Source organism: Urocitellus parryii, chromosome 1, assembly GCF_045843805.1.
Source record: "Urocitellus parryii isolate mUroPar1 chromosome 1, mUroPar1.hap1, whole genome shotgun sequence".
NCBI classification, from domain to species: domain Eukaryota; kingdom Metazoa; phylum Chordata; class Mammalia; order Rodentia; family Sciuridae; genus Urocitellus; species Urocitellus parryii.
In genome coordinates, this window is record NC_135531.1 from 181,832,394 (window position 1) to 182,120,751 (window position 288,358).

Genomic DNA, 288,358 nt, shown 5'->3' on the forward strand with positions numbered 1-288,358 from the left:
GGCATGCCCTTTACACACCCTCAGCACTAAATCCATTCTTTCTTTTCTTTTTTGTACTGTGGATTGAACCAGGGGAGCTTAACCACTGAACCACACCCCAGTCCTTTTTAATATTTTATTTAGAGTTAATGTCTTGCTGAGATGCTTGGGGCCTAAATTGCTGAGGCTGCCTTTGAACTCACGATCCTCAGCGTCCCCAGCAGCTGGCATTACAGGCAATGCACCACCACACTGGGCCCTTTAAATTTTTTTAATTCAAGACAGGGTCTCACTAAATTGCGTAGCGCCTACCTAACTTGCTGAGGTTGGCCTCGAACTTGTGATCCTCCTTCCCGTTTCTCACAGGGCTGGGGTTACAGCGTGCGCCACCGCTCCCAGCCTCAGTTAATTTCTCGAATGAGTGATTGAATAATCTAGCAGCTAGTTTTCCAGGCACCTAGGGATGTCGCGCAGGTAGCGACAGCCGCCTTCGTGCACCCACGCTGCGAGTGCAGTCTGATACGAAGACGTCTTCGGCAGTGGCTCTCGGTCGGCGACAGCCGACTCCAGCTCTGCTCCGTCCGGCGCCGCGGGTTTGACCAGAGCCTCTCCAGGAGGATTGACTTCCGGGGCGGGGTCATGTCCAGTTTAAGAGCCGAGCGCCCCGCCCTCGAGGGCGGAGCTCGGAAGGGCTTTAAGGGGCGGGCCGGCGGGCGACCGGGGTCCTCTAGAGATTAGCACAGGGTGGGCTCACGCTGTGGGCCGCCATTTCTTGGCGTCGCCTGAGGAGCCGCCCCCTCCTCAGCTTCTCGGAGCCCCCATCGCCGTCGCGCCGTCGTCCCCTGTCTCAGGTAAGCGTGAGGCCCGGCGGCCCCGGCTGCAAAACCCCCTTCTCTCCCGGCGCGCGGACCCCTCCTCGCCCGAGGCGGCCTCGTCCCCGGGAGGTGGGTGGGGGCCGCTCCGGGACTCTGGGCTGCCCCGGCCTTCCCCGCCCGGCCGGCTCCGCGAGCAGCCCGCCGGAGGGGAGGAGCGGCGGCGGAGTTTCGGGCGATACCGCGGCGCGGCGGGGTGAATGCTTGCCCGGCGGCCGCGCTCCGGGCCGAGCCAGCCCGGGGCGGCGCTGGGCACTGCGCTTCTAGGAGCGGCGCGGGGCCGGCCAGCCGGCGAGGGGAGAGTGGCGGGCTAGGGAAACACCTCGAGTTCCCGTCAGGGTCCTGGAGCAGACGCCCGATAGGACGCGTCTGGCTGATTGTGTTGAGTAAAACTTCCGCCACTTGGAAGTTTTGCGAGGCAGGTGTCCCCGGTCCTGGGAAGGGCGAAGGCACCCTCCCCGCCCCCGCCCGGCTTTTGTCGTGTTAATGATGAGCTCCTTGGAGGGTAAAGTTAATTGTATGGGTCTCTCATTTTTAGGGTTAGACTGGTGAATTCTATTTAGAGCTGGAAGACATAGCTCTATTTGCTAGTATATTAAACTAATTTCAAATTTTTTCTTTTCTAAGAATTAGGAGAAAAGTAAACATAACTACATTTCTTATGCAACCCGCAGTTCCATTAACCCTGTTGCTGACATAACTAACCAGTGGCTGAGCTCTACGTGCCTTAGGTGGATTATTTGGAGTAAGATAGTTCACAGGATTTAAAAAAAATTATTTTTAGTTATAGATGGACATTTGTTTATTTTTATGTAGTGCCGAGGATCAGACCCAGTGCCTCACATATGCTAGACAAGCGCTCTGCCACTGAGCCACAATCCCAGCCCTCACAGGATTTAAAATTTTTTTTTTTTAAATCTCTGACTTCATTAGAAAACGATACACGCAGTTTCGCAGCTGTTGAATTACTAGTTGACGATTTTTTTTTTAAACTGGGATTACTGGGACAAAAATGCTAATGTCCTCATGGCATTTGCTGTAAATTGGCATATTGTTTTATTTTTATTTTTAAAATATTTATTTATTTATTTTTAGGTGTAGATGGATACAACCAGTGCCTTTATTTTTATTTTTGTGGTGCTGAGAATCTGAGCACTCTACCGCTGAGCCACAATCCCAGCCCTGGTATATTGTTTTATTAAGAAGCAATTACTTACCATGTTGTGGCCACCAGTCATAAATATATATACACATTTCATCTTGGATATGCTTTAAAACAACTTCTATTAATTCAGGTGGTAAACTATTATTTCAGTTTGCATTTCTAAGATTCAAAAGGAAACCCTTGTTGTTGAAAGTTAGTTGTTTTTTTTTTTTAATTCTTTGAAACTTTACCATCCAGAAATTCCACTGGATCATTAATGTGAGCCCAGTATGCGTGTTGCCATGGTGTATGTTGGATCAAAGTAGTGAGGAAGTCTGTCTAGGTCCCTATCTTTGTGTCTCAGTAGGGAATTAGTCAGTTTAAAAAAAAAAAATTAAGCAATTTTTTTTTTGTTGTTTTTTACTATTACACAAAGAAATGCCTAAGTACCAACAGGGGTGCCTAATTTAGACTCAGAAATCTGGGAGTGCTTTTCTGAGGAAAAGACATTTCCCCTGTAAATCTGAAGATAACTACTCGAAGGAGGAGCAGAAAGAGAGAGAGGTGAAATGGAAAAAGATTATTCCAGAAAGATGAAACAACTAATGAACATAATCAAGACTTCTGGGCTGGCTGACTACTAGAGCAGAGAGCAGCTAGAGTGGGCAGGCAGGTGGGAGTAGTGTATGTGGGGCACTGTCATTAGAGAGAAACAAGGTCCAGATTTGTGGTTGCTAAAAAAAATTTACTGGCTGTAGTGTTTAAAAAAAAAAAAATTGAGCAAGTGTGGGTGGGATGGGGAAAGAGTGAAACTTTTTTTTTTTTTTTTTTTTAAATGTGATACTGGGGATTGAAGCTGGTGCCAGGCACATACTAGCAAGCACTCTATCACTGAGCTACATCTCTAGCCCTTTTTTGAGATGGAGTCAGGATAAATTCCCCAGGCTGGATTCTAATTTGCAATCCTCCTGCCTCAGCCTCCCAGGGAGCTGGGATTACAGATGCATACCACCAGTGTGCCTGATTTGGAACAAACACACACACACACACACACACACACACACACACACACACACACACACATTTCAGTACTGGGGACTGAACCCTGAACTCAGGGGTTATTTACTTTGACCTATATCCCCAGCCCTTTTTTAAATTTTTAATTTTGAAACAGTCTCACTAAGTTGCCCAGGCGGGCTTTGGACTTGTGATCAACTTGCTTCAGCTTCCTGCAAAGTTGGAATTAGAGGCAAACAACACAAAAGTTATTTTAAAAAAAATGATAAAAGCTCAATGACACATTTGTGTATTCATATGAGCTCCAGATTGACCCTATCTAGAGAGAACCTTTACAGTTGCATATCCTTCCAGTCCCTGTGTATGTGCAGGTGTGCATGCATGTGTGTCCTCCCCCTAATGTAGAATAATAACGTGTAACTTTTTTTTGGTTTGATTTTTCACTTACAAATTTTTTTTTTAATATCTTTATTTTTTATGTGGTGCTGCTGAGAATCGAACCCAGTGCCTCAGGCATGCTAGGTGAGCGCACTACCACTTGAGCCACATCTCAGCCCCTTCACTTACAAATTTTTAAAAAGATTTTTCTTTATAAACCACTGAACATTTTTTTTAAAATATATATATTTAGTTGCAGTTGGACATAATACCTTTTTTTTATTTTTTATTAGTTGCACATGACGATACGATGATCTTGACATATCATACATTTGAATCAAGTGGGTATATTTTCTCATTTTATAATACCTTTATTTTATTATTTTTATGTGGTGCTGAGGATTGAACCTAGTGCCTGACGTGAATGAGGCAAGTGCTCTACCACTGAGCTATAACCCTAGCCCCTCACTTAGGAATTTTATCAATATTTAAGTCAACTGTATTTTTAAAAGAATAACTGTATTATATACTGTTATATGTACCATAACTTTACATGCTGATGGACATAATTTAAAATTTCCTAAATCACTTATACCCGGAAAAATCCTTAATCTTACAATAGATCACATAAGTTACTGTTTTATTTGGCCATCCACCAGAAATAGAATTGCTGAATGCAAAGATATGCATATTAAATTTTTTAACAGCAAGTTTAAAAACCATATTTAAAGAAGACAGTTTATGAAAGTGATTGTTTTTCTCAGCCTTTTAAACATTGACTACTTTAAGTCTTTTAATGACAAGCAATATCTTCTTTTGTTTGTTTGAAACAGGGGCTTACTACATTGCCCATTCTGGTCCTTGAACTTCTGGTTCCAACCCATCTTGCCTCCAGCTCAGCCTCCCTCATACCAGTTGGGACAATAGGCATGGGCTACTGTGCCCAGCTTTATCTTTTATTTTTTTCCCCTATGCTAGGGATCAAACCCGGTGCCTCACACATTCTAAGCAGGTTCTACCATGAAGCCACATCCCCAGCCCTATCTTACTTTCTAATATGGATTTTTGAGGGTTTGTTGAGCATGTCTTTTACAAAGTTTTCTTTTCCCCCTGGTGTTGGGGATGGAACCCATAGTTTTGAGCATGCCAGGTTAACAGTCAACCACTAGACCACAGCTGAGCCATGTAAATATCTTTTATGATTTTTTTTTTTTTTGGTACTGGGAATTGAACCCAACTGAGCTATATTCCCAGCTTTTTTTATTTTGAAGCAAAATCTTGCTAAATTGTTGAGGCTGCCCTAGAACTTGCAATCCTCCTGCGTCAGCCTCCCCAGCTGCTGGAATTACAGGTGTGCATCACCATGCCCAGTTCCCAGCCTTTTTAAATATTTTATTTTGTTTATTTATTTATTTTTTTTGTGTGGTGCTGGGGATTGAATCTAGATTCTTGTGCTTGCTAGGCAAGTACTACCACTGAGCTATATCCCCAGCCTCTCAATCCATTTTTTAGTTTTTATTTTGAGACAGTGTCTGAGTTGCCCAGGCAGGCCTCAAATTTGCGATTCTTCTGCTTTAGCCTCCTGAGTTGTTGGGATTATAGGCATGCGCCATTGCCCCTGGCCAGGAATCTTTTTATTATCTTTTAAGCCTTGTTTCTTATCTTGCCCATTTAAAAAAAATTGTGTTTTTTTATCTAAATGATTTGTAATAGTTGTTCACTAAACTGCATATTAATCCTTCAAAAAAATTTTTTTCAGATTATTTAAAAGCTCTTCACACTAGCTAGATATGGTGGTATATACCTATAAACCATAATACTAGCTATTTGGGAGGCTGGGGCAGGAGGATCACGAAGGTTTTTTTTTTTTTTTGGTTGTTAATATTTTTGATTTAGTTGTAGTTGAACACAATACCTTTTTAAATTTTTATTTTTATGTGGTGCAAAGGATCGAACCCAGTGTCTCTTGAACGTGTTAGGTACCACTGAGCTACAACCCCAGCCTGTGTTTGGTTGTTTTTGCAGTACTGGGGACTAAACTGAGAGGTGCTCTACCACTGAGCTATATTGCCAGTCCTTTTTATTTTTATTTTGAGACAGGGCCTTGTAAATTTGGGAAGGCTGGATTTGAATATGCAGTTCTGTCTCCAGACTCCCAAGATGCTGGGATTACAGGTGTGGGCCATCAGTCCTGGCAGGATCTCAAGTTTGAGGCCAGCCTGGGCAGTTTAGTCAAATTGTGAGGTAGAGTGCTTGCTTGCCTACCATGTCAAGTACTAGTACCTTTTCATTTCTTTTTCACTTTAAATCTTTAGTGCATCTGTAATTTTTTTTTGGAGGCACGTTCATATTCCTGTAAAAATAACTTACTGTTGCTGATTCTGTGTTTTATCATTCAAAATGAAGATATTAAAATTCTAAATTTATTGGGAGTTGTGGCACCTGTTAAGAAATTATAGTCCTAGCTATATAGGAGGCGAGGTGGGAATCCAGGAATTGGGAGTAACATAGGGAGACTCTGTTTAAAAAAAATTTTAAATTCTAAATCTAAAAACTTTTTTTTTTAAACAGGCTAACTCGTGTAGTGAACCAGTTTTTAAGGTGTCAGGATAATATGGAAGAAAAAATCGTTTTACACTTAGTTTCCTAGGAAACACAAAATTGCAGTACATTTCGAACATATTTTTCCTTTAAAAATTTTTATTATGGAGAAATTCAACATATATAAGAGTCACGAGAGTGTAATGACCCCCCCCCCCCACCTCGTACCTATGACCCAGTTTCAATAGCTGTTGACCAATTTGTTTCATCTCTTTCAGGACTTAATTCCCTTCTCTGTTAGTTTGACCCAAATACCAGGCAAAACATCTTTTCCTTATGTAAATATTTAAGTATGTATCTCTAAGAGATAAGGATCTTTTTAAAAATCAAACATCAGTACAAAAAGTGGCTGAAGTTCTTTGGTTAGTGTTCAAATGTGTGTTTTTATAATGTATTTCTTTGGGCATTTCCAATATAAACTATATCTCCTCAGTTGCAATTTGTGGTTATGATTAGATCAATATTTAGTGTTGATCGTGAACTTTAGTAGCTGTCATATAGTGTATTGTGATTATTTGCATTTGCTGTGCAACTTATTTTTTCTGCAATTAATAATCTTTTGTTTAGTTATATATACTTATTCTCAAATTCTTTGTTGTGAAAATTAAGCACATTATGTTAGCAAGTTGACTTTTTTTTTAAGCATATAAAGCAGGGTTTGACCTTGTTTTTATGGTGTTTCCACCCCTCTAGTTGGTATTTTCAAACATAATATAGTGTACTGTATCTTTAAAATTGCTAACATCTGTTTTTACTATTTTTGTTTAGCCTTAATGTTCTTAGTAGAGATAAGGAAACAAGTAACTAAAGTAATATGACATAAATGTTTGTTAGGTAGTAATTTGCATTCTGTAGAGCCAGGCATGGTATCATGTGCACTGCAGAGACTGAGATGAGATGGAAGGATCCCTTGACTCTAGTTTGATTGAGATCAGGCTGGGCAGCATAGTGAGACCCCTATCTTTAAAACAAAAAGAAAGAAAAAAAAATAGAATATTTAATAATATATAATGTTTGAATTATGCTTATATTTTAGCTAAAGTAGGTGATTATTTTCATAAGTGCTTAGAAAGGAAATGGAACTTCTCAGAATTGTTGAATCATCAAACTGTAACTTGGTACTGTCTAACATTTTCCAATGTTTGTGGGGATATTACTGTACATATATAATTTATTGATCCAGGGGTTTGATTAATTTTATAAATGTTTGCCTTTCCTTGCCAAATCAGCTTGTAAAATAGTTCAGTAAATTTAGAAAACTGCAAGCCATGGGGCTGTCTTATATGTGCCTTTAAAAACTTGGGTTTTTAAAAGTAAACTTACTATTTTTTTAATATTTATTTTTTAGTTGTAGTTGGACACAATACCTTTATTTATTTATTTTTATGTGGTGCTGAGGATTGAACTCAAGGCCTCGCACGTGCTAGGCGAGCGCTCTACTGCTGAGCCACAACCCCAGCCCAAAAGTAAACTAATTTTATATGGGAAAAATTATATTTAATATATACAACATGATTTTTTGATGTATGTGTAAAAAGTAGCTAGTTTTATTTTTCTTTTCAAAATAGTGTTCATAGGACTTTACTAAATATTTATTTCACTTCAAGTTGGGTGGAGTGTATTTTTTCTCCTGATGATTTTGTTCTCTCTGGTTTTGTAGTGACAAAAATGCTGAGCTTCCTCCGTAGAACTCTTGGGCGCCGGTCAATGCGTAAACATGCTGAGAAGGAACGACTCCGAGAAGCACAGAGAGCTGCCACACACATCCCTGCAGCTGGAGATTCTAAGTCCATCATCACATGTCGGGTGTCCCTCCTGGATGGCACTGATGTTAGCGTGGACTTGCCGGTATGTGGGTTTTGCCGAGCTTGCAAATTCTATACGAGATTACTGTCTCTCTTTCTTTGAGCTTTCTATTGATGATAACTTTTGGGGGAATTAGACAGTCTGGGTTAGTATGCATCAGGCACTTTAATGTTTGGGTACATGGATCAGGTAATCTTAGACCAAAAATACTTGGAATAATACTTCCTCTGGAGTACTAACCTGAAACATTTAAGTGATAGGGCGGTTATTGGTATGGATTAACCTGTGCCTGTTCATGTGTGCTCTTGATGATAACTGTAGATAGTATAATCTAATGAATTTCTTACAATCCTTGTTAAGCATTTATTAAAGCAATGAATGTCTTTGGGAACCATAGTCAAATTTACATGTGTACTGTATGACTTTCAGTTCTTTATACTTTCCAAATACTTTTTTTGGCAGGGGCAGGTTGCACACTGGAAATTTAACCCAAAGGTGATTTACCACTGAGCTACATCCCCAGTTCTTTAAAAAATTTTTTTTTGTATGTGTCTGGGGGCGCGGATAGGGTCCCACTAAGTTACTTAGGGCCTTGCTAAGTTGCTAAGGCTAACCTTGAACTTGCCATCCTCCTGTCTCAGTCTCTTGAGCTGCTGGGATTACAGGAGTGCAGTAGTGCACTTGGTGAAACCTCTTGCTTTCCTTAAAACAAAATGGACACTTCTCTACAGTCTTGTGTGCCTGTAGAAATTTTAATGAAATGAAGTGAGAAAAAGAACTTTCTTCATACCACTAAGATCTAACTGCCTCTTTGTTCCCAAAGTACCTTGCATTATAGATTTTTTAAAAAAGAACCAATCTTTATTTCAGAAAAGGATATTATAATTGTATTTGTGTCTTAGGTGGTTCCCCCACCCATCTCCAAAAGCATCATCATTAATTCACAGGCTTTAAAAGGCCGGCGGGAAGCATTGGAGTTTCTTTTTGAAGTACTTACTAATACCAGATCTCTTTCAAGTGTCTTTGTTCTTCATTCAAAAATTTTATGTATGTTGTGTGATTTGACATAGATTCATGGGTGGTCCTTTGATGTCTTTCCTCCGTCCACACTTTTTTAGTACCCACTCATATACCTGAATTTCAATTTCGAAAGTCTCTTTAGGCAAGGCTATATATGTAGCCTAGATGTTGCTACATTAGTTAAGTGGGCTCTGAAAGCCCTTAAACTTGGTGAGTTTAAGGAATTGGATAGTTTGTTCTAAAGACTTTTCAGATTAATTAAATAATTTGAAATGTACTGGGGATGTGCCTTACACATCTTTTTTTGTTTTTGTTTTTTGGGTGCTAGGGATTAAACTCATGGCCTCATGCTTGCTAGGCAAGCACTCTGCCACTGAGCTACAATGCCAGCCATACCTTATACATTTAAAAATATTGGAATATGATAAAATTAATGAAAGACTCAGGATTTCTTAAAGTTTTTTGGAGTTGTCATTATGTGTACTTGCTATTTTTATATATTAGTCTGTACATTTTTGATGCTGTAAAACTTAAAGGAAAGTTTTCTTTCTATAAGGGCTTCTCAAGGATTGAGAGACATTCCAACATGAGATAGTTTAAGAGTTCTCATGTTAACTTCTTATCCCATTTGATAAGAATCTTGAGTTTTGTGTACCAATCCATAAAAATATCATTAGATATGTGAAAAGCTTGAGATTACTGGTTCCTGGAAAAGGTTTCCTATTACCTAATGTTTGAAGTATGAACTTGCAGGACTGTTGATGGATAGGTTGGTACTAGGAGAATTTGTAAAGCTTTTTTTCAAAAGAGAAACAGCACTAGACTTTAAAGTAGTGGAATAAATGTCTAGTGACTGGTCTAGAATAGTTTCCTAAGGTGTGGTATACTCAGTACGGTGTATGTGATGCTTGATCAAGTCCAGAAATACTAGCTGGCTTGTCACCAGGCAGTTGCAATGAAACAGCCAGAATTTTAGATTTGAGTCCATATGGAATAAAAACAATAGCCTTTTTTTTTTTTTTTTTAGTTTTAGTTGGACACAAAACTTTTATTTTATTTATTTTTATGTGATGCTAAGGATCTTACCCAGTGCCTCACACATGCTAGGTGAGTGCTCTACCACTGAACCACAACCCCAGCCAGAACAATAGCCTTTTTAGTCTTGCTGGTGAAATCTTAGAGTTAGTAACGTAACTCTAGAGATACTTGCTTGAGTATAAAATGGACATTTTCTTGCAAATAAAACCATCTTACTAAAGGAAAAGGTAGGTCAGAGGATTATTAATTTCTTAAAAAATAAATGTAAGTTTTTGTTTTTTCTCATTTAGCTTTTCAACTAGTCTGGGTGATTCTGGGAGATTTAGAATTGATTTTGGAAATTGAATGAAGCACATATTCATTTCCTATTAGGATTAGGGTCACTAGTGATTATAGCTAGCCAGCATGGAATTAAGATGATTGCCCAGGTAATATATAAGGGATTATCTGTTGAGTATTTATTTTTGCAATGCTAGGGATCAAACCCAGAGACTCACATATGCTAGGCAGACACACTACCACTGAGCTACATCCCCAGCAAGTGCTCTACCACTGGGCTACTCTCAAACTCTGATTACATAGAAAAATTTAATTGGTGGACTTTGAATTAATGTATACTAGTGGTATTGATCATTTGGTTGGGAGTGAGAGTACTGGGGATTAAACTCAGGGATGCTTTGCCACTGAGCTTCTTCCCAAGCCCTTAATTTTTTATTTTGAGACAGGATCTTGCTTATTTGCTTAGGGCTTTACCAAGTTGCTGAGGCTGGCCTCAAATTTGAAATCCTCCTGTATCAGCCTCTTGAGTCATTGGGGTTACAGGTAGTAGTGATTATTTTCTTATTCCTGCTCTCCTTCCTTTTGAAAACTGAGAAAACTACTTTCTCCCTTTTCTCTGCTCTTCCTTTTTCAACTAAATATAGTAAGAATACCTTTCAGTGATTCAGAGACATCAGAGAGAAATTTTTAACTCTTTGATTTTTAAATTCTCTTTTAAAATGCTGCAGTAGGGCTGGAGATGTGGCTCAGCGGTAGCGCGCTCGCCTGGCATGCGTGCGGCCCGGGTTCGATCCTCAGCACCACATACCAACAAAGATGTTGTGTCCGCCGAGAACTGAAAAATAAATATTAAAAAAAAAAAAATTCTCTCTCTCCTCTCTCACTCTCTCTTTAAAAAAAATAAATAAATAAAATAAAATGCTGCAGTAAATTCTTCGAATTCCTTTGAGAGTTTAGATTTCTATCAAGTAAACAATATGTCGTACAAAAATTCGCATCTTCTAAGTGTTAAATCAATATGTGTTATTTCAATAACTGTTATATCAATAATAAAATATTTGGCTAATCAATAGATAATAATTTTCATATACATACTTTACTGATAGCAATGTCAAAGCTTTTAAATTATACAGGCCATGTATAGTTACACTTTTAAATATAGTAGTCCCCCTCACCTGTGGCTTCACTTTCTGTGATTTTATTTTATATTTGTATTAGAGATTGAACCCAGAGCCTCATGAATGCTAGACAGACACTCTGTCACTGAGCTACATCCCCAGCCCTTTCTATGATTTTAGTCACTTGTGGTCATCATGGTCAAAAAATATTGTGAAATATTCCAGAGATAATTTATAACTCTTAAAGTACATTGATATAATTTTCTTGTTTTATTATTTTTATTACTCTCTCCTGTGCCTAATTTATAAATTAAATTTTACACTGGGTATGTATACATAGAAAAAAATCTTTTTATGTGGTTTGGTACTGTCTGTGGTTTCAGACATACACTGAGGGTCTTGGAATATATGCCTTGAGGATAAGGGGATTATTATAAATGAAAACCATCTCATATTCTTGAATTCGAAGACTTAAAGTAATTAGGATGACAGTACACTTCAAACTGTTTGCAGATTCAGTGTAGTCCTCGCCAGAATCCCAGCTGATATATTGTGGAAATCGACAAGCTGACTCTAAAAGTCATATGAAATTGCAGGGGACCCTGAATGTCCAAAACAGTATTAAAAGTAGAATACTCACTTTTTAAGTACTTCCCAATTTTAAGACTTACAACAAAGCAAAAATAATCAAGATGATGTGCTTTTGGCATAAGGATAGACTGGTCAATGGAACAGAATGGTAAATTGATCCATCTGTGGTCAGTTGATTTCCCCCTCCCCACACACCCCCCTACTAGGGTGCCAAGAGCATTCAATGGGGAAAGAATAATTGTTTTAACAAATGATTCTAGGCCCACTGGTTATCCATATGAGAAAAAATAAAGTTGAGCCGTTACTTCATACCATGTACAGATCAAAGAGCTGCACATCAGGCATGATGGCACATGGTGCCACTTAACTATATCCCCCAAGCCCTTTTTATTTTTTATTGAGAAAGTTTCTTGCCAAAATTCCTTTAATTTGGAATCTTCCTGCCTCAGCTTCCTGAGTTACTCGGATTATAGGTGTGTGCCACCAGGCCCAACCTAGGTGATGGCAATATTCTCAAATTGACTTCGGTGAAGTTATTCATATCTGTGGATATTCTAAAAATTCATTATATACTTTAATGGAAAATGGTATGTGAATTATATTTTAATAAAACTATTTACAAAAAAGCAAATTTTATGTATTTCTGTTTAACTCCACTTAAACTTTTTAGTTTTTTTTTTTTGAGAGAATTTTTTAATATTTATTTTTTAGTTTTTGGTGGACACAACATCTTTATTTTATTTTTATGTGCTGCTGAGGATTGAACCCAGTGCCCTGCGCATGCCAGGCGAGCGCGCTACTGCTTGAGTCACATCCCCAGCCCCAAGCTTTTAATTTCTTAAGAAACATAAAAATGGTATAGGTTTAATTTAAAGGTGGTATGCTTGATTTGTTACAGGATAAAAAGCAGTGATGATGGGGTTTCAAACTTACACTGGCAGTGAGATTGCAGAGGAAGAAATTCCCAGTACAAGCATAGGAATAAAGATTAGAAATGAGTAAAACATAGTTTTAACTCTGCTGGATGGGGTAATATAAATTGTGTGGAAGATTATGAGAGTAAATGAGCCATCATGAAGAGGGTGTTAATAGAATGGAAATCAAGAAGGTTTCAGAGAGTACTTTTAGAAGCTGTTTTAGAAGGTTTAAGGAATTATTAGAAACAGTTATGTTTTGTGGACTTCTTATAGTCCTTTGCACATAGTAGATGCTTTAAAATATTGATTAGTTGTTTAAGGAAGTGCATGGAGAGAAAATGAGGAATTACCAAGAGGGAAATAGCACAGCAGCTAGAGAATGGCTGGGTAGGGAAGATCTGAGTTTGTTTTAATGATGTTCTTTAGGCATTGGTTTTATATTCACAGGTAGAGATGGGAGGGAGCGACATTCAAGAAGGAATATGTTCTGCTGAGAAAGAAAGCTGATCAAAGATGTTCTTAATCTGTATAAAAGAATATACAAAGAGGACTGGGTCTGAAAGAGGTGGTGACCTGAAATAGTTTGTTAGGAGGAAAACAGAAGAATGTAAATAGCAAGTTCTGGTGTTGAGGCAGCTGAAAAATGGACTTATAGTCAATAAGAGCTGAGTGAGTCTGTGTTTTCACTTTTCCCAATTTTAATGCTACAACATGAAAGAGTATATAGAAATAAACAGAATATTGGCCCTGGAATCAAGAATCTCACATCTGTAATCTACAGACTGGCCATTTAAGATCTTTTTACCATTGCTTAAACTGATGAGCCACTTTACAACTCTGAGCCTTTACATAGGTTTTATACTAACCAGAATTACAGGTACAAAGAAATATGGAGGAGGGAAGATCCAGTCTGTCACATTACTGGAAGGCAACACAGGTGTTGTCTTTCTTTATTTTTCACTAATCTGAACCCAGGGCCAAGCACACACTTTATCATTGTGTTACAACCCAAGCCCCAGTGTTTCAATTTTTTTTTTTTTTTTAAGAATTTTCAAGGGCTGGGGTTGTGGCTCAGTGGTAGAGTATTTGCCTTGCACACGTGAGACCCTGGGTTCCATCCTCAGCACCACATAAAAAAATAAATAAATAAAAATAAAGATATTGTGTCCACCAACAACTAAAAAAATTAAGAAAAAAAGAATTTTCAAAAAAGAAATCATTTTCAAATTGATTGTTCTCCTTCCCAACTTCTTAAAAAATAAAGGAAAATCATTAACCTAAAAAAAAGAATTTTCAAAATATTTTTTATAGTTGTAGATGGACACATATCTTTATTTATTTATTTTTTTAAATGTGCTGAGGATCGAACCCAGTGCCTCTTATGTGTGTGGCAAGCATTCCACTACTGAGCCATACCAGTGTTTTGATTCTTGAGACACAAGAGTCAAGAGTTTATTAGGAGTATAAAGAACCTTCTAAGCAGAAAGAAATGCATTTTGCGAAGGCTCAGAGGCATGACTTATTAGGAAGTTAAAATATAAAAATGCTGGAGTGAGGGGTTGGGGTTATAGCTCAGTGGTACAGTGCTTGCCTTGCACATATGAGGCACTGGGTTTGATCCTTAGCACCACATAAAAATAAATAAATAAATATATTGTGTCCATCTTAAAAAAAGAAAAATGCTGAAGTGACCAAGACAAAGTTGTAAGCAAGAACAGTTAATTTTGCACTTTAATTTGTAGATATTAGTCAGGCTTGGTGGCATGCCTGTAATCCCCTCAACCCAGGAGACTGAGGCAGGAGTCAAGTCAGGGCCAGCTTCAGCAATTTAAACCCTGTCTGAGGATTAAAAAAAAAAAAAAAAATCTGGGGGCTGGGATAGTGTGAGGCACTGGGTTTGATTTTTAGACCTTTATTTTATTTATTTATACATAGTGCCATCAACAACTAAAAAAAAAAATCTGTAGATTGTGAGGAATAATTAATGTTGACTTAGGATTTAAAAGCCCCTGAGTCTAATGTATTCTGGAAATCCCAATAAAAGTGCTTTTCTCCTTTAAAAAAAAAAAAGTCAAATTAGGCAAAAATAAGAAACAAAAGACATCTAGATAAGAAGAAGCAAGATATGTTCAAGATGATATCGAACATATAAAAATAGTAATGATTTTGCAAAACAATCTATTGGAGCTAATAAATTGATACAGCAACATCTCAAGGTAAATTAGAAAAAAAAATTAGTTGCATAGTTGTGCATGAGCAGTGAACAATCTGAAATTAACAATTCCATTTACAATAGCATCAGGGAGAATGAAATACTTGGAATACATTTATCCAAGGAGGCAAAAGATTTGCACACTGAAGACTATAAACATTACTGAGAGAAATGAAACAATACCTAAATAAAAGATAGTCCATGTTAAAGGATAAAAAGATAATTGTTAAGATGGTATTACTCAGATTAAAAGCAATTCCTGTTGAAATCCTAATGATGGTTTTTGCAGAAATAGAAAAACCTTTTCTGAGTTCATATGGAATCTCAGGGGACCCAGATAGCCAAAACAATCTTGAAAAAGAAGGAAATTGGGGGGGCTCAAACTTCTTGATTTTAAAATTTAATATAAAACTATAACAATCAAAAGTAGTGTGGTACTAGCATAAAGATAGACATGAGCCCGGGGGAATAGGTAGGGCTTCTCTTTAGAGAAGCAAAAGGCAAAAGGGAGGGAAAAGTTCTTTGAAAAGGATTAGGGAGGAGGAGGAACCTTAAAAGGGGCAAAGAGAGGGAGAGGCAAAAGTAACCTCAAAGAACAACTTCCTGATGAAATACAACTACTGAACAGGCTAAAGCAGAAAATCAAGTTAGGGTACCAGCTTGGGCAATTTAATGTGACCGTATATTAAAATAAAATTTAAAAATGAGGTATGTATCTAAGTGATAGAGAGCTTGCCTGGTGTGGGTTCAGTCTGGTATGGGTGGGAAGACTTCCCAAAGGAGCTGCCCTGTCATATTTGCATACAGTGGAAAAATTTTGAGCTTTAAAAAGAATGAAATTTTGATACATGCCATCACATGAGTGATACCTTAAAAACATGAATTAAGTAAGCTAGAAACATAAGGCCAAGAATTATTTGGTCTACTTATATGAGCTATACAGAATAAGCAAGTTCATGGACAATAGAAAATAAGTTACTAGGATCTGGGGGGTGGGAGAGAGAATGGGGGAGTGCTTGTTTAATGGGCATAGTTTGATTGGAATGGTGACAGGTTCTGGGAAAGGATAGTGTTACATGTGAACATCTTTCTGAACTTTAAATTATGTATATAAAGTGGATAAGACAGAATCATCAGGATTACTGTATAAATGTATGCTTAAAAAAGAGAAGTGCTAAGGCTGGGGCTGTAGCGCAGTGGCAGAGGCACACTTGAGGCCCTATATTCGATCCTCAGCACCACTAAAAATAAAATAAAGATATTGTGTCCATCTACAACTTAAAAAAAAAAAAAGTGCCAACACTTAGGGAGGAAACTTGGAATCGGAAAAATAGGAAAAATGTTTAAGGAAATAATAGATATTTATTTCCTAGAATTTAAGATGAAACATCTTCTTGGATTTTAAAAATCCATATATAATACCATAGAATGCCTTGGTATATGTATAGTTCTGGCATATGCAAGGCCCTGGGTTTGATCCCTAGCATCTCAATAGTCAACAAATAAATAGAATACCTCAGAATTACTGTATATGGTACAGTAAAATTTAAGACTATCATATAAGCTGGGCATAGTGGCTCAGGCCTGTACTCCCAGCAGCATGGGAGGTGAGGCAGAAGGATTGCAAGTAATTGTCAGCAATTTAGTGAGTCCCTAAGCAACTCATTGAGACCCTGTCTGTAAATAAAATACAAAAAGAGCTGGGGATGCGGCTTAATAGTTAAGTGCCCCTGGGTTCAATCCCTGGTATCACCAAAAAAAAAAGACTATCAGATATAAAGTCTAAAAGTGAACAAGGTAACATTACAAAGGAGCAAATTCAAATTAACATATTCAACAGTATTGACTTCAAAAAGACTATTAATAGAGTAATATTTTTTAAGTATTAAAAAGAGTATTGAAAGTAATTTCAAACCTTGAATTTTATTTCTAGTCATCATTCAAGGGTGAGGGATGAGTAAAAAATTCTCAAATGTAGAAGGCCTTAGAAAATCAGCCAAAGACCTGCTTGAAAAACATTCATGGAGAATTCAAATGAACAGAAGCAAATCTAGCAATGCTATAAGACATGTTATATACACATGTAAGATATATAAATTGAGGTGACCAAATACCCAAGTAAAGATGTTTTTTAAAAATCAGTTTAGGAGCTCATGTTGGTGTACACCTGTAATTGCAGAGGTAATTGCAGAGCAATGCTATAAGACATGTTATATACACATGTAAGATATATAAATTGAGGTGACCAAATACCCAAGTAAAGATGTTTTTTAAAAATCAGTTTAGGAGCTCATGTTGGTGTACACCTGTAATTGCAGAGGCAGTAGGATTCCAAGTTTGAGGCCAGCCTGGCAACTCAGCAAGACCCTGTCTCCCTTTCACCCCCTGGGGATTGTATCCAGCGGCACTTTACTGTCACAGTCTGGCTGGGCACAATTCAGGAGCCACTTATCAAGCAGAAAAGAACTTTAGTTTTAGAACACACGCCAGACCACAGGAGCTCTTCAGGAATTCTCTCAGAGCCCAACTGCCACCACCTGCTTCCCACAAGCCTCTAAACCTGCCCCACTCCTCCAGGTCTTGAGGCCGATTGGCTGGGTTGTGTGGGCGGAGCCAAAAAAAGTCCCCCAATGAGCAGCTCCGTGGTCTGAAAGGGCGGGGAAACAGCCCAATGAGCATCGCTGCAGAGGAGCCAATCAGTTGGCAGCTAGAAGTTTGCTGGCTGTGAGCCAATCAGCTGTCAGCTGGAAGTTTGCTGGGGCCTCTTAGGCTGTGGCTCTCAGACCTTTACCACTAAGCTACATTTGTAGCTTTGCTAAGTTCCTGAGACTGGCTTCAGACTTGGAAGTCAGCCTTTCTTGTCATTGGGATTATAGGCATGTGCACCATGCCTAGCTTGTGAGACCCTGTCTCAAAATAAAATGGTCTGGCTCAGTGGTAGAGCCTATTTAGGGTCCTGGGTTTGATCCCTAGCACTACACTAAAAAAGGGGAACAGAACAAGTAGAAATAATAAACTTAATTAAAAAGCAGAGTGTAATACTCTGGTTTCAAAAACATAAGTAAATGAATGTAAGGTAGACCAGTAGAGAATGGGAAGAGAGGAGAGGAAAAGCAGGGTTACTGGTGAATGAAATGAAGTAAATTAAATTCCATATGTGTATGACTGTCAATGATTCCGACTCTTATGTACAACTATAAGGCACCAGAAAAAAGCAACAACAAGAAAGAGATTAATAATATGCTAAAAGGAATCCAAACACACATGCACACACACATGCACATACTTTTAAATCCTTAGTTTCAATTCTTTTTTCATTCTTTATTTTTATTTATTTATTTTTATGTAGTGCTGAGGATCAAACCTGGGACCTCATATCTGGGAGGCAAGCACTGTACCACTGAGTTACAGCTCCAGCGCCCCAACTATATTTTTTAAAAATATGAAATACTATAAATCACAAATTTGAATTAGATGGGAGAGGCCTAGATAAGAATGTGCATGAAAATTGTTTTCCCTTAGTGCTTTTGCTTATGTGGCTTATATCTATTGATAGTTATTTTGGAAAATATTTTTCATGAAAATGTTATTACTTGTGTTAACATACAACAGTTATGTTGCTGCTATTTTAAATTAACATCTAATTTTTAAAAACTTCTAATAAGGTAACTTGCCGCAGTCTGGCTGGGCACAATTCAGGAGCCACTTGTCAAAAGAAACTAACTTTATTTTTAGAACTACAAACGCCAAGCAAAACAGCTCCTCAGGAAAAGAAACCCTCAGAGCCCAACTGCCACCACCGGCTTCCACAAGCCTCTCTCTCACACCAACCTCTCCACCTCCCCCAATCCTCCTGCTCTTGAGGCCAATTGGCTGGGTTGCGTGGGCGGAGCCAAAGAAGTCCCCCAATGAGCAGTTCCATAGTCTGAAGGGCAGGGAAACAGCCCAATGAACATCACCGCAGAGGAGCCAATCAGCTAGATGTTGCTGGGGCCACTGTGAGCCAATCATCAGCTGGCAGCTGGAAGTTTGCTGGGGCCCCTTTGGCTGTGGCTCTCAACATCTCCCCCTCTCTGTTTAAACAACAAACATGTGGCTTAGGGACCGTGCCTGCCTTAGGTTGTCCAATACTACATATGGTCCTTACCCGTCTTCAGATGAGCTGACCTCAGGGCGTCAGCCTCCTGTCTTAGGTTGGTACCATTGTAATTGGATCTTACCTGTCATTGACTACCGGTCCAGTATACAGCCACACCTGTGGAGAGGTACCACGGGGGGGGGGGGTAAGGTTCTTTGCCTCACCTCTGTTGGCCCCCAAATTTTAGCTGAACGATCATGACAAGCAGAAGGGAGGAAGACATACCAAGCCAATTGATGGCTCCTTTTGGGAAAATTGTACCACCGATGACATTATCAGCAAAAATACCCCAACAGTACCACAAGTCGCTGCACCAACAGATAGTTCACAATGCATACAAGTGACACATAGTTTAGGCAAGTTCTGTAAGCGGTTCAGTGATGGCTATTGCAGAAACTGTAGATTAGTTTTATCTTTGTCTTCACCGGCACAGGGATGAAGATAGGAATTCTGGCAATAATGGCTAAAGAAAAAATTGTGTAACATTCCAGAAGGCACTAAAAGAAAACAATTTTCTTAACAATTTACATTATCGGGGCTGGGGATGTGGCTCAAGTGGTAGCGCGCTCGCCTGGCATGCGTGTGGCCCGGGTTCGATCCTCAGCACCACATACAGACAAAGATGCTGTGTCCGCCAAATACTGAAAAATAAATATCAAAGTTTAAAAAAAAAAAAAAACAATTTACATTATCTTCACTGGCACTGGGATGAAGATAGAAATTCTGGCGATAATAGCTAAAGAAAACATTGTGTAACATTCCAGAAGGCACTAAAAGAAAACAATTTTCTTAACAATTTACATTATCTTGAAAAGAATTATTAAATATAATGAAAAGGATAGGTGAAAGTAAACAAACAGATCTGTTAACCTTTTTTGTTTACATATTAAAACAATTCTTAACAGTTATTTACCCAATTTAAATTAAACCATTTAAATCACGTGAATAAAAAAAAATTTTTTTTTTTGGATCCATTTTTTCATGAGCGCTCATCATATATGATATATGGACATATGTACATTCAAACATATAACACAAGTGTGCACACATAATATAATACATACAACACATAACATAATAGTAAAGGCCTTATAACTTTTTACAGGTGAAATCTCCATTGCAATGTTTAAAAACTCTATAGTAAAAAAAAATAGAACTGATCAGCAAAACATTAACCTAGGTCTGTATGAGCTCAAAAAACAAAATAGAACTTCATGATATGGGAAAGGGCAATAATAAAACAGATATTGAAAAAAGCATCCTGGTTCTGTCGCAGATGTAAGGATAGCCAAATTGGAGTTTTGGATATCAGCTGTTATTGATTTGAGCCAAATCATCTTCTTTTTGGTCTGTAGAATTCGCTTTAGTTAATCTCTCTGGAATCCAAATTGGCTGCTGTTCTCACTGTGGAAACACACAAACAGACCCCCGACTCCAGACAATCACTGGGTTAGGACCTTGGTTAATCTCTCTGGAATCCAAATCGGATGCTGTTCTTCCTGTGGAAACATACAAACAGGCCCCCGACTCCAGACAATCACTGGGTCAGGACCTTGGTTAATCTCTCTGGAATCCAAATCGGCTGCTGTTCTTCCTGTGGAAACACACAAACAGACCCCCGATTCCAGACAATTACTGGGTCAGGACCTTTCCATTGTCCTGTTAGAATATCTTTCCAAAGTACCTTGGGCTTATGTACATTTTTTGGACACATATGCCTTTCTGCAGCACTAAGTCCTGATGAATCCAAATTTAAAAAGTTTAGAGTAAAAAGGGTTATTTTAAGTTTATCTTTGGGGAATATATACCCCTTCCCAATTCCATCTTTTTGCTTTAATAAGTACATTTTAATAGTTTGATGAGCTCTTTCAACTATGCCTTGTCCCTGTGGATTGTATGGGATTCCAAGCTTCCAGCTGCCGGCTGATGATTGGCTCACAGTGGCCCCAGCAACATCTAGCTGATTGGCTCCTCTGCAGTGATGTTCATTGGGCTGTTTCCCTGCCCTTCAGACTGCCAGCTGATGGTAACTATTAATAAAGTAACTTCTAATAAGGTTACTATTAATAAAGTAACTTCTAGTAAGGTCACTATTAATAAGGTAACATCTAATAAGGTAACTATTATTAGAAGTTTTTAAAAATTAGCTGTTTGTTAATTTCAAATAGCAGTAACATACCCCTTGTATGTTAACACAAGTAATAACGTTTTCATGAAAAATATTTTCCAAAATAACTGAGAACTTAGAGTGGCATTGTATTGATGCTGTTACAAATCTTTTTCATGTCTGGTTTAATAGATTCTTTCTTGTTTATTTATTTATTTTACTGGGGGATTGAATCTAGGACCTCACATATGTTAGGCAAGTGCTCTAACACTAAACTACATCCCAAGCCCTTTTTTCTGTTAATTTTTTTTCAACCAGGGATTGAACCCAAGGGTCTTTAACCACTGAACCACACCTCAGCCCATTTTATTTTTTAAAATTTTAGTTATAGATGGACCCACTACCTTTATTTTATCTTTATGTGGTGCTGAGGATGTGCCTCACATGTGCTAGGCAAGCACTCTCCCACTGAGCTATACCCATGGCTCTCATTTTATTTTTTATTTTGAGTCAGATTCTCAGTAAGTTGCTTAGGGGCTTTGCCAAGTTGCTAAGGCTGACTTTGAATTTGTGATCATCTGCCTCAGTCTCCCAGGCTGCTGGGATTACAGGTGTGCACCATGTGCCTGGCCTCCCTTTTGTTTTTGAGAGAGTGTCAATAAGTTGTCCAGGATGGTGTCAAACTAGGAATCATCCTGCGTCAGCCTCTGAAGTAGGATTATAGGTGTGCACCACAGTGCCTGACTGTGGAGTCTGATACTGTGTTGTAATAGTACTGCTTTGTAATATGTTGCTTTTTCTTTTTTACAGTGTTGGGATTGAACCCCAGGGTCTTGTCTCTGCTAGGCAAGTGTTTTACCACTGAGCTATATTCCTAGTCCTAAAATGTGGGTTCTCCTTCACCCCCCCTCCCCAGTATTGGGGGCCTTGCAAGTACTTTACTGTTGAGACACATCTTCAGCATCCCCAATATGTTGGTTGTTTTGATTGGAATATCTGAGGGAAATCCTAGGACTTCATGGATCTTTTGAAAGGGTCTTGGGAACCCTCAGTGGTCCTGAGACCACATTTTATCTGTTCATTTTTCAGACATCATCTTTGCTATTACCCTCATTATTTGGTGTCTTCTGTATCCGCAAAGTAATTTTCTAATTTTTTCATGTTCCCTTCTATCCCCCTACCACTCCCTATCTTACATTCTTGTTTGTTTCTGATTTTTTTTTTTCATCAAGCCTTCACTGATAATTCTAGTCACTGATTTTTTTCCTAAAATTTGTTTGCAGGTATGGTTAGTTTTGTATGATTTATAGTTATGTACTCTGTTTTCTTTTTTCAATTGTATTATTGACTCCTTTAAACAAGAATCTATAAAAATTGAGAAGATAAGGCTGGTGGTGTGGTTCAGTGGTAGAATGTGTTTTTACCACGTGATAGGCCATGGGTTCAACTCCCAGCATCCCAAAAAAGAAAATTGTGAAGACAGAAAATAATTTCTCCTTACAAACACATAACTTTGTATAAATATTTGTACTTCAAAGTAGGTAATATTTGTTAGTTGGTAAGAAGGTATTCTCCAGGAAAATAAATATAGATCACAAATTTTCTTTTGGCCTCAAATGGTTTATGGGGAAACTATACTATTTTACTAATTATCTGCTGTATCATAATACTTTTTGTGTGGTAAATTGTACTTTCTGTAAGACAGTGTGTATAACTAAAATCACCTTTTTAGTCCTTTTGACCTTATAAGCTACTTACTGATGGATTTATTTTCTTGCCATTTCAGAAAAAAGCCAAAGGACAAGAGCTGTTTGATCAGATTATGTATCACCTGGACCTTATTGAAAGTGACTATTTTGGTTTGAGATTTATGGATTCTGCACAAGTAGCAGTGAGTAACCTTTGGAAGTTCTCTTAAGGGAATGGAAATGGAAAATTTCTGAGGATGGTCTTAAGTGCTAGAAAGCTACATTTTTTTACTGCATTCTTTATTTCATGTGATTTTCTGAGATCTGAAATTTACCTCTTGCTTTAGAATCACCTGCAGTTCTTGTGAATTCTAGTCTTAAACTGAACTACTAGAGGAAAATCTTTGAAGATGGAACTTAGGATTCTGTTTTTAAAAACCACTGGCTTGGTTTTTGGGCGCACGAGCTTATGAATTACTGTAACAAATGTGTTAAGTTTGTATTTTGTAAATTAAGGTGAGTGGACTAGGATATTTTTTAGTTGTAGATGGACACAATACCTTTATATATGTATATGTGTATATATTATATGTGTGTGTATGTATATATACATATATATTCTTTATTTGTGGTGCTGAGGATCGAATCTAGTACCTCAAATCCCCAGCCCTAAATATTCTTTTTAAATTTTTTTATGTGTATTTTTTAGATGGGGGGAAGTACCAGGGATTGAACTCTGGATTTTGTGTCTGTAAATAGTTGTTCTTTGTACATTGCAGGTGAGAAAATACCATATAACACTAGAAAGTTGGAGGCTGTTCAAAGAATTAAATTCTGTATTAGGATTTCACCAAAGGGTGTTTGAAAGAAAGTAGTATTGGATGGTAAAATTGGAGGGTGGATTAGTGGCCATTTCATCCCATCAGTGTACCAAGATTATGAAATAATTGGCAATTTTTATTCTCTAATAATTGGAATTAAATATTTTTCAATCAGGGAGGTTATGTTTTGCTTCAAAAGGTTTTATGTAGAAAATATTGCATAGGTTTTTTGAGAATGGGTGGAGATTGAAGTCAGGAAGAGTTAATACCAACACGTTTGTGGTATAAGTGAAATATTAAGGTCAAGACAGTAGTAGACAGAGGGAGAAGATAGTTTTGAAGAATTATCTCCTAGAGGTATGGTTTGGAGGAGAATTAAAGGGAAGAGAGAAAGCATGGATGAATTAAGAAATAATTGGTTTTACCTAGGATACCAAATCTTTTTTTGTTTAATCCAAATTAAGTCACTTTTAAAAGATTGAGAGATAATTTACACACTATCCCCTCTCCCTTTCTTTTTTGAGACGAGGTCTCTCTAACTTGCTGAGGATGGCCTCAAACTTATAATCCTTTTGCCTTAGCCTCTAGAGTTGCTGAGATTATAGCTGTGTGTTAGTATATTCAGAGTTTTATAACTATTATCATTATCTAATTCCAGAACATTTTGTCACACCCAAAAGAAACCCTGTATACATTACCAGTCACTCCCAATTCACCTCTCTCCATAGCCTTTGACAAACACTGATGTTTCTGTGTGGATCTGCCTATTTTGAAAATTTTGTGTAAATGATCATATAACCTTTTAAAAATTAAAAAAAAATTTTTTTTGTACTGAGGATTGATCCTAAGTGCTTTACCACTGAGCTATATCCCCAGTCTTTTTATTTTTTTATGTTGAGACAAGATTTTGTTAAATTGCCCATGTAAATTGCCCATGTAGGCCTTGGACAGAGTTGCTGAGATTACAGGTGGGTGCTACCAAACCTGGCTAGTAGTCCCCTGCACTTTTTTTTTTTTTTTTTTTTTTTTTTTTAGTACTAAGGATGGATCCTAAGGGTGCTTAACCACTGAACCATATCCCCAGCCCTTTAATTTTTATTTTTAGCAGGAGGGTCTTGCAAAGTTGCAGAGGGCCTTGCTAAGCTGCTGAGGTTGGTTTTGAACTTGCTATCCTCCTGCCTCAGTCTCCCAAGCTGCTGATTGGCTAGTAGCCTTTTAAATTTGGAAATGCACTCATAATATTTTCAAGGTTCATCCGTATCTTGTATTTGAATCTCTTAATACTTGATTTCTTCTTATGTCTGAATAATTTTCCATTGTAAATATACCACATTTTGTTTGGGTTTTATTTCTTCTATTGTTTGGCTGTTATAAATAATGCTGCTCTGGACTCTTTTGAACAAGTTTTTTGTGAACATTATTTTCATTTCTGTTGGATATGTACTTGGGAGTGCAATTTGGGGTCATATGGTAACTATTTAATATTTTGAGGAATTGCCAAACTGTTTTCTACTGTGTTCACACCATTCTGTATTGAGGTTTCCAACATGTCAGTTTATTCATGTTTGTGTTTGCTGTTTCTCCATCTACCGAACCCTTCTTCTTCATTTAACTATCTTAGTTTTAGGTGGTTATCTCGTTGTGGTTTTGATTTGAATTTTCCTCATGATTAATGACATGGGCATCTTTTCATGCACTTATCATATATTTGTATATTTTATTTGGAGAAATGTCTATTCACGTCCTTTGTCTCCTTTTTAAGTGGATTGTTTGCCTTTATTACTTTTGAATTATAAGAGTTCTTCATATTTTCTGGTACCAAGTCCTTCTCAGATGTATTATTGGCAAATATTTTCCTTATTTTGTATTTTTCCCCCAACTTTTTTGAGTGTTCTTTGCACAAAAGTGTTTGATTTTAATGGAATCTAATTCATTTACTTTTACTTTGGCTGCTTATGCTGTTAGTGTCCTACCAACAACCTGTGTGTATTATAAGCTTACGATGATTTACATGTACATTTTCTTCTAAAAATTCTATTGTTGCTAGGTGTGATGGTGCACCCCTGTGATCCCAGCAGCTCAGGAGGGTAAGGCAGGAGGATCGTGAGTTCAAAGACGGCCTTAGCAAAAGCGACGTGCTAAGCATCTCATTGAGACCCTGTCTCAAAATAAAATACAAAAAAAGGGGCTGGAGATGTGGCTTGGTGGGTTGCGTGCCCCTGAATTCAATCCCTGGTACTCTCCCCTGCCCTCCCCAAAAGAGAATAACTTTGAATTTTTCACAAAAACTATCGGACTTCTTGCTGCCCAATATTGATTGTTTATAATTTTTGACTAGGAATATTCTGAAATTGGTCATCTTTGTAAATCTTTTTCAGTACTCTGATTTTGCTTCCTTTGTTTTTTAAGTGATGGTGTTGCCAAATTAAATTTCATGTAAGCATATGAGTAGTGATATCATTGCTCTTATCTATACAGTGTTGATTTGTTTCAGCTAATATTTATTTTGCTGTATTATAAGGAGCTATGTTGTGAATAATTTTTTAAAAATATTTTTTAGTTGTAGATAGACACAATACCTTAACATATATACATATATATGTATATATATATAAAGAATATATATATATATATTCTGTATTTGTGGTGCTGAAGATCGAACCTAGTATCTCAAATCTCCAGCCCTAAATATTCTTTTTTAATTTTTTATGTGTATTGTTTTTTTGGGGGGCGGGGAGTACCGGGGATTGAACTCAAGGGCACTCAACCACTAAGCCACACTCCCAACCCTTTTTTTGTATATAATTCATTGTACTTATTATGTCACTTAGTAATTGTGGGTGTAGGAAAGGTAACACTTTGTTCTAATTTGTTCACTAATTTAGTTTTGTTCACTAAGTGTGGTCTAGTGATTTTTGAGATTGGATTTCAGTTTAGGTATTTTATAAGTATAGTGCTGTTTTCACTATAGACAGTGTGCTTAGTGGTGGTTTTGCATGTAGTTGATTGTTTTTGGTTAGATTATAGCAATACCAGGTATTCTGGTTTTGTAGTGCAGATTTTTAACATCTTCTAGAATTGTTTAAGATGTTAAAATTTGTTTTAAAATAATTCTTAAATTCAAAGTATAAGTCCCTACTCACAGAAGAAAAATTTTTGTGCAGAGGCAATTGTTTTGAGAGATGATTAACATTTCACTGATTTTATGCTCTTTGCACTTTGAACAAGGGTAATGATGCATTTCTTTAGTCAGCCCTGCAGGTGTTTAGTAAGCAGGAATCTTTGAAGAGCTGTCTACAGATTATTTGATTTGGAGGGCCTAGGATGAGGATTTGTATATGTACAAATTCCTGTGTAGTTCTTTGGTTTAGTTATTTCTGTTGTGCTTATAATTACATATTCATAACTTTTTTGGGGGTGTACCAGGGATTAAATTCAGGGCACTTAACCACTGAGCCAAATCCCCAACCCCCTTTTTTATTTTTTATTGTATTTATAGAGACAGGGTCTTGCTAAGTTGCTTTAGGGCCTCGCCAAGTTGCTGATCCTCCTGCTTCTGGGTTACAGGCATTCGCCACTGCCCCTGGCTTATTATTCATATCTTAAGACACACAAGTCAACAATTGTTCTTCCATAACTCAATAGGATGGAAAGAAATATGGGTTTCTGTATCCTTTGATATCTATCAATTAAATTTTTAAAAACAGGAAGTTAGAAGGGAATTTGTTTCCTTTTTAAAGTATAGCAAGGAAAGAGAACCTTGTTAGTTTCACACCAAGCACCCAAGAATCTGTATCTGCATCTTCTCACTTTCATCTTCTCACATAATTTAAACTCAACTCCTAAAGACCTTTATTTAAGGAAAATACTATGAGTGCCTATCTGGGAGCTCTGAATTTTCCAGTCCTTGGACATGGAATGTGGAGGGGATGAAAGAAAACAGATTTGAGAATATGCAAACATGAACTCGGACCTTTCCCAGAAGAAAGTCACCCAGAACTCCCCCAGCTCCTGTATCTTTACTGTAAAATGTGTTTGATGCTTTATCTAGAGTCTTAAGGGAGGGCAAATACTAGAAGCTGTTACATGCAGGTAGCCAAGAGGCTGAAATGCCTGCTTGGAAGATAGCTCTAGACCTTTTCCTCACTGGAATGAGTTTATGTGTAATGTGCTTCTTGGTAGGACTGTATGAATTAGTAGAAAGGTGTATTATGAGACTAGTCCTAAATAGTTCTGACCAGGGAAAAAATTTAAGAAAGATTCTAGTATAACTGGTCTATATTAATGTTTTCTTCTTCAAAATTTGTTATGTCAAAGTTTATATTTAGCCTTTTTGATTTTTCAGGGAGGGCATTGTTCTGCCCCCTCCCCTCCTTTTGAAGTGTTGGGTATCAAACCCAGGGCCTTACACGTGCTTGTCGAGCATTGTATCACTTAACCACATCCCTAGCCCCTTCATGCACTGTTATAATGTTCTTCACTCTTTACTGGTTCTTATCCTTTTAATAATGTATTTAGTACTAGGGTTGAACCCACGGGCACTTTACCACTGAGCTACATTCCCAGCCCCTTTTATTTTTTTTATTTTGAGACACAGTCTCACTAAATTGATGAGGCTGGCCTTCAACCTGTGTTCTTCTTGACTCAGCCTCATGAGCCACTGGGATTATAGGCATGTGCTACTGTGCCTGGCTTAACCCACATATGTTTTAAAATATTTTTTTCTTTCCTGTTTGAAGAAACAGAAAAATCAATAACACTGCAGTGGGGTGTATGTCCAATTTGGGGAACAGGGTTGTGTGAGGGGACTGTTGGCCTTGTACTTTTTACCACATATTTAATCTTAGGCAATATCCATATATCAATTTTATTGCTATATAAAATATTAAAGGGGTTTGTGGTTATTGTTTTAAGTAATGTTTATTATAGAGTAAGAAAACACAAAGAAGAAAAAAATCATCAGCATCTTAATTAACCTAGAGATAACATCTCTGTTATATTGTCTCAGCCTGAAAGAAAATTCATGTTTAAATATACAGTTTTTTGGGCTGGGGCTGGGGCTCAAGCTGTAGTGCGCTCACCTGGCATGCGTGCAGCCCGGCTTCGATCCTCAGCACCACATACAAACAAAGATGTGTCCGCCGAAAACTAAAAAATAAATATTAAAAAATTCTCTCTCTTAAAAATAAAAAAATATACAGTTTTGTACAGTTTGGCAAAAAAATTTATGTTTTGTGATATACTAGTTATATTAAAAAAAGTTATCTTCCAGATCTTAAGTGTTAACCTTCATTCTTTTTAATTGCTGCATGTTGCTCTAGCATATTTAAATACTTTATTTTACTCATTATTATTGTATATATAGATTGTTTCAACTTTATCTAATTTCTTGTAGGTAGATCTATACACATACATTATGATTTTAGGTGTAGAATTGCTGGATCAAGTACACATAGATACTTTTGAGACATTAGCTACTGTCCAGCCAGATTCCCCCCTCCTGGAAGGATTGTGCTTATTTGCACTCATTATGGTGTATGAGAATCTCCCTAACCAAGGCTACATCAGACGGTATCCAGGTGACTAGCCTACAGTCTTAGTGTTTTCAGTGTAAGATAAAGGATAAAGCCTGAAAACAGAGCAATTCCCATATCCATGGTTTTTTGGAGAAAACATTCTGAGCATGAAAACTAGTTTTATTTCATACCCAGTATGTGATTGGCATTAGTTAGGTTGTAGTGGGTTTTGGGGGATGCTTACATCTGGGATTTTTGGATTTTGGCTTTTTGATTAGGGATGGGTGTACTAATTGCTGTTCTAGGTTCAAGTTCTCTACTAATAGATTGATGTATGTTCAGCCTACTGGCAGGACTAATGTTTTGTTAATATGGAGAGATGTTTCAACTGAACATTTAGTAGATTGAAATATTAAAAATTAGAGATGCCCAAGTAGCCTACATACTTGGAATCCAAAGAAACTTTGGACAGAATTTAATTGCCTTTTGAAATGTTTACTGAACATCATATTTCAAGGTAGAAAAGCACTCTTCTGGCATACTGGTGGTTCTTTGAATTTCACTTTTGGATTTGGGAAGGGAATGGAAAGAAAGAGTAAACTAGGCACATAATTGGCAAGGAGAGCAAATAATTACAACTCTTAACAATGCAGCCTTGTTTACTCTTTGCCTATCTGGATTCTGAAACTGGATTCCTTGGCTCTGTGAACTACTTAGCACAAGAACACTCCTTTCCTTTACAGTACTTGAAATTAAAAACATGCTGAAGAGAACTCAGTCACGTATTTCTTAGATGAGTACATACTGTCACTGTTAGGACTTTGTAGTGTAAAGGTTTAATAATGGGAAATGAGCTGGGAATGGTTTGTCAGTAGAAGTTTCTGGAATGGGTTTTTAGGTTTGTTTGTGTTATGGCGTTTTACGGTGAAGAGGTTATTTATGTAAATCAGAAGGTTCTTGCAACGAGGAATCTGCTAGAGTGTTAAACATTTATTTATTTATAAAGCAAATGAACAATGAGTGCTTCATTTAATGAGCAATTTACTGAGTAATTCATTGAATTACTTTAGTTATAAGAAAAATATTTTAACTTACAGGGTTTTTTTTTTTCAAAGAATATTTTTGAGTAGTATTGTAAAACTTATCTGTTTTGTGAAACTTAGGTGACATTGTTGTTTCATTTAATTCTTAGGATCTGCCAGTAAATCTATTTTTTTTTAAAGGATTAACCAGGCATTGAAATATGAGGGTCCTTTTCTTTCTAATTTTAACAGTTTTGAAAGATTCATTTATTTGGGAGCAGTGAGGAAAATTAAGGGCAAACTTCAACTCTCAAGCTTGTTAATACAGGACTAGAGGAAATGTTTTAACAAGTCACATCAGGTTTTAGATCTTTTATTTGTATATGAGATAAGCTTGCTATGAATATTGAGATCTAAAATCTCTCTCTCCTGTTCTTTTTTTTCTTTCATTTTCACTCATTGGTTTTTCCCTGGGTAAATATTTCATTGTGGTTCTCAACAAAGTCCTGATGAAAAAATCTTTTAATTAAAATTGTAAACTTCTGTCATCTGCTTATACTGAATTATTTCATCTGTTTTCAGCACTGGTTGGATGGCACAAAAAGCATCAAAAAGCAAGTGAAAAGTAAGTGTTTTTAAAATTGCAGAAAAGTGGAAATCAACTGTATTAGAAACTCTTATTATAAAGATATTAAAAGTCTTTTTTTTTTTTTCTGTACTGGGGGTTGAACCCAGGGGTGCTCCAACCACTGAGCTATAATCTTCTTTAATTTTATTTTGAGAAAGGATCTTGCTAAACTGCTGAGGTGGCCTCAAATTTGTGATCCTCCTGCCTCAGTCTCCTGACTTGGTTAATCTGTAGTCTTCTATTCTTGAGATGACAGGTGTTCATAATAATACTATGTTATAGTTAGTTCTTAAAAAAAAATCTGATCTTTTTGTGTCAAGTTTAAGACTGTGGCAAACTTTAAATAATATCACAGGCACCTGTTATTGCCTGTCCAATTCCAGTATATTTTCAGCAAATTTACTAGCTGAAATTATTTCTGTTTGTTTATTTTTGCTGCACTGGATGTTGAACCCAGGAGCTACCTCCTCAGCCCTTTTTTTGTTTTGTTTTGAGACATATCACACCAAGTTACCGACTTAGCTTGAATTTGGAATCCTCCTACCTCAGTGTCCTGAGTAGGTGGAATTATAGGCATGCACCACCATACCTGTCTTGAAAATTATTAAATAGTGAAATAAAAATAATAATAATAAAAGTCAAAACTTTTTTCTTTCTTTTATAATTGCAGTTGGTTCACCATATTGTCTGCATCTTCGAGTTAAGTTTTATTCCTCAGAACCAAATAATCTTCGTGAAGAGCTAACCCGGTAAGACCACTATGTGGAGTTGTATTTTTTTTCTTTTAATATTTTTAGTTGTAGATGAACATACCTTTTCAAATATTATTTATTTTTGAATACAATACCTTTATTTTATTTATTTTTATGTGGTATTAAAGATCAAAACCAGTACCTCACACATGATAGGCAAGTGCTCTACCACTGAGCCACAGCACCATCCCCTTATATAGGGTTATTTTGATGGTATTGGAAAAATGTCTTAGGATTCTTTCTAGTTTATATAAAACTAATGAAATGGATCCCTTGGTAACAAAACCTTAGACAGTAGAATTTTATTATGGAACAACGTTTTTAATGCATATGATTTTTTTCTGCTTATTTATTGGCTTCCAGAGTAGGCTTTTGAAATAGCTGATTCCCGAGCATCCTCCAAAGGCAACTATAGAAAATTCTTTTTTTATGTACTGTTTTCAATACATTGCAATATTGTGTTTATTGACTTTGAAAATAATCTATCTTTGGTCATTGGGGGTTTAGTCAAGTTGGTGCCTGACTTTCTTTTGTTTTTTATGGTACTGGGGATTGAACTCAATGCCTCAGCCTTGTTTGGGTGCTAGGTAAGTGCTCTACTACTGAGCTACATCTGCAGCCCTTTTTTATTTTTTGTTTTGAGACAGGATCTCCCTAAATTGCTTTGAGTTTGTGATCCTCCTGCCTCAGCCTCCTGAGTCATAGGGATTACAGGCCTATATCACAATGCCTGGGTGGCTTCTTTCTTTGCTTATTCATTAAGATGCCATTGATGAATGAAAATGTTAGATCCTGAGTTAGTTTGAATAGTTTTGAACAAACTTTAGGTTATATACACTTCATTTTATTCTGCCTTCTTAATATTGATTTATTGACTCTATTGACTCTATTATACTGTTGTATAAACAGTGAGATTATAGCTATTATTCAGAGTCATGCCCATGTCTGTATCCCTTCAGATATGAGGTGGATATGTTGTCACAGAACCCATTCTTTTTTAAAATTTTTTTATTTTTTGCCAGGGATTGAACTCGGGGGCATTCCACCACTGAGTCACACCTCATCCCTGTTTCGTATTTTATTTAAAAACAGGGCCTCACTGAATTGCTTAGTGCCTCGCCATTGCTGAGGCTGTTTGAACTCCTGCCTTAGCCTCTCCAGCAGCTGGGATTGCAGTGATGTACCACTGTGCCCAGCCTCAGAGCCCATTCTTTTTTTTTTTTTTTTTTTTAAGAGGGGTGGGGGGGAGAGAGAGAATTTTAATATTTATTTTTTTAGTTTTCGGCGGACACAACATCTTTGTGTGTGGTGCTGAGGATCGAACCCGGGCTGCACGCATGCCAGGCGAACACGCTACCGCCTGAGCCACATCCCCAGCCCTCTTTTTGTAACATACATTTTTTTAGTTGTAGTTGGACGCAACACATTTATTTATTTATTTATTTATTTATTTATTTATTTATTTATTTATTTATGTGTCTATCTTATCTATCTATTTATTTATTTATGGTGCTGGAGCTTGAACCCAGTGCTTCACACATGCTGGGCAAGCACTGTATCACTGAGCCACAACCAAGCCTCCAGAGCCCATTCTTTTTTTAACATTTCTTTTTTTTTTTTTTTTTAAAGAGAGAGAGACAGAGACAGAGAATTTTAATATTTATTTTTTAGTTATCGGCAGACACAACATCTTTGTTTGTATGTGGTGCTGAGGATTGAACCCGGGCCGCATGCATACCATGCGAGTGCGCTACTGCTTGAGCCACATCCCCAACCTTTTTAAATATTTTATTGTGGGTAAAATTCTAGAATTAAGAGTGTTCTCAAATTCGGATGGATTTTTTTTTCAGAGTAGTTTGTTACATTTAGTTAAATTTCTGCCTTTTATCTTTTCTTAGGTATTTATTTGTTCTTCAGTTAAAACAAGATATTCTCAGTGGAAAGTAAGTATTAGTTACTTAGTAATAATAACTGTACATTTTTATGAGTAGTCAAACAATGATTTTCAAAATAAGTTTATAATTATGAAAAGGAAATAGTTAACATAATATATGTATTATTTTCTTAAAGTGATGGCTAAAATGAACCTTAAAATGTAGGTTATGAAATTGACAACAAATTTCTATTTTGTTCTTAGATTAGAATGTCCTTTTGATACAGCAGTACAATTGGCAGCTTATAATCTGCAAGGTAAGTAAGCAGTTCCTGTGCTTACTCTTAAGACTAAAGCGTGATTCTTTTTTGTTTTTAGTGAAAGAATTTCAAGAGTATAATCATGTGTAAGAAAAGAATGTTGTTTTTGTTTAAACTTGTCAGTGTCCAACTCTGACTTTTATTTTCATTTGTTTTAGAGGATTATCTTCTTTTTATTTCCTTTCATTTCTTTGCCCCTTTCCATCTATATTGTTGTCAAATAACAGTTACAGTCTGACAGTGTAATAAATATCATGATTGGGACCTAAGCTGTTTTTTTTCCCTCCTTAAAAAGAATGCAGTGATACACGAATAAGTTATTGTTATAGCTGCTAGCTTTGGTGTATTTAGTTTTATTCTTTGTTGTTGATTTCTTTTGGTACTGGAGATTTAACCTAGGGATGCTCTACCACTAAAGCTACATCCCCATCCTCCCCCTTTTAAAAATATTTTTTAGTTGTCAGTGGACCTTTATTTTATTTATTTATATGCGGGTCTGAGAATTGAATTCATTGCCTCACACATGCTAGGCAAGAGCTCTAACACTGAGCCACAACCCCAGCTCCATCCTTATCCGTTTTTATTATCTGAGACCTGGTCTTGCTAGGTTATTGAGGCTAGACTTGAACTTGGGATTCTCTTGCCTCACTGTCCCTCACAGTGGAACATGCTGGAATTACAGGCATGTTCCACTGCATTAGACTCTTTAATCTTAAAAATGAATCCGTGAAGGAATTGTTTAGAGTATACTTAAAGTCTCCTGTTGAGCTGGGCACAGTGGTGCATGCCTGTAATCTGAGCTGCTTGGGAGACTGAGGCAAGAGAATCCAGAATTCAAAGCCAGCCTCAGCCACAGCAAAGTGCTAAGCAACTAAGTCAGTGAGACTCTGTCTGTAAATAAAACACAAAAAGGAGCTGGGATGTGGCTCAGTGGTTGAGTATCCCCAAGTTCAATTCTCGGTATCTACCTCCCCATCCCAAAAAAGCTCCTGATGGTCATTTTATAAAGTATTCTCTTAATTCTAATAAATGAGAATGAAAAGCTTATTTTTGTACCTTGCTACATTGATTAAACAGTACTAAGCTTAAGAAGTCTCTTCTAAAAGGCTGGGATATATAGCTCAGTTGGTGTAGAGTGCTTGCCTCACACGCACAAGGCCCTGGGTTCTATCCCCCAGCACCAGGAAAAAAAAAAAAAAAAGAATTCTTTTTTTTTTTTAAGACATTATTAAAGAATATAAAAAAAAAAATTTAGTCTTTCCCAAGGCGAAAGGAAATACTTTGCTAGCAACATCTTTATACATACTAAAAGAAAAAAAATAGTACTTAATGATGATGATCAAGACTAGTTCTATGCTTTTTTAGTGTTCCGTAGTCCCTAAGATCAGTAGTATTTATTTGCCATTGTGTAGATAATAGTACTAATTTTTTTAATGTCCTATGGTAAACTTAATGTTTGCCCATTTGTGCATTCATTATTGAAGAAAGCACATTTTCCCATTGATTTGGGGATTGGTAATGAAATTTTTGCATTTCAGAAATTTTTCATTAATGTAAATTTTTATTGTCCTGCATCTTTTTACGATTCTACTCTATCTCCAAATTAAAACTAGTGTTCTCAACTACATAATATCAGATAGATGCTGGTTTGGAAATGCTGCTATTAATGATAAGAAAAGTTTAGTTGCCCATTTATTTTTATGCTGCTAGGGGTGGAATCCAAGGCCTTATGCATGCTAGGCAAGTACACTGAGCTACACCCCTCACCCACAAATATTTTATTGAAAGCACACTTATATTTCATTATTTCTATATAAGATTGTTAATTCTAAAAGCTTTGATACACTGTTAAAGCTGTCATTTTCAGAATGTTATACTATTTGTTGCCTCATATATTCTTTTTATATCTCATTCTGTAAGTTTTATGACAACCAGAGTACACGCTTCTTTTTTAAATTTTTTTTAGATACACATGACAGTGTATTTTGACATATACACATGGAATATGGTATGTGCTTCTTGAAAATAGGGTTGAAGAAAACATTTTTTAAAATTTTTTGATTTATTTTTTTGTTATAACTGGACACAATATCTATTTATTTATTTTTATGTGGTGCTGAGGATTGAATCCAGGACCTCTCACAAGTGCTAGGCGAGCACTCTACCACAGAGCCACAATCCCAGCTCCCCTTTTTAATTTTAACATAACTTGAGTCACAGTAGTGATCAGTAAATACATGCCCTGTGTGGAATAGAAACTCAATAGAAAATGAGTGGTTACCATTGTTATTTAATATGTCGAGATACTTCATATATATATATATATAATCTCCACAACTAGACTTAGTAGAATGAAAAAATTTTAACTTTCTAATACAAGTGAAATATTCTTTTAAAAGAACAGGTCAAAAATATAGAAAACTCTGATATGGTATTTTTCTTTTCTCCCCAAACCAACAAGTTCAGAAAAGCACAGATGAGTATGTAAATGTTTATGCACTGCTCTTTTTCTTCTCCCTCTCCCAACTTTATTTTCATTAATTCTGAGTTATTGTTTTTTTTTCCCCTGGTACTGGGGATTGAACTCAAGGGCACTCAGCCACTGAGCCACATCCCCAGCCCTTTTTTGTATTTATTTAGAGACGGGGTCTCACTGAGTTTCTTGGTGCCTCGCTGTTGCTGAGGCTGTCTTTGAACTCGAGATCCTCCTGCTTCAGCCTTCTGACTGCTGGGATTACAGGCATGTGCCACCATGCCCAACCTGTTACTTCTTTAGGATTAATATTTTTACATCCTAAGAACACAGGGACTATACCTTACAATGTTACATGGTATTGTGTTCTGTGACATTACTTTGATTCTTTATAGATACCAGCTAAATGTTTTTTTGAGAATTGCTAATTTACTCATTATCAAGTCAAGATTGTTCTATGTAAGTCTAGAAAGTAATTTTCAAAGCTAAGCATTAGTAGAATAAATAAATAAATTTTAAAAAAGCTAAGCATTAGACTATGAATAAATGAAAAGAAAAATATGCCTGTAATTCCGGTGACTTGGGAAGTTGAGTCAGGAGTTGAGTCAGTCTGAGGCCAGCCTCAGCCACTTGGTGATATCCTGTCTCAAAGGATTGGAGATATAGCTCAGTGGTAAAGTACCCCTTGGTTTAATCCCCAGTATCCCTCCACCATCAACAACAGAAAATCTGAGTGTGGTGGTGTCCGCCTATAATTCTAGTTATTCAAAGGCTAAGGTAGAGAGGATATCAAGTTTGAGGCCAGCCTCAGGTGAGACCTTTAGCAACCTAGCAAGACCTTGACTCACAAAGGACTAGGGATGTAGCTCAGTGGTTAAGTGTCCCTGGGTTCAATCCCTAGTACCAAAAAGAAAGAAAGAAGAAATATGAAGAAAGGAAGAAGAGAGGGAGGGAGGGAGGAAATGTTTGTGTACAGACTGGTAAAAGAATCTAATCTCCCCAACAATTTTTTATAAAACAGATTTTGAAGAAGGATTCTGCAGGAAATTTAATTAGTATTAACACGATGTAATTTTGTGTAACTTATGTTTGTAGCTGAACTCGGTGACTATGATCTTGCTGAACACAGTCCTGAACTTGTCTCTGAGTTCAGGTTTGTGCCCATTCAGACTGAAGAAATGGAACTGGCTATTTTTGAGAAATGGAAAGAATACAGGTACTTGACATTTGATCACACTTTTTTAACATCACCACAATAGTTATTTCATACCAGTTTTCTTCTTTGATAGAGTTTCATTTTATATTATTATTTTAAAAGTTATATTTTAATTTTTAGAGGTCAGACACCAGCACAAGCTGAAACCAATTATCTGAATAAAGCCAAATGGCTAGAAATGTATGGGGTTGACATGCATGTGGTCAAGGTAAGCATTATGTTGTGGTGCCTTTAAAAAAATTTGGTTCCTTTGGAACTTAAGGTGATTATGAATTTTATATATAGGCGAGAGCATGGAGTTTACATATGCTAGCTAGCAAAGGATACTTTTGGATAGAGGTACGATTTTAAAACAAGGTTGAGATTAAATACTGAATGACTGGAATTGCATAGGACAATTCATAAGAAAGAAGAAAAAAATTTAAAAGAAGTATATAGGTGTTTCTAAGCTCTTAATATTTTTAGCTGGGAAAAATTGCTGTTTTTAAGATTTTTAAACCACTTTTTTTTTTTTTTTTACTTCATATTATGCCACTTAATTTCATTACTCAGTAGGCTCTGTTAAAATAATTAAGGAAGTGAAGTTGAAAAATATAGGTTGAGGTGCTGGTGCTATAGTTCAGTGATAGAGCACTTGCCTCACACATATGAGGCACTGGATCCTCAGCACCACATAAAAATAAAGATATCATGACCATCTACAACTAAAAATAAATAAATAAAACAAATTATTTTTTTAAAAGTATATAAAAAAAAGAAAATATAACTTGAGAGGTCTTTGATAAAATATAAACAATAGTGATTTGTGTTATTTCTAGGTAAATTAGCAACATTTCGAAATTTGTCATTTAAGTGGCAGGTAGAATATAGGAGGACCCTGGAAAGAGCTTTCTTCATATTGGGAGTTTAACTACTCACTCTCATTGAAGACATGCCTTACAATTTCGGTAATTGTTTACCCGTGGTTTTGCTTTCTTCAGTTTCATTTATCCATGATCAACCAAGTTCCAAAAATATTACATAGAAATTTTCCCAACTAATAAGATACAGTTTGAGAGAAGAGACCATATAACTTTTATTACAGCATATTAAAATTGTTCCATTATTGTTAACCTCTTATTGTGCTTAATTTATAAATGAAATTTTATAATAAGTATATATGTATTGGAAAAAAGCGTAGCAATTTTAGCACTAGGTACTGTGCGTGATTTTAGGAATCTTCTGGGAACTTCAGAACATAGCCCCTGTGGATAAATGGGATTACTGTGTAGTATTTCAGACACTGTATGTATGCATGGATTTTCCAGAGAATGGATTTGGATATGCTAATTGTTGAAAACATCTTTCATATTAATATTAGCTGTATGGATGTAATTAATATATTCAGCATGAAAATAAAATTGAACAGTTACATGAAAATGTGAAACCTGTTTTAGGCAAATAGAACTAACACATTTTTTCTTGTTAAATTAGGCTAGAGATGGGAATGACTATAGTTTGGGACTGACCCCAACAGGAGTCCTTGTTTTTGAAGGAGACACCAAGATTGGCTTATTTTTTTGGTAAGCAGAGTTACAGTTCACAGATACTTACTGTTTTGTTTTTAATGAGTAAAATTATTTAAATTTTTTTTTTTTTTTTTTTTTTTTTGTAGTGGGAATTGAACCCCGGAACACTTGACCCCTGAGCTATATCCTCAGTCCTTTTGATTTTTTTAAATTTTGAGACAGGGTCTCATTAGGTTACTAAGGATTTTGCTAAATTACCGAGGCTGGCCTTGGTCATGGGATCTTCTTGCCTTAGCCTCTCAGGTCTCTGGGATCACACAGACATGCATCACCATGCCCAGCTAACAAAAACATTTATGTCAGATGAATACATGAAATATAGTTGGAAAATCACGTAGTTCTAAAAAGTTTGTAAATGAAAAGCAACTGTCTTCTTTCATCACCTTTTTTTTTTTTTTTTTTTTGTGGTGCTGAGGATTGGGCCTCTGAGCTACATCCCTAGCCCTTTTTTCTAGCTGTATTCTCTATTAGTTTCAAAGTGTGTCAAAGTATGTTTTAATATTATATATTTTTGTATTTATTTAATGTTTTTCATGGGCACTCCTTCCCTTTATGCTGCTGTATTACTATTTTTATTTTTAAGGGTTTAGTTTGTTTTTTGTTCTGTAGACATACTCTTTACCCTTTCTTATGTAAGAGGGAGGGGAGCTGTTAGTACTTTTACCCCTTCTTTTAAACTTGGTTCATTTTTCTGTGTTCTCACTTTTATCATCCATACTTTACATTTTACTTTTACATCAAGGATAGATTTTATGGATTTTATAACCATTAGTCTTTCAGGTTTTATCTGGTGTTCTAAAAGCTTAAAAATCAGGAAATAGTGTTTACATTATTATGTCACAACTTGTACCATGCTTAGAAGTGTACTGGTGTTATAGACATGAGTCAAAGGTGACTCATGTGTATTGGCCTCTCTGTTATTTGATTTTTTAAAAGAGTTTTTGTAGTTATAGATGAACAGCATGCCTTTATTTATTTTTATGTGGTGCTAAGGATCAAACCCAGTGCAAGCACTCTGCCACTGAGCTACAGCCCCAGCCCTGTTATTTGATTCTTTTTTTAATATTTATGTTTTAGTTGTAGTTGGACATATTACCTTTATTTCATTTATTTAGTTTTATGTGGTGCTGAGGCTCGAACCCAGGGTCTCACAAGTGGGAGGCAAGCGCTCTACTGCTGAGCCACAACACCAGCCTCTTGATTCTTTGATGTTATTGAATTCTTTACGTTAGGCCAGAACAAGGTCTGGGGATGTGGTTTGGTAGCCAAGTATCTGGGATCAATTCCCAGGACCAAAAACAAAAACAAAATAGGCCAGAATAGTTAGCTCACAGCCCTCTACTTAAACTGAAATGTACATTCAGGTCTTCCTTGTAGGGATTTTCTTGAGATTTGAGTGGAACATCTTTACAATCTTACCTTGATGGATGAAGAAGCTGGAGCATTTATCTTTTCAGTCCTTGGTTGTTAATTCTTTGGAATTTGGCTTGCTTTGAAACATGCCTTGTGGCCTGAGGATACTCTAAGGCAGAGAGAAAAAGAGGCCACCTTTTGTGCTTCCTCATAAAGTTGTAAAAATTTAAAGATTAGTCTTTGGGAGTGAGAGTCAAATTTTCTGACATTCACAATTCATAGAAATACAGAGTTAAATGTGGCAAGTGGTTTAGATTTCTGGTACAGGTTGGAGAGATGGAGTTAGAAAGTGGACCATACAGTGAGGTTTAAAAAAAAAACTTAAAAACATGTATATCCTGTTTAAGCACTTTGATTTACAAAATTGCTGTAGAAGACAAAAATTGAAGACCCTGATCAGTAATATTTTCCTACATGACATTTTAAGCTTTATGATATTTCCTGTATCCAATTCCTGTGATATTTCTTTAACACTGAAATAATTTTTTCTGTGCCTGGGGAATCTTTTACACCATAGTTGGGGGTCTGTGAAATACATAAATTTCTTCATTTTCTTTTTTTCCTTTACATTTTTAATCTCTGATGTATATGCAGCATCAATTTTGATAAAGGTATTGTTTTTAAAATATGTATTTTCCTTTTTATTTTAGATTAGACTTTTTTTGATAGGTAGTATAGATTATATTTACCCTTTTAGTATTCAGTTCAGGAGTTAGATGATTAAATACACTTGAAATAAAAACATTTTTTAATCTGGCTGTTTGTCTTATATTTTAGGCCCAAGATAACCAGAATGGATTTTAAGAAGAATAAAATAACCTTAGTGGTTGTAGAAGATGATGATCAGGTAGGAATTTTGTTGTATTAACTGCTTAACAATGTTATAGTAATTAATATCTATTTTATTATTATTATTTTTTTTTGTTGCCAGGGATTGAACCCCGGGGGTCTTTACCACTGAACCACACACCTTATTTTTTTGAGACAGGATCTTGCTTGGGTTCTTGCTAAGACTCTTGCTAAATTGCTGAAGCTGGCTTTGAATTTGTGATCCTCTTGTCTTAGTCTTCCAAGGATTCTAGATGCATGACCTTGGCAACATATCTTTATAAGGGGGGATACCAATCACAACGTGTTTCATTGTTTTACACAGTCATAGAAAAAACTTTGTATAAAAAAGTTCCTGATTTAGGTCATACCATTTTAAAAATTTGGGCTGGGATTGTGGCTCAGCGGTAGAGTGGTTGTCTAGCACAGGCAGGACCCTGGTTCGATTTTCAGCACCACATAAAAATAAAGGCATTGTGTTGTGTCCATCTATATCTAAAATATATGTATTTTATATATAATATAAAATATAAAATTTTATATAATATAAAATATATAGATAGATAGATAGATTTCTGCTATTAAGATTAAAGATAATATAATTAATATAATTAAAGTTTGTTCTTTGTTTCTTCATTTATAATATAAATGAGGTATGCAAAAATATAAATTTAAGCAACCATATCCCCTTCATATCTGATTAAAAAAATTAAAAGATCTACCTAATAATATTCTTCAGGATTTTATCAGTAAAATGTAGATCCTAATCAGTTCAAACATAGATGCATCTCAGATGCATTATGCTAAGTAAAAGAAGTCATATTAAAAAAAAGATTAAGTACTGTTGGGGATACTATAATCTCAGCTGCTTAGGAGGATGAGACAGGATAGTCTAAGTCCCAGGCCAGCTTAGACAACTTATTAAAGACCCTGTCTCAAAATAAAAGAATAGAGCTCAATTGTAGAGTGCTTGCCCAGCACATACAAGGCCCTGGGTTTCATCTCCAGTACTGCAAAAAGTTAAAAACATTATATACTATATGATTTTATTTATGACAGTCTGGGAAGGTCAAGCTTGTAGGAATGGAAAATAGGTCATTGATTACTTGGGATTAAAGGTTGAGAAAGGGGTTGACTACCAAAGATCAGAAGTCTGAGGGATATATTTGGTGGTTGAGGGAACTATTCTATAGCTTTATTTTGCTGTTGGTTATACAACTGTATATTTGTCAAGACTCACAGAATTGTACATCTAAAATTATATGTAAATTAACAAGATATATGAAAAGATACAGATGTAAGCACACTGTGTAAAATGCTAATAGTTGTTGACAGTACATGATATCTCTATGGGTATTCAATTTTTGTATATGTTTGAACATTTTTATGATTAAATGTTGGAGAGATTTTAAGATTTTGTTATGATTTTTCTCTCCTTTCCTAGGTAAATTGTACTTCTTCCATTTAAAATGGTTCCTGTGGGGCTAGAGTTGTGGCTCAGTGGTTGATCGTTTGCCTGGCATGTGTGAGGCCCTAGGTTTGATCCTCAGCACCACATATAAATAAATAAATAAATAAATGAGATCCATTGGCAACTAAAAAATATTAAAAATCAAATACTTCCTATATATTTTTATCATATTTAGACATATATTCACGTTTCCAGTATGTTTATAATTTATGATTTGTTTATTCCTCCTGATTATTATTAGTAATATATTTTGGATGTACCATTGTAAAGTAGGTGAAAGTACAAGGATGGGAGTTTTACCAAAACTTTGCCATTCTTGAATTTTTAAAAGAAATTTCACTTATGATAATGGAATATTACTGTTTTAAACTTGATCTTTTAGTAGTTAATATTTGGTCATACTTATATTTCTTTTTTTTGGTCAGCATTTTCTGTTCATTTCTTTTCCTATTTTTCCCCACAAAGGTGCAATATGAAAATGTCATAAATTTCAACATAAATGTTAATAAGTAGAAAGCCAAGATCAGGTGGTATTCTGTATCATGGTAATAATTTACAGATGATTTTCTGTGCTTATTACATAACTAAATATGTTAACTGGAAAAATGGTTAAGACTGTAGCAATTATTTAAAGTTACTACTATATAACTTGGAGTATGGTTTTTTGTCAAATTTTTAATAACGATACTTCACTGGTCACATCTCTCTAATAAGAGCACAAACACCCATGTTGGCAAACAGTCTTTGAGTTTATCATCTGGTCAACATTAATAAATGCTGGGGATGTGGCTCAAGCGGTAGCGTGCTTGCCTGACATGCGTGCGGCCCAGGTTCGATCCTCAGCACCACATACAAACAAAGATGTTGTGTCCGCCAAAAACTAAAAAATAAATATTAAAAAATTCTCTCTCTCTCTTTAAAAAAAAACATTAATAAAATAAAAGAAGCAGTGGTTTGTTAGAAGCCTGTTATGGTTGTGTTGATTGCTGGTGCTTAATGGGAAGTACTGCTTTTCACTTGGTACGTTTTGGTAGTCTGTTTTGACTGTACAGTTATCCATCTATGAATAAAGGTGATGAGTGCTTATGGTCCTGGCACAGTGTGAGATTTTTTACTTAACAGGATGAATGAAAAAATGTTTATATTCTCCAGCAGATTTGAATGGAGTGGGAGGGAGAAATAAGTAGAGAAGCAATTGCAACAGTTTGGTAAGATAGGAGTGCATAATCTTTGCAAGTGTGCATAGATAATATGGTCATGTGTTCTCATTTTTGTGCACAAAAATGCTATTTAGTGAAGAGAAATAGTAATTGACATGGGAAGCACTTCATGATATAGTAAGTGAATTTTTGGTACATTAATATTTTTATGCCTGGAATTTTTTAAAATGGTAATACTTTGTGTAGAGAAATTTACATGAACTTCAAGTGGGTGGGTATGTTATTGCAAGTCGATTTCAGCTTTGGATGATTTAGATTTTTCTTCATGGTAATGGGGATTGAACTCAGGGATTCTTTGTCAGGTATAGCATACAAGTATCTTCTCTTTAACTTTCTTTTCCTTCTTTTTAAAGTATCTTTTGGGTGAACAGAACTTTATCAATGTAATACAGCTCATAATTTATTTTCCTTTGTGGTTGGTTGGCATTTTTGTGTCTTAGAATTTAAGAATATTTTAATATTTTCCTATAACAAGATGATAAAGAAATTGGCATTGAAAAATAGTTTTAAGTGAGAAAACAGTTTAAATTATAAAATATTTCAAGCAAATTGAAAAATACAAAAATTATAATACCCATTTTTCTCGGGATCTAGGATTATAGCATTTTGATTAAGATCTCTTTTACAAATAGATAAGTAAAGATATATCTGGGTGCAGAGGTACATTGCCTTTAATCCCGGTAATTCAGGAAGTGGAGGTAGGAGGATTGCAAGTTTGAGGCCAGCCTGGACAACTTAGCAAGACCCTGTCTTAAAACAAAAATGGCTGGGAATGTAGTTCGAGAGTGGAGTGCCTCTGGTTTTAATCCACAGTACCGAAAATGAAAAAAGAAAAATTTACATAAACATAAATATACTTACAGCTTGCTTATTTTATTTAAACACTCTGACTGTGTAGATTTAGTTTATTCATTTTAACTAATATACAGTGTTCTGTAATATGAATAAATAATGTTACATTAATCCTTTATCTTTCTGTATAGTTTTAAAATTTTGCCATTATTTACATGATCATTTCTTTATAGTTTTGGACATTGTGGATTTGTGCCAGTGTTTAATTATAGAATCATTTTTCCTAGAGACACAGTATTACTTTGTTGTTAAAATTATAGCTTCTGGAGCAACACTGACTAGATTCAAATTCTAGTTTCCTTTCCTATTTCCTTATATGAAATGAGTCTAATGATATTATTCCTTATTCATGTGAAATCCATAAAAAAAAGTCTGTAAATGTTAGCTATTATAATTTGACTCCTGGGACTATGGTTAGTAGGACAAAAAATGTGAGCCTTTTTAGGGCTATTGACACATTGCCAGATCATATATAGTGCTTTAAATTGTTTTTGTTTGTGATGCTTGGGATCAAATCTAGGGCCCCACACATGACAAGCAAACACTCTACCACCGGGCTTTATACCCAGCTCCTACATTATGATTACCACAAAGAATGGTAGGTGAATTTTGTTTCTCTGACAAATGAGAGTATATAAGTGGAGGGGTTACTCCTAGGAATAATTTTTTTAAAATATTTATTTTTTTGTTGTAGTTGGACATAATACCTTGATTTTATTTATTTATTTTTATGTGGTGCTGAGGATCAAACCCAGGGCCTTGAACATGCGAGGTGAGCGCTCTACCATTGAGCCACAACCCCAGTCCTCCTAGGAATAATTTTATACTAGCTTAGAAAATAGTTTGACTTTTAACTGTGTGTGTGTGTGTGTGTGTGTGTGTGTGTAATAGCTGTAAATAATAAGTTTCTGGCTGGGGTGTAGCTCATGATAGAATTCTTGTCTGGCATATATGAGGCTCTTGGTTCAGTCCCCAGCACTGTCAAAAGAGAGAAAAGTGAATTTCAGGGAATAAACTAGATACTTTATTGCTTCTTTTTTGGTATTGCTGTTATTGTTATTTGTGTCACAGAAATGGGAGACAGGACTATTTGACCTAATGATCACCTTTTTTTTTTTTTTTTTTTTTGTACTAGAGATTGATCCCAGAGATGATTAATATTGAGCTGTGTCCTCAGCCCTTTTTATGTTTCATTTTTGAGACAGAGCCTTGCTGAGTTGTTAGGGCCTTGCTAAGTTGCTGAGACTGGCTTTAAACTTGAAATCCTCCTGCCTCAGCCTCCAGAATCGCTTGGATTTCAGGTATGTACCACCATGTCCAGCTTAATAATCACCTCTTTTTATATTCTTTCTTTCTAGGGCAAAGAGCAGGAACATACATTTGTTTTTAGACTGGATCATCCAAAAGCATGCAAACATTTATGGAAATGTGCTGTGGAACATCATGCCTTCTTCCGCCTCCGAGGCCCTGTCCAAAAAAGTTCTCATCGCTCGGGATTTATTCGACTAGGATCACGTTTTAGATATAGGTCAAGTTTAATTGCTGTTTTCTTTAACATCTATCATCCATTTAAAAAAAATTTAGTAATAGATGAATACAATACCTTTAATTTTATTTATTTTATGTGGTGCTTAGGCTCCAACACAGTGCCTCACACATGCTAGGCAGGCGCTCTACTACTGAGCCACAACCCCAGCCCTCTATCATCCATTTTTTCATCCAAGCCCAGAATATTAGGCCAACCCTCTCCTTTAACAAATGTGGAAACTAAGGCATGGAGAAATAAAGTGGTTTGCCAAATCTTTCCATTGGCTAAAATAAAAAAGAAAATGTATTATTGGTTATGATTTCTTAAATAGATAGAAAATCAGAGTAACTTATGGATTTTATAATCCCTTTTGACCTTTATTTATTATAATAAATAACCCTCTTAAAATTGATTCAATAAGTGTTTTGTGGTTTCTCTGTTCAACAGCTATATGCCATATTGAAAAAAGATTTCACACTGAAGGGGGGTATTAATTTGAATAATATTTCTGTCCTCTATAAACCTGAAATTCTGGGGCTGGGGTTGTGGCTTAGTGGTGAAGCCCTCGCCTAGCATGGCAAGGCCCTGGGTTTAATCCTCAGCACAACATACATACATACATACATACATACATACATACATAAATTAATGTATTAAAAAACTAATAAAAAATAAATAAAAGTAAACCTGAAATTCCATTACTCTTACAGACCCCTTGTGTGTTTATCGTGAGTTAGAAATATTTTGGTTTACATTACATTAGATTATTAGTTTCTTTGTTTTTTTTAAATATCTTTTTAGTTATACATGGACACAATATCTTTATTTTGTTTATTTATTTTTATGTGGTACTGAGGATCGAACTCAGGGTCTCTCATGTGCAAGGCGAGCGCTCTACCACTGAGCCGCAACCTCAGCCCCTCTTTGGTTTTTAACATGCTATGTGAATCAATATGATTTGAAGGAAGAATGGATAGTACCAGTAGTCAACCATGGGGAATTTATTTAACAGAGTGGGAAGGCATTTTCTTAACAGAATTTAAGTGCAAATCAAAGAAGCAGGTAATATTTTTAAAAATGTTTCTGGAAAATTAATTCTGAAAAGTATATCACAATTAACAAAAAGTAAGTGAAAATCTTATTAATTATACACTTTGAGGTATTTGGCTAGGAAGAGATTCCAAACTCTGTAAGAGCATAGACATTCTGAAGTAGTTTTTTTTATGTTTTTAGATAATATTTATACTTGAGGAGAAAAAAACAGTATAATTAATCTGTTACATATTCTCAAAAGCCTAAAGAGTGAAAGATGATGTGGTTAAGAGGGAAATCAAAACTAATAGTAGTAGTTCCTTCAGGATGATGATCAGGATACTTCTTTTAAGGAGAATCTGAATGTAGACTTTCTCGTATTTATTAAGATTGTAGGCCTTAAATTCTTATTTTTGTTGATGTGCCTTTATTTATTTTAGTGGGAAAACTGAGTACCAGACCACAAAAACCAGTAAAGCAAGAAGATCGACGTCCTTTGAAAGAAGGCCTAGCAAACGATATTCTCGACGAACATTGCCTATGAAAGGTGAAGTGCAACCCGGTTTCAAAGGACTGTTCTTTCTTGATAATAAGTCATATTCTGGTATTGTTTACTTGGGAGGGAAACCCTGACTCTTTTTAGGGCTATTCTAACCCACTGAAGTACTCTTTTAGTGCAATAAGTTTCATAAGCTTACATGGGGGAAATTGCCTATACCTATAGCTGAGATTAAACTTGATATTAATTCCAATTCAGCTGATATTTCTGAGATTGTGTTCAGTTTAAGTTATTTTATATTGTATTGTAATATTACTAAAATTCTGTTAAATACAGTTTTTAATTTTAAAATATCATTTGTAGATATTTCCAAATTCATAAATGTTATTTGCTGTTTGCTAAGTTGCACTTATAGAAGTAAAAGCATGGTTTACTCTGATAAATAAAGCTTGTATTTTGTTTTCAATTCTGAATTTGTTAAAATACAGGTTGAATTTTAATTATGTCCAATGTCAGGGTCTTTACTAATTGACCCAGACACTGCCATGATGTGATATTTGGGAGTATTAATTTAAAAAAATAATAATTTAAAAAATTTATTCTTTTTAGATATACATGACAGAGTGTATTTTGTTGTATTACACATACATGAAGTATAACTTATTCTAATTAGGGTTCCATTCTTGTGGTTGTACATGGTGTGGGGTTTCACTAGTTGTGTATTTGTATATATACTTAATAAGAAAATTATATCTGATTTATTCTACTGTCTTTCCTGTTCCCATCCCACTCTCTTCCCTTCATTCCCCTTTGTCTAATCCTTTTTCTTTGGCCCCCCTTACTGTGTGTGAGCATCCACATATCAGAACATTTGGCCTTTGGTTTTTTGGGATTGGCTTATTTCATTTAGCATGCCATAACTTATTCATTCATTTGTTGAAGGGCACCTTGGTTGATTTCATGGCTTACCTATTATGAATTGAGTTGCTATAAACATTGATGTGGCTGTGTCACTGAAGTATACTGATGTTAAGTCCTTTGGCTATATACTGAGGAATGGGATAGCTGGGAATGGTTCCATTCCAAGTTTTCTGAAGAATTTCTTGGCAATATTAATTTAAAAAAAAAACAAACTGATTTATATCCATAATTGTTGGTGTGACTATAAATCAATAGTATATGACTAGAAATGAAACCATTTCAGTTGGCAGTAATTTAAAATCCTCAAGTAACCTCTTGGTTTCCTCTCTGAGGTTCAAAATCAGCTCACTCTATGAGACTTGCAGATGATTTTTTTTTAAAGTTATATATACTTATTGCTTTATTTAAAAAATGGGAATAATTGCCAGGCACAGTGGTGCACGCCTGTAATCCCATAGGCTTATGAGGCTGAGACAGGAGAATGACGAGTTCAAAGCCAGTCTCAGCAAAGTGAGGCACTAAGCAACTCGGTGAGACCTTGCCTCTAAATAAAATACAAAATAAGGCTAGGAATGGGGCTCAGTGGTCAGGTCCCCTGAGTTCAATCCCCTGTACCAAAAAAAAGAAAAAGAAGTAATTGCCACTTTGACTTTACTAGTATTAATTCCAGAACACTTTTTGTATGAAGTTTTGAAAACTGTTAACAAGTCAAATGTTATAAGTCAAAGTTCTATTTTGAATAATGAAGCAATTTACTTTGTAAGATTGAACTAATGAGATATTTTCTTTTTTCTTCTGACAGCAAGTACAGCAAAATCTGAAGAATTCAGGTGAGTAATGTTTTACTACTTAGAAATTGATATATAATGTTTTGGTAATTTAGTTTGTTACTGTTTTTTAGTTTTCGGTGGTCACAACATCTTTATTTTTATGTGGTGCTGAGGATAGAACCCAGCGCCCTTCGCATGCCAGGCAAGCGAGTTACTGCTTGAGCCACATCCCCACCCAGCCCACTGTTATTAAGCTTTTGTTGAAGACTTTTTGAAGTGTCAGAGTTGTCCATAGGCATTGGGGGAAGGAGTAGGGAACATATAAAACGATAATGCCAGATAAAATTGATATGAAGAAAAATAAACAAGTTTAAAGAAATAGAGCTGGGAGTAGGTATGCTTTTTTTAATGAGAAAATGACATTTGTTATTGGCAAGTCACTGAGGATTTAAAGATAGACTATTTTTATATGCAAGGAGCTCAAAGAACAAAGGTTGATTTGCAAATATTTTTACATGCAAGGAGCTCAAAGAACAAAGGTTGATTTGCAAATAAAGCAATTTTATTGTTAGGATGGATTCCACTTGATTATATAATCCTTTCTTTTACATTGCTGAATTTGGATTGCTAATATTTTGTTGATCCATGTGTCTACATTCATCAGAGATCATCTGAACTTTGTTAATTTTAATTGTGTATATTATAGTATATATTCTCATAGAATGCTTTTCAAAACTGATTATTTACTTGAAAATTCTGGAATACCCGTTGAAAGAGTCATAGTGAGACCATATCCACAAATCTAGGTTCTTTTTGAATTTATACTAGAACTTCTCCAAAAGAAGTTGGTTGGTTTTGTGTTCTTGAGCGCGGTCAGTCTCACCTTGAATTTTTATGTTCAGTTTTTTTCACCTGGAAAGCTATTAAAACCAGGCTGTGATGACCAATTCATTATAAAAGCACTCTGCTTGTTCGAGCAAGGACTCTTATGGAGTTTCTTCAGCTGCTAGGCTGTTGAAACTAAATAAATAAATAGAGCCAGGAGGAAGCAGGGAATTCTGTTGTAAGAATTTATTTATGTAACAAGAAAACAAAACAGAATTTGTGCCTTTTCTGGACTATACACTTCTCTTTCCTTAAAGTTATTTACAAATAGCACTTTTAATAAAAAGGGGGAAAGAGATTAGAGGTGTTTTGCATTTTTTAAAACACATTTGTTTAATGAACTGTCTCTTAAAAGGAAGACTGGGACAGAATATTAAAGAATATCTAGTGAAGTTAGTAGAAATGTAAACATAGTATTTAAGCAGTCATATTATGTAGAAAACTTAAGGCTTTTATTTGCAAAATAAGAGATTTTCCCCAAAAGATGTTCTGAAATATACATTTTTCAACAAAAAGTGAGCATCTTTTCTATAATTAAAATTATAGTCTTTTCTATAATTAAAATTAATTTAAATGTTAAATTATTGCTAAATATTATTTCTTCATTAATGATGTTTTTAGCACTGGGAACAACAGAAATGGGATATTTGAGTGATTATGATACTCTCATTATTTTTTTTCAGTAGAGTTCTAGAAATAAGAGGGAGGCCCGACACTCTTGAAGGTTGTTTAGCACCACTCATCACAGTGCTTGAGAGGATCTGAGCTTGCGCTTGCATGCATGCCCTTTCACTCCTGCCCTTGCTGTTCTGTTTGCATGAACAGTTTTGCTCCAGTGAACCATGGAAAACAATAGCTTTTGAAAGAGCACAACTATTTGACCTAAAATATTTCTTCACCTTGTACTCTGCAGTTTTATCTAAATTGGCTGATATTGGTAATTTTCCTTATCCTATTCCTAACTACTCACTTGTGTGTCTTAACTAATATTAAATATATTTAGAAGAGGTGACATTTTAAAGGACATTTTACATTTTGTTTATTAGTACTTTTGCTTCCCTTTTACTATTCCCTCCCTCCTTGTAATCCTTTAATAAGGGTAGCTAAGACTAGGTATAATAAGTAATTCTTTAATATTCCTAAAAGTAAAATAACCTATATAAATAAGAGAAAGTCATGCTTTCTACATTCCATATTATTTAGAAATAGGAAGATATGATTCAGTTAACATCACTTATTATAAGTACTATTTTCTCATGTTATTCATCTTTATTGCTTACTGAAGTTATTCCCAGTTAAAGGAAAACTTCATAGAGGAACAAAGGGACCTCAGTTAGTAGTGAACTAACTCTTTACTAAGAAGACTGGATAAGATTTCATTAATGTTTGGGATCATGAATTACTTAAACTAGCATAATGTATTCTGTAAACAACATGGTTTGTACTTATGCCTGGTAACTATATTCTTTATACAATTGCCTTGGCAATGTTATCTACACTAAACAGTTTCTTTTTAATAATGTTTTAATTTTATTCAACAATATTAAAACACAAAATGAATAATTTTATGATGTAGAAAAATTAGATCCTTTGTTCCATTACACAAATTAAATACTATATATATTTAAAATTCAATCAAGTCATTTTGAATAAAACAAGATGTTTTGCAAAACCTATTAAGATGGTGTTAATGGCAAAACATAAATTTCATCACCTATTACGTAGACTAATGGGCTGATTCTGCACAAATTTCATAAAACTGAATACTTCAAATAGTATGAATAAAAACAATAATAAACTTTTGACTAATAAATTAGATGGGGAGGAGAAACGAATTAGGCTTTCTTAAGAGATTTTTTTTAAAAAAACTAAGCTGTTTTATAATCTGTGAAGACAAAGAATTGAGAAGCTGGATGACTTTAAAGTAAAGAAATTAGGACAATGAAATGCTAATTACTGGGCTGGCTTTGTGGCAGAGCACTTGCCTAGCATGTCTGAGGCACTGGGTTCGATTCTCAGCACCACATATAAATAAATGAACAAAATAGTTGTTTATTAATAATTGAGAAAAAGAAAAGCTAATTACTCTGATTTGATTAGGGTACCATGTATGCCTATGTTAGAAGTAGGATTATTATTGGTATGTGTGTATTTTGCTTAGGATTTAACTCGGGGCCTTGTACATACTAGGCAAACCTTTACTACCAAGCCCCATCTCAAGCCCCAATACTTTGGGTTTGATCATAAATATCAGTAATGCAAATTCTGGTAATTCAACTTGAAATTAAAGTGTAGTTTAGTAAAAAAATAAGATATAAATAGGTTCATTTCTGAGTTTTTTCTTTTTTAATTTATTCCCTACATGACAATAGTGGAGTGTGATACATTCATAATTATCCATTTACAGCATAATTTTTTGTATATAAAGTATGTTCAAGCCAAATTATGCCATTATTCATGAGCTCTCTTACTTTTTTTTGCATACAATTCTTAATACACCTTTATACCACAATTTATCATATCTCTGTATGTAAGGTATGTTGACACCAAATTCACAGCTTTATACATGTATTTTATATAATTATCATTCCTCATTACCTAGTCTTTTAGCAAGCTTTTATCTTGAGTTCCTTCTTAATTGGCTGGGTTTTATATTTAGGCAATTTTGGATTTTCTCTCACCCTCTAAGAAGGTGTTTTTGAATGCTGTATTCATGTGATTTTTTTTCCCCATTTGAGATTTGCATATTTTCCATTATTAAAATGATGTCTTGGTTAGGTAAATTTCTTGAGTATTGCTATGGAGGAATTTATGCCAACCTGACACTAGAATTTAATTTGCCTTTAAATCCCTTTTGGATACATGAAGTTTTCTTATTGTTGAAGGTGTAATTTTACAGTGGATATGATTATTATTTTCCTGGAACACATTGGTCTCATTAAATATGTAGATTATTTTCTCATTTTCAAGGAATGTCCTTTTTATAACTTTGAATGTGTTTTCTTTTTTATTGAATTCTTCACAGATACTAATTGTTAGAATGTCTGAAGTCAGCGACTTTTTTTTTTAATGTTGTGGTAATAGCACATCCTTATGTTGAATGTTTTGTTTTTTCTGTAGTTTCTGTTTATTTTGTCATTACTGGTTGAGGTTTAAAGATATTTTTTTGTGAGGGCAAGGAATGAGTACAGACTAAACTAAAAATTTTAGAACATTTATAAATCATTTAAAGAGGTGTATATACACAAAAGTTTTTGACTTTAACCCATTGTGTTCCATTGTTCCATGTATTAGACAACAATTTTATAGGACATCTTTAAAATTGCTTAATTTAAGTTTTTATAGGTGTCATGTATAGGACAATGGGCTATAATAGGTTAAGTTTATACTAAGGCCTTGAGAGTTATACAAGCTGAGCTGTTTACTGGAAAATATTGAGCTGGTATGAATATACAAAAGAAGTGACAAATAAGCTTATATGGCTATTTTTGCTGGTTGCTTTGAATGTAAGGAGTCATTTGTGGTATTCTCTTTGTTTTGCCATCTTTGTCTAATCAGTAAACAGGATTAATAGTAAGTAAATGTGTCTAAAAAACACTTGAATTATAATATATATGGAAGGATCAATTGAGCAGCCTATATAGAAAAGCAAGTGTTTGCCTGTAAATGTTTTCTGGCCATCTGACATTCTTAATTTTAGATACCAGCAGTAGATTTTTTTAAAGGCAAGCACTCTATCAACTGAACTGTATCCCCATCCTGATTTTTTTTTTTTATTATTTGAACCAGAACATTGATGTCTTAGGCTCTCCTTTCATTAATATATATGTATAATCTTAGAAAATAAAGCCCTAGAATTTTAAGTATAGTTTTTTAAATAGATTTTTTTCTCCCATTACAGTGTTCACAATAATGTTTCTACCCAGAGTAATGATTCCCAACAGGTAAGACAATATTAAGTTTCTAAAATATTAGAACAGTTTACTTAAGTAAATTATAGTATTATTAACTGGATTTTTATAGTGTACAACTGTGTGCAAGTTTTGTGCATTTTCTTGTCCTTGTCTCTTAAGTAGCTCAGTAATGTCTATCCCCCTGTTATTTTGCTCTTAAGATATTGTAAATAAAACAGATGACCTATAAAACATTTTGTCGCTATAAGTCCTAGAGAATGAATAAAATATTAGTATTCAGTTAAATTATTATCTCTCTAAGGTAGTATATAATATCCAACCATTTGCTTATATTGCATTTATTTGCACTCTATATATAGTATTCTGTTTTAGTATTCTATTTATTGATGCAGAAAAATAAATTATTTTTATAATTTTTGTCCAAAGACTTGGGGTCTAAGATCTACTGCGTCTGTGATTCCTTCCACATCCTCTGGTCCCGTGCTGGTGGAGATAGAAAATCTTCCAAAGAATTCTGGAACAGATCAGCATGACAAGAAATGGTTTGTTAAATCCTTAATCAAAATTGTTGCTTGTTTAATTGTATTCTCAATTTTAAGGTTTGTGAGTATGACTGAAAGCAAATTATTCATATTTGTGCGCTGAAAAAAGTATCATATTGAGCAATCATATAAATGGGGAAAATATGTATATGGGTAAAGAAGGGAGCAGTTGTCTCAAGAACATAAGATGACTGTCTTTGTTTTGATTAGCATGATCTGGGAATGATGGGTGGTTTTCTGTTGAAAGACTTCTTGCTAGTCAGTAGAAACCTTTCCCAGATCCATAAAGAAAATATTTGTTATTCCATACAACATGCTATTTCTACTTAGGATATGTTTTCTTCATTAAAAACTGAACATAAAGCCAAAGAGAAATATGATTTAAAGTGTAATAAAATAAAACATTAGTATTTCATTTTTTGGAAATGAGAAGGAATCTGTCAAAAGTAAGGATATTTTGTTCATTTACATTTCCAGATTAATATTAAGTACACAAATATGGATACTTTGTGGTTTGTTGGAGTTAATCAGTTGGGTTTACTCTTTAGCTGGATAAATGGGGCTTGGGAAGGCGGGTCACTTTGGGAATTATTTGATTGAGTGGTCATGTTGGTTGTATCATCTATTCACGTTTCGTGTTTAATAGTTGAACTTTGATAATTCATAGGATTTTTCTCTTTTGCTCTTAGTTTTCTTAGTACCTGAAATCTAATGAGTTTCTGTGGTGATCTCAAGGTTTTGGTCCGCTTTCTGTGCAAGCAGTTCTTCCTTCATGGTGGTGGGTCAACAGTGTTTGGTGATTATTTTCTGTCTTTGCTATTTAATTTTCCCCTTTATGGTCATTTTGGCTTCACTAACTGCAGGATACTTTCCTCTTGATGGTTGGGCATATTTTTACTTTGGTTCCAAATAACTTTGCAATTAAGATTGAAAGAATTTTTCATTTGTATAAAAATTTTCTTTTAACTTGGGAATATGGTAGAGGTATTTTGTGTGCAAGTAGGCACATACTTAAAAGTAAAGAAGGAAGCCTGTAAATGTTGAATTTTAGTTTTTATTTTTTTTAAGCCATTAAGAAAAGTTTCATTAATTTCTTTATACTTTCTTACTGTTATTTACCATTAAGTCCTGTTGGCAAGGAAAATAGTATTGAGACTTCAGCTGTGAAAGAACCATCTTAATAAGTGCTTACCTTCTATATTAATATGGAAGGAGAATCTGGTTACTTTGTAACCTGTGTAACACAGAATCAATAGTTTTCCATTTTAATGGGTACACATTTAAATTTGTTTGATTTGTTAGGCACTACCCGTTCCTTTGATGTAGCCCCTAGAAAGAGTATTGATTTTGTGTGAGTTTCCAGAAAAATGAAAAATTTGGAGATTCGTGGCTTCCTTCCTTAATCTGCTTGTACTGAGATTCCTTTGCTGAAATGAAGTAAAGTAGTGATCATTAATACCCATTGAGCCTCTGTGTGTCAGCAGTGCATGGAACTGAATATAGAGCTCATACAGACATGTCTTAGAGCTAATAGATTCTCCAACCTTAATTTAAAATGCATGCTGCATTTCATTCTTTGTTTCTGCATATTTTTAACCAATTTAATCTATTCTAAAAGAATAAAAGAGTCCTCCTTTAGAAAGTATTAATAAAACTTGGAAATTCTCCATGGGTTTGAAAAGTTGGTCAGAATAATGGAGCATATTAGTTTTTGTTGTTTTTGGTATTGAGGTTTGAACCCAGAGACACTCCACCACTGAGATACATTCCCAACCCCCCCTTTTTTAATATTTTTTTTTTAGTTGGACATAATACCTTTGCTTTTATTTATTTATTTTTATGTGGTGCTGAGGATCGAACCCAGGGCCTCACACACACAGTACCGCTGATCCAAAACCCCAGCCCCCCCTTTTTTATATACATATATTTTAGTTTTATATGGACACAATATCTTTATTTTTATGTGGGTGCTGAGGATTGAACCAAGTGCCTCACACACTTGAGGCAAGCACTCTACCACTGAGCCCCAGCACCATCCCTAACCCTTTTTATTTTGAGACTTATTAAGTTACCAAGGCTGGCCTTGAACTTAAATTCCTCCTGCTTTAGCCTCCAAAGTCTCAGGGATTACGGGCATATACCACCATGCTAGGCTCATGAGCACCTTATTTTTGGCAGATAACTTTTAGTCAACTTAATCTAGTTCCTTTTCTTATCTTCAGCTTTTTCTTTTCTTTTTGGTATAGGAAATTGAACCCAGGGGCACTCAATCACTGAGCAACATCCCGGGCCTTTTTTGTATTTTGTTTAGAGATAGGGTCTTACTGAGTTGTTTAGGTCCTTTCTAAATTGATGAGGCTGACTTTGAACTCACAGACCTCCTGTCTCAGCCCCCACAGCAGCTGGGAGTATAGGTATGCACCACCACGCCCAGCTATGAATTCAGCTTTTTCTTGCTGATATATTTTAAATGACCCATTAATTGGGCCAAAGCTTTGATGTATCAGTAATTTAGAATTTATCAAATAGTATGTCAAATTTTGAGAAATAATCCATGCAATTTAAATACATAAATCATTTGCAAACAACGAAAACAAAACAATACTATTTAGAAAATCTGGCATAAATCTCATTTAATTTTCTTAATTTTTAGAGACCCTAAGTTGAGTTTTTTGAATTTTGTGGATTAGATCTGATAAACAGATCATTTTGGTTGAAGGAAGGAAGATGATTTTATTGTCTTTCACATCCTTTTTAGTTTCCCTAAAGCAAAAAAAAGATTAAAGATTAGTGTTTTGGTTGAGTTATAAAGATAACACTACATTTTACAATCTATTTTTTAGATAGCTCAGATTTGGGATACTTTTTTTTTTTTCTTTTGCAGTTATTTGAAATATATGTTGCCCTTTTTGCCATATCACACAATTTTGGTTTGCTGAACCTTTGCAAGTGTTTTCTATCAGAGGACTCACTTTTAGCACTTTTAACTGGGAATTACATGTATGCATGTTTCACTCTTCTAGTTCTATAGGGCTGTGATGAAAGACATCTAATAAGCTTATTAAACGTTTGTTTTTTGAAAAAATACTTTTTTGGAGACTTACAATCTTACATGTTATCTGTACCTGTTGATTTTCATTTTGAGATCCTGTTGTCCTATGAACTTTTTCTACAGTTAGAAGGATCAGCAGTTCTCTATTATTAGGGAACATTGATGTAAAAATCATGTGAACTCTGAGGGCAGATTTTTCTTTAATTCGGTTTCTGAAATTTTGTTTTTCAAATTTTAATTTTGTGAAATCATATAATTTGGGGAATAATTTTCAATAATTGCCCTATTTCATATATGCCTTTGTTTTTATGTAAAATTCTTCTTTCAAGTATTTCAATTAAGTAGATTATGAATATTTTTTCTCCTCTTTAGAATCCCAAACAACATTTCTGCATTTTATTTTCATAACATCAGGCACAGATACAGGGTGTCTTGCTGTGAATTTTCTTCTCTAATTAATTCACTTAGCTGATTCTCATTACTTTTCTGTATTGACGCTTTCTCTTACCGAGTAACTTTGTTGATTTCCCCTTTGTTATTCTTGATTGTTATCATTGCATGGAGTAGATGTTGGTAATAACTCATACCAGTGGTGCATGCTGTTCACATTGCCTTTCTCCTTTATTACCTCTTAACACATCCATTTTCTCCTATTCCTATTGACTAACTGTGCTCCCCTCCAACTCCCCAACCATCCAGGCTGTCTGCGGCCAGTGACTGCTGTCAACGTGGTGGAAACCAGTGGAACACAAGGCCTTTGCCCCCACCCCAGAACGCACATAGAAACTACACTGACTTTGTTCATGAGCACAATGTGAAGAATGCAGGAGCCCATCATGATGTTCATTTTCCTGGTTATGCAGCCATGACCGAGATATGAGTGTTAAGCCTCTTAGGCATTGGGACTCTTTGTCATCCAAGTTGATGGTATACATTTCCTGGTGTTTATAAAGGATTGATCACATTGGGCATATTTGGAAGAATTTATTTTATACTGAGTCACTAGTTGTATAGTGCTATTTGTGATTGAATTCTTCTGTAGAAGGGAAGAGGATCTGAAGAAGCTGTATGCCATCAATGATAATGACAAACATTGTCGTGTTGAAAAGAATGTATATCACTGTGACTTTGGAAGGGGTTTTTATGATTTTAGCTTGTTAATACATCATTCAAAGTATCTGTCAGGAGAAGGTTTATGTTCGTGTTTGTGACAGACTGCCAGTTGTCACCTCACCACATAATGTCCAAATAAATTGAAATTTAAAGAATCAGACACACTAAAAGCACACCCAGAAGGAAGCATGTTCAGTAATTATGTATAAGCCTTTCATGATATTTATATAATGTTCTCATATACTATTTTGCTTTCAAAAATGTCCCATGCCTTAATTTTATTTACATGCTTAAAATTTTAATTAATAAAATTATTAATGCAGTTTTACTTTTCAATAAACACAAATATTTCAAGTTATCACAGGTCTAGAAATCATATAAATAGTGGATTCACATAGATAAATCCAGATGGTAACTTTGAACAGTTAAAAACCATGTTTAAATGAATAGTTTCATTACTATTAAATGGTTGTACAAAATGGAAAATATACTTTTGTCTTTTCACTTTTCTTTTTCATCTCCTTTGCCTGACAGGTTTGCAACAATTTCAGAATCTGACCTTGTACAACCTTTAAAATAAAATTCTAAAGTCAAAACAATGTTTTTGGATGGATTGGATATGTATTACTATTTCTGATCCATTTTTGAACTTTGGGATGTGATTAAGATTTTTTATTTAGTGCATAGAGGCAAATTAGCTGGAAAAAGTACATTTCTGACGGAATGAGAAGTGATTAGGAGAGAAACATTTCTTTTACAATTTTTTTTCAAGTTTTATAAATATTTCCTAACTTTTAAATTGTGTAAATAGAAATTTGAGGGTACTTTATATTGAGAATTCATAATGCTTCAAGGTATAATGCTTTATTATAAACAGCCTAGTCCCTATAACTCATTCTGCTTACTTCAAGAGTTTTGTTTTAACACACAAATCCTCTCTCTGCTAGACAATAGAGACTTCAGAGGGATTTAATATTGGACTGTTAGTTGTGAATATAATACAACTTGTCAATGGAAGATGTAATTAAACAGGACTAAATAATATTTATGAATGAAAATTGTAGGCAGGTTTCAGCCTGACTTTACCACTATCATATATAAGGGGATGGATACTCAAAAGTATTCTTTATGCATCCTTCTCAATATAAATGGATGCATATTTTAAATATCCCAGCTCTTGACCTCTTGGCCTGTCCTTTACTGTTCTTAAAAATGGCCACTAATGTGGGGCTGGGATTGTGGCTCAGCGGTAAAGCGCTCACCTGGCTCGTGTGAGGCCCTGGGTTTGATCCTCAGCACTGCATATCAATAAATAAATAAAGGCATTGGGTCAACTACAACTAAAAAATATTTTTTAAAAAATGGCCACTAATGTATCACTTTCATAGTTTTTAAGACTTCAGATAGCACTAGTTTATAATTAATTCCTAAATGTTTTCTTGGTAATTTTTTTCCTTAAAATTTGGAGCACAGTGGCTCTGATTTGTGCCATTCAAGAAAAGATTGCATAGATATAGAAATACCAGTATCTTTAATTATATTCGTAATAGAAATCAAAGAGGCATCATGAGTAACAAAACTTTTCTGGTCTTTAGAAAGTCCCAAGGCTTGACTTTGTTCCTCTTGACTTTAATCTTAAAATCTAAGGTCAAATGCTAATATAATTACTTTATATGTATCTTAACAGAATCTTCACAAATTTGGAAGGTTTGAAATTAAGTTTTATTTAATGTAATTCTGACAGTCTTGAGTTAGGTTGGCCATGCCATTTATGGTTAGGGAGACTTTTAGAGATACAGCAAAGTTAGTGACCCTCACACTTTAACTAACATGAAAAAATGCTTAAGATCATTATTTCTTTATCTGATAAAACAGTTGATATGGTAATCATAGATTCACTCTTAACTGAATTTACAGAGAAAAACAGGAATTATTTAAATTATTTGTCTTGTGTGTGTGTGTACATATATATATATATATATATATATATATTTAAATTGTTTTAAGTTGTAGATGGACACAATACCTTTATTGTATTAGTTATTTTTTTAAAATTTTTTTTAGTTGTAGGTGGACACAATGCCTTTATTTTATTTGTTTATTTTTATGTGGTGCAGGGGATCAAACCCAGTGCCTCACGCATGCTAGGCAAGTGCTGTACAACTGAGCCACAACCCTGTCCCTAATTACTTATTTATATGCAGTGCTGAGGATTGAACCCAGTGCCTTTCACATGCTAGGCAAGCACTCTAACACTGAGCTACAACCACAGCCCCTATATATCTTTTGAAAAGCAGCTCTTTTACAATTATGTTAATACTATAAAATCATTTAAATTCAAAACATCTTTTTTTTATGAGTGTTTAAAGTGTTGGCTTCTCCTAAATTTATTTTTTTATAACTCTTGCCTGAATCTTTATTGTTGCAATTGTCCAGGTTATGAAAGGTATCTCATAACTATGTCAAGATACAAAACAGAAGAAGTGTCTCTTAAATGGAGCAAAGGGAAGTGACTTGTCTCACAGAGTAATAGTGTGTCCCTACCTCCTGCCCTGTGCCGGGGCTGGAACTTGGGGCCTCTCTTATGTTAGCCAAGTACCCTACCACTGAGCCACACCCCAGCCCTAGTTTCTCTAATTTACTGGATTTTTACATATTTAGTGGGTTGATGTGCTAATAATGATTTGGATACTTGATCACTTTTGTGTACTTGGTGTCATGATTTCATCTTTCCATTTTGCCAAAAACATTAAGATAGAACAGGAAGGTAGAGTGGACAATATGGTGTCTTTGTGTTTCTGAGGAGAAAGAATGTTGTGGAAAGGACTGGCTTCACAGGCATAAGAAGACTAATCCTTCAGGTTTGGTCTCTTATTTTCCTTTGTGTTTGCAAGTTGAAACTGAAAAAGTTGAGAGATGGTTGTTTCTTATTAGTGTGGCACCTCTAATGGTGGATACATTAAGTTTGAACCATGATACTTGAACTGCTTTGGTTGGGCAAATTCTTCATTTCTAAACCATAGTTCTTTGTTTTGAAGGCCATTATTTTGTTTTTGTTAGGCTTTGAGTATTGGTTTGAAAACAATATCAAATTGTATTAATATTTTTTATCCTTGGTAATAGTGCTTATCATATGTATTTGCAAAAATAAAATTTTGGTGTCAATAACACTTAAATCTCTTCCTCACCATATACTTTCTTCATATAGATTAATATAAATTATACCACATCATCAATTTATTTCTTGGTTCCAGAAATGTTCTAAATGCTTACATAGGAGATGCTTTTACATGAGAGCTGAATTTGAAAATCCTGGAGCATATCACTTTCTGTGTAAAATATGTTAGCTTCATTTCTTCCATCAATTTTTGTCTTTTGCTAATAATATACTTCAGCTCCTTAGGCTGTTGAGGAGTAACATACATATTAGCCTTCATAAAGATAATTAGTAAAGAGAAGAGAAAATTTTAAAGAAGTTGGTGAAAGGAAAAAAAATTTTCTGTGGCAGTTTCATTGATACTTGTTTTTCTGCTAGGTATAAAAATGTATTTCTGTTCTTCCTGAGGGAATTGTTCTCACATTCTTTTCATTATTAGGTAATTACCTAAGGTTTCTGTTGTTCTTAACAAGTAGTTGTGGCCTTGGTTCTAGGTGGTGGTGCTTGAGTGAGCTCTTTAGTTTGTTCCTGACAGCTGTTCAGCATTGTGTTTATATTGGCCTGTAAAAGAGGTCTCTGATCCAGAGAACAACATTCTTCCATGATTGTGTCTGAAGACTCCCTGAATGGTGTAATAAACCTATACCTCCTCCTCCTTGAACAGGTTCAACAGCTGTAGTTCTTATTTGTTATTGAAGGAAGTTTCATTTGTTTTTTGCATTGCTGGGGACTGAACCTGGGCCTCACACACGCTTGCTTGCAAGCATTTTACCACTGAGCTCCATCTCCAGTTTTGTTTTAGTAAAGAAGAATTGAGACAAATCATTCTATGGTTGGCATTTAAGAAAGTGTATATTCCTTTTATAAAAAGAATATTTCTTTGCTCGGCCCAGCTGCTCAGTAGACTGAAGCAGGAAGATTGCAAGTTCTAAGCCAGCCTGGGCAATTTTGTGGGATCCTGTTTGAAAACAAAAGTTAAAAGGGGTTAGGGGTAGTAGAATTCAGTGGTAGAGTTCCTCTGAGTTCAGTCCCTAGTTCAGGAGTGGGTTGGAGGGGAAGTGCATGTATCTTTTTTTTTTTTAAATCAGTTTTTTACTTTTTGTTTCCAGCATTACTTAAGTACATATTTCTTTTTTAAAAAAATTATTTAGTTGTCAGTGGACCTTGATTTTACTTATATGTGGTGCTGAGAATCGAACCCTGTGCCTCACACATGCTAGGCAAGCGCTTTACCACTGAGACACAACCCCAGCTCTTAAGTGCATATTTCTTGATAAAGGTCTTGTCCAAAGATCTGCCTAATCATTGTTAGTAAATGAAAATTGTTTTTTAAAAAATTATTCGTGTAGAATAAAAGAAAATAAATAAAGTTGAGATCATAGATTGGTGATGATTGCTCACTTGATTTTACCTTGTGGAAATAATAAAGTAGTATTGAGAAAATTTGGGGGGGATGACTTGGGGTTGTAGCTCAGTGGCATAGTGCTTGCTTTCAAGCCATTGATTCAGCCCCTAGTACTGGGGGGATTTTTTTTTTTGTTTTGTTTTTATGGGAAAACATTCCAGGATGGATGTGAAACATCTAGAAGAGCTTTTAAAAAATAAAGCTATGCTAGGAGCAGTGATGCATGCCTGTAATCCCAGCAGCTCAGGAGGCTGAGGCAGGAGGATCATGAGTTCAAAGTCCCAACAAAATCAAGGCACTAAGCAACTTGGACCTTGTCTCTAAATAAAATACAAAAGTGGGCTGGAAATGTGGCTCCGATGTTAAGTGCCTGTGGGCTCAATCCCCGTACCAAAAAAAAAAAAAAAAAAAGTCTAAGGGAAGAGATTACAGTGTAGTGAACCAGCCTCAGGAATTTAGGGAGGCCCTATCAAAATTTTAAAAAAATAAACAAAGGGCTGGGGATGTGGCTCAAGCGGTAGCGCACTCGCCTGGCATGCGTGCGGCCCGGGTTCTATCCTTGGCACCACACACAAAAATGTTGTGTCCGCCGAAAACTAAAAAAAAAAAAAACCACAAAAACAAAGCTATGTTTGTACCCCAGCCATCAGTTTCAGGGATTACATATTCAATTATAAACTCTCTAGGAGTTAGGAGATAAGAACCACTAATTCTTTTGGGGTCACTACTAGCAAAACCCTTGGAAATCTTTAGAATGACGCAGTAAGATTTGGGTACTCTAAAAAATCCATCAGATCAGTCTGTTGTATGACAATTTTGCAAGAGGTGCATTGTTTACACAAGGGCTTTCATGGACTAGTAGTGTAAACAGTGAGGTACCTTTTGTTAGGTCACTGCTGACTCCCACATTTCTCATCCCATAACTAATTTTCAGTGAACTTATTAGCTTTCAAAACAGTTGCTCACTCCCTTCTTCAGAAAATACTTTTTCTTCCCTTAGCTCAGGGATACTCCTCTATTATTGTCTTCTGACCTCTAGCCATTGTTTTTTAGTCCCTTTTGCAAGTTCCTCCTTTCCCTAATAACCCTGTTTTAGGACTTTCCCTATTATAACTCATTTTCTTGGTAATCTCATCTAGTGTTATGCTTTTAGATGCCATCTACACATTGGCATTTTCACTTATATTACCAACTTGGATCTCTTTATTACCAAATATCCCACTTCTTATTCGACTTCCCTACTTGGGTATCTGTTACAAGTGTCTCATTTAAAAACATCAAGACCCCTTTTCAGTTTGAAATAATGTTAGGCTTACAGAACAGTTGCAAGGATAGTGCTGTGAGCTCCCATATTCCCTCTTCTAGCTTCCCCTGTAAATGCCCCACCTAACAATGATATATCATAAAAACTAGAATTAATATTAGTGCAGTACCACTAAATTTGGAACAATATTCAGGTTTCACTAGTTTCTCCACAGGTGTTCCAGGATCTGATTCATAATCTCACATTGCATTTAGTCCTCAGTCTGACACAGTCTCCATGTCCTTTCATAATATATTGAAGAGTACTGGTCAGATATCTTATATATCTTCAATTTGGGTTTGTGTGATAATGTCTCGTGATTAGATTGAAGTCATGGGTTTTGGGGGAAAGAGTGCAGAGGTGATGTTGTGGCATTCCAATTTAATGTTTTTAGAATTGAATAGTTGATCTCTTGACCTCTGTAGTTTTTCCATCTCTGCAATTTTTTCTAGCTTAGTACATGGCAATTCTGGTTGTCGTCTTGCTCAGTTAATCTGTCTTGGCCCAACTATAGACCTTCTGATTCAGAAGCACTGGAAAGGAGCCAGCAGTACTGTGTTTAAATATGCCTTTCTGCAGATCTTGGTGCATGCTAAAGTTTGAGAAGCAGTGATTAAGACCATGGCAGCTTACAGTCTTCTTGACTCTTTACCTCGTATTCTTCAGTCAGTAAATTCTGTCAGTTCCACAAAATATTACTAGAATCTTCGGCTTGTTACCATCTCCACTGCTGCCACCCTATGTGAATTTCCAGTCAGTCCTGACTTTACCTTGTCTCCCAGTCATTACTTTTATTCATCTACTGTTTGATATTCCCCTTAGCAGCCACAGGGATCATAATCCACACATTCCTCTGCTCAAAGGAATCATGTCATTCCTCTGCTCAAACCTTATGGTGTCCTTCCTTGTCTCAGACTAAAAACCTGAATCCTTACTTCAACAAGTATGATTTTCCCCATCCCTTATGTTCTACCACTTTTGACCTTGCTTATCAAAGTCTCATTTCCTAATACTTCTTCAGACATACCAAGCGTGTTCCTTCCCAGGGTCTTTGTACTTTTACTGCTGTCTGAACACTATTCTTTGCTTGAATCTCTCGTGGCTCATTCTGATACTTTCAAGTTTCTTATCAGAGAAACTTTCCTCCCACTCTGTGTAAAATAGGTGTGTGCTTCCCAGTCTTCTTGGCACTCCTCATCTTCCTTACCCTTTATTTTTTCTCACCTTATTTCATTTTATACATTGTTTACTTGTTTGTCATCTCTGTATTCTTAAATTATATGCTCTATCAAATAGGAACATTTATTTTGTTTACTCCTTTCCCCGGAACAGGCACTCCACATGTATTATATAACTGAATGAATGCCAAGCACATCTTGGCACACTTTGTGATATAAAATTAAAAAATTGTGTCCTTGGCTTCATAAAATTTACAACTGTGGAGATGAATGGTTTTACAGATATGTAATACAAGTGTCAATCAGTATGTATGTGAGCAAGGTCCCCCAGGACTAGAAGAGGTTGACTAAGAAGGCTGCCTGAGGGCTGGGGCTGTAGTCCAGTGGTGGAGCGCTTGCCTAGTATGTGTGAGGCACTGGGTTTGATTCTCAGCACCACATCAAAATACAAAATAAAGGTCCATTGACAACTAAAAAATATTTTTAAAAAAAAGGCTGCCTGACACTGTATTAGGTTTTGAGTGATACTCAGAATCAGGAGTATTGGATGGCCAAGTCATTACAGGCTGAGAGACATATAGCAAAAGAAGTAGCAAAGTGCAAGGAATAGTTGCACTTTTATAGTTACAGTTTTATAGTTTTTTTTTTTTTTTATAGTTGAGGAATGATGGAACAGGTTGGAGTAAAAATTATAAAGCCCGTGGGGGTGTATCCTAGTAGCGATAGCTGACACTTGAGTGCTTCTGTGCCTGGCGTTGTTCAGGAGGTACAGCATAAATATTTATTCCAGGACAGCATATAATCCTTACAGAGATCTGTTAGGTATTTAGACTGAAGAAATCAAGGTACAGGAAGTATATGTAACTTCTCCAAAGTTGCATTGCTAGTACATGATGAGACTGGACTTCAAACCCTGGACAGCTTAGTGTGCTGACTCAGTCCGCTCGAGAGCCCAGACCTAGCTTCCATACTGCCTCCACAACAGTGTAAACAGTGGAACCTGGAGTGTGGAGAGTAAAAAGGAATGTAATAACAGTTCTGCTTTACAAGAGATAACTGTGGGGCCAGTGTGAGGTTGGATAATAAAAAGTTCTACATCCATGCTATGTGTGTTCCATTAAAAACTAAAATATCTAAGTTCCCATTTTCTATGAAAAAACAAACCATCTATGTAGTTATACATACACACACACACACACAAGAGATGATGGATTTTTAGATAATGGGGGTATGGGAAATACTGCTTTACTTAGTACATACTACTTTAAAAACAAAACGTCCCAAGGTGTAGAGGGACACATAACCTACTGGAATTATTCAGGTAAGTGTCCATGGAAAGGAAGGAGATGAAAAGGAATGAAAAGACAGACTGTTTGCATATTCTTTTACATTATTCTTGATAAGTGGATGATACTGAGGCATTGCCAAGAGTCCATAGATCATCATCTCAATCCATAGACTGAAAATGAATTGTCTTGACTACAGAAAAAACTTTTCAGTGTACAAGTCAGTGGTTTTTATAGTTTGCACAAGACTGTTTAACCATCATCACTGTCTAATTTCAGAACATTTTCATCATCCCCCTAAAGAAACTCCTGTCTTATTAGCAGTACTCCCCATATTTATTTACTAATTATCCACTCCCCATAATTTACTCTCTACCTCTAGAGATTTGCCTATTCTGGAAATTTCCTGTAAAACAAATCATCGTATGTGGCCCTTTTGTGTCTGACTTCTTTCACTTAAAATGATTTCAGGGCTATCTCTTCTTGGTAGCATGTTTCAGTGCAACATCCCTTAATATCTTGCACCCTCCTCGTGCTCTGCTATAAATACAAAAGTCTGTGGATGTTCAAATCCCTTAGGTAAATTGGTGTAATATTTTCATACAACCTATGCATATCCTCCCATACAACTTGAATCCTTTTAAATTACATCTAATACTATAAAAGTAGTTGTTACGCTGTATTCAAGGAAAAGGTCTCTACATGTTCCATACAGGTGCAGTTTTTTTCCTCAGATATTTATTTTCAGTGTGTGGTTGGTTGAATCCATAGGTACGGAACCCACGATATGGAAGACTAATTGCACTTGATTGCTCTTATTGGGTTAATATTTTATTATATGATGTACATTTTATTTATCCATGTATCATTTAGTGAACATTTGAATTTGCTGTTTTTCCTTCAAGAGTAATGCTGCTATGAACATATTCATGTACAGGTTTTATATGAACATTTTAAAAAATTCTCTTGGTTATATGGTTAAGAAGGAAATTACTAACTCATATGGTAACTGTATTTTTGCCATTTTAAGGAGCTGCCAAATTGTTTTCTGCAGTGGCTATACCATTTTATATTCCCACAAGCAATATATGAATGTTTGGTTTTTCCACATCTTTGCTAACACTTGCTGTTGTCTGCCTTGTTCATTATAGTCATGCTAGCTGTAATAGTAAGTAGTATTATGGGAGCTGGTGATTTTGGATATTTTTGATATGCTTATTGACTATTTTTATACATTCTTGGAGGAAAATCTATTTACATATATTCTTTGCCCATTTAAAAAATAGTGGTGATGCATTCCTGTAATTCCGGCTAAGGTAGGAGAATCTCAAATTCAAAGCCAGCTTTCAGCAACTTAGGCCCTAAACAAATTAGTGAGACCCTGTTCAAAATTAAAAGGAGTGGGATGTAGCTTAATGGTTAAGTGCTCCTGGGTTCAATTCCTAGTACCACACCAAAAAAATAAAAAAGTGTTGCCTTTTTATTGTAAATTCTTCACATATTCAGATCAAGTCCTTTATCAGATATATAATTTAGAATTTTTTTTCCTCCCATTCTGCAATATAGTCTATCTTGGAGAATATTTCATTTGCATTTGAGAAGAATGTGTATTCTGCTCTCATTACTGGAGTGTTTTGTACATAATTGCTAAGTATCGTTGTTTTATAATATTGTTCAAATCTTTTGCTGCTGCTTTTTTCTTTTCTTTATTTTAATTTTTTTTGGTACCAGGGATTGAACCAACCCAGAGGCACTTACTTAACCGTTGAGCTATGTCCTCAGCCCTTTTTATTTTTTATTTTGAGACCACGTCTTGCTAAGTTGCTAAGGCTGGCCTTGAACTTTGAATCCTTCTGCCCCAGCCTCCCAAATTGCTGAGATTATAGGCATGTGCCACCATGCTTGGCTCTTCTGCTTCCTTTTTGATCTTCTATCTGCTTTTTCTCTTCATAATGAAAGTGGAAGTACTGTTGTCTATTTTTTTCTTTCAATTCTGTTTTAGCTTTATGTATTTTGGGGCTATATTTTAGATGCTTATATATTTTTGATTATATCTTGGTGAATTAATTTTTTTGTCATTATAAAACATTCCATATTTGGCAACAGTTTCTGTCCTATAGCCTTGTTTGCCTGGGATTATTATAGCTACTCCAACCCTTTTTTTGATTAGTGTTTGCGTGGAATATCTTTTTCCTCCTTTTGCTTTAAATCTATTTGTGAGTTAGAATCTAAAGTGTATCTCTTGAAGACAGCATGTAGTTGGTTCATGTGTTCTAATCTTTTCTGCCAATGTTAAGTGGACATTTTAAATTTCGTTTAAGTTGTAGGTGGACACAGTACTTGTACTTTATTTATGTGTGGTGCTGAGGATCAAACCCAGTGCCTCACACATGTTAGGGAGCTCTAGTGCTGAGCCAGAACCCCAGCCACTGGATGTTCATATTTAATGCAAATGCTGATGAGGAAGAACTTACATCATTCTGTTTGTTTCTATATGTCTTTTTTCTTCCTCATTTCCTCCATTACTGCCTTTTGTATTGAGTAGGTGTTTTTCAGATGTGCCATTTCAAGTCCCTTGTTTCTTTTATTTTAAAATTTACATTTATTTTCTTAGTGTTTACCATGGAAATTACAGCTAACAATCTACTTTGTGTTGATACCAACTTAATTTCAATAGTATATAAAAGCTGTGTTCCTCTATAACTTTATCTCCCTTATACTTTGTGCTGTTACTGTCATACAGACAGTATACAATATTGTATGCCCTTCAACAGATTTATAATTTAGAAGCAAACATGTTTCCAGTATTATTACCACTTCTTTCAGTTCTCAAAATGGTCTACCCAGATTTTTTTTTTCCCCTTCCCTTTTCCTATATGGTTCCCTGAAGAAGAGGAGGTAATTGAATCTGCCGCACCAACCTAGTTCTTTCCCTCATATTTAGGGACCTCAATCCTTACACTGTAAACTTAAAAGTGAAGGCTAGGAACAGTGTCACATGCTGAAATCCCAGCTACTGTGGAGACTGAGGCAAGTTTGAGGCTATCCTGGGTAACTTAGCAAGACCCTGTCTCAAAAAATAAAAAGAATTGGTGATATGTATTTCTGTTTAAAAGTACTTGCCCAGCATGTGTGAAGCCTTGGGTTTAGTCATCAGTACTGCAGAAAAAGAAAATGATTTTTACTGTTAAAAGGAGGATAATTTTCTTAAGTGTAACAATAAATATTTATGCTGCTAACTGGGGGTGGGGAGGAGTTAATACCCAAATAGACAAGTAAATTTGTGAATTAGTAACAAGTAGGAATCTGAAGGATTCAAAGATTTTTTTTTCCATTAAAGAACAAAACATCTTAGATATTACTCTTAAAATTTTTTCGATTTGCCCTTTATTTTAAAAATTTATCATGAAGTACATACATGTAAATATGTCTATAAAATACAGTTCAAATTTGAATATAATTCTTAATATTAAGAAATAGAAATTACTGTTTTAGTACCCTCTCTGTGACCACAATTTTATTTCCTTCCATTCTTTCCTACCCAACACATCTACTATTGATGAGTTTTGTCTTAAATTTTTTTTTTTACTTTTCTGAAAGTAATTTTACCTTATGTGTCTTATATTCTTAAACATTGCATTGTTTTTTTTGCCTGATTTGAACTTCATGTAGGTTGAATCATAATCTTATTTCGAGTCTTGCCCATTGCTTTTCTTTTGAGAATCAGCCATGTTGATGCTTGTAGAAATTGTTTATTCAATATATTCCTGTGTGGTTTTCCAGATCTTTAGGGAATACCAAAACACGTCCATTTTATTGTTGATATATGATACATCTTTTTTGTTCCCAGGTTGTAACTATTAAGACAATTATGCTTTGAATATGTTTATATTGCTCATAAACTAATGTTAAATTTATCAGGTTTTTTTAATATTTTTTTTTTAGTTGTAGTTGGACACGATGTCTTTATACTTGTTTATTATTTATTTATTTATTATGTGGTGCTGAGGATAGAACCCAGGGCCTCACATGTGCTAGGTGAGTGTTCTACCACCACCACAATCCCAGCCCTATAAGTTTTTTTTTTTCCCAATGTTTTTCTTGTATAATACTTTTTGAGTTTTAGTTAATAAATGTTTTCCTATGTTGAGGTCAAGAACCTATGGTCCTATATTGTTTTTGTAAAAATGGGTAGTTTTGCCTTTCACATTTAAGACTAGTTACTTTCTATGAAGGATGAAGTAGAGATAGTTTTATTTATTTTTTATTATTTATCTATTATTAAATGGATTGACTGATCATGCACCATTATTGAGTAATGTTGTTTGTTCTCATTCTCCTTCTGTCAGAAATCCTGTATTTTTTAGTGAGGACTTCCCCTAATGTTGATATCTTGTATAATTATATTGTCAAACCCAGAAACTGACTGGCACAATATTAGACTTCAGATCTTACTCAGATTTCACCAGTGTTTGTAAGTGCTTATTCTTTTTTCAGTGTATCATTCCATGGCATTAATAACATGGATTTATATTCATGTAAATAACATCATACATTCCTGGATTTGGTTTGCTGCTATTTTGTTTAGATTTTTAGCTTATTTTTTTATGTTTTTAAGTTTTTGGTGGATCTTTGTTTTATTCATTTATCTGTATCTGGTGCTGAGAATCAAACCCAGTGCTTCACACTGAAGGCAAGCACTCTACCACTGAGTCACAACCCTGGCCCTGATTTTTAGTTTCTTAATGAGTGAAATCGACTTATTTATTTATTTATTTATTTATTTATTTATATTTTTGACCTGTAGTGTTTTCATCTGATTAATCCTAGTCTCATATAATGAACTGTGGAATGTTGCTCACTTTTTTTTTTTTTAATCATCTGAAGAGTTTATGTAAAAGTAGAGTGAGCTGTTTCCTATATAGTTTGGTAGGAGTCTTCTGTGTAGTTGAATTGGCATGCTATTTTCTTCATGTGAAGATATTTTTGAATAAACTTAGCTTATTTAATGGTTACTGGTCTAGTCAGGTTTTCTATTTCTTTTTGAGCCAATTTCTATAGGAATTTATTAATTTTATTTGAGTTTTCAATTTTCTATGTAGTTTTGTACAATATTCTCTTATTTCTTTATTTACATAATCTGGTAAAAGCAAGTAATTCATCCCTAAGCATATATCTTATTTAGATGTAATTGTGAAGCTTAAATACTCTTTACTTTATCTTTCTACTCTTAATTTCTAAAACAGAAATAACTAATTTTTCTGCAACCATAACTGAAGCAACTGAAGTTCTGTTTGTGCCCATCTTTTTTTTTTTTCCTGAAGGATGAGTTTTGACACATGCATCCATGAAACTAACACTACAGTCAATATTCAGTGTATTTCATTTAAATTCCTCTCACTATGAACTTTTTTTTATATTTAAGTCATTTGCATTTTTTCTGTAAATTTCATGTCCTATCTAAAACAGAGCAGTTAGCCTTTTCTATTTTTCAGAAGCTTTTTATATGTAGTAGGGATATGAACTCTATGAATATAAGTTGCATGTGTATTTTCAACTTGTCACTTATTATTTTGCTTTTGGTATTTTTTGCTGTGTATAAGATTTTTATTTTTATATGAAAAAAGTGCATCCATCTTTTTTTAAATGATTTCTGAATTTTAATGATTAGAATGGTTTTCTTCGCTGCTACATTTTAAGGGAATTCAATTTGCTTGCTTCCAACACTTGTAAGGTTTAATTTTCCTGTACTGTATTTGAATTTCAGATGCATTTAGAATTTTTTTGATAGAAGGCATAAGTAATGATAGCTGATTGTGTTTTTCCAGATGGCTTTTCAGTTAGCTCCATTCTTTAAGGAACTTGTGGTACTAATCCAACTGAATATCCACAACGAAAAAGAGTGATATTGGACATCTATCTCACACCACATAAAAATTAACCCCAATAGATAGTAGACCTAAGTTTAATAGCTAGAACTATATTAAAGGAAAGCATGGCGTAAATCTTTGTGACCAGCATTTTTTAGATATGACACTAAAGCATGTGACAAAAGAAAAATGAGATAATTTGAATTCACTATATATCAAAACATTTGTATTTCAAAAGATTACATTCAAAAAAGACAGCCTGTAGAATTGGAACATTTTTTCAGTTCCATGTAGTGACTTTTTCCCCCTAAACTTTCTGTACCTTTAGATTAGGTTTTAGAGCTTCAAGCCTTTCTAATCAATGATCACTTGTCCATTCACTGCCTTCAAAAATTTTCCTTTCTTTTCCTTTTTTTGTTTCTTATAAATGACAGTGATTTTGTGTCCTTATACTATACTATCACTTTAGAGCAGTCTTATGAGAAAGTAGAAGTAAAACTTATGTGTTCAGTATTTAGTGTTTAATCCTTTATGAAAGTCTTTTTTTTAAGATTTTTTAAAATACCTTATTTTGTTTATTTAGTTTTTTGTATGTGGTGCTGTGGATTGAACCCAGTGCCTGATGAATGCTAGGCAAGCACTCTACCACTGAGCCACAACCCCAGCCCTGAATGTCTTCTCTTTGGAAAGTGTAGTCATTATCTCTTCTAATATTGCTCCATTTTTATGTTCTCTGTTTTGCCTCCTGAAATTTCTATTAAATAAGTATAAGTTGCAGCTTTCAATCTCTGTGTATCTTTTATGTTTACTATGTCTTTATTACTTTCTTGGTGATTTTCCTAATATCTGCTAATCAATTTTTCTGTGATGCTCTAGTCAACAGTGTCCCTTTGAACACTTATTTTACTGACTCATTTAATTTCTCATCTTTTAGAGTCTACTGTTCTTTTTCGTAATTTCCTTTCCTGTTTCATTGATTCTATACCTTCTCTGTGTCTTTCAGAACGTTTAATATAGTTGCATTTCTTTTTAGATTGTTGTCCTTTCTACTTCCTTAGCTATGAGTGCTCTTGGTTTGTTGGTTGTCTTAGAGTCAGACTTCTTTTTTATATATGCCTTTATTTTATTTATTTATTTTATGTGGTGCTGGGAATCGAACCAGAGGCCTTGCACATGCTAGGCTAGCGCTCTACTGCTTAGCCACAACCCAACCCCTGTGCCAGACTTCTTTATGTGCTTCATTTCTCTGAGTTCAGCAGGTTTGTTTTCTTTCCTTCTTGCCTATACGGTAGTTTTTAAGTTTCCTCAGCTTCACATTTTGAGACCCTGTTGTAGGATCTTTCATAGAAATTGCTTTAGTTCTTGAGACAGAATGTGGTGGTCTCATGGTTGTTTGCACAGAGACTTATGAGTATTCCCTTCATTTCACTGCAAGGTTTCATCTCATGAAACTCTAGACTTGAAGAGAGCTTTCTCAGCTTCTGTTCATATCTAAAATATCCGTGATTTTATGTAGTAGCCTAACTTTTTTTTTTAAATATAATGTTTTAGTTGTAGATGGACTCAATACCTTTGTGTTTGTATGTATGTGGTGCTGAGGATCGAACCCCATACCTCACATATGCCAGGCAAGTGCTCTAACACTGAGCCACAACCCCAAACCCTGTAGTAGTCTAAACTCTTGTTCACTGCCTCACACGTATGGTATCTTGGGTTTCATTTCACCCAAGGAATTGGATTTTTTTTTTTTTTAATCCCATTTCTAAACTCCTCAAGTATCTCCTGGTTTAAGGTTCAGTGCACTGCTAAGAATTCGTCATTGTTTTGGAAAGGGCTAAATGCTCTACTTTGTTGCTCTTAATTACCATATTCATTCATACAAGGTGTACTTTTCTTCCTCCTTTCAGCCCATGATTTAAATACATCTTACTTTCAGTAATTGAAACATACCTTAAGTTGCAATAAATTATCACTTGAATTTATTATGTCCAATATCATTTCCCCTTTCTCTAAATGTACAGTGAAGAATGAGAGAATTTTTCATTGTTTTAATTTTCGCTTTCAAGGTTGAACTAGATGGAAGAAGAAAGTGGGGAAAGACTTATTTGAATGATGCTATTGTAATCCAGCAGCGTGGCATGACGTGTGCTAGTGTCCACTGTGTGTGTGTGTGTGTGTGTGTGTGTGTGTGTGTGTGTGTGTTGTGGGGGGAGGTACTGGAGATTGAACTCAGGGGTGCCCTACCACTGAACTACATCCCCAGCACTTTTTCTTTATTTTGAGATAGGGTCCTCGAACAGCCCAGGTTGCCTCGAATTTGCCATGCTCCTTCCTTAACTTCCCAAGTTGCTGGGATTACAGGCATGCAATACCACACCCAGCTGTGCATTCTGTCTTGTGCTACTTCACCTTAGCTTGTTCTCATAGGACCTGTCACTTCCTCAGCATAGGCAAAGTGCTTCATGTTTCATCTCTGCAGCATCCTTCTTCTCTCTCCTTTTTCCTGGTTTAGCTCCTGCCCACCAGTACCTTTTTACATTCAAGTCATCTGACCTTGGTACATTTTAGCGTTCCATTGAATGGGCTTAAAGTTGGACTTAACACTGGCCCAAGGGGAGCACAAGCATTCTTTTTTTTTCCTCCCAAATTTTTTTTCTCCCAAACTTCAAACTTACAAAAAATAAAGAATGGTGGACATGAATACATAATGTGTCCTTCCTTACATTTGCCAAATGTTAAAAGAAAATTGTATTGGCTGAACTATTTGAGAATCATAATGAAGACATTGTTACTTCATCTCTAAATACTTTCATATAAATTTCCAAAAACCAAAGATATTCTAGTACGTAACACATTTTGTTACACATAAAATTTATCATTGATCTAATGTTTAGTCTATCTTCAGATTTTGCCAACTGGTTCAGTAAATGTACTTTATAGTTGTTTTTTTTACTCTTTATCTAAGTACCAATCAAGATTTCAGTTAGTTTTTTTGTGTAACTTTAATCAGGAATAGTCCCCAGCCTTTTAATAATTTTTTTTGCCCTTTATAATTTTGGGCTTTTAAGAAAAGAGCCTTTGCCAATTCTTTTGCAAGATATCTCTCAACAGATTTGTCTGATTTCTCATGATTAGGTTAAGGTTGGACTTTTTTTTTTTTTTTTAAGATGATATTCACCAGACTTCCCTGTAAAAGTACTTTTCCCCTTTGTAATCTGTGGAGTGTCATTTTGATACTGAGTGGTTTTCCCATTCCTACCAAATCTTTGATCCTGTTTTTAGTACCCACTGATGATTTTTGCCTTGAATCCATTATTTTTTTTAAAATTTTTTTGTCGTAGTTGGACACAATACCTTTATTTTATTCATTTATTTTTATGTAGTGCTGAAGATCAAACTCAGCGTCTTGCTCGTGCTAAGCGAGTGCTCTACCACTGAGCTACAACCCCAACCCCTTGAATCCGTTATTATTAATTCACTATTTGTAGTATGGTGATTTTCTAATTCTGTCTTCTTAAATATATGAGTTGCTTTTCTAATGTCCAAAAGAGCTTTTCTTTCTCCTAACCTTTAAAAGAAATAATTTGCTAACAGCATTACATTTATAGATTTTTTTCTGCAATGCATTATCATTTACTCCTGTTTTTATTTTATTCTTTGTGCCACTTGGCCTGTGCAATCTTTGCTATGCCACGCATTGAGAATGCAGCTTGTCCAACTTGTCTTTTCTTCAGGTTGGTTCAATTCAACTTACTGGTTTGGACCACTGTCCTGAAGGAATCACTTCACTACATGGGAAGTATATTTAAATATGCACCCAAACTTGCAGATTCAGGCATGAGATTTTCATTAGAACTCTCTCTCTACCACCCAACATAGACCTAGGAGTTTCTGGTACTTGGCATTTCACACCACAGAGATGCCATTCTCCTTGGAGCCTCTGTTTACTTGATGTGATTTTACAAGGTCCCACTCTCCTTGTAAAGTGGAGGAGAAAAGTCAAAGTACCCTCTAGCCCTTTGAATTTCCTTGCAGAATGTCTTTTTTTTGGATTTCTTATCTTATGACTTGAATGATGTGTACTTTCAGGTTCTCTCAGTAGGCTCTGATCTTTAGAATGAGGGATATATTCGTTTGCTAGGACTGCTGTGAACAGGGTCCACAAACTGGGTCCCTTAACAAAATTTTCTTTTCACATTTTGAAAAGTTTGAGATCAAGGTGTTAGTAGGGTTGCTTCTTCTGAGGGCTGTCAGAAAGAATCTGTTCCATGCCTCTTGCCTAGTTTCTTGTGGTTTACTGGCAATCTTTGGTGTCTCTTGGCTTGTAGATGCTTCATCCCAACTTCTGCCTTCATCTTCACATGGCATTTCTCTGCGTGCGAAATGTATCCCACACTGTATCCCACTCTAGATTGAACTTATCAATTTAACTAATTATATTTGTTAGCGAGCCCATCAAATAAGGCCATATTTTGAGGTATTAGGAGTTAGAACTTAACCATTTGAATTTTCAACTGGGGCTACGATTTAACCCATACACTGTTTTTACATTTTTCATTTACTTTCTGATTTATAAAGTTTTTGTCTTATTTTTTAGTATGATGTGTAATTTAACAAATTTTTTTCTGTCATGTGTCCACATTAGGTCCACAGGAGATGACCTCCTTCCAGTTCTCACATCCTTTTGTCCAAAATATTGGTATCTCTGTTTTTTAAAATGTTGAAAATGTAAAAAATAGATCAATTAGAACATACAATGAACACTAATATGCTCATCGTTCCACTTTAACAAATTCAGTACCCTGTCATCTGTTTGATCTCCTCCCTCCATCACTACTAACACCTCTTTTTTTTAAAGTCCCCAGAAGTGACCTGATTCATATTTTGTGTGGATAACAGTTGGACCAGTAGGAGATGGAATGAAGAGTGAACTAATGAGCTGGTTTTACATGAATAAATTTTTATAGTGTTAAAGATGGAATGTGTCAGGAGTAACTTTACTCCAATGGTTTCTAAATGTTTTAGCCAAGAAATCTTGTGGATTAAATGTACGTCACAAATTCAAGTAAAAGCATATGAAAGAAACCAGTGTAGGGAGACCAAAACTCTACCACCACCCACTTCCCTACCTCTATCTTTACACATTTTGTGAACAAGGTAAAGTAACTTGTTGAAAATTATACAACTGATCACAGAGATCCCATCTGTGATAGAGCCAGGTGATACATGCCTATAAACTCCACCTTCTTAGAAGGTTGAGGCACGAGGATCTCAAGTATGAGGCCAGTCTTGGCAACATAGTGAGATCCATCAAAAACAAAAAATTTGTCAGGAATGGGAATTTGGCTCAGTGGTAAAGTACCTGCCTAGCTTGTGTGAGTCCCTGATTTTGATCCCCAGTATCCCCTGCCCATAAACAAGGGGGAAAAATGTGTTAACATAGACTATATTGGCTAATAGATTTCTAAATTTATTATTTATTTATTTATTATTTATTTATTTATTTTAGAGTACCGGGGATTGAACTCGGGGCCACTCAACCACTGAGCCACATCCCCACCCTATTTTGAGCTACATTCCCAGTCCCCTTTAATGTGAGATGGGATCTCAGTTGCCAAGGTGGCCTCCAACTTGTAGTTCTGCCTCAGCCTCCTGAGGAGCTGGGATTATAGGCATGTGCCATTGAGCCTGGCTGTGCACGTGTTTTTACATTGATATAAGTTATATCTCTTGGACAAAATTCTAGGAGGAAAATTGATGGGGCTGTATTGTAAATTGGTTATTAATTTTTCAGGAAATGGGCAAACTGTTTCCCAGAGTGGAAATGCATGAGGGTTACCTCATCTCCACATCCTCGCCAACACTTAATGTCTTTTTGTTTTGTAACCATTAAAGTGGGCATATTGTGGTTTTGATTCATATTTTCCTGAGGGAAAATAATGTTGAGTATTAACTATTTGAATATTTTTTTTCTGGAGAAGTGTTTGTTCAGACATTTTGCCAATTTTTATATGGGTTGTCTTATTGTTTTAAGAGTTCTTTGTATGTTTTAGATACAAGCTCCTTCTCAGATACATGATTTTCAAAACTTTTCTCCTAATCTGTAGTTTCTGTTCATTTTCACACATGGCTTTCTGAAGCTCAAACATTTTTATATGTGATAAACTCCAATGTATGAAATTTTTCTTTTGTGGATCAGAACTTTGGTGTTATATCTGGGATATTATACCCAATGATGGCCATAAAGATTTTTTTCTCCTGTGTGGTTTATTCTAAAGTTTTAATTTTAGCTCTTAAATAGGGACTTAGGTTTCTTGTCCATTTTGATTTAATTTTTGTGAATAGTGTGAAGTAGAGTTAAAATTCAAAATTTTTGCATTTTGATTGTCCTGGCACAATTTGTTGAAAAGACTTATCTTTTCTCCCACTGATTTATCTTGCCAAAGTCAGCTATAAATAGAAGAAAATCTGTACTCTCAATCTGGTCTGTTGATTTACCTGCCTATCTTCATGCCAATCCCACAAAATCTTGAATACTGTTTGCTGTCTAAAGAGTTTTGAAGTTGGATAATGTACATTCTTAAATTTTATTCTTTTTTGAAGTTGTTTTGGCTATTCTAGCTCCTTTTAATTTACATATGAATTTTAGGATTGACTGAATTTTACAAAAAAATTCTGCTGGAATTTTGATAATGTATCGAATATACAGATCAGTTAGGGGAAAACTGCCATCTTGACAACATTAAGTGTTTCCATGCATGTCAGATGTCCTTCTTTTTACTTAGATTTCCTTTAATTTGTTAGTTTTCAGTGTACAAGCCTTGCACATTTATCTGTGTTTTCCCTTTTTACTCTAAATACCTTTGATGTACATTTCCCCCCCCCCCTTTTTTGCCCTATTAGAACCTCTAGTACAACGTTGACTTAAAATGACAAAAGTGAACTTACTTCTTACGAGAAAAAGCATTTGTCTTTCTTTTTGGGGGGCTACTGGGGATTGAACTCAGGGGCACTCAACCACTGAGCCATATTTCCAGCCCTGTTTTGTATTTAGGGACAGGATCTCGCTGAGTTGTTTAGTGCCTCAGCTGGGATTACAGATGTGGGCCACTGCGCCCAGCAGAATTTGTCTTATATCATTAACTGTGATGTTAGATTTTGGTTTATTTGGCTTGTTTGTGGAGTTCTGCTTTGTGTTTTGTTTCTGGGTAGATGCTCTTAATTTGATTGAGGACATCCTTTTTCTGCCTCTTTGAATTCTTGGTAATCTTTGAGTGGAAGCCTGATATTGTGCATTTTATTTTATTGGCTGCTACATATTTTGATATTTTTCTAAATCATCTTGAGGTTTGTTTTGAGATGTGGTTGAGGTACTTGGAAAGTTTAACCCTTTCAGTTCTCACTTATATTTATTTTGGTGAGTTTGTTGCAGTGCTTGTCTGGGTTAATATCTTTCTACTACAGAGGAGAGAGTGCCACAAATTCCACCTAATGCATGGAAGAAGTTCCTTTCCAGGCCTTGGGGAGTTTTCTCACACATGAGCTGAATACTTTGAAGTGGACCCTTTACATGCCTCTAGCGCCGTCTCTTTGCGCTACTTTTTCCTTTGGCATTCTGTCCTAAAACATCTGTGTGACTTGTCTTCTAGACTCTCAGTCCCATCTTCTCAGCTAAGGAGTGTTGGGTGCTCTGCCTCACTTCCCTATCTGCACCATAGCCTGAAAATTTTCTTAAGGCTCACCTTACATGTTTTCTGAATCTCAGAGTCATTCTTTTGTTGCCTGATGTTTAGTGTCTTGAAAATAGTTGTTGTTTTTTTTCCCCTCCTGATTTCAGTTTCTCCTAAGGGTGGGAGGCTAACCCAGTCCCTTTTGCTCCATCTTGGCTAGAAATCTTCCCAGAGAGATTTAAGATATGAATAAAGCCAGTTTGATGAAATTCTTTAATGAATCTTTCCTTAACATTGATTTTTGTTAGTATTTTAAATTCATTTTCTTATAAATTTATTGGTCTAAGTAAGTTTTATATTGCCTTTTGCAGCTTGCCTCTGAGTATTGATTTGCTAGATAGCCCAGACTTACTGGAAACAGCCATTGGTGATGTAACTAGGGCATCAGATACCATGGAAACATCCCTAGCACTGGATGACATTAACATAGCCACCATGCAAACTGGATTAGAGGAACCTGAAGCTGAATGTGAGAGTAAGTAAATATTCTGTAATATATCAGTAGTACTTTTTATCTCCCTTTGAAATGAGATATTTAAATCACTTCCTCTAAGAATATTACATTAACTATAAGAATATTACATGTAATAGTTGAGCTTTTAAATTTAAGTAACAGTAGTTATGATTCCCTGCCTTTTTTGACTTTAGAGCATTGAAATATTTAAGATAATGTAATTAAGACCATTAAACATATGCATCATTTTTGAATAATTAAACATTTGAGTTCTCATTCTTAGTTTTACTTTGTTTCTTGAGTACAAAATAAGTAGCAAAAAAATTTTTCTTAAAGGTCTCCCAGGGGACAGAATTGAATGAATGTTTGAATGATTCATTAGCTCCTAGAAAGTATTTTGTGTGTGTGTGTGTGTGTGTGTGTGTGTGTTAATGAGGGTTATTAATGTCTAGTCCCATAAAAAGAAATAATACAGGGGCTGGGATCATGGCTCAGTGGCAGGGCACTTGCCTAGCATGTGTGAGGCACTGGGTTCCATCCTCAGCACCACATATAAATAAATAAAAAATAAAGGTACATCAACAACTAAAAAATATTTTAAAAAATAATACATAACAAATGCTGCTTTCCTTAAAATTTTCAAAGGTTAAAAGGAGAAAGTAAATTGCTCATTGAAGATGTCTATATATTTGAGAGTTTGGTTTGATAGTAAAGCATAAAATGTTTCTAAACAGAAGTTCCTATTGAATCTCAGTGTAATGCATGTTCATTTTAAAGCAGCTTGTATTTACATGGCTCTCGCCAATTCTGATTCTATCATAGGCTAAAATTAGACACTATCTTTAAACAACTCACAGAAAATTGCGAGTGAGTATGCTGTTGTCTCTGAAGACTTTAGGGTAGAGCAATAGCATTTAGTAATTTAGAAATAAAAATTCAGCATTAGGGAACTTGAATAATATACAAAACCAAAGATGGGAATTAAGTAAATGGGTAGGGAAGATTTTGAGAAGACCAGTGTTGAATTTGTGACTTTCAACTTTAGTTGTACGTTAAAATCACTTGGAAAGTTTTTAAAACTTTCAGTGTCAGAATCTAACCTCCAGAAATTCTCATATAATTATTGTAGGGTGATCCTTGAGAATCAGTATTTCTTGAAGGTTCTCCACCAGACTCTGCAGCCAGCAAGAGAATCTACTGGTTTAATTGATCAGTGCTTTTAGAAGATCCCTGTGATCCAAGGACATGATTTCAGTTTTCTTCTTCTTCCTTCTACCTGATAACATAGAATTTGTTAGGCATTCAATAATTTTTCTGCCAAGTGACAAAAAATTACCAAAATAATTAATGCAAATTAATCTCTGCCATATAAAATTATTACAGTGATTAATTTAAATATAACTTATTTAAATATGAATTGTGTTTTTAATGTATTATCTTTCAGTAGTTAAAGGACTTAATATTTTGCAGCTAGGAAGAACATTATGCGGACAAAATGCTCAACATTATGTGGACAAAATGCTTGTCCTGCATCACACACACCTCTAGCAGTCAATTATTTTTTTCCCTTGAGGTACTGGGGATTGAACCCAGAACCTTGCAGCATGCTAGGCAAGTGTTCAACCATTGAGTGAAATCCCCAACCCTTATACACACTTGATAGTACCAATATATATTATGTTGGATTAATGAATGAATAATTATGTCCTTTCACCAGTTTGTTCCAGAGAAACTTATTTTTTTAATATTTATTTTTTAGTTGTAGTTGTAAACAATACCTTTATTTCACTTATTTATTTTTATGTGGTGCTGAAGATTGAACTCAGGGTCTCACAAGTGCGAGTCAAGCATTCTATCCCTGATCTGAAGAGAAACTTAATTTTAGATGGGATATAGTGAAGACCAGGAATGGAGATGGCAGTGTATACTAAGGTTAGACATGCATTTTGAGTTGAGGTTAATGAAGAAAAGGACCATGTCAAAAGTGTTCTGCCCTTTAAATCTCTTGGCTGTTAAACCTTTAGCACACATGCTATTGAGAGTCCATATACAGTTGCTTTTTAGGAGTGATGTAAACATAGGACAATGTATTTAGGATTGCTATTTGGGATTAACTCTCAAGGTAATGGGAATTACCTGGTCATGGAAAGAAAATATATATTTTTTTCTGTTCATTTGTATTATTTCTTTTAAGTGATGGTTATTGGTGCTGAGGAAAATAAAACTTAAATTTGTGTCCCCACATAGTTATGACAGCTTGATAGACTGACAGACTATTATTTTGCGATCTTTTTCAGCATTGAAAGATGCCTCAGAGAAGCTCAAGCAGTTTGAGATGGAAAACAGTCCTTTGCTGTCTCCTCAATCAAACATTGATATTAATGTCAACAGCCAGGTATTTAAATCTTCTCTGTGTCTGCCTGTTTCACATTTCCAGAGCTCCTAGAAGTCTTTTCTTTTAAAAGAGAATACTTTTCTTCTGCTGGAAAATCTGTGCTGAGTATTATAAGCCTGTTTTCTCATTAAAAAAAAAAAAAAGATGGAAGATGGATGTTTGAGAGGGAAGGAGGAAAGTTGTATAGCAACATTAAGAATTATAAGGTCACCTCATGATTTTTCTTTTTCTTTTTTTGTACTGAGGATTGAACTTAGGAGTGCTCTACCATTGACTTACATCTCCATCCCCAGACCTCTTTATTTTTTGAGTCAGGGTTTTACCAAATTGCCAAGGCTAGCCTTGAACTTGCAATCCTGCCTCAACCTTCCAAGTTGGCATGTGCCACAATGCCTGGCTCATGATTGTTTTTTAAACTCAGAAAGCATTATTGCTATTAAACCCTTAATTTTGATTCATCCCAGCCCATCTAGTTGAAGTACTGGCTAAAAACCTTTTGAAATTATAGAAGGGTTTTGTTTTAAAAAAGAGAGATGCTTTATGGTGTAAATCAGGAAGAAAATAAAATTTCAGATGCTTTAACTTCAATTTTCTTCCCTTTCCATCCTGTGAGTTTTTTGGGTGTTTTTTTGGTGTGGGATAAAAAGATGCATACCAGTTATATCAAACTTTAGTTAATTGTGTATAATTTAAGTTTTTCTTATTTCTATATTATATAACTTACAGGAACAACTAAAATAAAGTGGATGAGATAGAAATTTTATAGTTAAATCATATCTGTTACCACATGTCCCTCTGAAATAAAATAACGAATTTTAATTCATTCTTTTGTCTCTTTATAGACAACCAATAACAAGGTCAAGATGACTTGATTTCTCTTTGTTTTAAAGAGGGAATAGCTATTTTGTAGTATTCTGTCAACCTTGGATAACTGCATAGAATTTCTTCAGAGACTAGTAGAGTAGACAGTAACTTTCTTCTTTCTTGCATTATTATAACTGTCCTTCTGGATCCAACTCTTTTTTTTCATTATTACTATTTATTTTTAAAAATTTTCTTTTAGAAATATCTTTTAGAAGCTGATTGAATCTCAGACAGGCTTTCCATTTTTCTTGACCCTTCAGTATTTTTCTGTTGCATTTGTCTGTTTTCACAGTGTCATTTTGCTTACTGTCTTTGTAAGACAGGTAATTCAGGGTCAGAAACGAAGAGTAAATTGAAAACTTTAGGTGATTAATCATTAATTTGACATTAGTAGAGTACTGGAATGAACCTGAAGAAAAATAAAACCTTGTGAACCACTGCAGGAAGGAAAAAGGAGAAACTTGAGCTGCTTTAGAAGGGAAATTGTGGAAATCTGTTGAATAGTTACTTGTTTCTTTTATAAAATTCACACTGAGTCTCTGAGGTAGAGGATCTGTTAGGTTAATCTTGAGGCCTTGAAAAAATGAGGAAGGAGTATGGGTTTTTAGGATAGCGAGGGAGGGGTAGAGAGGAGGGTAGAGTGAAGGACATTGTGCCATCCAGCAACATTTTGGGGATGACATAGCCAAGAAAAGACAGCTATTTAGTGAGGGCTTATTCCATGTCAGGTGAGACTAGAAGGAGAATTAAGTATTGTATCTTAACTCTAGTCAATCAGAGTGGTGTAAAAAAGTTAATAAAAAAAGTTCATTTTGTATTAACCTGGCACATTTTAAATTTGGGCTGATTTCTCTACCTCTACCAGCAATCAGTGATATTTGCCTAAGGAATACAAACTAATTTTAATATCAATCTTGCTAACTAATTTCAAAAGAAAATCTATTCTAAATATAATGTTATTCTGAAGCAAAATATTAGTGGTTGAATAACCATCTGTGAGAATAGTGCATCTGCAGAGGTCTGAAGCAGCCACACAATCTTGTCAAATGACAGTTGACCATTGTTATATGAGAACCCATTATGAGAAAGTTCTCACGCCACAGGAGACCTGCATTACACAGAATTGATACAGGCACCTGAGGGGTTTTTGTTTTGTTTTGTTTTAAATATACTGTTGATTTAGTTCTACTGATGTGTTTATTGTTTACTTTCTGTGTGAAGTTCACAGAGGAAAAACAAGGTCCTGGCCCTCAGGCCTATGCCACCAAGCCCCAGAGAAGTTCATATTGCAAATGACCATCTCTGTTGATCACTTCTTATCCCAGATCTCTTAAGCTAATGGGATTTTCAGATGATAACATTAGGGAAGTACAGTTTTGAAAGGCCAAATCAAGATTCATGAATACTTTGATAGGCTAGAATGATGGACTGAACTTAAGAAAATATGTCAAGTCTTCACAAGTACAGAGTTAGGGTAGGAGACTAGAATATAATAGGAGCGTGTGTAAAAAAAAATTTTTTTTAAAGAATATATAACTGCAGTGTGAATCAGCTGCAAAACAGCTGTGTTGTATTAATTAAAAGAGTTTTTAAAAGGAGGTCAAACCATAATATTTTATTCATTTATGGATACCATTCTTGAAAATGATATGGGAAAACTAAAGCAGTTTGAGAAAGAGTATCTATATGGTAAAGGGTCTCAAAACTAAATTATAACTGGACATTGTAAACTTGAGGATCACCAAGTAGAAATCTCAAAAAAGAGTACTTCAACTGTCTTTAGATATCTGAAGAGCTGTTATATGAAAGAGGAATCAATGTATCTTTTAATTTTTTTTATTTGTAGATGGACACCTTTATTTTTTACTTATTTTTATTTATTTATATATGGTTCTGAGAATCAAATCCAGTGCCTCATTCATGCTAGGCAAGTGCTCTGCCACTGAAATATAACCCAGCCCCATAATGTATCTTATTTTTTAATAGCCTCAGAGAAAAGATGTGTATATTACAGGTATGTTGACCTTGCCTTGATGTAAGGAAGTGTTTCCTACTAGTTACATTTTTTGGTAGCATATTGAATATGTTAACTCAGGAAGTAGCAAGTTCTTTATTTAGCAAGGGAGATTCCTCAGGTTGAGATGAAAAATTAACCAATTTGATTATTTTGGTGACTGAATGGACTGATGGATTGTTCCTTCAAACTTTGAGATGCTTGGTGCTTCTTTTCTGTATTTATTGAGTCTTTGTGCTTTTTCTTGCTTTGCATCTTCTGCTTATGCTATGTCGAGGTCTATAGACTTTTTCAGTTACTTTATCACCAAACTTTATTTTACATATCATTTTTTATTGTTCTTTGATGATGAGTAATAAAATTTAAGAAGGCTTAAAGTCATGAAACCCACACTGCATTTATTAGCAAGGACAGTGGACATAATTAAAGTATATGACCCTTAACATCTAGTCTTTTTTAGGCTAAAAGATTAAAACTAGGTATAAAGACTGTATTTTTGCAACCAGAGATTACCAAGCTGTTTCCAGAAGGGCCAGATAGTAAATATTTTAGGCTTTGCCAACCATGTAGTCTTTGTCAAGCTACTCATCTTTGCCCCTATTACAGCAGGAAAGCAGCATAGAGGAATGAGCATTGCTTGTTCCAGTAATTTTTACTTGCAGTGGCCCAGACTTGCCCTGTGGGTTGTACTTTAATGGTCCTTTTTCTTAGTTGTTACAAATGTAACCTAGTAGCAGATTGCCATTATCCAGGATCAACTTTGTTGTTTTTACTATTTTGATTTACATTCTATTCAGACCTAGAAAGTGTATAAGCAAAAAGTAGCTTTCTTTCTCTCCACTGGAGTTTGTACACAGAAGGCATGATGATAAGTATGATTCCCCTTTGGGGAATGGAAGCAGTCTTCAGATATCACCCATACAAAGGAATGCCACACTTCTCCAGGAATCAATGGGCTGGTGCAAATCACTTAACTGGTAAATTAGAGATGATAACTTTTTGTTTTAATTTTCTTGTTTGTTTTATAATTTTTATTTTTTGGTATGGGGATTGAACCCAGGGATGCCCCTAATATTTTTTATTTGAGATAAGGTCTCACTAAGCTTCTGAGGCTGGCCTTGAACTTGAAATCTTCTGTCTCAGCCTCCCAATATCAGACGTTATAGATAGAATCCAGCTGTTTAATAATTTTAAAATAGTCATTTTTTTTTTGTTTCTGACTGTTATCAGGCTGTTATGCTGTTAAGTTCACATTCAGTTTGTCTTGTCTTAGGTACTCTTCCAGTTTCATTTACATTAAACAACGTAATGAAAAGAAGCAGATAATAAAATGTGGTTCAAACCTCTGTGTATATTTAGAAAAGTAAATTGTATCTAATCTTTTCTTTTTTAAAATTTTTTTTAGTTGATGGACCTTTATTTTATTCATTTATTTATATGCGATGCTGAGAATTGAACCCAGTGCCTTACACATGTGAGGCAAGTGCTCTACCCCTGAGCCACAATCCCAGCCCATCTAATTTTTTCAAGCAGCATTCTTAACCCGCAGGCCACAGGCTTATCCCTAACTATAAGTAGGGTCCGTAAGCCCCATGAAATTCACATACCCTGTCTTTAATTAATTTGCGCATTTTTCTGAAAAGCAGACCCAAATTTTTTTCCAAACTCTCAGAGGGGCCCATAATTAAAAACAATTAACCATTATCAATCTTAAAATAAAACTACTTGCATCTCTTGAACTTTGAGGAATTTCACATGTTTAAGAAGTGCATGTGTATTAATATTTTTGGTTTTAGTAATTTCAATATTTCTGAGGCATTTAAATGCAGAGCTCACAGAATTAGGACCTCGGTGTATAAGAAAGCACCATTTTTCTTTTGTTTTATTGTTTACATTGTTTTCCAAGGGCACTTGGACCTTTTGGGAATGGTGGGTGTCATTCTGATTGGGACTGAAGCAGACTTTGAATCTACTTCAACTCCTTACATGAACGCCTAACAAAACAGACTTTTATAGCCAAGACTACTCTATAGTGGAGTTTCAATTTCACATTCATTTCAAATTGAATCTGATTTGGGGTATTAGGAATCAGAGTATCGTTTTAATTCTTTTGGTTTTCTTTTTGCCACATTTTGGCTCCCCAAGGCAGATAAGTTAGCTGCATAGTAAGTGGGTGCCAGTGGACTTATAGGTTATAATAAATTAATGTGAAAATGTTTTAAAGCTATTATACTCAGCTTATATTTAGTAATTATTTTTCTTTTATATATATATATGATAACTGTAGAAAATATAGATTTAAAAGAATAGAAAATATAAAGTCATCCATTGTGCCACTAGTAGGTGGCAATATATTTTTTTAATATTTATTTTTTAGTTATAGGTAGACACAGTATCTTTTATTTTATTTTTATGTGGCGCTAAGTATCCAACCCAGTGCCTCTCGCATGCTAGGTGAGCACTCTACCGCTGAGCCACAACCCTAGATGGCAATATTTTTAAAGCCAAATACTTCCAAAACACTTAAATGACGTATGCATTTCAAAACTAAAAATGTGGTTCTAGGAAATGAACCTGGTGTCTCATGCATGCCAGGGAAGTGCTCTACCACTGAGCCACAACCCTAGCCCAATATACAGCTTTTTAAAACTAAAAAGTTGTCACATTATGGGTAATAATTAAATCACATGAATACTCATTTATGTGTTTACTCCAACCTCTGTTAGACACCTAATTTTTACTGTCTTGGTAAATGTTGTGATAGTCTTTTATTTTTTATTTATTTATTTTTTTTTGTGGTAGCAGAAATGAAAATTTTATTTTATTTTTTTTTTAGTTGAGAATTACCAAATCTCGTCTTTTTTTTATTATTATTTTTTTATTGGTTGTTCACAACATTATAAAGCTCATGACATATCATATTTCATACATTAGATTGAAGTGGGTTATGAACTCCCAATTTTACCCCAAATGCAGATTGCAGAATCACGTCGGTTACACATCCACAATTTTACATAATGCCCAATTAGTAATTGTTGTATTCTGCTACTTTTCCTATCCCCTACTATCCCCCCTCCCCTCCCCTCCCATCTTCTCTCTCTACCCCATCTATTGTAATTCATTTCTCTCCTTGTTAATTTTCCCATTCCCCTCACAACCTCTTATATGTAATATTGTATAGCAATGAGGGTCTCCCTTCATTTCCATGCAATTTCCCTTTTCTCTCCCTTTCCCTCCCATCTCATGTCTCTGTTTAATGTTAATCTTTTCTTCCTTCTCTGTTCATAGTTGCTCTCATTATATCAAAGAAGACATTTGGTATTTGTTTTTTAGGGATTGGCTAGCTTCACTAAGCATAATCTGCTCTAGTGCCATCCATTTCCCTGCAAATTCTATGATTTTGTCATTTTTTATTGCTGCATAGTACTCCATTGTGTATAGATGCCACATTTTTTTTATCCATTCATCTATTGAAGGGCATCTGGGTTGGTTCCACAGTCTAGCTATTGTGAATTGTGCTGCTATGAATATCGATGTGGCAGCATCCCTGTAGCATGCTCTTTTAAGGTCTTCAGGGAATAGTCCGAGAAGGGCAATAGCAGGGTCAAATGGTGGTTCCATTCCCAGCTTTCCCAGGAATCTCCAAACTGCTTTCCAAATTGGCCGCACCAATTTGCAGTCCCACCAGCAATGTACAAGAGTACCCTTTTCTCCACATCCTCGCCAGCACTTGTTGTTGTTTGACTTCATAGTGGCTGCCAATCTTACTGGAGTGAGATGGTATCTTAGGGTGGTTTTGATTTGCATTTTTCTGACTGCTAGAGATGGTGAGCATTTTTTCATGTACTTGTTGATTGATTGTATATCCTCCTCTGAGAAGTGTCTGTTCAGGTCCTTGGCCCATTTGTTGATTGGGTTATTTGCTATCTTATTGTCTAATTTTTTGAGTTCTTTGTATACTCTGGATATTAGGGCTTTATCTGAAGTGTGAGGAGTAAAAATTTGTTCCCAGGATGTAGGCTCCCTATTTACCTCTCTTATTGTTTCTCTTGCTGAGAAAAAACTTTTTAGTTTAAGTAAGTCCCATTTGTTGATTCTTGTTATTAACTCTTGTGCTATGGGTGTCCTATTAAGGAATTTGGAGCCCGACCCCACAATATGTAGATCATAGCCAACTTTTTCTTCTATCAGGCAAAGAGTCTCTGATTTGATATCAAGCTCCTTGATCCATTTTGAGTTAACTTTTGTGCATGGCGAGAGAAAGGGATTCAGTTTCATTTTGTTGCATATGGATTTCCAGTTTTCCCAACACCATTTGTTGAAGATGCTATCCTTCCTCCATTGCATGCTTTTAGCCCCTTTATCAAATATAAGATAGTTGTAACTTTGTGGATTAGTCTCTGTGTCCTCTATTCTATACCATTGGTCCACCCGCCTGTTTTGGTACCAGTACCATGCTGTTTTGGTCACTATTGCTCTGTAATATAGTTTGAAATCTGGTATCGCTATACCGCCTGATTCACACTTCCTGCTTAGAATTGCTTTTGCTATTCTGGGTCTTTTATTTTTCCATATGAATTTCATGATTGCTTTATCTATTTCTTCAAGAAATGCCTTTGGGATTTTGATTGGCATTGCATTAAACCTATAGAGAACTTTTGGTAATATCGCCCTTTTGATAATGTTAGTTCGGCCTATCCATGAACAGGGTATATTTTTCCATCTTCTAAGGTCGTCTTCTACTTCTCTCTTTAGGGTTCTGTAGTTTTCATTGTATAAATCTTTCACCTCTTTTGTTAGGTTGATTCCCAAGTATTTTATTTTTTTTGAGGATATTGTGAATGGAGTGTTTTTCCTCATTTCCGTTTCAGAAGTTTTGTCGCTGATATACAGAAATGCCTTTGATTTGTGCGTGTTGATTTTATATCCTGCCACTTTGCTGAATTCATTTATTAGTTCTAGTAGTTTCTTTGTAGATCCTTTTGGGTCTTCTAGGTATAGAATCATGTCATCTGCAAATAGTGATAATTTAAGTTCTTCTTTTCCTATTGTTATGCCTTTAATTTCCTTTGTCTGTCTAATTGCTCTGGCCAGTGTTTCGAGAACTATATTGAATAGAAGTGGTGATAGAGGGCATCCCTGTCTTGTTCCAGATTTTAGAGGGAATGCCTTTAACTTTTGTCCATTCAGAATGATGCTAGCCTGAGGCTTAGCATAGATAGCTTTTACAATGTCAAGGTAAGTTCCTGTTATCCCTAGTTTTTCTAATGTTTTGAACATAAAGGGATGCTGTACTTTGTCGAATGCTTTCTCTGCGTCTATCAAGATGATCATATGGTTCTTATCTTTAAGTCTATTGATGTGGTGAATAATATTTATTGATTTACGTATATTGAACCATCCTTGCATCCCAGGGATGAATCCTACTTGATCATGCTGCACAATTTTTTTGATGTGTCTTTGTACTCGATTATGCCAGAATTTTATTGAGGATTTTTGCATCTAGGTTCATTAGAGATATTGGTCTGTAGTTTTCTTTCTTTGAGGTGTCTTTGTCTGGTTTCGGAATCAGGGTGATGTTGGCCTCATAGAATGAATTTGGAAGAGCTCCCTCTTTTTCTATTTCCTGAAATAACTTGAAAAGTATTGGTATTAATTCTTCTTTAAAGGTTTTGTAAAACTCCGCTGTATACCCATCTGGTCCTGGGCTTTTCTTGGTTGGTAGTCTTTTGATGGCTTCTTCAATTTCATCCATTGATATTGGTCTGTTCAAATTGGGTGTATCCTCCTGACTCAGTCTGGGCAAATCATATGACTTAAGAAATTTATCGATGTCTTCACTATCTTCTATTTTATTGGAATATAGGTTTTCAAAATAATTTCTAATTGTCTTCTGTATTTCTGTAGCATCTGTTGTGATATTGTCTTTTTCATCCCGTATGTTAGTAATTTGAGTTCTCTCTCTTCTTCTCTTCGTTAGCATGGCTAAAGGTCTGTCGATCTTATTTATTTTTTCGAAGAACCAACTTTTAGTTTTGTTAATTTTTTCAATAGTTTCTTTTGTTTCAATTTCATTGATTTCCGCTCTGATTTTAATTATTTCTTGCTTTCTGCTACATTTGCTGTTGTTTTGCTCTTCCTTTTCTAGGGCTTTGAGATGAAGTGTGAGCTCATTTATTTGTTGGTTTTTTCTTTTTTTGAGGAATGACCTCCAGGTGATGAATTTCCCTCTTAAAACTGCTTTCATTGTGTCCCATAGATTCCGATATGTTGTGTCTGTATTTTCATTTATCTCTAAGAATTTTTTGATTTCCTCCTTTATGTCTTCTGTAACCCATTGATCATTCAGTAACATATTGTTCATTTTCCATGTGACGTAGGATTTTTCCTTCCTTCTTTTATCATTGATTTCCAGTTTCATTCCATTATGATCAGATAAAATGCATGGTATTATCTCCACCCCTTTATATTTACTGAGGGTTGCCCTATGGCATAAAATATGGTCTATTTTTGAGAAGGATCCATGTGCTGCTGAGAAAAAAGTATATCCATTTGATGATGGTTGATATATTCTATATATGTCAGTTAAGTCTAGGTTATTGATTGTGGTATTGAGTTCTATAGTTTCTTTATTCAACTTTTGTTTGGAGGATCTGTCCAATGGTGAGAGAGGTGTGTTGAAGTCACCCATAATTATTGTGTTGTGGTCTATTTGATTCCTGAACTTGAGGAGAATTTGTTTTATGAATATCGCAGCGCCATTATTTGGTGCATAAATATTGATAATTGTTATGTCTTGTTGGTGAATGGTTCCTTTTAACAGTATATAGTGTCCTTCTTTATCCCTTTTGATTAACTTAGTCTTGAAGTCGATTTTATTCGATATGAGGATGGCCACCCCTGCTTGCTTACGAGGACCGTGTGCGTGGTATATTTTTTCCCATCCTTTCACCTTCAGCCTGTGTATGTCTTTTCCAATCAGATGTGTCTCCTGGAGGCAGCATATTGTTGGATTTGTTTTTTTAATCCATGATACCAGCCTATGTCGCTTTATTGGAGAGTTTAAGCCATTAACATTCAGAGTTACTATTGATATATGGTTTGTACTTCCATCCATGTTTGATTATTTATCCTTTTTAAAAAAAAAATTTAGTTTGTTTCTCCATGATTATCTTTCCCCTCACCCTCTGTCTTTACCGAGGCACTTCCCTCTGATGGTTTTGGTTATTGTTTTTCATTTCTTCCTCGTGTAGTGTTTTGCTCAAAATGCTTTGCAATGCTGGTTTTCTGGCTGCAAATTCTTTTAACTTTTGTTTATCATGAAAGATTTTTATTTCGTTGTCATACCTGAAGCTTAATTTTGCTGGATACAGAATTCTTGGTTGGCATCCATTGTCTTTCAGTGTTTGAAATACATTGTTCCATGACCTTCTTGCTTTCAGTGTCTGTGATGAAAAATCCGTTGTTAATCTTATTGGTTTACCCCGAATGTAATCTGTCTCTTTTCTCTTGTAGCTTTTAATATTTTCTCTTTGTTCTGTATATTGGATATCTTCATAACAATGTGTCTTGGCGTTGGTCTACTGTGATTTTGTGTGCTCGGTGTCCTGAATGCATCTTCAATTTGTATATCTGTTTCCTTTTTTATTTCTGGAAAGTTTTCTGTAATTATTTCATTCAGCAGGTTACTCATTCCCTTGGTTTGAATCTCTGTACCTTCTTCTATCCCGATGACTCGTAAATTTGGTTTTTTTATGTTATCCCATAACTCTTGGATGTTTTTCTCGTGATTTTTTACCAGCCTTTCTGAGTTGGCTAGACTCTTTTCAAGATGATATATTTTGTCTTCAGTATCTGACGTTCTGGCTTCTACTTGCTCCACTCTGTTAGTGATACTCTCAATTGAGTTTTTAATTTGGTTTATCATTTCCTTCATTTCTAGAATTATTGTTTGATTATTTTTTATAATCTCTATCTCCTGATAAAGATGCTTAACTTCTTCTTTTATCTGTTTATGTAATTCATTCTCAATGTGTTCTTTTGCTGCTTGAATTTGCTGTCTCGTATCCTCTTTAAGGTTCCATTCCATCTGTCTAAGGTGTTCCTTAAGTTCTTTATATGAACATTTTTCTGATGACTCTAGGTCCTCCTGAATATTTAGGCTGTCCTGCATTGTTTGTACTCCTTTTCTTCCTTGCTTTTTGAAGCTGCTCATGTTACTTCTTGTTCTGTTTGAGTGCTGAGTTACTGTTTACTCCTATAAATTTATTTGATGCTTGGGAGGAAAGGTATTAGAAGGGAAGGGAAGAAGTCACTAAAGAGAATGAGAGTAAGCAGGTAGAATTCAAGGAAGGGGGGATAAGATAATTGAAAAGAAATGAAAAGACAAAAGAAGAAAAAAATAGGAAATAAAAAAAGAAAAAAAATTTTATAAAAAAAGAATAAAACAAAAATTAAAATTAAAATTGGAAGAAAAAAAATTTTTAAAAATTGTAAAAAAAAATTAAAAAAACAAGAAAGAAAAATGAAAATGAAAGAAAACCCCAAATCAAAATCAAAAAAAAAGAGAGAAAAGAAAAAAGAAAAAAAAAAACACTAATAAATGCAGTCTTAGAGTTTGATTAACTTCTCTTCCAGTAGGTGGCGCTGTGCCCACCAGGCCAAGTTTCTCCTGTCAATATGCGGGAACCAATCACTGTGCAGCAGCTCCTCCTCCCAGACTGGGCGAGTCTCCAATCCTGAGTGCCTAGGGCCTCCTCTTGTGTCTAGTCACTTCCCCCCTTTTCCTCTAGCCAGGCCCCTCTCACGGGTGCCGCTCACCACAATACTGGGTACACGCCAGGTCTGCTGCTCCTGGGAGCCCTGTTTTCATGGATGATTGGGCACACTCTCCCAGATTGCCTGTCCCTCAGACCCTAAGTTTGTGGAGCTTAGGGCTGAGAATCCTCAGCGAATTTTACTTGCCCTCCGGTAGCCACGCCCCCGGTAGCTGGTGCAAGAGACCTCAGCTGTCAGCTCTGGTGGGAGTGGTCTGTGATAGTCTTTTAAATAAGCATTTGTAGTCATCTTTGATTATGTCTTTGGGATAATACCCAGAAATTGAAAGTGTCAGTTAAAGGATAAGCATAATTTTGAAGCCTTTAGTGATTTGGCAAAACTGACTTCCAGAAAGATAGTAACAATTCTTACTCTTAGGAATTTAGTTATGTGTGTTGAATTCTTGTTTTATTTTTAACATAGACAGAAAAAGAAATACCTGCATATGTCTGAGGCAGATTGCTCGTAGAATATTATAATGAGCAGATAAAAATGATTAACAAGCAATCTCAAGTCTGCAACATTATTTTCTCCAGGAAAAAAAGAAACCTGTCAAAGCAATTTGAATGAGCCATGATTGAAAAAGCTATAATGGTTTCAATTAACAGGAACCATTCTGAAGACTAGGAAGTCATAGGCTAGCCTAAGGAAATAATTTTCAGACTTTATATTTATCAGAATCACATGGGGCAGCTTGTTATAATTTTAGATTTTACGTTACTACCTAGAGGCAGATGTGGGAGATCACATTGAGAAACATCAAATTAGAATTAGCACATTAATTGAGTCTTTTCAAACTTTGAAAGCATGCTACAGTATATAATTCTATACCTGACAACTAGCCTTGTGTTAATGGTTACTGTTTATTTTAAGTTAGGCAAAATATCAATTGTAGTGCAGGTAATTTTTCTTTTAAACATATTAGTCTGCTTCCTTTCATTTATTTCTTTTCATAATAGCTCATTTTAATTGTTTGAATTATTGTATTTATTGACTAGATTTGTGTTTTATTCTACATTTTTCATAAATCTGTATCTGAGAGTGACTTTTTCCTGGCTTTGTTACATATAATCCCAGACATGGCCAATTTCCTGGTAACTCTAAAGAGTTCCAAACATGAAATATGAATAGGTAGGAACCTCAAGAAATTATTGGGCCCAATTCCCTTTCTTTAAGTAACTTAACTGTATCCTCTGGGACAAATGCCTGAATTAAACCACACGTGGAGAATGTGTGACATTTACTTTCAGCTGTATTTTAGGATAGATTCTCCAGAGGCTAATCCTGGGATTTCTGGAGTTGTCTGAAGGTAGGTGATTGCAGGAGTTGACTATACCTGGAATTAGATATAGCTGCCCAGGCATGATTTTTTAATTGTCTGAATATGAACTTTCGACAGTCTTTTCCTATTTCCATGTAAATATGAGCTGTTGAGGTTGATTACAGTTTGATTTTTAATATTTAGAAGGAAGTGGTGAAGTTGACTGAAAAATGCCTTAATAATGCCATTGAGAGCCCCGGATTGAATGCCATGAGAGTTCCTCCTGACTTCAAGAGTAACATTTTGAAGGCTCAAGTAGAAGCAGTGCATAAGGTAAGCTATCTTTAATAGACAGTCCTGGTGAAATGAAAAGTATACACTATTTGACCCAGCTATCCCCCTCCTCGGTCTGTACTCAAAGGATTTAAAAACAGCCTACCACAGGGACACAGCCACTTCAGTATTTATAGCAGCACAGTTCACAATAGCTAAACTGTGTAACCAACCTAGATGCCCTTCAGTAGATGACTGAATAAAGAAACTGTCGTACATATATACAATGGAATAATTACTCAGCATTAAAAGAGAATAAAAAGTATGGCATTTGTAGGTAAATGGATGGAGTTGGAGAATATCATGCTAAGCAAAATAAGCCAATCCCAAAAAAAACGGTGCCAAATGTTTTCTCTGATAAATGGATGCTAATCCATAATGGGGGGGTGGGCATGAGATGAGTGGAAGAACTTTGGATGGGGCAAAGCAGGGGTGGGGGGGTGAGGGAAAAGGAGTAGGATATATATGGTGGACGAATGGTGTGACTCTACTTCATGTACAACCAGGGAAGTGAAAAATTCTTCATTTATGTACAATGAATCAAAGAGCTTTCTACTGTCATGTATAAGTGATTAGAACTAATAAAAAAGGAAAAAAAGAGAACAGAATATAGAATTTAGCAAGAGACTAGAGGTAGAGTACAATAGTAAGAAACACATTCATAATGCCTTTCTCAAATCTAAATGCAAATTAAGCTCAACTAAGATGAGTCATTCATGGAGTAAAATGTCAGAATGAAGATACTCTGTTGTGTAAGTACTTAAAAAATAAAAAGCCAATATACTTTTAAAGTGAGTCCTTACTTATTTTCATTTTTATAGCCAGAAAACCCCAGTGATTTTTTGTTTGTTTAGTTCTTGAACCATTAAGTCTATGATGCTGTATCCTTCAACTACTTCTCACCACCCATGTATCCTCAATTGGGCAAAATTGTGAGGTAAAAGGTAGAGTGGTTTATGACATGATAAAGGATATAGTGTGTAGGGTCAGCCCTCCAGGAAGAATATGGTAGCCATGCCTTTTCAAATCAACTCTTCCTTGATTCTCCTCACCTTTGAAACTTTTTCTCCATGCTGAAACCAGATCGAAGGCTGTTTCACCAAGTCAGGCTTACCTGGTTGTCAACAAACTTTAAAGTCTCTTTTTGTTGAGAAGTTATGCTTGATTAGAACTGAGATGACAGGGAATACTGTCCATGCTTTTTATCCCCCTCCCCAATGTAAACACATAGCATGATATTCATATATCAAAGTAAATACAAAATATAACAGGCGCCATCAAGAACCCCATTTCTGTTCTGTAACCAACCAACTTTCTGACTTGGGTTAAATCAGTTCATTTCTCTGAGCCTAAGTTAAATTATGTTTAAAATAAAATAATGTTAATACCTACATTTGATGTGTTATAAGAATAAAGCATCCTAATAAATGTTAAGGACGTGGAATAGTGCCTGGCACACAATAAGCATTTTAAAAGGGTTGACACCCATTATTGGAAATAGCAATAGCTTTAATAGCTATTATGATTCACTATGATCTGATTGGGGATTTTTTTGCCTTCAAAATTTGTATGTGGAAACTAATCCACAGAGCATTGCTGTTAATAGGTGGAACTTTGGTGAGGCATGGTCCCTTATGAATGGGATTAATGTTCTTGTTGAAAAGTCTGGAGAGAGCCAGTGCCTTAATCTTGTACTTCCTAGTCTCTGGAACTGTGTGAAATAAATGTTTGTTATTTGTAGGCCACCAGTTTATGGCATTTTGTTATCGAAGCCTGAATAGACATTATTATCTTATATTTCAGTTTCATCTTTCTTTATGTAAAGAAGAAATAATTTCAGTAGCTCTGAATTATAGGAATTGTATTTTATAGTTATAAGCCTGATGAAGAATAATCCAGGATAGTCGCTTTCATGGTAGAAATCTACCAAATAATAATAGTTTTATACAAACCTGCAGAAAGTAGAGGAGGAAGGAAAACTTCTCAATTCATCTGTGAAACTAGTGGTATTTCTATACCAAAACCAGAAAAAAATTAGAAGAAAATTAACTCCAAACTAGGACTTCCCTTGAACAGACATAAAAGTTCTTAACAAAATATAATCAGATCATACTTAGCAATTCAAATATAGGATCATACATCATGATCATAGGGTTTCTCTTTGAAAAGAAGTTGGATTATCATTCAAACCCAGGTATAGTTCATTTGTTAAAAAATGCATAAGATTGTCTCATACAGAAAAGGCATTCCATAAAATGCAGCATTTATTCATGATAAAAGCTTTCAACACAGTAGAAATAAGATGGTATTTCTTTAGCCTGATAAAGACATGTAGGGAAAAAAGTCTATAGTGAATATCACATTTCATGGTGAAAGACATGTTCACTGAAATAGCTTAAAGACTGTCCACCACTGTGTTGGTGATGATACATTGCTCCTAAGAATATAAAATGGCCTAAACACTTTAGAATAAAGAGTTTAGCAGTGTATTAAGCACACATTAACTGCCTGATCCAACCATTACATACTTAGTTATTTACCTAAGAGAAATTAAAGCTTGGGCTCACATAGATATTAGTACATTATAATGTTCTCAGCAAATTTATTTGTAAAAATTGGAAACAAATGAACAGATGTTGTGGCATGTCTGTATAGTTGAAATGCTACTCAGCATCCATTGGTGATATACGCAGCAAGATCATGAGGGAGGGGCTGGGGTTGTGGCTCGACAGTAGAGTGCTTGCCTAGCACATTCGAGGCCCTGGGTTTGATCCTCAGCACCACATAAAAATAAATAAACAAATAAAATAAAGGTGTCCAACTACAATTGAAAAATAAATATTAAAAAAAAAAAGATCATGAGATAATCTCAAAAACATTGCTTCTCTAAAGAAGCAGACCCAAAAGTAGGTATTATCTGAGTTCAATTACATGAAATTATAGAATGTATAGATTGCTCACAAGTAAGGGTTTTTGAGGGGATTGAGTGAAAAAGCCTTGAGGGAACACTTGGTGTGTGGGAGGATAGTAGAAAGAAGTGATGCATGTGGTGTGTTTATGCACCTGTATATACTTTCAAAATTCATTGAGGCCTACACTTAAATTTCATCTTTTTTTTTTTTTGAGGAATTGTTGTGCTTGGTTAAACCCAGGGCCTGGAACATGTTAGACAACTTCTCTAAGTACCACTAAGCTACTTCACCGAGTCTACATTTAAAATGTGTAAAGAATACCAATAAAGTTTGGGGGAAAGCTAAAATATATCTTCCATTTAAGGGGGAAAAAAAGCCAAATACATGGCTTAACATGTTTGGGTTTTTTTTAACATTAATTTTAAAAATTCTGGCCTTGGGGCTGGGATTGTGGCTCAGTGGCAGAGCGCTTGCCTCACATATATGAGGCTGGGTTTGATTCTCAGCACCACATAAAAATAAATAAATAAATAAAGGTATTGTGTCCATCTACAACTAAAAAAATATTAAAAAAAATTCTGGCCTTGAATCTTTGTGAACACACTGTGATATCTTTTTTTTTTTTTTTTTTGTACTAATGCTTGAACCCAAGGGCACTTAACCAATGAGCCACATCCCCAGCCCTTTTTGTATTTATTTAGAGATAAGGTCTTATTGAGTCCCTTAGGGCCTTGCTGAGTTGCTAGGCTGGCTTTGAACTCTTGATCCTCCTGTCTCAGCCTCTGAAGCCACTGGGATTACATGCATGCCCCACCTCACCTGGCCCACTCTGATGTCTTAAAACAATTGACAGCAGTATAGTAAGTGCATGGGAATTTGTATACCAAACATATTGAAATTGAGTCTTTGATAATTAATTTGGCTATGGGATAGGATTGCATTAAGTATAGTATTGATAAGTGGTGGTACTTCTTATTTGAACTAAAGCCTGGAGCAAACTGATAATTTTTTTTATGGTTTCATTTCCTTAGGTTACAAGAGAAGATAGCTTATTAAGTCATAAAAATGCCAGTGTTCAGGATGCTACCATAGACAGGTACGATTCTTGGTAGAGAGAAGTAAATTGATTTTCTGATCCTTTCCTGCTGCCTTTGTGTGTGTGTGTTTACTTCCCCAATCTATCATTATGTGGTTAAATGATAGTTATTTGAAGAAGAGCTTGAATTCACTCTTTTCCATCACAGAGCCACTTAATACCTACTTTTAGATTATTTGAAGAGACTCCTAGTCTTCCTACATTCTCACTTGTCTTAAGCTAATTTAAAAAAAATAGAATAAAAAAACATCTTTAGCCAGATGCACTGGTGTATGACAGGATCACAAGTTCAAAGCCAGCCTTAACAACTTAGTGAGGCTTTAAGCAACTTAGCAAGACCATGTCTCACAATAAAACATACATATGACATAACTACACAATGGAGTATTACTTAGCCATAAAGTGCCCCTGGGTTCAATCCTTGGTACAAAAAAAAAAAAAAAAGAACATCTTTCAAGATATTTTGAATCTCATAGTATACTTGGTGTGAAATGCTTATCATTTCTCTGGGTGTCATAGTTAACTTAGTGCCATCACAGTGGCCTTGTGCTTTTACCTACCATTGATTCTCACATTAACTGAACAGATTTTTTTGTTACTTCTCCTACTCTCTTTTGCTTCTTGTCAATGAGTATTATGCCATTTACTTGTCTTGTTAGACTTTTATTCCTTGTGTTTTTTTTTAATTTGTTTATTTTTATGTGGTGCTGAGGATTGAACCCAGTGCCTCACACATGCTAGGAAAGCTCTCTACCACTGAGCCCCAGCCCCAGCCCCTTATTCCTTGTTTTATGCCAGTTTTATCATCACTGTATATCTAATGATCTGTTCTTATTTGGTGCTAAAAAATATTGGTAAATTAATGTTCTTTTCTGATTTTCAAAATTTTTTCAATGAAGATTTTCTGAATAATCATTCTGTTCCATATGCTGTAAACAACATAGCATATAAGCGTGTATCATCCTTTACGTTTAAGACTTTACGGTTGGTTCTCAACATCCATACTAATTGATGATCAGGGAAAAACCGGTGTTACTGCTTATTCCTTTCATTTATTCTAAATTAAATGTTGGTGCTAACATTTGTTAGTACTGTCATTATTAAAGTTGTATTTAGAATAAATAGAAGGAAAAGGGGGGCAGGACTGGCCTGTGTTCATCAGAAGTTTTATTAAACTCTTTTTTTAGTATCTTTTTTTTTTAGTTGTAATTGGACACAATACCTTTTTAGTTATTTATTTATTTTATGTGATGCTAAGGATTGAACCCAGGCCCTTGCGCATGCTAGGCACGCTCTTTACTGCTGAGCCACATCCCCAGCCCTTATTAAACTCTTAAAGCTATAAAGAGTTTAGGATATACTCCACCTTCCAAATTTATTTTTCTAAGTAGCTGTTTATATTTTGAATAATCTATTTTCCCCCCTCACAATTTGAAATATTGTGTGTTCTCTTTTAAACTTAACATCTGTTTCTGGACCTTTTCCTTTTCTGCTAATGCCTTTCTCATGGCATATCATCCTGTTTTTATTACTCCTTTTGAAAAATATTTCAGGCATAGAGAAAATCATGGAGAATTATGTAATGTATACCTATGAACCATATATCAAATTTTGTCATAAGATTTTGTTATAGTAGATAATTTTTATTTTACTTTTAAAAATTTAGATGTATTTCATATATCACAAAATTTCCCCCTTAAAATGTGCAATTCATTTTTTGTGTGTATTCATAAAGTTGTGCTTCTAGTATTCAATTTTAGAACATTGTTGTCATTTCTAAAAGAAACACCTACCAGTAGTCACTCCTCATTTCTCCACCTCCCGTCCCCACCCAGCCCCAGCATCTGACAGCCACTAATTTACTTTTCTTTTTTTTTTTTTTAAGTACCTGAGATTAAATCCAGGAATGCTTAACCACTGAGCCACATCTTCATTCCTCTTTTATTTTTTATTTTGAGACAGTTAGTTAGGGTCTTGCTAAATTGCTTTGAATTTACTATCCTCCTACCTCAGTCTCCTGAGCCACTGGGATTACAAGCATGCACCACTGCACCCACCTAGCTAATCTACTTTTTTTCAAAATATTTTTTAGTTGTTGATAAACCTTTGTTTTTTATTTATTTGTATGTGGTGCTGAGAATTGAACCCAGTGCCTCACACATGCTAGGCAAACGCTCTACCACTGAGCCACAATCCCAGCCCTGCTAATCTACTTTTAATCTCCATGGATTTAGCTACTCTGGATACTTCTTATAAATGGAACTATATTATATGTGGCCTTTTGTGTCTGCTTCTTTTATTCTTCTAATGCTTATAAAGCCCATATTGTGGCATGTATTGGTACTTTACCAGACTTTATGGCTAAGTAATACTTCATTGTGTAGTTATGTCATATTTATACTCTCCTTATTTATTCTTTTTCTCTGGTTCTCTCAATTATTGGAACTAATATTAGTTAAATATTAAATATGTACATAATTTCTCTGGATTTGAGGCTTTGGGGGGAGGCTGTAACATCTCTTAAAAGCAGACTTTAGAGGCTTTTAGGCATTATGAAATTTTTCTTTTTGGAAAAGGTAAATCTTTTTTTTGTGTCATTTAAGTGGGATTTGAGAAGGGAAAGCAAGGTAGTCTGCTATTTTGATCCAGCTGTGAATAAATCTGACCTGTGTATAAAAACTGTTCTGTGGGCCATGGGGACAGGTTAGGCACATGCATACAATACTGACTGCTGGGTGTACATCACCAGTTGTTATTTATTTTCCCCCTGTATGAATTCCTTATTCTTTTTTCCTAAGTCCTTTTCTTAAAAAACCCTGCCTTTTCCTATAAAGGTCCTACATGATCTGAATTTATCTTTTTCTTTCCAGTGTTGTATTAAATGAGAATAATGTGTTCCTCTCCAAAGATTCTCTTGCTCCGATGTGTACCATACCTGCAGATAGCAATTCTGTTCTGAAGGTAAGAATACTTCTTTAAGTTTTTTAAGGGAGTATTGAGTTGAATTCTGTTTATGCTTTCACTCTTCCTTTTGAGGAGATACAATATTATATGCAAATAGACACTTTTTAAGTTCTTATTAGATGGAAGAGTTCCAGCTATATATCTCAAACATGGGTGATTTTTGTTGAAATTTGTGTCTGATTTGTTCTGGAGAATATGAGCTGTGAGAGAGCCTTGATCTATTCATTGCTATATCCCTAGAGTCTCAAAAAATATATGGCACCTAATAGACACTGAGTAAATATTTGTTGGTTGAAATAAACTTTTTGAAATAATGGTGCCAATTATTGATTACATTGCGACATAATCAGCTCATCTCAACTTCTGCATTTTTTATGTCCACATGTCATATGCTTACCAGTTCAGAAGTTACAGAAACCCATTTTATTGCCCATGAATGCTTTAATTTGCAAGTTAAATTTAAAATGGTCCTTGCAAATTAATGCACTGCTTTGCTCTTTTGTTGCATAATGTGTATTTGTTGTAGAAGTCTACCAAGTATTTTACTAAACAGGAAAAACTAAATATCACATTTATTGTCACTATGCAAAAGATATGGTATGGTTGATATTTAGGGATATAATCTTTTAGATTTTAGGGCTTGTGGAAAACCCCAACCTAAAGTACCTTCAAAATTAGGAATTCCTTTTTTTGCTAATTAAAATTCTAAAAAGGCATTTGACTACCTGGTGAAATGGAATTCTTAGGTGGAATCTGAGGTGTTTTTAGAACAGAGAAGAACATTTAGTTGAAAGATTTATTGTGTATATAATGTGTCCCAGACAGCATGTTAGTCACTACAGATTAGAAAATGAATGAAACATAGTCTGTGTTTTCAAACTGCTTATGATGCAGTGGGAGAGAGAATTGTGCTAGAGTGATAGTGACATATACAAGCTGTTACGATGAATTTAGCATAGGCAACAGGGTGGGAAGGGATGGGGTGGGAGGAAAGAGTTTAAAGAGGAAAGAGCAATTCTTTCATATGTATGACTAAAATTTAGTTGTGTATGGAAATAGGAATAGGAGATTCATGAAGGCCTGAAGACAAATAGATTGAAATAAAAATGTGTAAATGAAGGGCCTTTTAATTTTGTCTTATTTTTTGAAGGGCCTTTTTAAATGTTCTTTATACTGCAGGTTCCTATTTTTCATATTACTGGACTGGAATTTTGTATTTTATGGTTTTTAAATTCCACCTCCCCTCACAGTGTGATACAGAAGATGCCTCAAATATTAAAATCAACAATTATTATCATTTATGGGGGAGAGAGTTCATATTGTATTCTTTTCCAATTAGTGAAGCATCCAAACATCTTGACAGAGAAGCATTTTGAAATTGAGGGACCTCTTTGATTGACTGTCTCTTGTGCTTTTAAAAAAAAAAAAAAAAAAAAAACAGGTCAGAGCAGTCATAACCTTACCCAAGTTGTATCTCACCCAAAGGAATACCTATATGAACATATACAGAACACTTCTTTTTTAAGTTCTGATTTGTAGTTTTGTGTTCCCTTCCATGGAGAAGTGGAATCATTAATAACCAGAATTCCCAAATGTTCTTGTTTGCTTAAAGGATTAATACTAACCAGGCGTGGGTCAGAATTTTACATTGGGAAGATATGGCCAAAAAAAAAAGTCTGATGATGAATGAATCATTTAACTATTCTAGATTCCTTGTCTTATATAGGATGCCACAGATGAATTGGATGCCTTGCTCTTATCTCTAACTGAGAATCTAATTGACCCCACAGTCACACCTCAGGTAAATATGTTTTAAAACAGCAAGATGGGAAGGAATTTTGCCTTGAAAATGGTCTGGTTAGATTCTGGTTTTTGCCTATTTAACAATTTAGTAAAAGTTTTCATTTAATAAGAGTTTGTATTTCAGAAACCACTTAGCATTGCCTTTCTTGTACTAAAATTCTTCCACTTTGAATTTACATGTCACTATAGAAATCGTAGGAGCCTATTTAAAATTCAACACTATATTAAATTAAATGAGAGAAAATATGTGGATAAACAGCTTAAAAAGTTAAGACCAAGTGGGTGTGCTGGTGGTGCACAGCTGTAATTCCAGCTATGCAGGAGGCTGAGGTGGGAGGATCACAAGTTTGAGGCTAGGTTGGGCAAATTAGTGCAATCCCATCTCAAAATAAAACATTAAAAAGACCTGGGGATGGCCAGGCATAGTGGCACATACTTATAATCCCAGCAGCTCTGGAGGCTCAGTCAGGAGGATAGCAAGATCAAAGCCAGCCTCAGCAACTTAACAAGGCCCTAAGCAACTCAGTGAGACCCTGTCTCTAATAAAATATATAAAAGGACTGGGGATTAAGCACCCCTGGGTTCAATCCCCAGGACCAAAAAAGACTGGGGATGTAGCTCAGTGGTAGAGCACCACTGGGTTCAATACCTAGTATTACCAAAAAAAAAAAAAAAAAAAAGAGAAAGAAAAAAATTTTTTTTTTAACATTTTTCTTTTTTTTTTTTAAGGAGAGAGTGAGAGACAGTGAGAGAGAGGGAGAGAGAGAGAATTTTTAATATTTATTTTTTTAGTTCTCGGCGGACACAACATCTTTGTTGGTATGTGGTGCTGAGGATCGAACCCGGGCCGCACGCATGCCAGGCGAGCGTGCTACCGCTTGAGCCACATCCCCAGCCCATGTATTTTCTTAATATGGTAGGAAAGTCATACTTTGTATGTTTCTGGTTCTGGTGATTAATCTAACTCACTAAGATTTGGACTTATTTAAATTTTTCTTATTAGTAGCTAATGTTACCAGTGCAAGAACTAGTCTAAGTTTCCATATTTACAACTCATAGTCAAATTAGTTCACTTCTGAACATTCTTGCATTATCTCACACATGAGCTTTTGAGGGACACTTCATAAATAATCCATAATAATATGGGATCTGTATTAAAGAAGAGAGTCTTTGAAAGTCCATGTAAGCTTAAGGGACTCATTAAGAATTGTATTCCTAAGCTGGGGATATAGCTCAGTTGGTAGAGTACCTTGCATGCACAAGGCCCTGGGTTCAACCCTCAGCACCACCAAAAAAAAAAAAAAAAGAATTCCTACATGTCTTTTATAATATGAAAAAGTATTGTAATTATGATAAATCTATCTTCCCTGAAAGTAAATACATATATAAAATTTGTTTTAGGTGTCTTCAACACCCATGATCACACCCCGGTGGATTGTTCCAGTAAGTTCATGAGATTTATGATTTTTATTCTGGTTACTCTTTCAGGGCAAGGTCTAAATGATCACTAGGTTCTTGTTTTTCCTTACAAACATTTGGGTCATTATCAAAGTTGTGTTAACTGAATTTAATGGCTTCAAATTCATGGTTTAATCTTTCCTGTTTGCCAATTCTTAAGGATGTGGCCAAAAATAAATAAATAAAATAAAATCTGAGGTTGAGGATAATTTTTAAAAAACAAAGCAATCATGAACATCCAAATCTTCCTCCCTGCCATAGTCATTAATGAAGTTAATATGTAACTGATGTGCTGACCCAGTGTTACCTCAGTGTTGAGATGTGTTGTGTGTGTCTCATAGCAGAGTGGTGCCATTTCTAATGGACTTGGAAGATATGGAACATTGTTGGCAGGAAAAGAAGGACATGGTAATAAAGATGAAATTTCATTGATCTCTCCTCCAGCACCATTCTTAGTAGATGCTGTGACCAGGTAAGGAAATTATTTCTCAGCTGCAGTTTAAAAAACTGCATCTTTTGGAGGGAAAATAATAGTTAGATTTAAATAACAAATGTCAGTTTTCCTTCTTCTTCCTCCTTCTCTCTTCCTTTTTCTTCCTCTTCCTCTTCTCCGCCCCCCCCCCTTTTCCCCCCTTTTTTCTTTTTGTACAGGGGATAGAACCAGAGTCTTAGGCATGCTAGACAAGTGCTTCACTGCTGAGCCCCATATCTCCAGCCATTTTGAAACTTTTTTTGGAGACAGGGTCTCACCAAATTGCCGTATGCTGGTCTCAGACCTGTGATTCTCCACTTCAGCTTCCCAAGTAGTTGAGAATACAGGCTAGTGTCACTGGGCTCAACCTTCAGTTCTTCTAGTTGAACAAATAAAACTGGATACATCTTTTCTGTTTATCATAATGGGTTTTTTTCCTTACTACTAGTAGTTTTTTAAAAATATTTTTTAGATGTTGGTGCCCCTTTATTTTATTCACTTATTTATATGTGGTACTGAGAATCGAACCTAGGGCCTCACACATGTGAGGCAAGTGCTCTATCACTGAGCCACAATCCCAGCCCACTACTGGTAGTTTTTTATTAAGGTTTCTTTGTGAAGTCTTTGCTAGATAAAGATAATAATAGGTTTATCTTTAAATTTTTATATTTGTTTTAAATTTATATCTTTTCCTTTTATTCTTTACTATTATGCTTGTTCCTACTGTATACTAGTGATGAATGGCAGTGTCTATCACTATTGGTGAAGAAGTACAGTATGAGGTAGGAAATTCCCAAGGTAAGGGCTCCAAAGTAGCTGATGTCAACATTTAACTTGCTACAAATTAGATTGAAAAGAGCTCTTCAACTTTTGATTGCTAGGTCCATAACTGTTCCTATTTTGCAAAAGGTTTATAATTGCCTTTACTCTTACCTCAGACCTTTTTCTTAGTTGTTGCCATTCCCCATATCCTCCTGGTGTTGAGAAAGGGGGGAAATTATTAGAGATGATTAACTTAAAAGATATTCATAGGTTGACTTTAAAATCATTCCCTTATCTTCATAGTCTTTTCAGTAATACCATTTCTCACTCAGCAAACACTTTAGTGTCTGTGATGTCCCTGACATTATTTATTTCTGGCATTGAAGATAGTAGTGAATAAGACAGATTGGAACCTGCCTTAGGGAATTTCACATGTAGTCAAATTCCACTTTATGCAAATCTAATGGATTATTTTTCTAATCATTTGTAGCCTAGCAATTGCCACTATAAAAGTATCTCAACAGGGAGTGGGGCTGTAGCTCAGTGGCAGAGCTCTAACCTTGCATGTGTGGGGCACTGGGTTTGATCCTCAGCATCACGTACAAATAAACAAATAAAGGCATGCTGTCCATCTACAACTACAAAAAAAAGTTTTTAAAAATATTTTTATAAAGGACCAGGTGGTAATGCATTGCAGTTAAATTTACACAATTAGTGTGAGTTCTTAAGGACTTCCAAATTAAAACTTACAAATGAAAGAAGAACCTTTCTCTGTTGCTTCCCCAAATCATCTGTTGCTCCAAGTAATCATAAAAGACTTAAAGACTGAAAAGATGACAGTTAAATCAGTAGAATAGAATAGAGTCAAGAAACAAACCCTCCCACACACATGTAAGTTACCCAACAATATATGAAGTCAATGATGGTGCAATGTTGTGAGGCAAGAATAGTCTTGAAGTAAATCAGCTGGGCACATTAGTTACCCCTGTGGGAAAAATTAATCTTGACTGAACCTCATACCATCCACAAAAATTCATTCTGGTAAATTGCAAATCTAAATAGGAAACAAAGCAAGTGCATATTCTTGTAACCTTGGAATAGGTAAATATTTTTAAAAAACAGCTCACAAATAGCTTTAATCAATCATATAGGAAAAAAACCCAGTAACTTGAATTATATCAAGAAATTTCATTCATCAAAAGATATAATTCAAGAGTGTAAGGGAAAACTGTCCAGTGGTACTCTTTCTTTGGTGTGCTCTCTCTCCCCTGCTCCCTTACCCCTCTGACTCTGCATATCAGGATAGAAGTCTGAAGGTACATAAAAAGCTCCTCCAAAATCAGGTTAAAGACAGCTCAATAGAAAAATGGGCAGTAGGGCTGAGTAGGCTGTTTGTAGTAGAATATCCAAATGGCTAATAAGCATACAAGATGATATGCAACTTGATTAGTCTTTTGGAGAACGCAAATTCAAACTATTATGTCCCACCACTGCTCAGATGGCTAAAATGAAAAAGACAATATGCCAAGTGTTGGTGAATATATGGGGCAACTGGAACTCTGTAAATTGGAATAACCACATTGGAAATAGCTTGGGTAGTATCTACTAAAGCAGAACATGCCTGATGATTTAGTGGTGCTATTCTAATATACATAACCAATGGAAACATGAATATATGTCCATCAAAAACAAGTACAAAATGTTTATAGAAGCCATATTCTTAATAGTCTGAACTGAAAATTTTCCAATTGCTTATTAGCAGTCAACTAAATAAAAACTCAACTAAATAAAAAGCAGTGAAAATTAATGAAGAACAACTGCAGTTAGCAATATAAATGAATCACATAAACATAATTTTATTAGCTATCTATTTCTATGTAACAATCACTCTAGTCTAAGCAGCTTAAAACAACACACATTTATAATCTTATTTTCTATGAGTCAGAAATCTGAACATGGCTGGGTTAGACCTCTGCTTCAAAGTCTGTCATAACCTGCTGTCAGGTATTAGCCAGGACCAGTTTCTCACCTGAGGTCTCATTCAGAGAAGGGTTTCCAGTCATGGCTGTTGGCAGGATTCAGGTCCTGAAGAGCTATTAGACTGAGAGCCTTGTTGACTATCGGTAGGAGACTACCCCCCGTCCTTATCATGTGGTCCTCTGCAGTGTAATCACCCTTTCAGTCCTCAGGCATGCAAACTGAGAAGCCAGTGGAGTCTACTGGCAAGATAGAAGTCACAGTCTTTTATAGTTACAGAAGGGACATTATTTTACCTTTGCTGTATTCTGCTTATTAAAGCAAGTCTCAGGTCCTCCCCACACTCAAGGGGAAGAGATTATATAGGAGTGTGAACACTAGGAGGTGGGGATAACTGGGGGTCATTTTAGAGTTTCCCCATCATAATAAAAGTCAGCAAAATGGAGTTCAAAAAGAAACACAGCTCTGTAATGGTTACCCTTGAGGTGGTTCACAACTGGAGAGAGCACTAAAGAGGCTTTTAGAGTGTTAATAATGTTTTATTTAATATTCTAGAGGCTGATTATAAAGGTGTGTTCAGCTTGCAAAAGTCATCAAGCTGTAAATTTCCGATTTGTGCACTTTTGTGTGTGTGTGTGTGTGTTTGTGTATGTGTGTGTTTTAGTATTTTAAAAATGATGACTGGGTCCCATATCCAGAGATTGAAATTTAATATAAAACAGGCCTAGTTGATAATGGAGAACCTGGAAAGGCTTAGAAGTTGAAGTTACCAGATATTTATGGTGATAGAGTAAAGTGGGGCTAAGGGTTGGTTGGAAGTGTTTATGTCTATTTAGACCATCCACCATCCACCATCCCCCCATCCCTGTTTATGCTGCATAATGCTGAGGTTTTTCCTCTTGCTGAGGCAGAGAGGCTCTAGATTGGGGAGTTTGCATTGTAAAGCTCCAAGCTGAAAACAGGTTAACTCAAAGTACACACACTGAAGGGTGAGATTTCCATCTTCCTTCTTATCGCAGCTTCTTGAATTCTGTTGGCCAAGTACAGATGTTTCAGTTGAGAAAGTAAAATGCTGTTCTCTGAAGAAAGCAATGAACCAAAGAGGAAAGGCCTACACATATTAACATTTGTGTATCCCTTGGGGAAACTGCCAGAAATCTTCCCAGGAGTTCATTAATCAATGAGTTTTTATTCATATATGTAGTTCATTAATTGATGAGTTTTTATTCATATACGTGCAGCTACCAACCATTCATTCCTTCTCTTTGAAATAGAAGAAAGCTGGAGATTATCAGACATGTGAGGAAAGACCAAATGAAGTAAACTGAAAAAGAAACATAGAAATAAAGGCAACTGTGAAGAAAACTTGCTAAATTATAGTATCTAAATTTAGAGAAAAGATACATTGCATCCATGCAATAATAGTAGGAAATTTAAAAAACAAAACAACGGAAAACAAAGAACTATTTTTTAGAAAATTGTAAAAACTAAAAATGTTAGAAAATATTAAAAATAAAACCCAAAGAATGTGTGGAAGATTGAGGCAGTTTCCCAAAAGGTAAGGGGATTAAAAAAAAAGAAAACTGGGAAGGAAAAGATAAGAACATTAGAGGACTGGTCTGGACAGTCCAGAGTCGTACTTGCATCAGGAGTTCCCAGAAGAGAACTCAAGCTTCTAGATTGTAGGGGTCCACTGAGTACCCAGTGCACAAGATGAAAATAGACCACACTAAGGAACATCAGGAACTTCAGATAAAACTTATGAGAGGATATCTGTTTCCAGTGAGGGGAAGACAAGAGTACATAAAAAGTATTGGGAATCAGAATGGCAGCAGATGTTTCTGCAAGGTAGAAGATGATCAAGTAGAATCTTCAGATTATGGAGGGAATTTGTTTTTCTCCAGTTTTATATTCAGAAAAACTCACCAGTGTTAGATTAGAGATGTTTGTAGATAGGCGGTTTCCCCAGGAAGCTACTGGAAGGTGTTCCATCAAAAAAGTTTGATCCTACAAAGAAGACGACATAGGAAACAGGTGCAGAGATTTACCTGGAGGAAGATGGAAGAAATTCAAAGACAGCAGCTGCCCAGCAGGTCTAGAAAGGAATCCTTTTCAGATTTAAAACACACTCAAATTTTCCCTCTTTACATGACCTGTTTGAAGGTACTGAGATCCACAATTGTGCCTAAGAAGTAGGGGTACATATACATATAAAAGATTGAATATGTGGTCGCCACAACAACAGTAAATGACTCAGTTATTCAATCCTAAGAAAATTAAAATTCCACAAAAGACAAATAGTACACTGATACCTGATTATGAAAATATTTACAAAATTACAAAAAAATCCTGTATGTTAACATATAATAAAGTTGGTCATATAACTGTGTTGAAAGTTAATTCAGGATTATGGAGGTGGTAAAGGAGGTATAGAAATTAAGCTTCATAGTTCATAATAGGAATCCATTGTTTAAACACATCACTCAGAGCAGTCAGAACTTCACTAGTCCTAAAGCAGGATTTCTGGAGGAAGGACTGTTAAAACACTGATCACTGGACCCTACCCTCCAGATTGGATTCACTGTATCTGGAGTGGGGCCCAAGAATTTGCATTTCTAACAAATTGCAGGGACCACTCTTTGAGAACCTGGAATACAGAGAAGTGAAAGAAAATACAGGGGGGTAGGGTGGGGGGTCCCACAGTTGCAAATATTCATCTTTGTGTAGTAGGAATGGAGACTGGAGATATGGGTGACTGCTGCTTTCATTTTTAAATCTTGTTAGTGCTTTTGCCATTTTACATTACATTTTTTGTATTAAGATTTTATGAAATCAAATTAATGTCAGTACATCCTTGTATCTAAGCTCAGTTCACCCCCAGCAGAGATTTGTGGCCCTCATGCAAACCCTTCCATTTTTTTCAGATCTCTGACAAATAGATGACAGGTGTGGGGATCTTCTTATAGCCACCTGGGACTATGTTTTTTAAAAAACACACAGGACAGCCCACTTCCCTTGGTATCTCCTGGGCATACTGCTCTTATGCATAGCACAGGACTATTCTTGACATTTAAATGTATGTTAGGCATATTTCATTCAAGGAAGTAGGGGAAATGTTTTTATTTCACATTTCAGTTACCTTGAAATTTTCCTTCTGGCTACATATGGTGGCATATACCTATAATCCCAGTGTTTTGAGAGGCTGAGGCAGAAGGATTGCAAGTTTCAGCAACTGTATAAGATCCTATATCAAAATAAAAAGGACTAGGGGATGTAGCCCAGTGGTAGAATGCCCCTTGTTCAATCTCTCATTTCTAAGAAAGAAAGAAAAATTAAAATTCCCATTTGTGGAGTATCTCATTGTTAGGTTTAGATATTATTACGTATTCATTTAAATCTGTTATCTGTAATTGAGCTGGTGAAGATGTGAATATTCCCCTACCCCTGCAAATGTTTTCACTGAACAACCAAACTTTCTTCCTTTCAGTTCTGCTCCAACATTGGTGGAAGACACAGTCTTGAAGCAGAAGTGTTTACTGACAACTGAGCTCTAAGGGACTGCCGCTGCCACTACCACCTATAACTGGAATATCCAGTATTCTCCAGCAGTCTGTCCTGGAATCCGTTTCTCCTGAAATGTGTTAGATTCAGGAGTCTGTCCTTTACTTGTAGGTAAAAAAGCTTTACCTAGATTAGACTCCATGAAAAAAAAAAAATTAGCTACGTTTTCCGTCCAACTAGAAGTTTATTTCCACTGTGTTTCTGCCCAGATCAGGGTATCTGGTTTTTTACTTTCTGTAGTTTTATTAGAGTTGGAAATTCCTGACTCAAGGAATTACTTCCCCCTGACCATTTCCTTCAAACTCTTGGTTCCACCTAGCTGTTGTAAGTGTTCGTGACTTCATAGCAAGGCTGTCTCTGGCAGTTAACAGCCTTCTAATTGTTAGATCCATCTTATCGGGGCGAGAGCTTCTTTGTGCTGAATGCCCATTAGAGAAATTGCACTTTACCATGTATTACCTGGAAATCAGGAATTTAGGAAATTGGTGAAGATATTATGTAGGTAGATTTAGGGCCAGCTCTTTCACGGTTATTACAGTAGTACTGAAGAGAAGTTGAGAATACAGAAGGTTTTAAATGTCCTCCATATTTTTGACTTATGGATTGGTTATCTAACTACTACAAATTTACATCAAGGTAAAATATAGACTTTTGAGAAGAACTAGAGGGAGAAAAATTGTTTTCCAGCCCTGTCTTCCCACAGGAAGCACTCTCGTGCACCACATACTTACCTTACTTTGCAGCCTGGAAGGAGCGGGTTCCTGGTTGATAGACCCTGGGCATTGACCTCAGGCCTCTCCTGTCCCTCCTGGGCCTGATGGGGAAGGCAGACTAGGTTGTGAAGGCACAGCTCACCGGTACTCTGCAACATCAGGACCTATTTGGACATGGCCTCCATCTCTTTATAATAAAAGCTGAAAAAATTCAGAGCTTTCACATACTAAAACAAAAATACCAGGAAAAAACTAGAGAACTGGGGTGGGGGCAAGAGGATTTTTCTTTTCCTTGAATGCCTGCTATGTATGAAATTTGTCCAGCACACTGAATGAAGTCATACTGCATTAGGGAGTTTGCATTAGTTTAGAGAGTTCTCTCAAAATTCTCACATCCCTTTTAGCCTGTACAGAAAAATTCTGGATGTTAAAATGCTAATCATTGAAAAGTAATCAACATTCCCCTAACACCCAGGAGCAACACTTATTTAGCTTTAAAACTATATAGACTTAAAGGAAAGTCTTAGTTGCCTTGGGGAATGAGGATGATCTAGAAACCATCCAGGAATGTTGTCAGTAATCCATTGTTATCAAGGACTTATATTAAGCTGTATGTCCTGAAATTTGTTTTGTTTTTTAGTTCTTTGCCCTATAATATATATGTAATTGAGTAAATTAGTTTTATAATCTTTAAAACTCCATAGTCTGGACTCTCCTGGGCTCCTGTAGCATAATTATGTGCTCAGGTTGACACATCAGTGTCTGCGAAGCTCAGGAATTTTTTTTTCTTTTTTAATCTAGTAGTTTTCCAGGGATCTGTAGAGATTGGAAACCACTTTTTGCACAAAACATTTTTGCTGAAGGAGAGAAAGTTGACACTCCTCGCTGGCTGCCTCCCCGTAGCTGTTTTGCTGGCAGTGCTCTTGCTGTTCTTCAGTTGCAGCTTAACCCAGGAAACATTGGACTAGACATCAAATTTTCAGTGTCTTAATAAGCCCTATGCCCTTCAAGTTAGTATTGTGCTGCTATCCTCAGAGCAGCTAGAAGGGCATTGTGGCTCAGAAGATCGACCTCATTTTACATTTTCTAAAATTTAGGAATTAAGTAGTCGAAAATATAACATTTGTCTTCAGGTACCTGTATGCTTTCCAGTCAGAAAATTGATAGGGACTTTCATTTGAATCTTAAGTTAAAAGGATATTTTGCTTTGCCCTGGCATGAAGTGGTAAACACGAAAATAATACTGGAATGATGAATTAGCTCTGACAGATAAAATACCTGTCACTTATGTTTCCTGTCACATCTGCTGCTAATGCTGTTCCCAGAGCTGCTATTACAGCTCATGCTGTTCTGCCCCCTGAGAGCTGTGGTGGTTGGGGAGGCAGGGCTGAGGAAGTCTGTGAATGTGCAGGTAGGGAAAGGGAGGTATCTCTCTGAGAAGAGAGAAGTACATTGAACCAGTTGAGGATGCTGGCCAAGAGGCTGCAGATAACCCTGGGTAAGAAGACAACTGGTAACAAGAGGCTGAGGGGAGGAGGGCAGCCCGGGCACTGAAGGCTTTCCTGGTGGTTTGTGTCCTGTGCTACACTGGGAATGCTGGGAACAGACTCTCTGCTGCCTACCCAGGGGGAGTGGCCAGGGGAGAATCCTAGCCATGTTACAGCCCTGGAGTGGGAGGGAGCATTGACTTGCTGCTGTAAAATAAGACAACAGAGTTGGCAGATAATTTGCTCTGGACTCAGCCTCCGCATTTGCAAACTAACCTGCAAGAACTTAATTATGAATATTTGTCAGTAGCATCTCTCTCCTCCACAGGAGGGACTCGTGGTTATTTTATTCCTGCTGTTCAGGAGATACTACTAACCAAAGCAGTGAATAGGTTCCTTGTGTGTTTAGCATTTTTACATTGTTTTAAGAAAATTTATTTTTTAAAAATATTTCATATCTTTGTCTTTAAGCTTTATTTACTTTTGTACAACCAGCTGCCCCGTGGACATGTATGGATGAGAGCCCTGAGTTGTTGCTTGGATCTAGGCTGCTTGTTCTCTTTATGCCCCTCAGTTTGGGTTAAAGCTTATATCTCTGTCTTCTCTTAGCCAGGACCTGAAAGTTAAGTCCCTTTGTCCCTTCAGAACTGTGGCTGGTGGGATTATTTGCCAGTTATGTATTGAAGAATCTTTTGTATTTTTCTAAGGATCTTTAAAAGTAGAGTTCTTTGTTTTCCCTTGAGCTGGGTCCCCACATTTGTTCTGAAAAGGGCTAGAAATCAATGAATACTTGGCCATTCAGCTCAGCTGGTGGTGCCCAAAGCAGCCCAGACAGCAGTACGATTGAGCACATCTGTGTTCTGTAAAGTTTATTTCGAAAAGCTCCTGACCCCTGGTTGCCAGCTTTGAAGAATGGCATGATGTCTGTCTCAGAGGCAGGCAGGTATTGAGAGGGGTTCCGTAGTATCACCTGCCACCTAGAGACACCCAGCGCTTCTGGACATTCATCCTCATCCACTTGTGCTGCAGCCAGGCAAGATGCAGTTGTGGGTCTCAGCAGTCTTTGTGAGATCCACCAGTTTTTGATTCGTCTTGCATTTGGCCATATATTTGTTTGAAAACCTGGATACTTCTGCGGACTGAAGAATGCACATTTCTAGATTATTTGTCCCCTTTTTTTTTCCTCTTGAAAACTTAAGCCTGGTTCTTGAATAATCAGAAGAAGGTTAGAAATTTTTTTCTGTTTCCTAGGAGGTTTGGATGGTAGAAATTTGTCCTGAGCTGAACTCAGCTGTGTTAACATGTTGGTAGAGCTGAGATTCTGTAGGATCTGCAAGCCACTCCTTTACCACACTGCTCGAGATAGCATTCAATCACTTCTCAGGATTTCTCCTTATCAGAAAGTTTTTTTTTTTTTTAATCAGAGTCCCTTTCCCTTGGTCTTTTTATATTTAGGTATAATAGACAGTTATGAGGACCTCACTAACTGTTTTATGTTTACTTTTTATATGTGTAAAGCTCTGCAGTAGCTTTGAAACTGTAATTTATTTTTCTATCGAGTGCACTATATTCAGTATGTTCCAGTTTTATATGACTTGTATTAGAAGCCCTGCACTGAACTGTGAGTTGTCTGTACACTGAAATAAGAACTCTAGCTGTGACTCTGTTCAAATAAAACTTTTGCAAGACATTGATGTTTTCATTTTCTTGGGCATGTAATACTTGTGTGTTGACTTCAACAGAATTGTTAGGCTACAGCCACCATTAATAGGAATGTGATGGGGTAAATTGAAGCAGTGACTCACAGCAGTGTAGGTGGTGTGAATTTGGGAGGGAAGACATTTTGAAGGTTAAAACTTCATGTGTCATGTCCAGCAGTCCTGGAGTGTACCTCGATCATTCCACGAAGCAGTGTGGCACAGGGAGGCGGCTTTAGTCACTGAGTCTGGCCTCCACTGCATACATAGTATCCCTGAGACCTTGAATAAATCAATAAGTCTGTCTCTGGCCCCGCCCCTGAGCCTCAGTTCCTTTGTCTGAAGGATGCCTGAAGTGTGCATCACAGCATCTCAGAGTAGGCAGGTGTCGCTGTGCCCTGCTCCCTCACCAGCTCCTGCCCACATGCAGTTTACACCTTGCCATCCCCGTGAGGAGTACTGGTCAGGTTGCTTTCAGGACTTCTACTGGGCAGAGACACATAGCCCCATACAGAGTTGTCAAGGCTTCTGAGGTAAGTTGGAAAGGTACCCTCTTTCCTCTCCCCCTCTCTCCTGCCTACCAGAAGTCATACTGGGCCCCAGAAACAAGGTGCTCTTCTGTCTCCGCAGGGTATACAGGAAGCTCCTAGAAGGAATGTTTTGGGTGCTTAGATCAGTGGTTCAGTGATTGCCTAGCATGAGCAAAGCCCTGGGTTTGGTTCCCAGTACAGTAAAAAAAAAAAAAAAAAAAAAAGTTTTTTGGGGCCAGTAACAACAGCCATTGCAACTTCACAAGGCTGTGGTTTCCTGAGAGGAAGGGGATGGACATGGGTCTTCCAAAATAACCAGATAAAACCAACATATTACCTGGAAAGGGCTTTTGTGAAAATCCTGGAGGGGCAGGGGATTCAGGTCACAAATCAGTAGGGTCAGTGGTGCTGCTGGGCCTGAGGAAGGGAACTCATATTGGTTTGGTGGCAGGGGTGTGTCTCCAAACGGTCTGTCTCTGGCCCCAACCCTGTTGCAGCAGGTGTTCATCCCACTATGCTTTGATTCCAGAACCCCCTTGTGAAGAGAAACAGGGAGCAGAACAAACAACCCTTCTTAACAGCAGAGGAGCCTATTTGAGTGCCCAGCCCTCCACAGCTCATACTGGTGTGTCACATGTCAAGTGTACTAGGCAAGGTTCAAAGATAGCATATGCTCCTAGGCCAGCATATTAGGATGACAGGGAAGAAATGGACTTTCAAGATCTTTAGTCCCAGCCCTGTAGTGTGCATATAAGGAAATTGGTCCAGAGAGGGATAGAAACTGGTCCTGGGTCACATGGTTAGGAACAAGAATCCAGATCTCCGGCTTCCAGGACTCCGCTCTTGCTGGTCTGATTCCCTCAGTGCTGCTTGTCTGCTGAACCAGAGTTGTAGTGAAGAGTAGTCTCTGCTTATCTGTTGCATCCCGAGGCCCTTCCACAAGTTCCACAGAAGCTCATCACTGCAAAGCAATTCCTTCCCAAAGAAAAACATCCGCAATACACTGGACAGAGCCATGTCTTTCTGCCATCTTTTAGGGTTCCCCAGGGGTTTTAGTCAGCTTTTTTGCTGCTGCAACTAAAAGACCCCACCAGAACAATTGTAGAGGAAAAGAGTCTTGTTTGCGGGCTCAGTCTGTTGACAGCCAACTGCATTCCTTCAAGCTGAACCTCATGGTGGAACAGTGTGGCAGGGGGAAGCAGAAGGAAACTCCACTTAGCAGATACAAAATGTATCCACCTAAGGCAAGCACCCAGAGAGCTGCCTCTCCCAGCCACACCCACCTGCCTTCAGTTACCACTCAGTGAATCCCATCGGGATCAATTCACGGATGGGGTTAAGGCCCTCATAATCCAATCATTTATCTTCCAAACCTTACATTGTCTCACATGTGAACTTTTTGGGTGCACCTAATATCTAAACCATAACACCAGGGCTTCAACAGCCCTTTCCTCTTCCCTAGGGTGCAGCCAATATCCCTTACCTTGGGATGTCTGCTCCATGTTTATCATGTACTCCCAAATCCCACATGTGCTGTCCCTTGTGGAACTCTTGAGGATTGTTTCATTGGGTGGAACCATGGGTACGCCTGAGAAAGCCCCACCATCTCTTTTAGAACTCCATGGTCAGACCAGAGATGCTATCAGGAGCAGGGTGAATCGAGGAGTCTGTTCCAAGAAAATCCAGTATAAAAGAACAGCTGACCATATGTGGAAGCACCAAGATCAGAGGTGGATTCAAAATTACATCGAGTGCAATCTTTTTGGAATTTAATGTGGTCAAGAGCAGCAGCAGACCAGTGGATCCTCAAGACTTTGGTCAGAGGAAGGAAGTGTGTATAATGCTCAGAAGAAAAGTGGTTTTCCTCAAGCCTGAACATACCTGGTTTTGTTTCAAGCCGCTGTTAAGGATGGCAGGCACATTCCTGGTGCTCATGGCACCCAGGTTCAGTAGTCAAGCTCCTCTTAACACACTAATGGTTTTGTTAATAGCATGCTGAGAAACTATGCACAGAATACTTAGGTCATTGTTGCCCGGGTTCAGTTCTGGCAGTTACGACTCAAGATGGCTGCAGTCAGGTGGCTGTGTACAGAGGTGCTTCTCCTGGGGCGACTGCCAGCTTCTCTCACAGCTCTCTGCATCACTGACAAACTAGATGCACAACAAAAGTGTGCTCAGTGAACTGTCAGAGCATGAGGGTTCTCAGCCTAGAATATGAAGGCACACACCACTTTTAAGTTGGCCCTTTAAAGTGAATCATAATTGAATTACAAAAATACAAATAAACCCTGTTGGTTAACCTGTCCACCAGTCTCTCTGTCTTGTCTTTGTAAAGTGGTGATAATAGTAGTATTATGTTTTGAATATGAGATGTCCCCCAAAGCTCCTGAGACAATGTAGCAATAGATAACCTGATTAGATTACAAGAGTTGCACAGTAGTGGGTTAATTCATTTGTTGGATTAATGATTTGAAAGGACTGTGGACTGGGTATTACCTGTAGGCAGGTAGGGTGTGGCTGGAGGAGGTATGTCACAGGGTGGGGAACATATCTTTGGGGTTCATATTTTGTCCCTGGTGACTTGCTCTATCTGGCTCTTTGCTACCATGAGGTGAGCAGCTTTCCTCTGTCATGTTCTGCCTCACCTCAGACACAGAGAAATGGTGTTTTGACCGACACAGACTAAGACCCCTGAAACTAATTTTTCCCTCCTCCAAGTTGTTCACGTGAGGTATTTTGGTCGCAGCCACAAAAACCTAACACATACCCCCTAGAATAATAAAGATGAAACGAACTGACAATGTAGAATTCTTAGAAAAGAGGCACGCAGTAAATGTTTTGTGTTGGTGTCATTATTAATGGTGTGGAGGTGGTATGTCCCTAGCCAATCTTCATTCCTTTCCTTCTCTCTCACCTATCTGGTGATCCCCAATATTGCATGGATTCGGCCACCCTTTTTGAGGGTCTGGTCTCAGTTGCAGAGAGAAGGCACCCACCAGAGCAGATCCTAGGCCACAACTCCTTGAGTGGCTTCACCCTATGACAGCGATTAGTGTCCCCTCTGTCCATTCCTGACTGTCCCCCGACAACCTTTCACACTAAACAAATGACTGCCTCATTGATAAAAGTGGAGAGACACAGGCAGGGTGCACCTCCCTGTGTCTGCACCTACTGATCCCTCTTTCCATCCTGTTAAAACAGAAGTGCTCATCCTATTACAGACCGTGTCCCAAGCCTTTGTCGTCCTCCCTTCCGGCACTCTTTTACATGCCCCCTATCTGTCCTGTATCTTTACATTGCACTTGACTAAAAAGTGCTTTGCTTTGTCATTGAACCCTTTCCAAATGTTTCCCATTTTGAAAAGAACAAATAGCTCTTTCTGTCGCACATCTTTCTGGCTTCTTCCCTTCACAGACTTTTGTTTTTAATTTTAATGGTACAGGGGATTGAACCCAGGAGTACTCTACCACAGAGCTGCATCCCCAGCCCTTTTTAAATTTAATTTTTAATTTCAAGACAAAATCTCGCTAAGTGGCTGAGGCTGGCCTCAAACTTGTGACCTTCCTGACTTAGCCTACTGATCACTGGGATGACAGGCGTGCACCACCATATCTGGCACACAGACTTGAGTGTTGCCCTCTGTGTCCTGACTTGTGGTCCTGTCTAGTCTTGCCTGGTACATTGTAGCATCTGTCATTCTCTTCTCAACCTCCCCAATTCTCTTAGTTCATCCCTTAGGACAGATAGCCCAGGAAAAACTCAGTGGTCTAGAAGGACTGGCTGCATAATTTGTAGGGCTTAGTGCAAAATAGAAATGTGGGACCTCACTCAGAAATTACTGAGAATTTCAAGCTAGTAACAGCAAAGCATTAGGCCAAGCACAGGATCCTTTGAAGTGTGGCCCTGCTTAAGGTGTCTTTCTTATGCACAGTATTTCTGCACAAGTGTCCCAGACTCAGAGACTGGACACATATTTTTATGATCTCAGAGGAGGGGGAAAAAGAGATGAAGGAACCATGCTTCCGCTTGTCCTATTTCTGCCTGGAGATTTCATCCCCGTTGCTTGCATTTTACTGGCCAGAACAAATCAGAAAGGTGGATCCAGGGCAGTCCATGTTGCAAATTTGCAACTTCTCCTACTGATCTGACGGCTACTTGGTTTCCTTTCCAAGCAACTTTTCTTCTCTGCCCATCCAAAGCCAAGGACCTCTACACTTGGTCCCAGCCTGGATCTCACCCCCACACTCCTGAGCTTTGCTCCCAGGGTGTTGAATCCATCCACAGCACCAGCATGTACCTCTCAAACCTCCATCACCAACACACTTCTGCCTGGGCTCCTCTTCCTAAGCTGCTCAGTATATCTTAAACCAAACTTAAAAATTTCTGCCAAAGTCCCCCACTTCTCCACACAGCAAAATCAATGCTTCCCAGTGGCCCTAATCTCAGTAAATTGTCTTACTACCCTTGGTTCCTCTCTGTCTCCTCCCTCCACCCCTGTCCCATCAGTCTTCGGGTCCTACTGAATTTGTCTCTGAAATCCTTCTTTATCTGGTCAGATCCACCCTTTCCTTGACCAAGTTGGCATCTGGCTTGAGCTACCACAACTACCTGCTCATTGATCTTCCTGCATTCAATAAGTTGAACAAGGTCATTATCCTCCTCTGCTCAAACTCCCTTAGTAGCTTCCCATTTTCCTGAACACAGACTCCAACTCTTTCCACAGCTTCAGCAGCATTTCCTAGGGCTTTTTGTGACTGGGCCTCTCCTTATTCTGCTGAGACCCAGGGTTCCCTGTGAGGGGCTCAGGTTGCATGTCACTTCCCCAGACATCCCTCCAAGCATCCTATTATAAGCCTATCCCCCTTTGTGATACTTACTTTTTAAACTGTTTTCTGTTTGCTGTATCACAGGCACTCAGCAACCTGCCCTGCCGGCAATTGGGGTTCAAATATGTTGAATGAATACTGAATTTATTAAGCATACACTAAATTCCACTGTGTTCCCTGCTGGTCTCTTAATTTAGGTTTCCCCATTTCCTTCTGTATTAAGGAACTAACAGGATTTGCATATACAGAAAGAGGGATTTATTGGAGAATTGGCTCACACAATTATGGAAGCTGAGACGTTCCATAATCAACAAGCCGCTGGCAGACTGGAGACCCTGACCTTGGACTCCAGGCAGCTGATGTTGTAATTCTCAGTCTGATGCTGAAGGCCTGGGAATCCCAAGGGGTAGGGCTGAAAGAATCACTAGTATAAGTCCTGAAGTCCAAAGCCTGGAGAGTCTGGAGTTCTGATCTCCAAGGAAGCCCCTCTCAGCACCTTTGTGCCAACCTCCAAATCTAAGGACAGGGCAATAAGGGTGACTGTTGCTGGGAGAAAGTGGCAACTGGGCAATGCTTAGGGGTTATTAGGATCCCCCACTTTCTGGGAAATCCTTGCTACCATCTGGGTGTGATGCCTGTAATGACCACAGGGGGGCACTGCAGCACCAGGAAGACCTTGCTGGTCCAGCTGGAGGGAAACTTGTCCCAGAAACACAACCAATTTTAGGAGTTGAGCCCTGTGGGAAAGTAAGAGAATACTGTAGGATGGAGACTGAAGAGGCCCAGGTAGAGTCGATTCACCTTAGGGAGAAGGTATTTCCTCCCCAGGAAGGGAAAGCTCCCAAGACAGGGCTGTCCCTGGGCTTCAGAGGTTTTTATTGGATCTGGTTTAGGTACAGCCAAGTGTCAGTTCTTTGTCTTTCTAGCCTCAATCCTCTCTAACATCAAGGAACTGTCTCTGTGGCTCTTCCTCTCCTCCATGCCTCCCCCTGTGCTGCCTCTTTGTGCCATCCAGCCACCAGCTCTCTGGCTTTCTTTTCCAAACCCTCGAGACGCCGCCTGTCTTGTGGTTTAGAGGGGAAGGAGCTGTTGGGCCTCAGCAACCCTCACCCTGTGGACAGTCCATTGTCTTGGGTCTTTGCTCACCACAGTCCCTTTGGCAGATGACAAGCATGACACTCAGTTACCAGCATGAAATTTTTTAAAAAAACAAAAATATTTTCAGAATTATTATGAAGATATATCACACATATAAGGAAGTGTATAGCTTTATTGTTATGATGATGATGATGATGATGATGATGATAAAGAAGTACCAGGGATTGAAGCCCTAACCACTGAGCTACATTCCCAGGCTGTTATTTATTTATTTATTTATTTTAAGAGAGGAGAGAGAGAGAGAGAGAATTTTTAATATTTATTTTTTAGTTCTCGGCGGACACAACATCTTTGTTGGTATGTGGTGTTGAGGATCGAACCCGGGCTGCATGCATGCCAGGCGAGCGCGCTACAGCTTGAGCCACATCCCCAGCCCATATTTTTTATTTTGAGACAGAGTCTCTCTAAGTTGCTCAGGGCGTCCCTAAGTTGCTGAGGCTGGCTTTGAATTTATGATCCTTCTGCCTCAGCCTCCCAAGCCGCTGGGATTACAGATATGTGCCACCGTCCCCAGGTATGTTCTTGGATTTTGGAGCAGTGCTGGAGTGGTTAAGACTTTGGCAACTGACTCTGGGGCTGAAATGAATGAACTCCAAGTTCATATTCTTGCATTCATATAACAACTATTTATTGAGAGACTACTATTTGTCCAGCTTGCTCTCCAGTGCTTGACCCACCCACCAACTCTCCCCCCGTCAGGGAGCTGCTATGGCCCACAAGAGACTGACAGTCTTGCTGCCAGTTATTCTGGGAGCCTCTTTCTCGATTCTGCTCATAATATCCACGCTTCCTTCCCCCGTCCCCTTTCTGCCCTTCTTCCTGGACCTGAGTAAAATTGGTGTCCACCCCCTGTTCTTGTCAGCTGCAATTTCTTCCAGTTGAACCCTATACTTCCCTTCCTGGATTTAGTGCCAAGTGGCTTTGGTTGCTTCAAAAAGTCAAATCCTCTTCTCAAAGGACAGGCATTTGCTACCCTGGCAATGTCCAAAGAATGTGCAAAGGCAAATCCAGGGGATGAGAGCAGACTTAGAAACTCACTGCCTGCTGAGATGGCATCGTGGATCTGGTATGGTGACACTTCCGTCCCATCACCTCTGCACCCAAGCTACACCCAAGTCTGGAGACTCAGTTCCCAGAGTCTGTCCTTGCAGGTCACCTGCGGTGGGACTCGGGCTTCCGTGGAGAGAAGGTGCTGCAGCAGCCTCAGAAGTGAAGAGCATGACCCCCAGGGGGCCGGGCCACCAGGGCTGGGGTGCCCAAAAACAGACCCCACCTGGAACTGCCATCTTGACTTGAAGAGGCCCTTGTGGAGTAGCAGTCAGTCCCCTTGGCAGTGTGAGGTCCACACCTCACACCTGTGCCACTTTTGCCTTTCCCTTTCCACCATGGACTCCCTTCTGTGCCTTGGAGAGGCTCTGGCCTTGCCTCTGGGGAGACCTTTGAACTCAAAACAGGCCTTATCCCCAGGGCACTGTCCTGTGTGACCCAAGTGTTGGTTTCAGCATCTGAAGCTTGCACTGGGCCCAGATAACAGGAGGTGGCAGAGAAAACCCTCTTGGTCTCTCCATCAAATGGAGCATCACCCCCAACCAGGGTTCTAGGGGCTCCAGAGGCACGTCTAAAAGACCTTGTTTCTCGTGGATTCCTAGTTCCCACGGTCTCAGCAGCGAAGCTCACTGGACCTGGCCAGGAAGCCCAATGGGCAGAGCTTTGCTTCTCCAACCCCAGGGCGCAGTCAGTCTTCGGGAGGGTCGGGGAAGCTGTTGAGCATCTCTCTGTGCTGTGCTATACTGTGCCAGGGTGTCACCCAGCTCCCTGCCCCACCCCCACCCCTTCCATAAAATCTCCCCTGCCACTCGCACTGGGAAGGGGACCAGCCGACACAGGGGAGCAAAAGCAGAGCCCTTTCTCACTTAGGCATGATGACCTAGCAATGCTACCATGCAGAATACACAAGCAACCAAAGGCCTTGAGTAGGAGGGCTGGCTCCCCAGAGCCCTGGTGCAGAACCTGAGTCTAGGCCTGGGCCATCCTGTGTCTTACTGTGGAGGGGAGTCTTGGGGTCGTTCCCTGAGCCAGATGCAGAGGCTAGATTTTAGTGACTGCGCTGCAGAAATTGCAGGAGGTTTGCCCATTGGTAGCTGTGGCTCAGGTGTTTTAAGGTTTTAGCTTCCTCTGTGTCACTGGGTCACAGGAACAGATGGGTCTTGAAAGGATGTGTCACCCTTTCAACCTCTAAGTCATGGGACCTCCATGGTGTGCAGAGTGGGGCACCAAGGCTGACCCTTTGTGTCCTGCTCACTGAAGGAGGGAAAATATGGCAGGCTTAAGAAACATAAGGAGTTTTTTTCAGACCATTTGGCTACAGACCCAAAGGAAAATTTGTTGGCAGGCTGCTCTCCCCAGAGGCTTCTGGGTTCCCAGAAGTTCCTGGTGCACAGGGGAAGCCTAGGGCTGTAGGTGTGAGCTGGCCTGGGAGCGGAAAAGGCCGCTGCAGCCCCAGGGCCACAGGGTCTAAGCACAGCCAGAGAGGATCTGAAGTTGCTGAGTTGGGGGAGGGTAGAGTGAGGCTTACCCAACCCTGATGCTCCCCTGGCCTGCTTGGTGGCAATGCAGAGGGCACAGCAGAGACCTTCAGGAGTATCCATGGACAGGCCCTGCCGCAGGCTCAGGCAGGGAGTCAGGTTTGGAGAGAAGCCATTAACTGCACCAGCTGCACCTCCCCCATGTGGGCCTAGACAGGTGCCCCTAGGGCAGAATGCTGGGCTGTTTTCCCAGTGGGCAGAGAACTGGATTTGGAAAAATGGCACTTCCTAAGAGGGCTGTGCCATGCTCAGGGTTGTTCTCATGCCAGAGAGGTCAAGCACCTGCCCAAGCTGGGCATGGCTGGCAGTGATATAGTGGCAGTCAATTCCAGGAAGAGGTAGCTCCATTCATTAGTGCTTTTTAAAAAGGGTACCTGAGCCGGGTGCCGTGGCCCATGCCTGTAATCCCAGCAGCTCAGGAGGCTGAGGCAGGAGGATTGCAAGTTCAAAGCCAGCCTCAGCAAAAGCAAGGCGCTAAGCAATTCAGTGAGATCCTATCTCTAATAAAATACAAAATAGGGCTGGGAATGTGGTTCAGTGGTTGAAGTACCCCTGAGTTCAATCCCTGGTACCAAAAAAAAAAAAAGATACCTAAAGTTTGTGTTTAGCCTGTCCTTAAGTAACCTCTTGATGCTTTGAAAGGCAAACCAGGGCTGGGAGGTAACAGTGACAGAATGCTTGCCTAGCATGTGAGGCCCTGGGTTCCATTCCCAGTAATTAAAAAAAAATTAAATCAGAGTATTTGTCCTTTCTGCATCTTGCCCCTCCCCACTTGTAATCTGGTGTTGCCTCCATTCATGAACCACTGAATGCTCCAACAGCTTCTTTAGCATTTAAATGTGCTTTACTTTGATCACTTCATTTCCAAGATTGTTTTGAGTCCCTCAAGATTCCATATGAATTTTAGGATGGATTTTATTTATTTCTGAAAAAAAAATGACATCAGAACTCCATGTGGTACCTCAAGCCTGTAATCCCAGGGGTTCAGGTGGCTGACGAAGGAGGATTGCAAGTTCAAAGCCATCTTTAGGAACTTAGTGAGGCCCTCTGCAATTTAGTGAGACCCTGTCTCAAAAAAAAAAAAAAAAAAAAAAAAAAAAGCAGGGGGGTACGCTGAGGATGTGTGTGGTTCAGTGGATAAACAGCCCTGGGTTTAATACCTGGTACCCCCTCCCCCAAAAATGACATTGGAATTTTGATTGATATTGCATTGAATCTGTAGATTGCATTGGATATTTTGACATTTTAACAAAATTAAGTCTTCTAATCTATGCACATGGTATATCTTTCCATTTATTTATGTTTGCTTCATTTCTGTCAGCAACATTTTGTAATTTTTAGTGTACAAGTCTTTTACATAATTGGTTAATTTTATACTTAAATATTTTATTCTCTTTGATGCTTTTGCAAATGGAATTGTTTTCTTAATGTGGGGGGATTGGTCTTAACTGTTGGCATCTTTGTGTATAGAAATGTGATTTATATTTATATCCTTCGATTTTGATGAATTCATTTATTAGTTCTATTTTTTGGTGTGTGGAGTCTTCAGAGTTTTCTCCACATAAGATCATGTTATCTGTGAACAGAGATCACATCTTATGTCTTCCTTTCCAATTTGGTTATTTCTTTTTCTTGCCTAATTGTCTAGCACTTCCTGGCAGAATAGAAGTTGGCTTAAATGGGAGACTCATCTTTTCCTAAAGGAAGAAAAGCTTACAGTCTTTCAGCTCTGAGTATTATGACGTTAGTTGTTAGTTATGGGTTTTTCATTCATAGCCTTTATTATATTGAGACACTTTCCTTCTATTCCTAGCTTGTTGAGTCTTTTTATTATAAAAGGGTATTGAATTTTGTCAAGTGCTCTTTCTCATAAGTACTACATGCCAACTGATTATGCCACTGCAGCTCCTTGTCACATGCTTTTTTCTGCATCGATTGAGGTGCTCATTTTTTCTTTCTCATTCATTCTGTTAATGTGATTTATTGCATTGATTTTGGCTTGTTGAACCATCCTTGCATTCTGGGAATAAATACCACTTGCTCAGCCATGTGCAGTGGCCCATACCTATAACTCCAGCTATTCAGGAGGCCAAGGCAGAAGGATTGCAATTCAAGGCCAGCCTGGGCAACTCAGTGAGACCCTATCTCAAAATACAATTTAAGAAGGGCTAGAGATATAGCTCTGTGGAACAGTGCCCTGGGTGCCATAAAATAAAAATAAAAATAAACACTTGGTCATGGGGTATAAGCCCCTTAATATTATCCTTAATTCTGTTTACTAGCATTTTGCTGAGATTTTTGTGTCAATATATCAAAGAGATTGGTCTGTAGTTCTTTTTTTTTTTTCTTTCCTTGTAGTGTCTTTACTGGCTTTGGTACAGGCACTTGAGCTCTTGACATTAACTTCTCAAATACCAGAGCTTTCATCATTGCACTGTTCACTACACTTACATCACAAAGATGCCAACTGTTAAGCCAGCAGCCATGTACTGTATTTTGGCAGTGGGCCCAGCCCACAGGGGATTAAGAGACATGCTAAGAAGATACGGAGAGAACATGCAGTCACTGGCTTTGAGACACTTCAAACTAAAGATTTTCAAACTTTGGCCCAGAGAACCTGGGGCTCTGGGAGGTCAAAGCTGTTTGCATAATAATATTGAAATTTATTTCCCCTTCATTTTGTTTGACATTTGCACCATGATAGGAAAACAATGGTGGGAACTGGGGACAAAGCCCATGGGTAGAATGTCTGCCTAGCAAGGTCCTGGGTTACTCTCCAGCACCACAGAACAGCAACAGGAAATAACACTGGGTAAAACGGGGCACTTGTGGCAAATCACAGGCAGAGAGACCAAACTATCTGAGAGTCCATTGATACTTGGGATTTGGAAAGCCTAACATGGAATCTAGAAGTGAAGGATGGAAACAGCTCTGGTAGACAGAACTCATGGAAATTGAGTCCACAAGGGGTCACACAATGTGTGATTATTTTCCCTGTGGTCACATTGCTTAAAAGGCCAAAGGGACTGGACACAGAGGCACACACCTGTAATCTCAGTAACTGGGGAGGCTCAGGTAGGAGGATCACAAATTCAAGGCCAGCTCCAGCGATTTAGAAAGACCCTGTCCCCCAAAATAAAAAGGGCTGAGTATATAGCTCAGTGCATGAGGCTCTGGGTTCAATCCCCAGTATGGCAAAAATAATTAGTTAATCAGTACTTTCTTAACTGACTGAATATAAAAACACAAAATTTAAAAATTTGTTGGCAGCAGCTAAAGTAGGACACAGAAAAAAAGTGATAGCAGTAGATGCTTATATTAGAAAAGAGGGTCTTGTGTCAGTGACTTCAGTTTATACCTTACAAAAAAAAAAAACAGAAAAAAGGAGAAAGTAATTGAATCTAAGATAAACAGCAGATAAGGACACAATAAAGAACAGAAATCAATGAGAAAGGAAAGAAACATTTTATATAGGAAATAAAAGTAACCAAAGGATGGTTCTTTGAGAAGACCAGAAATTAAACAAAACAAAACAAACAAACAAAAACTCATTAGTTATATCAGAAGGAAAAATAGGGAGAAGTTACAAATTACTAATATCAGGAATAATATCTACCACTACAGAATCAACAGATCTCATAAGGTTAAATATCATGAGCAACTTTATGCCAATAAATTTGATACTTAAAATAAATGAAAAATTCCTTATAAGACAGTTATCAAAATCTCATTCTTTTTAAATTTTGTTTTGTGGTGCTTGGGATTGAACTCAGGACCTCCGGCATTCTTCTATTTATTTTTTTAAGTATAGTGATTTTATATCCCTTGGAGATATACCCATATGTTTCTCCAATTTGGTGCTAAAAAAAAATACTCAAGGCTGTGTAGTTTAAAAAGAAAAGAAGTTTAGGTGTCTCATGGTTCTGGAGATCTAAGAGCATGATAGTGGCATTGGCTCTATGAGGACCTCATGGCAAAGGTATGTGTAGCAAGTGTGTGTGTGTGTGTGTGTGTGAGAGAGAGAGAGAGAGAGAGAGATGACATGCCATGAGAGGAAAAGGAAGAGTGGGGAGGGGCCTGAGTCTTCTATGCCAACCCAGTCTCCCAGGAGCCAATGTACTCTCGTGGGTCCTAACCTATAGACCAGCATTAATGCCTTCATGAAGTTGGCCATACCAAAACTCAGTCTAGAAAAAATAGATAATTTGAGTAGTTACGTATTTATGGATCCTCCCTTGTAATTGAATTGAAATTGGACTTGTAATTAAAAATCTTCCCTAAAAGAAAACTCTAGGCTCAGAGAGTCTCACTGGAGAATTTTAACTAGCATTTAAGGAAGATACAATGCCCATTTCCAGAACTCTTCCTAAAAAAAATGGAGGAAAGAATATGCCCAACTCATAAATGAGGCCCATGGTTCCCCCATACCAAAACTAGACAAAGATTTTATAAGAAAACAACAAACCAATGTTGTTCACAAACACAGAGGCAAAAATCCTTAGCAAAATTGTAGCAAATCAGACCTAATGATAGTTTTAAAAGACTAGTATATAATGACTAAGTATGCTTTATCTTGAATTATGTCCTTCTTATTCAACATTCAAAAATAAATCAATGTGCCAGGCATGGTGGCGCACAACTGAAATCCTAGCACAGGAGGCTGAGGCAGGAGGATTACAAGTTCAAAGCCCCAGCCTCACGACACGGCAAAGCACTAAGCAACTCAATGAGATCCTGTTTCTAAATAAAATACAAACTAGGGCTGGGGATGTGGCTCAGTGGTTGAGTGTCCCTGAGTTCAATTCCTGGTACAAAAAAAAAAACCAATGTAATTCACCATTGTCAATAAACAAAAAAAGAAAAATTATCTGATCATGTCAGTAGCAGCAAGAAAAGCCTTAGTCAAATTCAACATCAATTCATAAGAAATATTCTCAGCTCATCTGGGTGTGAAAAAGACTGAATGCTTTCCCCATATGATCAGAAACATCTGTTCTTGCCACTTCTATTCAATATAGTAATGGGAGCATTGATATTGGAAACAACAAAGTAAAGCTGTATTTATTCACAGAGAACATAATCACCAAAATAGAAAATTTTATGGAATCTTAAAAAAAAAGGCTATCAGAACTAATACATACATCCAGCAAGTTTTCAGTATATAAAATCAATACAAAAGTCAATTGTACTTCTGTATACTGCTTACCAAAAATGGAAATTAAGGTTTGGGGGTGTTGCTCAGTGGTAGAGCACTTGTCTAGTTATGCGTAAGGCTCTCAGTTCAGTCCGTAGCACCAAAAATAAAATAAATAAATAATCCAATTTACAACTTATTAAAAAAAGATCACATAAGTAGGGATAAGTCAGACAAAAGATATATAAAACATGGATGCTAAAAACAAACAAACAAACATGGATGCTGAACTATAAAGCATTGCTGAAAGAAAACAGAAAGGAGGAGCTCTTCTTGGCTTAGAAGACTCCATCTTGTTAGATGTCAGTTCTCACCCAAAAGGATCCCTGAGTGCTACAAAATCCCAAGCAGGCTCTTTCGGAGAAATTGGGTTCTTTTGGTAATGCCAGGGACCTAGGATAGGCAAAACAACTTGGAGAAAGAACCAAGCTGGAGGACTCGCACTGCCTAACTTCAAACTTAGGATGCAGCTCTAGTAATCACAACAGTGTGGTGCTGGTGTAAGGATTAGTACACAGAATAGCTGAACGAAGGGTGTGTCAATAGACTATCACAGATAAGGGCAATTTATGAGTCCTCAGGGCAGCCGACCAGGGTGACCAGAGCCCAAGCCATTATTTCAGTTTCCAATAGCCCCATTCATGTCCCTTGGAGTTGGGAGTAATGCTATTGGGGTCTGTAGGTATCACCTGTGAGGGGGGCTTGGAGGTACCTTTCACCCTACTTGTACCCACGTCCACCTCCACTGAGGTATGCCCTGGTTTGCTCTGAGTGTGTGTTCCCTAGCACCCTCTCATGGACAGTGCAGTCCTGGGGACCTGACCTGTCTCAGCCATGGCAGAGCAATGACAGAGTTGCGGGGTGCTTGGACCATGTCCCAGGTCCTCTCAGGGTGCTGGTCAAGGTGGTAGGATTTCTAACACAGTTGGTTTCGAAATCAGTAAAGCCAGTTTTATTCCATTAAAAACAAAGAATGACCACCAGTATTTATCTGCTTCTAGAAGAAACAAATTTTTTTTCCTATGCTTAGTCAGATTGAGAATTAATTTGGAATCAATATTAATGGAAGACAGACTTAAAAACAGTCTGGGAAATATAGGAGTGCTGTCAGCAAAATGGCAGAGAAGGAGGTCCAGCCCCTGAGTCACTGCAGCAGGAGGAGGAGGGCTAGGGGCCCCAGGACTTCCTGCCAGGTGCCACTTCTCCTTTCCCTTGGAGATTTGGGCCACCACTTTCCCGTGGGCTGTCTGTACCTTTGACCTGAGTCTGACCCAAGTCCAACCTGGCCACACAGAAACACATCAGAGTTTCTGCTGAGCCAGAAGAGGGTGCACTGGTCCCCTTGGGGTGGCACAGGAGATGGAAGGGGGCTTTAGGTTGGGTCCATGTGCTGAGGCCTAAGCAGTCAGAGCACTGATGATGGCCTCACTGTGCTTCTGGGGTGAGAGGACCACTGGCTTGGAAGTGGAGGTGCCAGGACTGCCAGAGTGACAAACTTGTGTCTGCTCTGGAGAAGGTGGGGGAGCCCGCAGCTGGAGGGCAGCCAGAACCCACTGCTGGGGTGTGGAGGGGCCTCAGGCTGCCCTGGGCCTGGACAGCCCAGGAGGAATCAGCCATGGCCAACGGGTGGAGGAGGCCTTGAGGGGGAATGGCTTCCAGAAGCTCCCACGGTCCAGAGGTCCAGCCCAGGCCTTAGCCCCAGCTGCAGCACCTTCTGGCTGTCCAGGGTGACAGAGGCCCAGCCCAGGCTGAGAAGGCACTGCCACTGGGGCCTGGGACTTCCAGTTTCTGGTTGGATTCCAGGCTCCAGCTCTGCCCCCTCTGACCTCATTGGTACACACTTGAGGTCCCTAATTGTGTCCACCAAGTATGTGTCCCCAGGGTAGAATGGTGGCACTGCTGGCCTGTGACCATCTGGGCCTTGGACCCTTTGCCCTCCCACAGCCAGAAGTCGAGCCCAGCTCCTCTGCCAAGGGCCTTCTGGGTGCTGGTTACCATCCTGGCTCCCCGACCTCCCTTCTCTGTGTTCCTGCTTCTCACTCCTTATCCCCTTTGGACAGTCCAGGAGTGGCTCAGGACTGCACAGGTACAACACGCCAAGCCCACCAGAGACCCAAGGTAGCAGCTCCTCTGTCTGGCAGGTGTCCCCTCCTCCTCAGCCAGCTGTGAGTAGAAGCTGCCCTGAGGGAGCTTTGGTATGGAGGACCCTGGTCACTGTAGAGTGAGCAGGACAGCCCTGCCTCTCACCTTGCCCTGCTGTGCAGGGACACCAGTCCCAAAAGGGATGCAGCCAGCTCCCATGGGTCAAAGGTCATGGGTCAAGGCTGCTCCAATTATTGAGAAAGTCCCCCACACTCAGGAATTCTGCTGCTTGTCATTTAGGGTGTCTCACCTGTGCTGAGGGGACTGATGGTAGTAATAGCCCTGTGAACCTTGTTGTTGGGGCTAAACTTGTCTCCCCAAAAGATATGTCCAAGTCCTAACCCCTGGAACCATGATTATTGGAAAAACGGGGTCTTTGTAGATATAATGAAGTGAAGATGAGGTCCCACAGGATCAGGGTAGAGAAAGGAGAGGGTTAGACACAGATGTCATCCTGCAGGGATGAAGGGCACCTGACTATGGAGCCATAAGAAGCTGAGAGGAGCACAGAGCATTCTTCCCTGGAGCCTTCCAAGGAAGCACAGTGATGGACGCCTTGGTCTTGGACTTCTGGCCTCCACAACCAGACTCTCCAGCCTCTGTCCTGATCCTGGCCTGGTAGAATGAAGGAAGCCTCTGCAGGATTTTCCTCTCAGATAAGATGACACAGGGGCTGGGGTGTAGCTTAGCAGTAGAGAGCTTGCCTACCATGCACAGGGCCCTGGGTTCTAGCCCCAGCACTGGAGAGAGAGAGAGAGGGAGGGCAGGAGGGAGGCGGGGAGACACACACACACACACACACACACACACACACACACACGGAGGGAGGGAGGGAGGGAGGGAGGGAGGTGGAGATCTAACAGGAAGTACTTCCATCTCCACCTTTGTCTTCTGCCTCTGTCCCTTGTCTTGACAACCAATGTTTGGGGTGTGTCTATTAATGAGTCACTGAAGAAGCAAGGTGAGGGACCACACCCCAAACTTCCTTCTCCCTCTTAATAGTATATGTTAGTCACCTACTGAAGACAGGAACAGCGGGATTATAGACGTGAACAAGCAAGGCTAGGTGACATTCAGTCTGGGGGATCCCATGAAGGTCGTGACCCAGGCTATGTCCAGCCACTCGGAGTTCCAGCGAGATGGATGTTCTGACCTAGAAGCCAGGGAACTGCCAGAACAGTGACTGGCAGAGGGTGACCTGGCTGTAGGGAGAAGCCCATAGGGCTGGCAGGGGCAGAGGATGCAGCAGAAGCCCCCTGGCCTTCAGCCCTGCTCAGGAACACAGTCAGGCTGGCTTCTCTCTGTCCCAGGCAGTCACAGATTACAGTGTTGAGCACTGCGATGATTTGACAAAGTTGACCCTCCAAAGCGCAGAGGGGTCAGTGGCCTGCCCCAAGTTACATGATTCACTTGGCACATGGTCTCAGCCCTATGACCACAGCTCTTTTTCCCCAAACCCTTTGCTTAGAAGGCATGTTTTGTATTTTGGCTCCAGGATGGTGCAGATGAGTTCTGATCACTGCACTTGTGTGATTTCAAAATGCCAAAGTGAACAGGAATAAGCCAAGGGAACTGTCCCACCCCTGGATTCTCTCTCAGCACTTCCTCTAGAGCCTACATAAACCCAGCACCCAGGGAGTTCTCTTTTTGAGGGTGGGGCTAATGCCAGTAAGCTTGTGAGGATCTGGGGCTGCTCAGAGTCACAGTGGGCTCTGGGTGACCCCACATAGGACCTGATAGAGCAGAGGGGGAGACCCTCTTTCCACTACTGAGTGTGGATCACTGCTGTGTTAGGGGCAGGTGCTATCCTTCTGTCAGAGGAGAGGAAAGCCAAGCCAGGAGCAGGAGAGAAGCCCGGATAGAGACCAAAGGGTCTGGAGCTGTCCTGGCTGAAGCCCCCTTTCCTTCCTCCCCAGGAAGTGCTCTTGAATTGTCCTCCCACCTTAGCACCTACGTCCCATCTCAGATCCAGCATGCTCTAAATTCCTCCTTCTTCCATCTGCACCTCTCCCTAAGATCTCATCAGATCTGTCTGCTCCCAGCTCAGGCTCAACATCCCTAGAACAGGCTATCAGAATTCAAAAGTACTCCCCTTTCTGAATAGAAAAGTTAGGTGTGCTTGTTGTAGAAAAATGGTTAAAGACATAAAGGAAGAAAGGAAAAGCATTCGTACTGTGTGCTTTGTTTCCTGGAAATCTTCTCCTGCATATTTTAATATAGTGCTTTTATCTCATAACCCCTTCAACTGCCAATTTACGTCATACAATTATTGAATTTTCTTGGACTGTGTTTTTTCTTTTGTTTTATCCTTTAGTATAGGAATTGAACTCAGAGCCCTGCACATGCTAGGCAAGCACTCTGCCACTGAGCTCCATCCTCAGCTCTTTTGAGTCAGAGTCTCACGACATTGCCCAAGCTGGCCTTGAACTTGGAATCCTCCTGCCTCAGCCGTCTGCGTAGTTGGAACTAGAGGTCTGCACCACTACACCTGGTGGGTTTTATTGAACTCTGAAAGTTCAATAAAACTTTTTCCCAAAGTTCGCATAATATTCCAGCATATATGTGTATAATGTTTTAAACTTAGTCTTCCAATTTTTGAGCATTTAGTTTTTTTCCAATTTTTTAAAAATTGTGTTTGGAATGGTCTTTCAAAACATAGATCTACTAAAATCCTTTGGCTTCCATGGCCTTTTGGACATTAAAATTCTCCTGCTGAGGCCAGTCATGACCAGATGCCTGCTACCCCGTCTTCTCCACCCCTCTCCCCACATCCTGGATCCTTCTCCATGGTCCCCTGCTGGCTCCCTCCTGTCCTGGTGGCAGCCCTGGGCTCAGGGAGCCATCCTCCACCTGTGTCAGGTTGGAAGTCATGACAGGTGCCCTCCTGATGGCTGCCCTGATCGCAGCCAGGGAGAATAAAGGTAAGAAGAGACCAGAGAAGTGACCGCTCCTCTCCTCTGGCCATCCTTGACCGTAGGCAACACCTGCAGCTGTGTCTGGTGACCTGGGGGCAGATATCCTCCATAGTTGGGGACAAGGATGTGCATGGAAAGGTGGAAAGCCTGCCTTCCCTGATAAAGCGCTGAACAAGGGACCCTGTTTGTGGGTCAGTCTCCCCTGGATTTCTTGTAATGTTCCTGTTTGTTTAAGTCACTATTAACTGTGGGAAGCCATTCTTGCATGTGATTGGGCACCTCCCTGATTGGGTGTGAGGCGTTCTGGCCAAACTGTGTCAGAGCTTATCCCCACCCTCTCCAGGTGCGAGAGCCTGTCCGTGTGGGGGTGTGACTGACCATTGACCCTGAGACCAATCACTGACCCTGACCTTGGACCTTGGAATGCTGCCCCCCTTGACCTTCATTGGATGGAATTTTCCCCTGAATTTCTTGTTCCCCAATAAAAGGCCACTCCCTGGTGTTCTCGTTCTCTCTCTCTCTCTCTCTCTCTCTCTCCTGCTAGTCCTGTGTTAAGCCTTGCTGCCCCACCGGGTGGTTTGAGGCGAGAGCTAGAGGGAGGGCCGTCTCGGACCTGGTCAAAGAAAAAGGTAATTGAGTCTTGTGTGTTTATTTTGATCTCACTAGTTAACTTCTATGCTATGAACCTCTTGTATGAAACCAGCGTGCTGGCTGCACGGTGGAATTAACTATCACCAAGGCGTCCAACAGCTACTTCACTCCTCCCTCCCGATAGCCCCAGGCCTGCCCATGCTGTGACACTCTTATCTTTACACCAGGCTCACCCTGCCCACTCTCAGGTGCTCCCAGGACGGTTGTCCTAAGACCCTGCTTGGTCGGAGGTAGTCCTTTCTTCCAGCCCATGTCACTGTACTTGGAACAGCAGACAGTCACAAGCCTGGGTGCTGGTGGGGAATTTCTCCAGGACAATGGCCCTCACTTACGCCTTGTGCACCCACTACATCTAGTCCACAGTAGGCGCTCAGGAGGTGAGTGAGTATGGGGCCTGGTCTCCGCCTTTGGGATTTTTACACTCAATATGTGCTGTGGACTGTGTCCCCCTGTACGTCACATGTGGAGGCCCTAACCCGCTATGTGACAATGTTAGGAGATGAGGCCTTGGGGAGGGAATTGGGGTGAGTGTGCTCCGAGGAGACACCAGAGTGCTTTCTCTCCTTCTCCTGCCCTGGGGGGACAGGTGAGATCTGTCAGTAGAACATCCCTCACTCCATACTAGGACCAGGTCTTGGGCTTCCAGCCTCCAGAACTGAGAGGGAGGGCCTGCTCAACACACAGCTGACTATTGCTTGACAGGGTGGGGTGTGGTGGGACTTCTGCCTTGAATGGCCAGCCATTTTTCATCTCTAGAGTTGCTCAGGCCAAGAACAGGTCAGAGGAGGAAAGAGGGCAGGTTCCTGCGACAGCTATGAAGGAACTCAAGGGGCCTCAGCTAGGGGCGGGCTGAGCTGTGACGGAATCTGTGGCCCCAGAGCCTGCACTAGAGTGTTGCTGGTGCTCCCTGTTGGTGCTGGCTTCGAGGGCCCAGCCATCCACACTGAGGGGCACCTGGGCTCCAGAGCCAGAGGTGGGGGTGAAGGGGAGGTGCACAGGGAGGTGCACAGAAAGGAGAATCAGAGGAGAGAGCGAGCTCTGAGCTGTGGTGGAGAAAGACTTCAAAACCCACTTCCTCTCTCCCTGCCCTCAGAGGAACTGCTTGACAAACAGGACATCCTGGAAGACAGGAGTGGCTGTGAACTTTGGGTGATGCTACCACCCCTGGCTTTCCCCTTGGGGAAAAATGATGCCGCCTTTCTGATGAACTACTGGATCAAGGGGAAATCACGTTGCTGCCAGTGCAGAGCCAGGCTTGTGGCCAGCACCAGGGGATCCCCCTGGCTGCTCCGAGTACCTCCATATCTAGTAGTAAGATGAAGTCAAAGACGCCAGCAAGACCAGCAAACGGATCAGGCTCCCTTGGGACAAAGTTGTAGAATTACCTGGCTGGGTTAAATAACCTACCAACCAGGGGCTGGTGGAGGACAAAGGGAACCTGGAGTCCAGTAGAGAGAAGCCATCCTGTGATCTGTTGCAGAAATAAGGACAGAGGCCTACATTCTCCCTTTCCTGCTGTGCCACATGGAACTTTATATTTCAGCTGATTTCTATTTTCTTTTCCCTAAAAGGGCAGCAATTCTCAAGTCCTGACCACAGTTCCCCTTTACACTCTTAAAAATGATTACGGACCCAAGGTTTTTGAGTTATATCAACATTTACCATGGTAGAAATTAAAGCCAATAACTTATTCACTTTAAGTTCTTATTCACTTTAAAACAATAAATACATTAACTTTTTTAAAAAATGAAAATGACCACTTTTCAAAACCAAACCAAACCAAACCAAACCAGTGAGTGGAGTGTGACATTATTTTTCCACATTTGCAAACCTTCAATGTTTGGCTTAACAGGAGACATTTATGTGCCCACATCTGCCTCTGCATTTGGTCTCTCGCAGTGCCACCTTGAAGCCTCCCCAAGATGTGTAGTTGGGCAAGGACCTCAGACTCCCAGGGTCCTAGGGACATATTTTGGAGGGCATCTTGTGCCATTGTTTTTAATCCATACATTCTAGAAAAAAAAAAAGAAAAAGAAAACCAAGACAAAACTGGAGGAGGAAGAGACATCCCAACATCCTAGCTCAGGAATTGGAGGATGTACTCTGTAAGGTGGCTTTGGAATGCCTCTGTCCCTCAGGGAAGGGACCAGCCACTGTGTGAGGCTTAGCTGTAAGATGGGAGATTTTTTTTTTTTTTTTTTTTTTTGAGGTGAGCTTGGAAAGAAGGGTGCATGCCAGATAGCCAAGGACGGGGAGCAGGGGCTTTTGTAACTGTGATGTCTCAGTGTCTGCAACCCTACCTCCCCCTTCATGGGCAAATCCTCTACTGCATGAGTTTGAGTGAGTCCTGCCTCTTCTTCCAGAGCTACAGAAGCAAGAGCTCTTCTCACATCCTGGAGGCTACAGAATGAACACACATCTGAGGCTCACTCCACCATATTCCTGATGGTCCCTAATGTATGACCTTGACTGGGTTTCCAGCTATACAACTTCCCAAGATCCCTGTGTGCTTGCTGAATTTGACCCCAGCCTTCCTGCCTATCTGTGAATACCTGTGTCCTCATGGATTCTTTTCTAAGTCAGCCCGGGAGAGGGCTGGGGGAAGGCCCGACTCCACTCCGCTCTCCTGTATCCCACCACCTGCTACCTGGCTGCTCTCCCTGCACCTGGCCTTGACCTCCCATGGTATCCAGCATAACCCTGCAGAGAAGCACCTTCATAAAACTGTCCTGCAAGAGCTGCCAAGCCTCACCAATTCACTGAGGAGCCTGAATGCAGTGTCCTCCCCTCACACCTCAGGTCCTCAACAGATTCTTTCAAATGGCAACAACTTAAACATTACTTAAAAATTAAAGAATATTTGTAAAACAGAAGGCAAGAAAATAATTCATGATCCACCATATGTTTTGTAATTCCTTTAGAATGACCTTCAAACCAAAGAGGTCACAGGTGTGGCTATGTGCTTTGGCCACCAGAATGCAGACGTGACATAAGTCACATACGTGAGCAGGTCATAATACGCTGCACTGTAGAGAAATAGAATAGACATGAACTATATTTGTGCTTGAAAGGTTTAGCTTAGCCTCCTTGTTTTTCTGCCATGAGAAAGAGGAACACAGCTCAGGGAATGTTGTACCTTCAGCCAGGCCCCAGATCAAACTCTTGCCTGGAGTGTGGTTGCAGGCCACTGAGGGTCTGAGGTTGTTCAGCAGTAAAAGTTGTTTTGCAGAAGAAACTAGACTGACAGAATTGACATGCTAAGTTCCGTGGAGTCACTGTGCCCTGATCACATAAACCCTCAGGCACAGCTGAGGTTGCACTGACTTCAGATCAACAACAGTTCCACAACCTGTCACTTGGCTGTTTTTATCCAAGTATGAAGGCAAGACAAGGGCCTGGCAGGGGACAGCTTAAGGTGGGAAGCTGTTACCACACTTCAGGCACTGGCTCGTCCACACCACATACTGTGGGAGAGGAGATGATGATGGCTGGGTGGGTGTGGAGAGGGACCCACCAGGGTTAACGGACTATACCAGCTACCCACAAGCCCTTACCCGGAACCTGTAGCCAGGAGGGGCTGCTGATCCCCCTGTAGCCCCCAAACCTGCCCTTTAATTCCTCCAACACCTGCTCCTTCTCTGCTCAATTTTAATGTTCTTTTCAGTTATCTTTGGGGGGCTAAGGGGAACCGAGAGGGGAGCACCTGGCTCCTAAAAACAAAGATGGGCCTCAAGTTCCAGGTAAAGGACACTGTGAAGCTAGCGGCACCTTCCCACGGGTTTTCCACAGCTGCTCTTAGCTCTTCCCTCTAAGGCACATGGCTGCGATGAGCACCATCTACTCACTGCCATGGGAGGCGAGGCTCGCACTTTCCATATACACTCCCAGTGGGCAGGAGCCACATCCCCCCGGCTCTCCACTGTATCCCCAGCTGCCCAGCACAGCGACTGGCTCAGTGTAGGTCCTCATTCCCACATTCAGCTAGCAGGTATAAACCCACCGTGAGAGGGCTAAGGGGAGGGGAAACGCTGTTGCAGCCAACATATCCCAGCTGTGGAGTCCTCAGGCCAGCAGGCACTCAGCTCCCTAGGATGGCTTCTCTGTCACTAGCCATGTGGACCAAGAATATTACTTTAACATGGGACAAAAATGGTGAATTTAGGTTTATCTTTTTCTTGAAATGGAACAGGTCTGCCTCATGGCTAGGGCAAAGGGTGTAGTTATGTACTCACAACATGGAGAATAGTTTAGAAAATTTTAAATAAGTTGCTAATAAAAGTGGGTTCCCTCTCATCTTCTCCCAGTAATTTGAGCACTCCTTTTCATTACAAACTCCTTTTCAAAGTGTTTATTTGTTCTCAGTCAGAATATCACTTTTGAAGGGTCTGGCTCTACCCTTCTGATTCTGGTGTACCACCAGTATCTGAACAAACACTGTACTTTCCTAAAAATAAAACCTGAACTATTGTTTCTCTACGGCTGACAGACCAAAAAGTCTGGACCTTAAAATAAAAGTCATCTTTTGACCATTTTTGGTTAAGGCTACTATCTTCAGCTTTTCAATGACAAGTAATGCTTTACATCACGACAAACTAAAATTCTAACACCCTGAGAAATGGACAACCACTTGCTGACTTTGGTTGTTCCTCAATTGTTGTTACTACTTGTGGAAAAATTCGAGGTGGTAATGTATCACTTTATGGCCTGGTACCACACTGTGTCCAAAGGGTGGTGGCTCCTCCCTCTACTAACAGGTACTAAGAGAGACCTTAAAATTGAATATTCAGGTCCACAGGATTTTCAACTCCTACATTTATACCTAGTACTTCGATATGATCCCATAAGAGGGTACATATGAACATCTTATGCAGTCTTTATGTACATCTGCAATAGACATTTATCTTCACATAGAAACTTAAAAAAATACTTTAACATAATACACTGTACTGCAGAGAACTAGAATATATTACACTGCTAAAATATTCATATAAATACTATATATGCAGATTCACTCCATTAGAAAAATTCGTCTATTACAATATTAACGAACAGTATCAGCAAAGCCCAAAGAAAAACTATCTTAACAGTGGGGACACTAGAAATAACAACTATGAGGTTTATAAACCAGTGGTGGAAAGAGAATTCTATATATTTGCTATTCTGTCATAACAGGCACAATAATCTGAAATACAATTTTACAGACTAGCAATGTATAAAAATACTTTTTAAACAATACTGTTGACAGGTATACTAGCACTTAAAAACAACAACCACCATCAAACAGTTGTGTAGTTATTTCTTTTGAGGACCTACTAAAACAACTTACTGCCCTTGGCTAGCTCTTAAACATCGACCTGGAAAGCAAGTTCTATCACCCATGTGCACACACCACACACACACAACCACAGATTAAAACAATCTCCTCTATGGTGCATACTGATGAGTCACTGATCCGCATCAATCTCACAAGGCATGAGCTGATGTGTTTGGAGCCTGTTTCCAGTTCCAGGTTTGGGATGGATGAACAAAGAGGCAAAAGCAAGGTGGAATTTGTGTGTGTGTATATGGTTTCTATTTCACGTAAGGGCCTTGGGTGGAAAAGCGCTTAGTCTGGCATATCAATATTTAACTTGGGGGGTGGAGGAACATATTTTCCAGGGCTCTGTGTTATAACCACCCTGGCCTTCTTTCCAAACATTGGAGCAATTTTTGGAGCTTCTGGACCGGATGTTTCCTCAGCATCTTCGCTATCTTCATGATGGAGATCATATGAAATGTTCCCATATTCTCTTAAAAATGGGAAAATTTCAAGCAGAAACTGACAGAAATCTCTGCGAATACCAAACCACCAATGATTGCCTCCTTTTCGCCTAAACGTTGTAGCCATCAAAGTTATTAACGAGAGCCAAAGGGGGACAAAGATGGAGATGTAAGAGAATGTGTTGTGCCCATCCAATCTGTGAACCAGTAGGACCTCAAAAGTGAGCAGAGGCACCACAATCGTTATCCAGCTGATGGCCATGGTGACATGAGTTCTTCTCTGTTCGGCTACCACATCCAGGGATCGCAGGAACAGAAGGGACCAGACGATGTAATACAGGACGACCAGACAAAGAAACGACATGAGGATCCACAGGGGGACGAACACCACCAGCCACGGCCAGTGGATAATCCTGTCCAGCCTCAAGGCAATAAAGATGAACTGCAGGATGTTGACTGAGCACAAGATCTCCAGCTCCAGCGACCTATCGTGTCGGAAGCCCCAGACGCAGGCGGCCACAGACACCGGGGAGACGAAGAAGAGTGGCATGAAGACCAGCAGCCAGAAGTGGGTCCCTCTCTCCACACGGTCACAGACTAGGACTTCGAACATGAGCAGCAGCAGGTGGATGCCTACGGCGATCAGCATGGCTTTGAACTCTACGCAGGCCTCCCCCTCGGTGCGGTAGCGAGGGTTGCGGGCCCAAACGCCAGCGCCCACAGAGGCGCCCGCGATGACCAGGAGCTTCCACAGCCATATGGGGGCGAAGACGGCCCAGTAGCTCCACTGGATGATGCCGTCCAGACGGAGGGGCAGCAGCACGGAGAAGAGCAGCAGGCAGGCGTAGATTAGGAACTTACTCGGGTTGAAGTCCTGGAACAGGCCCCTGGGGTTCATGGCGGAAGCCGCCGTCCACCTGCCCGAGCCTTCTGCTCACGCGGCTCGGCGCCCGCGTCCCTGCAGCTCCCAGGGCCCGCCGCCTCCTTGGCTTGGCCTGCCCCGGCTCTAGGTGGACATCGGCGGGGGCCAGCCAGGAGGAGGCTCTGAGCCGCGGCACCGAGAGACCGGAACACGTGCGCGCGCGGTCACGTGACCTGGCCGGAAGCGCGCTGGGGCACGGCGTGCGCGGGCCCGGGGCTGCGCGGCGTCTACGAGGGGGGCGCTGCCTCGGCCCCGCCGCCAGCTGGGTGGGGGCCCGCTCTGTTTGCTTTCATTCCGCACCCATCAGGGGAGGCACCTGCTGCGTGCAGCGCCCGGAGGGGCCGGGAGCGCTACCGAGTCCTCAGCTGGCGCGTAGGCAGCGACCGGGCCACGACCTCAGGCGGACGCTTCCTGGCGGCGGCCGGAACGAGGAGGAGGGATTGAGCTCACATCCTCCCAGCCGGCTCGGGGGCGGGGCGGGGGCGGAGCCCGGAGAGGGCAGGGGCGGGGCCTGGAGACGCGGTCCTCTCCGTGCTCCTCTCTCGCCTGCAGCTCGCTGCCTCTCTCCCGGTACAAATCTGGGGGCTCTGCTTCCCGCGGCGAGGCTCCAGTGTCAGTGCGCGGAGTAGGGAACGGCATGGACACGAGCAAAGGCGGGGGCCGACGAGTGTGAGCAAGGGAGTGGGTGCCGGTGACCCTATGACTGCCGAGGACGCATGTACACAGTGTGGGCCAGCGCGGGTCTGTGGGACCTTAGCGGGAGACAGTGGATTTGACCCAGGACTCGGGAGGGAGGCCCAAGTGTGCAATCAGTGCATGGGGTAAGGTGGCTCCCAGGGTAAAGCTCCACCTGACTGGGCAACAAACATTCTCAAGCTCCATGTGAAGTGGCTGTGCCGAGTGTCTAGGCTGCGGCGATCTTTTACCGTCCTTTTCACCCCAGGAGTGGAGAGCGGGTGCAGGCGAGGGTGCTAGGATTCTACAGGACCCAAAGCAACGTCCTGAGGGAGCAGGTGAGGAAACTGGTCCTGGATAGAGGGATTCTTTTTGCTCTAAGTCACTGCGACAGATTAGCAGCAACGTTGCAATTTAGATTCAAGGCTCCCAACTTCCAAGTCTCTAAACCTCATTTTGACTCCTGCCTGGGAATGATTCTTGAAGAACTGTGTTGGGGAAAGGGCACCAAACCAGAGGTCAAGAAATTTGGTTCTGGTCCAGGCCAGCTACTCACCAGGCGTAAAACCTATGCAGATTGACCCCTCTTTTTCTGGGCTTAAGTTTCCTTGTCTGTGAAGTTGGGGACTAATCAGTAAGGGCTACAAAGCTGCAATCGGTCTTTGATTTGGAGCACCTCTTTCTCTCTTGATCGCTCAGCATACCCCTCCCCCGCCCCCCAAGGATTTCTACCTCCTTTTCTCTTTGCCCCCCTGCTCAGCAGAACCTTGGTTGTCCTTCCTGCCTTTCAGCCCCCACTGGTCTCACCTGGTCTGGTTCCCAGAAGTGGGTGTGGGATGCCAATACAAAAGTCCTGGACTCTGAGGTGGGGGAAGTCATCAGAGGAATGCATGGGCCATCAGAGTCTCTGTGGAGTAGCAAGGAAGAGCTTTCAGGGGGAAACAGGATACTTTCCTGCACCCTCACAGCCCCAGCTTCCAGCTCATCCACAGGGATGTGGGAATCAAGATCCAGACCCAGCAGATAGCTTTTTCTGGACATGGCAGGCACCTGTAGAAAGCACATGAAGCACCATGTGGAAAGACCAGTCCAAGTGCTCAAAGGTCTCCCACAACTCACCTGCTCCCACCTCTAGCGGGGGCAGTCAGGTGGCCCTGGAGGAATAACTCCTAGCTGAGTGAGCATCAGTTCTGAACATTGATTTCCAAAGAGCCTCTGGGGAGTCACTGTGGGGACATTCAGCTAAGTTGAGCCTGGCCTTTCTCCCTGAGCCCTCTCCTTAACCAGAGCCAGAGCCACTATAATCATTTTGCATAGTGGCTTTTTGGTACTCTTTCAAGAAAGATCTGTCAGCTGAAACAAATTTTTTAAAAATTGAAACCCCGACATCACTCCCAACTTCCTCTTCATCTGTAAGATGGGCTAATTAAAGCTCGTAGGGTTGTTTTGAGGATTAGATGAACCCACACATGAAACTTTGCATTTTGCATTTAGAGAAATGAGAGTGATGAATATTACCACATGGAGGAAAATAGAGCCTGTGGAGGGGAAGAACCTGCTGGCAGCACCCCCACCCCCCCAGGAGGTGATGGCTGAGCCAGGTCCAGGTCTGATTGTGAGAACAGTTGGAAATCCTCCCCAATTTGTACAGTCAGGTGACCTCAGGGCCTCTGTGCCTTAATGACAAAGAGGAGTTTGGAGTCTGTTTCTCCATCTTTTTTCTTTTTAACTTTATTATTTATTTATTCTTATGTGGTTCTGAGGATCGAACCCAGGGCCTTGCACATGTGAGGCAAGCGCTCTACCACTGCGCCATAACCCCAGCCCATTTCTCCATCTTTAATGTTCTTCATTTAGAACAAGTGCATGATTCCTTCCTTCCAAGACGGGAGTGTTGAGGTGTCCAGTAATAATGCAGTGTGCTCCTGCTGCCCAGCTCCTGAGGGAAGTCAGAGCTGGCTTCCAGGTTTGTGACAAGGGATACTATCTGTTGTCATCCTGTAGCTGGTGTTCCAGGCCTGCAGGCTCTGCTCTGTACCTCAGACTTGCCCCTATGCTGTTTTTTTTTTTTTTTCCTGAGATAGCTGGTCTCTCAGTGACCTGCCTTGTCTTTATTTACCTTTAAAGCTAATATGGATTGTCTACCATATGCCAGGAGCTCAATGGCACAGCCACCCTCAAGGCTGGCACACACACCCAAGCTAAGTTTGTCCAGAGGGGTTTCTAGATGTGATGCTTCAGGTTACCATTGCAGGCCTGTCTTGCATGAGTTGAGATACATGGTGGTTACGGAGTGCAGAGGGTGTGAAGGTCACTGTCCTGAGATGTGTTCCCCCTCCCCTAGCATCTCTCCCTTGCTTGGCATCCTCAGTCCCAGCCGCCCTGTGACCTCTGAGGTCCTCCTGATCTCACCCAGGTCCACTGCTGATCCATGCCCCTTTTCATGGTCCGTATCAGCTAAGCCAACCTGTCATTCCCTTGAATATCCATGCGTGATCTCCCCATCCATTGGCCCCGTTGTTCTCCCTGGAAGGGCCTACCCCATGTAGCTACTCCTTCTTCCTGGACTGCCAAGATCCAAGACAGGCCTGCCAGCCCTTGGGAACTTTCTCTACCCCTGACAGACCAGTAACCCTGGTCTCCCACACTCCCACCTCTCCTTGCAGTGGCCTCCTCCTGTCTCCCTGCCTCCCCACCACCAGCATGCACCCTCCCACACTCACTGCAGAGGAGGCTGTGGAGCCTTGGGAGATAAGGTCCAGTCACAGGCCTCATTTCACTGGGGTTGTGTTTGATTGACTCCATGAACTTTGAACTCTAGATCCCTGCTGGCACTTATGTCATATGGATGTTTGAGAAATGTTGGTTGAGTGAATGGCTGAGTGAGTTCAACCTGTCATGGTTTTCTTCTCACTACTATGTGCCAGGCCCTGTGCCCTTCCCTCCCTGTCCAGGGAGAGCTTTCTGTAGTAGCTCATGTATGAGTTATTATTACTGCTGAAACAAATTGCCACACCCTTAGTGGTTTAAAGCAACATCTGTTGATTTTCTCCCAGTCTCTGAGAGTCAGAAGTCTGGGTTCCAGCTGGTGCTCTGCAGTAGTCTCGGGAGGCTGAGACACAGGTGTTGGCGCCCTGGTGATGACTCTGGTTCCGAGTTGTGTGTTGGCAGAATTCAGTACCATGGAGTTGTAGGACTGAAGCTATTTCCTTGTTGGCTGTCGGCTGGGTTCATTCTCAGGCCCTCTGTTTCCTGGCTTGGCAAGTCTTCACGTGTGAACTCTATGGACTCCGCCTCTCTTCCCTTTTTAAGGGCTCATGGGATTTAATTGGGCCCATCCCAATATTCCTGGGTCATCTCTATTTTAAGGTTAGTCTGTTGGTAACCTTTATTCCTTCTGCAAAATCCATAGACTTTTGCTCAGTACCTTGGCTCCTCCCTCTCTAAGCAAGGAGATGGCCTAACTCCAGAGTGCCACTGGTCTGGGAGAACCCCAGTCTTCAGGGAGAGGGGGCCCTGACCTTGTGCCTCTACCTCCCCAGGTTGTTCTTGGTGACCACTGAGCATGCTCTTGGTCCTGGACCCTGGGCTTCAGTCAGATTCCTTCATGGCCTACAGTCTCAAGACACAGGATGCTCTTGCTGAATGTGCTCCAAGGGACTGGCTTGGAGCCAAGGGTAGCCCAGTATAGGAAGCCCAGGGAAGTTTCCCTTTCAGACCTGTATGTGGATTTGCTCTCATTAGCTTTTTCACAAGGAAGTCACAGCCCATAGGACCCCTTCTGTCAGCCGGGGTGCCCACCATTGCCCCTCAGGCCCTGGTCCCTAAATAAAACATGCTCCAACCTCTCTTTGCAATAACCTCCCCCTGTCTTCCTCCCCATGGCTGGAACACACCCTCCCACGCTCACTCTGAAGGCCCCTGGCTGCCCTGTGAACCTTGCTCCCTGACCTTGGCAAGTAACTTAAGTCTCTGGTCCTCCTCTGTGAAATGGAGATAAGTTCCATAAATGTGAGGGTAAAATGAAACCATGTATCAAAATCTAGAATATGTTGATTTTCCTGTCCCAGTAGTAACTATTGTTAAATATCTCTTTGGGACCCCCCTTCCTGAAAAATGGGAACCCGTGATCCAAAAGTGTTCACACTACAGGGTATTGTCATCCCGTTTGCCGGTGACTCTCAGGCCCCTGTGATTTTCTCAAAGACAGAGACAAGTCTCTCATCTGTATCAGCAGTTGCCAGCACAGGCCTGCAGGTGGTAATGTAGCCGGTAGAGAGCAGGGGGTGGGAAGGTTGGAACTGATGTGCTCTTTTCCCAGGGTTGAGCAGCAGAGCACTTGCCATCCTACTATCTAAAGCTGACAGGCCTGGGGCTTGCAGGGAAGTGTTTTGGGGCTTGCAGGAGGAACTCCCAGGGCACACAATTCCTCCTGCTTGTAATGAGCTCATTTTACAGATGAGGAAACTGAGGCCCAAGACCATGGCTACAGTTCTCTGCTAAACCCCCAGCAACAGACTTTCTGCTGAGCCTTGCTTTTGGTCTCACTGGCATCCAAGCCCTGTCCTCAATAATCTTCTCCACCCCCTGCAAGAGCCAGGTTCCAATGACCATCTCCCCTAAAGTCATCTCCCTTCCTACTTATAGCACACGGTTTTAATTCTACTATTTATCAAGTGGTCACTAAATGCATGCTCACTTTAGAAATATCTGGAAAATGCTGAAAAAAGGAAGGGGGATGGGACTTTTATTCTTACTACCTACAGAAACTCATCGTGAGCACTTTGCTGTTTTTTTTTTTTTCTTCTTCCAGTTAGTGTACCCTGCAAAGAGATGTCATTATCCACATGCCATCTCATTTTGCTGTTTCCTTAACATGAATCCTAAGACTCACTTGGTTTCTCATTTTGGCATCTCTGGATTCTGCACCAGCCAGTCGAGGGTCCTTCATAGGCACTATCGGTTGGCCTGTGTTGAAATTTAGTTCTTCCAGAGGGCAGTTTTGTTTTCCCTGACTGTCATCTAAGCGTGCTGCCAACTTGAGAGGACTGTAAACTCAAATTCGTTACAGCGTTTGCATGAGATACTTTGGGATATCTTCGTGCAGATTCAGAATCAAAACTTGTTCACATTGTCAGGGCCATGCTTGAGGCAGAGATTTCCTGGCTAACTTTCTGGCTAAGAAGTGGTTATAATTTTCCTCACACCCAAGAAATAGCCCTTTGGGGTCTTAACTTCACTGAGATGTCTCTCACTAGGTAACCCACCCTGGGTTTTCTTTTCCTTCATGATATGTGAAGCAGTGTCTTGCCTGGCATTCAGCTGTGTCCTAAGTGTGATAAAATGCACAAATAGAACATTTCTCGACTCCCATAAATGTCTTCGTAGTGGTCACATTAATATTCCATCATGGGGTTGTGGCTCAGTGGTAGAGCACTTGCCCTGCATGTGTGAGGCACTGGGGTTCGTTCCTCAGCACCACATAAAAATAAAATAGAGGTGTTGTGTCCATCAACAACTAAAAATTTAAAAAAATATATATTTCATCACAGGTTGGTTTAGTCCTTTACTCTTGCTGTGGCCTTTTTTAAAAAAAAAAAAAGCAGCTTCTTTTGCATTTAGCCTATTTCTATAGGGTAGATTAATCTATTCAGTAAAAGACATTTTTGCCCAGTCCTGCCCTCCCCAGGAGTGGTCAAGAATTCCTGAGACGGCGTGATGTGGGTCAGTGATGTATACTGCCTCATAAACAGACATTTGAAAAATGTTATTTCTAATTTCACTCTGAGTTACATATCATTTTTCGCCTGTTGATGCAAAATAACAAAAACAAAAAAAAACTACAAATAAATCCAAATCCTCTTGCGCCACTCAGAGCCAGGCCTGAAGTTGCCCAATGAACAATGTGGGGTTCTTGTCATTGAGAGACTGTCTAGCAGTGTGGAAGGCCAACAGCATAAACAGGTGACATTGGGGCCACAGGATCTTGGCACTGCCCTGCATCAGAACTTTGGTGGCTTCTCATTTCTCAACAGAAAATCCAAAAGCTTACTGTGCTTTTCAAGACTCTGGCTGACCATCTGGGCTCATCTCTGGCCCCATCTCCTACGGCCCCAACTTCCTTCTCTTCCTCAGACCCTCAGACCAGACCCATTGCCACCTTGGTTGTCAATTGGTATGTTTACATAGATGGTTTTTATAGGGAGATTTATCTGAAATATAAATCTGGGCCCACATACATGCTCACTATGGTTTGGGTGTGGTTAATCCTCCCAAGTGCATGTGCTGGGGGCGTGGTCCTCAGTGTCAGTATTAAGCCTTGGGAGAACCCCTAAGAGGTAGGGCCTAGCGGGAGGTGGTTAGATCATTGGGGGCATCACCCACCCTCAGAAGGGACTAATGTTGCTCCCTCAGAGTGAGTTAGTTCCTTTGAGAATGGATAGTTATACAAGAGCAAGCCCAATCCCTGATCATCTCTGGCTTCCTGTCCCTTCATGAAATTGCTCTTGCACACGCTTCTGCCATTTTGATGCTGACTGCCGTGAGGCCCTCACCAGAGTGGAGCAGAGCTTTGAGCTAAGTAAGCCTCTTTCCTTTATGAATTTCCCAGATTCAGGTATTTCGTTATAGCCATGGAAAACCATCTAATATAGCACTTTAAGCTGTTCACTCATCACTCAGATGTTTTAGCTAGATCATCTGCTGGGGCCTGGTATGGATCGGGCCCTGTGAATGAAGGTAGTGCCCTGTGATCCCTATCCCAAAGACTGAGTACACTCCTTTACAGTCACAGAGCACAAAAAATCAATGGAAATAAACTTTAGGGGGACAGTCAAGCCTGCTGGGTGATCAGAGGAGAAGGTAATGCCATTGGCTGGCACAGAACTCCAAACTAGACCCATGCCAAGAGGATCTTGGGTCAAAGAAGGGACCACCTGAATTCAAATCCTTGCTCTGCTGTTTAACCAGCTGGGTTCCCTTGACCAGATGACTCAGCTTCTCTGAGTGCAGGGTTTTTCATCTGTTAAGACAGGGATAATAATATTAGCTATATGCATTCATACATATGTTAAGTACATGTATGAATGTATGCATGCCCCTCCCCGGGAGCCTCCTGGCAATTCCTTAGATTGCATAACTTGGGTTGTCCTTGAGTTATACCGCACCCTAGGCAAACATTGATCACCCATTTCCCTTCTTCACCCTTGGTCTGGTTCAGCTTTATAAACCAAGGAGGCCCTGGGTGGAGCAGGGGTCCTTAGATACAGGTCCATGAGTCACTGGCTGAACACGGGCAGACTCCTGGGCCTCGGCCCAGACTTACGGAATCAGACTCCTTACAGGTGGGGCCCTGCATTCAATTGTGGCTAAAGCTCCCCAGATGATTCCAGTGTGCAGCCAGGTTTTAGATCCCTTATCCAGATGGCCCCTGAAAAGCCCTTTTAGCCATTGCCCTCCGTGTTGCTGTGCCCATCAAGTATCCATGCAGCGTGGGAGCTCTTCCTTCAGTGTCTGGGCCAGGGCCCATCTTATGCTTGGGGGATGTTCTTCTGTTACTCATCCTCCAGGTGAACCACAGGACCACCCACTGAGCCTGCTGAGTCTAGAAATAAATCCCTAGCAACTGTCTGGGGCTGTGTTCTGAAGGTCTTCTGTGAGGAGGGCAAACAGCTACCTTGGGACACACCAGCAGAGTCACTGACAGGTCTCACTGAGTTGCTTAGCACCTTGCTAAGTTGCTGAGGCTGGCTTTGACTAGTGATCCCTTCCTTCTCAAATGGCAGTTCCTACCAAAGATGGAAAATGGAACTCCTGGGAGCTCCCACTTAGATTTTTCCTTATAAGAACATAAAAATTAATTTCTGTTGCTGAGATTCTTTGCAAATGGCTCAAAACAGCCATAAACCTCCCAGTTTTATCTAGGGAGGCTCTGGGGTGATGGGGGGCTGTTCAGGTAAGAAATTCCTACTGCAAATGCAGCTTTACAAAATTTTCCCCACAAGACAAGTAATTTCTTGACATCTAAATGTCTGCACAGAGCAGGGGGGTGACGAAAGAGGTTGCTTTGCAGTTTCTAAGTGGATCATTGATCAACTAAGTAAAAATGGAAAAGATTTACAACCATTAGCTCCAGGAGAGAGAGATCAGCAAAAGGAACTTCAAAGATCAGGTGGGTGGGGTGTGGTTGGGGTGTGCAGGGTATAGAGGTACAACAAACACCTATGATATTTTTTTTTCTTTTAGTTAACAAGAAACCAGGGACGTATTAAGAAGTGAGGAGAGGGCTCAATATTCCCGTTTTGGTCTAAAGGCAGCTTTGGAAGCAGGAGACAGTGTTGACACTACTAAATAGTGTGACGATGATGGTTAGAAGAGCTTGTTTGTTGTGTTCCTGCATCTTCAAGGACCCAGACTTGCCCATGTCACAGGGGAGGAGACAAGGCTCAGAAAGACACCAAGCACCTGGCTCAGGCATTGGGGCACCCACCGGGTGTCTCCACAGCAGTGCAGAGAATACAACAGAATGAATGCTCACACTAATTTCCAACCTGGACATCAAAACAGAAAAGCCTTGATAGTTCCATCGAATAGCTGGTTAGGAGTTGTTTTTCAAAAATGATGTACTAAATATTATAGTTGATCCAGCTGCCAAAACAAAATACCATGAATTGGGTAGCCTAATAAATGACATGTTTATTTCTCATGCTTCTAGAGGCTGGAAGTTCAAGATCAAGGTGGTAGCAAGTTTTGGTGAGGGCTGCTACTTGTGTGTTCTCAGGAGGCAGAAGGGAAAAGTGAGCTTCTGGTGTCTCTGTTAAGAGATCGCTAATCCCATTGGTGAGGGCAGAGCCCTCATGACTGCTCAGAGGCCCCAGCTCCCAACACCATCACATTGGGGACGAGGATGTCAGCAGATAACTTTTGAGGGAGACACAAACATGCAGACCATAGCATCAATTTCTAATCATTAAAAAACATTGAGGGGCTGGGGTTGTGGCTGAGTGGTACAGCACTCGCCTAGCACCAGGGAGGCCTGAGTTCAATCCCCAACATCACATAAAAATGAGTAAATAAAGATATTGTGTCTAACAACAACCAAAAAATAATATTAAAAAAACATATTGACCCTGGGTGAATGGACAGGTGGGAAAGGAGAGCCCCTCTAGGATGTAGTGATTGAGGCAGTACAGGGATTAGGATTTTGAGAGGAGGCTGGGAGGGGACTTCTCCCCATGCCTAGAGCATAAGGTGGCCGTGTCACCTCACTCACTGAGAACAGCCCCCAGGAGTAGCAGGTGGGTAAGGCAAGTGGCTTGGCCAGCTGGGAGGGGATGGGCTGGTTTTAGCTGAACTCCTGTTTTAGTGGCTTGAGGTCCAGACACTGAAATGCATGTTGTTGCCACTAAAGGCTCCTCCAAACAGGAAGCGTTGCATGCTTCCCATGAGTAGATGCCATAATGGCCACTGTATGATCCCCATCTTCCAGCATAGAACCTGGATAGGTCTCTTCTCCTGCTTGTCCTTCCACCCAAACGTGGGGACTGACGGAGGAGATGTCATGAAGAGAACAGAGGCATACAGCAGACCTGGGTCAAAACCAGCTTGCTACGTGCACAACTGAAGCCTGACTTCTAAAGACCATGGCAGAGGTCGGCATCACAAAAAGTGAATACCTTGAGCAGGGCTGGCCCGGGACACACTCCTAGGCTCTCCTGCCAGCTGCCTGGTCCATGGTGGGCAGCCCTGGTTTTCATGACCTGCCCTCTGTCCCCTGCAGGGCTGCTTCTTAGCTTAGTGCCTTGAGGATGGGTTCTCGCTTCCATTTGCAGGACAGAATTGTGATTTAAAGAGTGGGCTTCATGCAGGCCAGTCCTGGTCTGAATCCGAGCTACAATACTGTTAGAAAATAATTTGGATGATACTGCTGTTGACCAGCTGCAGGGCCCTGGGTAAGCACCATGGTGTCTGTGTATGTTTAGGTCTGTGCCCAAAACCTACCCACACTGTGCCACCAGGGCACGACGAGACCCAAGTGCCCAAGTCCCCATCCTCTAAGACTGGATTCTCGTTTTTATTTTGTCCCAGCTCCTCATTTGGTCACAACTGCATTCTTCTTTGAAGATAAAAATAAATAATGTCAATCACTTCCATGGTAAAAACTGTGCCCCCTGCACTATGGCAGGCCGTAAGGCTGTTGTTATTTGTATGTTCACATATGAGGTCCCCAAGGCCCAGAGTACTGGTGGGCAGAGCTGCCAAGAGAGCCCTTGACCCAAGATACACCTCAGCCTGCCCAGATTTGAACTTCCTGTGCTTGGGCTCCTCCACTCAATGAGGACAAGTAGCATTTCTTGAGTGCCTTCTATGTTCCAAGTGTGACGTAGGGAGTAAATAAAACCAAGACCCCTGATCTAATCCTCCTCAAGGGAGACTAGCTAGAGAGAAGAGGAAGGAGAGGTAATGGGCAACTTTGACCCCCTCTGATGGGACAAGGGGCTGCTAGGGCCTGGCAGGGATGAACTTGCATGGGCCCTTGCTGGGCAGGGCAGAGGCTGTAGGGACCTGGCAGCCTGCTCGGGTGCAGTGGCTCCTCGGGTGAGATGACCTAGAATGCATCCGCTCATTAGCAGCCGCCCAGGAGACTGGCCACGTGCCCGTCCCCCGGGCCTCCCTGAGCGCAGAGGCTTGCCAGGCCCGGCATACCAGGCACGGTCCCTAGGGCTGCTTTCCCAGGCTCACTGCACAGGCAGGTGCGGCCCAGGTGTCTGGTGGCTTTGGCTCCAGGGTCATGGCCTCTACATCTAAGCCCTTGTGGTATGACCTGGAGCTTGGGCTCCGAAGTTTGGGTTGTAGAATCCAAAAACCAATTAGTGTGGGGCTTGGGGGAAAATCTGTCTGAGCAGTGATTTGGCCAAATCTTCAATCACCTGTAAGGCAGGAGATCCAGGCTATGTGTGACAGCTCCGCTTGGGATGGGCTGCCAAGCAGAGAGGGCCCTGCCATGCCTCTGCTCCCGCCCCAGCTGTCTTCCTGCCCCGGTGCTGTGCAGGTGTATCTTGGGTCAAGGGCTCTCTTGGCAGCTCTGCTGGGCACTTCTCCGAGTGCCCAGACCCCCTTTCCTTGAACACTAAGCAACAGCCTTTCTTGAATACGCAGTCGGCTCTGAGGGGGAGAGAGCTGAGATGTCACCAAGGGTCAGAGTCAGTCACCTGGCAAAGCCTTGGTGGGCTTTCTGCCTCCTTAATGGACGCAGTGTCTGGGTTACCCAGACAGCCTGGGCACTGATCTGAACCCAGTCTCCCCTCTGATCATTCTGCAACAAGTATCATGAGCATAAGTTGAGGGTGTCCCCAAATTGAAGTTCTCTGGGGCCTTCCTTGGTGCCCTTCTTCATCAGGTGCCTTGGGCTCATTCTGCAGAGTTCTTCAGCCAGGACATGTGCCCTTGGTGGGGCACAGTAGCTTCTGGCTGGGCCAGGCAGAGAGCTGAGCTTACTGGAGGCCGGAGCTGCATGCAGATGTTGGATACTTTCAGGAAAAGACACCCACAGGACCTCTTTCTTCTTTCTTCACCTCAGTCTTCTGAGATGTTTGTAATAATATATAACCTGATTATTGTGTAATTTTCTGTATAAATAATTTTCATGGTTTTTTTTCTTCATTAAGACAAATTTTCTGAACTTCCCTCTCTTTCAATTTCTATTCCTTGTTTAAAACCAAGCATTAACTGTCTTGTTCTCCATACCTTCTCTTTATCAAGTTTTGCAAAAAAAAATGTTATTTCTTGTTCTCCTGAAAATTCTTGGTTTTAATTAGAAGTCATGCCCATAAAGACTTAAGTTTGCATAGATCTCCAACATTACATCTTCATATAAAATTTGCTGAGAAGGGTCCAGGCATTTCCATTCCTCATTAGAGAAATCAATGGCCACATCCCTTCATGTCAATGGTTCCGTTTCCTGGCTTTCAGGATGCTTAGTGTTCCCCCTATAGTTTTATTTCAGCTCCTGTGTAGCCCAGAAACCTCAAAGCATAGAAATGGCCCTCTTCATTTTTCAAGCCCCTCTGAGCCCCACCTCTCCCAGGAAACCCCTGTCTGCTTCACTCCCCAAAAGGGCTCTTTGTTCTGAAGTTGTCTCTTCTTGGAGGCCTCTGTTTCCTTACCTGTTAAACGGGACCATATCATGTCATGGATGTGTTGTCAACGTTATCTGAGGTCATCGTCATGCACCTAACCAGCACTCCATAAATGCGTCATTCCTTTCCAGACCTAGCAGCGGGCAGGGTGCTGTTTGAGGAGCAGAGAAGGCAGGGCTGAGCCTGGTCCTTTTTGGGAGCTGGGAGAAGCCACCCAGGGAGCTGAAGGGGCTGCCCAGATCCTGGTTCCCTGTACTGCAGTTGGGAGAGGCCGACTCAATGGTGGCTCCAGGGTCTGTGGGCTCCTCGTCCGGGGGAGGGCTGCATGCAGGGCCCTGACTCGGCTCAGTCACAGCCCTGGGTTCTTGGCCTTGCTTTCTGGAATGAAAAGCAGAAAATACAGGTTTGCTCTTTGGGTTGTCATTGAACTAGGTAAGGAGGGTAGTGGGCACTCCTAGGACCTCCCGCTTTCATTTTCCTGTTCCTTACACCATGGTTGGAATAATTGATCTCTGCCAGAGCACCGAGGCCTCATTCTCCCATGGGGATGAGCCCAGGGCTTTGCAGCCACAGAGGTACATCCCAGTGTCCCCAACCTGTTCCTTCAGCCCCTCCTGTGCAGAGACTTTGAACAAGGAGGGGCAGGGGTGGGAGAGGCCATGCCCTCTTAGGGTCTTCTGTCTTTGCACCCCTCAAGGGTCTTTTTGGCTCACTATTGTGCCCTATGCCCGGCACCTGCCTGGCAGCTGCTGAGTGGTGCAGAAAGAACTGCTCAGTGAGTTCTCACTAAAGGCCAGATGCCCTGCGCCTGCAAGTTCCAGGAGCACAGTGGGTGCACAATATATGCCCCCTCCCCTGTCCCTCCACCACTGTGCTCTCAATGCCCAGGAGTGACAGTAGCAGAGACGAATACTCCAGCCTTCATCAAAGTCTACCTGCCCAGGCTTCTGAGCTCATGGTAGGAGTCGCGTCCTGATGGCCTGTGGCCTGAGAGCGGGGGGTGCATGCAGGAGGGCTGTTGCCTCCATCTCATGGCTTTGAAATGTGCTGGCCTCTTTCTGGAAATGGCTCTTTTCTTATCACTGAACAACTTGGCAGCTGTTGGGGAATTTCTGGAGGGAGGGCGGACGATCCTGGAAGGAAACCAAGGTGGGACTGTTGTTTCCCCAGAAGCCCCAACACAAAGAAAGGACGGAGTGGAGGTGGTGTGATGGGGGGGAGGGTGGGGGGTGTTTTTTCTGCTTAAGAACAAGCCAGCTCATGTCAGAAAAAGGAAGGCTCTTATCCTTTAATCTCACGGGTGGTTTCCTCCCAAGGAGGGTCTAGATGTGCGTGGGATTTTGGCAGTGGGGGTGCGTGGGGAAGGAAGGAAGAGGGTCTCTGTATTCAATACTGGGAAAGAGTGGGGTCCCCTGGTGTGGCAAGGAGGACCAGATTGCCTTGTGAATTTGCAAGTGACCCTGTGACTCAGTGTTTTTATCCTGACTTGACAGACGAAACTCAGAGATGTGAAGGGACTTGCCTATGGTCACCCAGCATGTAAGCGGGGGAGCCGCTATTTTGAACTAGGCCTCTGAGGTTCCAAAGTCATGTTAAAGCATCTCCCTCAATGGGAGAAAGAGCAGGCCTCCACAGGCCTGCTATCCTGAGTCTGGTTCTAAATCGTTCAAGACTCTCCCTGCATCAGAGCTCCCTCTTCCTCTGACCTCCCTGGTAATCCCCAGCCACACCTTCTCCTGCTGCTGAGTCAGTGGGAGACCAGGCTCCAGGCACTGTGCAGGAGTGGGTGGGGACTCTGGGACCCCGCAGAATCCTGGTGGGATTTCAGGAGGCAACCTGTTCTGCCCTGGAGTGGGGCAGAGAGAGGTGGGCTCCTAGGGAAGAAGGAAGCCTCTCCCTGGGAACTGGGAACAGCCACCAAGAGGTGCCTGCTGCTGGATAGGATGCAGTGTCCCAAAGGTTCCCAGGCTTTTAACTAGGGTGCTGTAGCAGGGGAAGCTGCCTCTGGGTGACAACTGTGCACTCGGTACCTGGCCCCTGCAGGGGCCTGTCAAGCCTGTCCCTGAGTCTGCCCCATGATCCCTAAAAGCTGCAAAGCTCAACTCCCAGCCTTGGCCTCAGGAAAGGGAACAGGCCCTGTTTGCTTTCCAAGGACCCAAAAGATTAGGAAGGAAGCTCAGGACAGGAGCTTGTTCATGGGAATACCATCCAGGACTGCCTGCTATGAGCAGGCCTCTGCTGTCCTGTGGGTCCTGGAACAAAGGTAGCTGCTATAAAAAGAACAGAATAATGAACCGTGGGAGGGAGGGGAGAAACTGGAACCCTCATGCATTGTTGTTGGGAATGTACAGTGGAGAATTTCCTGAAGATCCAACAGTTTTACTTCTGGGCACAGCCCTCAATGGAAAGCAGGATCTCAAAGAGGTATTTGCACACCGGTGTGCAAAGCAACTTCAGTCACAATAGCCAAAAGGTAGAAGCAACCCAGGTGTTCATAAATGGTTGACTAGATACACACACAAAAGAATAAACATAAAAGGGATGATTATTCAGCCTCAAAAAAAGGAAGGAAATTCTGACTCATGATACAGCCTACATGAACCTTGCGAATATTATTCCAAGTGGAATAATAGTCACAAAAGGACAAATGCCCAGCAGCTCGGGAGGCTGAGGGAAGAGGATTGTAGGTTCGAGGGCACTTTCGGTAACTTAGCAAAATTCTAAGTAACTTAGTGAGACGCTGTCTCAAAATAAAAAATAAAAAGGGCTGGGGATGTGGCTCAGTGCTTAAGCGCCTTTGGATTCAATCCCTGGTACAAAAAAACGAAAATAAAAAGAACAAATGCTGTATGATTCTACTTCTGTGACTAGAGGAGTCAGATTGACAGAGGCAGAAAGTGGAACGGTAGATACCAGGAGCCAAGGGGTTGACCAACCCTTCAGGTCAACCTTACCAGGTCAATTCATCAATAGCATTTCCTTGTCCTTAAGTCTCTTTAATCACCTTGCTATAGTTTAGATTTTTTTTTTTTCCCAGCACTGGGTTTGAACTCAGGCCTTCATGCACGCTAGGCAAGCACCCTATCACTGAGCTACAGCCCCAGCCCTTTGCATTTTTATTTAAAGACAGGGTCTTGCTGAGTTGCCCAAAGCAACAGGACCAAGCAACTAAAAAACCATGAGCCAAAAATAAACCTTTATTCCATTTAAGTGGCTTATCTCCGGTATTTGTTCACAGTGATTTAAAGCTAACTAACACACACCTTTCCTCCAGTCTTCCCCCAGCCCACTCACCCATCCACCCATCATTCACTTCTACGTATTTGTTGAGGCTCACTGTGGGCCAGGCACTCTAGAAGGCACCTCGCTGTGTAGCATCACAGTTGCTAAGAGGAACTCAGGGAAGGCATGAGATTCAACTTCTGCTTAACCCCAGGGCCTAGTCTGCCATGCTTGAACATCAGGTGATCTTGGGAGAGATTCTGTAGACCCCGGCCACTCCTGGAAGACAGCTCATGGGGAAGGCTGTGGCCTGTGATAAGGTGTGGGCAGGAATGCTGGGGGCCAGCAGTCCCAAGGGCCTCAGTGGTCAGGGAGCTCAGCTGGCTCTGCCAAGGACACGAGCCTGCAGGGGGAGAGCTGCAGAACCCAGGGGAGCTCCTTGGCAGCCAGCAGCAGGTGCTCCATAGAGACACACGGATGGACCATCGCTCTACATTGTCCAAGGTCATGTAGCCTTCCCACCACCATGGAGGGGGCTTCAGTTTGGATCTGGAATGTCCCCCAAGGATCCAGTGTTTGAAGACTTGATCCTCAGCTGTGGCACTATTGAGACTTTAGGAGGCAGGCCCACTCGGAGGAAGTAGGCCACGGGGCTGTGCCCTCGCAGGGTATGTTGGGATTCTGGCCCTTTCCTTGTCTCTGCTTCCTGAGGAGCACAGGTGAGCAGCTTTCCCTGGTCATGTTCTCTCACCACCATGATGTTTGGCCTCACATGCCCATAGGAATGGAGCCAGCTGACCGTGGCCTGAAACCTCTGGAACCATGAGCCAAAATAAGCCTTTCCTCCTTTTAAGTTTCTTTTCCTTGGGTATCTTGTCACAGCAATAGAAAGCTGACTAACACAGAGGGGAAGGTGGTGGGAGAAAGAGAGTGGATTTTGGTTTTAGGCACATCTGGTCGGAGGCTTGGTCTGTCCCTTACTAGCTGGGTTGATTTTGGACAGATTTGATTTCTCTCCACCTGACTGGCCTTAACTATAAATAAGAGGTCTCCCCTTCCTCTTAGGCTACATGAGATAGTGCTATGATATGTCACCATCTGGACCTGGAACAGTGGGGGCCTGAATGCTGAGAGAAGCATAGAGTAGACCTGTGTCACATGAGAGGGTCCCCACAGCTTCACCTGCTCCAAACATGTTCCTTGAGGTTTTCTGTGCAAGGTCTCTCCTCCTACTTGTCCAGATAAGACAGGGAGGAGCCGCCTCATGGGCGGGAAGCAGGTGGCTGACCTCTGCCCAGTTGTCCCTTCCCGTCACCCTGCAGGAATGAGGCGGCCTTGCACAGTCTGGTCTGCACTGTGCCTGGAGTGCTTTCTGTGACTTATGGCCCTGGTTTTCAAGGCTGGGCTTATTGCTTGCCCAGGTTACATGCACCTCCCACAGCCTTCACAGTGGGGACCTGGCCTCCTTGAGGCCCTGCAGACGCTTTCCCACCTTGGAGGCCACATCAACCTCAAGCTGCTTTATTTTTTTATATCTGTCTGCCAAATTTCTTCTTGGCCATTATAAAGATTAAAACCCCACAGGGAAAAAAATGGATTCTAGGAAAGGGAATCATCCCTCAGCCCCCACCTAGAGACATGCATTGTGCTTTTTTTTTCCCCCACCTGCTAGGGATGGAACTCAGGCCCTTACCTGCCGCGGGCAAGCTCTCTAGCACTGAGCCACACCCCCAGTCTGAGAGGTGCACTTGAATAGCTTGGTGGTTTTGCTTCAGGAGAAGGAATGGAGGGCTGGGATGTGACTGTCCATAATAGTTACACCTTCTTACCCAAGCAGGCTTTCCTGGTTCAGGGTTCTCCTTTACCCCTGTGGGGCCACCCTGAATTCCTCACACTTCCTACCCTTTGGCCTTGACCTGCCTGTTGGTATAGATGCAGGGAGAAAATGGGTTCTGTCCATAAGGGAAAAAGAAGCCACATCTTATTTACTTACTTTTCCATATTTTTATTGGTGCATTATAGTCATGCATATTAGTGGAGTTCATTGTTACATATTCATATACGCCCAGGGCATCACAGTATATGGTCAATATTGTTCCCTAGTATTTGCCCTTTCCATTCCCACCTCCCTCCCACTGGTCCCTCTCCTTAATTCTACTATCTCCCTTAGATTTTCATGAGAGCCCCCCACCCTCCTTCCTTTTCCTGTATCCCCGCCAGCTTCTACATAGGAGAGAAAGCTTGACCTGAGTGTGGTTTATTTCACTTAACATAGTGCTCTCCAATTCCATCCATTTTTCCTGAAAATGACACAATTTCATTCTTCTTTGTGGCTGAATAAAATTTTATCATATATACATGCCATATCTTCTTCATCTATTCTTCCATTGATGGACACCTGGGCTGGTTTCTAATTTGGCTATTGTGAATCGTGCTGCTGTAAACATGGGTATGCAATGTGTCCCTGGAGTATGCTAATTCTTCAGGATAAACTCTGAGGAGTGGTACAGCTGGATCGTATGGTGGTTCCGTGCCTAGTCTTTTGAGGAACCTCCACACTGCTGAAAAGCACATTTTAAAGAATGGCGGGAGTAGACATTCACCAGGAATTGGGTTGGCATTTGTGGGTGGGGGGTCAAAGTGATAGAGGCTGCCTGGGATTGACTGAGGGGCCAGGTGGCAGGGGATGCTGCCCTGCCCCAGCTCTGGAGAAGGGGTAGGGTGGGACACAGACGGACTTGGAAAATGAGACGAGAGGGAGCATCCGCAGCCAGTGGAGAAAGGCCTGGAAGAGCAGTCTCCATCTGAACTCTAGCCTTTTCTCCCTTTCCCCAAAGTGAGTTAGAAATCAGCCTCATGCAGTAGGCAGGGATCAAAGGTCCTGACCACCATGGGAGGCTCTGCTACTGGACAAGGTCAGGAGTAGAGCAAGTCAAGGCGAGCTCTGGAGTGAGGTCCTCTCTGACTTCTTCCTCCTCTGAGGCCCTGTCCTCATCTGTAGCATGGGAACAACAGCTACTTTGAGGGGACTCTTGTGCAGGGCACCAGGGACACACGGCAAGTGTCTGAGAGTGCCAGGCACCCGGCAGATGTTTGACTAATAGCCTTCCTTCTTCCTAACACGTTTTCATGTTTCCATTGCTTCATTGTCAGTCTGTCTAGTCATCCAGAGCTGGCTGACCCCTGGGGAAATGTACACAGGTGGATCAAGAGTGCACCTGGGCGGGGGACCTGATCTGCTCCGTGTAGTCAGCATACACCAGATGGGCAAGAGGCAAGTGTGGGTGTGGTTCTCCAGGCGATGAGGACGGCACCTTCTGGAGTTTAAGGAGCATCAGGGGCCACCGGGCAGCCAGAGGAGGAGCCTGGCTGATTCTAGTTCCTTGTGCTTCTGTGGCCCAGGCAGCCTCCAGGGAGGCCCTTATAATGTGGGAAGGGCCACATCCCAGCTGGGGACAAGGAGAGGGAGGGAGGGAGGGACCCCACAAGGTCCTTTCCTGTTTTCCATGTGGTTGGCTTCCTGGGAGACTGCAAATAAAACTCCACTTTGGAGAGAGCTCAGCTCAGAATCTCATTTTTTCCTCACAGTCTGGTGCTTTGCAGCTGTCGCCCCACTCTGGCTTTTATCTGGTTACCTGGAGGTCAGTAGCAGATTTGTGGCGGCTGTTTACTGCGTGGATTTTAGGAAGCACAGACCACAGGGCTCCCCGCAGCTGGAAGGGAGGCCAGGAGCAGGTGTCCGGTGCAGGCTAGCAGCAGTGATGAGGGTGTACTCCATACGGGGCAGACTCGACTTCATTTTGGGGAGATGAGGTGTCAGTGACAATACCCAAGCAGCAAGTCCAGCCAACTCAGTAATTTAACATAGAAACAAATTGTTTTTTCTTCCTAACGTGTTTCCCAAGTAGATTTGTTTTTGTTGAAAGACAAAAGCTCTTCCCGTGGCTGATTACTTGGGCCACTGACTTTCGGGCAGAGGGATTCCTAGGAACATCTGATTAGTCTCCCCGGTTGCTCGGAGCCCTGGTTGGGGCAGTAGAGATGATGGAGAAAGATGGTGGTGAGGGAAGAAAAGATCTCATTAGCACTTAGGAAAACACACTTTTAAAAACCCCCAGTAACTCTGTTTGAGTGGCAATTATTAAATAAAGCAACAAAGTCAAGATATGAATATGTTTGGGAATAAGCAAATACCCAGAGCAGGTTTGGGGAGCTGCCAGCAAGAGTCTGCAAGGTAAGGACACCCTGGGGGTGGTGACTAGACCGCCGCCGAGGGAGGACGCCAATCCTTCAGTACCCGACCCCACCTGGGGCCCTGGAGGAGAACAGAATCAAGCTTTCCTGGAGGAGGGGCAAATCGCTCTGTCCTGGTAGTGTGGATGAAAAGTCTCATGTCCTTCTCTAAAAATGTCCCCCTGGGCTGGGACTTCAGGTTCTGGTCAGCTGTATGATGTAAATGTCTGGGAAGGAGTAATGACACATGACACATTGAGCTGTCATTACTCATTTATTACAGGTGAAACCTGTCCCTGAGAAGAGAAGTAGGTTGTAGAAAGTGGGGAGAAAACATTTGGGCACTGAGAGGTAGAGAAACATAGAAGAACAGAAAAATGATCAAAATGCTGAAGGTTAAGTTCATCTACTATTTTTGGTCCTGGGGATTGAACCCAGGGGCACTGAGCCACTGACCCACATTCCCAACACATTTTATATTTTATTTACAGACAGGGTCTCGCTAAATTGCTTAGGGTCTCATTTTAAGTTGCTGAGGCTGACTCTGAACTCCTGATCCTCCTGCCTCCGCCTCCCAAGCTGTTGAGATTCCAGGCGTGCACCACCAGGACCTGGCAAGTTCATTTACTTTTGCTGTTTAGAGTCCTTCCAAAACTTCTAGCAGGAATGGCTCTCTGCCCCCCTTCCCCCTCTGTAGACTGGCAACCTCCTTTCTTTTCAAATTGAGGCAGTCACCAAATCTCAGGGGACGCTGGGGCTTGTCTGGGCTCTTTCTAATAATATCATCTATTTATATAATCAGCTCATGGCAGTGAGGCTTTAACGTTTGGTGATGTTCGAGGAAATCAGTCGGCCATCCTTTCCACACCCTCCCCCAGTCTCCACCCACCTCCCTAGTGTCAAAGCACCTTTGGAGACCTAGGTGGTAAGCCCAGTATAATAATATAATAAGCTCCTTCAGAGGCATGCCCTCAGTGACCTAACTTCCTCCCACTTCCTAAGGGCTCATCTTCTCCCAATAGTGCCACACGGGCCTTTGGAGAACATTCAACATTCAAATTGTAGCAAAAACCTAAATCAAAGCATGTCACCCTCCTGGCTTGAGCCTTGTTGGTAGCTTCCAACACACTAGCAGGACCCTCCTTAGCAACATCCAGAAACCTCTGTGGGATCTGCTGCCACCTCCCTCTCCAGCCGTGTGTAGATCACTTTCCCTGCTCACAGTTCCAGTTCTCCTGGCTGTTCTCAGTCCCATGCTTATGATTATTATTATTTTTTCCTGCCTCCAGATCAGGCTTTTTACTCTGCCTGAAATATTCCTCAGGGCTTCCTCTCAGCCCCAACTTTAGCCAAGATTGATCAATTCTTCCTCATTGTTCATAGTCCTCATTTAAATGTCATTGTCAAGGAGAGACCATTTTTGGATTCTCTATAAGGACACATTTTGGAATTGTTGAGTAGCTTGTTTGTTTACTGGTTTTTCCATTCTTTGGTCTGGGTTGTTCATTACTATATCCCAGCACCAGCTAGGTACATCATTGGACCTTATATCAGTCAGAATGGGCTAAGCTATGCTGCAGTAATAAAAACTTCCAAATCTTAATGCTATGATTTTGGTGTGATTTGAGGATCATGTTTAAAGCCTTGGTCCTCAGGATGGTGCTGTTGGAGTGCTGTCCTTAGAAGGGACTGTGGGGCAGTGGTTTTTCCTCTGCTTGTTGTTGGAGATGTGCCTATTCACTCCTATATGTACTCCTGCCATGATGTATACCATCTATATTGCCTTCACCAGAGTCCAAATCAATGCTCCCCCACCTGATTGTGGACTTTGAACCTGCCAAACTGTAAGTTTAATAAACCTTTACTCTTCACAAATTAGCTGCCTCAGTTATTGTGTTATAGTAACACAGAACTGACAAATACACTTAGTGTCTTCAACCCATAAAGGTTTATTTCTCAGTTATGTTGAATGTCCATCACAGATTGTAAGGGGGTTGTGCTCATTGTAGGAGCCCAGGCTAATGGAAAAGCCACCCTCTTACACATTCCCAGTACGGAGGATGAGAGAATTCTGCAGGGATTCACTCTGGCAATTAAATTCTCCAGCCCAGAAAAATGTATATGTTGTATCTGCTCACAAGTCATTGGTTAGTGCTAGTTACATGGTTCCAACCAACCAGAGGCAGCTAAGAAGTTCAATCCTATCCAGTGATTAGCGAAGAGAAGTAGAAATATTTCCCAAATGGCACTAAAGACTAGCACAGTACTCCATAAATACTTTTGAAGGAGTACCTAGAATGTTCTTTTTATAGCACAGTGGGTTAGAGGGGCCTTACAGAGTCTTGCTGCTCAAACTCTTGGCTTTACCAGGAGGCAGTGCTCTGGCAGGAGAAGCTCAGCTGAGAAGAGATCCCCTGAGACCTGGCAGGAGCCATCCCATAGGCAGCTGAGGCCTGGGGGGACACATTGCTGGCCTAGTATCCTGTATGAAGCAGCCCTGTTCCCTAAAAAAAAAAAAAAAAAAAAAAAAAAAAAAAAGGCCCTACCACTCCTCTATGACTCTACCACACTCAGCTCAGGGCCCAGAACATCCAGGAGCTGAATATAGGATCCTTCAGAGTTCTAGAGGAGGAATGTGAGACAGCCTTTCTCAGACAGCCCAGCACATCCTGCTACTCAGACAGAGGAAAGCTGATATGCACCCAGGAGAGGTGGTTTTAACAGGGTCTTGAGTGTACATCATAACCTTTGGCAGTAATCACAGCCTTAGCTCACATTTGTGGAGCTCCCACCAAATGTATACCTTGAGCTGTATGTGTAATTTCACAAAAATCTTCATACCTAGAATGTGTGCTGAACTGCTCCGATTGTACAGCTGGGAAACTGAGGCCCCCAGAGGTTAAGTAACTTCCTAAGTAACTGCTAGTTATACATAAAGCCTTCCTTTAAGATTAAGCTGCCAGACTCCAAACATCATTAATCCATAGGGAAAATTTGGGTGTGATTCCCCTTCTAGATCATAAATACGTGAGAGCATCCTCTTTGAGAAGCTTCCTGCCACTTCTTCCTGAGAGTACCCAGCAAAGTCTGTCATATCATTAGCACTCAGTAGTCCACAGTGCACAATTGGGGTAAAAACTGAATACTTCAGATACTAGACTAACAATAAAACGGTTTTCTGGTTACATTAAAACAACAACAACAACAAAAAACCCCAAAACTCTGTGCCTTTTGCTATATAGATATTGAAGGGGTGTGTGGACGTGCTACTACATAGCAACCTAGCACAAAGCTGCTAATACACATGTATCCAACTTATAATGATCAACAACAGAAGAAATAATTATTCTGTGCTAGTTGCTGTGGGTAGCACATTGAATAGGTTTAAACGTAGGCCCTTCTTTAGAGAGGCCTACATTTAAACTCTTAATTGCAATACAGTGTGATGTGCCACGTCTGTGTAGAGGTCAGTGAGGCCACAGAATACGTGAAGGTGCAGCTCGTTAGTAAACTCTACAAAGGGAAGGCTAGTTAGAAAAATCACCCTGGGTAGAAGCCTATTTTTGATTTAAAAAACCACAAATTGTGGGGCTTTTAAAGATGATGTCTAGGGTAGTTTGCTGGAGAGAACCTCTGGCCATGAGCTTGCCCACTGCACTTCCTGCTTCCAACTCTGGGTCAAGGTTCTGGCTCTTGGTTGTGACCGGGATTAGGTTACAGTGAAGCATTGGTTAAATAACTCCATTACTGCTAATGGGATGTCATCAGCTAAATTATTGGTGGCGGAACATGGAGGTGCCACTGCAGGCGCCCCTAGCTGGTGTTCCCAGAATTAGCTGGACCTTCCAAAGAGCGCACTTGGCCACCTCTTAATTTTCTGAGGTTTCGGTAGAGCAGGTTTGTCCTTCCCTTTTCCTTACTTTGGCTTCGCCCTGGCCTACAGCCCACAACCCCAGCGCCGCTTCGCCCGCCCACGCCCAGCGTCCCCAGACCAGGTCCCGGCTCCTCCACTGCCGCAGCGGTCACGTGCAGCGTGTCCCGCCCGGGAAAGAAGGGAACGGCGGTGGGCGGGCCAGAGCTGCGGGGCCCGCCCCTCCGCGTGAGTCGGCTTCTTATTGGAGAAGTCTCCTTCCCTGCCGCCCGCGGCTTGGAAGGCCCGCTTCGGATTGGCCGATAGGCGCTAAGGGGGCGTGGCCTCGAGGCGAAGGGCGAGAGCGGAAGGGAGGGCGCGCTCCTGAGAGGAGGGGTTGCCTAGGCGACGCCGGGGGCGCGCTCGGGGGTGGAGAAGCGAGCCGCAGCTGCTCAATGACAAATCGGCGGGGGACGGCTGGGGTCCGGCCCCAGGAGGGGGCGGGGCGCGCTTAAGAGCTGCGGGCTGGGCGCGGACGGCCGAGGCAGCGCGGCCAGGGTCCCAGGTAAGGGCGCGGCGCCCGGGCAGGGTCCCCTCCGGGCGGGGTGGGGCGCGGGCTGGGGAAGTGGGTGCGCCGCCCAGTGCCCTGGAGCCTCCTGTCCCCGCGCTCTCCGCGGGGCTGTGGTTGGGCAGCGGCCGGACACGTCGCTCCCCGGGGCCCGCGGAGGGCGAAGCCCGGGCAGCTGCCCCGCTCGGCTCCGGGAGGTCCACCCTGGGGACAGCCTCGGGCCTCTCACCTCGGCTGGGGCTGAGGAAGTGGGGACGGCGCCCCAGCCGCTCCCTGGTCGCCTCTCCTTCCCTTTTCCCACAAATGGCCACTGCTCCCACTTCCTGCCCTTTCGGGTCTCCAGCCTGAGGGTGGTTCATTTCCTCGGTTCCTTAATTGCCGCTTTGCGCAGGAAAAGAGCGAAAAGTGTTGCAAAAACTTATTACCGTAGGAACTTGGGGTGGCTCGGGCCGGTTGCTAAAGTTTTTTTGGTTTTGCTGTTTCTTTGGGGGTCTTGTTTTGTAAATGAGCACAGTCCTCTCATCCTCGTTCCCTTCTGATGGGGTCTTGAGGCACCATGACTTTAACTGCCCTGACGCGGCGGGCGACTCTGTTCTTGGAGTGTCGGTGGTTGGTTCAGACCAGTCGCTGCGCCCAGACTGCTCGTTTGAACAGTGCCCTTCCCCTCTCTGCGCACTTTCGGGTGACTCCCAGAAACGTCGGAACTTTGATGTTGGGATCGAGTGAGTCTTCTGGGGAGAAGTTCTACTGTCAGGTGGACTGATTTAGAATTGTCCCAGGAAGAGACTTGGCTGATTGTTCGTTTGAGTTATCTGTGACTTGACTTCAACCCTTGCAGAGCAGAGAACTTTCTGCCCTGTCCTACTTTCCTAACCTCATTTCTTCTTTTAAGTTTTGGGGATGGATAGTGGGCACTGGTTGGCAGGGGGTAGAGCATGTCTTTTAGATGTGCAAATGACTGGTGTTCTAAGCGGAGCAACAAGATTCTTGGATGTCACCAGACCTCAGAACAAGGCAGTGTTCCTTAAACCTGGAGCAGTAGAAGCACGGTTCTCAGAAATGGGGTGACGACGAAAGGTGGTGCTAAATATTGGCAAGAACAAGAGACAGTTGAGTTTGTAGACCTGGGTTGAATGCTGGTTCTGGAACTTTATTAGTGATCTTGATCTTGAGCATCCCCCCCCCCCAAGCTTCAGAATCAACTGTTAAAAAGTTGATAATAGTTTTTTATCCTCATTGTTAGGATTAAATCAAATAGAACTGTTTAAAGTGTTTTTTTGTAGTTGTGTGTGTGTGTGGGGGGGGGGGAGTGGTGGCTTGATGTTTCCCAAGGCCAGGTGTATTAAGGTCTTGTTTGCCATGCTGTGGTGCTGTGCTGAGGTGGTAGAACCTTTAAGGGGTGGGGCCTAGTCGGAAGATTAGGTCTCTGGAGGGTGTGCCCATGAAGGGGATATTTGGGACCCCTGTGTCTTCCTCTTTTTGCTTCCCAGTCACCATTAGATGAGCAATTTGTTCCACCACACTCTCCCATCATAATCAAAACAGGCCTTAAACCACAGATTGACCAACCATGGTTTGAAATCTCCCACAGTGTAAGCCAGAGTAAACCTCTCTTCTTTTTAACTTTTTAACTTCTCAGGAATTTGTTACAGTAACAGAAAGCTAACACTGGAAGAAGCATCAGCTACTCTACTTTATTCTGATCACATCTTCTGAGTCTTTCTTTCCTTTTTGGAAAGAGAGAAAGAGAAAGTTCCTGAAATTGAATCCAGGGCCTCATGTATGCTAAGCATGCTCTATACCACTGAGCTACATCCCCAAACCCTTTTCTTCTATTCACATTACTTCTCATTGGAAACAGCAGACACTCTGAGATCCTAGCAAGACTCTCCTATGCCTGAAGAGTAGACATTTTCCCAGAATTTAGTGTGGAAAAAGTGTCGATGTTAATTTCTGGGTCTCTTTTGGGAAAATGGAACCTGGACATCTAAAGACAGGAAAACAATAAATAAAACCGTAAGTGGAATTTGAAGAGGTCTTGGTGGAAGGTGGAAAAAGTGAAAAAAGTTCTAAATTCTTGCCTTGAAATTCTTCAAGTTTCTTGTCTGTAAAAGGCTGAGACTTCATGAAAAAGGTTAAACCTGAGCATGGAGGTGATCCTGTACCACACCACTCAGTCCCACTAGGCCTGCCTGCATTCAGTTACTAAAGTCTTACCTACTCATCTCATTTGTGGAAGTCAAAAACATCATTCGTGTCGTTTTCTGAAAGCTAAATTTGGAGACAATATAACCACCAAGACCTACAGTTTGGAAGAAATCTTGGTGAACTCTTAGAAAGTTTTCAGTGTAACTGGTCTCAAGATAAAATACAGAACTTTCACTTTTCATTGGCTCTAATTACTGGTAAACAGCCCCCTACTGTAGAACATTCAGGACACTTGGAGTTTTTGTGTATTTTGTGTATGTATGTGTGTGTAGGGGGGTAAATGATGCATGTTGTTGAGAATTCTGAATGTTAGGGGGCCCAGAGTACCAGGAAGAAGGGGACTCTTCCCTATTAGGGTGATTGGGTGTGTAAGAAGGAGAGAAATGGTTATTGGACATCCGTTATCTATTTGGCAGAGATCCACTGATCTAACCAATACCATATAAATATGTGGCCTTGAAGATTTGACAGTGAGCTATTTCCTTTAGCACCATGGTTCTTATGGAACTTAGGAATATAAACAGTGGTGTGTATGTCCACACATTCTTAGACATTCCAGAAAAGCAATGGGGCCAGTAGGCAAGAGGGTGTGTGAACTTTTGGTTGGCAAGAGGGAAAAGAAAGATATAGAGAACAGATATAGGAATCTGAGTGTGAAAGTGGGAAGGTAGGTAGATGTGGTTATTAAGACAATTAGAAAATGCCAGCCAACTCTCAAATCTAAGTTTATAGCACTTAAAGAAAAAAAAAACTGCTTATAGTTTTCCTGTCCTCTTGAGAGTCCCCCCACCCCTGCAGTGCCAGGGATTGAACCTGGGGACCTGGTTCATGCTAGGCAAGTACTCTGCCACTGAGTTATATCACAGCCTCAGAGTTTGCTCTTTTTTTTTTTTTTTTTTGAAATATAGATGCAGAGCCAGATGTGGTGGTGCACACCTATTATCCCAGTGATGGGGGAGGCTGAGGCAGGAGGATCCCAAGTTCAAGGCCAGCCTGGGCAACTTAGGGAGATCCTGTCTAAAAATAAAAAGGGCTGGAGGTATAGCTAAGTGGTAGAGCTACTCAATCCTCAGTACTGAAAAAAATTCAGAAAAGGGGTTATTGTTATTAATAGGTGATCTAAAAAAACTGGTAATCTGCTATATTGTTGCCTTTGCTTTTTGTCCTTGCTTCATGGGTAACTTATAGCACATTTTCAGCCTACCAGAATGGTAATTGATACAGCAAGTCAGGCCTGATCTACACTGAACTATTCCAAGCTACATAATTTTACTTAGTATATGACACGAGTTAAAGGAAATACATACACTGTCATGTATTTAAAAAATAAAAGCAATTTTAAAAAAAAGGAAATACAGAAGCTGCCCTGTGTGACTGGCTTCCTCTAAAGTTTATTTGCCTTTTGAGTTTTCTATTGGTGTATAAAAAAAATTTTCCCAAATTTGGCAGTACTATAAATGTTAGTAATGATCTCACACAATATTTATTTAGTATTGTTTCATACAGTTTCTGAAGTTCAGGAATCTATTCATTTGGTCAAAGGGCTTTTGACTCAGATTCTCTCTCAAGGTCACCGTTACCTGAAGGCTTGATGGCTGGAGGAACTGCTTCCAAGATGCCACACTCACATGGCTGAAGTCTCAGTTTCATACTCCTCGAGCCTCTCTCTATAGGCTACTTCACAAGATAGTAGCCAACTTTCTTCCCAAAGCTGGTGACCTGAGAGAGAACGTGTATCATAGCGATCAAGATGGAAGCTACAGTATCTTGGTATCTAATCTTGGAAATGACAGCCCATCACTTCTACCAGTACACAGAACAAACCTGATATATTGTGGGAAGGGACTATCTGAGGGACCTTTGGCATTCTTGGTGACTAGCTACTACTTTGTTTTGGCAGTAGTGGGGATTGAATGCAGGGGTACTTTCCCTCTGAGCTTCATCCCCAATCCTGTTTCATGTTTTATTTTGTTATTTGTTACCGGGTCTCCCTAGGTGGCTGAGGCTGGCCTTGAACTTGCAGTTCTCCTTCCTCAGCCTTTTGAGTAGCTGGAACTACAGGCATGGGCCACAATACCCAGCTTACTTTTTTTTTTTTTTTTTAACATTTGGACCAGACATTATTGAAAAAAAAAAAAATCTTTAAGATGATTAGTAAAGTGTGTAGTACTGTAGGAGATTAAAACACAGCTGGAGTTTTTGCTATTCTAAAAACTTTTGGTAGTATACTTGAAACTTTATGTTCTTTGGTTCTTCATTGTCAGATGCTAGAATTAATTAGCCAAATATGCAGTTGCTTTGGAAATTAGAAATTTAAATTTTGCTTTCCCTAAACCAAATGGAACAGCTGAGATTTTTTTTAACCCTAAAACAAGTTGGTAAAAAAAAAAAAAACCTATTGCCAAAGTGATTTCCTTGATGAACAGCTTAAAATTAGTCATTAATGATTTGTGTATTCTTAAAAATAAAGCTCATTGGCAAAGTAGCCAAAAAGTTTTGGGGAATTTAAGCCCTCTCTCCTCGCCTGCATAATTTAAATCTTTGGACAATGTTTATTTGCCTAGCAATTCTTCAGTTCTCTCTCAGCCCTCACACATTTTAATTATCCACTTGGGTAGAAGGACTTCATTCTTCAGCATCCACATGAAGTCTTCCTGAGTGACTACAGGTCGGGAGCAGAATTTAGGAAACCCATGCCTGTAGGGCCCGGCTAATTAATACACCTCCCTGTTTCCTTTCATCTCTGAAATTTCTACAGTTCTAATATTTTCATGTAACAGATCTCTTTGAATGAAGCATATTTATAACAGGATCTCATTAATCATGTTCAATTGCAAGAATTGCACTTGTACTTTGCAACCCATTTGAGTCACAATCAGGCAGAAAAGTCACACAATTTGCATTTCCTCTGCTTCCTATTTTTGGCCCCATTCCCATCCTCTGTCCTAATTTATGAGCTGGTTCCTTTCTTTTCTTTCATCCTACCTTTCCCACAATCCCCCTTCTTCCTTCCGCAGGAAGGGATTGGTGGCCAGTCACTTATTGTTGGTTAGCTGGTCCTATTGTTAGGAATGGGTTCTATTTATTTTTTGTGGTGCTGGGGATTGAATCTAGGGCCTCACACATGCTAGGCAAGTGCTCTGCTATTGAGCTATCTCCCCAACCTTTAGGAATGAATATTAGGTAATGGAGTAGCTCTATTAATAGTTGCATATTGAGACTTTAAAAAAAATCTCAAGTTAGATCTGTTCAGTAATTGCTGCCATTTTTTAATGTCCCAATTGTTCTAAATCTAGCCACTTTCCCCATGTCCCCTGTTTTCCACTCCATAGCTAGAGTGACCTTTTCAACATGCAGGCACAGTGATGCCTGGTGGAAAAACTTCCGTGGCTTTCCAGTGCCTGTGGGGTCTTGAGTGGCGTGGCCCTTCCTTGCCTCTCGAGTCTTATTGCCTCTTTCTCTCTGCTTCAGAAAGTCACAAAGGTCTTTCTTCAGCTTCTGACCTGTACCTCTTCCCTTTTGCCTTGGGTCTTCCTGAATTCTCCGAGGGGGAGCAGAGCATGTGAATGGAACCGTAGGTAGGAAGCACTTAGCGTGTGGATGGGACTGAAGGAAGCCTGGCTGGGCAAAGGCCTTCCAGGCCGTGGCCCAGGGAGGGTTTAGGTTCTCGTCATGGCAGGCCATTAGACCAGGAAGCACACTGTCACTTACATCCTTAAAAAATTGCACCACGGGCTCTGTGGAGAGCAGTTTGGACTGGAGAGGGGCTAAGGTGCCAGGAAAGAGGAGTCATCTGGGGAGCTGTGGCTGGGATCTGGCTGTGGCAGAGAAGGTGGACTGAGTGGTTGGGTTTGAAGAGTATTTTGGAGGTGAAATCAATAGAACTTGTCACAAACTGAGTTGGGGAATCAAAAATAACCTTCAAGTTTCTGGTTCTTATGACAGCTTGGGTACCCCGGCGTGGTTTGGTAGCTATTAGATGGGGAGAGAAGAGTGGAGAAGGAGCAGCCTTAAGGGGGAAGAATCAACAGTTCTATTTTGGGTCTAAGTTTGAGATTCTTGTGAAACAGCCAAGACGGGTGGCAGGAAGGCAGGGGGGTCTGGGTTGCATCTGAACAGTTTGCAAGCTGCACAGAAAACCCTAGAAGGGATGCCCTTGCCTAGGGAGAGGGTAGAGAGACGGGAAGGGTGGGTGTCTGAGGAGGACTGAAATGTAGAAGCCAGGTAAAAGAGGAAGAGGCCTGTAAACGTGGAGGAAGGCGCAGAGAAGTGAGAAGCCCTCCAGGAAATGTGAGTGTAGGTGCTGGAAGGGAAAGACACGCTGAGGCACGCTGTGCACTGGCCTCCGAGGGCCTTCCCTCTTCCAGGCAAGACTTCATTGCAGCTGCTCTGTGCTCACTTTTAAACAGGGGAGAGGTTGGAGAGGAGAGGGAGACAAGTTTTCTTTGGAGTTGGTCACATGGTATGACCTTGACAAGACCAGTTTCTGTGAGGTTATGTGAGGGAGTCAGTCAGATTAGAATGAAAAGCAAGAGGAGGAAGCACAGGCCCTTGCTATTCAGAGTGGGATCTGTGGGCCCAGAGCAGCAGCTGACGTAGGTGCCTAGTGCAGAAGCTTGGAGTCCACCCAGACTTGCTCATTCCAAATACGTGTTTAATAAGATCCCCAGCTCATTTGTTGCTACGTTAGAGTTCGAGAAGCTTTGGTGCAATGGTTTGGGGATATAGCTCAGTTGGTAGAATGCTTGCCTTGCATGCACAAGGCCCTGGGTTCAATCCCAACACCACCACCAAAAAAAAAAAAAAAAAAAAAGTTGGTGTGCTGGATGCCTGGTATTCAGTGTAGAGGGCTTGGGGCTGTGGGACCTTTAAGAGGGAAGGCCTGGGGGGATGGTTGGCTCGTAGGTGAGGGACCCGTGCTGCCCTTAGAAAAGAGCAAGGTTCTTGTGGGACCTTGGGTTAAATACCGAGTGAGAATGACCCTTCCCTGTTCTCTGACTTGTGTTCCTGCCATGATTCCCTCCTTCTTGAGGCCCTCATCAGAGGCCAAAGACATGAGGCTGCCTGATCTTGGACTTTCAGCCTCCAAAAACATGAGCGAAATGAACCTCTTCTTTATGTATGACCCAGCCTCAGGTATTTTGTTTTAGCAATAGAAGGTAAACTAATACGATTAGTATAGTTAGCCAGACAGTTCTGAATAGTGTGGTGAGCTGGAGGGACCTAGGGGATCAGGGTGTGTGTGTTTAGGATGAAGATGGAATGGAGTTGTCTCTTTTGCTCTGGGGATGATTCTGTAGAGAGGAGAAGACTGGCCAGGGAGAAGACAACCACCTGTTTATGGGTGATGGCTTCTGTGTTCTTGGGAAAATGAGGCAAGGTCATCTGTCAAGAATGGGCAAGTGGAGGGAGTAAGGGAGAGATACGGTGAGATTTCTAGAACATGTGGAGTGAGCGCCCAGGCCTGGTTGTGATCATAAATGCATTGAAAGTGAATTCCGTGAGACTGGTGACAGGATTTCATTTCTTGCCAGGTCAGGTGTGGCTAGGAGAGCAGTGGTTTGAGGGCGCCTCCAGGAGGAGCAGGAGGTGAGGTGCTGGGGAGAGGGGCCTCGGAGGTGAAGGGGGGCCGTGGAGCCCAGAGGGGGTTGATGGGCAGAGAGAACCTGCTGGAGGCCAATGCCTGCAGGTGTCAGGAGGCCAGAGAATTCTGGCAGGGCTATTGGTCAATAGCAGAGAGCTGGAAGGATCGAGGCTGGAGGGTGAGAGGAGAGAACTGTTTGGAGATGGTGAAGTTCAGGGTATGACCACAGCAGTGTTGGGGAGAATGAAGGAAAAGGGTTTTGGAGAAGAGGAGGTCCAGCCTCTGAGAGCCCTTTGCTGGGTCATCGGAGTGGGTGTAGAAGTCACTGAGGAGGATGACGGAGCTGGGGTAGGAGGAAGTCTGTGAAACAGAAGCGGATGTCCCTAATAAATGAGGGAAGTGACCAGGAGATCTGGAGCTGATAGTAACAGAGAGGGGACTGGGTATCACAGCTGGGAAGTCCAGGCCTCAGAGATGCAGCTTCTGCAACAGGAGGGGACAGGGGAAGCACTGAACTGGAATTGAAGGAAGAGAAGGAGGAAGGACACTTATCTGGTTCCCTGTCGCCTGGAGGCACATGGTGTGAGAGGTCACACGGCTGCTGTTTAACACATGGCATCCCCAGGGCACACCCAGGTATCAGGCAAAGCCAGAGTTGAGAACATTTTTAAAAGAGGCAGAGGCTCTTGAAGGCTTTGCTGGTGTCCCTGAGGGTACAGGAAATGCGGGGTTAGTCATTTCAGGGGTTGGATGCAGTTCTCTTGGGCTGAGTCCTAGTAGTGAGGACCCTTTCAGTGACTTGGTCAGAGAAATGTTCAGGGGTGTGCCACCCCTTGGAAAAGGGTGAGTCTCCTCCAGAACTGTCCTTCCCAAGTCTTGGCAGGGAGGAGCATCTGCTGCACAAGATTCCCTCATGCATCACGCACTGCTGCAGAGGGAAAGGGATGAAGGGCTTTCTGTTAGAGCAGTTCCAGAAGCTACTGGGGGAAGTTAGGATAGGCATGTCCTACAGTGCCCATTGAGCCGGTGTGGTGGCATGCACCTACAGTCCCAGCCACTCAGGAGGCTAAGATAGGAGGATTGCTTGAACCCCTGGAATTCCAGGCCAACCTAGGCAATATGGCAAGACCCTGTCTCAAAATCAACAAAAAATGTCCATTGGTGATACCTCTGAAGGGAATGACAGTGTCTTTCTGGGTGATGGAGAATAAAGAAGGGTGTCAAGGACCAGTGCTGATGGGAATATGCCTACGCTTGTTTCTGTGTTGACCGTGCATTTGGTATGGATCCCCCTTTGCTCCTGCCTGGCTGACCTGTGAGGTGGGCAGGGCAGATCTTTGCCCTGTTCTTCAGGTGGTGACTGAGGCCCAGGTGATGAAGTGTCTTGCCTCCGTGGCCAGTAGGGTGTGAGTGGCTGAGGCTAGAAGACAGGCCTCTTCCTCACTAGCATATGTGCTGGACACTGGGCGGCCTCTGAATGAAGAAACCTGCATTCTTTAAGGACCAGCAGCTCATCCTGACTTAGTGTAGACTTGGCTCTGAAGCTAAGGTCTTTCTTACAGCTTTCTAGAAGTTTAGAGTTGATAGAAATCAGTGCCGTACTTACTCAGAACGTATTTTGACATGCATCTCCTCATTTGGTCTCCATAACAACCTGAGGAGAGAGCTATCCTATATTTTTTATGAATCAAACTGAGGCCAAGAAATGTTAAATAACCAAAGTTGTTAGCTTCTTAATGGCAGACTTCAGGCTTAAGTAGAAATATTTTTTCCTGGCTTATACTGTAGTTGATATATAACTACTTTTCAAAAAATATAGTAAAACATACATAAATAACATTTACTATTTTAACTATTTTTAAATGTATACTTGAGTAGCAGTAAGTTGTATTCACATGGTTTGCAACCATCACCACCACCATCCATCTCTAGAACTTTCTCATCATCCCATATGAAACTCTGTACGCATTAAACAACAAGTGCCCATTTCTCTCTAACTCCAGGCACTGGCAACCAGATGCTACTTCCTGTCTCTGAATTTGACTATTCTGGGTGTCTCACGAGACTGTCCAGTATATGTGCTTTTGTGTCTGGCTTATTGCACTCAGCAGAATGTCCTCAGGTTCATCCATGTCGTAATGTGTGTCAATTTCCTTTCTTTTAAGGCTGAATAATGATCTGTTGCAGCTGCAGGCCACATTTTGCTTATCTGTTGATGGACACTTGGGCTGTTTCCACCTTGGGCTATTGTGAATAATACTGCTGTGAACGTGGATGTGAAAGGATGTGAAAATATCTGTCCAAGTCCTTGCATTGTTATTTTGGGTGTATAATGACTATTTTTTGTCATACATTTCCTCTCAGGTCTTTGTATTTGTCTCTTGGGGGGCGGGTAACTGGGGATTGAACTCGGGGGCACTCAACCACTGAGGCATATCCTCGATTCTATTTTGTATTTTATTTAGAGACAGGAGCTCACTGAGTTGCTTAACACCTCACTTTTGCTGAGGCTGGCTTTGAACTCGTGATCCTTCTTCCTCAGCTCCTGAGCTGCTGGGATTACTGGCATGTGCCACCCTGCCTGGCTTGTCTCTCTCTTTAGTGAGCTTTCTGACCCCATAGCTCTGGGTCCCTGTTTCAGTATTTCAGGCCATATTTGAAGGGCTTCACCACCCCACCCCAATCTTGGGAGCAGCAGACAGTGTAGTGGCTCAGAGTGTGGACTCTAAACCTGTGACTTCAGGCAAGTTATGCCAGCTGTGTGGGAGGACCCACTTAGACTGGGCAGGTCAGCTGCCAGGGGTGTCTAGGAAGGTGATGGAGGAAATATTTCAGTAAAGGGTGCAATTATAGATGACCCTCTTGGTCTTTCTTGAGGAGCAAGAGCAGTTGTGGCAGAAGGACTAACATGTGCCTCGGGGCATACATGAGAATCTTCTGATAAGAGATTCAGAGCTATTATCTTTTGCTCTAGTTAATTTTTCTAAATATTTATTTTTTAGTTGCAGCTGTTATTTTATTTATTTTTTATGTGGTGCTGAGGATCGAACCCAGGGCCTCGAATGTGCTAGGCGAGTGCTCTACTGCTGAGCCACAACCCAACCTCTCGTTCTAGTTAATTTTAAATTTTTTTTTTTTTTGTTAACCCGGGTTTATTTTTATTTTTGTTTTTTTGGGGGGATGGGATAGATAAAAGAGGTTAGGGGACAGAAATACCTAAAACAAATTTCCTTAGGCACACAGCAGTGCTAATTTGAATTGTTTTATAGCTCTAATTTTAGGAAATAAAAGCCCCAAATTAACAAGGAACTTAGGTTGTTTAATTCAGCTTCCTCATTTTTGTAGACATGGAAACTGAGTCACGCCTGTAAGTGCATTAAAAGTATGTCCTGGTGCTAATGACAATAGCAGCTACCCAGAGAAGGGGAATTGGACCAGGGAGGGCACTGGCCCCAAGTGAGTTCTGGGTAAGAGACTGAGAGGCCTGGCCCATGGTGGCTGTGCTTGGGCTGGGAGCCAGAGGGGTCCTGCGCATGAGTGAAGCAGGTGCAGGAAGATAGGAGTGGCCTCCTCTGCCCTGGCAGACAGTGCAAGCGCCTTCCAAAAGCACCGGCCTTCGTCAGTGCCAGCCAATTGCCTGGATTTAGGAACGTCAGACTTCTGATTTTTCAAGCGATGCCAGAAATTTGGACTTGTATGTAAAATTCCCTTTAAAAATGTTAATGATTAAATCAATTTTTAAAAGGCACTGTGTGAGCAAACAAAGCATGCCTGCAGGCCACCAAATTTTACAAATTGGCAGCTCTGTTTTTTGCCAAGTGGTGAAAGCTGATCTATAGCAAGATAGAGACAGAGCCAGCACACGGAGGGAAGCAGTGACAGTCTTGGCAGCGTGCAGGGCTCTGAGTCCAGCTGCCCCCAAGTCCCAGCCGTGTCTTCAGCCTCCTTCCTGTGCTGTGGATTTTTTGTTTGTTTGTTTGTTTACTTTCTCTTCAAAAACATTGTTTTTTTCTTTGTATCAGTAATATACACTAGTATTTTCCTGGTAAATCCTTCTGGATATATGAGTTTATTTACTTTATGTTTCTTTTTCATGGGGATTTTTAAAAATATACGAAGGTTCAGAGAATGGCACAATGAATTACTTTGTCCCTATCGGGTCAGGGTCAGTGATCACTTTATAGCTAATTTTTATTTTACCTCTATCTCTATTCACTCTCTTTCTCTTGATAATTTTGAAGCAGATCCTGCACATCATTTAACCTCATTACAAATGAGGTTAAATGAGGCATTTAAAAAAATTAAAACACTAATTCCTTAATATTATTAAATCCAGCCAGAATATCCAATTTCCTCATTTTATTTAAATTAGGATCCAAAAAAGGCTCTGTTTCAACTGATTGATAGTCTCTTGGGTCTATTAATTTATAGGCTTCTTCTCTATTTCCCTGAATTTGTTTACTGGAGAAATTAGGTGCTTTGTTCATGGAGCCTCCTGTAGTTTACTTATGGCTGGTGTGCATCTCTGTGGTGGTGTTTAACATGTTCCTGGAACTGCTGTTAATTGGTGGCTTGATTAGAAGAAGTTTTTATTTTTCCAATACCATATCATTGATGTTCTATCATTTTCAAGATGCTCATTTATGCTAGCTTGTCTTTTTTTTTCTTTTGAGACAGGATTTCACTATGTTGTCCCTATGCTGGTCTTGAACTCCAGGGCTCAAGTGATCTTCCTGCTTTAGCCTCCTGAGTGGTTAGGACTTCAGGCACATGCCACCACACCTGGGTTAGCTGCCATTAATGCTCTTTTTGTGGTGTTAGCTGCCTTTGATGCTCAATAGCATGAGAAAGTGTAAAAAGGTGCTGCCCAAATTCTTCCATTCCTTGGTTTGTGAGATTATTTCTAGAAAGAAGGCCTTTGCTTCAGCTGTTAGTTACCCACTGGTATAGTTTGCATAGGAGAAGTAGGGTGCATTTTTGATTCTTTCCTTTTTATTTGCCTATTTTTAACATAATGAGTTGTTACCTCCAGAGGTGACAGATGAAGTGCTTTTTAAGTTGCACTTGAACAAATTTGATTTGTTTCAATCTGTTGCAGTTATCTTTATTGATCTTTAATTGCCTCTCTGACTAGTCTCTTCAAATTGGCTCCTGAGTACCTATGGGTGGGCAAGTGTCTATTTTTAATTTATTGTTATTTTTGGTAGCTGATAGTGTTTATTGTTGAACTGCATTAAAAACCTCTGAGGAAGGCTGCTGCTTTAAGTGCTGCCCTTCTGGACAGCATTTCCTTAATGGAACGTTGATGAGAAACATGGAGTATGTGTAAAGGAAAATTGTTTAAAACGTGTTCTCCTCTTAAAACGCTTCACTCATCATTCATCCATCTCTTTATTCATTCTCCGGGCATTTGTAGGTTTCTAATGCACTGTAGGTCAAAGCTGTCCCTGGAGATTCACATGTGATCAAGATACAGCTTCTGTGCCACAGACTGGACATGACCGTGTTATAGATAGCTACAGGGTTTGCGTTGTGTTAGATTAACAGTGTGTAGGGATTCGGGGAAGGAGAGGGGGACATCATTATATATATTCACACACACACACACACACACACACACACACACACACACATAAACGTGGACACTCATAGATGCAGTTCCTAGGTTTGTGATCTTGTCACAACTACATAGTAATTTGGTATTAGATGCTAAGAGAAAGACTCCAGTTTGATTTTCAATACTAGTGGAGAATGAGGTCTACTGGACAAACAATGTCACTGAATTTTACTTTTAAATCATGCAGCATTTCTAAACCCTGAGAGTCATCTTGTTTCCTGTGCTACTTAATATTTGAGAGAGTTATTTTTTGGGGAAAAGTCCTTCATGACCATAATTTAGGTGGAGATTTTCCTAATTTGGATTCTAACAGGAAGTGGTATAAACAATTGCAATTTGCCTTGGCACTCACCTAGCAGGGGGCTGCATAAACTTCACTGTGCAGAGGACTTCCCTGGAGACTTTGTTAAAGTTCAGAGCCTGGTTCACAGGTTTAGGGTACAGCCTGAGAGTCTGCATTTCCCATAGGCTCCTGGGTGTGACTTAAAATGCAACCCAGACCCTGAATGTAAACATCTTTGTAATAATTTCTCCACAGACTGTAGGGACTTAATAAGGAAAAAATTCCTGGTAGATTTTTGTGTTATTCAGCTGTTAAATTTTTAAAATCAAACTTTAATATTCTGTTAATTTTATAAAATTCATCATATAATCACATTGATTTTAAAAATTTAAATGAAATGGAAATGTGTACAATAAAATTGAAGTTATCCCACTGGCATTATTTGATGCCACTGTTGCCAGTATTAACAGTGTATGTTATCACAATTATACATATATATATTTTTTAACAATAACATTACATTTTGTAAAACTTTTTTTTTCCCACTTAATGATACATCTTCACATTTTTCTAGGTCAATACATACAGATTTTCCTCTGTAGTTGTGTATCTAAAATTTGGTTTTATTATAATATATGCAAGTATTCCTATTGGCGGATGTTTTTCAGATTATTAGAGTATTCTGTGTAATCACAAAAAATTATTCTTGTAAGGATATATGTCCATTTTTATAGAATACTTTCCTACAAGTTTTAGATTTTTAATTTTTTAATTGATTTTTGTTGACTTTTCTTCCCCAAAAGGTTGTTGCAATTAATATTATGATCAACAGTATCCATTTCTCCAAATTCTTGACAGTACTTTTTAAATTTACCCAAGCTGATGTTTTATTTGCATTTCCTTGAGTAACAGAGAAATTGGATATGGCTTTATATATTTATTTATGAGCTGTGTTCACTTTCTTTCCTGTGAGTCACTTCTTAAATTTTTTATCTATTAAAAACCCTAGGTTGTTTCCAGGTGCAGCATACCCCTGTAATCCCAGCGGCTCGGGAGGCAGAGGCAGAAGGATCATGAGTTCAAATCCAGCCTCTGCAATTTATTAAGGCACTAAGCAACTCAGTGAGACTCTGTTTCTAAATAAAATACAAAATAGGGCTGGGGATCTGACTCAGTGGTCAAAGGCCCCTGTGTTCAGTCCCCAGACTCCCCCTCCAAAAAAACCCCCAAAAACAAAAAAACTTGGGTTGTTTGGCTTACTGTTTTGCAGGAACTTTTTATATTTTACAGATACAGTTTCATCATATGTTGCAAAGATTTTCTCCCAGTGTGTCTGTTGCTCCTTACGTATACTTCTCCCTTGCTCTTCATTTTTTTTTTTTCACTTTTATGGCTGTTTCGTTTAAACTTTCTTGCCGTGTTCAATTCCTGCATTTTTCCATTATTACTTTCTATTGGGAACACTCTTTTGAAGAAAATACAGAAGTTGAGTGTTTGTCTTCTTCACTGAGCTTTTATAAATAAAGCTGAGTTTTCCTTGTTAGCCTAATGTCCAAGCACATAACCTACAGTTATAGTCCACCAAATATAGTACCACGTGAAATAGTATTGAACTGGAAATAACCAATAGTAATTGCTTAATAAAAGCGCCCCCCAACCCTCCGTCATGTTCTTGTTTTACTGTGTGGGACAAAGATGGCTCCTGGAACCTTTGTAGACCTACATGTGCAGTGTCGTTGGGGGCTGTGGACATTTTCCAGGATACATGAATTTTGGGGGGTCCGGGGAAATGAGTTTCCTCTAGGCCCTTCACCTTCACATCTCTTTCTTTAACTGCTGGTGTCTGAGTGTTGTGGAAGGAGCTCAGGGACTAGATTCTTAGTACCAGAGCTTGGCCCTTCTTTGGCAAGGGAATTTTTTTTAGGTAATTGTCATCCAGTTCCTGTTAATTACCTTTAATGTGATTAACAATCACCTGGAAGAGCCAGGCACAGTGGCGCATGTCTGTAATCCCAGAGGCTGAGGCAGGAGGATTGTAAATTCGAGACCAGCGTCAGCAATTTAGAGAAGCCCTTAAGCAATTTAGCAAGGCCCTGTCTCAAAATAAAAGGGCTGGGAGTGTGATTTAGTGGTTAAGGAAGGACCTCTGGGTTCAATCCCTGGTGCAAAAGAAAGAAAAAATCACCTGAAAGAGTTCTTTTTGTTTTTGCTCTGAACTATTGAGAATAAGATGTATAAATCATGACTTTATTTCTAAGAATATGGATATTCTCTTCTATGAATATAGTCCAATTATCAACATCAGTACATTTAACATTGAAATACTACTTGAATCTTGAATCTATTCTTGTATTCCAAGTTTGTCAAGATCAGGGTCTGTCTGATGTGTTCTTATGGCTAAATGTCCTGGAGGTGCATGATGTCTACCCGCCCCTCCTTGGCATTATTAATTTTGATCATGTGATCAAAGTATTGTCTGATTTTGCTATACTTACTGTTTTTTCCCCTTGTAACTAATAAGTAAATCTGGAGAGACATTTTAAGATCACACAAATCTTTTCCTCGTCCAATCATTCCCGTAGGTTTAGCATCCACTGATGAGTCTTGCCTGTCAGTCTTTAAACTGTTGTGAAATACTAATTTTCCAATTCAGGTGTATCCTCTGCATTTTCCAGGTGGCCCTTGGCCTTCTGTAAGCAAGGGCCCTCCCTTTTCCTTTAATATTTATTTTAGGTCTAGATTCATGGATTCCTGATTTTTCAATAATCTGTTTCAATACTGTCTTTAATTACTTGGGTGCTAAAAGTGTCTCAGATTTGTGCTTGTTATTTAAAGGAATGTTGAGTTATTTAAAGGATTTTTGATTGTTATTTAAAGGATTGAATACCTGGATAACATTGTAGGAGACTCAGATATTAAGATTGTAACCTAGAGTAGCATCCAGGTTACTTTCATTCATATTGTCTGGAGAAAAAGTGCTACATTCAGTTCCTTGGGTGTGTGGCATGGGGGAGTGTGCTGTGTGCTTTTGCATATTGTATTACCCAGCATATTGGATTTTATGAGGGGTCAGGGGGAGCTGGTGTCCCCTAGGTTTTCTCATTGTTACTTGTGTTTCATGACAGCCCTATGATACAGGCAACGTGGCAGTTGGATTCTATTACCAGCATATTTCTTCTTTGCTTAAATTAAAAGAAAGACTAATGACTATTGTCAGCCTGTCAGACTAAAATTCACTGGAAACACCCTTTCCTCTTAACACTTGGATAGTTTTATGTACTGAGATTTGCTTTCAAAATATATTTTACTTCTCAAGTGAAAGTGTGTTCTGGTATTTGGCTTTATGCTATGATTATTGTATCATAGAACATATGTAGAAAAATCATTTCTAAGCTCTTTTGCCTCTTTCCTAAGCCAACCAAGTGAAGCATTCTTAGTTTGGAATGTCTTGTTTTTCTTTTCTTTTTTTCTTTTTTTTTGGCGGGGGGGGGGGGTTACTCGGAATTGAACCTGAGGTCACTTAACCACTGAGCCTCATCCCTAGCCCTTTTTTTTTTTTTTTTTTTGTATTTTATTTAGAGACAGGGTCTTGCTGAGTTGCTTAGGGCCTTGCTAAGTTGCTGAGGCTGGCTTTGAACGATCCTCCTGCCTTAGCTTCTGGAGCCACTGGGATTATAGGCATGCGCCACTCCACCTGGCCCCTGTAAGGTCTTTAAACTTTTCAAAATATTTGTAATTTTCCAGAATAAACTGTTAGGGAAAAGGATGCCTGTATTTTTTAAAAATATTTTTTCAGTTGTCAATGGATCTTTATTTACTTATTTATATGTGGTTGGTGAGTATTGAACCCAGTTCCTTCTGCATTCGAGGCAAGCACTCTACCACTGAGCTACAACTCCAGTCCCAACCTGTATTTTTTTTTTTAAAGAGCACATAATGGAATAGGTACATCTATCATAAACTATTAAATGTTGTATATATCTGTTAAATCATATACATGAACTGCCCAAGCTTCACTGATTCTTTTTCTTCTATTTTTCCTCCTCGCTTTAGTTAAGTCCTTCAAATCTGAGTCTATATGTTGCTATCTCCAGGAAATTTCCCCTGAACTTACATTCTGCTTTAGATATCTCTTCCGTTTCCAGAGTGCCCTTTAACCATAGAATTTGTCACTCTGTACTGTCTTCATTTACTAATTTGTTCAAACCAGTAGACTGTCACTCAAACAACTTTGTTATAGGCAAAGACTATATTTCTGTAATGTTTTCTGGTAAAAGTAAAAACAATCAACAACAGTAAATAGACTCTGAGACTTCGAAGTTAGAAGTGTCTTATCTCTCACACCAGGAGTCTGAAGGTCAGCAGTGAGGGGCACTTGGCTGCCACCTCTGCCTTTCTTTTGTCCTTCCCATCAGCGTGCCAAGTTGACAGAGCAGTGACGTGGATTGGAAATATCTGCCATAGTTATTTCCGGTTTTGGACTTGAGCAGAAATGTTTTAGCAAACATCTGTGGATTCCTTCAGTAGCCTTCAGTTTATTTGTGATTGTTTCTTCTAGAGAAATTGATGTTGCTTTTTGAAAATAGTGGTTCAGAATTAGACTTATTCATGTGTTTGGAAAGACCTCTTTTCTTAGCCTGGAAAAATATTTGTCCATTTTCATGTAGTTCACAGAAGGTTGCCTTGGAGAAATGTGGGATGGAGGATTTGAGTGTTGCAACCCCATTCCGTTTTAGGAAACTGCTGGGGGCCAGAAATGAGGCCAAAAGTAGTTTCACATTCTTAAACTGAAGCCTTTGGGGGAGGCCTGCCCCTTATCCCATTTCTTTTATTTTAGTCACAATTCAGATGTGCTTAATTATCGAGTTAATTGCTTAGCTCACTTATTATAAAAAGCACATAATTAGCAAAGGGGGAGTGGAAAGAGTGCCTGGTGTAGGCAGGTAAAAAGATGGTGAAATGTGAGGGTGGAGAACCAATGGATGAGCAGGGCTGCGACCTTGACTCAGGGCAGCCCAAGGCCATTCACATGGCCCCTGTGCAGCTGAGGAACTCAATGTGAAAAGGCTGAATTTTGTTCAATTCACCTGTTTTGGAAAATAGATATAGTGCATGAGAAACTTGTGAAACTATATAAATATGATCTCAAACATGTTTTTAAATATTTTTTAGTTGTAGATGGACACAATACCTGTATTTATTTTTATGTGTTGCTGAGGATCCAGCCCAGTGCCTCACGTGTACAAGGCACACGCTCTACCACTGAGCCACAAACCTAGCCCTCATATACGTTTCAAATGTAGCACTATGTAGATTAAAATACTAGCAGGAAATACTCAGTTAATAGTGAATATCTCTTGGTGGTAGATCATACGTGTTTTTTTTCAGAGATTGTGTGTGTGTTTTGTAGGTTTGCTACGGAGCATCATAACTTTTCATTTTAAATATTCAAAAAAAATTTTAGGCACTTAGAATGATTCTTGTTAAAGTCTATCTGACTTGTTGGTAATGTTGTGTTTTTTAGATGCTGCTTTTTGTTTTTATTACAATCGATCAAATAATCCTTTGCTGCCTGTCTGAAAAGCCCCACTTGCTATGTATGCTGGCTCCCACATGGTGCTGTTCTCGTGTGTTCCAGAAGTTGAGAAGGTGCTCTCCTTGCCCTCATCTCCCAGACAGGCTTTGGCCAGCACGCTGCTTGGAGCCCCGGTGTTCCTACCTGCCTGGGACCACTTTGCACCTGCATTTCTTGGTTTTGGAGGACTAAGATTTTTAAGTAAAACTTGCCTATACCTGGGGCTTTGGCAGATAAGCCTCTTTGTCATCTTTCCTGTTGGTGAACGTGTTTTTCTAGTCCACTCTCCTCCGGTGCTCCTTCAAAGGCCTTGGCCTCTCAGTTCTCAGTTGCAAAGGTGTTTCAGTTCTCCACTCCTCCCTTGTGTGGGCCTTGGTCTCCTAGTTCTGTGTACATTAAATCTTGTTACCTAGAGATGGCAGGATGAGCAGCTCCTACTGCTGAGTGGGGACTGCTGCTTTTCCACTGAGCTCAGCTGCGCGTTTCAGAGCAGTTCTCAGCCTTCGCTGCCCATGAGAGTCACCTGGGAATCTTTAGAAGTCCCGAGTTTCAGGCTGCATCAAAATCTCTGACACCAGGTTGTTGGTATAGCTCTCAGCTGCTTGAAGCCAGGGATGGAAACAACTGATTTAAAATGATGTTCTGTTTTTCCCAGTGATTTGTGTGTTGTATGTATTTGTTTTTTTCTAGTGGGAGTGTTTTCAACTCAACAAGAAGAGAAATAGGAGCCCATGATGTTGTAATTAAAAAAACACCCTGTTAGGGCTGGGGTTGTGGCTCAGTGGTGGAGCATTTGCCTAGCACATGTGAGGCACTGGGTTCCATCCCCAGCACCACACACACACACACACACACACACACACACACACAAAGAAAATCTAATTAAAACCACCCTGTTAAACAGGACGGCAGCCAACCATTATTACATCCCTACTATGTGCTAGATCCTGTGCTTGGATCTTTCACATGTTAGGTCCTGTAGTTCTCAGGACCATCCTGCAGGTTTAAATGCCCATTTATATGTATTTGCAGATAAGAAAACCATGTAACCAGGGGCTGGGGCTCAGTGGCAGAGCCCTTGCTTAGTACGTGTGAGGCACTGGGTTCAATACTCAGCACCACATTTAAAAATAAGTCAATAAATAAAGGCATGCTGTCTGTCTACAACTACAAAAAATTAAAAATTAAAAAAAAGAAAACCCTGTAACTTAGAGAAATTAAATAACTAGTCGTAGGTCACATAGCTCACAAATGGCAGAACCAGATTTGGGTCCATTTTGCTGAGATGTATGGAAATAGAACTCCACCCCCATATAAATTATTTAAAGATTAGCTCTTGGGTCAGAACAGGGTCTAGATATCTGTTGAATTTACTTATGGGGCATATTTCTTCTCCCTTAATGCCAGGATTGGTACTCATTTTCTTATTTTTGAGGAAGACAAACTGATTTAAATTAATTGTTATTTTTTAAAAATTTAACTTCTTTTAGTTCATTACTTTAAACAAACCTGGAGTAAATAATTACATACTTCTTTTAACTGTGTCCTGTGTCCTGAGGGGTATTTATATATTACTATAAAATAATATATCTACTTATTCCTCTTCAGCCACCTCCTTAATTTACATGGAGGGCTGTGAGTTTGTGTGTGGGGTGGAGGAGTGTGTGGCTAGAGGGACAGGGACAAGGAGAGGAGTAAGGATAAAAAACTGGAGATCCAGGTCGCCACATGGTTCCCTGACACACTGGGTGACTTGGGGGAGTGGTGGGAATTGAGACTTGGAGCCTTTCGGTCATTCTGTCCCAGGGAAGCCCTGGGGGGGTGTATGGACTCTAGTGACAGCATCCTCTTCACCCTCCCCAGTGATAAAGTCTCAGGCTGTGCTCCTGTGTCTTTTTTCTTGACTTGGTGTTACTCTGGCCCTGGCTCTGTGGGGATAAATGACTTCCAGGTGGTCACAGGGCTTTTATCTTTGTCCAATTCCCAAAGCATAGGCGTGTTGAACTGCCTCTAAGTCTTTGTCTTTGTCACCGGCAGCTCTCCGACTGGCTCTTCTGTCCGCGTGCTGTCACCTGTCACCTCCGTTAAGCCAGCAGGATGGCTGCAAACAAGAACAAGGGCCAGAGCTCCCTGGCCCTTCACAAGGTGATCATGGTTGGCAGTGGCGGGGTCGGCAAGTCAGCCCTGACGCTCCAGTTCATGTACGACGAGGTAAGACGCCAGCCACACTGCCTGTGTGGACTCCTTGGCCGGGACAATGTCCCAGCCATGTTTTGGTGCCCTTCCCCCATGTGCATAGGGTTCATGGGACAAATCTGTGTCAAGGTGGTTTGGGAATAGCCTCCTAGGGGACTTCCCAACATAAGGCCCGGGGTGCTGATTTTAGATGTAACTTCAACTCTGGCAGGGATGTGAGGCGCCTCTGCTCACATTGTTTCCACTCTTGTTCTTTGATATTTCTTTGTGACAAGAGCGAGGGAGCAGAGAGAGGCCTTTGTACAGGGGCCAGAGTTTGAATCTGGGGTTTTACCCACAGGCCCCTTGTTAGATCTCGGTCCCCATCCTGGGGTGTTAGCAGCAGGTGGCAGGACCTTTAGGAGCTGGGCCCTAGTGAGAGAGAGTCAGGTCACAGGGAGGTGTGCCCTTAAAGGGGATGTTGGGACCTGGTCCCATCTAGTTTCTCTCTTTGGCTTCTCAGTTGCCAGAGATGAGCACCTTCCACCTGTGATCCCACTATGACACGCTGCCTAACCACAGGCCCCAAAGCAACAGGGCTGACTAACTGTGGACCGACACCATAAACCAAAAATAAACCTTTCCTCTTTTAAACTGATTATCTAGGTATTTTGTCACAGTGCTAGAAACTGACTAACAGCAAGTATTTCTCAATACTTGCTAGATAGTTAGCTTTGTGCCTAGTCAATTTGGGGAAAGAAGGAAAAGGGAGCTGAGTTGTCATAAGAACCTAATTTTTTCCTAAGTGATGGACATCAAGTTCTTGATTCTCTATGCAGCAAGGTAAGGCTTGTGCCATTCCTACCCAACACTTGTATTACTTACTTTATGTGATTAATGTGAGTGGTGTTGAGTCCAATATGACAGCACAGTCTTGATTTCTGTGGCTACCAGAGTTTCTGCTGGATGGCCATTAGCTGGACCTTGTGGTAGAGGGCATGTTCAGAGCAAAGCCCACACCTTAGCATGGCATTCACACAAGTGTACGCTCTATGAAATTTGCCAAAGAGAGAAAACCAGGGCACAGTTGGAGAAGATCACTATCTTTCTACTAGACTTTCCTCTGTCCCACTTCCTCTTGTGTTAGGTGCTGTGGGAGTGGCTGTGGACATTTCTGATTCTAGCTGAGGGAAGTTCAGTTAGGGATAGGGGTTAGTTGGGAAATACCGGTTGTGTGTGTGTATGTGTGTGTTTGCGTGCACAGAGTCACTTTAGTGCATGGGGTGGGAACATTCCTGCCACCCACTGTGTGACTCACTAGCATTGTGATGTGTGTTGCAGGGCCAGGTGGGTCGCAGCAAGAACACGTCCTATGGGATCCAGCACTGCGAGTGTGGGGGTGGTGGAGGAGAAACAAGGGGCAAAATATATGGAGCTAGCAATTGGTCTGGAAATTTATTCCAGATCTTACACTGAAACTTCATACGTATTTCGTAAATGTGTCAATATATTTGTCCCTTTGTATCTGTGAAGGATTGGTTCCAGGACCCTCCAAAGATTCCAAAATTCATAGTCCCTTTATAAAATGGAATGATATTTTTACATAATCTGCATACACTGTAAGTGCTCTCTAGGTTCCTTATAATACCTAACACAATGTAAGCACTATGTAGATAGTTGATATCATAGAGGGAATAATGACAAGAAAAATAAGTGTACATGTCTGTGTAAACATTTTCTTCTGAATATTTTTCATCTGTGATTGGTTGAATCCACAATTGGGAAACTCATGGATATGGAGGGCAGACTACAGAACTAAAATTTCCATTACGAGTAATGTCATGTGTTTGTGAAGCTGAAAGAACCTTTTCTAAACTGTCAGTACAAGAGAAATTTCCATCAGCATGGCTATATTATTTGTTGTTCTTTATAGAAAAACATTTCAAAGTTGTTGGCATATGACAAGAAAGAGTATATAGCAAATTTTTAAAAAGGTATTCTAAAGATGTCAGGCAGTTAATGAATAACAATATTAAACTATTTTCCTGGATTTTGTGATGTCAATATTTATCCTAGTTTTCTCTTGCCATGTAATCATGGACACAAATTTAGCAAATGTAGGTTGAAAACATACATTTCTTGTCGCAATTTCCATGGGTCAAGAGTTGAAGTGTGGCTTAGGTGGAGCCTCTACTCAGGGTCTCCTAAGGCTCCAGTCAAGATGTTGGCCAGGGCTGTCATCTTGTCTGAGGCTCAGTTTTCTTCCATGTTCCCTGATTATTAGCAGAGTTTAGTTCTTTGTGGATGAAAGACATTGGCCCTCAGCTTCTACAGGTTGCTCCCTGTCCCCTGTCACACTGGGTAGGCAGTTCATTCTATGTCAGCTGTCTTCTTCAAGACCAGCAGGGGACTTTGTAGGCTCAGCTAAGACAGAGTCTTGTATAGTTGTTGCTTGGTATCTATAAGGGATTGGTTCTGTGATTCCTACTGATACTAAAATCCACAGATGCTCGAGTTCCTTTTATAAAATGATGTAGCATGTTTTAGCCAGCTTTTTTGCTACTGTGGCTAAAAGGACCCAATCAGAACAACTATAGAGGAGGAAAAGTTTATTTGAGGGCTCATGGTTTCATGACAGGCAGGCTCCATTCCTTGGGGCTCGAGGTGAGGCAGGCCATCATGGCAGAGAGTGTGGCAGAGGGAACCAGCTCACATGATGATTAGGAGACAAGAGTTCTCCACCCTCCAGATACAAATAGCCCCAAAGCCACACTCCAGTTCCCACCTCCTCCAACCACACACTATTACTTCACTTACCACTCAATTCCTATCAGGAGATTAATTTCACGGATTGGGTTCAGACTCTCACAACCTGATCATTTCTCCTCTGAACCTTCTTGCATTATCTCACATGTGAGCTTTTGGGGGACCCCTCACATCCAAACCAGAACATAGTGTTTGCATTTAACCTACACACATCCTCCCACATACTTTAAATTATCTCTAGATTATTTATAATACCTAATACAACATAAATGCAATGCAAATAGTTGTTGCACTGTATATTGTTAAGGGAATAATGATAAGGAGCAAAGTCTATCCATGTCCAGTACAGATGAAACCATTGTAGGCCTAACTACATTTTGATCTGTGATTGATTGAATCTGGATAGAGAACCCGTGCATATGTGGGGTAGGCTGTATAAGGAAAGGGCCTCTTGGGCCTAATCCCATTGTGGTTACCATATTCTGTGGCTAGAAGCAATTCCAAGGTCTGTCTGCATTCTAGGGAAGTGCATTATCCACGGGTATGGCTCATTGGGAGTTGCCTGAAAGTGTATGTGCCTAGTGTATGTATATCTTTAAATTTTTATAATGAATTATTATTGCTTTTCTCATGGAGATAAATACTCATTTTGCACCTAATATTACTTGTGAATCCTTTTTTAAAGGAGGGGTCCCTCAAATCAGGAAGCATCAGGCTACAACCTGTATCTCCTTCTGGGTCACACCACCTGTATCTTACAGTGGGACATTTTTGTGGTCAATGCCTACTTCTTTTTATCTTAAACTAGGTGCTGAAGTGGGTAAATCTGGCAGACTCTGCTAAATATACTTCAAACATTTTTGCTTAGAAGGAGAGAAGTTGAGAACTCTGCCGTGGAAATTTTTCTTGTTTGTTTTTGTTGATAACTTGTAAATTGCTTTTTAAAACTTACATATTCTTCTTTTGTAAGAAGGGGAAAGAGTGAGGAAGGAGTTAGGGTGAGGGAGAAAGGTTAGAAATGCAGTTGTTAACAGAGGTGGGGAAGGGGCTTTTTTCTGTCAGAGGATATTCAGCAATGCCTGGAGCCAGTTTTAGTTGTCACTACCAGAGGGAGAGTACTACTGGAAGGTAGGGGCCTCTTGCCTCAGCCTCCCAAGCCACTGGGATTACAGGGTGCACCACCGCACCCTCTGATAATTCTTTGTTGTGGGGCTGTCCTATGCATGGTAGCATGATCAGCAGCATTGGGAGTTCAAAACCAGCCTTAGCAAAAGCAAGGCACTAAGCAACTCAGTGAGACCCTGTCTCTAAATAAGATATAAAAAACAGGGCTGGGGATGTGGCTCAGTGGTCGAGTGCCCCTGAGTTCAATCCCCAGTACCCCCCCCCCAAAAAAAAAAAAACACATCATAAAATATCAGTGCTGCTGTTGAGAAACCTTTCTGGGACTGTCTTTATCCATTTTCTGTTGCTCTAACAATAGCTGTGACTAGGAAACTTATAAAGAAAAGAGGTTTATTTTGGCTATGGGTCTGGGAATCCAAGAGCATGGTCTTGCATCTCCTTGGCTTTTGGTGTGGGCCATGTGCTGCTGCATGCATGGTGGAAAGCAGAAGGGCAAGCAGAAATGTGCAAAGAGACAAGGGTACAAAGTAGCCAGGTGTTGTATGTCAACCCACTCATGGTAATTAACCCATTTTTGTAGGAACCACTTTGTTTCCTTTGTGAGGGTGGATCCCTCAGGGTCTAATTGCCTTGTAAAAGTCCTGTCAGCTTGCAATACCATTACATTGGCAACCAGATTTCAGCATGAGTGTTGGTGGGGACAAACCACATCCAAATCATAACAGAGCTGTGGCTGATCAGAGAATGGAGACTCCTACAGTGCAGGTGATTGAGAGGCCTCAGGATGCCAAATCCAAGGGCAAGTTCAGATACAGAGTTCTAGTCCTCTGTGAGACTAGGACCTATTTTACAGCTCAATACTGCTGCTGACACCATAGGAGACTAAGAAAGCCCGGTCTGGGAGTGTGTGTGTGTGTGTGTGTGTGTGTGTGTGTGTGTGTGTGTATGTGTATGTGTGTGTAGAGGGGAGGGGAAAGATGCAGAAGAACAAGAGGTTTTTTTTTCTGTCCTTCATAAAGACAAGGGAAACTATGCTTTGCCTTAGTCTGTTTTTCTTGTGGGCTAACATTATTTGAAGACCAGAAGGTAGTGGTTATTGAAGAAATGGCAAAATATAATCAGGACAGGGAAAGAATAGAAGTCATGTGTATCTGGGGGAGTCTTTGATTGATTTTCTAATGCTGTTGTGTAGTACACTTGAAATGTGGCTAGTGATGACTGTATTAGCAAGCTAGCTCTGGGATCATAATTTGCTTAGTAACTCAGTAATTATAATTTGCTTACTAAAAATTTCTTATTTTTCTTCTTTAATGTAACAGAGACTAGGGAAAAGAGGATGTTGATGGGAGTTAGGATTCAGAATACTTGTGGCTATTATGCACTTGAAATGTGGCTATAGGCTACAATATTGGGCGGGATAGTTCTAGAGTCATAATTTTGGAGCTTGAGGAGACCCTATCAGTGATTATTAACCGTAGCTTGAAATACACTCTCCTTAAAAAAAAAAAAAAAAGTCTTCTGAATAATCTGGAGTTGAGAACTAGGCCTCCATTTCCAGTATGCTGTCTGACGTGTGGCCAGTTGTGATAACTCCTACCTGAGAGATCACGAAGCCAGCTAGATTTCACAGAGACAGACACCGAGGCTTATGCTCAGGGGCCAGCTAACTAACACCATGAAATTTTTTGTGAAACTTGGACTATGGAAAGAGCCAGTCTATTCTTTTCTAGAGTCTCACTTTGACAGTAATTAAAGGGAACTGCCAGTGGGGCTGGTCGGAGATTGTAACTTTTTAAGCCCTGGCCTAACACACTTGAAGATTGTGTAAGTTTCTGTCACAGGTGCCTGAGATGATAACTTGATAAAGAGAAGACGTTTATTGAGGCTCAGGTTTTCATCCCTGTGCTTTGTCATAGGCCCTGCTGTTGTTGGCCTGTGACAAAGCACCCATCCTGGCAGGAGTGCCTGGCGGAGAAAGCCACCCACTTCATGGCTGGGGTATGAGAGAGAGAGGGAGAGGGAGAGGGAGAGGGAGGGAGAGAGAGAGAGAAGTCCCTTCAGGGGCACTCTCCCACCAACCTGCAGGCGACCACTGGGCGCCACCTCTTACAGGTCTACTGCCTCCCACGTGGCTCCTAGGACTGGGGACAGAGCCTTCAACACATGGGCCTTGGGGGATATTCCAGGTCCAAACCATAGCAAAGATATTTAGCTTTTTCCATGAAAGGGAGGTTGGGGTGAGGATGCTTTGGCAGCAGCCACTTCAGACTCAGTCTCCCCAAAGTCCCCCTAGACGTGGCTCAATAAGAAGGGGTGTGGGGGCTGGGATTGTGGCTCGGGTGGAGCACTTGTAAGGCCCTGGGTTTCATAAATAAATAAAGGCACTGTGTCCATCTATAACTAAAAACAATTAAAAAATAACTATAAAATGTTAAGGGGGTGCGGGGAGAAGGGGTGTGTGTGAATGTGTCTTGGACCTGTGCATCTTGGGCATCTGAAACTGAACCACACGAAGCTCTACAGGCCAGTAGAGGACGAGTGTGGTTCATATTAACAGAGACTTTGGTGATTTTCTGATTCTACCTGAAAAATGTAAACATCAGGGTTGCGATAGAATGTTCTAATAATACCAGGCTTTACTCAGTGCAGAGCTATGCGGGTATGTCTGAAATTCAGACTTCTGGTGTCAAAGGATCAGTGAAACTGTGGCGGCTTTCTTCTTAGAAGCTCAGAAATGCCCAGTTGAGATGTTTATGGTGGTATGCAGAGATTCTGAGTGATGGAGGAGTGGTGGTTTTGTCTTTTTGAGATCATGTATTTGTCTCTTTGGAAAGTTAAAAGGACAGATACTGTTGCAAAGCATAGGCAAGTTTGCACATTATAATTACTAGTATGAAGTTAAGAGAACCCAGGATTAAAATATTTTAGGATTTTTTTTTTTGTACTGGGGATTGAACCCAGGGTCTTGCACATGCTAGGCAAGCACTCTACCACTGAGCTATATCCCTAGCCTACTATTTTAGGATTTTTATTTTTAGATTTAAAATAATTTGAACTGGCAGCCATTAATTAATAATATAAGGTATTTTTAGGAGTGTTCTTTGAAGGAACCTTAAATTCTGTTGATATTTGCAATTCAGTTTTTAGATTATAAATTTTTCTTACAACTTTGAGTATAATTCACATAGCATGAAAAGCAGTATGTTAAAGTGTATAATTCACTTCTTTTGTATGTATATGCAGATGTGTAACATTCACCATTGTCTAAGTTTCATCACTCAAGAAAAAAGCCCTGTGTATTAGCAGTCACACCCATTACTACTTCCTCCTCTCCTGCCCCTGGCCTCTCGCAACCACTTTCTGTTTGTGTGGATTTACCTAAATGGAGTCACACAATATCACTTTCATGACTTTCTCCTAGCATCATGTTTTGCAAGTTCATCCCTGTTGTAGCATGTAACAGTACTTATTCCTTTTTTTAAAAAAAAAATTGTGATAAGATTCACATAAAACTTCCTCTTTTAGCTGGGCACAGTGGTGCACGCATGTAATCCCAGTGGATGGGGAGACTGAGACAGGAGGGTTGAGGTTCAAAGCCAGCCTCAACACACCAAGATGCTAAGCAACTCAGTGAGACCCTGTCTCTAAATAAAATACAAAATAGGGCTGGGGATGTGGTTCAGTGGTTGAGTCCCCCTGCAATCCCCGGAACCCTCCCCACTACCCCACAGGAAAAAAAAAAAACTTCCTCTTTTAAAGTGTAGAATTTAGTGATATCTAGAAAATTCACAGAGTTGTACAACCATCACCAGTATCTCATTCCAGAACATTTTCCTCACCCCATATCCACTAAGAGTCATTTCCTATTCCTTATCCCTCCAGCCCGGGTACCTACTTACTATCTACTGTCTAATCTACTTTCTATCTCCAAAGATTTGTCTGTTCTGCATAGTTCACATAAATAGGCTCATACAATATGCGGTCTTCTGTGTTGGCCTTTTTTGACTTAGTAGAATTCGACAAGGTTCATCCAAGTTGTAGCATGAATTGAAACTTCATTACTTTTTTTTTTTTTTTTTTGGTGTATTGGGGATTGAACTCAGGGGCACTGAGCCACATCCCCAGCCATTTTTTGTATTTTATTTAGAGAGAGGGTCTCACTAAGCTGCTGAGGCTGACTTTGAATTTGCAATCCTCCTGCCTCAGCCTCCCAAGTTATTGGGATCACAGGTACCGGTCTACTTCATTACCTTTATGACTGAATAATATTTCATTGTTTGGATAGGCCACATTTTGTGTTTCCAACAATTGAGGGACATTTGGTTGTTACTGCTTTTTGACTCTTATGAATAAGTTGCTATGGACATGGGTGTTCAAGATGAAAACATCTTAAATTCCTTTGAGTGTATACCTGGGCAAGTAATTGCAGAGGCATGTGATTACTCTATTATAATTGTTTGATGAACTGCCAATCTGTTTTCCATAGTACCTACACCATTTTCCACTCTTACCAGCAATATTTGAGGGTTCTTGTTTCTCCATATTCTTGACAATTGTTATTGTCCCTCCACCCTTCTTTTTTTTTTTTTTTTTTTTTTTGGGTACTGGGATACTTTACCAATGAGCTATAGCAAACCTTTGTATTTTTTGAGATAGTCTTGCCAAGTTGCTTAGGGTCTCACTGAGTTATTGAGATTGGCCTGAAACTTGCGATCTTCCTGCCTCAGCCTCCCAAGTAGCTAGGATTTCAAGCATGTGCCACCACGCCCAGCTTGTTGTCTGTCTGCGTATTACAGCCATCCTGTGGTTTGAAGTGGTGTCTCATTGTGGTTTGACTTATGTTTCCCTGATGGTGAGTGATGCTGAGCATCTTTTCATGTGCTTATTGCTCTTTGTTTATCTTCTTTGGAAAATTGTGTATTTAGATTCTTTGCGCTGTCTTCCCCTTTTTTTGATCCTGAAGATTGAGCCCAGGGCCTCTACCATTGTGTTCTACTATTGAACTACATCATCATATTGCCTGTTTTTTTTTTTTCAGACTTTTTTTTAATTGTAGGATACCTTTATTTATTCATATGTGGTGCTGAGGATCAAACCCAGTGCCTCACATGTGCCAGGCGAGTGCTCTACCACTGAGCCATAGCCACAACCCCCCCCCCCGCCTTTTCCTGTTTTTAATTTGGTTATCTCTCTTTTTATGATTGAATTTCCAGAGTTCTTTATGTATTCTAGAAATAATCCCCTTAATAGACATGTGATTTACAAGTATCTCTCTTTCTCTGGGTTGTTTCTCACCATCTTGACAGTGTCCTTTGAAGTCTGAAAAATTTTAATTTCAGTGAAGTCCGGTTTACCTGTCTTTTTTTGTTGTTGTTGTTACTTGTTTGTTTGGTATCATATTGAAGAATACATTGCCAGATACTAGGTCATGAAGATGTACACCTGTGTTTTCTTCTAAGAGTTTATCATTTTAATTTTTTGATCTATTTTAATTTTGGTATGTGGTATGAAGTAGGGGATCCAGCTGTACCAGCACCATTTAATTTTTAAAAATACATTGTCCTTAACTTAGTTTATTTCTTGATTTTTAGAATCATTAAGATTACTTATTTTATACATACCAATATAAAGAAAATAGCTTTGGAATAATATCATTATTACTAAACAATACAACTACTGAGAGGAAGTTTCATATTTCTTTGACTTTTTTGTCCTTAGTTTTTTTCAAAAAAATATATATAGTTTAGATATTGATGGACCTTTATTTTATTCATTTATTTTTATGAGGTGCTGAGAATCGAACCTGGTGCCTCACACATGGAAGGCAAGCGCTCTACCACTGAGCCACAGCCCCGGCCCTCCTTAGGTTTTTTTTTTTTTAATGGGATGCATTTTTTCACGATACTCTTCTAAAGTCTCATAAATTAATTAAGTTCTTTTTCTGTGTGTCTTCACTAGCAAATGAATATTCAGGTAGGCTCATTTGCTTCGGTTTTTCTGTTTAACAGCTTTCAATTCTGTCTGTCCTTTCAAGGTGCCTTTTTGGCAAATGCCTACATACGTCAAGTTGCTCTCCCTGTTTCCTTGGAGCTCTGGTGCCTGGCTGCACAGTATCTCATGTGAAGTCCTGTTGCTGGGCATTTGGGAAGTTTTTAATCTTCTGCAGTTACACTCAGTGCCACAGTGAATTACTTGGTATATTCTTGTGCAGGCTTTCTGGAGCTTAGATTCCTAGAAGCAGGATAGCTAGGACAGGGTAAGGAATTTTTCTTATTTTATCAGCTGTTGACAAATTTTTCCCCAGGGGAATTGTCCTGTTTTCCATTTCTGCTTGCAATGTAAGAGAGTGCCTTTCCCCTAAAGTATGTTGTCAGACTTTGGGAATTTTGCCAACTGGTTGGTGAAAATGATGTCTCAACGTAGTTTTAATTTTCACTTTTTTAAAAACTAGTGAGAATGAACATCTTTTTATGTGTTTAGCACCGGGTATCTATTTTTTAGTGAATTGTTTATGTCCATTGCCCACTTTTCCCTACTGTCAATATTCTTCCTCTGTTTCTGGGAACTCTTTATATATTAAAGACATTAGCTCTTGTACTGTGGATTCAAATAATTTTTCCCTGTATGTCATTTGCCTATGTTTATGGTATGTTGTGCTAGCTCTGCTAAAACTTTTTTTTAACAATTTTTTCTTTTATTTTTAAAATTTTTTTAGTTGTAGATGGACACAATACCTTTATTTATTTAATATTTATTTTTATATGGTGCTGAGTATTGAACACAGTGCCTCACATGTGCTAGGCCAATGTTCTTTCACTGAGCCACAACCCCAGCCCTACTTTTTCATGTAGTCTAATTTATCAATTTTTTCCAATATCACTTCTGGATTTTGAATCTTAGTTAAGAAGGCCTTCTCTACTTCAAGGTGGTAAAAGGATTTCACCCATTTTTTTTCTTCTAGTACTTGAGTGGTTTAATCTCTGACCCATTTGGAGTTTTATCGTATTGTAAACCTCTTGCCAAATTACTTTTCAGGTGATTTTTAAATTTCGTTAATTAGAATAAGAACTCCCATTTCTCACATCTCCTAGTGATCTATCATAATTTTATGCTGTACTGACAATAATAGTGCCAAGTGTTCTGCTTTGTGTTTGGTTTTCTCATCTGTAAGATGGGAACATCTGCCCCTGTTGTTTCCAGTCAAAATAAAAAATAGTTGAACATAGCTAAAAAGAAGTGAGGTTTTATATAATGCTATATAACGCTATATAACGTTATTTTATTTTATGCTGCCTTTTATGTGGTGTGATAATTACAGGTACCCACTGAGTACTTAAGTGATTATAAGCAAAGTACTTAGATATCAAATTTTATTTGGGGGCAGCTTTTCTTCTCCTTAACGTCTTGCTAATTGCTGATAATGTTGTGTGTCTCCCCAGTTTGTGGAAGACTATGAGCCCACCAAGGCTGACAGTTACAGGAAGAAGGTGGTCCTGGATGGGGAGGAGGTGCAGATCGACATCCTGGACACTGCCGGGCAGGAGGACTACGCAGCCATCCGTGACAACTACTTCCGCAGCGGGGAAGGGTTTCTGCTGGTGTTCTCCATCACCGAGCGCGAGGCCTTCACGGCCACGGCTGAGTTCAGGTGGGTTTGAGATGAAACAGCCCTTCCCCTCTCGCGCCTCACACTTAGAAGGAGCCTAGGGCTTGGCCGAGGAGGAGCAGGTGGAGCTTGTTACTAGGGAGCACTCTGCCCAAAGAGTTTTCTAGGACTTTCTGAATCTCCACGCCCTGGAGGCCACCATTGTCATCTCTCTAGGTTTTCCTGTTCTAGATTTCTGCAAGTGAAGTGTCTGAAGGATCTTGTCTCTGACAAGATGAAGTTACTCCATATCCTCAAGAATGTATCTTTGTTCATATAAATCCTGAGACAGTGATAAGAGTTAGCTGTCTTTGATTTTTAAAATAATTTTACTTATAAATGACAATTTTGATCTATTTTGGTGTTTATGAGACATGGGGAGACAATGAATAGTCTGAGTCAGAGTGACCATTTGTTGCCACTTCGAGGGAAGGACCCGGCTGGCGCCAGACTGTGATTAGACCTGGTCTGAATGAATCTTCCATGCCACTTACCAGCTTTTGATCACGGGCAAATTTACTGAGCATCCAGAAATTATTTCTTTCTCTAAAAGTGCAGGTGTTATTGGAGAAATGAAATGAAACTGTGCATAAGATTGACTTCCATTCTGGTAGGAACTGCAAAATCTGTCATGTCCCTGGCCCCCTCACAGTGCGTTCATATGACATGTGGCATATATGGTGGGATATTTCCAAAAAAAAAAAAAGAGGAAACATTTATTTTGATGGTTTATTTCATGGTTTCAGAGGTTTCAGTCCATGGTTGCTTGGCTCTGTTGATTTTGGGCTTCTGTAAGGCAGTACATTGTGGTGGAAATTCATGGCAAAGGGAAGCTGTTTGTCTCATCCCAGCCAGGAAGCAAAGAGAGAGAGAAGGGACTGTGGTCCCAGAATGCTTCCAGTGACCTAATTTTTTCCCATGAGGCTCTTCCTCCTAAGATTCCACCACCTCCTAATGGCCCAGGCTTGGGGGACAGCCTTTTAGCATGTGGGCCTTGGGGGACAGCGAAGATGCAAACCATAATAGTATCCAGATGGTATTTGAAGAACCATAACCACAGTCTAACAGGAAAGAAGTAAAGAGATAAGAAAATAAAACCCAAGTAATTCTTTCTTTAACAAGTTCTGATTAGAAAGTAAGATAATCAACCAAAGGTGAAATGAGGCCACTAAACATCAGCCTGAGATTTGAAAGAAAGCATCAGTGAGCCAGGAGGCCTGGAGGGGTAATCTCAGGTGGTCCAACAGAGAGAGTGGAAGGAATGAGGTAGGACTTCGATTGTACAGAGTCGGATGTCCCAGGGCTCTGAAACTGTGTGTGTGTGTGTGTGTGTGGAAGTAACTGGCTAGAAGACATGGACTTGCTCTGAGAAGTCTTATTAATTCTTAGACTTGTCAGACATACTTGGAGGTTTCGATATTGGATCACAGCCCATGCGTTCATAATTGTGTTTGCCTCTACGTAGGCCTGTTTCCGTGCTGTCTTGAGGATGAAGCAGGACAGACGTACACACTGTCTTATTTTCTTCCCTGTGCTGAGCCTTTGATTTCCCATTGCTCCATAGCTCACCAAGAAGGGACGTGCTGAATGGTAGCAGCGTCATCTCCACAGGACAGTTTCCCTTTGTCTTGTTCCCTTTGGGTCACCACATGCAGGGAACATTCATGTGTCCTCACAGACTTACAGCCAGCCTTGCTTCACTGTGGAGGGGGCTTTGGTGATTATGTGGGAAGAGGGGTTCTTAGAAGAAAAAAGGATAGATGAATCCCTGAAACAAAAGAAAGGGAAGGTGGCTCTCCTGACTTGAGCTCTGGACGTTGAGATACACTCCTCAGAGCTCTCTGGGTTTCTCATGCCTTCTGGAAACAGAGGAAGGGAGGTAAATCTTCCGAGCCCTGGTGCTAACTTCAGTCACTGAGGTCTGTTAACAGTTTTAAACCATAGCATCTCTGTATTCATCTTCTAAATGGAAAGGCCCCAGCATAAAATGAAACATTCTTCCCTGAAACTTCCTGGACAGTATCTTACAGCTGAGAGAGAGAGTGGGTCATAAGATTCCAGAACTTGATGCTCCCATTCCTGGAGCAGTAGGTTGATTAATCAGGTGTTTATGCCCCTGCAGAACCAATAAGCCAGGAGTGTATCAGTTTTTTACTCTTATAGTTTATATCTGTTGCAACTTCTAAGTGTATTATGTTCTTTTTAAATTTTTTGTGTGGGGGGGGCAGGTAACCAGGGATTGAACCCAGGGGCGCTCCACCACTGAGCCACATCCCCAGCCCTTTTTATATTTTATTTAGAGACAGGGTCTCCCTGAGTTGCTGAGAGCCTCACTAAGTTGCTGAGGCTGGCTTTGAGCTCACAGTCCTCCTGCCTCAGACCCTTGAGCCGCTGGGATTACAGGTGTGCCTCACTCCCAGTGCATCAGCGTCCTTGACTACTGTTCAAATGCAGGTTATAACAAAGCGGCTTAGAGGTAATTTTCAACATCAACTTTTCCTTCTTTTCATTTATCTTAAAATATTTGATATCTGGCACTTAAACTGCCTGTATGGAAACTTTCAGGAATATTTTTAGTATTGTGAAATGTTGCTCTGTCATATAAATATCAGTGCAGAGCTCCACAAAATTGTTTCAGAGGGGACTCTTTTTGGAATGTGGTAGTAGAAGTGTCCCTACTGATGCTGGGAGTGTGGCTCTGTGGTAGAGCACTTCCCCCAGCATGCATGAGGCCTTGGGTTCCATCCCCAGCGCCCCAAAAGTGTCCTATTGGAACAAAATAGTGGGAGTAGAATATTTAAGTTTTTAGAAATACTTGGTTTTGATTACTACTTTTAGGTAGGTGATTAATTTTAGTATAGGTAAAATTGAATGTGCTACATATATATATTTTTTTAGAGAGGACATTTGAAATACTTTTCCCTAAGCTTTAAAGTACTTTGTTTTAGTTTTTTCACTACAGTAGAAAAATGATGCTCATTGGAATATGACTACTGCCTAATGTAACTATCTTCATTCTGTTGCCTGGAACATTTGCTGTGTCTAAGTGGAAACTGTGGGTGGGGTGAACATACAGTTGGTCCTCCATGTCTGTGGGTTCCACATTCTTGGATCAAAAATGTTAGTTAGGGGGCCGGGATTGTGGCTCAGAGGTAGAGTGCTTGTCTGGCACATGTGAGGCCCTGGATTCGATTCTAAGCACCACATAAAAATAAATAAATAAAATAAAGGTATTATGTCCAACTATACCCCCAAAAAATAAATGTTAAAAAAAAAAAAAGTTAGTTAGGCCCGTGATGGTTGTTCCTGTCCTGAACATGTGCAGGCTTTTTTTCCTTATTTCTCTTCCCTGAACACTAGAGTCTAATGTTCATTTTGCATAATATTTACGCTGTATTAGGTTTTTAAATTAATCGAGACAGAATTTAAAGCATATGGGAGGATATGCGTCAGTTATATGCAAATACCGTACCGTTTGATATAAGGATTTGAGCCTCTGTGGAGTTGGGTATCCTCAGAGTGTCCTGGAATGAATGCCCCTTGGGTACTGAGGGACAGCCGTATGCACACACAGATCTAATTGAAACAGAAATTTCACAAGCCAGTACTTATTATTTAAGATTCCCTTGGATGTTTCTGTTCTGCTATCTCCTATAATCTGTTTCACTAAGAAGAAAATTTCTGGTTGTTACTCCCTAAATTGATTTCAAGATCCTCTCAGAGGCTGCTGCCTCCCATATGGAAAACACTAGACCTCATAGTTCTTACAGTCACAAGTCACGTACCCTTTCTGCCCCACCATGGGAATTATGGATTTTGTGAGATACTTCTTTTAGCTTGCTTTTATCCCACAGATTCACAGACTTTTCTCCTCCCTCCCCTTCCTTCCCCTCCCTTCCCTTTCCTTCCTTTGTGATTACAGGTATTCACTGGGGACCCTGTAGGAATGCACGATCCTGGCCTCCTATCCAGACATCTATTTCTAGGATTATTGGGCCCCTAAACCTGCACTGTTGTAAAGAGTGCCCTGGGGGCTTCTGATGCAGACCAACTGGGAACCAGACTTGGAAACACTCCCTGGCTGGTGGCTGCCCCCCCACCCCAGAGTGCTTCCTTGGCACATGCGCTAAGTGGAGCAGTTCTTCTGCCGTAGGACGGCCTCTGTTGGGATGGTTGATGAACTCGGTTCTTACTGTGGTTTTCTTGGCTGCTGTACTTTTGTTGTAACAACAGGGAACAGATCCTCCGAGTTAAGGCTGAAGAAGATAAAATCCCATTGCTTGTCGTGGGAAACAAGTCTGACTTGGAGGAGCGGAGGCAAGTGCCCATCGAAGAGGCCAGGAGTAAAGCGGAGGAGTGGGGCGTGCAGTACGTGGAGACGTCAGCCAAAACTCGGGCCAACGTGGACAAGGTAGGCCTGTGCCCTGGGTGTTTTCTTGGGAACAGGCTTTGGCCTTGACCAAACAGATACCTCACTTGGTTTTGAGGCAACCATTTATGGAAGCTGGACAAGGACTCTGGTTTTCCAGACGACCATGCCATGATAATGAGAGGCACCGGGCAGGTCTGACCCTGTATCCAGAGCAGCCCAAGGAGACCTTTCTCCTCGCCATGGGGATTCCTTAGAGGATGCTCATCATGGGCCGTCTCTGGAGGTCTGGTGAGATGATGTGTGGGTTGTGAAGACAGTGAGGACAGACTCCGCTTCCCTGTGCTCCCGCCCAACAGCCTGTGGCCTGGGGAACAGGGCTGGCGGTGTCAGGCTGCCGCTTAGTTGGCTTTGAAAGAAGCATGATGAGTCTTGCCTCTGCTCCTGTTGAGTTGCTGGTTAGGTCTGTTCTTCTCACCTTCTGTCCACGCACAGAGCCGGGGTTCCTGCTGTAGATGGGTCTCAGTAGGATCTGCCCTCAGGATCCAGCTCTGGGTCCCTTTTCTCTCTTACCCCATCCCCAGTGTACTCTCACTTCCGCTTCCTGAGGCTCACAGAAGAGTCGCCATGGCAAGGAAGAAAGCTGACGAAAAGCCACCTCCTGGAGATTTCTACTGTTAGCTTTTTTTTTTTTTTTTTCCTTATAAGTTAAGGTGGTTGCTGCACAACGAAAATAAGCAAGCATGAAGCTGAGGCTGTCCCTGCTGCTTTGCCCTGTCCCTTGCTCTCCTTCATGATCCCTACTCCTGTGGCACCTGAGCGCTATGTCTGTTATGCAGCGAGCAGCAGCCGGCCCCCCACGCCCCTCCTTCGGGGGTCCCCTGGGTTTCTCACCTGATGGGGGGGAGATTTTAACCAGGCTTTCCTGGAGCTTGAGGTGATGTCAGAGGGACATTGGAATTTGGATGCCAACTCTGAGGGCCTATACTCGGAGCCCTAGGTGGTGTGTGCAACAAGGGTCTGCAGTTGTCGGCTGCAATGAGAGGTGTATTCAGTTGCTTTTCTTTATATTGTTATCTCAATTCTTACACTGATTCTGATGCTACTCAAAATCTCCCTCAGATGATTTCCTGTCTGTGAGGAACACGCAGGAAGTGCACACCTGTGCTTCATTAAAAAAAAAAATCAGGATCACTTCACAAAACTGCTGATGTGTGTTTTTTGGTGGGACAGGGAGCAGGGTGGGAGGTGGCTGTCGAACTGCTGTCATTTCCCCCCACGGCTGGACCAGCTTGACCTGCCAAACAGGAACCAGCAGACACTTATGACTGGCAGCATTGTAGTCACTGGAAAACACTTTACACAGAGAAGGCTGTCGATAAGATCAGCAGCGAACGGCTTTGTCATCATTTTAGCTGGATGCGCTCCATACCCCTCCTCTTGCCTTTTGGTGTTTGGATAAAAAGAAAAACCTGTGACATTGGGAGTTGTTCACTGTTGCTTTTATGGGCCGTGTGTTTCCTGAGAGGCTGTCAAAAACGGGAGCTTAGGTCAGCCTGATCCAGTTTGAGGTTCCCTTTTCTGTGCCTGGGGCTTGAGTAAATGTGCACATGGAGTCCCACACTCCAGAGAGTTAAGAAGAAGACATATCCATGAAAATAAGACAGGAGCCTGTGGTGTCATACACGTGTGCAAAAATAAAGCCCACATTCCCTGTCACACTCAGTCTGTGAGGTCTCTCAGGGGTCTCTGTGGGAGGCATACATTGGCCACTGGCTCTGCTTGGTCCTCTGGCACGATTGCTGGTTGCAGAGGACAGAATCCAAACTACTGTGACACATGATCATCCTCAGCCAACTAACACGTTGAAACATCTAGTGTCTCCAGTTCTTGATGAAGTTCCTCTCAGCTAAGGTCACAAGGCCCTGAGCGTTGAGTTGGAGTATGCCTGGGGAAGAATAGGGCAAGACACTGCTGGGGACCGGCTGGGAAACTGTCGCACAGATGCTCTTCCAGCCTGCGTAGGTCCCCACAGGGGTGGAGAGACAAGTATACAGCGCAGCGCCAGCCCCGGGTGCTCAGGTCACCCTTCCTTTTCTGTTGATTGGAAATGCTAGAAAGTCTGATTCCCACTGTCGCCCTCAGGTTTATGAACTTCACAAATGTAACAGATCTGTTCTCTGCAAGAACGCTTTACCCTTCATTATACTTACTGTTAGAAAAGAGTTTATCCCTTGAGAGTAGCCATCAGGTTATGGTAGTGACAGTACGATTCTGTCCTGCGCTTGGCCAGTTGTGTGGCCGAGCAGAGATGTCTGCATTATGGGATTAGGATACATTTTTGAGGTCAGTTGTCCTTATTTCATCTAGACCCTTGTTTCTGAACACATGTGGTTTTTAAGCCGAAGTTTGGGGACCTGGAGGCTGTAGCAGTGAACTGGGTATCCTGCTAGGTATCAGTTGTTTCATTAAAGTCATTAAATGACTTTTCACCCTTTCTCCCCACTCCCAGGTGTTCTTTGACTTAATGAGAGAAATCAGAACAAAGAAGATGTCAGAAAACAAAGACAAGAATGGCAAGAAAAGCAGCAAGAACAAGAAAAGTTTTAAAGAAAGATGCTGCCTGCTGTGAAGGCCGGGTGGTGGGGGAGACCCCTGCTGCCAGAGACACAGGGCTGGGGCACGGGAGGCTGTAGCTGGCTTCTGGTGTACTTCCTGCTCTCCCAACCTTGTTCACCTGTACTTCTTTAAATGGGGACAAATAGTCATGAATTGGTGGCTGGAAGAAGAAACAATCCCTTCTCCAGGCAAAGGAGTGGCTGCCTCGCCAGGACTGTGGAGTTCTGTCCTTCCCGAGTCCTGCCCCTCCCTCTAGGGCTGAGCTAGGGTAGAGCTCTAGGTAGGAAACAGTCAAGTGTTCATTAAAAAGAAAGAGTATTGTCACAGCATCTTATCCCCCACCCAGGTTTTTAACATTACCCTCTTTTTTTTGAAATAAAATGTCTTATTTTACTAGGCTTCGGAAGGAGGGTGCTGAGGTAGACCCCCCAACCCTTATCACTGTAACAATAGTACTCAGAAAAATCCATTGGGCTCTCATGACACTGAAATTCTAAGGTTTTTAAAGACAAGTTTCTAGGAGATACCCTGCGGATCTGATTCATAGTTAGAAAAGAGAACTTGAATTGGGCTGGAGAGGTCAACATCATGTTTACAAATCCTCCTCACATATGAAAAATAAAATAGCAGGTGGTTTTCTTCATGTTTAAATTCTGTCCATTTATAGTCTACGTTGACTGATTTTCTCCTGCTCTGTCCCAATTGTTGTGTGGGAGCTTCTCTTTTTTTTGTAGTCTAGGTGAAGACTCAAGAGCAGTACTTTACGATGACACGCCTTTCTGATGGGATTTCTTGGACGTCTTCTCCATTTGCAGGCCCCTGTTCTGCACTGTAATCACGTCCTCGTCGTCTTGATCACCTTCACTCTGCCTGCAAAGGTCGAGCAAGGTTTCTCTCTCTCTCTTGTCAGTGTCACACAAATTCTTCTGGAAAATGTGATGAGTTAAAATCGTATTCTAAAATCACGAAGCCAGAGCCTTCGTTACCTCTCAGAGAATTGCTCTGTGATTCTAACTTGAGTTAGAACAAGTGGGGAGAGAAGAGAAGCCACTGCCCGGGTACCTCTGAGAAGTGACTGCTGTTTCTAACGTAATTCTTGTCTGAAATAGTCAGGTAGGTAGTTAGAAAAAGATTTTTATTGATGAGCTGTTGTTAATCTTTCTTACTGTATCAGTATTCTAAATTCAGCAATCAGAAGAACTCTCACCAGGAGAGGAAGACTGTGGTAAAAGCCTGGTATTTTGTGGGTTTCCCCCCATTTTTCAGAAGTGAACATTTCATGTTTTGGTGCCAAAAGTGAATTGGAGTGGGGAGAGCGGGAGCTTTTGAAATTTATATTATTACAGAGATTCTGGAAATTATGATCTGATCTCTGCAAATTGGTCTTGTATCACCTCCCAAAGAATCGTGGGCTTTTTTTGAATTTAAAAAAAAAAAAAAGCAAACAAACTTTTTCAAGATTTTGGTCTTTTGATTTTATTATCCTGTCATACATGTGAAATGTAAGTAGCAAGGGAATTGATGGTAAGTTTTTCATTATTGTTCTTATCAGATGATCTATAATAACAGACAAGCTTTATTTCAGTCAGTCCTTTGAATTAGGAAATAAAATTATAAACAGTGATTTTAACTTCATCCTTTCCTTTGGGAGAGATCACTGCTCTTCTTAAAATTTAAAAAGTGAGAGGTAATTATATTCTCAAATTTCTGAAACCTTTATATTTTCATCCTTGTTTGCCAACCTGTTTGTCAAGAATAGGTACATTTAGAATATGTATAGACGAAGTAATGATAGTGTAAATTTTAAAAGAAGGCATGAATTATTTCATGCTAGAGAAATCATATTTGGTATGCTAGTATATTTCTACAATTATATTCAATTGGATAGCAGTCAGAAATGGATGTTCCTAACAAAATAATTTATTATACACATGAGACTCTGTGCCATAGGAAAATAAAAAAGCAATGGCGTATATAAATTTTAAATAGTTACTGAATGGTTAGATACTCTACCCTTAGCTTAGCAGTGAAGTGTTCATTCTAGAAATACTCAAGCTCCTCCCGAGGGTCAGGCTGGGATGTGGTGATGAACAAGACAGGCCAGACTTCCAGGAGCTTGTTTGAGTGAGGAAACAAATTGAAAATCTTAGCAAAAGAAAGCTCTTAAAACTGGGTAATGTGATAGAGCTGTCTCTAGGAGGTAGAGCTGAGATGTGGTGTTCGACAGGCTTCTCCAAGGGAGTGGCACTTAAGGGGGGACCTCATGACCTGAAGGAGAAGCCATGTTAGTGGGTTGAACAGGAGCTTTCTGGACTTGGGGACAGCTATCCAAAGGCCCTGAGGTGTTCAGGAGCAACCAAAAGACCAGTGTATGGCTGGAGTGTATTGAGGGAGGAGTAGAATGTTAGAAAAAGACAGTTAGCTGTTCATGATTCCATAAAGTAACATAGGGAAAATACCTAGACATAGAATTTCCTGTAAGTGTCCTATTTGATCAAATCTAAGGACATTAATAACTGCAGGACAACACCATAATTTATATACCACTAGCAAACCCCCACGCCAATTAATGAAAACATTCTGATTTTACCCTCATAAAAGTGCAGAGGGAAATATGTATTTTATATAAGGTGAGTAATGGCATATAGATTTAAATCAAATGGCAGTAAATGAAATACAAAATTCATCTCCATTGGCCTGGAAGCTACATTTTATTAAAGCACTGTAAAAAACTTTCACAGTCCTTTAGCAAGTCTGAGAGTGCATTACTTGTGGTCTTTATTTTACTTCCTAGTTTGGCTTGGAGTAGGCTTCTGGGTTCATAGAAGCTTCACAGTACATAAAAATTGATATTGCAAAATATTATATATTAATATTAGAATAACTTCATTTTGATATTTTTAAAAATTTAATCAACTCATGCTTCAACATTCTAACCATTTCTGCCCCCAGATCATTCACTATGTACTCCTGCATTTCTGAATAATATTCTTGTGCCACTATTCGTTGATTTTCAATCTCTGACATTTCCAGTGAGGACTGGACTCAGGAGATGAGGATTTAGCTTCCTGCATTTCTGTAACCTACTCCATCCCGCTGTCAACAGTAATATCACTGTTTTAATTCCTTTCTCAGTGGCTGCCATATATATATTTAAACTTCTGTTTATTATCCTTTTTTTGGGGGGGTACCAGGGATTGAACCCAGGGACACTTGACCACTGAGCCACATCTGCAGCCCTATTTTGTATTTTATTTAGAGACAGGGTCTCACTGAGTTGCTTAGGGCCTCGCTTTTGCTGAGGCTGTGATCCTCCTTTCTCAGCCTCCTGAGCCTCTGGGATTATAGGCATGTGCCACTGCACCCAGCTCTGAATCTCTGTTGAATTATCAATCAGCTCTCAGCGTATGTTTTCCTCCCAGCTATGGAAGGTGAGCAGTTAACGCTCCTAACTTCGCCCTTGACCTTCTCGGCAGCTCCTCCTTCTCTTACACCTTTGCTTTTCCATTATCAAGGTGACTGGCACGTGTATTCCATCCAAAATTCAGACTTTCATGCTTCATTCTACAAGTTGAATACCAGTCCACAATGATTTGATTATTCTGACTCAGATAAATAGGGCCATTGCCGAGGCAAGCCTATGTGGCAGTTGCATTTCCTTTACAGTTCAGGGCCACCACTCTAGGACAGTGTTCCTAGTGTCCAGTGAAGGGGACTCTTTCATCGATTGCTGGAATCATGCCATATTTTGGCTTGCTTCATCTCTGGACTATTTCATATGCATTATCCCCCTGCCCCGACCCTCCACCTTGCCTGAAGTTTGAGTGGTTTTTCTTTTTGAGTGACTACGTACTCTTTCATGCCTAATGCCAGTTTCTTTTGGTTCCTTTCCATTACTTGGAATCTGCTTCCATGCTCATTTTTCTTAGAGCTTGTTGATTGACCAATTGATGTAATTTGGACTGATTGTTTTCTAGGTACTGAGAGTTGCTTTTATTGAACACTTGGGTTAATTCCACACTTTCCTGGCCCTCCCATTTCTTTTATTGGTTTTCACCCTCATTTTGCTGGAATGCATTCTCAGAAAGAATGTGCTGGAGGTAAACTTTCACAGTCCCCTAGTACCTCTGAGAGTGTAATTACTATGGACCTTTATTTGCTTGCTAGTTTGGCTTAGAATAGAATTCTGGGTTCAAACTCATTTTCCCTCCAAACTTGAAATGCTTAGCTCCAGCGTCTTCAAACATCCGTTGCTGCCAATCAGTCTGGTGCCATCCCAACCATGTCTCTTTGTGTAGGTGCTCTCCATTTCCCCTCTGTCTCAGCTTTCCACCCCCATGACAAAACAGCTGAACTAACTTAGGAGGAGGAAGGGTTTGTTCTGGGTCTTTTGCGTGTGTCATTCTGTGGTTGGTTGGCTCTTGTGCTTTGGGGCCTATGGCAAAGCAGCATACCATGCAGAAGTGTGGGTACAGGAACCTACCTCATGGTAGCTGGAAGGCCGAGAGAAAGGAAGAGGCCAGTCAATATCTCCTTCTAAGTCACCCCCATTGACCTAACTTCCTCCCATGAGTCTCCACCCCTTAAAGGATCCATCACCTCCCAGTAGCGCCACAGGTTGGCAACTAAGCCTTTAGCATATGAGCCTAGGATCGGGAGGGCACTCATTGAGACCATAACACCCTGTCTGTCCACAGTCACTGAGACCCTCCTTGTCCATAGTATCTGAAAGGACATGGTGGTGGAGCTTAGCGTGGGCCTTGGTGATCCATCCTGCTCAGAGATGGCTCCTATCTCTTTGGCTCTAGAAAGTGTATTTTTGACATTGAGTTGTTCCCTTCTGTTTTCAGAACTCCAGTTACCAGATTTTGGAGCTCCTAGGGTCGAATGTGCCTCATCATGTCCTGTATTTTGCATCTTTATTTTCTTTCCCGTTCATCTTCCCACCCTGTCTCTTCCATGGCCTGGGATTTGCCAAGCGCTAGTCTAGGTTCCCAAGATACAGCAGTGAACAAAGCAGATAAACCCTTGGCCCTCCTGAGCCTGCTCTAGGGGACTCTGCTTCCTCTTCTCATCTGGACATTCATGTGGGTGAACAAAAGCTTTCTTTGTCTATAACTGTTCCTCTTTCCCATAGCCACTGTTCCTGGCCTCATGGATTCACTGTCTTGACTTTCTAAGGACGTGAGAGCTTTTGGAAGCTGTATTCTCATAGTTGCCTTTGTTTGCTTTTTATTCAGATTTTCTCTTTGTTCATTTTTGAAACTTTTGATCCCTGGTTGTCAGCCATATTCTTAGGAGGGAGAGGAAGTCAGCCAGGAGCTCCATGGAGCTGAGTGGGGCCTGTGGGAGGGCAGGCTGGACTTGGAGGGGAATGCCTGGAGACCCAGGCATGGTGCTGGGGACCCCTGATGCCTACTCCCTGGGCACCTACTGCCAGGTTCTCTCCAGACACTTTCTATAAAGCCAAAAGCTCTGGTGGCAGGCACAGTTGCCTGCAGGGTGGGGCAGACTGTTTCCTAGACAGACCCCTCATTATCTCTGGGTCAGCTCTGGCCACAGCCTTGCTTTTCCACCTGCCAATTTAGCTAGACTGGCCCTGTTAGGCAGCTCAGTTTGTCTGCACAGCCCCTCCTGTTGTATCTACCAGCTCTTCCAGGTTTTAGCGTCGTTCATCAAACTCACTCACTAGCTGGTGGCCCTCTCCCATGCTTTTAAGCCTTTAGACTTTTCCTTGACGGTTACTCCAGCACAGGTTTTAGGGGAGACTAACATTGGAGCTCAGTCTTCTGTTTTGTTCTGATTTCATTGTCACAAATACCAGTATTTCCTCCTTTGCCAGATCAATGTGGAATCCATTGATTTGGCCCCCTGCAGGGTGGTTTTGAAGGGGAGGGGCACATGGCAATCCCTGGTGTGCAGGAATGTGTGCCTTGCCATTTGAGGTCAGATCTGGGTCTGGCTAGTTGTTTTCTGATGTCCTCTTTTCTTTTGGTCCTAGGGATTAAACCCAGGGGTGCTCAACAACAGAGTCACATTCCCAGCCCTTTTTATTTGTTTGTTTGTTTTTTTGAGATGGGCTCTCACTAAATTGCTTAGGGCCTTGGTAAATTGTTGAGGCTGCCTTTGAACTTGAGATCCTCCTGCCTTAACCTCCCAAGGCTACTAAGATTATAGGTGTGTCTGATGTCATCTTTCAAAAGAAGGAATCCTAGGTTCTCCCTAAACCTGAGTTAATTTCATTCATACTTTTTTCTTTCCCTGTTAGGTGATGGGTTTATTATTTGCCCTGTGAAGTAATAATTCCTTTTTTGAAATGTGGTTAATTGTGGATGTTTTCTTCTTGTCATATGGTTAAGGAATCTAAGTCAACTTACCTGTGCTGTTAGTGATTTTATAGACATTTTGTCATCAGGGCAGGAATGTCCTGCCTTCCAGTTGTCATCTTTGCTTCTCAGCAATGTTCAGTGGTAGAGCCTGTGCTTAGCAGGCAAGATGCCTTGGGTTCGTCCCCAGCACCAATTATAAAATAAAACATGTATTGCTAACAGAGACTTCCTTATTTCACGAATTGCTGCTACAGGGCTTTCACTTTGAGGACTTTTGGAAAGTGTGTCATAAAAATTTTAAAACTGATTTGGGTCCTTGGGACTATGGCTTCCCTATTTGAGAACATGTAGATGAAGAAAGTTACTTGCTCCAGTGCCCCCTCTGTGTCTTTGTCCCATTTAGATGCTAGTGCGTGTCCTGACATGTGGCACCCAGCCCACCAGGACACATATTTTTAGTTATGCTCACAGAATATCAGAAGCATTGCCAGAATGACTCACTGCCACATGTGTCACTTATTAAGTTGGAAAAGGGGCCATTGGTCGTGTCTGAGGAACTCAGAAATATGGTGGATTAGTCTCCCACCCAGGTTGATGGAGACTGCCCAGCCATGTGGGCAGAGATGAATCCCCCAACCAACCGAGGGTGACATGGCTTTTGCAGCGCATCCCCTGAGCAAAAGATCTGGCTTCTCGTGTGGCATTGAAGAAGGACCAAGGATCTGAATGATCTTCAAGTTCCAAAATCCTTTGGAAAGCTAAGCTCTCAACTTAATATTTTAAAACAATCTTACTTATTCTACTACTTAAATACATGCCAGGGCAAGTGTTCAAAGGAATCAAAGAATAAATGGGTAACTTCAGAAGGCCTAAGTCACCAATTCATTCTTGTGTGTTTTCAGTAGTTAGAGCTGGAAACACTTTCTCAAAATCTGATTTTCTCGGTGAAAACAAATGTATGATATCATCATTTTAAATTCATGGTAAAAATATGTAAATATAGGCTGTGACTTACATTCATCAATCACACATTGGCTTGAGTGAGAATGCTAAGACAAGATGGCGTGTTGGCCCACGAAGTGTCACTTCTGTACAAATGGAAATGTAGCTCCAGGCCAGGGTTTCTGGGCTTGCTGGGAGGGTTACAGGTGTGGCAGGGATTGGTGGCCAGGTAAGCATGGGAAGTGCTGGGTCCTGGATCCTGGCTGTGGAGACTCTCAGTGAGTGTCAGCTCACCTTGTGACAGTTGTCTTGACATGGTCTCTCAAGATAATGGTGAAACATTAAGCCAGCACTTTCCCAAATGCAATTGGCCATCTTAGGCTATGCTAATCACTTTCTTTGTTCTGGAAAAATTGCTTTTGATGTGTATTTAGAATTTCTTTTTTCCTTGCAGAGACACAAGGGATGGGAATGGGAATAGGATAGGCATGGGAAAATACGATTTTTTTTTTTTTCCTTTTTGCCTTTCATGGTTAAATCATACTACTTATCTCAGGCATGGGGGAGTGGGCTTCCTGTTCCAGAAACACAAAATGGTACCCATTGCAGTCTGCTCCCATTTCTGCCAGGCTGTTTGGGGCAAAGTCCCAAGTAACTTTCTCCTGCCAGATCAGAGGGCCTTTTTCAGTCTTTAGAGCATTTGCAAATGTTTCCGTGCCTCCCTGTCTCCTGCTCTCCTCTCCTCTCTAATTCCTTGACTTCATCCTCTTGACTTCATCTAGCTCCTAGCTTCACTCTGTGCTCCCACCCTCCGTAGATTCAGGTTAATTGAGGTACAATGGCAGGGTGAAATGGCTCCATAAAGCCCAATCTGGGGGCTGGGGCTGTGGCTCAGTGGTAGAGCGCTTGCTTACTTAGCATGTGTGAGGCACTGGGTTCAATCCTCAGCACTGCATATAAAGAAATAAAATAAAGGTCCATTGACAGCTGAAAACTATTTTTTATTTTATTATTTTTTTTATTTTTATTTTTTTTCTTACAACTGAGATGTTTATTACATTAATATAATGAAACATCACTTAAAATATCTTTATCCCAATGACTAAGAGACACTGTAAGTTAATTCTGAGTGTAGTTTTTAGGAAATTACTTTTCATAAAAATATTGAATTTTTGGTGTGAAGGTGCTAAAAGGGCAGATGACATTTTAGTGCACAATAAATATCGTATTTTAATTAAATCTGAAAACTATTTTTTAAAAAAGCCCAATTTGATGCTCTCTTTGTCCCTCAGTACCCTGTAGCTGCAGGGCGCATGCAGACCAAGCAGCCTTCCTACCAGACCTCCTGACTGTGCTGAGGGCTCAGCACAGTTCCTCCCAGGCCCTCCCAGCTCCCGGCTGCGTCCCAGCACCCTCTCGGTCCCTATTGTCATGTGAGCAGCAGTGAGTCCTATGAGTAGAGGCCAGATACTTAATAATTTGATCAATTTCATTATTCCATGTTTGTTACCTCCTCTTCTCCCTCCCTCTGATCCGCTGATCTCTTCTTCCTCTACTTGACCATCTCCCTTCAATTTTCATGAGGTCCTTTTTGTTTCTCTCTAGTTCTTTCTCATAATGAGGGAAAACATTATAACCCTTGACCTTCTACGTTTGGCTTATTTCACTTAACATAATGGTCTCTAGTTCCATTCATTTTCCTGTAAAGGACATAATCTCATTTTTCTTTGTGGCTGAGTAAAAAACCCATTGGGTATAGGTACCACATTCTCTTTATCCACGTGCTGTAGTCGGTTTTTTCCCCTGCTGTGACTAAAGGACCCGACCAGCACAATTATAGAGGAAGAAGAGTTTATTTGAGGGCTCGTGGTTTTAGAGGTCTTTGTCCATTCCTCGGGGATCATGGTGGGAGAGTGTGGCAGAGGGAAGCAGCTCACAGCATGGTGATCAGGAAGCAGAGAGGGACTCCACTCTCCAGATACAAATATATACCCAACGTCATACCCCAACCCCCACCTCGTCCAGCCACACCCCACCACTCCAGTGACCACTCAGATAATCCCTAGCAGATGATTAAATCACTGATTGGGTTGACTCTTCCAATCCAATCATTTCTCCTCAGAACCTTCTTGCATTGTCTCACACTACGCATCCATTGGATGGTCCCATAGTTTGGCTGTTGTGAATCGTGCTGCTGTAAACATGGGTGTATACATGGATCACTGTAGTAAGATGACTTTAATTCTTCAGGATAAATACCGAGGAATGGCGTAGCTGGGTCACACGGTGGTTCCATGCCTAGTCTTTTGAGGAGCCTCCATACTGATCTGCAGAGCCCAAGTACTAATTTACAGTCCCGCCAATGGTATAAAAGTGTTCCCACCCCATCCTCTCCAGCACTTGTTATTCCTGTATTCATGATGCCTGTCACTCTAACTGCTGTGAGAAGAAACCGCACTATAGAAACATGGATTTTTTTCAGCTTTTACTTTTAATCCTACTTTTCTCCTTTATTTTTCCTGACCCCTCACACTTTGGGGACACCCAGTCCTCGCTGACCTGGAGGTGGCTGTGGTCTTCCTGCTCAGGTCTCCCCTGTCTTGCAGCTGGTATGAAACACCTCTCAGATTGTACCCTTGCTGGTGTCCACAGAGTGAGTACAAATTATTTTTCCAGCATTCAAAGCCAGTGATGCTGCTGACTCAGACATTCTCCTGAGTTACAATCGTGGTGCACTAATGCTATCAAAATGCAGCTTCTGACAGGCCCCTGCATCTTCCCTTCCCAGTGACTTCCCCACACCTCTAGGGATTCAGGAGCACCCGCCAGAGCTTCAGGGACCTTCCCCCACCTCAACATCAGCCCTCACCTCCACCTGCACCCTTGCCAGCCTGTGCCTGTCTTCCTCCTGGGCAGCCCCTGAGCATGGTGTAGGCAGATTGCTCCAGCTCCGGGGTCATCCACTCCTCTGAATTCTGGCTCTGTCCCAGGTGCGCTTTGGAGCCAGGGCACGTCTGTAAAGTGGAGGTGAGAAAGAAGGACACTAGGCAAGCCCTTCCATTCCCCTCACTCTCTTTCCTCATGCAGTTCATTCTGTCTGCAGTCCCGGCCTCCCCAGCTTCTGACATGCGCAGCAGCTGGAATCCCTGGCAGCTGACCAGCAGGCTAACCCTGTCTGAGCCTGTTCAGGCACCTCTGCCCTGATGCCTCCTCCTCTCAGAATCAGGTCCTTTCTCTCTCCAGCTCCTCCTCGACTCCTGCCTTTACTGTCTGCTCTGATTCCCCTCTGACCATCTTCTCCGGCAGGGTGAGGCCGTCCTCTGCGTCTTTGTGGAGTCTGACTTAGCTCCTTCCACAGAACAGCCTGCCAGCCATTTGCCTTTGGAAGGGGACACTGAGACTACAGCCTCTTTCACAGGAAAATGATGACAGCTATGATGGAGAGAGTCATGCACCCCATGCCCCCCACCCCGACTGTTGGGTTGACATGTTCTTTGATGATCTTTCTGTTTTACGGGCTGCAGAATCTTTATCTTTCAAAGACCACTCAACTGTAACTGGGAGCTTTAAAAAGTGGACTCTCTCTCCAAGTGCTTTCTTGAAATAAGTGTCTAATCATAAGAAGAAACCAGCAGTGTCTGTACATACAAGGGGTGCAAGAAAGATCTGCTGAGGGTGTGAAGCTCACTTGTCATGTAAACCAGAAACTGGGTTATTCCTGGGCACGGCTCCCTTTCTTACTTTCTAGATACATTGCTGCGTAGACTAGGTCTGCTAGGTCGCTTTGCTCTGCAGCTCTGTGATTGCGGTTGAAGGCTCAGAGCTCTGGACCTAAGGTTTTACACATGGCAGGTCTGTCCAGGATTTGAACTCAGACTGTGCCAGTGTAGACAAGCTCAGTCCAGTGCCACCAAGCGAGTTAGTTACCTGAAATGAGCGCTCCTAGCCAAGTGAGGAAAACGTTTCAAGAGGCCTGAGTTTATGAGTACCCAGCGTCACAAACGCCCTTGGGAGTCTGGCTTGTGTTTGATGTCACCCTGAAGGTGGTTGTGAGCTTTAGTTCTGCACGAAATCGGGAAAGTCATTCTGGTGGGATTTCTGTTTAGCAAAAGAAACAAAACTTTTTTCCTACTCTATCTGTTCATCAGAGAAACAATTGCCACTCTCTTTCCTCCAAAGAAAGCAAAGACCTACTCAGAAGATCAGTATAGCTACTGATGACTGAATTTACAATATTACAACAGCCGGTGGAGGAAAAGGCATCATGGGATGGGCAAACACGTCTGTTAGAGAAGGTCCACGTCTCTCTGTCCACACAGAGCCTCTGGATGGCTCTTATAGAACAAGAGCCCTGTCATACATATATATGATCTCTTACTGAACAATAATAGTGATTTTTGCTGGTGGGCACAGGGGTGGGACTTTTTTTTTGAAGATAAAAGTAATTTAAAAATATGGCTTTAGGGAAATATACGCTACGGTGTACCATTGTCTGTATTTAAGTTATTTGCTTTTTGCATTTCTTAAATTGAAAGCTTCGTAGACTTCAGAACATTTGGAAGATGTTTTATTCACAGCTACATCGATGGGTCTATTGCCAATCGTCCAGAGGTCTGGCTAGTGTTTACGCTGCAGTTCTGTGGCGGGTCCTTCTGTTGAGGGTGCTGGGATTCTCGGATGTCCACGGGTGCTCTTTCCAGACAGCAGTGACCTGGAATAGCCGCTTCCTCCTGCACTGCAGACACTTGGCCATGCTCAGGGCTCCCTGGACCAACACAGCTGATGAGGACCACTAGAGGTCATTCTTCTGCCTCAGTCCCCTGTGCTCCAAAAGCTCCCAGAGACACTCGCTGGCATGTGCACTGAGACTTCTCAGCGTCCACCCAGCAGTCCAAGGTCATCAGGAAGGTGACGGAGGGTGCACAGAGCTGTCAGGGCTGCTGGTGGGATACTCCTTCCTGGGAAGTAGGACCAGGAGCCCAGCCAACCCTGGGGGAAGTAAGTGGTCAGTGAGGACAAGCACTTCCTCCATTTGCAGCAACACCTGTGCCAGGTGGGTGCCCAGGTGGTGGGGAAGGGATTCATCAATGAATGAACCACAGCCTCGCCTTGAGTCAGCTCACCACGTGCTGGTGCTGATGGTCACCTGCCTGCTCTGTCCCCAGCTTTGGGTTGAGCACCAGGGATAGAAAATGGAAGAGAACACCATGCTGACCCCAGGGAGCCTCCGGGCTGCCGGAAGGAGGATCAGCTAGGGAGATCTGTCTGACCTTGCACAGTGACATGTGGAGCTTCTGTGTTAGGAAGGCAGGGAATCAGCTGTCCAGTGTAGAAGGGGAAGGACAGCCGTGGTGACAGGAGGACACACCCAGGGGAAGCAACCAAAGGGAGTCTGTTCAAGCCAGAGGGAGTCTGTTCAAGCCAGAGGGAGAATTTGAGTGCACTCCCCCAGCTCTCCCTTTGACCAGAGGAAATGGAGAAGCCCGAAGGTGAGGAGCCCCTGGAGGTCAGCCTGTGAAGGGGACTCTATTTCGTTTCCAAGTGCCTTTGGGGGAGAGGGCTGCCAGGCGGGGGCAGCACCAGGACTCTACCAGGTCTGGTCCAGGAACTTGTGGTCAGCTCCTTCCTCCCCAGCTACTTCTTGCAGAGCTCCATCCTTAAGGGCAGGATTGCAGAGTCTCAGCAGGTTTACATTTTAAGGCGGGGCTGTGCAAAAAAGCAAGCTTTGGGTAGAGCAGCCTCAAACCTCAGCACCAAAGCTGTGTGCCCGCGATGAACTACTAAGTCTCTCTGAGCAGCATTGACTCATAATTTCTCTGTAATGGAAATAAGGACACTTCACTTTTGGAGGCTTGGGAAAGATTTCTTTATTTGGTCAGGGATTGAACCCAGAGGCGTTTTCCCACTAAGCCACATCTCCAACACTTTTTATTTTTTATTTTGAGACAGGGTCTTACTAAGTTGCCGAGGCTGGCCTTGAACTTGCAATCCTCCTGCCTAAGCCTCCTGATTCACTGAGATTCCAGGGGTGCACCATCATGCCTGGCTCTTTGGAGAGGTTTAGAGAGTGTGTGTACAAATGTGTAGAGTACTTAGCTCCTGGTAGGCGCTGAGTATAAGGGGCCATGATGTGCTCATCTCCGTGAGCAGTGTTTTTAAAGGAGTAGAGGCCGGAGAAAGTGAGCTCTTGAAGAAATATTTGAACTGGGTAGTGGCTGAGGAGACACAGAGAAGGGTTTCAAGTTGCGAGATTATTTTAAGAGGTAAAATCAGAAAGACATAGTGATGGACAGAGGTTGCTGTGGTCTGAATATGGTTTGTCTCCTCCAGAACTCAGGCTGACATTTGATTGCTGATCTGGTGGTGTTGTCCCATATGGTCTGTGAGAGGTGATTTGGTTTTTAAAAGGGATAGATGCCTTTCTCCTATAAGTGAGTTCTGGCTCTTACAGGACTGGATTTGTTAGGACAAAGTGGGTTGTTATAAGCGAGTCCACCCCTCATGTTTTTTCCATGTCTGCCTATCTTTTCGATTTCCGCCATGAGTTGAAACAGATGGTGCTCTGCTCCTGGACTTTCCAGCCACCAGAACTCTAAGCCAAAAAATCCTCTTTTCTTTGTAAATCATCCAGTCTCTGGCAAGCTGTTATAGCAACAGAAAACAGACCAAGGAAAGGAGTGAAGAAGAAATTGACAATGACGTCCAGATTCCTGCTGTGGGTGACGGAAGCCCCATCTGAGAGGAAGACCACGGGGAGATGAGCAGTTTCCAGGGAAAGATGGAAGTGAATCAGGGGAGAGGTACAAGGAGAGCCAGCCCCATATAGGGATTGAATGTTGTCCAGGATGCCTCAGGACTCTCGTTGGCCTCCTTAGGGACAGATCACAACTCTGGTGGGCCCCTCAGGGACAGGCGTCTGGTGCTCCCTTCCCTGCCAGCAGCCCCTGTCTATCACCCAGTGCTCTCTCCCTCTGTTTGCTACACCTGCTTTGCTGCTGTCACAACCGACTGACTCTGTGTCTGCACAGCTCAGGTTTGGCCTGACATTGAACGTCCTCATGATGGGGGTCTTTGTTACATGGATCATCTCACATTTCCATGGGTCAGGGGTCTGGGGCCAGCTTCTCTGGGCCCTCTGCCTGAGGTCACGTGCTGCAGTTGAGTGCCAGCTGGGCTGTTCCCATCTGGAGCCTGAGCTGGGGCAGAGGCCACTTCCCAGCTCCTTTGGGGTGTTGACAGAACTCCTTTCCTTGACGTGGAAGTGAGAGTCTCCGTTCTCTGCTGGCTGATGTGTGGAGGCTGCCCTCGTTCCTAGGGCCTTCCATGGCCTCCTGCTGGGGCAGTTTGTGACATGGCAGCCAGCCAGGGCTCAGGGGGACTCTGTAGGCTGTTTGTCCCCACAGTGGGCTAGAGGGAACCCAAGGCCAGAGTGGCTTCTTTGGGGTCTGGGCGCAGTCCTGGGCCCAGGCTGCTGTGGCTGGAAGTGGACAGTGTGCTGCCGTTGAGAGCACGGCGGATTCCCCGCAGCAGCTGCTCTGCGACTCGGAGCCAAGCAGGAATTTGCCCTTGCTGTTTGTGACTCCGCTTTCTGTCCCTGTGACAAAATACCTGAGTGGATCAGCTTGAGAAAAGGCTTCTTTCATGTGGCTCTCAGTTTCAGAGGTGTCAGTCCATGGTCGCTTGGACCGTGGCCTTGGGCCTGTGGAGCGAGATCACATCATGGCAGGATCATGTGGCTCACATCGGGGGCTAGAAGCAGAGAGAGAGACAGGCAGGGACCCAAGTCCCCATATCCCAGGTGGGCACATCCCCAGGGACCTAACTCCACTAGGCCCCACCTGTTCAAGATGCCGCCACCTCCCAGCAGCACCACAGGTGGTGACTAAGCCTTCAATGTCCCCCGCCTTGGGGGACAGTTAAGATTTAGTCATAGCGGCTCATGCAGCCGTGAGAACGAAGTCACTAGTGGATCTGTTTGCTCTGGGGAAGTAGGGACTTCGGGTCATCCGTCTACTGACCGAAACTGACATTCTAGGTGCCCTCTCAGCTTTTCTGAGGTCCCACCTCCTCAAAATTGGTAACAATGGCAGGCACCTTCATGGAATTGTCTGTGACATTCGCAGGAAGGTGACTCTTCCTTCGCTGCCTTCTCTTCTCACCTCCTTTTAAGAATCTCAGCATTCTCAGTTTTCTGAAGCTACAAAAACATCTGGCATATAATAAACGATAGTTTGGTAAAAATAGTCATGCCACATGTGGGGACTTCATCTCCCTAAGTTAAAGGGACAGTCACGTGATTTCCTGTGCTCCAGGGCTCTCTTCTGTAAGCCGCCTCTCAGTCTCAAAGGCTCTGAGCTTCTGGGCCTCCATCTCCTGGGTTCCGTGGTGGGGCGTGAAGGCAGGGGCTGCAGGCGAGGACACTGGCTGCAGTGACACCTCAGGGTCCGTCCCACTGTGAGGCTGCAGCCTTTCTAAATAATGCTCCTTCCTTGAAGGTCCCATGCTAGAAGGAGGACATTTTGCCTGCAAGGAGGACATTTGTATACAGCTTTCAGAAACCTGTTCCATTGGATGAGTTTCCAATGTCATGAACTAATCAGGCTCTGTGAGGTCACTGGAGATCTTTGTGACAGTTGGGCTCTGTGCTCTCCTGACTGTACACTTCTCTGGAATCTGTGCCTACTCTCCTGTCATTCATCACATCTTTGTCTTATTGCTATGATTTCAACCGAACCTAAGGGCTGGGGAGCAGCTCAGTGGTTGAGCACCTGCTTGGCATGCTCAAAATGTGATCTCCAGCAAAACGATACCTTGACCAAACTCTATCATAGGATATTTTTTATCCAAGAGCCCGGAAGTCATAGACACCACAACCTGACTTCTGGTCAATGCCATCCTGAATGATCTGTGCAATTGAACACCTCCTCAAAAAAATATTGCACAAAACACTAGCTCTTCAAAAACGCTAATTGGCTTTTTAGGAAAGAATTCTGTGACCAAACATGCGCACGCAGCACTGCATGTCAGATTCCACCTTCTGGAACTTCAAAGTGCTCATTAGAACACGTTATTTTTAATTCAGTATTTTCTGAGCTTCTTTGAACAGGATACACTTTTTTATTAAAAAAAAAATTTAAAGCAAAACATCTCTTAACATCCTATAGATCAGAGTAGAGCTCCATATGTGCACAAAAAGGGTTTCTTTTGAACAATTTACTTTAGTTCTGGGAGACCCTAGACCTGGATGCTGCTGCCTAAATCCCATGACCTGATTCCTTTAATTTTCAACTGCTTTTTAAAAGTATCTATGCTGCTTTGATAAATTTCTCATTCATTGCGGTTTAATGGTTCTCTTGGAACTTAGCCACGAGAGTTCCTCTTCTGGTCCACAAGGGGTCATCTGGCCTTTCCTCTTAACCCCCTGTAGGCTGACGCCTCATTTCCAATTCTCTGGTGGCCTGGCCACTCGTCGCCATCTGATGGTTCACGTCCCTGCCTGGTAGGTTCATGGGCACAGCAATCTGGCAAAGCCAGATGGGAAATTCAGTCACGGAGCTCCACATTCCCAGAAGTACTCGGGCTGGGAGATGCCCAGGACATTCAGACTAACTGGCGTGGAAAGTTCTACAATGGCTCCTCTGGGTCTGTCCCTTATCATTCCTGTCTCCTCCAATCAAGTGAGAGATGGATTCTTTCCTCACAACCTTTGGAGGGCTTCCCCCATGCAAAACTTTCAGGTGTTTCTCATCATATAGACCCTTTTATTCCTTTTGATGTGGATAGGACAGTTGCTCAGAAAAATGACATTTTAGTAAGTCCCGAGACCTGCCCCCCCACCTTTTGCAAACACCTAGCGCCACCTAGCGGCCACAGGAGGTCCGTTTACCCATCGAAGTGCGAGCCTGGTACGCCCCCCTTTGTAGGAGGGGAGGTGGCATTTGATAACACCTTGTAAACTGATTCCTGGGGAGAGTGCCTACCTGAATCACTCCCTTGAAAAAGGTCCAAATGCAGTTGTTGAGTTTAATGACCTGCGTTATTATAGGCTTTGGATTTGCGTGCGTGCCAAGCCAGAAGGGTGAACAATACACAAACTCTGGAGGGAAACGCTCCCGCAGAGTGGGGCAGACAACATAAGCCCCACTGTCTGTGAGGGCTCGTGGTTTCAGTCGCATTTTTATGGCATTAATCAATTTGCGTTGCAATTTACTAGGAATACGGTTCCCACACTGAGTTTTGTTTACTGAGAGAAGATTTGGAAATGAAAGGGAAGCCTTCATCCCTCTCCAGAATCTCAGCTAACTTACTCCGTGCAAAATGGAAGCGTATCTCCAACCCAGTCAGACAGACGGTCCTGCCAGCCTTGGCCAAGCATCGTGCCCTGCCCCCACCCCCCCAAAGAGCACCCAGACCTTGATTTTAAGAAACATTCCTGCCAGGGGTCAACAGTAGCCCTGCTTCAGAAGTTGCTGCTGCGTGCCATTTGGCCGCCATCAGATGGGATGGCCTCCGCTTCAAGGACTGTTTTCTTCTAGCCCAAACAAACTGACTTCAGAGGCCCGAGGCAGCTGGGCGGGTGGACACATCACTACCGTCCACAGGCAGTCCTGAGTCTGACCGTGACCTGTGATCAGCACCAACAGGGCACTTTCTGTACATTCTGCTTGGGAGGGTGGCAGTTCATGGAAACCCTGGTGCATTTTATGCTCCAGTATTTGAACCGCATCTGCATGATGTAGAGCTCTGTGTCTGTCTCCCACAGTGGCCGAGAACGGCCCTGGGAAAAGGGCTCACCTCTCAGACCCCTGCGGCTCAGCCTTGCCTGCGGTAGTTTAGGACGAAGCTGGCAGAGGAAAGCCACTCGCTTGCACATGATGAAGTTGTGACCATATGCTGTTTTAAATTTCAAAGCAGACTTTTAATAGCCGTTTCGTGTTACCTAGCTAAAAGTAGATGGGCGCTTCTTGCTATATACTTTCACACCTCTTCCCCCTTGTCCTGGACCATTCCGTCTGTGCTCCCTAAATTGCATATCCTGCCTGGTTGTGAGCATCAAAAGACAACTTTGGCTTCTGCTGTTGGTGAACGCAGGTGCTTATTGACAGCGATGGCCTGCTCAGCGTCCCTCTGCCCCTCCCTGGCCCTCTTCTCCAGCCCTCTTTTTTCCCCCACCTGTGTGCGATGTTTCCCTGGATTAGCTCCAAAGCACTTTCTTTCATCCCTTGCTTGATTGGGGTTTTATTTTTAAGAAGAAAGCCAAGCACATTTTTAACAGCCACAACCAGATGGACTGAGCTCTTCTAGCAGCGTGGAGGCAATAAAAACCTGGGCGCTGGTGCAGCTAACCTAACGAGGGATCCTAGGGCCTCCTGCCAGCTCTCCCTCACCTCGCCCGGCACCTCTGCAGTGTAGGAGGCAAATAACCTAGGGCAGTGATTTTCTGACTTTTTCTGTCCTTAAAACAGCGGACCAAAGTCTGTGTCTTCTACGCCCATCTCTGTCTTGGATGCTCTTGGCTCCCGGGGCTGTGGGGTGATCTTGCCTTCTTGGTAACCCTCTTTGTGGGTAGCTGCTCCTGGCCTCTCCAGCTCCCGCTCTCCCTCTCTCTCTCTCTCTCTCTCTCTCACACACACACACACACACACACACACGTGCGCATGTTTCTCCATCATTATGTCATTTCCTTGGAGCCATAATCCTTTCCTTCCCACCCTCCAGCCGACCTTCTGGAATGGACTCTGCCTGTTGGCTGAGGGCAGCCTCCCACCCTGAGAGACGCAGGGCCAGGGCTGGCCATCCGGGGCGACCCTGTGAGCACCCTCCCTCCCTCTCCTCCTGGCCACTGACTGGCGCTGCCTCTTCCCATTGCATTTAGAGTGTGCTCTGTTCCACTAGCCTCTGCTGTCCCTTGGCTCAGGTGGGCACGGCCTCGTTCCATGGTGACCGTTTCTCACCTCGCTGCTCTTTGTCTCTGGGACAGTCTTTTACACTAACAGCCATCTTTTATGTGACACTTCATGGCACAGGTCCGATGGTGCCACTCACCCGTGGAGGATCCCCCAGGACCACATGTCCCACCAATGCGAGTGGGTGTGTGGCTGGTGGAGCCCTTGGCTGGCACCGTCCCTGCTTCCCCAGGCTTGCATCCCAGAGCATCATTTCCATAGAGCTGGACAGGACACAAGCTGGGCAGCATCCGCTCCATGGTGTGTGACTTGTCCTTCTCTGGTTGCACTCAGCTCTGTGCCCCTCCCACAGACTTCACCCATCTGGCTCCTTCTGTTTCCCAGGCACAGCCAGGGCTGGCTTCTCCCCAGCATGGTGCAGGGTGCTCCGCCAACAGCATTCCTTACTATAACTTGGGGATACAGCTCTTTCTCCCTGGGCCCTTGGTGGACCTTGCCCTTGCTCAGTGAGTGCGGGTGCAGTGAGCAGAAGGCAGATGGCAATGGCCTCTTGTCCACCCTCATGGCAACCCAGTCACCACCTAGTCCTGCCACTGTTGGAGAGCTCAGTAAACTGGGGCCCTGAGGGGTTGAATAACTTGCCCAAGTTCATGCAACTGAAGTATAGCTGCAAAGCCTCTAGAACATTCTGCAGAGAGTAGAGAGGTAGGCCTGGCTGCACTAAGAGGCCAGGGAGGGACAGCCACAATGCCAAGGGTGAAGAGCCCAGTTGGGGAAAGAAATTACCAAGAGCTGTGGTTGGTTTAGCAGATGTGCACGGGGTCAGAGTTGTGTTGGAGGAGATCTGCTCTAGCTCCAAGATGTTGGACAGTCTGGACAAACCAGCAGAGAGAACTGAGACACACAGTAGGGTATACCTTCCAAAACCCCTGGTGGATGCCTGGAATAACAGACTGTACTCACCCTTATATACCAGCACTGTGATACCATAATAGGCTCTCTAATAACCAAGATGGCAATGATATGATTACTGGGCAGGTAGCATACACTGTGTGGATACTCTGCACAAAGGGTTGATTCTTATCCTGGGTGGGACACAGCAAGATGATGCCAGATTATATCGTGCTGCTCAGAACAGCATGTGATTTAAAACTTATGAATTGCTTATTTCTAGAATTTTTCGTTTAATATTTTGGGGTTGCAATTGACCATGGGTAACTGCAACTGAGGAAGTGAGACCATGGATAAGGGGTATTATGGTTTGGATCTGAAATGTCCCTTAAAAAGCTCATGAGTTGAAGTCTTGGTTCTTGATGCCGCAGAGTTCAGGGGTGGAGCTTTTGGGAAGTGATTGGCTCATGAGGGCTCTGACCTCATCTGGGGATTAACAGTTTAATGGCAGTATTGGAAGGTACCGTGGGAGGTGGGACGTAGCTGGAGCAGTGGGTCCTTAGGGACATGCCCTTGAGGACTACATCTCGTTCCTGGCACTTTCCTCTTTCTCTGCTTCCTGCTGCCATGAGATGAGCAGCTGCGCTTTGTCACACCCATCCACCATGATGCCCCTGCCTCGCTGCAGGCCTGTGTGCAACAGAACCAGTGGACCATGGGCCAAAACCTCTGCGACTGTGAGCCAAAGTAAATAGCTCCTCCTTCAGGTTGTTTTTCTAGAGCATTTTGTCAAAGTGAGTAAAATCCTAACACGAGGCGGGGCCATGGGGGACTGCTGTATTTCAGAAGTGGACCTGGAGGGACTTGGAGTGTGATGTGATGTGAGGTGGACATCAAGATCTGATCTGGGGGTTGGGTCCCATTGCTAGGGAGGAGGAAACACCAGAGATGAGTCCTGCCGGATGGCAGGTCAGGGGGGTGAGGGGACCACACTCACCCGATACAGGGGTTGGATGGCAGCAGCCGGAGCTGCCAGAGCGATCTGGGTCCCTGCGATAGTGTCAGTGGTGGAGGCCACAGAGGGGTTTGTTGAGCAGAGTGTGCAGGGTCACAAGAGGGCCCAGAGCAGAGGCTGGGATCGCAGCAGAATGGGGGAGCGTGGGCAGCAGGGACAGGCAGCTCATGATGTGCTCACCTGGCTGCCTGTCCCTGCCAGTGAAAACTCTGTCCTTTTTTTCTTTTTAAAAAGTCCAACAGGGCTGGAGATGTGGCTCAAGCGGTAGCGCGCTCGCCTGGCATGCGTGCGGCCTGGGTTCGATCCTCAGCACCACATACAAAAAACAAAGATGCTGTGTCCATCGAAAAATAAATAAATAAAAATATTAAAAAAAAAAATAAAAAAAATAAAAAAATAAAAAGTCCAACAAAATGAGCTTCTCCTATGAGGCATGCTTTCCTGCCTCACTTGTCTGCAAGGGGGCAGTCACAGAGGGCCCTTGCCTGCTGGCTTCTCCTCTTACCACCTCGGGTCCTTTATGGGACTGGTGTCCCAGCTCCCTCAAGGCCCCTTTAGCTTCTGGGGGAGGAGCTGTGGCTCTTCTTTCTGTGTCTCCATCGAGGGGTGGGTCTACTCCAATCATTCCTCATCTTGGTGGAGGGAAAGAGGTGGCGTTGGGTGGGGCAGGGAGGAGAAGGAGACCTTCCTGAAGTGTGATCTGCTCAGTGGCTCATTTTTTTTTCTCTTAGGAGCCAGGCACAGGGCTGTCCTCTCACTACTTTGCTGGCCATGATTCCGAGCTCTGTTAGCTCCACATCAGACCTATGTTTTCTCTTGAACTGAAAACTCCGTCTCTTGGCCATTCTTTCTGCCCCTCTCCCTTCAATTTTTTTTTTCCAGTGACTTCCTGAGCCGAGCATGAGATAAGATCCTGCATCCTCCTATACGAAGAGAGTAGTCCTTACAGTTAAAGGAGGGCTGGAAACACTAGGTAAGATTCTGTAATTCAGGAAGTCTGTGGTGAGGGTCCTCTGTGCTGGGCACTGGTGGCACCTAGGTGACTCTCACTGTCCCTGTCCTCAGGTGTGGAGTGAAGGTTGAGGTCTGTGGTCCTTCCTTTCCTGGGCTTTGGCTTTGAGCCCCAAACTTGGTGAACCCATCGGCACCTTGTTTCTTCTCCTTGTCTCTATTTTAAATCAAATGCTCATAGGACCTGTTTTCTCCTCTTCCGTTGTACTACAACTGCCCCCAGCGGCCACCATAGGCCAGGCAGCCAGGCAGGTGACCACTTCCACTGCGGGAAAAGGGCCCCTCCCAGCTCCATCACCAAAGCATCTTCCACTTACCTTAACAAGGAGTCCAAATTTCCTCTCCTTCCTCCGTGGGGTGAAAGCTTATCTCCAGATGGGCCCCCTGGTAAATGCAAATAAATATCCTACCATGAAAGAAGTAGGACCGTTGACTACATGCCTAACGTGCCAACCATTGGAGCAATTTAACTTATTTTTCTAACAGTCTCCATGCCATCAGGTGAGAAATTGAAGCTCGATGTTAAATGCTTTGCTGGAAGGACAGGCTCAGGGATGGATTCGAACCCAGGTCTCTCGAGTGTGCTCTTTGCAGGAGCCCTGCTGGTGCCCCACCCCTGACAGCATGGCCTGCCTGAGGGGGCAGCACACTGCTCTTAGGAGCAGAGAAGGGGACAGTGAGTCGAGTGACCCCATCAGGAGGGATGTAGGGGCCAAGGGGTTGGGTACATCATTCTATGCAAGAGACAGAGATGAGGTAGGACTGGAGGATCTGCAGAAGGGGACCGAGAGCAGCCGCCCAGGGTCACTGGAGCCTCCTGGGAGTGAGCAGGAGGGTCACGACCAGAGGCAGCGTGTGTTCCTTCTTGGACTCTCCCCTCTGCCACCCCTCCAGCCTCTCGCCCAGTGACAAGGCTGAAAGGGACGGGCGCCCTTCCAAGCTGGTTCTTGGCTCATGCCCTCCACCCTCGCCTGCAGGGGCCTGTGATCACGGAGCTTCCAGGTAGGCTGAGAAGTCAGCGCGATGGGAAACTGTTCTCAAGTATGTTGGGAGGGGCACGTGGAGAGCAGGCTGGCAGACAAAGGCCTATTGACGGTTTTGTTTGTAATGCAGGCGGAGAGGAAGGATGCAGCAGAGCAGACCTGGGGTCTGTGCCGAGGATTTTGAGGTGGGGGAGGGAAGAGTGCCTCCAGGAGCCAATTCCAAAGTGAACATCAGCCTTCTGCCCAGGCTGCTATGAGAGGGTCCCCAGCCAGCCACCCAGGGCTCTGGGCATGTGCTTTGTGCTCCTCTGGAGCCCGTGAGACCAGGCCTCATCTGGCCCAGCTGTATACTGGCCCTGGTGGGGGCATAGGGCTGAGAGGGTGTGCAGGGTGGTATTTACAGGGTCTCAGAGAGGGAGCAGGGGGCAGGAAAAAGCAATAGTTTGAGTCTCTTCTTCTCCTTCTTCTTCTTCGTACCAGGGATTGAACCCAAGGGGGTTTAACCACTGAGCCCCATCCTCAGCCCGTTTTACATTTTATTTAGAGACAGGGTCTCACTGAGTTGCTTAGCATCTCACTAAGTTGCTGAGGCTGGTGATCTTCCTGCCTCAGCCTCCCGAGCCACTGGGATTACAGATGTGCGCCACTGCACCCGGGTTTGGGTTTCTCCTTCTCTGGGGGTTCAGGCGTGGTTGGGCACAGGCGTTCCAGCCCCACCAGCATCCCGTTGTTCCCCGGACTCCTCCAGGCAGGTCCTGCTGATCACTCTCACTTTCTGGATGAAAAAACAGAGCCACAGGAAAGTTAAATCTCCCAGTGTCACGGAGCAGGGAATGGTAAGGTGAGGCTGGGGCTGTTGGAGTTTGGTTGGGGACCACCTGGCCCGACCTGACTGTCTCTAGGGTGTGAGTCCCCAGGTGCTCAGAGAATGCTGGTCCCATGCGACCACACCAGCAGCAGCAGGAGCCTTTCCTGCACCCCACAGTGAAGGAGCCGTGTCCAAGTGTCAGGCCTACGGGCCTGCTTCTGAGCAGGTCTACAGAGTTCAAAGCCATCGGGATGTTTTCCGTTTCCTGCACACCTCCGGCCTGCCATTTACAGCCTCATTAGCTCCCTGGGCCTGCCAAGACTCGGGCTGCCTGACTGCAGCTCTCCCAGCCTTGAACCTCCGTTTGCCAGCCTCTCTGCGTGGGCTGGGGGAATGGTGGGTGGTGGATGTTTCGGGTTGAACTTTGCACACTAAAATCAGAGGTGGCTGAAACGTGGCTCTGGGAGGTCCCTCTAAGGCCCTCATCTTCTCTGTCCCAGGACAAAACAATGTCTATGCCCAAAGAGGTCCATGCTGGAGCCCACCACACCTGGGTCTTGCTGAGCAGTAGCGAGTCTGTACACTCAAGCAACTGAAGGAGAAGGGTTAGGCTTCAAGGCAAACTGGGGAATGAATGAGCGTCTGTTCTCCAACCTGACCACATGTGTTGGAGGCAAACCGACACCTTGCTTTCGCCCTGTAAACACACCTTGTGCAGGTAGATGCTTGTCTGCTCCCCTCGCCTGCATGGGAGCGAGCGATGCCCTTCACATGCCCTGGCATCGTTAGATCCCTGCTGCTCAAAGGACATTGCAACTTCGAAGCAGCTCCCCATGTTCCTTCCAGCAGGGGTGAAATGATCCATCAGCAAGACCTGGGCCCTCACCAGAGCCTGGCACGGCCCCCCGGGAAAGCAGGTCACCATTGAGCAATACCGACACAGTCTAGCATTCATTTCCAGATGCCTCTGGGGCTCAATTGTTTTCTTCCCCCTCCCTCCCCAGCCCTCCCTCCCTCCCCATAGTCAGATTTTGCAAGATCCGCACAACACATGTGTATGGATCCGCGTCTCCTAAGTCATTCAGATCCATCAGTGCCGTGTTGCTTCTGCTGTCTCGGGCGCTGATGGTTTTCATCAGCTGCGCAAGACAGAGCCGCCGGATGAAAGCTACAAGTCATTAGCAACCCTCACGTGGCCTCCCCGTGGGACTTTGTTTTCTTAGAGTGGGCTAGATGGGCAGCGCAACCCTCTCCAACAGGCCTGGGAAACTTGTTCTGGGTTTTAAACGGAAGACAATATCCTTGTGTCTGATAAAGAGAAGGTGTGGGGAACTCTGGGTTCCTATGAAAAGCCAGTTCCCAGAAACAAGAATCAAAGGGAAAATCCTGAGATCTCCTTGGGTTGTATTGATCTTCAGAAGACCATCTTTACACAATTGCCTTTCTGAGCTAGGGCGGCTGTAATGGGCCAGCAGGGCACCTCTCCGTCCAGCTGGTGGGGTAAAGATGGTGGGATGCTCAGCAATGACTGTGGAATTCTGGGAGGATCATTTGAAAGGCCATTGCTAAGGCTTTGTGTCTTGGGATGGGGGCAGGCATTTTGCTACAAATACAACTGTCCATCTTAGGTGCCAAGCTACAGCGAATAGAGTGAGGGACGTCTTCCTGTAGTAGAGATGTGTGGCCAAGGCTGTGTCCACATGTTGGAAGCATCGAATGAGCCAGGCTTTTGCGAAAGATTGGCTGAGAAGACACGAGTGTGATGAATAGTTCATTTCCCATCACCCACGTGATTACAGCCACAACTCATGAACTCAGATTACTGGAATTTTCTCTTCTTTATCGGAGACCTCATCAAAATCTGTTTTCTGTTTAGGCACCCAGGAAGACGACTTTTTCTAGCTCCCATTGGTACTGGGGCCTGACCCGTAAAATGTGGGTGCAAGTGTTGTGTGCTGCTCTGTGCCCGCCCAGAAAGCTTCCCACACGATTCTCCATCTGCTTGCTCCTTGGTCCTCTTCAGGGATGGTGTGGACACCAGAGGGAAGAAACCTGGGTCCCAGGCCCACAGAAGACTATTGCTGTCCAGTAACATTGGAATTGGACTTTGAAGGAATGACAAAATAAGTTTTCATTGAGTGAAACTTCTGTGCTTGACCATTGCTTGTTATAGCAGCTAGCATTGCTTATCCTCGCTAATACAGACTGGCAACACTTCCCTGGCCCCTCATCCCTTGGCTTGCCTTCTGCTCTGGCCCTGTTTGTTATTTTTCTGGTCTGCTCAGTGTCCTCTGCATGAGTTCTAGCCCCTCTGCCTTAGTACTTCTTCATTCCCAGCTCCCTTTTTGCTCATCCTTCTCTCCTATTGCAGAGGATTAAAATGTCTTTTCCTTTCAAATCTAATCTTCCCTTCTTGTGTCCTTGATTCTGACCCTGCCCATCTTAAGTTCCTCTTGAGCTTTGCCCTGTGAATACTTTTTCTCTCCTGCTGTTCAAATCCTTATCATTTCCTGGCTTTGTTCCTTCTTGTCTGATTCTATGTTCCAGTAGCCTCTATTTAAAAAAAAAAAAAGCACCCCCCCCTCTTTGTTACTCATGTATCTGTTTCCCTTCAATATCAGCCTTTTGGACAAACAGTCTCTACTTGCAGCTTCCTGGCCATCCCTCCCCCTCGCCCCCTCTCTCAGCAGGTGCAATCTGCCTTGCCTCCCACCACCTTTGGCTCATGACCTGCACAGAGCCAGTCCCAGTGGTTACATTTGCCAGTGTCTTTGCAGTTCCCACGCTCAGCCTCTTTCTGGCACCGGGCACCTTCTGCCAGGTCCTCCCTCGGCGGCAGGGCCAGCCCTTGTCAGTGCTTTCCTGGTTTTCTGGTAACTTCCATTTCCAGCCCTGGCTGGCTCTGAGTCCGGGAGACTGGGAAGGCACTCCTGATTCAGGTTTGCTCCTCACATTCTGTGTTTTCCTGCTGCCATCCAAGACCATGACACCTCCCCATCCCTTGGCTCCTAGGTCTGTTTCCTTGGGCCCCGTCCCCCAGCCGGCCCCTTGTGGGAGTATGGGTGATGAATGACAGGTGTGAGCGGGCAGCGGAGCCCTGTTAATTCTCTCACGAGGTGTCCTGAGTGTGCCCCCCTCAGGTTAGAGTCTTTTCCTTGTTCTCTCTTTTTTTTCTCTCTCTCTCTCCTTTTTTTTTGGGGGGGGGGTATACCAGGGATTGAACTCGGGACCCCTGGACCACTGAGCCACATCCCCAGCCCTATTTTGTATTTTATTAGAGACAGGGTCTCACTGAATTGCTTAGGGCCTCCCTAAATTGCTGAGGCTGGCTTTGAACTCAGGATCCTCCTGCCTCAGCCTCCTGAGCTGCTGGGATTACAGGTGTGTGCCACCGCACCTGGCCTCGTTCTCTTCTCTTAATGAAGCACCTAATCAACCAAGCGACCACCTCCTTGTTCCTCACCTCCCTTCCATCCTCACTTCTTTTCCCCGTTACCCTCCAGGGGGGTGCTGACGGATAGGAGGGGGGAGCCCGGGCAGGCAGGTGGACGTGTCGCGTGTCTGGACGAAGCGCCTAGGCGGGAAGAGCGTGGGCCACGGGCTCAGGCAAATCTGGATTCCTGTCCTGGCCTTGCCACCCAGGAACTGTTGACTTTGGCAATGACTTAATCTTTCGGAGGCTCGGGGTGTACATGTAAAATGTGATAACACCTACTTTAACAGGGCTGTGGAAATTAAGTAAGGCAGGCATGTCCACCCCCAGGGCACAGGACAGGTGTCCAGTAGCCCACGGCTGCCTGTCTTCCTCCCTTCTGCTAGGGGGACACCTAGCCTGGGCGTCTGTATGGAGTCCAGGTATTGTGGACTTGGGAGTGTGGCAAGTGACCACGACTTTGTCAGTCCTTCAAGCTGTCTGAGTGTCTTGCTGGTCCAGTGAAGTACCCAAGATCTTAAGCCAAAGGTCTTTCATGCCCCTTTTGTCTCAGGGCACTGGGGAGGGAACCCAGGGCCTCCCACAGGTTAAGCAAGCATTCTTCCACTGAGCCCTTGACCCCTCATTTTGAAACTTTTATAACCTCCTCTATCAGGAAATTAGACCACTGGTAACTCATCTCATGGACTTCGGATGAAACAGGGAGGCTGGGGGGTGGGCACCTGGGAGGCCAGGTGGGGCAAAGGTGCCTTAGGAAGGGTTCCTCACAACTGTGACCAGAGCAGGACACCAGAAGGGAGGAAACCCCACACAGCTTCAACATCTTCTGCAAAGAAATCGAATCTCATACTCATCTGAGGTCTCAAGGGTGGCCCTCAGGTAGCTCCAGCAGGCCAGCACCTGTCCAGTTGTCACTCTGCTCCCATGAGCGTTTACAGAGAGTCCTGAGCCTGCCTGGACTCCAGCTGACCAACACTGTCCTCTGGATAGCTGTTAAGGACGGTCTGGCCCGTGGGGTAAAGAACACTGGAGAGCCACACGGGCACTGCCCCTCGCGCACTGGGCGGTCCAGGGCACTCTGACCAGTGGGCCCCCTGCAGGTCCAGTTTCCCTAAGGATCTGCAAACTGGACCTGGTGGCGCGTGGAATGGACTCTGTCCCCTGAGCCTCACAGGGGCTTGTGTGGCAGCAGGCCCGTGCCAGTGAGGTCGGAGTGCCGGGGTCAGTCTGCCCAAGGCCATCTTCCCAAGGGGGTGGGGTGAAACCTGACGAGGTAATGGGCATGAGCGCCTGCGTCACTGGGTTAGGAGGACACAGCCCAGAAGCACCCCTGTTTTGGAGTCTATGAAAATCATAGATAAAACCCAGAAAACCCCGAGCACAGAGAACTGAATGACTATTGCTAGGCGATGTTTGTTCCTTGTTGAGTTTTATACTTTTCCCACCAAATCTCATTCTTTTTCTTTCCTTTATTTTCATTTTTTACTTTTTTGGTACTAGGGATTGATCCCAGGGATGCTCTATGCTGAGCCACATCCCCAGCCCTTTTTATTATTATTATTATTTTTATTTTGAGAACAGGGCCTGGCTAAGTTGCCGAGGCTGGCTTTGAGTTTGCAGTCCTCCTGCCTCAGCCTCCCGAGATGCTGGGATTATAGATGTGTGCTGCTGCTGTACTCAGCCATTAGGGATTTTTTTTTATTTATTATTTATTGTTGGTCGTGAAATATGATGTATTAAGAACTATGTAATGTTTTGAACAGCCATTAGGGATTTTAAAAGAAGAGAATGAGAGACCCTAGCCACCACGCCTGCTGTCCATTGTGATGCCCTCTACCATGTTGTGACACAGTAAGGCCCTCACCAGGAGCTGAGCAGATACCAGTACCATGCTTTGGACTTCTCAACCTCCAGAATCATGAGCCAAATAAACTTCTATTTCTTACAAATCACCTGGTCTCAGTCGTTTTGTGATAGCCACAGAAAGTGGACTAATACACATCCCAGACGCAGAACCTGTCCCAAGTGACAAGAGATGCCCAAGCACTAGATGGCTGAGGAAACGTGAAAGGAGAAAAGCTCTTGCCCAAAATGGAAACAGGTAGGTTTCAGAAGTCCAGGCCGCAGCAGAGGGGAATTCACTTGATATGACCCAAGGTTGTCGATACCTAGCTTAAAATATTATGAAGTCTGGGGTCACCTGTTTGTGACAGTCGTTACCAGCCAACCTTCCTGCTGAGGACAAGGGAACCACAGTTGTGGGAAGAGGCTGGCACTGGGGCGGGGGCGGTGGGCAGCAGCTTGCTGACTGGGTGTCCTCGTAGGTTCTGGTACATTCGGAGGAAGCCTGAAGGGGAAGTTGTACCTTCACATTTTTGGGGGGGCACATGAGCTCTTTTGTAAAACATTTTAAACCAGGTGTATTATTGTGGTGGGTGTGGCCGATGTTCTATCAGAGACAAGTCTGAACACAGACCTGGGTCGTGGTTTGGGGTCCTGCTTGTCACCTCTGTGGGAGGACAAAGGAGGTAAGGGACTCCCATGGAGTTACTCAGCACTGAGCTTGGCTGGGTTGGTGTCGTCATGGAAATGCCTGAGGGTCACTTGCCCTTTTTGGAGTCCCTGAAGTGCTGACGTGGGCCTCTGTGAGGGACACTGGGGATGCTTGGGGACCCACATGAAGGTCTCCTGAGGCTGACATGCACTATGTCACCTGTGCCCAGGACACCTCTGGGCAACTGAGTCCTCCGCTGACCTTGGTTGGGAATAAAGGATAGGAGATGGGGGTGGGGTGGGGTGGGGGGTGGGTGGATGTGAGTGGGGGTGGAGCCGCTGGAGGTGAGTTTTGCTGTTTTTAAGGTGCTGGGGATGGAACCCAGGACCTGGAGCCTGCCGAGCATGTGCCCGGCCACAGAGCTACACCTGCAGCCCCCAACGGAGTTGTTCCTACTTGGCCAATATGTCAGAAGCTCAGAAAATAGCTTTCTTGGAGGTCACGACCTCCCGGGAAGGAGGAGGCTTTGTTGTTTGGGTTTGGTTTGGTTGGTGATTCTAGAAAATTCACACATCTAGACCAGTACAGGCCTGCTCCCGACGTCAGAAGCCACCAGCATAGACAGGAGCGTCCAGACATGGACCAGGGGTCTCAGATGAGTGTGGCTGTGCAGACCCTCCGTGACATCTCAACAGACACACATCCCAGGAAGAATGAATGCTTCAGGAAAGAGACGTCACAGAGGTCATTGCCTTTTTTCTTTTTCAGTATTGAGGATTGAACTCAGGGGCACTGCACCACTGATCTATATCCCCAGCCCCCACCCCACCTTTTAAATGGTGCCATGCCCCTGAGTTCAACCCTCAATACTGAAAAAAAAAAAAAAAAAAAAAGCCAATCTGATTTCAGAGGTGGTCAGAAAAGTGACTAGAAAGTCCCAGCCCAGACACAGACCTCTGGGTTTGGAGCAACTCTCAGGGGATCTCGGCTGTCTCTCGTCAGGCTGAAATGGGGAGGGTCTGGCTGGCCCCTGTCCCCGAGAGGAGGCACTGAGACGCTAGAACAGGCGCAGCTCTTGGTTGTAGGCTGTGATTCGCTTTTCAGGAGCTGGAGGACAGACCTCCCAGGAGGGCCTCCCCCGACCTTTGCATAAATGCCTTCTGTGTGCATGTCCCGTGGGTGGCAGGTGTGGATGCACGTCCCCGCCCACGCGCCTCCAGGTCGAGCGGTCCCATCCACCACCACGCGCTGTTGCATGGGTAATCCTGGCAGCTGCCAGATGAGTTGCTATCTGCCACTCTACCCATCGGTTAGCTCCAGGTGGGTTGACCAGACTGGGCCACCCTGTTACTGCTGGCTTCAGGCCATTGGGATCTCTCAGCTACTGTCACTCCTCAGACGTTAATGTCTGCCTGACATCCCAGAGCAGGAAGGGACCCAAAGAGGTCATGTGGCTTCCCCTCTACACCCCAGCTGAGCCTGACAGCTAGGAATCCAGAGTCTGTTGGTTAGAACTCAGAAGCGCACCCCGGGGGACTTGTTCCAGCATTTAGCAAGCCCTCGACCTATGCCCTATGCGTTGCTTTGAATCTTGCTGCTGCTTGTCCCCAAAGGGGTTTTGAATACTCACCTCTTGACATGGTAGGCAGCTGCCTGTCTGCCATTCTTGAGGCAGGGCCCAGTGGGCCAGCAACCCAGAGAGTGTGGAGGTAAGGGACCGTTGGGCCACCCCTCTATGAGCTGGCTGGCACCCTGGGGCAGCCCCAGCTCTGACTGCCCCCCCCCCCCCGGGGATGGTGAGTGTGGTCCAGAATTCTACCGAGCTCTTTTTGTTCAAAAAAAAAAAAAAAATGAAGATTTTACGCTGAGGGCAGGGGAGGAGGACAGGCTCAGTCCAACGTGCATCTGTGTCATCAGTCACTCAGCAAGTTCCCATTGAGCCAGGGCCCATGCTCTGCCGTGTGCTGGGGGGAAGTACTACTGAGTATGTCCAGTTTCTTCGACTACTGAGGACGGTTCCAGCCTCAGCTTGCAGGACACCAGGGGGGCCGTGAAGTCTGAGCCACCCACGGGCAGACAGGATTTGAATGTAGAGAGGTTCCCCCCTCACCCATGGGGGTTCCAGGACCCCAGCAGATGCCTGCAGCCCTGGGTAGTAATGAACACCATGGGTACCGACACATTCCTATGATAAAGTTTAATTTATTGGGCACAGAAAGGTTTAACAATTACTACTAATAAAGCAGAACAATTACAGTGATGTGTTGTGGTGAAAGTTATGTGAATGTGGCCTCTCTCTCTCTCTCTCTCTCTCTCTCTCTCTCTCTCAATATATCTTATTGTTCTGCTCTCCTCCTTCCTATTGACCACAGCTAATAGGAAGCACAGAGAGCAAACTCATGAATGGGGGGGCACTGTATTTGCAAAGCCTCTCTTGTAGGCTCTTGGCATTCTGGATGATTCCAGAGACCCTAATGAGCAGCATCTCCTTATCCTGCTTCCTCTCCCCGTCATTTTGCCCAGCAGCAAAGGGTCTTCTCACACTAGCCTTAGCCTGACCTGCTGCAACCACTCAGTGAAAATCTAGAGCCCGCTGTCCACCATCCTGCGCTGATGTGAGCCAGGCTGCTACCCTGCTCTAGGCACCTCTGCCCTTAACCCTGCCAGCACCCTTGAGTTGTGTCCCCTCAAAATCCACACATTAAAGCCTGAGCTCCTGAACCTCGTCATGTGACTGTACTTAGAGAGATGATCAAGGTGGGCTTTAATCCTTATAAGGAGAGGAGATTAGGACACACGCATACACACAAGACCATGTGAGGACACAGGGAGAAGACAACCACGTGCAAACCAAAGAGGCCAGGAGGAACCAGCCTTGTGGACACCTTGACATTGGACTTCCAGCCTCCAGAACTGTGCTAAAATACACTTCTGCTGGTTAACCTAACCCGTCTGTGGTACTTTGTTGTGGCTTCCTTTATCAGTCAGCTTTGTGTTACTACAACAAAATACTTGAGGAAACTAACTAATAAAGAGGAAAGATTTATTTAGCTCACAGTTTTAGAGGTTTAAGCCCAAGATCAGGCAGCCTCATTGGTTTGGGGCTTTGGCAAGGGTGCCGTATGGCAATGACAGGGGTACATGTCAGAGCAAGTAGTCATATCTGAAGCCAGAGAGAGAGAGAGAGAGAGAGAGAGAGAGAGAGAGAGAGAGAGAGAGAGAGAGAGGAGAGACGTTAATTCAAGACAGGATGAGTAGAGTCCCACAATCCAGTCCCCTTCCATGCATGTCCCCAGTGATCTAAGGATGACCCACTAGGCCCCACCTTTAAAGTCTCTACCCTGCGGACCACGCCTTCAGCATGTGTACCCTTGGGGGGACCCTCCCCATACTGAAACCATAGTATACTGAGGCCTGTAACTCGGCCAGACTCCACACATGAAACGCTGGGCCAGTTCCTCACCTCTCTGAGCCTGTCTCCTTATCTGCCAAAGGGCTTAATGATATTTTTGTGGTAAGAATTCAATGAGAGATGATGCAATCAATATTGTCCCCACCCACGTCTTGGCCTGATTCGATGGAGAGTCCCATGGGCCTGGGCAGAGGCTAGCTCTGAGTCCCCCCCACCCCCGGGAGTTGGCGGTTGGTGTTGAAGAATGATAGTAAAAAAACCCCAACCTGCCCCCTCCCAAATCTGCAGAACCTGGAATCAGAAGGGCTCAGGTTGCTCTGGTTGGCAGATTTCCGAATGTGAACTTGAGGGAATGTCCTATAGCTCTTGACCTCGAGTTTTCTCAATGGCAGCCTCTGACCTGGAGAAGGCCAGGCAGGAGGACATGCCTTCCATGCACTCTCTACCTGGCCTGGCCCCGGGGAAGGGCTCAAGGTTGCTAGAGTCCAAAGACCAAGGCCTCAGGCCAGGGACATGGCCAGTGTGAGTTTGGGGGCCCCATGCAGATCTGAGCCATTGGTGCAGACAGTGTCCATCAAGAGGATGTTCCTCATGGACACTAGTCCTGCTAGCTCAGCTCAGCTACTGGAGTCAGCTTGTCTGACTGCAGGGTACCCAGGACATGTCCTTGGGTCAGGTACGACTTCTGACTTTGATTTGGGAGTTGTCTCCCAGGTGAGCATCCTTGGGGCCGTGGGACCTCTCTTCACCCCTGCACAGCACACTCTTGGAGGGCCACTGATGTCCTCGCTGTCACCCTGTGGAAAGCCCAGGGTGGGAAGGGCTTGAGGGCGGGGGTGGGCAGGGGCTGCTTGTTCTGGACCTCTTCTTTGGGTTGGTCCACGGGACCTGCTCTGTAGCCCTCAATTATATTTAATACCCATCTCTACACTTTCACACCACAATGACGGAGACATTGTTAATGAGGTTACACACACACGTACACACACACACCCAGCTTCATAATGATAGAAAACGCCAAATTCCCGTTGACACCACGCCAACCGCCAGGCCTTTCCTCTGGCTAAACAGAGGAACCCATTATGCGGGAGTAGTATTTTCTCATGGTTTGGAACCATTACATCAGCCTGGATGTAAGAACATTGTTTAACTTCAGAGGTGTATTTATTTTGGTTTGGAGTTCAGATGGTTTAGCCGTTAGCCAGGGATTGAGCAAAACCCTGACAGAGCCACTGAAGTTTGAAATGAACCATTTTGCCTGTTCTCTTTTTCCTCCTTAAAAAAAAAAAAAAAAAAAGACACTTCAGATGAAGTTTTCATCTCACAGCAAAGGTGGTGTGACCTTGGTGCTGATGGATTCGGGAGGCGATTTTTATATTTTCTAGGCTGGTTGGCCAATGCGTTATCCACCAGCTAGATGTCCAGGGGGTCCCCAAGCCCCCAACCCAGGAAGGATGTGGGAATCGGACAGGGCGGTGGCTTCTCTGAGGTCTTCTCGGATCTCTTCATGGAAACTCCACAATCTCCGTTTTTCTCCTTAGAGAAGGAGTATAGGGGAAGGGCCTGGGGTCACGGCTGCCAGGCCCACGGGAGGCTCTTGTTCATGCCTGAGCCCAGGTCTCCAGACAAGAGTTCCTGGTGTTGGAGAGCATTCCCTGGGGGCTTCTGATTGTCCCTCTGAGCCTGATCCTGGGAGGACACACGGGGACAACACTGGGTCACTGGTCCCCCTCGGTTGGAACGTGAGCATGTGGGCAAGTGGGGGCCCACCCCTGAACTGCCACAGCCTGGGCTCTGCTGCTCAGGACACTAAAGCCACCAAGCACACCTGTCCCCATGAAGTGGCTCCAGCACCCCAGCTCGGTGAGGGGGAGCTCCACCAGCCCTCTGTCACCTGGGAGGCTTGATCCCCTCCCGGCACCCAGCAGCGTCTGGAAATCTTCAAGAGTGGCTGGTGGCAGTGGTTTATAAAGCCTGCTGGTGCCGCTGGTGTGCGGCTGGGCTCAGAGTCACTGGTCCCTCGGTGGCTTTGGGCTTCCACGTGGCTGTAGCCCACCCAGCAGGAGCGGTGCCCTGGCCCGGAATCACCCACATGCATCCAAAGAAATGCAGGTCTGGGGGAACCTCAGCTGGGTGCATATGCTTCCCTGTCAATTTGTCCATCTATAACACCAGATGCCCACCTGGGCAGAACAGCCACCGCAGCCATGAGGGGTGGCCTCCTGCCCAGCTGCTCCGTCAAGGACACCACACTGGGGCTGGGGAGGCAAGAGGAAGACGGAGGTGGGGGGCACCAGCTGTCACTCTCTTTTGACTGTGAACTCACCCAGCACATCCACTGGACGTGGCCTCCTAGCACCTGCATGCACGCACACGTAAACACAGACACAGATGTCACCCAGACACTAGTGTCCTGAAAGAGCATCTATGTGTGGTTATACGTTGTCCTCTATCCTGTTCCATTTTATTGCATTGAAAAATGAGCATCCGGATCCAAGACCTGTGGGCCCATGAGCCAATCTTGTTTGACAGCAGCACTGTGAGAAACTGCTGTGGGCGGTTGGCAGAACTGACTCTGGGGCCAAGTGACCACCCTCCCAGTCCACCTGAGGATGGCCACGGGGGACGTTATGCTCTTCTCCCTGCTCCTGCCCATACCAGGGGGTTTCTACAAAGAGCTTAAGGCAAAATGAAACCCCAACCATCCTAGCTTCACCCCTTTCCTCCTTGAATGCCCAGAGAGAGGAAGCCAGGCAGCCCCCAAGGGAAGGTGGACAGAGGCCCAGGACAAAGTCCAGCTGCCAGCACCTGTGCAGGCCCCACTGGGAGGAACAGATCCCCTTGAATTCAGATGTGGCTTCAGGTAAGTCAGTGGACCTTCTTCACTCTCGGATGGTGAGCAAGCAGGTGAAGCAGGGAACTGTCCCCAGCACAGGGATCTGTGCTAAGTGGGGACTCAGTCCAGCTCTGCTTGGCACTGAAGTGTCCCCCAAGGTCCCCGGGAAAGGACAGACACCCTTGAGTCCCACTGTGAGGGCGTGGCCCTCTGTTCCTAAACCTGTTTTGTACCCATTGACTGGCTCAGGGGATCTGCAGAGCAGGGCTGGAGACGTGTCATTCTCTTTTGACTGTGACAATGGGGACCCCCATGGCCTCACATCTCCTCTGGCTCCCATTTCTCTGTTCCTCCATGACGACACTCCTGGGGAGTCTCCTGGCTGGTCCCTTGTTCTCCTGCTCTGCTTCCCAAGGCTTCCTCAACTGAAAGGAAGCCCTCCACCCCCTGTGGTCAGATCTGGGTGGATTCTCCGTTCTCACTTGATGCCTGCAGTAACTGGCCCCCGGCCCTCGTCCCTCTCATCCAAGGCACCTAACGGGCCTTGGAAATCAGTATATTTGGAAAGACGCTTGACGGGTCCCTGCTCCTCTTCCTGTCTCTCCCAGCCCCATGGATGCCCTCACATCTTGCCTGCTTAGCCCTGTCACCTGGGATTCGTCCTCTTTCTACTCTCTTCCTCTCATGCCCACCCCTGATCTATCGTCAGCAGGTTCTGTCAGTACCAGCCCCAACCAGAGGCCATATCCAGACATTGCTCACCACCTGGCTCTGATGGGCTAGCCAGGGCTCCTCGACTCTCACTGGATAATTGCTACGGTGCTCAGCTCATCTCCCGGCTTCAACTCCTGCCTGGCTACTGCTCCTTCTCCACCTGCTGCCAGAGTGACCTCACTGTCTAAATCAAATCACAGCCACCCCTGCTAAGACCCTCACACACCTTCCTATAGCCCTGAGAACAAAGCTCGGGCTCTGTTCGATACTGATTCAGTGTTTTTTACTTTCTGATGGAACTCTTGAGCACCCAGCTAAATATCTGTATGAATTTTGAAATGGGGCTTTTGGGATTGTCCTTTTAAGGGAACGAGTCCAACTAAGAGGATGCAAAATTTTGCTCCTCTATGCTTTCTGCCTTTCTACTGCTTGAAATGGAGATAGGATAGATGGTGCTCCAGTAGCCATTTTGCAATCGTGAAGCAAACTTGATGATGGGAACTTTATAAGGAAGGCAGAAGGAGTAGGGATCCTGAATGACATGGAGCCACCATCTTACCCAGTGTGGACTCACTAACACTGAGCTGTTTCTCTTTAAGAAATATCTTGTGTTAGTTTCCAATTGAGGCCAAGTCTAATCCTAAGGAACAGAACTTACAAAGTGCATTGCTGATCCTTTCCCCACATCTCCTGTCTATTTCCACCACCCTGTTTTTGATTTATCGCCATGTCCCACCACACTGGCTTTCCTTATGTTCCTTGGAATCACTTAGTTCCACCTGAAGCGCTTCTTGCAGGTCTCTGTGACTATCTGTCTTTCTCCTTCCCCTTCTACTCCCTCTTCCCTTCTTCCTCCTCCTCCTCCTCTTCCTTCTCCTCCCTCTTATTTTTTGGTACCAGGGATTGATCCCAGGCACGTTTTATCACATTTTACCACTAGTAACTCCAGCAACTTGGGAGGCTGAGGCAGGAGGATCACGAGTTCAAGGCCAGCCTGGGCAACTTAGTGAGACCCTTTCTCAAAATAAAAAAAATAAATAAATAAAAAGGGCTGGGGGTGTAGCTCAGTGGTAGAGCACCTCTGGTTTAATCCCTAGTTGAAAAAAAAAAAGGAAAGAGTAGAAAATAGCTCAGCCGGCACCCAGGACCCACCCATGACCTGCCAGGCCTCTGCCAGCCACAGGAATGTCATGGCAGTATCGCTCCTCACTACTGAGAGCTCAAGGCCTCAAGACACAGTCTCCAGCTGGTCTGCAGTACCGGCAGGCTGTGCTGGAGCCCTGGGAAGGCACAGGGGGACTCTCGGGTTTTAAGGGAGGTAGGAGCTGGATGGGGTGGCAGATGCTTGAGCCAGGGTCGGACAGAAGAGAGCCTGTTCCTGGTGCTCAAGGTGCAGGGGAGTCAGACCTGCCATCGCGGGAAGCCGTAGCATGACCCATGTGTCCTGACCATCCTGCTTTTATCCCCACGGGACGTCTCCCATCCAGGGAAACCCATTGTCCCAGGGAAGCCAGGGCCAGCTGGGGGTCCCTAGAAGTGACTCTCTCAGTGGCTGGAGAAGATAGCGAGCAGCAGGTTGTGGGGTGAGGAAGGACACTCTTTATCCAGAGCCGGAGAGGCCTCTGCGGCCAGATGCTTGTGGAGGCCCCGTGGATAGCATGAAGAACGTGAACTTCCTCCTTGACAGCGGGAATCACTCGAAAAGACTGGGGGAAGTGACAGGGAATAGAGGGGCCATTGCTGATGACAGGATCCCTCCCACTGGGCCACAGGAGGAGCCTCACCGTCTGGAACCCCGGGCAGGCTGGGGACAGGCAGCTGCTTGGGGAAACAGCCCCAGGCTCACCTGGGTTTTGCAGAGCCCAAAGGCAACCTGCCTGCAAGTCTGGGGACTGATGCTCACTGAGCTGTGATTCTGGGGAGGGTCACCTGCCTTGGCTCAGCTGTCCCTTTGGAAGCTGTGACAGAGGAAAAGACTCCCTCCTCTGCCCTCTGCTGTCCTCCTGCAGGCCAGACCTTCCACACTAACCTGGGGAAAAGCATCATAGGGGATTCAGGAAGCCTTTGCTCTCTGTGGCTTCAGGGACTGCTTGAACAGCAAGTACAGCTCTGCAGCCCAAGGGACTCATGGGTGGGGCTAGGGCCTATCTCTAAAGCCAGACAAAACACGTGCCTGTGTTTTGGTGCCCCAGTCCTATATCTATATACACACCCCAACACGTACCCCAACATACAGACCCTGAGACACGTACCCCAAACACACAAAACACGGCAGATGCCTTGACACACACACCCTGAGATATACATTGTGCAACATCCACCCCCAAACACACCCCCATTACACACATCCCAACACCCCAGCTCACAGCTTACCTACCCCAACACTCCCCAGCACACATTCCTAAACACACAGTGCAACACACAGCCTCGATCCACACTCCCCAACACACACAGCAGCCCCATACACCCATACACACTCACTAAAACACAGCACAATACACCCATACACACCCCCAGCGTGCACAGCAACACAGCTAGGTCTGTAGACCTCTATTCCTAGATTCAGATTCAACACACACACACACACACACACACACACACACACACACACACGCACATGCCATTTAGCTCTCTGGATTCACTTCCTGTGTTGACCTTCCTGGGCCTTGCGCCTCACGCAGGCAGGACAGCAGGTTAAGCCCCAGGTCCACATCTGGGTCTCAGAGGCCTTGGACAACGCTTCCCTCCTTGGCTCTCCCTGTGCATGTCCCCTGTGACCTGCAGATCTACCCCCCCAGTCCTCTTGCCTCTACTTCTTAGTGTAAGCCTTCCCTTGGCTCCATTTCTAGGGGCTTCCCAGCTAAAGGGAGCCCATGCCTGCCCCTGCCCCCCAGCTGTGAGTGCCCCATTGACGGATCCAAGATGCCCTTGTGCCACCCCCGGCCCCCTGTTTCTCCCCCAATGCCACCCGTCAGTTTGTTGATTCAGAGACCACTCACTGCCCACAACAGCAGCCTCTCTTGGCCTCCCTGGGCCACCTGGGCACTGGGCTTCCTGGCTCTGCTCTGGATCTGACTCTCGCTGAGGGACACCACCCTGCCCTGGTTCTCCCCACCCCGCTCCCCCGGCCTGTTCTCTAACTATGGCTATGCCACCTCAGTTTGAAGTCGCCTTGAATCAGTTTGGCTGCATAGAATGGAAACCCCCAAATCACAGTGGAGCGACCGCTCAAGGTTTTCTCCTCTCCGTCAGGACAGAGCTCGGGCGGCAGATCAGCCTGCTGGGCCAGCCCGCCAAGTCACCACGACCCTACTCCAGCCTTTGGGAGCTGGCTGTCTGGGAGGCCCAGCCAGACACCCCTCCCCGACCCTGACCGGCTGGGGCTGCGTTCCCCAGGGTCACTCCAACCCTCAGCATCGGCCCCAGGAGGCTCCCCCAAGCCAGCCTCTTCCCTCCACCCTCCTGACCCTGCAGTGCCAGGGGCTCTCTGGCTCCTCAGCCTTCTGTGCGGCCCAGGGCCCTCCACCAAGGTGCCTGACCCTTCCTGACACTTGGTCTTAAGGCAGGTCAGTGCCATAGCCTGTCACTGCCTGGAACAGTGCTGTTCCTACCGGGCCCTCAGTGCAGGTGGATAACAAATAAAAAAGCAATTTTGGGACAACAGGCAGAGGGGTCAGGAAGAGCTGGAACAGGCTGAGGGGCCCTGAACCCAAAACTGCTCCCTGCCATATGTGAGTGTGCCGGAGAGTGAGCCTCGAGTTAACTACTGAAGGACTCGTGGTTCGCTGAGCGCAGATGAGTGGCAGTGGCAGTTTGACTCCCTTATTTACAGAGACAATGTCCTGAAGGGACTGGTGTCAGAGTGCCTGGGCTGCCCTCTTCCACTCCCAATAGCCAGCAGCATCAACTGAGGAGTGGACCAGCATCTGTGTCTGATGAGATCCAAAGCCTCAGCTGCTGATTCTTTTAAGTTTTAACTAAGTTCCTCGCTCTGTGCTATCATTTCTGAATCAGGGGGAAGTTGTGGGCTCTGAGAAATACTGACACACTAGGAAAGATGAAGGTCAAATGGAAGCTTCACGTTTTGTACTTCTTCATCCGAAATATGCTCGTTCTCTATTTGTCTATGGAATCTCCTTCCTTCCTCCTTCCACCTGGTCTCTCCTTCTCTTTTCATTCATGTATTTTTTCCCCTGTCTCCAGCATCTCAACCCATAATCTTGTGTATGGGAAAGGGAGGCACTGAAAACACAGATTGCCCAAACACTGACTCAGTGACAAAGGTCTCCTGTTTTGAATTAGCACCTGAACCAAGGGCCCTGGGATGGGAAAGAAGAGGCCGGGGGGAGTGTAGTGTGAACCAAGGCGCCTGCCCACCGTGAGCCCAGGGAAAGGGCTCAGAGCTGAGAGGTCCTGAAACTAACACAGCTGTAGGGGCCAACCAGGAGGCTGAGCTGGGAGAGACGAAGCAGGCGATGCCTCTAGTGCCATTTCTTCTGCGACCGCACGGGCTCTCCGGCAGCATGCCTTTCAATGTCAGGACTGAGATTTACCAACTGCAAAAATTCCATCAGGGCCTTTCGTCAGGAGGGGCAGAAATGGTGTGAAGCCCGACAGCATGAGGGGTCCCTTTCTGAGCTCCTTGATGGTTGTGAGTTAGATCAATGGGGAGTGTCATTGTGTAGCTGCCAGTCTGGCCACGGAGGTCCTCAGCTATCATAGACATAAATGGGCTGGATTTATTGATTTTGTTTAAAAAGTGATGATCTCTCTTGTCTGTCTGTATACAAGCACAATTTCCTTGATTTCTGTGTTGCCTCTATGACCTGTAAGAAAATAAGAAATGCTATTTGGAGCCAGGTGCAGTAGCACAGGCCTGAAATCCCAGTGGCTTGGGAGGCTGAGGCAGGAGGATCGCGAGTTCAAATCCAGCTTCAGTAACTTAGCAAGGCCCTAAGCTACTCAGCAAGACCCTGTCTCTCAATAAAATATAAAAAGGGCCGGGGATGTGGTTCAGTGGTTGAGCACCCCTGTGTTTAATAGCTGGTACCCCACAAAAATGCTATTTGGGGTCAATTGTGCCCTTTTTTTTCTTTCTTAATCTCCTTCTCTTTTTTTTTTTTTTTTGAGGGGGGGGTAAGTTCCTCATTGGACAGTTAATGTTTTGTTCTCCAAAGAGTAGATTTCAAAGGTCAGCTTTGAAGCTCAGAACAGGGATGGCTCAATGAATGCCATTTAAGGGGAGTTTGGTAATTGGAACCCAGGGTTCCCAAAGTGGACACAGTTGGGTTTGGAGACCCAAAGCCAAAAAACAAAAACAACAAAAACAAACAAACAAACAAAAACTTAGAAATGCTCTATCTTTCCCTTGTTAGTTGTAAGATAACCAGCTCATGGGGTTCTTGGCCACACGTGAGGTTCCTGGCCACACGTGGACCTGTGGGTGCTGTCCGTAGGAACATAAATTCCTGTTGTGGAAATGGTGGAGTAGGGGTCTTCAGTTCATCTGGCTCAGCCCTCCCACATCTCAGGGCTGCCCAGTCCTGGGGTCCTGGTGCAAAGAAGAAGTCCAGTCCTCCATGTTCTCCTTTTTGGTCCCCAGTGCTACTACCTCGTCTGCCTCCGCAAGACTCCTCCTGGCAGGTTGGGGTGTCCTCCCGCTCCATCTCAGCCTCTCCCCGAACAACCCACGTCCACGGTTTGTTCTTCCCGGCAGACAGAGAGGGTTATGGGAGAAGAAGCCTTCCGCGCCTGCCATATCACATCCCCAGCCACTTACAAGCTCCTGGCGCTCACTGAATGAATGGGAAGGAACTCTGCACTAGGAATGGTTTGTGATTAGCAATCTGAAGTGGGCCACTGACCAACTGCTGTATTTAGCACTTCTATTTTTTTTTTCTAGAAAATACACTACTTGGACAGCCATGCCCAGGGGCCTGCTGTCAAATATTTCCTGAGTGTTCAAAACATGTGAGATCCTACTCTGGAGCAGCCTCCAGGAGCCCCACCCACAGCCCTGCTAGGTGCCGCCGAGGAGGTCCTCTCAAGTTGGTTTCTTTCGGGTTCCATGGTCTCACTGAGAATGGGGCCAGGACACGGTGATTTGTGTTTCTCAACAACAATCAATGGTCTCCAGGGTGTCAGGAGCTGAGGAACTCCGAAAGTGACACTGTGGATGAAAAGCCTCATAAGATGCTTCTGAGTGCAAGCCTTGTGGGTCACTGAATGGAGATGTCAAAGGAGGGATGGGCCTGTGTGGCCAGATGTCCCTGTCCCTGGGGAGGGACGGGAGCACACAGGTGGTGGCCTGCTGTGGGTCTCTGATGGAGTCCCAGGCCTATGGCTGAACTTCGGGGTGTTGGCCAAACCACAGGTGGCCCTTCAGTTTTCCATGTGTCCTGTGTGATGAATCAAGGCACTAAGTCACACACTGGGCCTTGGGCAGCTCGGCACAATGCTGCAGGCGATCACGAGTTGCCAGACCTAAGGTGAAGACAGCCACTGGGGCCCTCTGTGGCTGGTGGGCGCTGTCCAGCTGCCCTGGTGAGACACATGGAGCTGTTTCATCAAAATAACCCTCCCACTTGCTCATCAAGGACTTGGTTCTGTGACCTCAAAAGCATGAGGTAGCTTGAGGTGTTCTGCGGGGCTCCACGTTGGTGTCTGAGCTTTTAAAAGGGCAAGCTTGGCCCCTTGCCCCTTAGGGCCCGCCTCTGTGGGATCCTTCTTTGCTCCAGGCTCACCTTGTTCATCTCCTGTCCCCTGGGCAGGAAGCCACTATGAGCCAGGCCTACAGCTCCTGCCATGCTGACACCGACTTGTTCTAGAGAGGCGTGATGTAGGATGGTGACGTTTGGCAGCAGCAGTGGTAGGAAAGTGAATGCCAGGTCCTTGAGTCCAACTCTGCCAAAACCTCTCTCCAGCTAAGGCCTTCTCTTCCCCCATACCCTGCAGGAGCTGTGTGGCCAAGTACTGCACCTGGGTTCTTAATCCTTTTTGCAAATGAGACTTCAGTCTTGCTTTTATGGTGTGCCTTGTTACTTTGGAAATTTTCACCAGCCACAAATTGACACTTAGCGATGGGTTAGGCAAACAAACAGAAACTGGTGTGAGAACAAAGTGCTCTGAGCACGCTGGAAGATACCTCTTCCATTTTCTGTATGCCTGACTCTACGGTGTCACCATATTTCCTCCCTGCCTTCTCCATTGGGCCCGAGGTCCCTGATGGCGGCAGGGAGCCAGCATCCTGCGTGGGGGCGGCCTGGTCCTGCAGCCTGCGTGCAGGGCGTTGGCTACGGCATCGGTGGTGCATTATTGTATTCAAAACTGACAGGCGCAGTCACATCCCTGGCCAAGATTGAAGGCTGAGGTCACCAACACAAGAATTGAGCCCCATGCTAAATGAGACTTTGAACCAACGTGAACAGGTCCTTGCCCCTCAGGAGGGGATGAAGAGTCCCTCCCTCCAAAAAAAAAAACTACAAGGTGATCTGGAAGGACTCAATTTACACCCTTGGCTCCTGTGGGCTGGGGGATCAGCAGAGGGCGGGATAATCCCAGCTTCTCGAGCAGATGGTTTCTGACTACCGCTTGACCCAGTTCCCTCCCAGCAGATGACTGGCAGCAGGGCTGACGCTCCTCCACCAGGGGAGCAAAGTGTGGACCCCCCCTCCTCTTCCCTCCTCCCACCAGTAAGGACACAGTGGCTTTTGCCTTTCCCAGGTGCCAGGTTAACAGGCAGCATGCTGCACCTTTCTGAAGGTGGGGAGCCCTTGCCCACGCTTCTTCCCTGTCCAGACCAGGTGAGGCTGGCAGTAGGAAGGGTTGAAGCTGGGCAGGTCAAGAATGCTTCTTCCAGGGCTTGTGCTGGGGGGGATTGGTGGTATTAAATCCTTCACTGGCTTAATGACCTCCCTCATTCATTCAATCAATCGTTCTTTCAATAAGCTCCCTGATCATGTCAGGTCTAACCCTAGACAGGGCCCATGAGTCCTGGTTCCTGGGCTGGAGATAGACAGGTAAGGAGATAACAGCCAGGCACGGACACAGGGGCCTCATCACACAAGTACCATCTAGGGCACAAAGAGGGTCAGGGAGAGCTTTGTCAAGGAAAAGAGATTGGGCTGGGTCCTAAAGACTGAGAATGAGTTTGCCAAGTAGTCAGAGGCTCAGGTGATGGAGAAAGCCTGAGGTCAGAGTGCACGTGCCCATGAAAAGATGCAAGCAAATCCACCAAGAGGGGTGCTGCCTGGTTCAGCAGGATGACCTTGCAGGATGTGCTGGCCCAGGTTGCCTGGGAGGTAGAGTGCCTCCTTCCTGCCCATGGATCACAGGCTCTAGACAGGGCAAGCCACGGAGTCTGGATGGAAGCAGCAGAGAACTGGATTCTTGAGAAGGTTCTACGCAGGCAGGTGGGCTGCCTTCTCAGTGCTCTAGCTGGGCACCTGCTTCTGACTTCAAGTTGGTAAACTCAGACCCGCCCTAGTTTTGGCTCTGGGACTTTTTCCGTAGGTTCCTCTGATTGGGAGGGAGGGGGCGCTCCACTTCCAGACTTTAGGGGCCTCGGCTGGCCTGCGGTTCTGGCCAAGCTCCACAGTGCACGGCTGGCCCAAAGATTCATGATGGGGGGCTGCGGGGACCCCAGCCAGGTGCCACGCTCTGCCCAGGTCATACCTCCATTTTGGAAGAAAGCCAGATGACCTCCCATCCTACTTCTTCCTTACAGTCCTGCCTGCTGCCAGGTGAGGCCAAGGGTGGATAGGGGTCCCTGACCCCAAACTCTGTGCCCTGTGGGTATTGATGTGTAGCCCCAGACACAGGTGGGGGCTTGAGAAGGGACAAAAGAAATGGATGGCACTCGCGGTTCTGGACAGGATCTGGAGTCAGATTTCCACTGACAGTGTTTCTTTGGCAGCCAGAGAACAGCTCCCTGGAACCGTCAGTTCTGCCAGGAGCTTGGCCCGGTCACCTCGTTTAGGCCTCCCAATCAGCCACTGATAATAAGGTGTCTCTGTACCCCCTTTACAGACGAGGACACAGAGACTGGAGAAGATGAGGACTCTATCCAAGAGCACTGCTACAAAGCTGGCAGTGGCTGAGCCCCGACTGAAACCCGGCTTTGACTGAGAGCCATGGTTTGCCAAGGCGGGGTGGGGGTGGGGTGGGGTTGCTGCAGACCCCACCAGTCCGGGAAGCCCCGGGGCTCAGAGGCCTCTGTGGGCCTTGAGGCTGGGTCCTCGCACAATGAGGGCACTGCACCCCGGGAGCGGAATCCACCCGCAGAGCCCAGGCGCGTTGTTGCCCCGCCTCACCCGGTCGGCAAGAGAAGGAGCACCCCCGGACCGCCGGGGGCGGGCGCACGGCGAGAGTCGTCCGCCTGGGTCCTGGAGGACAGCCACTGGGACAGGGGCAGGTCCTGGGAGTCCGCGGGTAAGGGGCGGTGGGAGGGAGAGTGGCGAGCGCCCGGAGCCCATCGGTGCCTCGAACGCCCAGCTGGGCGAGGGTCGGGGCACCCACGTGGGGGGAAAGTTTCGAAGCAGCAGAAGTGGCCCGGCCTTGCGGGGGGGGGGGTGCGGGGGAATAGAGGGCAGAGTCGCCCCTCCTTAAGGCAGAAAGGGAAAAAGCGGAGGGAAGCGGAGGTGGGCGGGGGAGCGGGCAGCACCGACCTGAACAGATTCCGCCTCCCCCTCCGCCCCCGGGAAGCCCGAGCGGGGAGGCGCGGACCGTCTCCTCCCGCACGGCCAGGACGACGCTCCCCCCCCTTCTGCCAACGTCTATCTCAAAGCTCGCGCACATACGGAGAGTGTGCAGCATTTTTACCCCTCTGGAGGAAAAACGGGGACTGTAAAAGAAGAGAGGGCAAAGCCAAGAACTCCTCGGTGTGCTCTCCACTCCGTGCCGCGGTTGGGCGCGGGGACGCCGCTGCCACCCGCCCGCTCTCTCCCGGCCCTGCAGCGTGTGCCAGTGGGAGCGCGAGCTAGGGCATCGCCTCCCGGGGACGCCGGGAGACTTTTAGGTGCTCGAGCAGACCTCGCCACCGCCGCGGCAGGCAGAAGAGACCGGGGCGAGAGGAGCCCGGCCTCCGCCTCGCCCTCCTCGGCCGGCGCCCCGCGTCCGGCCGGCCCGCGCAGGCAGGCGGAGGGAGAGGGAGGCGGCGAGGAGGCGGGCAGAGCAGAGGCCCCGGAGAAGCTCGCCGCGTCCGGCCCGCCCGCTGCCCGCCCGTGGATGCGGCGCCCCGGGAGCCTGGAGACAACTTTGCCGTGTGACGCGCCGAGAGGACTGCAGGGCCCGCGGCCGAGAGCTCAGCAGCGCCTGTGAGCTGGCCCGCGCGGCCGGTGCTCCCCCACACCGCGCTCGCTCCGCGCCGCCTCCCGCCGGCCCGCGGCGGGGACGACCTGCCCGTCGCCGGCGGCGGCGGCTCTTTCTCGGCGCCAGGCAGCGAGGGCGAGGCGCTCAGGTGCGAGCGCGGGGCCCCGCCGCAGCGCCCGCCGCAGCGCCGCGCCAAGCCGCGCCCGGCTTCGCTCTGGGGGCTCCGGCACCTTCTTCTCGGTCTCGACCAAGTTGCGTCGACCGGCTCCTTCGCCACCTTCCCATCCCCGCGGCTGAGTCGCCGCCGCTGCTGCTTTCGCTTCACCGGAGCGGGGGCTGCGGGGCCCCGACTCGAAGAGGATGGGCAGAAGGCTGCAGATGCTGAGGCTCCTCGAGACGCCCGTGCGGCAGTGACCCGCCGGCGCCCGGCGCGCCCCTCCAGCCCCCGCGGCCCTCCGCGCCCCTTCGCCGCCGCGCGGGAACCCCCGCGGCCCGGCCGGCCCCCTCCCCCTGCGAGCCGGCGGCGGCCCTCCCGGCAGGCGGGCGGGCGGAGGCCCGGGCGGGCGCGGGCTCGGGCGGGGGCGGGGCGGGGCGGTGCGCCCGGAGCCCGGAGCCCGGAGCCCGGCCCTGAGCTCGGCTCGCCTCGCCTCGCGGCGGGCGCCCTTGTCGCCAGCGGCGCACCATGGACGGGCTGCCCGGTCGGGTGTTGGGGGCCGCCTGCCTTCTGCTCCTGGTGGCGGGCTGGCTGGGGCCCGAGGCCTGGGGCTCCCCCACGCCCCCGCCGTCGCCCGCTGCGCCGCCGCCGCCCCCGCCGCCCGGAGCTCCGGGCTCCTCGCAGGACACCTGTACGTCGTGCGGCGGCTTCCGGCGGCCTGAGGAGCTGGGCCGGGTGGACGGCGACTTCCTGGAGGCAGTGAAGCGGCACATCTTGAACCGCCTGCAGTTGCGGGGCCGGCCCAACATCACGCACGCTGTGCCCAAGGCCGCCATGGTCACGGCCCTGCGCAAGCTGCACGCGGGCAAGGTACGCGAGGATGGCCGCGTGGAGATCCCACACCTCGACGGCCACGCCAGCCCCGGCGCCGACGGCCAGGAGCGCGTCTCCGAAATCATCAGCTTTGCTGAGACAGGTGGGTATGGCCTTCGGGCGGCCAGTAGCGGCCCGCGCTCCCTCCCTCCCTCTCTGCCAGCTCCTGCGGCCACCACAGCCGGCGCGCCCCAGGGGCAACCTGGAGTCACGGCCCAGCAGCTTGCCCGCGGCCCCGCGCGCTCAGCTCTTCTCTTCCCCCAGGTTGTAGACCCCTTCTTGGTCCCCCCACTCACGCAGCTGAGAGCCCGGCCCTTCACCCCTGCTCTTGGGAATCGGGCCCCAGCGCCTTTGGGCGCGCGTCCCCCTCCCGGCAGATGCGCGCGGCCCTGGCTCTGTGGGCACTTGCTTGGAGATTGCTTAATGTTTTTGTTTCCCACGATCGGAGTGTAGGCTTAGCAGTGTGGATGGAGATGTGTGTGCTTGTTGATATACGTGGGCCGGAGGAGAGTATGTGTGTGTGTGTGTGTGTGTGTGTGTGTGTGAGTGCATGTGTGTGTGTGTGCCTGCGTGAGAGGCCCCCGGGGCCGCTTCCATCGCTGGGCGGCGTGGGCTTGCCAGGATTGCTGAAGCCTCGCTGGGGAGAGCTAGGCAACCTCTCTTCCGATTGTGTGGGCACCAGGATGGGGCGGAAGGCAGGCTTCTCAACAGGTCCATCATTTACACAGAAAGATGCGGCTCGGGGGACAGCCCCGTGCCTTTGGCTTGCCTGGCAGCAGCGACAGCCCTCTGGTCCGAGCTGCAGAGTTTCTAGTTAACAAAGGGTAGGACTCCTTTCTGGAATTCCCCCCCCCCCCAGCACCTGATTGTAGAGCTCTACCTCTGTCTAAATTTAAAAATCGGGGAGAGAAAAATCTTTGGGAAGTTTAAAAGAAGGAGGAAAACGTGCCTGCGCTGAAATGCTGCAAGTGCTTTCGGCTCCGCTGTCCTTTTCAGGACTTGAATGAGCCAGGCTGGCTTTTGTGCCTGGAGCTCGGCCCCATTTGTGTAGAGAGGACTGCAGAGAAGGTCTCAGGGGGGAAGCACCGGTGTAGGCAGGGACAGGGGACAAGCAGGGAGCCTGGGAGGAGGGGGGTCAGTGGTGCCCATGGCTGCAGATGCCCCCCCCCACGCTCCCCCAGGCAGCAGTCAGACCGTGCTGATGCCGCCTGGGGATGAAAAGGGATGAAAAGTTTTGCATGGCCGGGTGTGGAGAAAAGCAGAGACAATCAGGGCTGGTTTGTGCTTAGAAAGAAATGCATTGCCGTTTTAGCTGTCCGCCTGAGTCAGGGGAAGCTCGACATGCAATTAGAGGGTTTGGATTAAAAGGTGCTTTGGGGCCCAGGGTAGAAATGTGACTCTGGAAGGTCGAGGAGGCCTTTTGGTCCCGGTGGCACAAAATGACAGCGGGGGCTGTTATATTTCTGGTCCGTTTCACGGAGCCAGCTCTTTGACTTATAAATAACAGATTCAGGTCACAGGCAGCTTTTAAGGCTGCAGCCTCCCCCATTTCAAAGTCAGATGTCAGTGTTATTAGAGGAGCCGGGCAAGGCCGGAGAAGGGGGTCTGGGGGGGGCATGGTGGGAGGTTTCATAAAACTAACTGTGTCCATAGAGTTGCCTGGTTCCTGGAAAAAAGAAAGAAAGAAAGAAAGAAAGAAAGAAAGAAAGAAAGAAAGAAAGAAAGAAAGAAAGAAAGAAAGAAAGAAAGAAAGAAAGAAAGAAAAAATTAAAGAAAGAGAAAAAGTAGAGATTGTCAAAGGGAAGGGTCACCCAAATGTAGGATGAGAGGAGAGTCATCTCCTGGCTGGCATGGGCCACTCTTCTTGTTGAGCTGAATTATTGAGAGACTCACCAACCAGCCTCTGCTTTCCCTGGAGGTTTTGAACGTTCATGAACGGGGAACCAGGGTCTTGTTAGAGGATTGGACTTCCAAGTTTCAAGGCTGAATGTCCTGTCCCTTGGAACGACTTGGAAACAAGGGCTGCACTTTGCAGCTTGCAAAGCCACATGTTCCTGTGTTGGAAACCTGAGCAGAGCTGGCTTGTTTGCTATGGAGGTTTCACTGGGGGTTGAATCAGATCATACTTAGGTAAACACTGGAAAGAGGTGGTAGGTGGCTCAGCTTTGATTTTGCAATGCCCTAAGTTAACCAGAAAGAAGAAAAAAACCTACTTAGAATAACCCACCCCAAAATCCTCCCTGCGATCCTGGTTTTGTTTTTCAGATTTCACAGATACCCATAACAACTTGTTAAGATCTTGGCCTCCTGACAAGTTCCTCTGTTGAGCTTTGAGGCCTGACAGGCCGTCTCCAGGGAGTCCTGGCCTGGGAGAGGTGAGGCCGGATCTTAGAAGCCGGACCCTCCAGCTCCAACCTGGCCCAGGTTTCTCAAAGGGAAATGATTCTTTCTGCCTCTCCCAGGTTACAGGCAGAGGCCCGGGCTCTGGGATCGGTATTTCTGGTCGGTAACGTTTTCCAGCTGTGTGGCAAGTGTACATTCCAGCATGAGGCAGCGGAGTCCATTTCCCCCGATGCCTCGTGTTCTCCTTGAGCTCACTTGGCCTGTTCTCCCCTTTCTCTGCAGATGGCCTCGCCTCTTCCCGGGTTCGCTTGTACTTCTTCGTTTCCAACGAAGGCAACCAGAACCTGTTTGTGGTGCAGGCCAGCCTGTGGCTTTACCTGAAACTTCTGCCTTACGTGCTGGAGAAGGGCAGTCGGCGGAAGGTGCGGGTCAAGGTGTACTTCCAGGAGCAGGGCCACGGAGACAGGTGGAGTGTGGTGGAGAAGAAGGTGGACCTCAAGCGCAGTGGCTGGCACACCTTCCCGCTCACCGAGGCCATCCAAGCCCTGTTCGAGCGCGGTGAGCGACGACTCAACCTGGATGTGCAGTGTGACAGCTGCCAGGAGCTGGCCGTAGTGCCAGTGTTCGTGGACCCCGGTGAGGAGTCACACCGGCCCTTCGTAGTGGTGCAGGCTCGGCTGGGTGACAACAGGCATCGCATCCGGAAGCGGGGCCTGGAGTGCGATGGCCGGACCAACCTCTGTTGCAGGCAACAGTTCTTCATCGACTTCCGGCTCATCGGCTGGAATGACTGGATCATCGCGCCCACTGGCTACTACGGGAACTACTGCGAGGGCAGCTGCCCGGCCTACCTGGCCGGGGTCCCCGGCTCCGCCTCCTCCTTCCACACGGCCGTGGTGAACCAGTACCGCATGCGGGGCCTGAACCCCGGCCCTGTGAACTCCTGCTGCATCCCCACCAAGCTGAGCTCCATGTCGATGCTCTACTTCGATGACGAGTACAACATCGTCAAGCGGGACGTGCCCAACATGATCGTGGAGGAGTGTGGCTGCGCCTGATGGCGGAGGGCAGGGGCACAGCGGCAGTGGGGTGTGGACGACAGTCCCCGGTGGGCTTCTTCCAGCCCCTGCGGGAACAGGAGGTGCCCGGTGGGCTGAGCGCGGTCATTCCGTGGGCTGCAGGGAGAGGGCCAGGGTGAAGCCCGAGGGAATTGCCTACTACTCCATACAGCAACCCGGTCAAAGCCAGAGGGAGAGCCCCCAGCTGACAGGAGAGACTTTCAAATGCACACCGTAGACATGCACAGCCAGACGCATCCTGCCACCCACACAGCAGCCTCCAGGATACCAGCAAATGGATGCGGTGACAAATGGCAGCTTAGCTACCAATGCCTGTCAATCGAAGAGAATGGGGTGAGCAGCCACCATTCCCACCAGCTGGCCGGGCCACTCTGAATCGCGCCTTCTGAGCACACATAAAAGCACAAAGACAGAGACAGAGAGAGAGAGAGAGAGAGAGAAAGGAAGAGAGAGAGTGCCATGGAGAAGAAAAGCAGGGTGGGGAGCCATGCGGCAGGCTGTGTGTCCCCCTGGGCTGTACCAGGCCTGATCTGCTGCAGCAGCCCCTTTCTCCCCACCTGGCATCCACCATGCCTCAAGACCTGGGGAAACTGTCCCTCCACGCCCTGGTGAAGGGCAGGAAGCCCAGGAAGTCCACCGCCTGTCAGAGACTGAGGAGCAGGGGCAATGACCATTCGACTGTTTGTCAGTCGGGTCCCTGACACGACGTGTGTGTGTGTGTGTGTGTGTGTGTGTGTGTGTGTGTGTTTGTGGGGTGGGGAGGGTGGGAGAGGATGGGGTCTTAATTCGATGCTTTAACTGATCTCCAACAGTTGACAGGTCCTTTGTGCCAGTTGTAGAACTGTAAAGACTTTTCTATCAGGTATGACCTTTGATGCGAAAAACGGAATTGTTCAAAATGAGAAGAAGAAAAGTTGCAATCGGTGCCCTTCCCTGGGGACATTCCTCTAGGACTGGTTGGGGAGGCTGGGAATGACCACTAGGCAAGGGATGAGCCCAGAGGAGGCAATGGGAGGTGGAAGAGGCATTCTGGAAATGCTGGTGGGTGTCCTTCAGCACAGGGTGGGGGAAGGGAGCTACTCTGCTGGCCTTGGAGAGATGGGGAAGGCTTTCACTGCTTTGCAGAAGTTGCCTGCGTGGGTGGGCCCTGGCCACCGGGGCCTGCCATGGACATGGCACCTGCCCACCCACCCGCCTGCCTACCTGCCCCGCATAGCACTTGCTGACCTGCCTGATGCACATGATATAGCACTTGCCGATCTGCGCGTGTCCAGAAGTGGCCCCCCGGGGGAGAGAGCACTGAAGTCGCTCTCCCCCTAGATGTCCAAGTGCCACGTGAACTATGCAATTTAAAGGGTTGACCCACACTAGACGAAACTGGACTCGTATGACTCTTTTTATATTTTTTATACTTGAAATGAAATCCTTTGCTTCTTTTTTAAGCGAATGATTGCTTTTAATGTTTGCACTGATTTAGTTGCATGGGTTAGTCAGAAACTGCCATTTGAAAAAAAGAAGTTATTTTTATAGCAGCAAAAAAAAAATGAATACAGTTAAATGTATTATACATAATTTTGGAACCAAAGAGGCCAACAGATCAGTTTTAATTTTTATTAGACGGTGAGGCCATCTTCTGTGAGATGGACGTTCTGAACAATCGCTTGAGTGGCCTGCCAACGTTTCAGGGTATAAACGGATTTTGTTTATTCAGTTCGATGTGTCTTTTCTATCCTCACACACCCAGAAGCTAGAGTAAAAAAAAAAAAAAAAAAAAAAAGACTGGTAGAATGCAGGTGTGTACCCTTAAATCCTCATCTTTATGTTTATTTAATAAAAGCTCCCCTTAGGTTCTGTTTCATAATAATTTAAAACCAAACAATCTCCCCCATAGACTGGCTGTTAAAGTATTTTACGTTTGTGTACAGTTTCAGAAAATAAACAATTGAGTGCCACGGGCTTCCTGCCTTGTGTGATGTCTGAGGCGGTGGGCAGCTGGAGGAGGGTCAGACCAGGTGTCCAGCTCCCATGCCAACAGCCTCCGCGGCTCGCTCCCAGCACTCTCTGAGTCCTTGCCATGAGATGTATGTCACTCAAGCTAGCAGAGATGGCAGAAGATCAAAATGAAGGACAATTAGCAAATTCATGAATTACGCATTTGTTTACCCTTCTAGTCCCAAGACTAATTATGTTTCACCACGGCCGCATCGATTACCATTTGAAAGTGGGGGGACCCATCCCTGGAAGGAAGGGTAGAGTGGGGAAGGCAAAGCCCCCCTGACCTCTCTGCTCACCTCCAGGTACTAATCCAGGCCATTGTCCCCTAGAAGGGCCTTCCCATCTTGGGATAGGAGGGGAGATTGAGACAAGGTCAGGAAGAGCGCAGTGTCCTGCCCTACAGGGGTTTGAACTGGTATAAAGGGGCGGAGTTAGTGGTGACAGCTACTAACTGTAGTAGTGACCACCACGGGGTGACTTAGAGACCCGTTGACTCCTGTTCCCGTGGCCCCCACATCATGCATATTCACTTACCAAAGGTTAGGATCTGGGCCTCAGACAGTCCAGGCCCTGCCTGAGGGTGACCCAATTGGGACAGGGGCCCTGGGAGTTTGAGCCAGGTGCTGCCTATCTGCTTCCCTGGAGTGGGGGTGGGGGGTGGTAGTCCTGTGGCCTTGCCTTCCTCTGAGAAGGCCCAGAGGGCCTCTGTCCTGGGGTCTGTGTCGTCCGGGGTCTTCCCCAGAAAATCTCAGGACACTTGAATGTGTTCGAATTGTTACCCTTTAAGATAACAATGGGGAAACTGAGGGAGGCCAGACAGCTAAATTCATGTGGCCAGTAGGTAGCAGGGGACATTCTTAAGGCCCCTGTCTCCTAGTCTCTGCCCTACAAAGAGAGCTGCTGCTTTGTTGGGCTCTTGTCCCGGGAGGTGAATCTGCAAGGTCGAGAGAGATGTTCTAATAGTTCATGGGCAAAAAACAAAAGTCATCATGATGGGAGTGGCTTGGTCACTTTGGGGAGTAATTCACCCCCTAGTTACGCCCCTGCTCTGTGGGGCAGCCCCAGGCCCTCAGTCCAGCCCTGCCTTGCGCTGCCCTAGGATTTCATGAATGTGGGGATAGGGACCCTGGCTGGTGGGCTGTTGAACCCCTGTGGGAGCCCAGGATGGTTCTGTGGGCCCAGTGGTCGCCCCAGGAAGCGTTGGGACTCCAGAGTCACGAGGGCAGTGGGCTGGCAGGCATGGTCCCTGTGTGACCGCTGCTCCACATGGGCGTGTGTACCTGTGGGGTGTGGCCCATCTGGGGCACTGTGGCTGAGAGGAGCAGTCGAGGGGCCCTAGGGGCCTGTCCCAGGTTAGGTGTCCCTCCAGTGGGGCTCTACAGCTTGTGGTGCCTCCTGGGGCCACCTTCCCTTGTCCTCCTTTTCTCCCTCTCCTGTCTTCCTGGTTCCCAGTCGTTCCCTTCCTCTCCGCAGTGGGCCTGCAGCAGGGTGCTGTGTCTCCTGGGAGTTGGCCCCGGCACCCTGCACTGCCAGACCCAGCGCACAGGCAGCCCACTGCCCCAGGCCTGGGTCTCTGGCTGGAGTCCCTTTGCTGGGCTTCAAATCATCTTTCCCACCCTTCCGTCCTTGTGGCTGCTAGGCCATTAGCCCTTATTCTCCTGCAGCCCCACTGGGAACCAGGGACATGGGCAGAACCAGAGGCTGCTTGCTCTCCCCACCTCAAGTGTCCCTTCCCTCCCCGCTGGGCAATGCCTGACCATCCATCACGCCAGTTTTATCCCAGACTGACCCTCACGCATACCCTGACCCTTAGAGACTTGATGGACCCAAGGTCTGAGTTGAGGGGGCCCTGGTCTGGGGGAGCGAGTGGGGGTGGACAATACCCACGTCTACCTCCCCTCACTTCATGTCCCATTAGGCAGATGAAGGGACCAACCTCAGAGGACCCAACGTGTCCTTGGTTTGCATTTCCTCTCCTGGCCTCTTGGCCTGGCTCTGAGTGGGACACATAGGGGGCTCCCTGCAGCCCGTCCCCAGATTGGGGGACAGCATTTAGGAGTGACTATTGTTTGTCAGAGTTTAATGCCTGCCACCTGTGACGTGACAGGATCCCACTGCCAGGATCTGCACCGCCACCCCAGGAGGGGGCCTGGAATCCAGAGGATTTGGGCAGCTCTGGCACGGTGACCTGGCCCCGGATCCGCCTGCTGGGCCCTCTGCCAGGCCCCGTGGGAGCCACTGCTGGGATCCCCCAAGGGGACTTGCAGGTCATCTTGCCTTGAGACTCACACAGTGCCTAGACCTCCTGAGCAGGAGAGTGGGCAGGGTGCGTGTCAGTGAGGTCACAGTTTGCCCCACGCCACAGGCACTTCCGCAGGCCGGAGAGAGCAGGCCTTCCTCGGTCATCTAGCAGAATCAGAATCAGAGCGCTGTTCCGTGGGCAGAGGCCCTGGGAGCTCCCCCACCCAGTTGTGGGGCTTTCAGTGGGGCGCAGGAGCAGAAGACAGTTCCCTGCTGGGGCTGGGCGTGTTGCTGGGGTCTGCCAGGGGAGGCTGGGGTGTGAGTGGAGTGGGGTCATTAGTGTATGAGTGTGTGCTGCATGCAGAGCAGGGGGTGGCTCAGGGCCAGGGTGTGGGCAGGGACATGTGGGGAGCTGGAGGGAGGTGTGGGGTGCGCGGCTGGCTGTGTGTGACTCTGGAGCGTGCTGGCTGTCTCTGAGGTTGGCGGTTGCATGGGTGAATGTGAGACTGTGTGGGGCTGGGGACCAGCTGATTGTGGGGTGTGGTGGCATGGGTGCCTTTGATCTCCTTTTCATTTTATTCCTCTTCTGGTCAGTTTGTGTGCTGGGATCAGGGTACCTCTATCTTTAGAGGTAGCCATTTTGCTGGGAATCCCCTTTAGAATCGGAATCCTTGGTCTCCCTGGTGCCTGCAGGTGCTGGGCTGCAGGGGCACAGGCAACCTTTGTGTCCGGTAGAGATGTCCTCAGAGTAGTTTCACAGTCATTCAGGGCCAGGACATCACCGTGGTGTCCCCCCAGCCTCAAAACCAGAGCACTTTAAAAGTGGAAAGGGACCATCTCATCATTCACTCACTCAAGGGACATTTCATGGGTGCCTGTTGGTATGTGACATTCACCCATCATCTCAGTTTAGCCCTCACAAGGACGAGGGAGCAGAGGGGAGCAGGTGACACTAATCCTATTGTATAGATGAGAAGACTGAGGCTGGCACAAGAAGCCATTCATTGGAGGTTGCACATCTCTGTGGAGCAATGTGGATTTTCCCCCAGGTACCTGTTTCCAGAGTCACAAACAGCCCCTGGGCTGCCCAGGAGGAGATCCAGGGGAGGGCAGCCTCTCTGGGGCCTCCCTGGGAGAGAGGGTGAGGCCAGGGCTCGGGGTTTCCTCGGTGTTCATTTGGAGGGGTCCTGTCCTTTGCCTCTGACCCTGGCTCCACCTCAGGGCATCGCTGTGAACTGCTTTATTGAGCTGACCTTTCTCTGGTTGTGGGGCAGCCGTCCATGCACCATCTCCACTCTCTCCGTGGCCAGGTGGGTGGGATGGCTGCCAGGTTTGGAAATGAGGGAGGGGGTGAGGGGACAGGCGGGTCATGGATCGAGGGTAGCTGGGCGGGTTTAGGAAGTTAGTGACCTGGCCTCTGGACGCTGTGACAGAGGAAGAGGGACCTGGACAATCTTCCTCATGACACAGTGTCTATCAGCCTCCTTTTCCACTCCAGCCTGGTGTCCCCTCTTAGAGTCCTCATCGGCAGAAGGGACAATGACAGGGCCTACCTCAGAGGGCTGTGGTAAACGTGCTAAGAGCAGGGCCAGGCTCGGGGGCGGTTTCTTCGTTATGTTTTCCAGCTTCTGCTCTGTGTCAGGAAGGGTGCTGGGCGCCCAGCCAGAGCCACACCCTTCCTGGGGGGGGGGGGCTGCCTCGCAGCACACCTTCATCCTCAGTTACTCATTTGATGAATATTCACAGAGGCCTCCCGATGATATCAGCAAACATTTATTGAGAACTTACTGCATATCTGATGCACTCTGTTGGGGTTCAGATTTACCACCTCCCAAGGCGTGCCCATTTTACTGATGAGGAAACTGAGGCTCAGAGAAGTTGAGCATCTTGTCTGAGTCTTTTTTTTTTTGGTACTAGGGATTGAACTCAGGGGCACTCAACCCCTGAACCACGTCCCCAGCCCTTTTTTGTACTTTATTTAGAGACAGGGTCTCACTGAGTTGCTTAGGGCCTCGCTATGGCTGAGGCTGGCATTGAACTTGTGATCCTCCTGCCTCAGCCTCCTGAGCCGCTGGGATTACAGGAGTGTGCCATTGTGCCCGGCTGTTTGAGTCTTAATGGCTGTTCACAGGGAAGAGCCAGCCTGTGGTCCAGATGCTGCCTTTTTTCCCTTCACTGTTGCAAGAGGCCCTCAGGATCTTGAGCCCAGGGGGCTGGGGAGATAGGAAGTCACAGGGGCGCTGCTGTGAGGTCAGAGGGGGCCTGGGGACTGCTGGGGATGTCCCTGGGAGGTCCATCCAAAGTCTGAAGCTGTGCCCACCCCTGCTCTCCTCCCACCTCGTCCCTTCTCCATAAAGGGCACCCAGGGGTCTGGCTACCCCCGCTACAGCCCACCTGCAGGTCCCATCTAGAGAGAACGACCCCTCTTATGACTGGGACCAGGGACTGGCCTGGGGTCATGGCAGATCCTCGGGGAATCTGCTGGGGTGAAGACCCACGGAGAAGCCAAGGACACATGCGCTGAGCCCAGTGTCAGGTGCCATTTCAGGGAAGAGCTTTGTACTCCTGGGTGGAGTCACCTAGGAGTGGAGGAGGGGCGGGGGGACGGGGCGGTGGTGGCAGAGGAAGGCGCAGAAGGAACCTGGCACCCCTCATGGGGGAGCTTCTAGAACCCTGTCTCTGCTCTGCGGAGGGCTTGCAGGGTGGGAGCCGCGGTCTGTGGCTGCAGAAGCAGATGGGGGTGCTGGCGGGAAGGGCCCTGGGTCAGCCCGCACTGCTATTTTTGTGGCTGTCCCTGACAGGTTGTGGGTGGCTCACTGGCTGGTGCGCTCTCTGCACCTGGTCTTCCCTGGCCTCTGCTCTGGAGGCCGCCCCACCCAGACCCAGGAACTGGGGTGAGGGTGGGTCTCCGGGTGCTGTTTGCAGCCTTTGTGTGGAGTGAGGGGTGTGGGAGGCTGAGCTGCTGTGCTTAGAATCGGCCACCATTACCCTGGCTGTGGCCCCGAGGGTGGCGCACAGACAGGGCCCAGGATCCCCAGGTGGCCAGGTCAGGCGGGGGAGGGGACTCCTCCCAGCCTGTGTTGGGCACCTGTGTGTGTGAAAGAGGAGACACTGGAAGACATTCCCTTCCCCCAGGGCTGGAGAAAACAGCCCCCAGCCTCCCTGAGCCCCAGCCTCCTTTCCAGGCCACCCCAAGGCGGGGGTGAGGGGTGGAGGGCGAGTCTTACACAGAGGGAACGCCCCTGCCCCAGAGGACCACTCTGTGAGGTTACCCGGCTTTGCGCTGTGCTTCCTGGGTGTCACCTCTCTCCTCCCAGGAAGTCTCGGAGGGAGGTAAGTTAGGACAGTTGTCCCCTAGCCAGGGAGGCTGCCAGGGTGGCAGGGTGAGGCGGGCAGGTGAGTCCTCACAGTGCCCTGAAAGTAGCTCCCTAATTTTCCTGCTTGGTGGGGTGTCTGCTAAGATTTGTCCTTCAAAGAGGGGGCTTGGGGGCCCTCTGGCGCCATCAGCGCCCCCCAGCCCTCCACTTGCTTGCTGATGACCTGAGAGTCTAGAAAGATGGTCCAACGGGTCCTTCACACCTGGACCTCAGCTCCCTCGTAGGCATCCACACAATCAGGAGCAACTGGCCTTGGGAGCTTGGAAGAGCCCGGTGCAGCTGAGATCCTGCTCAGACCTGCACTGCAGGCGACCTCGGAGAAGGATGAAAGGCTTTCCCAAAGCACACCACTCCTAGGGACCATCTAAGTGACCCTGTCACTACTGCAGCCCCGGGCATGAGGTCTGATGGCTCCAGGACTCCCTGGGACCCCAGGCTGCTCACCTCCCCACCTAGAGACCTCCCTGAGTGAGTGCCACGCTTGGGCTTAAGGTCCCATCCACAGCTTGTTTTGTACCAAATGTCCTCCCCTCCTGGGACACTTTTTTTTTGTTGTTCCAGAGATTGAACCCAGGGGTGCTTAACCACTGAGCCGCATCCCCAGCCCTTTTAAAAAATGTTTGATTAGAGACAGGCTCTCACTGAATTGCTAAGTGCCTGGCTAAGTTGCTGAGGCTGGCTTTCAACTTGCAATCCTCCTGCCCCAGCCTCCCAAGCCGCTGGGATTACAGGCGTGCACCACCGCACACAGCCAGGAACACCATTTCTCCCCTGCTTTGCAGATGGCCATTCACACTTCAGGGCTCTGGAGTGGGCGCTGGACTCCCAGGGCTTGTGGAACTCCACTCCCAGCCTCACCTGCAGGGTCACTGACCACAGGCACACTGTACCTGCCTCCCCTGAGAGGCTGCAGGACCAGATTTCCCAGGAGCGGGATGTTGCTCCCCCCAGTCCCTCCTGAGACTGGGAAATAACAGGTGCTCAATAAACTCCTCTTCAATGAGTGAAGAAATGCCCCGGATGGGTGACACCCATTTCCCTGTTGGGGCAACTGAGGCGGAGGGGGTTGGCAGAACCCCCACAGGGAGAGGCTAGGCTCTGGCTGAGACCAGAAGCCAGTACTCCCGTCCACTCCTTTGTTGTTTTGCTTGCTTTTAAGAGCACCCCGTGCCCCACAGGTGATTCACGTAAACAGCATTTTCAAAAGCCCTTAATTTGCCCCTGTGTTCAGCTCCACGGAAAGCACAGCCTCTCACACAAGCCACAGGCACAAACAGGGCCAGCCCAGAAGGGTGGCTCCGGGGCCAGGGGCCAATGAATATCTGGGCCGGCTTCCTGGTTCCTCCCTGGCACCCCGAGAAGGCACCTCTTCCTGCCCTTGTCTTCCACCCTGGGGAGAGTGTGGTTCATCACCCGAGGGTGTCTTGTAAAAGCTCAGCTTTAATGAATCAATCACTGAGCTAGGAATCTGATACTGCGAGCCCCGCGGCCCCCTCCCGTGGATGACTGGCACACTAATGAGTGCCAATTATTTCAGCATTAATAATTAATCTCCAACCGCACTGGGGAAGGACTGGGAAGCACACAGGATTGACTCAGCTCCGCAGGCCAGCCTGCCACCCAGCGCTGCTCCCCGTCTTACCCCGGAGGAGCCGACAGGGCCTCACGGTCAAGGGTCTTCTTTGCTCTTGTGGGGTGAGAAAGCAGCCTCTCAAGGTCAGTTAGGAGCAAGACTGAGCCCCACTAGGGCAGGGCTCTGTCTGCTTGGACGCTGCCCTGGGGACAGTCCCTGGCATACAGTAGGCGCTCCATAAGTGCTGTTTGGTTGGCGGTCTCATCCAGGCCCAGCCACTCAGTGGTTACCCAACCTCAGTCAGCCTTCTCACTGTCTTTGGTCTCCGTTGTACTCATCTGGATTGGGCGAGATGCCCCGGCATTCCTGTCCCCTCACAGGGCTATGCTGTGGCTGGGTCATCCTGGCAGGGAGGCAGGGAGGCCCTTGGAGGCTGGGGTGGCAAGTGATCCAGAGTCGGCCTCATGGCAACCTCAGGTCCCAGGCAGAGACCCAGGTGGTACTGCTGGCCTCCACTTACGGGGGTCATTCTGAAGGTCTCAGTGGGGGACAGGGACCCTTGCTGCGGTGGCAGGACAGAAGGCTGGCTGGTCCACCATGGGCCCTCCCCCACCCGAAGGCCCACCGCACAGTGTGGTTGGAGGGGAGGGGGCTGGCGTGGTGGGGCAGGGACCCCTCTGGGTCAGTGGCTCAGGGAAGCACTATGCTGTCCTCCGTGGGTTGGGGGAGGCAGGCCCTTGGAGGCTAGTGGTTGGGGGCTGGGTGGTGGGAGTCACTGAGGCCCATGGAGGGCCTTCTAAGGGCTGCTTAGGTCTGAGAACTGAGAAGCCCCATCTCATTCTAGAAACGGGGAAGCCGAGGCCCAGGGCAGGGCTTTGCCTTGCCTGAGGCCCCACAGCTAAGGAAGCTCCATTTAGTAGCTCAGCTGCATCCAAATATTTGTTCCTGTGCACAGGGGAGGAGGCCCCTTCTTGACAGAGGCCAGACTCCCAAAATGTCATCCTCACCAGGCACCATGATATGCCAAAGTGTGCATGTGGCTCTTGAGGGTGAGAGGGAGAAGGGGATAGTAGTCACATGGAGGGCTTCCTGGATGAGGCAGTCTCCAGGCACCTTCTTACAGGGTCCAGCCTGGGCCTGGGGGCTCCTTACTATCCCTGCTCCTATGGCTTCCCCAGAGGGTAGGTACACAGGCCAGGCACTAAGGAAGGTCTTCAGGCAGACCGTGACATGACTTTCTAGACTAGCTGTGCCCTAGCTGTGTGCCCTATGGCTGGTTGCTCAACCTTTCTGTGCCTGAGTTCCTTCATCAGACAGGAGAATGAAAACCTGCTATTTCCATCCTAAACTCCTTCAGATGAAATGAAATCATAACACTAACCAGGCCAAAGTGGCACTGTTTGCCCCACAGCAAACAGTGTTAGCTTGTTCCGTATCTTTAGCCCTAAGTTAGCAGGTGCCCGTGAAGTCCCCTCTGCCATCTCGGGGTCACAGAGCTGGGTGTGGACTGGTGAGCAATGCTAACGGAAGCCAAGGAAATACCCACTTGGGTCTCTGGATTGTCGTGGAACTGGGATGCCCGGGGCCTGTCCCCAGGGAGGCAATCGGCCTGCAGAGAGCTGGGGACCCTGTCTTCACATAGCCAGGGCAGCGTGTGGCCACATCCACAAGCTAAGCCGGGTTTTCACATTTTTAAATGGCTGCACACGAACCCCAAGAATACCCCAAGAATGATAGTGTATGATGTGGAACTGACAGGACATTCAAACTGAGTGCCTGTAGATAAAGTTGTGTTGGAATATGGCGACCTCGATCACTGTGCATCTCGGAGACCCACGTGGCCTGCAGACCTACAGTGTGCACTGTCTGACCTTCCCAGACATAGTGGTCTGGGCCCTGATCTAGAAGGCTCCTTAGCAGGGCAGATGTCCCAGCGGGCACTGAAGTGGCCCCCACCCTCCTCCTGGGAGGCCCCCATCTCTGCAGCCTTCTACTGCGGGTGGGGGGAGAGGTGGACCTGTGGCCCTGGCTGAGACAATCACTGTCCCCCGCACGTGGAGTGTGTCTGTCCTAAATATTTAGAATAAGAGCCTGGAGGGCCGAGGGTGAGGCTCCTGGATCTTGAGAGCCTTCCTAGGGCCTGGTGCCAAGTGCCAGGAGGTTGGTACCAAAGCCCCGTGACACCACCTCACACCACTAAGATGGCCACTATCAAAACAGCAGAAATGGCAATGGTAGCGAAGATATGTGACCTGGAGCTTTAGTTTGGGAGGATGAGCGCCGTGTTGGTGGGAACGTGACCACGGTGGGGATCAGTAGGCAGTTTCCTCAAAAAGTGCAAACAGGACTGGGCATGGTGGCCTGGCCTTACAGAGACAGGAGGACTGCTGGGGCCCAGGGGTGCAGAGCAGGCCTCGGCAGCACAGTGAGACCTTGTCTCAAACAAAACAAACAAACAAACAAACAAACAAAAAACCCACACCAAACAAAAAACAAAACCCTACAATCCAGAAAGTTCACTTCTGGATTTATATTCAAAAGAATCAGAGCCGGGCACACTCCTGTCATCCCAGCGGCTCGGGAAGCTGAGGCAGGAGGGTCTCCAGTTCAAAGCCAGCCTCAGCAAAGGTGAGATGATAAACAACTCAGAGAGAGCCTGTCTCTAAATAAAATACAAATTAGGGCTGGGGATGTGGCTCAGTGGTTCAGTGCCCCTGAGTTCAATCCCATGTACCAAAGAGAGAGAGAGAGAGAGAGAGAGAGAGAGAGAGAGAGAGAGAGAGAGAGAAAGAGAGAGTCTTAGATGCAATAGAATATTATTCAACCTTGAAAAGGAAGGGCATCCCAACACCTGCAATGGCACGGATGAACTTGAAGATGCTGTGCTCGTGAAGTAGGCCAAAGTGACTAGTGCGGTATGTCCTCTGGTATGAGACACCCGCAGGGGTGGGTCTGGGGAGGGCAGGGCGTCACTGTTGGACGAATGCAGAGCTTTAGTTTGGGAGGATGAGCAAGCCGGGTGGATGGATGGTGGCCACAGTTGGACAATATGAATGCACCTCCTGCCCTGAAGCACACACTCAGGAAGTCCTAGATTGTATGTTAGGAATATTTTAATTCAAATTGTACGAGGTTGGGTACAGTTCCAGGGCTCAGAGACTCACGTGGGCCCCCTCTAGGCAGCCTAGACTCTCCCCTTACATGCCTGGAGCAGGTGAGCAGGGTGGCTCTGAGTGTGTTCCCTTCACCAGGTGCCCGACAGGCACTTTCCTGTCTCATTGTATCCTCAGAAAAGTCCTCCAGGAGCCGGGCACAGTGATGCACATCTGTACTCCCAGTGGCTCAGGAGGCTGAGGCAGGAGGACCACAAGTTCGAGGCCAGCATCAGCAACTTAGTGAGGCCCTCAGCAACTTGGTGAGACCCTGTCTCACAATAAAAAATAAAAAGGGGCTGAGGGTACAGCTCAGTGGTTATGAGCTCCTGGGTTCAATCCCCAGTTAAAAAAAAAAAAATCCTCGAGGAGACGCGGGCACTGTGAATTCCTGCTCTCCTTGGGTGGTCTCCAGGCTCCAGACCAGAGGGATCTGGGAAGGTCTGGAGCTGGAGCCTTGCCCGTGGGGACTCTGAGGTCCAGAGGCTTTGAGGAGGGGCCAGGAGGTTGCCAGGACCTGTCAGCCAGGGCTGGCATCTGTCCCTAAACTCATGTCTGGAATTCCCTGCTTGGGCCTTGACCATGGGCCCCTGGCAGCAGATGGGCAGAGCCCAGCGGAGGCCAGTGTCCAGGACAGAGTGGGCAGCTGTCGGGAGAGCAGCGGAGATGGGAGGTCAGGTGAGCCAAGAATGCAGATGGCACGTGGTCCACGCCGTGGCCGTTCACATGCGTTCTCCGAGCCAGAGGCCATCTTGATGCACGTTGGAAACACTGTCCCCGTCTGGGACCCAGGAGGCTGAGGCTGGGGGGATCAGGGAGGCCGTCCTGGTGGAGGTAGTCCCTGGGCCTCATCTTACAGGACAGACAAGAGTCAGCCAGGGAAGAAGGGCAGGAGGATAGGTCTTTTGGGAATTGGATACAGCAGTAGCCAAGGCCCAGAGCAGGGTCCCCAGGTATCCTTCCCCTTCTGCTCATGGAGGTATGCACAGCCCTCGCCTCCCAGCCTATTTCCAGCCCTGACCTCCCGCTTCCCCCCTTCAGGCCTTGGGCCTCACCCCATCCCAATTTATCAGGGTCTTGAGCAGAATGATTTAAGAACACCTCTCCAGCTGGGTGAGGTGGCTCTCACCTATAATCCCAGGGCCTCGGGAGGCTGAGGCAGGAGTATCCTAAACTTGAGGCCGACCTGGGCAGCTCAGTGAGACCTTGTCCAAAATCCAAAGGGCTGGGTGGGTGACTCAGTGGTAGAGCACCCCTGGGTTCCATCCCCAGTACCCACTCTCCACAAAAAGACTGACTCTTCAAAAGGACGCTTCCATCTTCTTTATCTATGTATTCATTCATTTTCTTATATTTAATTTATAGATAGTGTCTCACCATGTGGCCCAGGCTGGCTCTGAACTCCTGGGTTCCAGGGATCCTCCTGCCCCAATCTCCTGAGTAGCTGGGGACACAGGTGTGCACCACCATGGCTGGTTACATTTTCATTTTAAAAAAGAAGAGCAGGGCTGGGGTGGTGGCTCAGCGGTGGAGCACCTGCCTTGCATGTGTGAGGCCCTGGGTTCGAATATAATTTACTGGTGGTTTCCTGATCATGAGCCTAGGGCATAAGAACTGAGTGATTGGGAAAGCACAGGAAAATAAAGAGAATCAAATAGAACTTCACCAGTAATCCCAGCTGCCTGAGGGTGCACCCAGGTAACTGGCTGATGGATTTGCCCACGTGTGGGGCTGGACAGCAGGTGCAGTGTGCACAGCTTAGTTTTTTTTTTTTTTTTTTGGTACCAGGGATTGAGCCCAGAGGTGTTTAACCACTGAGCCACATCCCCAGTCCTTTTTATGTTTTATTTATAAATAAAATGTAGCCTGAGGGACCCTGGGCAGTATGCAGCCTGCAGTCTCTGCCCTGCAGGGCCACCTGGGTCCCTGACTCCCAGCTGCCCTTGGGGTTCCTGGGGCTTCCCCGTGGCCAGCCTCGCCCAGGCTCCTTGTTCTGCAGCACACTGATGCTGGCTGGCTGCATGGGTTCCCTCCAGCCTCTTGGGCCACCTGTACGGCCACTGCCTTGATTGTGGTTTGGGGCTCCTTGGTTGGTGGCTATTCGGTGACAGAGCTGCGGTTTCCCCTGTCAGTAGCAGGAAGGGTGTGTGATTAAGGTGATCTGCATAAGGTGGTTGGCGCTCAGCACCCGCCATTGCTGGCGTTGATCACTGTGAGCAGTGGGTGAACAAGGAGTGGAGGTGGGAACAGGGAGAGCTGGCTCCAGCCCCGACCTTCCCGACATTGGCCCTTACTCAGTGTCTTAAATTAAGATGCTAATCACTGTCATTCCATGGTGAGGGGGTGGGGTCTCCCAAACAGAGGGAAGAGCATGTGCAAAGGCCCGAGGCACCAGAGCCCAGAGGAGTGAAGGAAAGTGAGCCCGAGAGTGCACCATGACCAGAGGTCAGAGAGGCAGTGGCTTGTGTGGAGCCCCTGGGTGGTTTGGGGCAAGAGCACTGTGTGATCTGACTTATTTTCATAAGATTCCATCCCCCTAGCTTCTATGCAGAGAATGGACCTTAGCAAGCGAGAGGGGCAATGCCCCCACCCGATGTTCCTAATGTCCAGGTCAGGTATGAAGATGGGCAGAAGAGTCTGACCAGGCTGGACCTAAAGGCAGAACAGGCAGCTTTGGACAGGGCTGGGCTAGAGGCCATGTAGCTTGAGGCAGAGGTATAGATGGGAAGGAAGGAGGCCCATGCAGGAGGCTGGCCACTCTGATTGCTGAGCATCCTCCCTGGGGTGGGCCAGGCTGGGAGCTCCAAGGACTGCTGTAGCCTCCCTTGCAGCCTGCAGAGTGCCATGTGGGAGCTGCCTGCACGGCCCCGACCCTCCCTGCCTAGACTGTCCTGGAGTCAGGCTGCAGAATCATCCGGGCCTTCCTCTCTGTGACACCAGCCTCCCCTCATGGGCCTGGGAGACAGCGAGCAACCTCACATGCCTCCTCCTGTTTCAGCCTCCTCCTCTGACTGCCTCATTTCTTGTGAAAGAGGATCCTGAGCCTTCTGTGGGGCAGAACCCCCGGGCTCCCATACGCTGGTACCCACGAGAGACGAGGCAGGTGTGCATGGCGCAGGGAGATGCTGCCCACTGTGGGGTGAGCCAGGCACTGAGAGCAGCTGGGCAATGCTTTTGAGAATCCATCCCAGGCAGGTCCCGCCTGCCTCAGAGCAGGTCCCAAACCTGCAAAATGAAAGCCAGGGGATTTCCTTCTGGGGCACCATCAAGAGGTTGAAGTGGCCCAACACAGTGGCGCACGCCTGTCATTCCAGCAACTCGGGAGGCTGAGGCAGGAGGATCGAGAATTCAAAGCCAGCCTCAGCAACTTAGCCAGGCCCTAAAGAACTCGGTGAGACTCTGTCTCAAAATAAAATGTAAAAAGGGCCGGGGATGAGGCTCAGTGGTTAAGTGCCCCTGAGTTCAATCCCTGGTACCCAAGAAACAAAAAAGCCAGAATCCCTGGCACATATTGATTGTCCTGGAGCAGCTGGGATTCTGTCTCTCGAGTCCCCCCAGCTCTGACCTGACCCTACACTTACACAGGACATTCCATGGGCTGCAAGGAGGGGCTGCCGGGTGGGCTAGGTACATGGCTGTTCAGATAAGATCCGCTGTGCAGAGCTGGCTCCCAGGTACCCAGGAGACCTTGCAAACCCCCGGGGCCTGGGTCCATCACTGCATCTTAGGAGGAACAGAAGGTCCTCAAGTCATCTAATGTAATGTATTCACTGACTGCTGGTGAAGGGAGGCCCAGAGACATTGCTGGACTTCCCCAAGGTCACACAGAGACTAGAAGACAAGTAAGCATAATCTCAGCCAACAAATTCAAGGACACCCAGTTAACCAGAGGCTGGGAATCTCTTCTTCCTCCCGTCCTCCCTTCCCTTCTTGTCACTCAAGAAAAATTTGAGTATCACCCAAGGCCAGCTATGCCCTCAGAAATTCCTAGGCTGTGAGAGTCTCCTCCTGGGGGTGAGGGGCCCTTGGCCCCTTGGAAGGGCGGGCTTGTGGGTAAACTGCTGGGATGAGCTATTTCTAAGGTAGGAAACGAGAAACTAGATCAGCGAGCCCTAGGGAAGGGCTGTGGTTGGCACAGAAATACCCGTTCCCGTCAGGAGGCAGGCGGGGCAGGGGGCTCCTCCCACCGCTGAGCCCGCAGCCTGCTCCTCAGGGGTCCTCTGGGGTCTCAGAGAAAGGAGCAGGACTTGTCCTCGGAACCTCATTTCAGACTGTGTGAACTCAGGCCACGCGGGGAGGCCAGAAGTGCCTGCAGCCGGTGGCCTGCACCTGGGCGCCATGTTCTGACTGTCTGTCTGTTGGGCTGACTGCCTGCCTTACTCATTTGGGCCCTGAGTCACCTGTTCCTGAACAGAGGTGGACACCAGAGGTGGGCCTGACTCATTTCTGCACGCGGACCTGCCTGCCCCAGGAACTCAGGAGGGCCTAAGTGGGCTTCCTGGGGAGAGCAGAGGACCCAGGTGGTCACCCCAGGTCGGGTGAGCCGGGTGGAGTGGCCTGGGGAAGAGAATGCATTTCACCTGGGGCTCAAGGCTGTGAGTGCCAAATCCGGGCTGCCTCCGTTTGAATCTCAGCTCCATAGCTGTGTGTCTGTGGGCAAGTAAGTCCCCCTCTCTGAGCCTCAGTTTCCTCCTCTGCAAATGGGGCTAACAATAATAGCATGCCTTATGGGGTATAGAATTAAATTGGATAAGGCATACCAAGTTCTTGGTGCATACTAAGTGCACAATGGGTGTTAGATGTCCACCATCGTCACTGACGCTGTTATCAGGAGAAGCAGATGTGGGTCTGGCACCCAGGAGCTCAGGCAAAGGGAGGGAGTGGAGCGTTGCCCTGTGTTGGGTGCCTGCAGGTGGGAGTGGGGCCGGAGCAGAGGGTTCCCTGGGGACTGGGGGAAGTGGGAGGGGAGGGCTGAGGAAGGAACTCTCCAGGCACAGAAGGGTCGGGGGATTGAAAGGAGGACATGCCACCCAGAGGTCTGCGCCCACCACGTCAGCCCCTGCTAGGCCTTTATGAGCCCCCACCCCCACCACTCTCTTCTTATTATTTTTTTTTTCAATTTTAACAGCATCCTTGAGATAGAGCCCCCACACTGGGCAGTTCCCTGCCCTTCACTTAAAGTGGACAATCCATTGATTTTATAATATATTTACAGAATTGTGCAACCATCACCACAATCAGGTTTTAAAAATCCTCATCCCCCCAAACCCCTTCCAGATCCATTAGCGGTCACTCCCCCTCCCCATCCCCCAGCTCTAGACCCCAGCTGCCTTCTGTCCCTACAGATTCCCTTCTTCTGGACATTTCATGTAAATAGACTCTACAGTGAGTGGCCTTTGGGGTCTGGCTTCTTTCACTGAGCGTGATGTGTTCAAGGTTATCCATGTACCTGGATTTTTTTTTTTTTATAGCAGGGGTTGAACCCAGGGGTGCTTAACCACTGAGCCACATCCCCAGCCCTTTTTTAAAATTGATTTTTTAGAGACAGGGTCTCATTGAATTGCTTAGGGTCTCACTGAGTTGCTTAGGGCCTCACTAAATTGCCAAGGCTGGCTCTGAACTTGTGAACCTCCTACCTCAGCCTCCCAAGCCACAGGGATTACAGGTGTGTCCTACTGTGCCCAGCCTTTTTTCCTTCTTATGGCTGAATAATATGCCTTTTCTTGGCCATATCACACTTTGGGTATTCATTCATCTGTTTGTAGACATTCATTCGAAGAATACTGTTGAGCCTTTATGTGGGAGTTCTTGTGTGGGCCTCTGTTCTCAGTTCTCTTGGAAATATACACTTAGCAGTGGACTTGCTGGATCATATAGTAGCTCAAAACTTAACTTCTTGAGGGACTTCCAAACTGTTTCCCAATGCCATGTTATCTTCCAATCTCTCCCTATCTTCAGCACTTCTTATCACCTTATCCTGCCCTTCTTCTGCATCAAGAACTTGGTGTGCATGACCTCATTTGATTGGTACAGTCACCCTAGTGGGTTTGAAGTGGTAGCTCATTGTGGTTTTGATTTGCATTCCCCGGATGTTCAAAGATTCGAGCGTCTTTTCATGTGCTTAATGCACATTTGTGTATTTTCTTTGAAGAAATGTTTGTCCAGATCCTTGCCCATTTGAGACTGGATAATTTGTCTTTTTATTATTGGGGTGTAAGAGATCTTAATCTAGCCTAGCTATAAACCCCACATCAAAGTGTATAATTGCCAAACATTTTCTCTTGTTGGTTTCTTTCCCCATTGTTTAAATGTTGCTCTTTGATGCATGAAAGTTAAAGTTTTGGTGTAGTTCTCTTTATACATGTTTTCTTTGGCTGCTTCTGTGGTGTTATATCTAAGAAGATACGCCTAATCCAAGATCACGAATACCTACACCTGTGTTTCCTCATGAGAGTTTTCTGGTTAACACTTACGTTTAGGTCTTTGTGTTGATTTTTGTGTATGGTGTGAGGTAAGGGATCTAACTTCATTCTTCTGCACGTGGATAGCCGGTTGCCCCAGGACCATTTACTTAAAAGACTATTATTTCCCAACTGCATTGTCTTGACACCCTTTTGAAAAACAAGATGACCAGAAATAAGAAGGTTTACTCTGTGTCACGGACTCTATCCCATCCCTCTCTTTGTCTAACCTTATGCTGCTAACAAACTGCCTTGTTTGCTGTAGCTGAGTAGGAAGTTTTGGAATGGGTAAGTGGGAGTCCTTAAATTTTGTTTTAGTTATTCTGGGTCCACTGATAGCCAAATGGTTTTTAGGATCAGCCTGTCACTTTTTGCAGAGGAGCCAGCTGGAATTTCGATGGAGACTGCTTGAATCTACAGAACCACCTGGGGAATATGGCCGTGTCAGCGATATTAAATCTCCGGGTCCATGAACATGGGATGTCTTTCTGTTTGTTTAGGTCTTAACTTTATCTCTTTCAACAAAGTTTTGCAGTTTTCGGAGAAATAATTTTGTGCTTTTTTTCTTGAATTCATGTGCTCAAAAATGTTTGCTACTATGACAGATGGATTTTTTCTTCCCTTAACTTTCAAATTGGTCATTCCAAGTGTGTAGAAATAGAAATTGCTTTCGTATATGGATCTTGTAGCCTGCAGTCTGGCTGAACTCATTTATTAGTTATAAGAGTTTTATTGGTGGATTCCTTAGGCTCTTCTGTGTAGGAGGTCACAGCATACACCAGTAGAGGTGATTTTTACTTCTTCCTTTCTGGTCTCGGTCCTTTGATTTCATCTTGAAGTGGAAGTTCCCTGGCCAGACCTTCCATCTGTCCACAGAGTCCTGGGCTGCTGTGCTCAGCTCCACGCGTACCTGGGTAGTTCCAGCTCTATGCACGCATGTGCACACACACCCTGCCTCTGACTTCACTTGCCCTTGCCCCATCCCCTCACCTTTTATTGCTGACCTGTGCTGATGCCTCCCTCCATCTTGACTCTAATACTTTCTAAATCCTGTTCTCTCCCTCCCCTAAAACACTCTTCTTGGTTCAACTCATGACCTGTTCCCCTCCACCCTGATTGTGTCCTTAAGGGAAGCACTATCTTTCTCTTCCTTGGGTGTCCCTGGACAGGGCTGCTGGATATGAGTATATGTGGTCCTGTTGGGGAAATCCCAAGGCCAGTCAGTTGGAGGAGAAGAGATCTTCAGGGTCAAGGCCATCATGAATGGAGCCTGAGGCAGGCTCTGGGGTGTGAGACCCTTGGAAGGATAGGCAGGCCCTTTATCAGGGGGTCTCAATGCTTGGGACAGGGGGACAGTCCTGAGGTCAGCAGGGCAAGAGTGAAGCAGGGTGGGTTAGAAGACCATTCTAAGGTGCTTCCTCCCAGGTTTGGGATATCTTGGCCGAGAAGTCCCCAGAACCACTGCTGGGAAGCTCTGTGGACTTCAAGTTCAGGACGGTAGCCGGGAGAGAGACTGGGGGTGGGCGAGTGCTCCAGGCTCTACTGGGGCAGAGAATTCCACAAAGCACTTGGGGAGAAATGCCAGGTTGACCTTCAGCCAGTCCCAGTGTTCAGCTGACGTCACCAACTGGGGAGATAGTGAGGTGACCAGGAGGAGCCAGCGAGGGGTCACTGAGCACCACTCAGGTGGTCCGACTTGTGTCTGATTTTTCTGTCCATCAGCTTGAGGTTCTGCCATGGTGTGGAGGCCAGAAGCCTTTTCAACAGGATGTGTGGTAAACCCTCTCGGGCACCCTGGTGAACCTAATGAGGAAGTGTGTCCATTTAAAGATGGCGGCTTCCTTTGTTTTATCTTTCTTTCTTTTTCTTTTTTGATCATAGAATTTACCACTTTTATGTTTGCCCCAAAGGAACTCTCCAGGGCCCTGGGGCCTGCCCCCAACACTCCACCTGGATCAAAGTAAACACCCCAAAGATCTCCACAGTTTCCCAAACCTGGCTCATCTTGGGTTAAGCAAAGTCTAAAATCTTCTCCCCTGCAGGACTTCTCAGAGTCTTGATTTGCTCTGAAGTTTTCAAGAAGGGACTAAAACACCGTTTCTCACTCAGTCTGACGCGTGAATTGCATTTCCCTTGTGGCATGTCCCGTGGTCTAGGGATCCCCAAGTCTCACCCCGGGAAGCCACAGGAGGCCAGGGCTCAGGTCCGAAGTCAGGAGGAAGAGTTCTCTGGGAGAAAGGAACAGGGACACCTAGTACACATTTGTCCCCACACTGAGTGCTGCATTTCCTGTGGACTCAGATACACACACACACACACACTCACACACACAGGACGAATAAAAGACATCTGGCTCTCCACCCCCCACCCACCAGGGCCTGCGTGTCATCTGGGAAGGCAGAGCAGGGCCTCAGTGGCCTGATTTCCAAGATTTTAGCCACCTCTGCATTTAGTTCCTTTTATGAGGATAATGTATTCATTTACTTGCAAAAAAAAAATTAATTACAATGCAAAAGGTTTAAGAAAAAAAGAAAAGATTCCCAGGGCCTGGCAGGCAGGCTCCTCTCAGGAAACATAAACTCCCACATTTAGGTTTCCCACTTGCAGACATTTCCTGGGACAGCCCAGCCAAGCCCAGGCCCGCAGGCAGAGTGAGGAGAAGCCCTGGGCTCAGGGTCCCGGGCCAAGGGCCAAGGGCGTAGGGGAGCCCAGTGGGGAAACAGATGCTCCTTGGACTTGGGGAGGAAACTGGGAGCCCAGGGGGAGGGAGGGGCTGGGCTGTGGAGCTGGGGAGGGCACCTGGGAGGGTGGCTTCATCGGGGAGGGGCGCCTGGGGCATCCTGAAGGGTGCTCAGGAGTTTTTCAGGTGGGAAGGACATTCTAGGGGAGAGAACTGCAGAGGTCAAGGCTCAGTGTTACCATAAAAATGGCAGATGGGGCTGAGGCTTAGGGGCAGAGCACAGGCCTTGCATGCTGGGGGCCCTGGGCTTGACCCCCCAGCACCCCAGAAAGAACAGAAAACAAATGACTACATATAGTGCATAGAGATTCAGCTTTCATCCCTTGCTATTGACTTCACAGCACTATCATGTGCTAGGTCCTATGTTGTCCCAATTTACAGATGGGAAAGGCCTGGGAGCAGACATTCCCAGGCCCAGGTTTCCGGTGTGTGCAATGGAGAGAAAACCCCAAGTCTCCTGCAGGGGCTGCTGTGTGGGACAGTGGCCTTGACAATTGGCACACAGGAGCAGATGAGACTTAAGCCAAAGGCACCAAAGTCGGACAGGCCTTGGGCTCTCCAGGCTTGGATGAGGTCCCCCTTAGGGATCACAAACCCATCCAGAGATCCCTTTAGGCAGCTGTTATAAAGGGGATGTACTGGTCTGAAGCACAGAGGGGAGGTGACCTACCTGTGGTCACTGGTGGGGGGTGGGTTGGACTTCACACTGGGGCCTCCCCTCTCTATAAGGAAGTCTGTTCCTGGTTTCCCCCAGAAGGATGGAGACACCTTGAGGCCTGGGGAGGCCCAGGACGCTTCCCGCCATAGGGCCTTGCCTCTGCCCGCCACAGAGTGACGCTCAGGATGACCCAGGGCTGCTCTCCCTCCTTGGCTGGGGAGTTCAATCCCTCACCCAGGACACCTGCCCATCCTGCTGCCCAGGCGCTCCGGCTGGTGAACCCAGAATTTGGACAGGGCTGAGTGTTTGGCTCACTTCATCCCCAACACACAACATTTGGGGCACAGGCTCCCAGAAGAGATGTCCTCCCTTGCCCCCTTGCTGTCCCCAGGCCAGAGCCTGTGGCTGGCTGCCCTCCCCTGCCCCAGCCACACACCGATAACCCCTATCGCTGTTGTGTCTTGCTGCTGGCTGGGGGCTTCTTGATCCCAGCTGTGCTGGGGACTGGCCAGGGCAGGCTCAGTGTCCCTTGGCCCAATCCTTGCCACCAAGGTCCCTGCTCCCCAGAGGCAGGAGAATCAGTTCAGAGCCGTGCATGCTGCCCAAGATCCTGAGGGCCTGCTATGGGGGGACCTCTGTGTCCCCAGGTTACCTGCCCTCATTTGTCACGTGGCATGAGAGGTCTTCCTGGACGGTCAGGCTGTATGAATGGGGACTCTATAATGAAACCAAGGAAGCCACAGGCCCTGTCTTCTGCTAGAGTCTCTGAGGCCTGTTGCTCTGGATGTCCTGAGTGCTGGCTTTCACCCTGCTCACCAGGGCTTGGTGGACCGGGGTCCCTCCTGCAGCTGACAGGGACTGGCAGGGCCAGCCTGGGGCACACTGCAATCGTGGGCTCATGCAGGATGCCCACCCCTTGGCTGAGGCCCACCTTGGATGGCTTCAGGGTGCCCCTGTGTTTTAAGCCTTTTCTGTGCGGCCCACCCTGGCAGTGACCCTGACCCCTCCCTCCTTGCAGTGGGCCTTGATCCTAGGAGTCTCAGGTCCCCTGGAGTGAGGAGGAATGTCAGATCTGCTGAGCCTGGGGGCCTTATAAAGGTAGACATTTAAAGCGGGAGATGACAATGAGGATGACAATGAGGATGCTGCAGCTGAAACTGGGGTTCAGGGCCAGGTGACCTAAGTTTGTCACATTAAGGTCACACAGTGGAAACAGGCACTGGGAGAGCCACAGAGGACAGACTTTCCCATGGGGACTTGGTGGCCGCTGCCAGCCTGACCCTGTGACCTTGGCATTCCTTCATGGTTGGGTCTGTGATCTCCCTCTGCCCTATTGTGTGTGTGGGGCCCCTCCCCTCTCCTGCACCTCACCCCCCAGGTTTTAGTGACTCAAAATTTAACCACCTCCAAGAGATGGCCTCTTGGAAAGACACTGTCCCACTGGGCTGTATTTCAGCCTGGGACCAGGGGGAGGTGTGGGCTTCAGGCTTGGCTCTGCCTGGGCTGGCTGTGGCATCTGGGTAGGTGCCCCGCCCCTCTGGTGAGCTCTGGCTGTGTGCCTGGCACCTGCCCTGCCCTCTGCCCTGGGCCGGGTCCCTGTGACCAGCAGGAGCTACCTGAGGAGGCAGGAACCGGTTAGGATTCTCATTTGACCAGTAAGGACATTGAGGAGCAGCTCTGGGTAATCTGCCCCAAACCACAGCTGGTCAGAGCTGGGTTAAGTCCAAGACTACCACCCCAGGACCCAAGCCTGAGCCACCTTGCTGATGCAGCAGGGGGCCAGGCACTCGGCCACCCCGGGCCTCAGTGCTCTCATCTGCAGGATGGGGCATAACACGCCACTCCAGGGCTGAGTTGGTACAGAAATGGGAGGGGAGGGGGGACCCGGAATGCACAGCCCCAACCTGGCCCCACTCAAGGGTCTGGGGATCTCTGAGCCCTACCCTTGACCTGCCCCATCCCGGGAGTGGAGCCTCCTCACAAGAGCCTGGGACTTGGCCAGGTATGGTGGCGCTGGCCAGGTATGGTGGCACAAGCCTGCAATCCCTGTGGCTTGGGAGGCCGAGGCAGAGGGATTGTGAGTTCAAAGCCAGCCTCAACACTTAGTGAGGCCCTAAGACTCTGTCTCTAAATCAAATACAAAAAAGGTCAGGGGTGGTGGCTCAGTGGTTGAGGACCCCATTTCACCAAAACCAAAACAAACAGCAGTTATTTTTGCATTGCTTTGGCAGCCCAGAGGACCAGCTCAGGACCCCTCACTGCTGGCTGCCCTCTGCCTCCAGAAGCCCTGACCCCATGCGATGGTCCCTCCAAGCTCCTCCCAGAGAAGCAGGAGCCACAAGGTGACCTTAGTTCACACCTCCCTCTCCCTCCCTGTCCCCAGCTCTGCCTGGATGCCCTCCACCAGGTCTCTGCGGCTCTCTGGCATCGAATCCTGCGGCCTCCCCTAGAGGCTCTTCCCTCTGGCCTCATGTCACTTTACCCCAGCGAGGCTTAGAGGCTGCAGCCTCACCAGTTCCTAGGCAGAGTGTTGGGGCCTTAGGGCAGCAGTTCTAGGCCATGGGCTCCTCAGGCCTGACCCCCGGGTTGGATGGGGACACTTTGGGGAGCTCCCTGGAGCATGCACATTCTTTGGGACCCCTTCAAGCAGCTCTGTCTGCCGGCAGCCTGCAGTAGTACCTGCAGCCACCCTTCCAGGTGGGGGACAGCAAGACAAGGTGGGCCAGGTGTGGTTGGTACACCAGCAAGAAGCGGACCAGGTTCCCAGGTGGAAGGACTCACCCACTCTTCTCACCACAGGGCATGGGGCAGCAGGGGACAGTACCAGGAGTGGATAGAGGAGGCACCCCCGAGGCTTTGGGACCCTAGACCCCCAGTGAATTTGTCCACTGGCAAGTGGCCTGCCCACCTGGCGTCAGAGGCTTCCTTTAGAGGCCACAGGGACATGTGTAGACATTCAGACACATCCACGCAGGGAGATGCAGACCCCCCTCAGGACACCCTGAGGGACGTGCCGGTGTGTTCATATTAGCTACGGAGCAGATTGGGGATGAAAAATTGCACATGAGCCCGTTTATTTTAGAAACTTTTAACTGAGCACTTACTACACACCCGCGCGGGCCAGGCACTACAGGGCAGTACCTGTGCTGCACATCCGCTTCCCCTTACTAGGGGGACTTACCCGCCCTTTGACCTCAGCCTGGTTCTCCATCTTTCCACCGCTTCCTCATGTGGCTTCACTGAGGATGGAGTGACACAGCCTATGACAGTACTGGGTGTGAGGAAGGCCACCGAGGACCTGTGGACAGATGTACAAATGGAGGCCCAGAGAGATTCCAGGGCTGGTCCAAGGTCACTGACTGGTGGGCGACAGGCCCGGGCTCTAAGCCAGACCTGATGAATGCCCAGGCCCTGGGGAGCCTCACTCCCTCTGGCCACCTCTTCTGGCCTCCTTGGCCTGTCCATTTGGCCCAGTTGGCTTGGTTCTTGGGGGGCCAGGCCCTGCAGCACCCCTGGGTAAACACAACTGAGAAGGCTTCAGGGTCCTAGGGTGTTGAGAGCCATAGCCGAAGTGACCCCAGCAAACTTCCAGCTGATTGGCTCACAGCGCCCCAGCAAACTTCCAGCTGATTGGCTCCTCTGCGGTGACGCTCATTGGGCTGTTTCCCCGCCCTTTCAGACTAAGGAGCTGCTCATTGGGGGACTCTTTTGGCTCCGCTCACATGACCCAGCCAATCCGCCTCAAGGGCGGGAAGAGTTCCGGTTAAGAGGCTGGCCAGAAGAGCCGGTGGTGGGAATTCCTGAAGAGCTTGTGTGGTGCGGCCTCTGTGTTCTAAAAATAAAGTTTGTTCCTGCTTCACAAGTGGCTCCTGAATTGTGCCCAGCCAGACTGCGGCACTAGGGGGCCCTGAGCTGAGCAGGGCATGGATCCCCCTGTTTAGTTGCCAGGGCCTCTGGGCTCAGGGAGCATGGTCTCCCACGGGCTGCAGCACCCTGGTGGCTCTCAGGGCCAGCAGCCGGGTTGAAGTGTACTGTTTGTTTTGAACTTGACCATGTTTGGAGGACAGGCTTTAAGACGGGCAGGGGAGGCAGTGACTCACTAGAGGCCCCGTCCCCACCTGTCAGCCGAACTTCCTCAGGAGGGTTGCTCCGCCCAGCAGGCACCTGAGCCCAGAGGAACAGGTGTGGGGAGCACCCTGCAGGTGAGCCATGCACTGGGTCCTGGGCGAATGCCTCCTGGGGATTTCTGCTGGGAAATCTTAAAGGCACATCCCTCACACTCACAGATGGAGGCTTGGGCCTCTCCGGTAACTGGCCAACCTTCCTTTTTTTGGCTTGGGACTAACCTGGTTTTGAAAGTTCTGTTCCCCAGGAAACTCAGGAATCCTGGCTGACTTGGACAGTTGTCACCCCACAGTTGTCACAAGCCTCCCAGGCCCCTGAGATGTCCCTAGGGCAGACTGGGTCACTGGCCATCCACCCATTTCACAGATCAGGAAAACAAACAGTGCAATTGGACACTTGAGACATGCTGCTGTCACTGTTGTAAAACCAAGTGCTTTGAATGGCACACTGACACTTGCCAGTACGGGACAGGCTGGGGACAGGCTGGGAAGGGCCCGTCCAGATCCCTGCATGCTCTGGGGCCAGCTGAGGTGGGGGCAGCTGACTGAGGGAAGGAGAGGCAGCCCTATCCTGGGCGGGTGAGGGTTCTGGCAGGTGTCTGAGGACATGGGTCTGGGGGGGTCTGGAAGTCCTAGGGGATAGACAGGCCTGGCCCCTGGGCCCTGTGGGAAGAGGCACCCAGAAGGGAGCTGGAGGGCCTCTGGGTGCCTCCTGGGCCAGTGCTGTGCCAAGCTCTGGGTTAGGGTTAGGGTTCCGAGGCCCTGCCACCCCTCCCCACCTTCCTGGAGTGGGCCCTTCATGAAGAGACAGACAAATGGAGACAGACAGACACAAGTCTGCCAATAGCCGAGGTCAGTGTCCGGAGAGCGGGATCCAGAGCTTTCGAGGGGCTTCAGCCCTGGGCTTAACAGGATCCCAGGAGGAGAGAGAGCAGCGGGGCCTCTGTGGGTGTGACTAGCCTGGTTCCTTGGGCTTGAATGACCTTGGGCAAGTTGCTTGGCCCCTTTGACCTTGGTGCCTCCTCTGCTTGCACCTAGTTGAGGCTTCAGCAGGTGCTGGGGGGGGGGC

At 43.7% G+C, this 288,358-nt stretch overlaps 4 protein-coding genes across 5 annotated transcripts; 3 read left to right on the top strand and 1 right to left on the bottom strand.

The window, feature by feature from the left end:
* Positions 1–677: 677 nt before the first annotated feature.
* Positions 678–114,322, top strand: Epb41l5 (erythrocyte membrane protein band 4.1 like 5). 2 transcript variants are annotated; one of them, XM_026408863.2, is made up of 25 exons: positions 678–830; positions 7,652–7,839; positions 23,004–23,108; positions 30,847–30,889; positions 31,563–31,641; positions 33,543–33,587; positions 33,782–33,834; positions 37,406–37,526; positions 37,647–37,734; positions 39,000–39,088; positions 41,285–41,354; positions 46,237–46,406; positions 47,879–47,985; positions 49,661–49,688; positions 54,415–54,457; positions 54,854–54,969; positions 81,375–81,538; positions 83,815–83,912; positions 97,073–97,201; positions 101,145–101,209; positions 104,080–104,170; positions 105,900–105,974; positions 107,378–107,419; positions 107,776–107,906; positions 114,133–114,322. In XM_026408863.2, the coding sequence occupies exons 2-25, from the start codon at positions 7,660–7,662 to the stop codon at positions 114,197–114,199; spliced, it is 2,199 nt and encodes a 732-aa protein (XP_026264648.1). In that variant the 5' UTR covers positions 678–830; positions 7,652–7,659; the 3' UTR covers positions 114,200–114,322. The 2 variants fall into 2 exon arrangements, with proteins under 2 accessions (XP_026264648.1, XP_026264649.1); XM_026408864.2 differs by lacking the exons at positions 81,375–81,538; positions 83,815–83,912; positions 97,073–97,201; ... (4 more) ...; positions 107,776–107,906; positions 114,133–114,322 and adding an exon at positions 58,721–59,718.
* Positions 114,323–139,772: 25,450 nt separating this feature from the next.
* Tmem185b (transmembrane protein 185B) lies at positions 139,773–145,205 on the bottom strand. Its single transcript, XM_026408861.2, has one exon. The coding sequence runs from the start codon at positions 144,760–144,762 to the stop codon at positions 143,710–143,712; it is 1,053 nt and encodes a 350-aa protein (XP_026264646.1). The 5' UTR covers positions 144,763–145,205; the 3' UTR covers positions 139,773–143,709.
* Positions 145,206–169,293: 24,088 nt separating this feature from the next.
* Ralb (RAS like proto-oncogene B) lies at positions 169,294–210,076 on the top strand. The gene is made up of 5 exons (XM_026408878.2): positions 169,294–169,468; positions 190,776–190,949; positions 202,244–202,452; positions 206,683–206,860; positions 209,331–210,076. The coding sequence occupies exons 2-5, from the start codon at positions 190,836–190,838 to the stop codon at positions 209,448–209,450; spliced, it is 621 nt and encodes a 206-aa protein (XP_026264663.1). The 5' UTR covers positions 169,294–169,468; positions 190,776–190,835; the 3' UTR covers positions 209,451–210,076.
* Positions 210,077–257,201: 47,125 nt separating this feature from the next.
* Inhbb (inhibin subunit beta B) lies at positions 257,202–261,712 on the top strand. The gene is made up of 2 exons (XM_026408862.2): positions 257,202–257,649; positions 260,172–261,712. The coding sequence occupies exons 1-2, from the start codon at positions 257,202–257,204 to the stop codon at positions 260,945–260,947; spliced, it is 1,224 nt and encodes a 407-aa protein (XP_026264647.2). The 3' UTR covers positions 260,948–261,712.
* Positions 261,713–288,358: the final 26,646 nt, after the last annotated feature.

Bases quoted from the DNA above. Each gene is read 5' to 3' on its own strand.
- Epb41l5 (XM_026408863.2), top strand. From the start codon at position 7,660: ATGCTGAGCTTCCTCCGTAGAACTCTTGGGCGCCGGTCAATGCGTAAA. The intron at 81,539-83,814 runs GTAAGTAAATAT...GATCTTTTTCAG, and splicing joins ACCTGAAGCTGAATGTGAGA to CATTGAAAGATGCCTCAGAG. The intron at 97,202-101,144 runs GTAAGCTATCTT...TCATTTCCTTAG, and splicing joins AAGTAGAAGCAGTGCATAAG to GTTACAAGAGAAGATAGCTT.
- Tmem185b (XM_026408861.2), bottom strand. From the start codon at position 144,762: ATGAACCCCAGGGGCCTGTTCCAGGACTTCAACCCGAGTAAGTTCCTA.
- Ralb (XM_026408878.2), top strand. From the start codon at position 190,836: ATGGCTGCAAACAAGAACAAGGGCCAGAGCTCCCTGGCCCTTCACAAG. The intron at 190,950-202,243 runs GTAAGACGCCAG...GTGTCTCCCCAG, and splicing joins TCCAGTTCATGTACGACGAG to TTTGTGGAAGACTATGAGCC. The intron at 206,861-209,330 runs GTAGGCCTGTGC...CCCCACTCCCAG, and splicing joins CTCGGGCCAACGTGGACAAG to GTGTTCTTTGACTTAATGAG.
- Inhbb (XM_026408862.2), top strand. From the start codon at position 257,202: ATGGACGGGCTGCCCGGTCGGGTGTTGGGGGCCGCCTGCCTTCTGCTC. The intron at 257,650-260,171 runs GTGGGTATGGCC...CTTTCTCTGCAG, and splicing joins CATCAGCTTTGCTGAGACAG to ATGGCCTCGCCTCTTCCCGG.